The 288,358-nt window shown below is 44.5% G+C and overlaps 1 protein-coding gene and 1 pseudogene across 2 annotated transcripts; both read right to left on the bottom strand.

The window, feature by feature from the left end:
- Nucleotides 1-49,949: 49,949 nt before the first annotated feature.
- Nucleotides 49,950-50,239, bottom strand: LOC309556334 (small nuclear ribonucleoprotein F-like; annotated as a pseudogene). The gene has a single exon. The product of its transcript is annotated as a small nuclear ribonucleoprotein F-like (transcript).
- Nucleotides 50,240-54,664: 4,425 nt separating this feature from the next.
- On the bottom strand, nucleotides 54,665-241,046 carry LOC309556333 (NXPE family member 1-like). The gene is made up of 6 exons (XM_082258787.1): nucleotides 240,992-241,046; nucleotides 240,786-240,883; nucleotides 121,812-122,497; nucleotides 105,117-105,178; nucleotides 73,865-74,083; nucleotides 54,665-55,501 (listed from the first exon to the last, which is right to left on the bottom strand). Exons 2-6 carry the CDS (start codon nucleotides 240,876-240,878, stop codon nucleotides 54,963-54,965), a joined length of 1,599 nt encoding a protein of 532 aa, XP_082114913.1. The 5' UTR covers nucleotides 240,879-240,883; nucleotides 240,992-241,046; the 3' UTR covers nucleotides 54,665-54,962.
- Nucleotides 241,047-288,358: the final 47,312 nt, after the last annotated feature.

The following is a 288,358-nucleotide window of genomic DNA, read 5'->3' as shown; positions in this document are numbered from 1 at the left end:
ATCTCCTAACGTCAAGGGCATATCGTCCGCGTAGAGCAGGACTTTATCCTGATAGGGACCATAGCGGAACCCCACTATGGATTGCTGAGCCCTAATGCGCGCTGCAAGGGGCTCGATCGCTATGGCAAACAGTAGGGGGGACAGCGGACACCCCTGTCTCGTCCCCCTACCCAGAGAAAAGCATGCGGAGACCCTGCCCCCCTCCCTGATGGAAGCCGTCGGTTGATAATACAATAACCTCACCCAGGACAGAAAAATAGGGCCAAAACCAAAGGATTCCATCGCCGCCCATAGGTATCCCCACTCAATGCTGTCAAATGCCTTATTGGCATCCAACGACAGCAGCGCTCTCTCCCCCGCGTTGTCCGCTGGCGTCTGAAGCGCAACAAATAGACGACGCAGGTTAAGGGCCGTAGATCTATTAGGCATAAATCCCGCCTGATCTTCATGGATAATGTGCGTTATAACCTTGTTAACTCTGCGCGCCAAAACTTTAGCCAGCAACTTGACATCCGCCTGAAGCAAGGAGATGGGTCTGTAGGATCCCGGGTCCATAAGAGGTTTATCAGGCTTAAGCAGCAGTATAATGCTCGCCCTAGTCATAGATTCCGGAAGGGTCCCCACCTCCCTGGCCCTCTGAAACACCTCTAATAATTTCGGCATCAACAACCCAGAGTAAGTTTGATAGATTTCGGCAGGAAGGCCATCGTCTCCAGGAGCCTTAGATCCCGGAAAGAGGGCCACCGCTTCTAGCAACTCCTGTTCCGTAATCGGGGCTTCAAGCTGTAGCCGCTGTTCTTCCGTCAACTGCGGTAGAGGAATGGCACCTAAATATTCCTGCAGCTGATCCGGGCTGTAATGAGCCCACGAGGTATACAGGTCTTTGTAAAATCTTACCAGTTCAGTCATAATCGCTTCCTGCTTATTAACCAGAGCCCCCCCATGCAGCCGGAGAGCCCCTATGGGAGGAACCAAGGGGTGTGCCCCCACCATGCGGGACAGCATACGGCCCGTCCTTTCCCCCTCTTCATAAAATGCTGCTTTGGCAAAAAAATGTTTTTTGTCCGCTTTAGAGCGAACCTCCCCAACCCACACCGACTGAGCCAAGAGCCATGCCGCCCTCGTATCATCAGTGGGGTTGTGCAAGTATTCCTGCTCCAGCCGCTGTGCGCACTGGGAGAGTTGGTCCTCAAAACACTTAGACCTGCTCTGGACCTTCTTAACATTAGATATGAGAACCCCTCGGAGAAAACACTTAAAAGCCTCTCACCTCAGGAGCACATCCCCGAAGCGGTCATGCTCCTCAAAAAAGCTGACAATGGCAGCTGGAATGTCATTATCCGGCGGAAACAGTTTCAGCCAGAAGGCATTCAGACGCCATGGCGCTCTACGCAGGTCCACCCGAGGGCAAACCTGTAATCTGACCACCAACGGGGAGTGGTCCGAGATTCCCCTGCGGGCATACTCAATATCCCCCACCATTGCAATAGCCTCCCTGTTTCCCACACATAAATCGATACGGGACAATGCAGAATGCGTTTTGGAGAAACAGGAAAATTGCACCGTGTCTGGGATCTTAAGGCGCCACACCTCAGTCCAATCCACCTCCGCCAGAAAGGGGGAAAGAGCAGTACCTCTTGCCGTACCCCCAGGGGAAGGTGGAGGGTGTCTGTCCCTGGCGGGGTCTAACACCCCATTAAAGTCCCCTATAATGAACAGTGGCAGACCAACTTTGTCCATAGTAAATTGGAGGAGCTCCCTGAGTACCTCAGAAGAAAAAGGAGGCGGTATGTACACTATTGCTAAAACACACATAACTTGAAAAAGCGTACAATGTAGGAACACATACCTCCCCTCAGGGTCCACCCGGACCCCCAGTTCCCGAAAGGCCAGCGACCTATGAATCAGCACACTGACCCCCCCGGGAATATGTGGAGTGGGTGGAGTGATATCCCCAACCCACCCAAGCATACCGAATACACCCAACAGAGTCCTGCACCAAATGAGTCTCTTGTAATGCAATAATAGCTGGTGGTACTTTTTTAACTGATGGGCCACCATAGCCCGCTTGAGCGGGCATCCCAGCCCTCGGACATTCCAAGAGACTACCGGTACCTCCGCCATAGGAAAAAATTATAGAAAGACATGGGCGGAGACCGGAGTCCCCCCCCCAGAGTGGTCAGGGCCCAAACAGAAAAAAGCTCCAGAGGGCTGCTAGTGTGGAGATGTGGCATCCTGACAATGTCCAGAAAAACCTGTGGTGTGAATCTCCCCAAAAACAAAACAAATGTCATATAAACCAGATCTCAGTAAGTCAAGGCACAACGGCACCCCGACAACGAACTGTCTGTCACCAGGCGGGCCACCCCAGACAGACCTATCCACGGCCCATCCGTCCAGCGGGGTCCCACCCGGCCCATATGCACAACGGTGCAAGCACAAAAATAGGCCCCAGAGCAGAGCCGTGTAGAAGTTCTTCATTGGTCGTCAAAAAAGCCACATTTGGAGCTGTAGATTCCTAGCCAGATACGGTAAACGACCCCGGCCGGGTCAAAAAAGCAAACTAAGTGCTAGCTCACTTGCAGAATGTAGAACAGATCCCGTTCAGAAAAATCCGGTCACTTAAGAAATCCCGATCACTCTCCATGTTCATCCCTGTTCCTTCGGCCAAGAGGCGGCTCATGAACATCCAGCCAGTTCGCCGCATCCAAAGTCTCAAAGAAATGCACCCTGCCTCTTCTTCACATCTATAAATTTAGCTCTTTGTTTTTGTACATCCGCCGAAAAGTCCGGGTAGAAGGACACTCTGGCTCCATTATATCTGATGTCGGCTTTATCACGGGCAAGGCGGAGCACCTTCTCCCTGTCCCTGTAGTGTAAAATCTTGGCGAGCATGGGCCTGGGGGCATTACCAGGCAGCGCTCTAGTAGGAACACGTGTGCACGTTCCACCGCGTACAACGGAGAGAAAGATTCCCGCCCGAAGACCTCACAGAGCCAGTTTTCTACAAAGTCCGTGGGGTCCCGTCCCTCCACCTTCTCCGGGAGCCCCACTATACGGACATTATTCCTGCGCAGGCGGTTCTCAATATCGTCCGTCTTATTCCTGTTAGCCTGAGCCTGCCTGGCCGTTTCCCTGGATTCCGAGAGTAATGTGGGCCTCTGATCCTCTAGGTCGCAGATGCGACTTTCAGCAGCAGTGGTGTGTTCCCGCATTTTTTATAGATCCTGACGCAAAAGGGCCTCCTCCTCAGTGAGACCCCCCAATCTGTCCTTGACAATATTCACGGAAGCCGTGCACTTCTGTACAGCCATTAGGATATGTCCCAAGGTGGGCTGAGTCCCCTCCAGCACGTCTCCCTCCAGCTCAGCACCAAACTCAAGTTGCTCAGGTGGTTCCAAAGCCCCCAGGCCCTGCTGCGTGTCCCCGAGTGCCTGTGCACCCGGCGGGGATGCGACCTCCACATCACTGGGGCCCGAGATGTCACACAGTTTTTTAGCATACAGGAGGATATAGCCAGCACTGTCCTTTCCCCCTGAGCGCCCTGTTTTGGGCTTAGTGCCAGTGTCCTTCTGCCTGTCAGGGCCCCTTGAGGCGGGCTGCGGTGTCCCCATGCCGGCGCCATCTTGGCCGGCCGAGCCAGGGACAGAGCCATCCTTTAACTTGCTCCCACGGGTCATAGCAGCACCCGATCTTGACATACAGGGCACAGACAGGCAGAGCCCAAGGTGAGGAGCAGTCCCTGGTGAGCAGTGGGCCTGGAAAGGGGAGCCGCTGCTTACCGGATCCGCGCCGCCTCGATCGGTCGTCTGCCTCAGGAAAGGCCACGGCTTCGGCCCGCGACTAGGATGGATTGTAAGCCCCAGGGAGGTGAGCCGGGTCCCAGGTCCTTGAGGAGAAGGCAGGATGGCGAAGGATGGCAATCCGGCAGCGCGGCCCTCTCCCTGTGGTCCGGAGCAGCTGGATGTCAGGCACCTATCCGGGAGCGATGCGTAGTGCAAGGCTCAGGGGGACCCCCTGAGAAGGATTAAAGTCCAAAAGAACATATCCCGGCCGGGGAAAAGGATCATTTATCCGGGTTAACGGAGGGAGCTCCGTGAGCTGCTTCTGATCACATGCCCGGTCGGCCACGCCCCCCGTAAAGGATTTCTAAGTCCTCAGTTTTTCATGTCCCTCTCAGAGAGAGAGGTGGGGGTAACAGGGAGAGAGAGAGAGACTCTCTCTGTCACCCCCCATGTCAACCCCCATCCCCTTCTCTCTCTCTCTCTGTTGCCCCCCTCTCTCTCTCTCTGTCACGCCCCTCACTCTCTCTCACCCCCCTCTCTCTCTCTCTCTCTCTCTCTCTCTCTGTCACCCCTCTCTCTTTTTGTCACCCCTCTCTCTCTGTCACCCCCCCTCTCTCTCTCTGTCACCCACCCTCTCTCTTTCTGTCACCCCCCTCTCTCTCTCTGTCACCCCTCCCTCTCTCTCTCTGTCAAACCCCCTCTCTCTGTCTGTCAAACCCCCTCTGTCAACCCCCCTCCCTCTCTCTCCCTGTCACTCCTCTCTCTGTGTCAAACCACCTCTCTCTCTGTCAATCCCTCTCCGTCAAACCCCCCTCTCTCTCTGTCAAACCCGCTCTCTCTCTCTCTCTGTCATCTACTCTCTCTCTCTGTCACCCGCTCTCTCTCTGTCACCCGCTCTCTTTCTCTCTCTCTGTCACCCTCTCTATCTCTCTGTCACTTCCTCTCTCTTTCTCTCTCTGTCACCTCCCTCTCTCCCTTTCTGTCACCTCTCTCTCTGTCACCCCCCTCTCTCTCTCTGTCACCCCCCTCTCCCTCCCTCTATGTCACCCCCTCTCTGTCTCTCTGTCACCACCCCTCTCTCTCTCCCTGTTACCCCCACCTCTCTCTCTGTCACTCCTCTCTCTTCCTCTGTCACCCCTCTTTCTCTCTGTCACCGCTCACTCTCTCTGTCACCCCTCTCTCTCTCTCTGTCACCCCCCTCTCTCCCTCTCTGTCACCCTTCTCTCTCTCTCCCTGTCAACTCTCTCTCTCTTCCTGTCACCCCCTCTCTCTGTTTGTCAAACCCCCTCTTTCTCTCTGTCACCCCCTCTGTCAACTCCCCTCCCTCTCTCTCTCTGTCACCCCTCTCTCTGTGTCAAACCACCTCTCTCTCTCTCTGTCAAACCCCCTCTCTCTCTCTGTCAAACCCGCTCTCTCTCTCTTTGTCACCTGCTCTCTCTCTGTCACCCGCTCTCTCTTTGTCATCCGCTCTCTTTTTCTCTCTCAGTCACCCCCCCCCTCTCTCTCTCGCTGTCACCCTCTCTCTCTCTGTCACCTCCTCTCTCTCTCTCTCTCTCTCTCTCTATCACCCACCCTCTCTCTTTCGGTCACCCCCTCTCTCTCTCTCTCTGTCACCCCTCCCTCTCTCTCTCTGTCACCCCTCCCTCTCTCTATGTCACCCCCTCTCTCTCTGTCATCCATCTCTCTCTCTCTCTGTCACCCTTCTCTCTCTCTGTCAACTCTCTCTCTCTCTCTCTGTCAACCCTCTCTCTCTCTCTCTGTCACCCCTCTCTCTGTTTGTCAAACCCCCTCTTTCGCTCTCTGTCACCCCCTCTGTCAACTCCCCTCCCTCTCTCTCTCTGTCACCCCTCTCTCTGTGTCAAACCACCTCTCTCTCTCTGTCAAACCCCCCTCTCTCTCTCTGTCAAACCCGCTCTCTCACTCTTTGTCACCTGCTCTCTCTCTGTCACCCGCTCTCTCTTTGTCATCCGCTCTCTTTTTCTCTCTCAGTCACCCCCCCTCTCTCACTCTCTGTCACCCTCTCGCTCTCTGTCACCTCCTCTCTCTCTCTCTCTCTGTCACCCACCCTCTCTCTTTCGGTCACCCCCCTCTCTCTCTCTCTGTCACCCCCTCTCTCTCTCTGTCACCCCCTCCCTCTCTCTATGTCACCCCCTCTCTCTCTGTCATCCATCTCTCTCTCTCTCTGTCACCCCTTTCTCTTCCTCTGTCACCCCTCTCTATCTCTGTCACCCCTCTCTCTCTGTCACCCTTCTCTCTCTGTCACCCCTCTCTCTCTCTCTGTCACCCTTCTTTCTCTTTCAACCCTCTCTCTCTCTGTCACCCCTCTCTCTCTGTCAACCCCCTCTCTCTCTGTCACCCCTCTCTCTGTGTCAAAACACCTCTCTCTCTGTCAAACCCCCCTCTCTCTCTCTCTCTGTCAAACCCGCTCCCTCGCTCTTTATCACCTGCTCTCTCTCTCTCTGTCACCCGCTCTCTCTTTGTCACCTGCTCTCTCTCTCTCTCTCTGTCACCCGCTCTCTCTTTGTCATCGGCTCTCTTTTTCTCTCTCAGTCACCCCCCTCTCTCTCTCTCTCTCTCTGTCACCCTCTCTCTCTCTCTGTCACCCTCCATCTCTCTCTCTGTCACCTCCTCTCTCTCTCTCTGTCACCCCTCCCTCTCTCTATGTCACCCCCTCTCTCTCTATCACCCCTCTCTCTCTCTCCCTGTCACCCCATCTCTCTCTTTCTCTCTCTGTCATCCATCTCTCTCTCTCTCTGTCACCCCTTTCTCTTCCTCTTTCACCCCTCTCTCTCTCTCTGTCACCCCTCTCTCTCTCTCTGTCACCCCTCTCTCTCTCTGTCACCCCTCTCTCTCTCTGTCACCCTTCTCTCTCTCTCAACCCTCTTTCTCTCTCTCTCTGTCACCCTCTCTCTCTCTGTCAACCCCTTCTCTCTCTCTGTCACCCCCCTCTCTCTCTTTCTGTCACCCCCTTTTTCTGTCACCCCTCTCTTTCTGTCTGTCACTCTGCTCTCTCTCTCTCTGTCACCCCCTCTCTCTGTCAACCCCCTCTCTCTCTGTCACCCTCCCCCTCTCTATCTGTCAAACCCCCTCTCTATGTCTGTCAAACTCTCTCTCTCTGTCATCCCGTTTGTCCCCCTTCCTCTCTCTGTCTCTTTGTCACCCCTCTCTGTGTCAAACCACCACTCTCTATGTCAAACCCCCTCTCTCTCTATCAAACCCCCCCTCTCTCTCTGTGTCAAACCCACTCTCTCTTTGTCACCTGCTCTCTCTCTCTGTCACCCGCTCTCTCTTTCAGTCACCCGCTCTCTTTCTCTCTCTCTTTCTCACCCCCTCTCTCTTTCTCTCTCTGTCACCTCCTCTCTCTTTCTCTCTCTGTCACCCCCTTCTTTCTCTCTCTGTCACCCCCCCTCTCTCTCTCTCTCTCTCACCCCCTCTCTCTCTTTCTCTCTCTCTATCACCCCCCTCTCTCTGTCGCCCCCTCTCTCTCTCTCTGTCACCCCCTCTCCCTCTCTCTATGTCACCCCCCTCTCTCTCTCTGTCACCCCTCTCTCTCTTTTTCTGTCATCCCCCTCTCTCTCCCCCTGTCACCCCCATCTCTCTATCTGTCACCTATTTCTCTCTCTCTCTCTGTCATCCATCCCTCACTCTCTCTCTCTGTCACCCTTCTCTCTCTCTGTCACCCCCCCTCTCTCTCTGTCACCCCCTCTCCCTCTCTCTATGTCACCCCCTCTCTCTCTCTGTCACCCCCTCTCTCTCTCTTTCTGTCATCCCCCTCTCTCTCCCCCTGTCACCCCCATCTCTCTATCTGTCACCTATTTCTCTCTCTCTCTCTGTCATCCATCCCTCTCTCTCTCTCTCTGTCACCCTTCTCTCTCTCTGTCAACTCTCTCTCTCTCTGTCAACCCTCTCTCTCTCTCTCTGTCACCCCCTCTCTCTCTCTGTCAAACCCCCTCTTTCTCTCTCTGTCACCCCCCTCTGTCAACCCCCTCCCTCTCTCTCTCTGTCACCCCACTCTCTGTGTCAAACCACCTCTCTCTCTGTCAAACCCCCCCTCTCTCTCTCTCTGTCAAACCCCCCTCTCTCTCTCTGTCAAACCCGCTCTCTCTCTCTCTCTGTCACCCCCTCTCTCTCTGTGACCTGCTCTCTCTCTCTGTCACCCCCTCTCTCTCTCTCTCTCTCTCTCTGTCACCCCCTCTCTATCTCTGTCACCTCTCTCTCTCTGTCACCCCCTCTCTCTCTCTTTCTCTCTGTTACCCCCTCTCTCTCTCTCTCTCTGTCACCCCTCCCTCTCTCTATGTCACCCCCTCTCTCTCTCTGTCACCCCTATCTCTCTCGCTCTGTCACCCCTCACTCTCTCTGTCACCCCTCACTTTCTCTGTCACCCCTCTCGCTCTCTCTGCTACCCGTCTCTCCCTCTATCAACCCTCTTTCTCTCTCTCACTGTCAAACCCCTCTCTCTCTGTCACCCCCTCTCTCTTTCACCCCCTCTCTCTGTCTGTCACTCCCCTCTCTCTCTGTCACCCCCTCTCTCTCTGTCACCCCCTCCCTCTGTCAACCCCCCTTCTCTCTGTCACCCCCCTCCCTCTCTCTCTGTCCGTCAAACCCCCTCTCTCTGTCTGTCAAACCCCCTCTCTATGTCTGTCAAACTCCCTCTCTCTCTCTCTCTCTCTCTCTCTCTCTCTGTCATCCCCTTTGTCATCCTTCCTCTCTCTCTCTGTCAAATCCCCTCTCTCTCTGTCAAACCCCCTTTCTCTCTGTCAACCCCCTCTCTATCTTTCAAACCCACTCTCTCTCTCTCTTTCACCCTCTCTCTCTGTCACCCACTCTCTCTCTCTCTCTCTCTCTCTCTCTCTCTCCCTCTCTCTCTCTGTGTCACATGCTCTCTCTCTTTCTCTCTCTGTCACTCCCCCTCTTTCTCTCATTCTGTCACCATCTCTCTGTCTCTCTCTGTCACCCTTCTTTCTCTCTGTCACCTCTCTCTCTCTCTCTGTCACCCCCTCTCTCTCTCTCTGTCACCCCTCTCTCTCTTTCACCCCCCCTCTCTATCTCTCTCTGTCACTCCCTCCCTCCCTCTCGGTCTGTCAAACCCCCTCTCTCTCCCTGTCAAATCCCCTTTCTCTGTCTGTCAAACCTCCTCGCTCTCTCTGTCACCTCCTTTGTCACCCTCCCTCTCTCTCTCTCTCTGTCCCCCCTATCTCTCTGTCAAACCCCCTCTTTCTCTGTTAACCCCCGCTCTCTCTCCCTGTCACCTGCTCTCTTTCTCTCTCTCTCTCTTTCTGTCACCCACTCTCTCTCTCTCTCTCTCTGTCACCCGCTCTCTTTCTCTCTCTCTCTGTCACCCCCTCTCTCTCTCTGTTACCCCCTCTCTCTCCCTCTGTCACCCCCCTCTTTCTCGCTGTCACCTCATCTCTATCTCTCTGTCACCCTATCTCTCTCTGTCACCCCTCTCTCCCTCTCTGTCACCCCCTCTCTCGCTCTCTGTCACCCCCTCTCTCTCTCTGTCACCCCCTCTCTCTTTCACTCCCCCTCTCTCTTTCACCCCCTCTCTCTGTCACCCTCTCTCTGTCACTCCCCCCTCTCTCTCTCTCTGTCATCCCTCTCTCTCTCTCTCTCTCACCCATCTCTCTCCCTCTGTCACCCCTCTCTCTCTCTCTGTCACCCCCTCTCTCTCTCTGTCACCCCCCTTTCTCTCTCTGTCACCCCTCTCTCTCTGTCACCCCCTCCCTCCCTCTCGGTCTGTCAAACCCCCTCTCTCTCCCTGTCAAACCCCCTTTCTCTGTCTGTCAAACCTCCTCGCTCTCTCTGTCGCCTCCTTTGTCACCCTCCCTCTCTCTCTCTGTCCCCCCTATCTCTCTGTCAAACCCCCTATTTCTCTGTAAACCCCTGCTCTCTCTCTCTCTGTCACCTGCTCTCTTTCTCTCTCTCTTTCTGTCACCCGCTCTCTCTCTCCTTCTGTCACCCGCTCTCTCTCTCTCTCTCTCTCTGTCACCCGCTCTCTTTCTCTCTCTCTCTCTGTCACCCCTTCTCTCTCTCTGTCACCCCCCTCTCTCTCCCTCTGTCACCCCCCTCTTTCTCGCTGTCACCTCATCTCTATCTCTCTGTCACCCCTCTCTCTCTCTCTCTCTGTCACCCGTCTCTCTCTCTGTCACCCTATCTCTCTCTGTCACCCCCCCCTCTCCCTCTCTGTCACCCCCTCTCTCGCTCTCTGTCACCCCCTCTCTCTCTGTCACCCCCTCTCTCTCTGTCACTCCCCCTCTCTCTTTCACCCCCTCTCTCTGTCACCCCCTCTCTGTCACTCCCCCTCTCTCTCTGTCATCCCCTCTCTCTCTGTGTCACCCCCTCTCTCTTCCTCTTTCACCCCCTCTTTCTCGCTGTCACCTCATCTCTATCTCTCTGTCACCCATCTCTCTCTCTCTGTCACCCCTCTCTCTCTCTCTGTCACCCTATCTCTCTCTGTCACCCCCTTCCTCTCTGTCACCCCCTCTCTCTCTGTCACCCCCTCTCTCTCTGTCACCCCCTCTCTCTCTGTCATTCCCCCTCTCTCTTTCACCCCCTCTCTCTGTCACCCCCTCTCTGTCACTCCCCCCTCTCTCTCTGTCATCCCCTCTCTCTCTGTGTCACCCCCTCTCTCTCTCTGTCACCCCCTCTCTCTTCCTCTGTCACCTTCTCTCTCTCTCTCTCTATTTCACCCCTCCCTCTCTCTCTGTCTGTCAACCCCCCTCTCTCTGTCTGTCAAACCTCCTTTTTCCCTCTGTCACCCTCCACTCTCTATCTATCTTTGTCACCCCTTTCTATCTGTCAAACCCCTTGTCTCTGTCAAACCCCCTCTCTCTCTGTCAACCCCCCCCTCTCTCTCTCTCTCTCTGTCACCCACTCTCTCTTTCTGTCCCCCGCTCTCTCTCCCTCTGTCACCCGCTCTCTCTCTCTCCCTTTTCTTTCTCCCTTTCTCTCTATCACCCGCTCTCTATCTCTCTCTCTATCACCCGCTCTCTCTCTCTGTCACTCGCTCTCTCTCAATCAAACCCCCTATCTCTCTGTCAAACCCCCTCTCTCTGTCAAACCCCCCTCTCTCTCTCTGTCACTCCCCTCCCTCTCTCTTGGCATGTCAAACCCCCTCTCTCTGTCTGTCAAACCCCTCTCTCTGTCTGTCAAGCCCCCTCGCTCTCTCTTTCGCCTCCTTTGTCACCCTCCCCCTCTCTCTGTCACCCCCTATCTCTCTGTCAAACCCCCTCTTTCTCTGTAAAACCCCCGCTCTCTCTGTCACCTGCTCTCTTTCTCTCTCTGTCACCTGCTCTCTCTCTGTCACCCCCTCTCTCTCTCTGTCACCCCCCTCTTTCTCGCTGTCACCCCCTCTCTCTCTGTCACCCCCTCTCTCTCTCTGTCACCCCCCCTCTCTCTCTGTCACCCCCTCTCTCTTTCAGCCCCCTTTCTCTGTCACCCCCTCTCTGTCACTCCCCTCTCTCTCTCTCTGCCACCCCTCTCTCTCTCTCTCTGTCATCCCCTCTCCCTTCCTCTGTCACCTTCTCTCTCTCTCTCTCTGTCACCCCTCCCTCTCTCTCTCTCTGTCAAACCCCCCACTCTCTATCTCTCTCTGTTACCCCTTTCTCTCTGTCAAACCCCCTGTCTCTTTCAAACCCCCTCTCTCTGTCAAATCCCCCCCCCTCTCTCTCTCTCTCTGTCACCCACTCTCTCTCTCTTTCTGTCACCCGCTCTCTCTCTGTCACCCGCTCTCTTTCTCCCTTTCTCTCTGTCACCCGCGCTCTCTCTCTCTCTGTCACCTGCTCTCTCTCTCTCTGTCACCTGCTCTCTCTCTGTCACTTGCTCTCTCTCTCTCTCTATCAAACCCCCTCTCTCTCTCTGTCAAACACCCTCTCTCTGTCAAACCCCCCCTTTCTCTCCGTCAAACCCCTCATCTCTCTCTGTCAAACCCCCTCTCTCCCTGTCAAACCCCCTCTCTCTCTCTTTACCAACCCCCTCTCTCTCTCTCTCTCTCTCTCTCTCTCTGTCAAACCCTCCTCTCTCTCTGTCAAACCCCCCTCTTGCTCTGTCAACCCCCCCTCTCTCTCTCTCTCTCTCTGTCAACCCCTCCCTCCCTCTCTCTCTCTCTCTCTCTCTGTCAAACCCCCTCTCTCTCTCTGTCACCCTCTCTCTCTCTGTCACCCCCTCTCTCTTTCACCCCCTCTCTCTTTCACCCCCTTCTCTCTGTCGCCCCATCTCTCTCTGTCACCCCCCCTCTCTCTCTCTGTCATCCCCTCTCTCTTCCTCTGTCACCTTATCTCTCTCTCTCTCTATCTATCTCTGTCACCCCTCCCTCTCTCTCTGTCTGTCAAACCCCCCCACTCTCTATGTCTTTCTCTCACCCCTTTCTCTCTGTCAAACCCCCTGTCTCTGTCAAACCTCCTTTCTCTCTCTGTTAAATCCCCCCGCTCTCTCTCTCTTTCTGTCACCCGCTCTCTCTCTCTCTGTCACCCGCTCTCTCTCTCCCTTTCTCTCGCTCTCTCTCTCTATCAAACCCCTCTCTCCGTCAAACCCCCCTCTCTCTCTGTCAAACCCCCTCTCTCTCTGTCAAACCCCCTCTCTCCCTGTCAACCCCCCCTCTCTCTCTCTGTCAAACCCCCCCCCCCTCTCTGTCAAACCCCCCCTCTCTCGCTCTGTCAACCCCCTCTCTCTCTCTGTCAACCCCCCTCTCTCTCTCTCTCTGTCAACCCCTCCCTCTCTCTCTTTCTGTCAAACCCTCCCTTTTCTATCTCTGTCAACCCCCCTCTGTCTCTTTCTGTCAAACTACCTCTCTGTCAAACTCCCTCCTCTCTCTGTCAACCCCCTCTCTCTCTGTCAAACACCCCCTTCTATGTCTCTCTCAACCTCCCCTCTCTCTCTCTCTCTCTCGCTCAAACCTACTCTCTCTCTCAAACCCCCCCTCTCTCTGTGAAACCCCCTTTTCTCTCGCACCCCCCCTCTCTTTCTGTCAAACCCTCCATCTCTTGTTATTCACACCTGAATTCCCTTTAATAATTTTTTTTTTCATGGGACAGGGAGGATTAAGAAACAAAAAAAATAAAAGCTACATATGTTTCTTTAGTTTCCCTTTACATGGTGGAGAACTTATATAGGAGCATTGCCTTTGAAAAATATAGAAAATTATTGAAATTGATCTAAACAAAAAAAAAAATTTTTTTACTTTTTCATGGGGGGGGGGGGGGGGGGGGCGCCGATACAGCTCCTTGCCAAGGGCGTTGGAGACCCTAGGTACGCCTCTGGTGCTGATTGGCCAGAGAGGGGGCCAATCAGCAGGTCCGGTGGATGCGATGTCTGCTGGCCACCCCTGATCGCTCTCCAGAGTCTCCAGAGAGACAGAACGGTGCTCTGCCAATGTAAACAAGGCAGTCCACTGTTCTGTCAGAGATGAACACAGTGATCTTGTGTTCCTGCTGTTTAGGATCACTGATCTCTGTGTTCATCGAGTGAATACATCCCCCACACAGCTAGAAAGCAACCCCTAGGGACACACTAACCCTTTGAACGCCCCTGGTGTTAACCCCTTGAAATATAGAATAAAATGCAGCGCTATGAGTTAACTTGTGTATGTATAAACAGAAGTATAAATGTCCACTTCAAGATGGTATATGGAGTTGTCCAATCCACCAGCAACACCTTGATAAGTGACAGTCCGTATATTCAGTGACTAGAAGAGTGAAAACCTCCACCACACACAGAGTAGCCGATTGGCCTCTTACCGGATAAATATGATCACCGCTCTCATAATGGTCATCAAACGCCTTATATTTCAAAGCTGGACAATCAACCCAGGAAATCGCCAGTAGGTACTCCCAAGGAATCCAGATATCGTATCCCAGAGGCAGGAACAATCAAGCAACACCACTCCCGAGTATTCAAATATAAAAACGGGGGAAGACCATGGTGAAGTACGTTTTAACATGTGTAAATTTATTTAGGATTTATTTAGGAAATTTATATAGGATCGCATGTCTCTGCAATTACGTCACAAGCCACGCCCCTCCACAGTTAAAATCATGCCCCTAGGGACACATTTAACCCCTTGATCACCAGTACAGTTAACCCCTTCCCTGCCAGTGTCATTTTTACAGTAACAGTGCATATTTATAGCACTGATTACTAATAGTAATGTCACTGGTACCCCCAAAAGTGTCAAAAATGTCAGTTAGGGGTCCGATCTGTCTGCCGCAGTGTTGCAGTCCCGCAAAAAAAATCGCAGATCGCCGCCATTACTAGTAAAAAAAAACAATAAAAATGACATAAATCTTTCCCGTAGTTAGTAAACGCAATAACTTTTGCGCAAACCAATCAAAATACGATTATTGCGATTTTTTTTTACCAAAAATAAGTATCAGAAAACAAATTGGCCTAAAATGTTAAAAAATTTTGATTTTTACATTTTTTTTGAGAATTTTCAAAATTGTCCCTCTTTTTTTGTTTATAGCACAAAAAACGCACAGGTGATCAAATACCACCAAAAGAAAGCTCTGTTTGTGGGAAAAAAAGGATGTCAATTTTGTTTGGGTACAGCGTCGCACGACCGCAAAATTGTCCGTTAAAGTCACGCAATGCCGAATCGCAAAATAGGGCCTGGTCATTGAGCAGCCAAATCCTCCGGGGGCTAAAGTGGTTAAAGGACTTGTCAAAAACTGTTTCTTGTGGTTATTTTTTGACACAATGTACCCGATACCCATTCACATGGGAGGGGAGGTGGGATCTGGGGGCCCCCTTGTTAAAGGGGGCTTCCAGATTCCTATAAGCCACCCGTTGACAGACCCGACAACCACAGCCCAGGGTCGGTAAGAAGCCCCCCTCAGAGCAAACCCCCCCGCTCGCTCATCACCTCCCCTTTTCTGACCTGCCGGGATGAATGCTTGGATTAGGGTCTGGTGTGGATTTTGGGGGGCCCACCCAATTTTTTTTTTGCAAAATAGTGCAAATTAAAAGTATTCCAAGATGACCATGTTGCCACCTTACAGAATTTTTATGGAGAGACTCTGCAATACGCTGCCCAGGAGGTTGCCACTGCCCTCATGGAATGTGACCTCCAGAGTTTGATGCTGTAGGATTGAGTAGGCTTTCTTTATGATCTTGAACAATCAAGAGGATATGGTGAGCGAGGATGCCGCTTGCCCAATTCTGGCCCTGTGGGGATTTACTAGAAGGTTATCCGCTTTTCTGAATGGTTCAGTGACTGTCAGGTATGCCTTTATGTTAAATGCAACATCTAGTGGATGCTGTATCCCTTGATCATTGAGAAAGGATGGCAGAATGATCTCCTTGAAGTGGAAGGCAGTAGCTACCTTCGGAATAAACCATTCTGACAGTCATAGGATTAGTCTGTCTGGTTGGAATAGAAGGTGAGGCTCTTTACTATTTAGGATAGTCTCTTCGCTGATTTTACTGTCATGAGGAAACATACATTTAGTGTTAAGTCTAGGGATCGACCGATTATCGGAAACACCGATATATCGAGGGCCGATATGCACTTTCCCCGATATGTCTGAATCGGCCCCGGTGGTTACCAATATTGCCAATATTGCCGTGACGTCATCGCTTATGTTGCGGCATGCGCCTCCACGCACTGGGAGTCTGGGACAGCTTCTGCGGCCTTCTTAGGCCGCCTCCCTCAGCCTCGTTTTGGAGTCTCACAGTGCGCACAGTGTGTTTTACAGCCACCGTGGCCACATACTGGAGTCTCTGCACAGTTGGGATAGTGAGTGATTCTTTCTCAATCATACAGTACAGTGACCAGTCACAGTGCACAGTGTGTTTAACTCAGCCGCCGTGGCCACCCACCCACAGCTGCCCGGTGCCAGCCAGCCACCCGCTCACACCCACATGCCTGTACCAGCCAGCCACAGGCCCTGCCTTTACCAGCTATCCAGCCACAAGCCTTGGGCCTGTACCAGCCAGCCACCCACCACACAGGGTGCCAGTCAGCAAGCCACCAAAGGGTGTCAGCCTGCGAGCCAGCCAGCCACCCACGGTGCCAGCCAGCCAGCCACCAAAGGGTGCCAGCCAGGCACCCACCACAGGGTGCCAGCCACCAAAGGGTGCCAGCCAGCCACCCATGGTGCCAGTCAGCCACCCACCAAAGGGTGCCAACCAGCCACCAACCACAGGGTGCCAGCCAGCCAGCCACCCATGGTGCCAGTCAGCCACCCACCAAAGGGTGCCAACCAGCCACCAACCACAGGGTGCCAGCCAGCCACCAAAGGGTGCCAGCCAGCCACCCACCAAAGGGTACAAGCCAGCCAGCCACCCACCAAAGGGTGCCAGCCAGCCAGCCACCCACCAAAGTGTGCCAGCCTGCCAGCCACCCACCAAAGGGTGCCAGCCAGCCACCCACCAAAGGGTGCCAGCCAGACATACCACCCACCCACCCACCACAGTTTGCCAGCCAGCCAGCCAGCCATCCAGCCAGCCACCAAAGGGGGCCAGACAGCCAGCCACCCACCAAAGGGTGCTAGCCAGCCACCCACCAAAGGGTGCCAGCCACCCACCACAGGGTGCCAGCCAGCCACCCACCAAAGGGTGCCAGCCAGCCACCCACAACAGGGTGCCAGCCAGCTACCCACCAAAGGGTGCCAGCCACCCACCCACCAAAGGGTGCCAGCCAGCCAGCCATCCACCAAAGGATGCCAGCCAGCCATCTACCAAAGGGTGCCAGCCAGCCACCCACCACAGGGTGCCAGCCAGCCAGTCTCCCACCAAAGGTTGCCATACAGCCACCCACCAAAGGGTGCTAGCCAGCCACCCACCAAAGGGTGCCAGCCACCCACCACAGGGTGCCAGCCAGCCACCCACAACAGGGTGCCAGCCAGCTACCCACCAAAGGGTGCCAGCCACCCACCCACCAAAGGGTGCCAGCCAGCCAGCCATCCACCAAAGGATGCCAGCCAGCCATCTACCAAAGGGTGCCAGCCAGCCACCCACCACAGGGTGCCAGCCAGCCAGTCTCCCACCAAAGGTTGCCATACAGCCACCCACCAAATGGTGCCAGTCAGCCACCCACCAAAGGGTGCCAACCAGCCACCAACCACAGGGTGCCAGCCAGCCACCAAAGGGTGCCAGCCAGCCACCCACCAAAGGGTACAAGCCAGCCAGCCACCCACCAAAGGGTGCCAGCCAGCCAGCCACCCACCACTGGGTGCCAGCCACCCACCCACCAAAGTGTGCCAGCCTGCCAGCCACCCACCAAAGGGTGCCAGCCAGCCACCCACCAAAGGGTGCCAGCCAGACATACCACCCACCCACCCACCACAGTTTGCCAGCCAGCCAGCCAGCCATCCAGCCAGCCACCAAAGGGGGCCAGACAGCCAGCCACCCAACAAAGGGTGCTAGCCAGCCACCCACCAAAGGGTGCCAGCCACCCACCACAGGGTGCCAGCCAGCCACCCACCAAAGGGTGCCAGCCAGCCACCCACAACAGGGTGCCAGCCAGCTACCCCCCAAAGGGTGCCAGCCACCCACCCACCAAAGGGTGCCAGCCAGCCAGCCATCCACCAAAGGATGCCAGCCAGCCATCTACCAAAGGGTGCCAGCCAGCCACCCACCACAGGGTGCCAGCCAGCCAGTCTCCCACCAAAGGTTGCCATACAGCCACCCACCAAATGGTGCCAGACAGCCACCCACCAAAGGGTGCCAGCCAGCCAGTTTTTTTAACGCCTTTATTCAATTTCATTGGTGTCTTTCAAATTTCAATGGAGATGGATGCAGATAGAAAAAGTGTGGTCTGGGACTATTTCTCATCTCCATCCCCAGGAAAAGCAGCTGCACTGTGCAACATGTGCATGGGATCAATAACTGCAAAAACCAAAAATACATCAAATCTTTGGGCCCATCAAAGAGTTCATCATGTTGAATTGTATCATGCAGCACAGAAAAAACAAAATGAATCACAAGGTAAAACATCACTATCCCAGGCAACAATAACAGATATGTTTCGGATAAAAACAGGTGGCTAAAATCGGGTGGAAGATCCCAACTGCTGGACAGAGTAATCGCAGAGATGATGCTCACTGATAACCAGCCATTTACAATAGTGTCTGACTCTATATTTAAGCGGTTGATGTCCATTATTGAGCCAAGGTACACACTGAAGAATGACAAGTTTTATCGAACTGAAATGCTGGAAAAGATTCACCAAAAGGTCGTTGAGAAGGTAAAGGCTATGCTGCAACCAGAGAATGCTGGCAACTCACTCTTATTCATGACTGACTGCTGGTCAGGACAAACAGAATCACTAATGAGTCTTACATGCAGGGCCGATTCTAGGCGGGTGCTTAGGGTGCAGTGCGCACTATCCTCTGCCAGCCGCAACTCTCTCACTGCAGCCTCTGAGCTGCTATATCCTTTGTAGTTGTGAGCTGAGGGGAGGGGCTGCAGTGGGGGAGGAAGACAGGACAGAGGGAGATGCCGGGTGTCTGGGGGGGGGGGGGGGTTCCAGTTCCAGCTTTAAAAAGGCAAGCACATGACAATGACAGAACATCAGGTGAGGTGGGAGGTGTAAACATTGATCGGATGGATCGCTGACTGTAGTGTAGCAGCTGCCTCTCCTTACATTCTTCCTCTCAATCTGTTACTGCAAGCAGGCTGGGGGCTGCTCAGAGACACCAGAGAGTTCCAGTCCAGCCCCTTTTTCCCATGCGGAGCTGTGGGGGAGGAAGAAGTCTCATGGCATGTGTGTGAGTGTGAGTGACCCGGCCATGCCATCCCACAGCCTGAGCCTGCTGAAGTTTTAGTGTGTTCTGGCATTGCTGATCTATCAGTGTTGCTGGTGGTTGTGTCAGAGCGATCAGTGACAGGAACTGATGACATCCTCTGAGCTGTGTATCTGTCACTGTGTGATCGCAAAGTTCGGGTGTCTTCTGTGTGTGTGAGTTGTTGCCTGCTGTCAGTGTTTTATCTTCCCCCACTGCCTGAGAAATTCAAGCATATCAGAGTGTGAATCCTCCCCTCCCCTCCCCCACTGCAACGGTCACCCTGTCAGCCACAGATAAGGTTTGTGACACTGAATAGCAGAGCCTGGAAGGGAGGCAGACTTTACCAGGGGACTAGGGTTGAGCGAACACCTAGATGTCCGTGTTCGACGGGTTCGGCCGAACTTTAAAAAAAAGTCCGGGTCCGTGTCCCGGACTTTTACCGAACTTTTCCCGGACACCGAACCCCATTGAAGTCAATGGGGACCCGAACTTTAAGGCACTAAAATGGCTCTAAAACACCAAAGGAAAGGGCTAGAGTGCTGCAAATGGCAGCAAAACGTAATTAAGAGCATGGCAAGTGCTCTGCAAACAAATGTGGATAGGGAAATAACTTAAAACAACAAAAAAAAACAGAAAAATAAAACAATGTTCTTCTTCATCTCTGAAGGACGAGGCCCATATGGAGTAGGAGGGAGGTTGAGGTGGTGGTGGATGTGGCGGTGACTAGACATATGCCGGTTTTCGGTAATTCGATATATCGCGGTATTGCATAGCCACGGTATTGTTATTGTGGCATTTTTAAAATACCGAGTTTCTCTGTCAAGTCTGCCTGACTTGTGAATTGATACATTTCAGTGAGCTGGATGACTCATTCACTCACTCAGCTAACACCTTTCAGCATTAAGTCTCCTAACTATAAACAAAAATGATTACATTTGTATCTTTTCCTTCCCTCTGCCAGGGAGAAAGGAAGTTTAACCTCTTAAAGACTGGATCTTTTTCTGACACTTGCAGCTTGCAAGTTAAAATCAGTTTTTTTTTTGCTAGAAAAGTACTTAGAACCCCCAAACATTTTATATATTTTTTTAGCAGAGACCCTACAGAATAAAATGGCGATTGTTGTAATATTTTATGTCACACTGTATTTGCGCAGCAGTCTTTCAAACGCAATGATTAGACTTTAATGAATAAAAAAAAAAAAAAAAACGTAACAGTAAAGTTATCCCAATTTTTTTTTTTTTTGTTACACAGAGAATCGTGAGAGAATCGTGATCTTTATTCCAAGCTAAAAAATCGTGATTCTCATTTTGGCCAGAATCGTGCAGCTCTAATAAATATATATATACACACACACACGCCTAGCAGCCCACATTACATTATTATATAGCCATCAAGCAGTGTCTGGCCTACCTGGTGATGACTGGTCCTGGCGCTCTGATCCGATGGCCTGGTCTTTAAAGGGGCAAATCCTTGCGATCCAGAAGTGGTTAAACCTGCAGGAGGACCGGTGTTTTTATCTATTAATGACTTTACTATTGCTTTAGGCCTGGTTCACATGTATGCGGGTTGGTGGTTCACATGTATGCGGGTTGGCGGTTCACATGTATGCGGGTTGGCGGCCCACATTTGCACAGGCATAGCAGCCCATTGATTTGAACGGGCTGCTATGCCCTCATTTTCCGCAGAAAAAAGGTGCATGCAGCATTTTTTTTAAATTCAGTGGCCTTGAAATCCATCCTGCTTTTGCACCATGCGACTAACCTGCAGTTCCTGCTCTGGCAAGCTTTCTGCATTTTTTGTATACGTGGGCACGGCATTTAAAAATAAACAGTTTGCGTGTGCAGCAACGGCAGGTAAGTCGCATGGTGCAAAAGAAGGATGGATTTCATGGCCACTGCATTTTTTTAAATTCTGCATGCACCTTTTTTCAGCTGAAAACGCAGGCATAGCAGCTCAAGCCCATTCACATCAATGGGCTGCTATGCCTGTGCAAATGTGGGCCCCCAACCCGCATACATGTGAACCAGGCCTAAAGCAATAGTAAAGTCATTAATAGATAAAAACACCGGTCCTCCTGCAGGTTTAACCAATTAATGACTTTACTATTGCTTTAGGCCTGGTTCACATGTATGCGGGTTGGGGGCCCACATTTGCACAGGCATAGCAGCCCATTGATGTGAATGGGCTTGAGCTGCTATGCCTGCGTTTTCAGCTGAAAAAAGGTGCATGCAGAATTTAAAAAAATGCAGTGGCCATGAAATCCATCCTTCTTTTGCACCATGCGACTTACCTGCCGTTGCTGCACACGCAAACTGTTTATTTTTAAATGCCGTGCCCACGTATACAAAAAATGCAGAAAGCTTGCCAGAGCAGGAACTGCAGGTTAGTCGCATGGTGCAAAAGCAGGATGGATTTCAAGGCCACTGAATTTTAAAAAAATGCTGCATGCACCTTTTTTCTGCGGAAAATGAGGGCATAGCAGCCCATTCAAATCAATGGGCTGCTATGCCTGTGCAAATGTGAACCACCAACCCGCATACATGTGAACCAGGCCTAAAGCAATAGTAAAGTAATTTATAAACAACACCTCCTTCAGGTTTAACCACTTCTTGACCACAAGGATTTGCCCTCTTAATGACCAGGCCATCGGATCGGAGCCGAGCGCCAGAACCAGTTATCACCAGTTAGGCCAGACACTGCTTGATGACCTATTTTAGGCCTGGTTCACAGAGTCTGTACTGACTGACTATATAATAATGTGCATAAGTGAACCAAAGCCCCTAAATTCAGCAATGAAATTGAAGTGAGGTGGAAATTTAATAATTTAAATTTAATAATAGAATACCGTGATAATACCGTATACCGTGGCAAAACCTTAATCAATTAATCGCAGCATGAAAATCTGATACCGTCACAAGCCTAGCGGTGACATAGGCGTGCGCACAGGGTGTGCTGGGTGTGCCTGGGCACACCCTAATCACCTAGGGCACATAGCATTGCCAGTGAGGAGATGGGAAAGATCTCCCTGGGACCTGCTCTGCTCTATTTCTCCTTGCCTACAGGTACATGGCCCCGATACATTACTCTCCCTGCTGGCAAACACATGCATGTGTATTTCAACTTTGGGGTGCACACCTTAATGCAATAGGCTGCGCACACCTATGGGCGGTGTAGGTGGAAGCGGCGGTGGAGGAGGACCAGGGCCGGATTAACAGCATCATGGGCTTGGTGCTGAGGATTTTGAAGGGCCTTAAGGGCCGTGCCTTGCCATGCACCCAGAGGAGGAAGGGTGCAGCCATGCATGCCTAATTCAACATGGGATGCTGTCTCTGAAGCCCATAAACACATCCATGCATCGCCAACTGTCCCTCCTTGTCCGGCCTTCACGCTGTGTGGGGAGGTTCTGAGGGTGCTGCCTGGGGAAGCGAGCATAGAAGCCAGACTTCTGTGTTTACAAGTGACAGAAGAGCGGTAACAGTGAATATGGCCAACCCGGGGCCTATATAAAAGGTAGGGGCCTGGAGCTGCAGCTCCAATAGCCCCTACATTAATCTGGCCCTGAGGAGGAGGACGAGGTAGCCAACACTGCTTCTTTTCAAAAATTTTAAATGAGGGTACACCCCAAAAGAGTGAGAAAGAGCAAAAATGGAACAATGGGTGGGTAAGGTCGGTATCCATTGCTATTCTGCATAAGGTACGGAAAAGTCCCGTGGGATCCATGCCTGGTTCATTTTAATGAACGTGAGCTTGTCCACATTGTCTCTGGACAGGCGGCTGCGCTTGTCTGTTATAACGCCCCCAGCCGTGCTAAATACCCGTTCAGATAATACACTGGCTGCAGGGCACGCCAGCACCTCCAAGGCGTAAAGGGCAAGCTCAAGCCATGTGCCCAATTTGGAGACCCAGAAGTTGAAGGGGGCAGACCCGTCATTCACTACATGTAGGCGTGTGCACACATACTGCTCCACCATGTTGGTAAAATGCTGCCTCCTGCTAAGACGTTCCATCTGAGCTGCTGGTGCTGCTGTTTGTTGTGGCGTGCTGACAAAGCTTTTCCACATTTCGGCCATGCTAACCCTGCCTTCTGAGGTGCTGGCGGTGCCCTGGTTGCGTTGGCGACCTCCTCCTCCTCCTCCTCTGCCTTGTGCTTCCACTGTGGCCCCGCTGTCAGATGGGAATGCCAGCAGCATGGCGTCTACCAGCGTGCGCTTGTACTCGCGCATCTTGCGATCGCGCTCCAGTGAGTGAATTAAGGACGGTACGTTGTCCTTGTAACGGGGATCCAGCAGCGTGGCCACCCAGTAATCAGCACAAGTTAGAATGTGGGCAACTCGGCGGTCGTTGTGGAGACACTGCAGCATGTAATCGCTCATGTGTGCCAGGCTGCCCAGAGGCAACGAAAGGCTGTCCTCTGTGGGAGGTGTATCGTCCGTGTCCTCTGTATCCCCCCAGCCACGCACCAGTGATGGCCATGAGCTGGCCTGGGTGCCACCCTGCTGTGAACATGGTTCCATCTCCTCCTCCAGCTCCTCCTCCTCCTCATCCTCCTCATCCTCCAGAACTGTGCCCCTGCTGGACAATTGCGTCCCTGGCGTTTGCGTGTGCAGGAACCCACCCTCGGAGCCCCTTGCGAATGACTGCCCTGAAAGCCTTGGAAATGTTACCTCTTCATCCTCCTCCTCCTCCTCATCCTGTGCCACATCCTCTTCCATCATCGCCCGAATTGTTTTTTCAAGGAGGCATGGAAGTGGGATAGTTAAGCTGAGAACGGCGTCATTGCCACTGGCCATGTTGGTGGAGTACTCAAAACAGCGCAACAAGGCACACAGGTCTCGCATGGAGGCCCAGTTAAATTAAATAGCGGAATAGAAAATATGATCCAAAAAAAGTGTATGTATATCACACGTACACAACCACACTGGGCCCCAATTACTATTGTTTGTACCCCTAAAAGGCTAGATGAGGAGTAGGGGGAGTATGGAACAGGCAGCACCCTCAAACCTTCAGAAGTATGAGATGAACCCCAACAACTTGGAAAGGTGGATCTCTCTCACACGTACCAACACAGACTATCCCCCAATTTAACTGATCCCCAAAGGTTTTTGATTAAATAGCGGAATAGAAAATATGATCCCAAAAAAGTGTATGTATATCACACGTACACAACCACACTGGGCCCCAATTACTATTGTTTGTACCCCTAAAAGGCTAGATGAGGAGTAGGGGGAGTATGGAACAGGCAGCACCCTCAAACCTTCAGAAGTATGAGATGAACCCCAACAACTTGGAAAGGTGGATCTCTCTCACACGTACCAACACAGACTATCCCCCAATTTAACTGATCCCCAAAGGTTTTTGATTAAATAGCGGAATAGAAAATATGATCCAAAAAAAGTGTATGTATATCACACGTACACAACCACACTAGGCCCCAATTACTATTGTTTGTACCCCTAAAAGGCTAGATGAGGAGTAGGGGGAGTATGGAACAGGCAGCACCCTCAAACCTTCAGAAGTATGAGATGAACCCCAACAACTTGGAAAGGTGGATCTCTCTCACACGTACCAACACAGACTATCCCCCAATTTAACTGATCCCCAAAGGTTTTTGATTAAATAGCGGAATAGAAAATATGATCCAAAAAAAGTGTATGTATATCACACGTACACAACCACACTAGGCCCCAATTACTATTGTTTGTACCCCTAAAAGGCTAGATGAGGAGTAGGGGGAGTATGGAACAGGCAGCACCCTCAAACCTTCAGAAGTATGAGATGAACCCCAACAACTTGGAAAGGTGGATCTCTCTCACACGTACCAACACAGACTATCCCCCAATTTAACTGATCCCCAAAGGTTTTTGATTAAATAGCGGAATAGAAAATATGATCCAAAAAAAGTGTATGTATATCACACGTACACAACCACACTAGGCCCCAATTACTATTGTTTGTACCCCTAAAAGGCTAGATGAGGAGTAGGGGGGGTATGGAACAGGCAGCACCCTCAAACCTTCAGAAGTATGAGATGAACCCCAACAACTTGGAAAGGTGGATCTCTCTCACACGTACCGACACAGACTATCCCGCAATTCAATTGATCCTCAAAGGTTTTTATTGAATAGCGGAATAGGAAATATGATCAAAAAAAGTGTATGTATCTCGCACGTACACAACCACACTAGGCCCCAATTACTATTGTTTGTACCCCTAAAAGGCTAGATGAGGAGTAGGGGGGGTATGGAACAGGCAGCACCCTCAAACCTTCAGAAGTATGAGATGAACCCCAACAACTTGGAAAGGTGGATCTCTCTCACACGTACCAACACAGACTATCCCCCAATTTAACTGATCCCCAAAGGTTTTTGATTAAATAGCGGAATAGAAAATATGATCCAAAAAAAGTGTATGTATATCACACGTACACAACCACACTAGGCCCCAATTACTATTGTTTGTACCCCTAAAAGGCTAGATGAGGAGTAGGGGGGGTATGGAACAGGCAGCACCCTCAAACCTTCAGAAGTATGAGATGAACCCCAACAACTTGGAAAGGTGGATCTCTCTCACACGTACCAACACAGACTATCCCCCAATTTAACTGATCCCCAAAGGTTTTTGATTAAATAGCGGAATAGAAAATATGATCCCAAAAAAGTGTATGTATATCACACGTACACAACCACACTAGGCCCCAATTACTATTGTTTGTACCCCTAAAAGGCTAGGAGTAGGGGGAGTATGGAACAGGCAGCACCCTCAAACCTTCAGAAGTATGAGATGAACCCCAACAACTTGGAAAGGTGGATCTCTCTCACACGTACCAACACAGACTATCCCCCAATTTAACTGATCCCCAAAGGTTTTTGATTAAATAGCGGAATAGAAAATATGATCCCAAAAAAGTGTATGTATATCACACGTACACAACCACACTAGGCCCCAATTACTATTGTTTGTACCCCTAAAAGGCTAGGAGTAGGGGGAGTATGGAACAGGCAGCACCCTCAAACCTTCAGAAGTATGAGATGAACCCCAACAACTTGGAAAGGTGGATCTCTCTCACACGTACCAACACAGACTATCCCCCAATTTAACTGATCCCCAGAGGTTTTTGATTAAATAGCGGAATAGAAAATATGATCCCAAAAAAGTGTATGTATATCACACGTACACAACCACACTAGGCCCCAATTACTATTGTTTGTACCCCTAAAAGGCTAGGAGTAGGGGGAGTATGGAACAGGCAGCACCCTCAAACCTTCAGAAGTATGAGATGAACCTCAACAACTTGGAAAGGTGGATCTCTCTCACACGTACCAACACAGACTATCCCCCAATTTAACTGATCCCCAAAGGTTTTTGATTAAATAGCGGAATAGAAAATATGATCCCAAAAAAGTGTATGTATATCACACGTACACAACCACACTAGGCCCCAATTACTATTGTTTGTACCCCTAAAAGGCTAGGAGTAGGGGGAGTATGGAACAGGCAGCACCCTCAAACCTTCAGAAGTATGAGATGAACCCCAACAACTTGGAAAGGTGGATCTCTCTCACACGTACCAACACAGACTATCCCCCAATTTAACTGATCCCCAAAGGTTTTTGATTAAATAGCGGAATAGAAAATATGATCCCAAAAAAGTGTATGTATATCACACGTACACAACCACACTAGGCCCCAATTACTATTGTTTGTACCCCTAAAAGGCTAGATGAGGAGTAGGGGGAGTATGGAACAGGCAGCACCCTCAAACCTTCAGTATGAGATTGTGTTCACTGTACCCCACAAAGATTGAGTTCACTGCACCCCACAATGATTGTGTTCACTGCACCCCACAAAGATTGTGTTCACTGCACCTCACAAAGATTGTGTTCACTGTACCCCCCAAAGATTGTGTTCACTGCACCCCACAAAGATTCTGTTCACTGTACCCCACAAAGATTGTGTTCACTGCACCCCAAAAAGATTGTGTTCACTGCACCCCAAAAAGGATGTTGTTCACTGCACCCCAAAAAGGATGTTGTTCACTCCACCCCAAAAAGATTGTGTTCACTGCACCCCACAAAGATTGTGTTCACTGCACCCCAAAAAGATTGTGTTCACTGCACCCCAAAAATGATTTTGTTCACTGCACCCCAAAAAGGATTTTGTTCACTGCACCCCAAAAAGGATGTTGTTCACTCCACCCCAAAAAGATTGTGTTCACTGCACCCCAAAAAGATTGTGTTCACTGCACCCCACAAAGGATTTTGTTCACTGCACCCCAAAAAGATTGTGTTCACTGCACCCCAAAAAGGATGTTGTTCACTGCACCCCAAAAAGGATTTTGTTCACTGCACCCCAAAAAGATTGTGTTCACTGCACCCCACAAAGGATTTTGTTCACTGCACCCCACAAAGATTGTGTTCACTGCACACCAAAAAGGATTGTGTTCACTGCACCCCAAAAAGATTTTGTTCACTGCACCCCAAAAAGATTGTGTTCACTGCAGCCCAAAAAGATTGTGTTCACTGCAGCCCAAAAAGATTGTGTTCACTGCACCCCAAAAAGGATGTTGTTCACTGCACCCCAAAAAGGATGTTGTTCACTCCACCCCAAAAAGATTGTGTTCACTGCACCCCACAAAGATTGTGTTCACTGCACCCCAAAAAGATTGTGTTCACTGCACCCCAAAAATGATTTTGTTCACTGCACCCCAAAAAGGATTTTGTTCACTGCACCCCAAAAAGGATGTTGTTCACTCCACCCCAAAAAGATTGTGTTCACTGCACCCCAAAAAGATTGTGTTCACTGCACCCCACAAAGGATTTTGTTCACTGCACCCCAAAAAGATTGTGTTCACTGCACCCCAAAAAGGATGTTGTTCACTGCACCCCAAAAAGGATTTTGTTCACTGCACCCCAAAAAGATTGTGTTCACTGCACCCCACAAAGGATTTTGTTCACTGCACCCCACAAAGATTGTGTTCACTGCACACCAAAAAGGATTGTGTTCACTGCACCCCAAAAAGATTTTGTTCACTGCACCCCAAAAAGATTGTGTTCACTGCAGCCCAAAAAGATTGTGTTCACTGCAGCCCAAAAAGATTGTGTTCACTGCAGCCCAAAAAGATTGTGTTCACTGCAGCCCAAAAAGATTGTGTTCACTGCAGCTCACACACAGAAAAATGGATGTGGATCACTGACACCTGCCTATCTCCAATCCCACACCACACAGCAATATCGATTGTAGTTTGTAGAACACAGTTTCCCTAAAATTCAGCAGACTCTGTCCCTAACAGGATTGAGAAGAGATCGTAGATCAGGATTGAGTGCAGACCCCACCCCCCACACAGCAATATCGATTGTAGTTTGTAGAAGACACTGACCCTATATAATTCAGCAGACTCTATCCCTAAAATGCCTACAACTCGCCCTGCCTAAACACTCCGACCTGTCCCTCAATTCTATCCGGACACAAATGGTTTTTTCCTGCCTATCTTTCCCTAATCAGCAGCCAGCACGTTGATGTGTGCTCTCTGTCCCTGAATCTAAGCAGCATAATGACGCCGCTGCGGCTGCCTCGAACTTATAAAGACTTGGTCACATGCTTCAGACGGCCAATCACAGCTACTGAGACATTTGCAGGCATGGCTGGGATGGCTTAAGGCACACCAGTTAAACGATTGTTGATTGGCTGTTGAAAGCCCGCCATGAAAAGAGCGCCAAAGCATGCAAAACCCGGAAATAAAACGACCGAACACGGATTTTTACCCGAACATACAGTAAAGTGTCCGTGTCCGTGTTCGGGTACAAAAAATCCAATTATTCGGTACGAACACGAATAATACAGTCCGTGTTCGCTCAACACTACAGGGGACATATCTCAGTCCCACACTGACAGCTGAATTAAAGTGCCTGCCTGTGTATGGGCTGATAGTGTGATCACTGGGTTTGATAAGTTACAGTCAGACCATGTAGTGTACACTACACATACACTTCCAAAACATGATGGTGATGTCACATTACCATTATGGAAGTGTATGTGTAGTGTACTACACTACATGGTCTGACTGTAACTTAGACTGAAGTTTAATGCATAGTTGTAAGGTTCTGGCACTCTCAGTGCCTCCTATCACATTTATTCCGGGTGATTTCCATCTACCTAGACAGAAGAAACACATATAGGTGTGTTTCCCTTTAAGGCTGAAGCTGTCATCACCCAGCGCCGGACTAGATGGCTATTTAGGGCGTCGGTTCTCACTCACATGTGTTCGTTCAAACACCAGTACCTGGATACTAATCTTGCTTGAAGCTTCCATGCTTGCAAGCTCTCCTCGCTGACGAACCTCGCTGCGCTGATCCCTGCATCCTGCTACTGGATCATCCGCATCTCCTGAGCGATCCTTCGGCTATCGCTATTAGTGCTAAGTACCCCACAGGGGAAATCTCTATAGACTTGTACTAGGCTTACACTATTTAGCTCTGCATAGCAAGGACTGTCTTTTACATCTGCATAACTAGATTGCTAGCTCTTGAGGCTACTGCTACTATTTCCTGCACTGGCTTGATCTCTCCTGTATGCACCTGCTACTCTGTCATCTGTTATCATACATGATCGCTAACCCTTCCTGCATCCATCTGCACTGTCTCACCTCAAGTGTCTGTCACCTACCACTTCCACTCAAACCTATCCCTAAGACCTTTATCATTGTCTTACCACATGTATATAAAGTCACACTAGGAACCAACTTAATTACTGTGTGTATTTACTGGCTGAAATAAGACCTTCCATACATGATGAGTCATTGAGGTTGGGATTGGTATCTCAGCATATCTCCTACATGACTACTGACGTGGAACTACTTCTGCAGCTGAAAATCCACACCTTATAAGAAACGCAAGGAGCGTTACAGATTGAACGAACCCAAAAAATGGATTCAGCAGAAGTAGCCACTCAGGTGACACAATTAAAACAGCAGGTATCTGCGTTAATACACGCACTTGCTGAATTGAAAAACGACAATCAGGCTCTGTCGCAGCAGGTAATTAGACTGACACAACTTACCTCTGCACAGTCTCCTGAACCCAAGATAAATCCCCCTTTGGTATTTACAGGCGATCGCAAAAAATTTCGCGAATTTAAAAACGCATGTGAGTTACTTTTTTTGCTAAAACCTCGTACCTACCTTACTGATCACATTAAGGTTTGTACTATTATTTCTTACCTATCAGGCGATCCTCGAGCCTGGGCAGATTCTCTTTTTGAAAAAAACGACCAGCTTCTCAACTCCTATGCCTTGTTCCTGGCAGAGCTCACTAGCCTATATGATGACCCCAATAGGCAGAGTTCTGCCGATCTTCAGTTAAGATCCTTGAAACAAGGAAAAAGGCCTGTAGAAGACTTTGTCGCAGAATTCAAGAGATGGACCCTTGATTCAGGATGGAATGATGCATCTCTGAAAACCCAATTTAGGCTTGGCCTATCAGAAGCCGTCAAGGACGAGCTCGCCCGAGCAGAGATGCCAAAAACCCTGGATACATTGATACAACTCAGTATCACCATAGATAGAAGACTACGAGAAAGGAAGTCTGAAAAAATGGAAATGCCATTATCCAGTTCTTCTCAGAATTCAGCTATTGACCCCACTCCTAAACCCGCTCCAGGTAACCACAGACCCCGGCTACCTAAGGAAAAAAGGAGACCTAGTAGATATGGTGATCCTGCCTGGTCATGGTCCGAGCCTGCCTCAAACAGTCGACCTTGTCACTCTGACACATCCCATTTGGACCCTGATCCTACAGAGATGGATGAGGAGCCTATGGAGATTGGTGCCATACATGCTAGGTTGTCCTCACAAGAAAAAAGAGATCACAGGAGAATCTGTGGCCTTTGTTTTTATTGTGGTGAAGGGGGACATTTCATTACATTCTGCCCAACCAGACCCCATAGGCCTAAGGCTCTCCCAATGGAGGCCAGGCGAATCCGAAGGGTCTTCCCTGAAAAACAGCCTGGAAATTATCAAGGCTGTTGCCAGCCCTGTCCCCGTTCTACATCAGTGAAGGACACCCAGAAATTAACAAATATTGGAATAGATATTCCTTCAACTCCAGTGAACTTTATACCACGTTCAAAAAACCCTCCTGTACCACCTCCTGAGGATACTCCTATTTTTGCAAGCACATTTCTGGCTTCCGATGAAAATACAGAGATTCTTGCACCTGACTGCGTACGTGCTTCTAATGGCACGGTGGTATGTAGGAAGGATCTGAGGATGTTTGAAGAAGCATTGGTTGCTAGGTCTACTAGGATTACTTCGGATGGTTATGCGTCCGATTCTAGTGAGGGGTCCATGTAGCAGACACCCTAACAACAAGTGATCCGATTCTCATCGGTTACCAACCTGATCCGATTTTTATATCGGCAACAAGGGATCCGATTCTCATCGGCTACCAACCTGATCCGATTCGGCAACAAGGGATCCGATTCTCAGATCGGTTACCAACCTGATCCGATTCTCATATCGGCAACCATTTTTTTTTTTTTTTTTTTTCCGATTTTCATATCGGAGACCAGTCTTATCCGATTCTCGTATCAGCAACCAGTATTATCCGATTCTCATATCGGCAACCAATTTTTTTTTTTCTTCCCGATTTTCATATCGGCAACCAATCTTATCCGATTCTCGCATCGGAGACCAGTCTCATTCCGATTCTCATATCGGCAACAAAAAAAAAAAAAGAGAAATTTTTTTTTTTTTTTCCGATTTTCGCATCGGCAACCAGTCTCATGTGATTCTTATATCAACAACCAGCCTTAGAGGCCTTCCGGAGCCGGCCTTACGGGGGGGGGTAATGTAAGGTTCTGGCACTCTCAGTGCCTCCTATCACATTTATTCCGGGTGATTTCCATCTACCTAGACAGAAGAAACACATATAGGTGTGTTTCCCTTTAAGGCTGAAGCTGTCATCACCCAGCGCCGGACTAGATGGCTATTTAGGGCGTCGGTTCTCACTCACATGTGTTCGTTCAAACACCAGTACCTGGATACTAATCTTGCTTGAAGCTTCCATGCTTGCAAGCTCTCCTCGCTGACGAACCTCGCTGCGCTGATCCCTGCATCCTGCTACTGGATCATCCGCATCTCCTGAGCGATCCTTCGGCTATCGCTATTAGTGCTAAGTACCCCACAGGGGAAATCTCTATAGACTTGTACTAGGCTTACACTATTTAGCTCTGCATAGCAAGGACTGTCTTTTACATCTGCATAACTAGATTGCTAGCTCTTGAGGCTACTGCTACTATTTCCTGCACTGGGTTGATCTCTCCTGTATGCACCTGCTACTCTGTCATCTGTTATCATACATGATCGCTAACCCTTCCTGCATCCATCTGCACTGTCTCACCTCAAGTGTCTGTCACCTACCACTTCCACTCAAACCTATCCCTAAGACCTTTATCATTGTCTTACCACATGTATATAAAGTCACACTAGGAACCAGCTTAATTACTGTGTGTATTTACTGGCTGAAATAAGACCTTCCATACATGATGAGTCATTGAGGTTGGGATTGGTATCTCAGCATATCTCCTACATGACTACTGACGTGGAACTACTTCTGCAGCTGAAAATCCACACCTTATAAGAAACGCAAGGAGCGTTACAATAGTAAAACATTTTAGGCTTATGGAAATGTATGTGTACTAATAATGCGCATTGTACCGCACATTCACGAGCGGCCAATAATCAGGACCAGCAGCCAGACCCCAGGACTAGCAGCCAAGAATCAGGACCAGAAGCCAGACCCCAGGACCAGCAGCCAGAATACAGGACCAGCAGCCTAGCCCCAAAAACCAGGACCAGCAGCCAGGAATCAGGAGGACCAGCAGCCAGACCCCAGGACCAGCAGGCCAGCCCCAGCAGCCAGACCTTAGGACCAGCAGCAAAGCCCCAGAAGCCAGGCCCCAGGACCAGCAGCCAGCTCCAGTACCCATTATTTAAGGTAAGTGAAGTCTTCTAGTCTTGGGCCTGGGCATCAAAGTGCTATTAATTAATATAATATTGTTTATTTTTCTGTTGTTCGGTGACACTCTAATGTAGTCTCTCATCGGGGATGGAGCAGACTCTTTCTATCAGAGACTCTTCAATAGGCACAGAGAGGGCCTCTGTAAGATAAACCCCCCTCCAGGTCCCATTAGACTCCGTTGTAGTCTCTAATGGGGCCTGGTGGGGGGGTCTTTCTAACATAGACTTTAAAATGCACACAGAGATGACCTCTGTTCGAGAGACCCTCCTCCAGGTCCCATGATACAACCCCATTGTAGTATCTAATGGGGCCTCTCTGTGTTCCTTGGAGAGACCCCCTCCAGGTCCCATTAGGAAAGGGGAGGAGTTAGTAAGATGACCACTTTTGGACAGGATTACTACGCCAGCCCTGATGCAGCAGAAAACAGGGGCGTAGCAGGGTATGAGAACATGTGCCACGTCCTAAAAATCTGGGAATGAGAGAACAGGGGAAAAAAATAATGGACTTTCAAGGCACCGTACATAAAAAACAACGCTTTATTGTTGGTAGGCATAAAAACAGAGAAAAGTGCATCACCTGACCCCAAGGGGGCGGAGACAATTGATCAAAAATACAAATAGCACGGTGACAGAAAAACTCCGCCACTAAGACATACAATGCAACAAGGGAAAACAGAGTTACAATATAGTAACAACTAATATGGGTGAGGGCGCTATACGCTGCAGTCGAGAGCCCCCAAAGGAGCTGGCAACGCAGAGCGTCCTCAGCAGTACAGATACAACTTCCACAAGGGAACGGACTGGTATAACCAAATGCTCTACATGTTTCGCCTGATGTTCAAGCTTCTTCCGGAGCTGTTTAGGATACACATTCTGAGTAGCGAAATAAAACCAAAATTAGTAACATAACATCAGAAGTGACATTCACACTACAGGTTGAGTACATCCAGCTGTTTTGCATATATATACCGAGTCACACAGTTTAACAATCAGTTGCACATATAATAATGTTGGAGTGTTCACAAATATTCATGCTGGTCCAGCTTACATAGAGGAAGGGAAGGAGAAGGGGAGGAGAGGGGTGGGACCCTCCAACCTTGTCATGGCCAGAAAGGGTGGCCCAAAAGTCACCCGTCCGGGGGCCTCAAGAGCATAGAGGTCCCTGTGGGGAACAGAGGAGAGAATAGCCAAAAATAAAAAGGGAAAAAGATAAAACTTGACAATTAGGTAAGAATACCTACCCGTATGAAGGTGTCACTGGAGCCAACAAAAAGGCGCCAGGAAGGTAACTACTCAATACACCAACAGAAAGGTAATCACGAGGGACGACCTGCTGAGGCAACTCAAAGGAGCACGCGCTGCTGTGGCCAATTGTAAAGATATCAATTGTTCAGAGTAAAGGAACAAATAAGATATAAACCTGTAGTGAAGGATGGAATACAGGAAAACCTATTAGAGTAGTTGGTGTCGCCACCTGAAGAATGTGCCACACATACAGCCACACCGAGATCATAGAGCACCGGAGGATCATATGTGTGAGGCAACCAAGTAGCGATACAACCATTCAAGAGAACTACAATAGGCATGCATAGAAACAGAACCAGAAACCAACACCCAGAGGGTTAACGTGCCCTAGATACTGAGAGTAGGAGATGAAGAAATGAATACATGACCGACACCTAAAAGATGGAGACACAGGTGGTGCCAGATATATGTAGAAAAAAAACGTGAGCAGGGGCCAATCAGGGGTTAAAGGCAATGGATACTCACCAGTCAGTAACATAGCCAGGCATAAGATATAGGGATTAGTCATAGGCACTTCCTCCGGTAGAAGGAAACTGGCAATGAATGGATAGTTTAGCGGGAGAGTAATAGGCCAAATCATCAAAGAGATAAATCAAAGAGCGGAATTACCGTGCAGCACGTACTCATGATGTTCCTCATAGAACCGCAGACCGATACCCCCGGATGGGGAATGACCGCCATAACGGAGGCTGGGTAACCGCCTCCTTTATAGCTCCAATGTTCCCGGGTCAGTGAGTCATCGGATGTGACGTCACTACGACCCCGGCCGTCTAGCCCACGCATGCGCCAGGTAACCGCGCACAAAGGGGCAGGATCCGTCGGGCTGGCAGAGCGCGGGAGAGGAGGAGCCCAAAGAAGACACAAAGGTCCAATGGGCTCACACTGCCACACGCAACGTCAGCAACTGGAGACGCCACGTATGGCTCCCTGGCCGCACAGTAAACCCCCGATGGCGCTCAAGCTGCCACCGGTGGTGGGACAGCGCCACCCAGTGAGGCCAGGACAGAACTCCACCCTTCAATGCAAACTGGACCCTAAGCAAAACAACAAAATAACATAATAAAAAGACAAAACCACAGTAGTAACAAAAAATGACAAAAAAGCATATACAATGATAAATACCGGGACATAATAATTACAAAAAAATATATTTAACAATGGTATTGGCGCAGGAACTATGCGCCTAATATAGGGTAACATACATGAATCACAGGGAGAATAGTAGATGACACAAAAAAGAAAGAAAAATAGTGATGTGGAAAAAAAAAAACCCAAAGAGAGGGAGGGAGGGGAGGGGGGGCCCAAAAGGAAAGGGGGAGGAACCATTACAGAAATGATTTGAAGGACTGTGCCTCGTTCAAGCCAGGGCGACTGGTGGCATTGAGGCGTAAAATCCAGAGTGCCTCTCTCTGTAGAACACGCCTATTCCAGTCACCCCCACGGGGGTCTTGAGGAATAACCTCCAAAACAAAAAAGTGTGCACACTTATTGTTGAACCTGTGGTAGAGATCTAAATGTCTAGTGACGGGGGTAAGCATCTTCCCTTTTGAGGAGTAATAGACATGGTCGTTAATACGACGTCTAAGTTGACGTACAGTCTTCCCCACATAGAAAACCCCACAGTCACAATACATTAAATATATGACCCCTTGGGTGTTACAGTCAGCTCGAAAGGTAGGGGATAGAGTCTCACCATAGGGTAGGAGAAACTTAGTGCCCTCAGCCACCCAAGGGCAAAAGGTACACTGGTGGCATCTAAAAGTGCCTTTACTCCTAGGGGGGGGAGCTCGAGAAGGTTGGTAAAAGCTACTTGTCAGACGATCGCGTAAAGAGCGCGTGCATCTGAAAGTAACTTGTGGGGTAGTACTGATGTGTTTACGTACAATAGGATCCTCACTGAGCATGTGCCAGTGTCTATTCAAGATGTTTCTGAGTAATCCCTGGTGGCTGGAAAACTCTGTAATGAGTCTGACCGTAGGTTGACATGGAACCACATTAGGTTTGTAAAGAAGTTCAGCCCTGTTTTTGAAGCGAGCACGGTTATAGGCCTTCCGTAGCGTGCTCCTGCTGTACCCTCTCTGGAGGAGACGGCTACGCAGGAGACCAGCCTGGTGGATAAAGTCGGGCACTAGACGTGCAATTGCGTCTCAGTCTAATATACTGAGCATAGGGAATGCTACGTAATAACGCTGGTGGGTGTGCACTAGAAGCATGGAGGATAGTATTGCCTGAGGTAGGCTTGCGGAACAGATTGGTCGTCACCTGGCCCTTCAAGTCCTTCATGATGGTCAAATCCAAGAAGTTGACCTCTCTGAGATGAAAGGAGAAGGTAAACTTCAAATTGAACGTGTTGACGTTAAGGCGTTCAATGAACTCGGTCAAAATGTCCGAGGGGCCGGACCAAACAATAAAAACGTCATCAATATATCTAAGCCACAAATGAATGTGGCAGACATATTGAGTAAGGGTTTCCTCTGAAAAGATAAAACGTTCCCACCCCCCCAGGTACAGGTTGGCGTAGGCAGGTGCACAGCAGGTGCCCATAGCCACCCCCTGTACCTGGAGGTAGTGGGAACCGTTGAAGGAGAACCAGTTGTGGGTAAGAACAAATGTTAGTAATTTAAGAAGGAAGTGGTTGAAGGGCCAGGTGTGACGATCCTGTTCGGAGAGGAAGGTACCAACCATGCCGACGCCCTGCTCGTGAGGGATGCTCGAGTACAGAGCCTCTACATCAAGCGTTACGAGCAAGGCGTCGGGAGGGAGGACCATACCCTCAAGAGTCTTCAGCAGATCCAGAGTGTCCTTGACGTAAGAGGGGAGTACCACTACATGTGGGAGCAGGAAAAAATCGATGAAACGACTGGCATGTTCGGTGAGGTTACCTACGCCAGAAACGATAGGGCGCCCAGGAGGGCAATGTAGATTTTTGTGCGTCTTAGGGAGGGCGTAAAACGTTGCCTCCCTAGGAAACCGCACATTCAGATAGTTATATGTGTCCTGGTCGATGATACCAGTCTGAAACGCCTCCCCTATAAGGGTTTTGTAATCCTCACCAAACCTGACAGTCGTAGAACAGTTGATCCTCTTATACCAAGAGGTATTGTTCAATATGTCATGACACATTTGTTCATAGTTAGCCTTAGTCACTAGGACTACATTCCCCCCTTTGTCTGAGGCTTTGATCACTAGGTCTGGATGCTGCTGTAGACTACACAAAGCCCTAAGTTGTTTAGGGGTGAGGTTACCACGGGAGGGTGGCAGATGGCATTTGTAGATCTCACTTGCACAGGCTGTAAGCAACGCCCAGATTTTGGAGTTGGTAGTAAGATCGGGGAAGGCCGTGGATTTTGGCTTGAACTTGCTAGAGGGAGGTGGGGGAGCTTCCACCTGGGGAGGTGGAGAAATTGATAGTAGACCTGAAGAAGGAGCTGGGGCACCGCGTTCGTTTTCCTCCAGGAGGAGGATCAAGTCACGTAGGGCCATGAACTCCTTAATGGTAAACTTTTTAATTTGCTCAGACAGCTCACGTTCTTTGTTCTGGCGAACGTTCTCCTGATCGAAGATGAATCTATATGTCAGGTTCCGGCAGAACAAGTATAGATCTTTGATGGTGTTGTACCTATCGAGTGGGGTGGTGGGGCAGAAAGTCAGGCCTAATTCAAGCAACTCCACCTCCTCAGGGGCAAGCACATAACCAGTTAGATTGATAACAGAAAGGTTCGACTTTAGGTGGGGGGGGTGGGGAGTTGGCTCAACTGAAAATGGGAGGGTTGTGACCCAAGGGTACCAAAATGAGAATCCAAGGTAGTTTGCCTACTACCAGGCAATAGAGTCATAGTAGAGGGTAAGTTAGGAGCCCCCGATAGGGGCAGTATAGGCCCCACGGAGGCCCCACTGTTGGTGCCTGACTGGTCGGTACCGATCCCCGAGGAATTGCCACTAACCGCCAGAGTGGGTTGAAGCATCTGTAGCGCCCGGGCCGCAATATTGCCTAAATAGGGATCAGGGGCATTACCAGTGGCCTCTACTGGGCCGATGTCCTTAGAATGGCTGTTGATAGGGTGAGTAGACGGCTGCTTCTTGGCTTGTGGGCCAGAGCGTTTAGTCGATTTAAATGAGGAGTTAGGTGCAGCGGGCGGACGATTTTGAAGACCACCCCTAGCCCTAGAGCGGGTAGTCATGCGATTGGGAGCGCCTGATTGTTGTGAGGTACTGGAGAAACACGATGAATCAGATTCACAGTCCGTCTCCCTATAGTCCGATGCCCTAGAACCAGATGGTACATTCTGTGGTTGCCTAGGGCGTCTAGAACGGGAGGGACCTTGCCAGTGATAGGCATAGCCTTCGGAGAAGGCCAACTTGTCTTTTAAGAATTTCGTTTGTTTCTTGTGAATGATATCTTTATTCAATTTGGTTGTGTACTCCTTAACTTCTGACCATCTTTTTTCAAAGTTGGCATGTTTCTTAATGGTTTCATTTTTGTTATAGAGGGTAGCTAGCTCGGTATCCAAGGCAGTCAAGTCCAACCTGTACTTGGTCACCAACAACTTACATAACTCGAGACTGCATTGAGTCAGAGCATGCTCCCATTGCAGTCTAAACTCAACTGAAGCGGTCTCAAAGGATGGAAACAATTGTACTCTAAGGCCCATAGGGCAAACACCTTCTTGGATGTATTTGCAGAAGTATTCAATGTGCCAGAACAGGTTGGACTTACGTTTAAGTAGCTTCTTGGCCGTGTTAATGTATTGGTTCAGGCTAATGTCATCACTAGCTGGAGTGGCGACACTTTGCTGTAACTCCGACATATAGCCGGTCCATGCCTCACTCATAAAGTCCATCCTGGTTTGACTGTACAGAGCCGATATCCGATCACAGCAGAGGCCCAAACCTGGGTCAAAAAATATAAGGGGAGGAGCGGGGAAGGGGGGGAGGGGAAAAAAAGAGAAGGAAAGGAGAGAATAGGGAAAGAGCACCAAGTATACAGAGAGGACAATAGACAAAATTCCCGACAATTGAAACCGAGATCACCAATGACGTTGACGGTCAATGGTCGGGAGCAGAAAATGATTCACTGTTGGTATAGACCCTAATGTACTGGAAAAAATACCCAAGGCTAGATAATATTGGAGTATGACAAACAGAAAAAAAGGGGGCTGCAAAAAGCCAGTGAGATAACTGGCGGTGCTTCCACCCAAAAATGCGTATTTGGACAGGATTACTACGCCAGCCCTGATGCAGCAGAAAACAGGGGCATAGCAGGGTATGAGAACATGTGCCACTCTGTGAAATGTGCCAATCTGGGAATGAGAGAACAGGGGAAAAAAATAATGGACTTTCAAGGCACCGTACATAAAAAAACAACGCTTTATTGTTGGTAGGCATAAAAACAGAGAAAAGTGCGTCACCCGACCCCAAGGGGGCGGAGACAATTGATCAAAAATACAAATAGCACGGTGACAGAAAAACTCCGCCACTAAGACATACAATGCAACAAGGGAAAACAGAGTTACAATATAGTAACAACTAATATGGGTGAGGGCACTATACGCTGCAGTCGAGAGCCCCCAAAGGAGCTGGCAACGCAGAGCGTCCTCAGCAGTACAGATACAACTTCCACAAGGGAACGGACTGGTATAACCAAATGCTCTACATGTTTTGCCTGATGTTCAAGCTTCTTCCGGAGCTGTTTAGGATACAAATTCTGAGTAGCGAAATAAAACCAAAATTAGTAACATAACATCAGAAGTGACATTCACACTACAAGTTGAGTACATCCAGCTGTTTTGCATATATATACCGAGTCACACAGTTTAACAATCAGTCCCTAAACTACAGTTTGTCAAAACTAAAAAAACTAAACTACAAAACTACTAAAAAAACTACAAAACTACTAAACTACTAAACTAAACTACAATCTGTCCCTAAACTACAGCAGAATGGCGCGGCGCGCTGGGGCTCTCGAACTTATAAAGACATGGTCACATGCTTCAGATGGCCAATCACAGCTACTAATACATTAGTAGGCATGGCTGTGATGGCGCACACCAGTTAAACGCTTGTTGATTGGCTGTTGAAACCCCACCATTAAAAGCGCGCCATTACATACAAAACAAGAAATAAAATGACTGAACACGGATTTTAAACCCGAACATACAGTAAAGTTTTCGGGTCCGTGTTCGGGTAACAAAAATCCAATTATTCGGTATGAACACGAATAATACAGTCCATGTTCGCTCAACACTAATAGCAACACCTAAAGGATATAACAAAGAAAATGGCCTCTGCCCCCACCTATAACTGGCCTTCATAGCAAAGAACACATGGAAGGGCAACGCACATGAAACAAACCTAAAGGATATAGTCCATGAATAGACATACAATACAAGCAAAACCCAACAAAGTGATAAGCTAACATAGCCCCAAACACTTACATGCAATGTGCCAGGAAGAATATTGACCAGGTACAGACCAGAAGTGAAACAGTAGACATGTGCAGAAGAGACAAATTTGTTTAGTTGTTTAGTTTTGCATGTATTTGTTATGTTACTAATTTAGTTTAGTTGATTTATTTCAGAATTAGTTTAGTTTAGTTTCATTTACCGTATTTATTGGCGTATAACACACACTTTTTCCTCCTAAAAATGGAGGAAAAAGCAACAGTGCGTGTTATACGCCGATATAAAAAAAAAAGGCCAGGAAGCAGCGCCAAAAGGTAGAGGGGGGCGGGCTGGGCCAGGGAGAAATAAGGATGAGCTGTCATCAGAAGTCCCGCCTCCTATGCCGAGGCGCGTGACGTCTATCATAGGCGCCGGGACTTCCGATGACAGCGACAGCTCGTCCTCCCTTCTCCTCGGCCCGGCCCGCAACCTTCTACCTCTCGGCGCTGCTTTCTGGCCTTTTTTAAAATTGATTCGGAAAGTGTCACTGGCGCTGGCGAGGCTGCATTTAAGGACACTGTGCTGGCGAGGCTGCATTTATGGGCTGCTATATATTGGAAATAATTATTTAAACGCCGGATGCACAACTGTTTTTTTTCGGTCTAAAACGCGTCTTTTTTCAATAACACCCCAAAAGGCAGCTTTTAACTGCTGTACATTAACAGTATATATTTATACTATGTATGGACACCAGATTTGGGGACCCAGAGCACAGATTTGGTCACCAAAATTCACAAATGCAGTAGTGAACTGCTATATATTGGAAATAATTATTTAAACGCCGGCTGCACAACTGTTTTTTCGGCTTAAAACGTGGCTTTTTTCAATAACACCCCAAAATGCATCTTTTAACTGCTGTACATTAACAGTATATATTTATACTATGTATGGACACCAGATTTGGGGACCCATAGCACAGATTTGGTCACCAAAATTCACAAATGCAGTAGGGAACTGCTATATATTGGAAATAATTATTTAAACGCCGGATGCACAACTGTTTTTTCGGCCTAAAACATGTCTTTTTTCAATAACACCCGAAAATGCAGTTTTTTACTGCTGTGAAATTTAAATTAGATATTTATACCATGTATGTAAAACTGCTTTGTGAAGCAAGAATATTGCTTTTTTCCAACAAAAAAGAATAATGCAATATTTCAAGATGTTTTGATCAAAAAACATACACTTATGCTGTATTTCACAGCAGCAATGTACAATAGGGTGTTGGAATGGGTATTTTAGACTGTTTGGTGGACCTTGAATAAAGTTTTTTTTCTATAAAAAAACAAAGAAGCACTATTTCCCTGCAGAAATATAAAATACTAGACATTAAGCCCGTCAAATTAACGGGCGCTAGAACATATGTGGTCAAACATTTGTAAAAACAGACTTGTTCCAGTTAAGCGAGAGCCTCTGTCAGCTCTGCGTCCCTGTTGCCCTAGCAACGTCGGGAACATGCGCAGAGCTGACTGAGCGGCTCTCGCTTATCTCGTTCTTTTTTTCTAACAACGCGAGAGCTGCATGACGTAGCCAGCTCTGCGCATAGCGTCCCTGTTGCCCTAGCAACATCGGGGACACGCGCAGAGCTGACCGAGCTGCTCTCGCGTGACATCCCTCACCCACCGCCACTTGTAACGCCCGCTGCCGCTTAGCAGTAAATCCACGCGAGCGCGAACCCGCCGCGTGCCCGCGCACACCCGCCGCTTCAACAGTTTTGCCCGGTGTTCTATCAGATTTCCCTACCCCATCAGATTTCCCTACCTACGTCATTTCCGGTTGAGATCAGCTGTGGATTCGTCATGCAGCAGCTTGTAGCCACGTCACATGTAGGGAATTATAATAGCATCGTAAGGGGTCAGACAAAGTCCTAGTGTGCATGCGCTGGCGCATGCGCACCAACGGGTTGGGCAGCGGGATCTCTTATAACAAACATCCATCCAAACTCCATGGCACACACTGCGCTGACCCGACACTGCACCTACCCGACAATCCAATCCCTATGCCCCACTCTGCGCCGACCCGATAATGAGACAGTGGGCGTGCGCGTGTGGGTAGGGAATAGGATTGTCCGATCGGCGCAGTGTGTGCCATGGAGATAGGATGTATGTTTGTTATAAGAGATGGTGCTGCCCGATCCGTTGGTGCGCATGCGCCCACTCATGCGCAGTAGGACTTGTGCCTCAGCCCTTACGATGTTATCAAAATTCCCTACCTATTCTGCGCATGTGCAGTAAGACGTGTGACGCGACTACAGCTGGTGCATGACGAACCTGCACCGGAAATGACATAGGTAGGGAAACTGATGGGGTAGGGTTTTCTGACAGAACACCGGCCGCCAATGTTCCCTCTAATTTTTTACTGTGCCGAGCAAATAAAAAAATTTCTGAGCGCAAATCTTTAGGGGGGGGGACGTCAATGCAGAGTGACCAGCGTGCCCCCAATCAATGCAGAGTGCCCACAGCATTGCTCCCAATCAATTGCAGAGTTCCCACAGCATTGCCCCCAATCAATGCGGAGAGCCCACAGCATTGCCCCGAATCAATTACAGAGTACCCACAGCATTGCCCCCAATCAATTGCAGAGTGCCCACAGCATTGCCCCCAATCAATTGCAGAGTGCCACAGCATTGCCCCCAATCAATTGCAGAGTGCCACAGCATTGCCCCCAATCAATTGCAGAGTGCCCACAGCATTGCCCCCAATCAATTGCAGAGTGCCACAGCATTGCCCCCAATCAATTGCAGAGTGCCACAGCATTGCCCCCAATCAATGCAGAGTGCCCACAGCATTGCCCCCAATCAATTGCAGAGTGCCACAGCATTGCCCCCAATCAATTGCAGAGTGCCACAGCATTGCCCCCAATCAATTGCAGAGTGCCACAGCATTGCCCCCAATCAACTGCAGAGTGCCACAACATTGACCCCAATCAATTGCAGAGTGCCACAGCATTGCACACAATCAATTGCAGAGTGCCACAACATTGCCCCCAATCAATTGCAGAGTGCCGACAGGACAGCATCATTGGTGGCGACCTTCCCCTTGGCTCTCAGGCCCTTGGCTTGTAGGACGGTGACCTGGACGTGTGTGGGGAACCAAGTTTGTGACTGCTGGGCGAGAGCCATGGCGCCGATACCGGAGAGAAGTGTGTGAGAGGACTGGGGGTGCTAATCTAAACTCCGCACACCGGGGGGGGCGGGGATACCTCCTGTATCTCCTCCCACCCACAAACAGGTGACTGCCCACTCCAGACATGGCACCTGTCACCTAGCAACTCACCTGTACTCACTGAGCACGTGATCGGAACGCCAGCCAATCATGAGGAGGATGCTGAAAGGTGGGTGAGGTAGCGCAATCCCACGGACACAGGGACACTGGACGCAGAGACGCTTGGATTTTATTATTATATATGTCCTTGGACGGTGTATGCAGAACTGTTTTGTGGACAAGAAATACGATTTTTACCCCAAAGTTACACGGATTCTCTATTTCACCCCAGAAATGTCAAATATGTATTTTGGCGCTGTAAAATAGGCTTGGTGGATCAGGATGACCACTTTTTTTTCACTAAAATACACTGATGCACTATTTGATAGCTGAAATGGAATATACGGTTTAGTGCATTGTATACACAAGTGCTCTGTGGCACCACAGATCCCAGGCTAGACAAATGGACTATGTCACCACTTAAACATACAAAAGGCAATATAGGGGACTTGAGAAGCCAGAAAAAAAAGTTTTTTTTTCCTTCACTGAGCTACAAAATATGATTAGGCTGATGTCCCTGGCTGCCTGGGCTAATATGGCCGCCGATCACCACCTCAGTAACAGATGGATTACAACAAAAAGATTTCCCTTGCAGTGGCTGGGTACAGAAATGTTGGATTGCTGAAGCTCCCTCCCTCCCTCCCTCTCTATTTGCTGTATCTTGTGGATTAAAGTAGCACAGGTTCTTCTGATTTGTGCCCTATTCTGTCCCTGATCGCGGCACCAGCATCCTTTCCCTAAGCTCAAATCAGCAGAGTGACGTGCGGCAGTACATGACTTCAGCATATAAAGAGGCTGGGTCACATGCTGCACTCAGCCAATCACAGCCATGCCATTAGTAGGCATGGCTGTGATGGCTTCTTAGGGCAAGAAGTAAAATGCTTGCTGATTGACTGCTTTGCAGCCCTTCAGAAAGCGGGAAGAAATTGCCGAATAACGGACCTGAACACTAACGTTTTTGAAAATGTCCGGGTTCGGGTCCGTGTCCCTAACACCCCAAAATTTGGTACGAACCCAAACTATACAGTTCAGGTTTGCTCAACTCTAATAGTGAGTGAACAAGTTATGGACTGACACAAGGTAGAAGGATCACTGTGGGGACACAGTTTGCACTTAAATTGCATGCAAGAATGTGAGTGGTTTATCACTTTTTGATAATAGCTTTCTTAAAGTGATATTACACTATTTTAGTATTTTTGGTACCATTGGACACAATTGGAGTTGTCTGCAAGACAGAGCCGGGAAAGTGATATACAAAGCATGATTACTAATTTCAAGGGAAAGAGTAGATATTGAAGGAATTCAATAGTTGCATGAGGAAGCACATTTTATTGGGAACGCATTTTACTGGTTTATTAAGGCACTAAGCACATAATGGAAATGTGAGCACATTTATGTATGTAAGGGCTACTTATTTTAATATGTACTACACTATATATATATATAGATATATATATATATATATATATATATATATATCTATATATATATATATATATTATAGTAAATGCAAAGAGAAGATGATTATTCTGGAAGGAAGAATTGGTAGTGAATTTATATCACGCTTGATTGATCCAGAGTGTAAGGGTAGGTATTTAAGGACTAAGAGTTGTCACAGGAGGATGCACATTTTGGTGATGCATGGCACTTGATCCCACAATTGAAATGTGCTAGCTAACTAGCTTTATGGTGCGTTTTGTTTGGACATACTACACCAGAGGTAGGCAACCTTTGAGAGGTGGAGATCTACCTGGACAACATGGAAGAGATCAAAGATCATTAGGATGCGGTGCCATTTCTTTTTAACCACTTCAGCTACAGAAAGATTTTACCCCCTTCACGACCAGGCCATTTTTTTACTATACGGCACTGCGCTACTTTAACTGACAATTGTGCGGTCATGCATTGCTGCACCCAAATTAAATTTATATTATTTTTTTCTAATAAATAGAGCTTTTTTTGGTGGCAATTGTTAACTTCTGGGTTTTTTATTTTTTATTACAGAAACCAAAAAAAAAAAACAGACAATTTTGAAAAAAAAAAAACATTTTTTTACTTTCTGCTATTAAACATATTCCATAAAAAAATAAAAAATAAAATATCTTAATACATTAATGAATCCCGGCCACCTAACACCCTTTGTTGAGTCCTTGACATGCCATAAAATCCAAGCAACACACCTTGCATCTTGGCTTGCATCTCTGCCAGTGCCAACTTAACTAGCAAGCCCCTCATAAAAAGTAAAGACGGCATGAAGAAAACATAGAAAAATCCTATAAAATGAATTTTACTGTAGAAATAAAAAAATTAGCTTACCTTATCATTTAGCTTCAGTGAGAAACTCCCCATTCACTTTCATTCACAGTTTTTTCATGTCAGCAGTGTGGGGCAGAGCCCTCCCTGCCCCAAAGCCCCTCCCCCCATGATGGGGGTGTGTGGACTGGTATGGTTCAAGAGGGGGGCACTAGTCCACCTTTTCCTAGCCTGCTGGGTTGCATGCTCAGAAAATCTGGTATGGATTTGGGGGGGATCCCATGCCATTTTCTTTTTTAATTTTGGCATTAGGTTCATCCTTAAGCATGTTTTTTTTTTATTTTTGATGGCTCATTTTTTCTGACAGACAGCAAGCATTGGCCAAAAATTTCCACCATTTTGGTGAACCTACTCCTGGGGTAGAAGCATAAGAGCAGTTCCAGGTATCAACAATACAATATTTCGACAGGTTCAATTTAAAGGAGACCTATTTACATCATTCACTTTCATTTTTATAACATCAGCATTGTAATAGCAATACAAACAATAGTTATTTTTGACAATCCAATATACAGTGGCAAAAAAGTATGTAAATCCCTTGGAATTAACTGTTTTTTTTTTTTGCAGTAATTTGCCATAAAATGCAATCTGATCCTCGCCTAAGTCACAACAATAGACACACACACTGGGGTTGATTTACTAAAACTGTAGAGTGCAAAATCTGGTTCAGGTATGCAGAGAAAGCCAATTAGCTTCCTTTTTGCCAAAGTTTACCTGAACAAGTTGAAGTTAGAAGCTGATTGGCCACCATGCACAACTGCACAAAATTTTGCACTCTCCCATTTTAGTAAATCAACCCCAATGTGCTGATAACACACAAACTATTCTGATTTCTCGTGTCTTTATTGAACACACCCATTTAATATTCACAGTGCTGGTGGAAATAGTAAGGGAAGTCATAGACCAGTGATGGCGAACCTTGGCACCCCAGATGTTTTGCAACTACATTTCCCATAATGCTCATCTAAACTGCAGAGTGCATGAGCATCATGGGAAATGTAGTTCCAAAACATCTGGGGTGCCAAGGTACACCATCACTGCCATAGACTAATTACTTTAATGAAAGCTAATTGGAGTTAGTAGTTTTCACACCTGGAGTACAATTAATAAAATGATTTTGGAGGTGTGGTTTAGACACAACAAATACTCAAACACCAGGGTGGATATGGGCTCATCCCCTACCCATGTAATCCAATTATTTCACTTCAAAAACCAATCGTATATCTTCCCTATCATTCTAAAGTTTCAAATGTTTCAATGTCTCCATGTGTGTGTGGGGGGGGGGGGGTGAGAGGAAAAAGAGAGAGTGGTGGATATGGATGTGGGGCTATATAACATGTATCACAAGACATATTAACCTCCCTGGCGGTATGATTATGTCAGGAATTCTGTACCAAAAGCGGTACAATTGTTTTCATGGAAATTTGGCGTTATGTATTATAGGCCTACAATTCTTAGTAATTACTGACTTAAACCTGACCAAAACAAGACTCTAGTAGACATCCCAGATGTGATAAATTTGAAACACAAACGCGTGAATTATAATCGAATCAATAATATTATTTTATTATTTAATATATAATATATATAATAAAATTATATTATTGATTAGATTATAATTCATGCATTATATATTATATATAGATATATGTGTGTGTGTGTGTGTGTGTATATATATATATATAATATATAACGCATGAATTATAATTGAATCAATAATATAATTTTATATATATATATGTGTGTGTGTGTGTGTGTGCATATATATATATATATATATACATATATATATATATATATATATATATATATATATATATATATATATATATATATATATATATATATATATATAATATAAAATGTGTTTTGTGTTTTGTGCAACGTTTTTTTTTTTTTTTTTTAATTTCCCTCCCTAGTTCCGCTCCCATGCAGCATTGCTGCTGCAGGGAATGGAACTAGGAAGTGATCACACCGACGGAGGACGGAGGAGCGGCGGGACTCTCGGCTGGCGATCTCAGCAATGAGAGATCATCGCTGGATCGCCAGGAGAAGGTAAGAGAACACCGCTGCGCTCTCTGCACATCTACCCCGAGCGTGACTCGGGGATACCGATCCTGCAATGAAAAATCCACCCCGAGTCACGCTCGGGATTACCGCCAAGGTGGTTAAAAATATGTCCTAGCTGACCTGCTCCTATTTGCTTGCTCATATATATTTTAGTGTGACTCTAAGGTTACTTGACTAAATATTAATGATCGTACTGTATATGTATCTATCATGTATCATGTAAATTAAAATAGGTGGTGTACAATAATTCTATGAAAGTCCATCAATTATAGAGCTGCAACAGTAGAGATAGTCGCTTATATATTGAAAGAGCAGACTTGTCCTGGGTTTATTATGACATCCTTTCTAGAGAAAAATCTGCCATATAACTTCTCTTGTATACCTTTGTATAGGCTCCTTTGAACATTTGCAAAAATACTTTGAGGTATGACTATATGGTCAAACAGCTGTAGTCAATAGAGTTTCAGTGGTATGGTCATGCATATTGGTCTAAACATATCAAGGAGTCAGATTGTGAGATTGAGACTATTGACTCTGTCACCTGTGGTCCAAAGAAGGTAGGCTAGTGGTACACAGATTGTCCCTGTGGGGAAATGTGGCTCTTCACCTCCCTCAGGTGCATGTAACATACAGTTCTGTTTGCATTTAAATGTTTCTGGTACAGAGGAGGTCAGATGTGTGTAGAACTGTCTCCCACATTGGAGTATAGGCCCTGCTTTGCAGCAACATGTATTGGGTAAACTTCAAACCGCATATTTATGCATGATTTCCATGCCACAAGAACCCTCAAATAATATAGCATGTAGCATGTATATATACTTTCAGTATCTATATTATTTCGCATAGACACAGTTGCTACATCAAAGTCCCAAGCCACAGTACTAATCAACTTGGATAGGAAGCAATGTTCTACATGTAGTGTGGCTGCAACTAGACATTTTCCATGTTGGCAGATGTGTTGGCAGATGTTGGTATAGACAGATCTCTGTAATAGCATGCAGTACTTATCCGATATGCGCCATCAATTGCAAGCTGTTTTCTCTGGTTATCACCAATCATTCCAAATGCCATGGGAGCCAGAGTAGCCAAAGGAGCAGGCAGCTGGACAGAAAAGAAGCCTGACTGGTTTTGTCAGGTGTCCCGGCTGCTTCAGAGGCTGTTGCACATGAATGAATACATTTCCTAATTTTTTATTTGGACTGTGATCAGCAAAATGGTTGAAAGAAGTGCCATCGTTTAGAGCTACTTTGATTAATAAAGGCACTCAAAATTTTAAGTAGAGTTGGGCTGAACACCACCCCAGCTCGGTTTGCGCCAGAACTCTCAAACATTGCAAAAGTTTGGACCTAAACCCTATTAAAATCTATGGGACCTGAACTTGAAGAATAAAAAGTGCCCATTTTGAAGGCTTATATGCAAGTTATTGGTAATAAAAAGGGTATGGGGGGGGGCAAGTTACTTCCCTGGAGACATGTATCAATACAAATTTTTTTTAAAAAAAGATTGTTTTTAAAGGAACATTGGTTTTAGTGATGTCTAAAGGGCAACAAAAAAAGAAAAATTCCTTTAAATATAGTGACTGGGCAGTCCCCATAGTCTGCCTGTAAAGTGGCATACCTGTACCATGTATAGAACTTGCTGCAGTAAAACTGACATATATAAAGAAAAAAAATGACATTTAAATTGATTTTCTCTGCAAGCTTTCTTTATTTTGTAAACAACAGCTTGGGGGGGGCCAGTCTATATGATGAGGCCACAATTTAATGCACTCGGAACAAGATTAGAGGTTTTTTGGATAAATTCTCCTGTCTCTTTGACAGACTTTGGATGGAAATAACAAATTTTTTGCACCACGTTTAGCAAGCCTTATGTGAAGGAGCCAAATTATAGTATAGACCAAGATTAAAAATTGGGCTTTGGGTGTTGGTGGTGCCTTCACACTGTAACCCTATAGTGGTACTCTTAAAAAAAATGTGTTTATTTTTCTCAACAAAACATACAAAAACAATGTCCAACAATAACCTCAAAAGAGAAGTTTCAAAATAAATTTACAAAACTAATATAGAAATTGCTTTATTCTCTCATCTCGCCCTCTTCTTCCTCGTCTTCTACTCCTCGTATATACAAGACATTGTTACACCTTATTAGAACTTCTCCAAGATGTCCAGACAATGCCCATCAGCATACTCTTTTTTATTGGCGAGCTGCATGTTCATATAGCCATCCACAGAGACTACTTGTATTCCATACCCCACTTCAGTTTCACCATTACTGCCTTACCAGTAAGGCCATGAAGGAATGTTTTTGGGTTTAGTGACAAAGTCATTCTGCAGCTGATCTACAAACCAGTGAAAAGAAGAAAACATTTCCCTGCAGAATGTGGAACACAGCACCAGAGAGCAGGAAATGGCTGGAGGTACTCTTGATGAAAGCAACAATTGGCCTTTCTGTAAAAAATTTAAACTATATGCACCTGTCAAACAGATGCAGAAAAATTGGTCCTTGGATGTTAATTGTGTCCATGAACCCTATACCAAAAAATGACTTTTTTTTTTTTATCAACACCCACAAAGCTAGGCAGCCCAGACAGTCTTGCAGAGATTCCAGATCCCAAAAACATTTATTAGCGACATCGACATCAGGGGCATCATAGCTGTTGCTAATCCAGGACTGATTCATTTTGACAAATGTCAGCCTGTCAACAGAGTCTGTGAACAGGCACGCTATTTAATCTGTCGCAAAACCTCTGGCAGCACTGAATTCCCATTTTGAAAGCATGCCGGATGCAGGGCAGCCCAGCAGCTCAATTGCATACTAGGTAAGTTATGGGTAGTGGTCTATTCTCATAACCCAGTAACCCAGTGGATTGTCTACTGGAAAGCTCTCCATGACTGTTTTTGCCCCTAGATAAACTTCCACCATAGTATGCAGATGCTGCTGATGGGATTTGGAAGCTGGCAGCCCTGAACACCAAGGACTAAAACATTTTTAAATGCATTATTTAGGCAGCCCCTTCTCCACCACTCCTCCTTTGACCAACAGAAGCCTCAAAATGACATTTTCCATGAGACTGTAACCTACCAGAGTCTGGAAAGGTGCTACATAAACTCCTCTTTAAGGTGTCGTCATTTTTTTTTTTTCATAATGCATTCCCCCTGCGAAGGCTGGATGAGTTCTGAGACCTTCCCCTTGTAACAGTGGTCAAGGAGGGTTGCAAACAATAATGACCCTTCTCCTTGATGCCAAAAATTCTTGGGTCCTTTCACAGGCTTTGAAAAATAAGGGAGCTCATGCACCCCAAGTTTGTGAAGGCATGAGAAGCAGAGTCCTCGGGTCGCTGAGGATTATCATATATATGGAACTGCCTCCTCCCAGCCACATACTACTCCCAAGGTTTCTGGAGACTGAAAACCATCTCCTAAGGTTTGCTGTATGTCTCCCTCTGCTTCAATGCCTTCAAAACTGCCAGAATCCTCCTCTTCCTCCCTCGCCTCTTGTGTGTTCTGTGGCATCGCAAAAATGGTGTCTGCATAAAACGGGCCTTGAGAGAAAAGGAACTCCTTCTATTTCTCCTGCTGCTTTGCCTCGAGTGCCATGTCCATAATGCCATGCAAAGTACGCTCCAGCAGGAGCACAAGAGGGATAGTGTCACTGATGCATGTGTCAACATGTGTCAGCTTTCCTTGTCGAAGAGCTGACAGAAGGTTAGTGCCATTATCACACACCACCATTCCTGGCTTAAGTTAACATGGCGTGAACCACCCCTGGGGAGTGGCGTGAAAAGTTATCATGGCGTGAACCACCCCTGCAGAGCTGAAAGAATCTCTGCTCAGGTCTGGCTCCTGTGCCCTGGAACGACCAGCTGAAGCACTGCATGGTATCTTTTACCCTGACTCATTGAATACCCGCTTGAATGCTTAGGGGGTGCTGGTGGTTCATAGGACAATTCAGCAGAGGAGGGGTGGAGCTGACCGATCTTGCATCACCACCACCAGTTGTATGGAGACTTGGCTGCAAAACCTGCTCCAGCACTGAGCCCTGTCTTGCATCCTTGCTAATTGCAAGCAGTTCCCCAATGTGCTGTGAACTAAATACACTGCTCAAAAAAAATTAAAGGAACTCTTTTTAATCAGAGTATAGCATCATTCCTGTCAGTGGAAGATGCTGAGAGGTCATGAGATATAGCGGGGGTAGACATGAAAGGTGAGGAGTGAGGAGGAGAAGAATTGTGTCCCTTTTGTGTGGCTTTCAGGTGCTCTTGCCAACAGAGTGAGTGGTGGGAGGATAAATGCCTTTGCAAGAATGTGGTACCCAAATGGATGTTTTTTTTGCCACGCTTGATCTGCTTGCTGGAGAGATTAGAAATTGCAACAGTGCAATCAGCTGCATATGTGCTAAAAAAGGCCCACACAGCTGAGTTGTTGGAAGTGGGCTGGGAGATAACAGCTCCACAATCTGATGGAATAGCACGATTGCTCTCTACTGTTCCATGATGGCTGCCTCTGGAAGACATCCTGCCTCGTTGGGGTTGTGCCTCCACCTCACTTTTCACCTCTGCTTTATCTGGCACCCAAGTCACGTCAATTAACTCATCATCATCCCCTTCATCCTCAACATCACTGGAGCCAACTTGGCAATACGCTGTGGCTGGGGGAACATAACTGCTAATTTGTTGTTTATCAGTGTTCTTCCCTGTCTGTAGGCTCATGTTGCTCCCTTCCTTAACCTCAGAAACAACACCAGAATCCTGTAATGCCTGTGCATCATCAAGAAGCAAGTGGCTTACGCTGTGTTAAAATAATTCAGCTACAAATTCTGAATGGACCCTCTGAACACTGTTACACCCTTTCCAGCAAACTATGCAATGAAAAACAGGGATTTTTAGTTTACACATATTGCAATACATGCTTAAGCTTGCCAACTGCGTAATGTAATCCCTCTTATAGCCAGTCCTACAGTGCTTTGCCACTGCAAATGCTACTGTGGACACCATCTTTATGCCCCATGTTGACATGGTGTCCACCATAGCATTTGCAGTGGCAAAGCAGTGAGTAACTGACCACGTTGATGCAGTTGCCAGCTTAAGCATGTATTGCAATATATGTGAACTAAAAATTCCTGTTTTTCATTGCATAGTTTGCTGGAAAGGGTGTATAGCAGTGTGCAGAGGGTCCATCTAGAATTTGTAATGTTAATATGTGGTCACACCCCTTTAGCACCTGATAGTTAAAGTAGTGCCAGATTTTAGAAGCTGATTGGCTACAGCAAGGGCAGAGAAGAGCGGTTAAAAAAACAAACTGCTCACTTCACTGGCAGTTGCCATCTTCATACCGTTGTAGTTTAAAAATTATAAATCCTACAATGAAGAGCTTTATATTATGAGAATCACAAGACCCAGACCTACATTGTGATTTATAGTATTTCTCTGAAATATTAAAAATGAAGGCACAGTCACTGTTTAGAAATTGCCCTTGAAATTTGAGGTGGCTAGAGGGGAGTTTCAATGAATGTCAATGGGCGAAGTGAGTTGCAAACAAATGGTTATATTGTGAAAAAAAAAAAAATCAGGACTATGGCTTAGCCATGGACATGTTTAGTGGCAGCAGGGATAGCTGAACGTTTTGATATAAGATTTGTGTAGATGGGCTTGAAAATTAGGGAGTGGTGGCAGTTTAGAAATCATGTCCTGAATTTTCAGCTCCCACTCTAGCTTTTGTCAGCTCCCACTCTAGTTTTGAACATTCCGCCATTCATTCCTATGGCACCAATTTCGCCACAAAAACGCAGATATTTCATGAACCATTCGGTCAAAGTAATATCGCACCAATCGGGAGCAATCTGCAACTTTTTCAGTATATTACTTGTCTATGTAGTGTAAAAACTGTGGGAGGAGTTAGGGTGGTAAATTTGGCTATAATAAGAATATATATGTGAGATAACATTAAGTGGTCTTGCCATGCAAGAACACTTAATTATGGTAATCAATTCACATGTCACAAGAAGTACATGCGCTTTGTTTCCAACCAAATAGATGGTTGCGGCTTCCATCGTGGGTTCCTCTAACCCAATAGTTCCAAAAACTGGCATAATATGAGGTCACATTAGGATGTCTACTTTCCAAAAATGAGTAATTTTGGGGGTGGTTGTACTGTCCTGGCATTTTAACAGAAAGTAAGTGAAACAGTTTTTTTTTTTTTTTTATTCTTTTTTCCATTATATGGTAAAAAATATAAAACCCACTAGTTATTAAATACCACCAGAAAAAAGCTCTATTTGTCTGAAAAAAATGGAAATAAACCTTATTTGTGTACAGTGTTTGCATGATGTTTGCATGATGGTATAATTGCCAAATTATCACAGCAGTGGCCTAATAATGATGGGGTATTACAGGATGGTACTCAAGTCGTATATAGATTTATGAATTCATCTTGGCTAGAGAATCAATCCACACAAATTTGCTTTCAGCCTGAATTGTCCTCAGTCACAAAACGTGGGCAAAGGTTTATTCATAGTCACTCGCAATTAGCTATGGTTAAAACGCATTATAGTATTAATTTATTGAAGGCAAATAAGCTATTCACTTTGCAAAAGAACTTGCACCAGAGCTAAGTGAATATAATGAAGCTTCACTGCCAGGAATACCCGATCATATACAACGAAAAAACAAACAAACAGCATTTTTTGCTTGTTTAAAATTGAATATAGAAATCATTAGAACTTCTCCTAATTTACTAAGCTCTTGAGCAAATTCTCTTGCAATGTGCCACTTCCCTTGCAAAGTGAGCAGTCTATTTGCCTTTAGTAAATCAGCCCCAATGCCACCGCTAAAAAACAATTAGGAAATTATAGGTGTGTCCAGGCAATGTAGTTAAAATCATAGAGATAGGTTGAGACAGGAACAAATGCTGGGCAGCAAAAGGTGCCAGTAATTTTCAGCATTCCGTTCAGATTTTCCAAATGGCACAGTAGCTATTATATTCCAACTTCACCTCTAGTATGATGCAAAATTGGGAAAATAAAACAACAATGACATATCTTTATCTAAGAGGTCAACTACAGATATATGTCATCAACATGTTGATCTCATTTCTCAAATATGGTTCTGGAGGATGAATCTGATTGTAATTGAATGCAGTAGTCATGTCCCAACCATTTATAAAACCAACATTTATGTCTTTAAAGATCATTTCCATAATGAAATAGTGAACATATGCATGGAAATCACCCATTCCTTCAAATTCATTTGCCATCTCACTTGTATTCTCCGTTTTGATGATAACTTTAGTTTCTGGGCTTCTCAGAAACAGGCGCTCTATGGCACGTCGGATATTGTATAGCCTCTTGATGTAGTGATGCACAGGAAATAATCTGAAATGCACCCCAATGTTGAAAACAATAACAGTGTACTGGTTTCCTCCTATTAAGTCAATTTCACGTGGAATAGTGCGTTCCTCTGCGAGGGTTGTGAATCCAAGATAAATAAATGGCCTTCCATGATGTTTCCAAAGAACATGGATATTTCTTTCAGTGTCGACACCTAAATGCTTTTGTGACCATCCTGTTTCATAGACATTGAGAAATTTTATGTCTAGAAAAAAAAAAAACTTATACTGTGAGAATTTCGTTAGGCTTTGGAAATCTAAATGCTACTACTAGATTAAAAAAATGAGGATAAACAATTAGATAACATAGGACCAGAGATGGAAAAACATCCTAAAATCTACAAGTTTGCCTGATCTGACATAGATTTAAAACGAAGAAATTAGATCATACAAAAAATACTCCCTAATAAATTTCACCCTCACTTATCTTACACCTTTTGACCTAAAAACACATCTTGAAAATTTTCCAGTTGAAAAAATGATAGAAAAATATATTTTCCTAAGCACAATGAGAAACATTGGATTTTCTGGATTTCTTAACCACTTCCGCACTGCTCACTAGAGCTGTACTGCGGCAAAGTGGCTCGATAACGTCTGGCAACGTAGTACTACGGAGGCTCGCTCCCACTGTATTCAGTCACAGCGGGAGTCGAGCCAGGGGAGGAGCGGCGGCAATCGCCGCCGCTCTTCCCCGATCGTCGGGGAATCGAGTGTGGAGATCTGCCTGCTTGTGTAAACACAAGTGGGTGGATCTCCTAAGTGACAGACAGGGTCAGATTGCAGGGTTCAGCATAACTGAACCCGCGATTTGTCCTTGTGTCACACAGTCCCCTCCCCCCACACACGTCAGTAAGCACCAGGCATACATTAACCCCTTGATCACCAATAAAAATTAACCCCTTCCCTGCCAGTGTCATTTTTACAGTAACAGTGCATATTTATAGCACTGATTACTGTAGTAATGTCACTGGTACCCCCAAAAGTGTCAAAAATGTCAGTCAGGGGTCCGATCTGTCCGCCACAGTGTCGCAGTCCCGCAAAAAAAATCGCAGATCGCCGCCATTACTCGTTAAAAAAAACCACCAAAAATTACATAAATCTTTCCCTTAGTTAGTAAACGCAATAACTTTTGCTCAAACCAATCAAAATACGCTTATTGCGATTTTTTTTTTTTACCAAACATAGGTAGCAGAAAACAAATTGGCCAAAAATTTAAAAAAATATTGATTTTTACATTTTTTTTTTGGGGGGGGGGGGATTTCATATAAAAAAATTTGAAAAATATTGTTATTTTTTCAAAATTTACGCTCTTTTTTTGTTTATAGCGCAAAAAGTAAAAATTGCACAGGTGATCAAATACCACCAAAAGAAATCTCTGTTTGTGGGAAAAAAAGAACGTAAATTTCGTTTGGGTACGGCGTCGCACGACCGCACAATTGTCAGTTAAATTCGCACAGTGCCGAATCGCAAAAAGTGGCCCAGACGTAAGACAGCAAAATCCTCCGGTGGTAAAGTGGTTAAAAGGATTATCATTATCAGCATCATGGACAGAGTAGAAAAATGATCAATAAAAAAAAGTAAAAATATATCTCTCCTTGAAATGACTCTTCCCAGGTACAGCAAAGTATCAATATTTTGCTGCAATTTAACAATGCTTCACTCAACAATATGTTTTCAATGCAATGCTGTAAGTCATAAATGCGTATAAGAAGCAGACCATGAAACAAATACTTCAGTATCCTCAAAAACATTGACAACCCAGCAGAAAAAAAGGATAAATGAAAAGAGACATCATTGCAGGATTACTGTGATGAAAAAACAAAGTAGTTGCTAGTTAAAAAAACAGCATCATCAGTGATGGAGAATGCTGAGAATCTGAGACTCAGTTGAGTTGATGCAAAAAATCAGAGAAGCCCTGCACTCCCATACAGTCAACTTAGTGTAGACTTGAAAACGGCCTCAGCCCATGTGTCTCCACCAAAGCCATGCCCCCTTACATGTTTTGTTCTGCCCACCAAAGCTTAATCATATTATGATTAAGTTCTGGTGGGCAGAGCGAACCATCAGGGGGTGTGGCTGTCGCGGAAAATCATGGGCTGGGGTAATTTTCAAGTTTACACTAGGTTGGCTGGACAGAAGGGCGACACTTCTTTGATTTTATACATGCATGGCTTCAGACCACCTTTGACAGCCTACATCTTTCTCCTTGGTGACTGCAGGAGTTTGGTTTCCCCAGCTTGATTGGCGTTCATGATCTGGAGCCTAAGGTCTCAACTGAGTTGCTATTTGGTCCCCAAATGGAAGATTTTACTAAGAGAAATACAGAGTATGTCTGTCTATGGCTTCAGTACCTTCTAACATAGCCTTCTAAATAGCAAGGTACAATCCTGTAGATTAGAAAGCAAGAACCTCTTATCTGCAATTCAGCAATTCAAAAATTATCAAAGTCATTGCAGCAGCATGATAATTTGTTAACCAGTATTTTCAGAAGGATAGGACAGCAATGCCAACCTCCATAATATCTTTTTTCTACTTTTTTGGAGGTACAAATAATAAATGCATATACAAATAAAATTTGCAGGAAAAAAAATGTACAGTTACTTTTTTGCAAGTAAGCCCGCAAAGCATTGCAACTGTGATCAGTGGGGATGGGGGTCCCATTTGCATCATGTTACACCCCAAATACAGGCCGAACATGTAACATTTGCGAAAAGGTTAGCCTTCATGTAAACACTTCTGTGTACTTAAATTGTAACTGTGGCCAGGCTACTGACATTCAAGTATGTATACATACTTAAGCAGTAAATGCCCCATAAAAAAAAGCCTTCACAGACCTCTGTTGCTGCAGGCACTGTGGAACAGTTCACCCTCAAAATTTACAGCAAAAGCAGCACTAAAGTCATTTTCACTGCAGCACAGCTCTCCCAGCCACTTCCCCAAGAACACTTTCTCTGTGTTTACATCAGAAAATAGAAGAATGGAAGGCTGCCAGTTCACTGTTGGAAGGGGTGAATTGGAATCCAGAAGCTTCCTTCCCCCCCACACCATGTGAATGTGCTTATCCACAAGAACAAAACATAAATAGTAAATCAATACATATTTTCTCTATCATTCATTGACAGACGCAGCTCCATATTCTTCTTAACCATTGGGTTATGATGCCCCCTACAGGAGTAGAACAATAGGCAGGTAAAAACTTTACCATGCCTATGGGGCAGTCCCTGAAGGCATACACCCACTCACTCTGCTATAGGATTCAGTTTGTTTCTGCCTAGTTTAGGAGTAGGACCTAGTTCCCGGCTGGGACTTCGGTCTTAGCTTGTTTTTTTTTTTTATTTAAAGGGAACCTTTGTTAAAATTAAAATTTTTTAGCTAGTTATGTTCCTGAGAGAACTGCATTTAACAGCCAGACTGGGTTTTGGACTGGATATCCTAGATGCTTAAGGTCTCCCAGTCCGGCCAGCGAGCATGTGCAGGTTATAACCCCATGCTAGGCCTTGCCACAACAGAGGCCCAATGGACGGGGGCTGGCCCGTAAATGAAGCACCTCGCCGGGACACACATGACCTGGTTCGGCCTGAGTCGCAGCATGCACCTTTGTCGTCAGCACCCCCACCCCGAGTGGAGAGGTAGTCTGTCCGGAGTGGCGCCCACCAGATTGTTGTTGGTATGGTGACTATTGTCCCCCCATAGTTCTTATGGTCTCGGGGTGGACGTGGGCCCCTCCTTGAGATGGTCGGACCCACGGGTTCCCTTCCATTTCCCCCAGCCCCTCTAACAGTCACGGTGGCCTTTTGGCCCCGAAGTACCCCAATGCCCCCCCTCCCGGGGTTAGGTAGGAGCTGGCTTTGCCACTTGCTCCAGTAAGGGGGGGTGGATGCAGTTGTTGCTGGCCGGGCTGTCCAGATCACACATGGGGGTCTTTGAGCAAGTTCCTGGGCCCCCTTGGGGTTAGTTACTGGGGCAGGGATGTCCTTTGGGCTCCCTGCGGTGGTTATAGGCTTGGGGGGAAGTGGATGACTCTTCATCTGCGGGTCTTCGTCTAGACCGGCGGAAAATGTAGTCCCCTTTTGCGGCCTACTCGCGGCTGTCCGGGTACCTGACCAAGCTGACCAAGGGCCTGACCAAGCCGACCGAGTGCCTGACCAAGCTGACCGAGCTGACCAAGATGAGGTGTCTGACCGAGCTGAACGAGATGAGGTGCCTGACCAAGCTGACTGGTGGATGCCTCACCCAGCCAGATTGGGCAAAAAATTGAGGTCGCTGCTTGCGGCCTACTCGCGGCTGATGGAGTTGGCTGTCTGAGTGACTGACCAAGCTGACCGAGCTGACCGAGAAGAGGTGCCTGACCAAGCTGACCAGCGGATGCCTCACGCGGCCTGATCAGGCCAAAATTTGAGGCCGCAGCTTGTGGCCTACTCTTGGCTAATGAAGCTGGCTGTCTGAGTGACTGGCCAGGCTGTCCAGGCAACTGACCAGGCTGTCCGAGCTCCTAACCGAGGTGTCCGAGCTGCTAATCAAGCTGACAATGCTGACTGTAGACTCGTGACCGGGTCAGGCCCCAAATTTAGGCCGCGGCTTTGTGGCCTACTCGTGGCTGGCTGTCCGAGCTGCTGACCGAGCTGTTGACCAGGCTGTTTGAGCTGCTGATCGGGATGATAGAGCAGCAGATGGGCATCCACCCTCCCCCCTTGAACCAGGGGGCGACATGGGGGAATCGTGTAGGGGTACTCTGCCTGCGTGTCTGCATCATGATGGACTCCATCTTCCCCTTTATAGGGGGCTATGCAGGGCCAGACTGGCCTACCGGGATACCGGGATATTTCCCGGTGGGCCGTCGGTCCTGGGGCCGCTTTAATAGGGCCGCTCGCTTTAAGTATTGCCGACCGCTTAATTGATTGGGGGCGCTCGCTGCTGATGATGGCCGCTGTGCAGGCTGCACTGCCCCGCCCCCGGCCCCCGCTGCGCTCTAGAATGACGGTCCGTGACCGTCCGTCTCTTTCTACGTCAGCCGATGTGAGCGGCATGACGTCACGGGGCGGCTGCGCCTGCGCCCTGCGCGGCAGATGGCGGTGCTGGTCAAGTTACTGAGGCGAGCTGACTGGCTGTCACGGCGCCGACGATCCCTCCCCCTCCCAGTCTCCCACACAGATGACGAGACGTCACGCGCCAGCAGCAGCATGTGATCGCAGGTGAGCCTGAGGTCACAGACAGTCACTGAGAGCGAGTGAGACAGCAGTCCGGTCTCCGTAACTGTAAGTACTAAATTCTGGTCCAAATTAAATAACTATGCAACTAGTATTTTCAGCAGGAAGGCATCAATGGCAGCCTCCCTGTTTTTCTCACTACAGTTTTTCTTAAAAGAAATTGCTGTCTGTTGATTTCCATTCCATCCATGTAAACAGAGGTACCATTCCTGCTGCTGCATCATGCTGCAATTTTAAAGCAAAATGCAAAAAATTTAAACCTGATGTGAACAGACAAAAATGAATAATGTTGCACATATTCGTTTTTCTTTTCTGCTTTTTTGAAGAGGGAAAACAGACACCTTTGTGCATGGACCTTGTACACACACTGCACACACCTTCCACATCTATGTAAGGTCACAAGGAGACATATTTGGTAGATATTTTATGTGAATTAATTCCCCTGTGAAACTAACTGGAAGTATAGAAAACTGGAACAGTTGGCGGGGAGTAGATAATATTAGGCCCGTGTTCAAACTGCTGAATTTTTTTTTTTTAACAGTGGGGGGAATTCAATAAAGGCGCTGCACCAATTTTCTGGTGTTAATCCCTCTTGTTAATAATGCATTGCACCCAATTCATGAATCATCTGCAACACTTTTTGCTCTGACAGGGATTCATGCACCAAATTCAGGTAGATCTACAGTGTCAAACAGGGTAGAAACTGCGCTAATGACCTAAATTAAATACAAAATTTCAAAGCAGTAATTATTCTGTGAGATATAGCACAGTCCAAAATCAAGTACAGTATTCATATACTGCATTGCTCTGTTAATAGGCTTGAAAATGAATGCTCCAAGCACCAGTGATATGATAAAGTCCAAACGTGATGAAAATATTTTTGACAGTACCCACACCATTCACCGCCTTGTAGTTTGTGTGATCCTTCAAATATCACTTCCACCATAAACAAAGTGCTCCCTTACCAGCTTGCACAGATCTCCTATATGACCATCTCCTGTACCATGTCCACACAGCCTCTGATATTTCCTGTACCATGTCCACAGCCTCTGACATCTCCTGTACCATGTCTGCACAGCCTCTGACATCTCCTGTACCATGTCCGCACAGCCTCTGACATCTCCTGTGCCATGTCCGCACAGCCTCTGACATCTCCTGTACCATGTCCACACAGCCTCTGACATCTCTTGTAACATGTCCACACAGCCTCTGACATCTCCTGTACCATGTCTGCACAGCCTCTGACATCTCCTGTGCCATGTCTGCACAACCTCTGACATCTCCTGTACCATGTCCGAAACCTCTGACATCTCCTGTACCATGTCCACACAGCCTCTGACATCTCCTGTACCATGTCCGCACAGCCTCTGACATCTCCTGTGCCGTGTCCACACAGCCTATAGCCTATGACATCTCCTGTACCATGTCCACACAGCCTCTGACATCTCCTGTACCATGTCCACAGCCTCTGACATCTCCTGTACCATGTCTGCACAGCATATAGCCTATGACATCTCCTGTACCGTGTCCGCACAGCCTATAGCCTATGACATTTCCTGTACCATGTCCACACAGCCTCTAACATCTCTTGTACCATGTCCGCACAGCCTCTGACATCTCCTGTACCATGTCCACAGCCTCTGACATCTCCTGTACCATGTCCGCACAGCCTCTGACATCTCCTGTACCATGTAACAGCCTCTGACATCTCCTGTACATGTCCGCACAGCCTTTGACATCTCCTTTACCATGTCCGCACTTTTACCACTTTTAACTAGAATTTGCTCTTTTATATATAAACCCCAATATGCTTTCATATCTATCTTATCTATGTATAGTACACTCTTCAAATTTGCTTTAAAATGCATGGTTTTCCCTTTTATGAACAAGAAAATAATGGCGTTATGCTGTTGGGCCGGTATAATAATGCTATGGGGCTGGTATGAAATTTTTTCCAGGGCTGAATTTTATTCCCAGTCCAGCCTTGTAGGCTATGTCCTTTTATGTCATTTATGGTGGGTGACCTTTAGGTCTAATAGGGGTCTTCTTTTGGAACTTTAGCCGACGTCTCCTTTTGGGACTGTGGTCGGCGACCTCCCCTGCTTGTTATGTTCTCAGAGTGAGCTTAGCATAAAACGACTCTGCATGGGTTTGCATCCATGCTTTTCGGGTGTTCTGCGGTGAGGATGATTCCTTTTTTTAATGCACATACGCATGCAAGGGCGCTGGTGGATGCACTGATTGTATCAGTGCAGAAAATTGTTAACATGGGGGGCGCTGGTCCCCTCAAGGCCCGCAGACCCCCTAAAAGCGGCAAAGGTACTCCCTTTTCCAGGCTTCTGTAACAAAATTGTCCTGAGTCAATAGATTTGTTCTAAACGCAATAATGGTAACCACGCATGGTGTGGCTAAAAAGCTGGTCCGCGGACCAGACTTCTAAAAAGGCTCTATCAGATCTCCCCTTTACGGGGGACCGCCTATTTGGGTCTTTGTTGGATTAACTGATTAAAGGACTCACAGGTGGGAAGAGTACGCTTCTTCCTCTATCCGCTAAGGGAAAGCCACCGCGTAATAGACGGGGGCCCTTATTTTTCAGCACACAGGCAGCCCTTTCATGTCTTCTGCACGCAGGAGAAAGGACCTAAGCCATTTAGGTCATCTGGGGGTTCTAAGAAGATGTGGTCGGTAAGCCGAGAACAGGCCCCTCCAAATCTGGGGCCAAATATCCATCTGCATGAAGGGACGCCCTCATCTGTATCTGGGGTGGGGGGACATCTTTGTTTTTTGTCCAGAACCCGGGAACTCCTTGATTCAGGACAAATAGGCCCACGAGCTGCTCCGATCGGGTTGCAAGATCAAATGCAGGTCCCAACCATCGGACAGATTCTTCCCATCCAATCTACGTCTATCTTCAGATTGGTTAAGGGATCTATGAGAGGCGGTACAAGATCTGATTGCGCAAAGGGTGATTGTTCTGGTTCCCTCTCGGGAACGCTTTCAAGGCTTTAATTCAAACCTTTTTACTGTTCCCAGAAAAGATGGGAAAGTGCGTCCAATTCTCGACCTCAAGGCTCTGAATCGCTTTGTGTGGATACATAGGTTTCAAATGGAGTCCATTCTCACGGTAGTGGCGTTCCTACACCAAGGGGACATTTTGGCCTCTATTAATATCGAGGACGCATCTCTGCACATCGTAATTTACGCTGTACACCAGCGTTTTCTTCACTTCAGTGGCGGAGCCAGAGGGTTAGCTGGGGTGGCAATTGACACCCCAGAAGAAGCCCTTGCCACCCCTGTTGCCACCCCAATCCTGGGCGGTGGCCGGGTGCATGGCAGGGCAGCGGGAGAATCACAGGGGATCGCCGTACGGCCGGGAGCTGCGGAGGGAGGCGGATGGAGAGCAGGGAAGACTGGACTCCTGCTACTTACACAGCCAGTGGTGTCTGGGGGTGGCTGAACGGAGCTTCAGCCCCGAGTGTGCCCCCAAAAAGCCCCAGGTCTCGTGTGGATCGTTAACCTCCTTCCTTCCTTCCTTCCTTCGGCTCTCAGCTGCAGCGCTGCAGCCAGAAGAAGACGGAGGGGGGTGGAGGCGGAGCCAATGCTAGGCGGCAAGGAGAGGAATTTGAAATCCTCCTCCGCTCCGAGAACCTCTTCTGCTGTCATGACGAGAGGAGTAGGATTTCAAATTCCTCTCCTTGCCACCTAGCATTGGCTCCGCCTCCACCCCCCTCCGTCCTCTTCTGGCTGCTCTGAGAGCCGAAGGAAGAAGAATGTGAGAGCCCGAGGGGGGGGGAGAAGAATGTGAGAGCCCGAGGGGGGGGAGAAGGATGTGAGAGCCCGAGAGGGGGGAGAAGAATGTGAGAGCCCGAGGGGGGGGGAGAAGAATGTGAGAGCCCGAGGGGGGGGGAGAAGAATGTGAGAGCCCGAGGGGGGGAGAAGAATGTGAGAGCCCGAGGGGGGGAGAAGAATGTGAGAGCCTGAGGGGGGGGAGAAGAATGTGAGAGCCCGAGGGGGGGGAGAAGAATGTGAGAGCCCGAGGGGGGGGAGAAGAATGTGAGAGCCCAAGGGGGGGGAGAAGAATGTGAGAGCCCGAGGGGGGAGAAGAATGTGAGAGCCCGAGGGGGGGGGGAAGAATGTGAGAGCCCGAGGTGGGGGGGGGAGAAGAATGTGAGAGCCCGAGGGGGGGGGGAAGAATGTGAGTGCCCGAGGGGGGGATAAGAATGTGAGTGCCCGAGGGGGGGGGAGAAGAATGTGAGTGCCCGGGGGGAAGAAGAATGTGAGTGCCCGAGGGGGGGAGAAGAATGTGAGTGCCCGAGGGGGGGGGAAGAAGAATGTGAGTGCCCGAGGGGGGGAGAAGAATGTGAGTGCCCGGGGGGGGGGAGAAGAATGTGAGTGCCCGAGGGGGGGGAGAAGAAGAATGTGAGTGCCACTGCCCGAGGGGGGGGGGTGGAAGAAGAATGTGAGTGCCCGAGGGGGGGGGTGAAAGAAGAATGTGAGTGCCCGAGGGGGGGGGGAGAATGTGAGTGCCCGAGGAGGGGGGAAAGAAGAATGTGAGTGCCCGAGGGGGGGGGAGGGAGGACAAACCCCTTGCCATTAGCCACAAGACAAACCCCTTGCCATTAGCAGACGAGGAGGCGGAAGGACTCGTGGAGACGCGCTGCTGGTCACCGGGACTGAAAAGAAGCCGCCCGCTGCCGCTCCAGGTAGGTAAGGGGGCATGCACGCTGATCTCTGCATTGGGGGCATGTACGCTGGTCACTGCATTGGGGGCATGTATGCTGGTCACTGCATTGGGGGCATGTATGCTGGTCTCTGCATTGGGGGAATGGTATGCTGGTCACTGCATTGAAGGGGGCATATACGCTGATCTCTGCATTGAAGGGGGCATGTACACTGGTCATTGCATTGAAGGGGGCATGTATGCTGGTCACTGCATTGAAGGGGGCATGTACGCTGGTCACTGCATTGAAGGGGGCATGTACGCTGATCTCTGCATTGAAGGGGGCATGCACGCTGGTCACTGCATTGAAGGGGGCATGTACGCTGGTCACTGCATTGAAGGGGGCATGTACGCTGATCTCTGCATTGAAGGGGGCATATACGCTAATCTCTGCATTGAAGGGGGCATGTACGCTGATCTCTGCATTGAAGGGGGCATGCACGCTGGTCACTGCATTGAAGGGGGCATGTACGCTGGTCACTGCATTGAAGCGGGCATGTACGCTGATCTCTGCATTGAAGGGGGCATATAATCTGATCTCTGCATTGAAGGGGGCATGTACGCTGATCTCTGCATTGAAGGGGGCATGTATGCTGATCTCTGCATTGAAGGGAGCATATACGCTGATCTCTGCATTGAAGGGGGCATGTACACTGGTCATTGCATTGAAAGGGGGCATGTACACTGGTCTCTCTGCATTGAAAGGGGGCACGCTGGTCTCTACATTGGAAAGGGGCACGCTGGTCTCTCTGCATTGAAAGGGGGCACACTATACCTTAATTACTGAAGGCCCCTTTCACACTTTTGCGACCTCAAAGTCAATTTTTTACAGCATTTTTTGTCGCAAAGCAATGCCTATTACATTTTTCTGTTTGCGCCCCCCCAAAAATTGTGAGCACCAGCCGCCACTGTCCCCAATATACCTACAATAATGTGCACATATTAATCTGCAAGTGTTCACAGATATGTATAAGTCAGAGTGTTTAACTGACAAAGAATGATGTGCCATAGAACTGCTGATGTTGATGTATTTTTCTTCTCTGTATCTAATAAATGCATACTTTACACCCCCCCTTTCCAGTACCCCCCAGAGCTCTTCAGGCCCCCCCCCACCAGTGCTCTTTAGTCCCCCCTCCCCCAGGGCTCTTCAGCTCCCCCCTATTTTCATAAATTTAGGCTAATATGTATTCTGCCACATATTTTTTGTAAAAGTGTATTTTGATTGGTTTTCAAAAAAGTTATTACATCTACAAACTATGGAACGTTTTATTTTTCAATTGTTTTTACTAGTAATGGCAGCGATCAGCGATTATTAGAGGGACTGCGACATTGCGGTGGACAAATCTGACACTAAATGACACTTTATATATTGACCCCCCAAAATAATACCTTGCCACCCCTTTGCCACCCCTGTTTTAAAAGTCTAGCTCCGCCACTGCTTCACTTCACTGTAGGAGAGGAACATTATCAATTTGTGACGTTACCCTTTGGTTTCACTTCCACCCCAGGGCCTTCTCCAACTTGTTGGCTCCGGTATTGCATTACTGTGACATCGGGGATTGCGGTACTAGGGTACCTTGATGATATCCTCTTAGAAGCAGACTCCCACACAGTTCTGGTGGGTGATCTGTCAATCACTGTACGGACTCTGAAAGAGTTTGGTTGGACCATCAATTTCAGAAAATCTGCTCTGGTCTCAGCCTTCAAAAGAGCTTATCTGGCACTGACTCTGGACTCACTGCAAAAGTTGCAGAGGGCGATTTGGTTGCTGTTATCCAGCACTCTGTCCTCATCGCGGACTTGCATGCGAGCTCTAGGCCTGATGGTGTCTAACTTCGGGGCGGTTCAGTTTGCTCAGTTCCACACGAGACTTCTGCAAAGGGGTATTCTTAAATAAATATATAAAACAGCGCTTGCTAAATAAGATCAAATAAACAAAGTGTTGAACGTGCTACAAAAAAACATGCTGCTACTTTGACTCTTCCTTCCATTGTATTGGACCGTGGTATCCATGGATGCCAGCCTGTCCGGCTGGGGGGGGGGGGGGGGGGAAGCTGTGTGTCCAGGGGACCTGGAGTCTGAAACAGTCCAGACTTCTGATCAATATTCTGGAACTCAGAGCGATAAAGCTTTGCTCAAGTCACTAGACAAATCGTCTGAAGGGTTGTCCAGTTCGGATTCAATCAGATAATGCCACGGCCGTGGTTTACATCAATCATCAAGGGGACACCCAGAGTGTCCTGGAGGCCGTGCATATACCTGGAGTGGAGAACTGTCAGGTGGATTACTTGAGTCGTTGGGTGTTGGATCAGGGGGAATGGTCCCTGCACCCAGAGGTGAAACACCTGTTGTGTGTCCGGTGGGGGAAACCCAATGTAGACCTGTTAGTTTCTCGGCTCAATGAGATGGTACAGAGGTTTGTGCCTAGATTTCGGGATCCTCTGGCCGATGCCACAGACACATTGGTGGCTCCTTGGGGTCAGTATCGGCTGTTCTTTGGGTTTCCTCCGTTCCTCCGTTGAAACTTCTGCCAAGGCTTCTGTGCTGAATGGAGGTGGAAGGGATTTCAGTCACTCTGGTGGCCCCAGACTGGCCTTGCTGGTCTTGGTATGGAAATCAGGTAAGGTTGGTCGCTGATGTTCCTTGGAGACTTCCTCTCAGGGAAGATCTGTTGTCTCAAGAGCCGATCTTCCATCCTGCTTTACAGTCGCTGGCTTTACCAGTGTGGCTGTTGAAAGCCAGGTATTGAAGGATAGGGGTCTTTCTGACTCAGTGATTCCTACACTGTTAAAGGCTAGAAAATCTACCTCCAGGAAGATTTATCATCGTAAGTGGAAATCGTACATCTTATGGTGTGAATCATTTAAGGTGCATCCATGCTCCTTTTCAGGACCCCAAAAGAGGGGTTGAGCTGCAGTTGGCCTTAGGTACTATTAAATGCCAGGTGTCCGCTTTGGCGGTGTTTTTTCAATGCCCTTTAGCTACGCATTCTTTGATTCGTGTTTTCTTTCCAGGGAGTTTGTCATGTGGCTCCTCCGTTACCTCCGTGGGATTTTAACTTGGTACTGTCTGTTCTTCAAAAACCTTACCTTGAAAACCTAGGGAGATTCCTCTGTTTATACTGTTATAGAAGGTAGCCTTTTTGGTGGCTATTACCTCTGCCCACAGAGTGTCTGAATTGGTGGCACTGTCCTGCCGTTCTCCTTTTCTGGTGGTCCACAGAGATTAAAAGGTCTAATCAGTCGTTTCTTGCTGAGGTGGTTTCTGATTTCCATGGAATGAAAACCTTGTGCTGCCTTCACTCTGTCCTATGCCCAAGCATCTCAAGGAAAATGCCTTGCATTATTTGGCTGTGGTTTTGGCAATTGGGGTTTGCCTGGCAGTTACTTAGTCTTTCAGGAAATCAGACTCTCCTTTTGTGCTCACGAAAGGACCTCGGAGGGGATTGGCTGCGTCTACTGCAACCATATCAAGATGGATCAAGCAGACGGTGGTAAAAGCATATTCACTTAAGGGTCAGGTTCCACCATTCTCTGTGAAGGTGCATTCTGCTAGGGCACTGAGTGCCTATTGGGTCTTTCGCCATCAGGCGTCAGTAACACACGTTTGCAAGGCGGCAAGTTGGTCGCCTGTGCACACGTTCACTAAATTCTACAAAGTAAATGTGTTGGCATCCTCGGATGCTTCTTTTGGCCACAAGGTTTTGCAGGCTGCTGTTTAAAAGAGCATTTTTTTTCTCTTTGAGGGTGTATGTTGTTTCTAGGTGAGCTCCAGTTGTTCCTGGTTGAGCTCCATGGTACCTGGTTGGCTTAGTTTAACCTTTGGGGAATTACGTTCTTTCTCTGCATTGTTTTCCCACCCCTAATGCAAATACTGCTTTGGGACGTCCCAATGGTTAAGAAGAATATGGAGCTGCGTCTGTCAATGAACGACAGAGAAAACTAGATTTTTGACCTACTGTAAAATTCTTTTCTCTTAAGTTCATTGATAGAAACAGCACCCACCCCTCTATTTCTGAGTGGGTTGGGGTTTTTTTTACTTCTGACACTGCTTGCAACAAAACTGAATCCTATAGCAGAGTGAGTGAGTGTATGCCTGCAGGGACTGCCCCCTTTGCATGGTACAGTTTTTTCCTGCCTATTGTTATACTCCTATAGGGGGCAGCATAACCCAATGGTTAAGAAGAATATGGAGCTGCGTCTGTCAATCAACTTCAGAGAAAAGGATTTTACGGTCAAAAATATTTTTTTTCCCTCAGGTCCTTTTGTTAAAAAATAAAAAATCATTAAAAAGGCCCCACAATATAAATCCATTGTGTCCATCAGTGCAGCATATCAGTGTCCATCAGTGCAGCATATCCATGCTCCCTATCAGTGTCCATCAGTGCCACCTTATTACTATAACCTTATCAGTGTCTTACCATCAGTGCCCATCGGTGCTGCCTCATCAATGCAGCCTCATCAGTGCCTATCAGTGCTGCCTCATCAGTGCTTATCAGTACCCATTACTGCAACTTCATCAGCGCACATCAGACAAAAAAACTACTTATTTTCAAAATGTTATAACCGAAACAAAGAAAAAGTTTTGCTTTCATATCTTCCTGTCTTTTTTTGTTTGTTTAGCAAAAAAAAAAAAAAAAACATTGGTAAATAAGAACCACCAAAAGAAAGCTCTATCTGTCTCAAAAAAAAAAAAAAAGATAAAAATGTAATTTGGGTACAGTATTGCATGACAGCATAGTTGTCATTAAACCACTTCTGGACAGGAATTTTCCTGCTTAATGACCAGGCACTATATTGCGATTCGGCACTACGTTACTTTAAGGGACAATTGCGCGGTCGTGCGATGCTGTACCCAAATAAAATTGACGTCCTTTTTTTTCCCACAAATAGAGCTTCATCGGTTCGCTCAGGAACGGCTGCCTGCCACAGTAAATCTGCGGAGGGTGGGTGGTCGTAAAGGGGTAAAGTGTGACTGCAAGCTGAAAATTGGCCTGGTCAGGAAGTGGGTGAAAGTGCCCAATAGGCAAGTGGTTAAAGGAATTGTTCATTTAATATTTAATTTTTGGCAAAAAAAAAAACAATTTTACCTTTTTTTTTCTTAGAAAATGCACAATACATATTTCTAAGATTCAGCTTCAATTGACTTCAATAGGGTTTGGATTCAGCACTGAAAAAATTAGCAAACCCACCCTGAACCAAACCCAGGCATATTTGGCCCATCACTAATAATGAATTACTCCACAGTGTCTTCAGCTACAGTGGTTAGTGAGAGCTTGTTTTAAAATGCATTTACTGTTTAAGAACATGTATATACTTTAAAGCAGTTGTAAACTGCTGGAGATTTTGTTTCTTTTTTGGAGGGGAACATGTGGAGTAAAGTCATAATGTGCTAGTATGCATCAAATACTAGCACATTATGGTAAACTTACCTGAAAAAGAAGCACTCCCGTGCTGAGAAGTCAGAGCTGCAGGCGCCTGAATCTTAAGTCTTGCTTTCAGGTTCGCGGACTCCGGCTTTGTGACTGGCCGGAGCCACAATGAAGTCACACCATTCACGTCACAGGGCTCTAAAGGAACGGCCTGGGCGACCGTTCCTTCAGAGTACATGCGCCAGTGATGTCACTGGCTGCATTTATTGTAAATATCTCCTACACTTATTTTATGCTTACCTATAGGTAGAAGTAAGAGAAGGAAGTTTACTTCCTCTTTAAAGTAGAAGTCTGATCAAAACCTAACTAAGTTTAAACCTACACCCACCCCCATTCTAATTCCTATATCAACTATTCTGTAAAGGAAAGATCTGTATATTTACCTAATCTGCAGACACTCTGGTCCAGTCATGTGATCTCCCCAGCAGAAACAATGACTGCAGTACCTGCAGTGCCTGGGTGTCCCTCCTCTAAAGTGCAGCCAGGGCTGAGATTCAATTACGTGATCAGACTGGAGCACCCTTAAATTAGGTAAGTATACTCATCCTTCCTTTTCAGCAGGGGTGCCCATCTGCTGACCCGGTTGGTGCCCTCTCATTAAACCCACCACCTTCTGCTTTGAGATGACGGGGTGGAAATCCTAGATCACGGGTTCCAGACCTGCCACCCCCGAGCATCAGGGTGAAGAACGGAGCAGGGGCTAGAGTAAGCAGAGCCGATGCTTCCTGTATACTGCCAGCTAATGTCACAGGCAGAGAGATACCAAATGCACTCAGCAGCCACCAGTGATACCTGACAGTGCTACCCAGCAGCCATACCCAAAGGGGCAGTCAGTAGTACCCAGCAGCCATACCCAGAGGGGCATCCAGCAGTACCCAGCAGCAATACGCAGGGGGGCAGCCAGCAGTACCTGCCAGCCTACACACCCAGGGGGCAGCCAGCAGTACCTGCCAGCCATACTCACCCAGGAGGGCAGCCAGCAGTAGCCACAAGCCATACCCGCCCAGGGAGACAGCCAGCAATAACCACCAGTCATACCCGCCCTGGGGAACAGTCAGCAGCAGCCGCCAGCCACACCCGCCTGGGGGACAGCCAGTAACAGTGGCCAGCCATACACACCTGGGGTACAGCCAGTAGCAGCTGCCAGCCATACCCGCCTTGGAGACAGCCAGTAGCAGCCACCAGCCATACCTGCCTGGGGGACAGCCAGTAGCAGCCTCCATCCATGCCAACCTAGGGGACAGCCAGTAGCAGCCAACAGCCATACCCAGCCTGGGGGACAGCAACAGCCACCAGCCATACCAGCCTTGGGGGACAGCAGCAGCCACCAGCCATACCCACCATGGGGGACAGCAGCAGCTGCCAGTGATATCTGAAAGTGCTAATCTGTAACCATACCCAGAGGGGCAGCCAGCAGTACCCAGCAGCCATACCAAAGGGGCAGCCAGCAGTACTCACCAGCCATACTCACCCAGGGAGGCAGCCAGCAGTGCCTGCAAGCCAAACTCACCCAGAGAGGGCAGCCAGCAGTAGCCACCAGTCATATCTGCCCTGAGGAACAGCCAGCAGCAGCTGCCAGTCATACCCACCTGGGGGACAGCCAGTAACAGCCACCAGCCATACCCACAGTCATATCTGCCCTGGGGGACAGCCAGCAGCAGCTGCCAGCCATACCCACCTGGGGGACAGCCAGTAACAGCCACCAGCCATACCCACCTTGGGGACAGCCAGGAGCAGCCTCCAGCCATACCCACCCTGGGGAACAGCCAGTAGCAGCCACCAGCCATACCCACCCTGGGGGACAGCAGAAGCCACCAGCCATACCTGCCTGGAATCAGCAGCAGCCACCAGCCATACCCTCCCAGGGGGACATCCAGTAGCAGCCACCAGCCATACCCACCAGGGGGACAGCCAGTAACAACTATCAGCCATACCCACCTGGGGGACAGCCATTAGCTGCCACCAGCCATACCTGCCTGGGGAACAGCCATTAGCTGCCACCAGCCATACTTACCTGGGGGACACCCAGTAGCAGCCTCCAGCCATACCCACCCTGTGGAGCAACAGCAGCCACCAGCCATACCCACCCTGGGGGACAGCAGCCGCTACCAGCCATACCCACTTTGGGGGACAGCAGCAGTCACCAACTATACCGCAGCAGCCAGCAGCCAGGGATACCTGTAGGAATCCTGAGGAAGAAGTGAAGTTTGAGGTCAGTTTTAAATCAAAATCAAAAGCATATCTGTTCTTGACACTGGTACGCTAGCTACACCGGGCTGCTTTCAAACTGATCCACAAGGGCAGTGCAGTGCACCTGCGAGTTACCTGCACTGAATCATAGACTTTGTTATTACCTGTGGGTTTTGTGCGCTTTCAGAAACTGCACCACAACTGCAAGATATAATAGAATTCTATAGCAAAGTGCAACTAACCTGCAGGAAAGCCACTGGTGCACTGCGCTGCACACACTGTAAATCACAGCGCATCAGTGTGCCCCTTTCACATGATCAGTCCAATCGGGTCCACCTGTCTATTTCTCAGGTGGACTCAATCAGGCCCTCCATTCAACTCTATGGAGCGGCAAATTTAAATGGATTTGTGTCGGTTTACACCCACCTACCTTTAATCTGATCCACTGAAAAAAAAAAACCAGAAAGGGATCCATCCCCTTCCGTCTGGGGGATAGGATTGGAGGGCCCATAGAGGAGAGCAGGCTTTGTCCGTGTCTGCTCGGCATATGCGAAGAATACACGGACCTGGCATCCGCCTGCTCCGCTCATTGTGTCCATGCTGTGTCCGCGTCTGCTCTGCATATGCGGAGTGTACACGGACCTGTCATCCACCTGCTCTGCTCATTGTGGCCTACGACAGGTTACTAAGTCGCTTAAGTGGCCCTCGCTCTTCAAAAGGTTAGGCACCCCTGCTTTACAGGGTAATTAACATAGGGCTTAACATGGGGGTGGGAGCAGGTTTAGGTTTAGTTATGTTTTGACCAGACTTCTACTTTGCTGTCCATGGTGGGGCAACATTTACAGTAAGAATTTGTACATATATGTTCATAGCCTGGTGATATGCAAGAAACAGCATTCTCTTCTGTTCAATATTTACAAACTCAACTAAGAATGTGCTAGGTACACACTCAACATTTATTCTGAGCATGATAGGTAGATTTAAAAAAAATTAATCATAGTTTCATACTAGCAATACTTACTCTTCAACTTAGTTTCAAAAATATATATCAACTGATGCATGGTTGAGTCCCCAAACATATAGAAGAACCTTCCCTTCATGCAAGCATTTAGTTGTTCTACTTCATTGTAGGTCTGCAGGTTGCAAGTCTTCGGGTACCAAATATTGTTCAAAACATATCCACTGGGGTATTCTAATTTCCCTCCCGTTTTGCATTTCTCTTTTGTCTCTAAACCTGAATCTGACAAAAATATAAGTATTTGCATAAATTATACCACCATTACTTTTGAATTGCATCACAGCTAATAAATTAATTGTACTGTATAACCATTCAATTATAGAGGCCATTTGCATCTGTGATTAATTTTTTTACTCTCAACAAAAAGTGACAAGAGCAAACCATTGATATGTTTGGCACTCATTTGTAACAAGCAAATGTAAATGTTTGCAAATGTTTCAGATGATTGAGAGGGAAACTATGATGGTTATTAATGTAGCACTGCCCCCTTGGTAGCTGCTGAGAACAGATTCCCCTGGGTTACCCTTAGCAACAACTTTTAAATTCTTAGCACTTTAAGTCCTTTGCTCAGTCAGTAAACAGTCCAGGGGATTTGTTTTTTTGCATTTTACTTGAACTTGGATGGGAGAAGGGATGAGTGGGATACTCCAACTTGATAACTATGCACAATCCTCAGGACTTCTATCTGTATTGAATGCGGCAAGGCTGCTGCTTCACCCCGCCACTAAGGTGAAATATTGAAAGGCGAACTATGTGGTAGATTGCTCTTCAGGGCCTAACTTGGCACCCCCTTTCTCGCTGACTGTGTGTGCTGACCTTCTGTCCACTGAACTCACTGAAGTGGTCTCCCCTTCCTGGGCAGACCCCTGGCAAGCCCCCTGGAGCTCTGCCTTCAGCTCCACTGTCAGTTTCCTCAGGACTTCTCTGGCTCAGCTCCAGACCTGGGTTACTAGGCCGACTGCCTATTACTAGGGATGATCGAATGGTTCGGGACGACCATCGGTTCGGCCCGAACATTGGGTGTTGGAGGTTCGGCCGAATTTAGAACTTTTTGCCCAAAAAGTTCGGAATTCGGCAACCAGAACCGACCAAAATGCAATGGTTCAGGAAATGGGCTTTAAAAGCCTGTGATTGGACCAGAACCATTAGCAAAAGCCAATTGAGGGGGCAGAAGAATGCTAGGAATGTGATTGGAGTGACTAGGGGGTCCATAGTCCAATCATTAGTGAATACGCCCCCCAGTATATAAGATAGCCCCCGCCAAATTCCTAGCATTGTTATACAGGACATGGAAGAGAGTGGAAGCAGTTCTGCTAATTTTACTTTAAAAGTGTCATTTAGCATTTATTAGTGGGAGGAAAGGGATATCTAGTGTAGTTAGAGTGCTCCTTTACACTTTAGTTAGCTTCAAAAATTTAGTTTCTGTAGGGAAAGTGTGAAGTGTCAGGGTGACCGTAATGTAGTGTAGGGTTAACTGACTGCTATGGCAGGGTGACCAAACCCTTCCATATCAGGGTGACCGTAATGTAGTTTAGGGTGAACTGACAGTGACTGCTATGGCAGGGTGACCAAACCCTTCCATATCAGGGTGACCGCTATAGAGAAAAGCTAGTTTCTCTTGTGTCACTTTCGCTGCAGGGATATGGCTTCGCCGCCACCAGCATTTTTGGCTGCTGGCATTGCTAGTGCTTTTTTGAACACATGTTTGGAGTCAGACATGACATCTGAACATGTGTATAGGGGGTATATATACACACATGTCTGTATATATACACCTGCACATATATAGGTGTGAAAGGAACAGAAAAAACTACTTGCGCTGATGAAATAATTAACACCAATATAGTTACGCTCCTATCACACCTATATATGTCTAGGTGTGTATATACATATAAGTATGTGTGTACATACACCACTATACACAAGTTCAGATGTTTTGCCTGCCTCCAAAGAACCCAAAAAAATGCCCAAAAAAACGCTAGCGTCAAAAAAAAAAACGCCTAGGTGTGTTGTTGCAGGCATTTTTTGGGGGTTTTTGGAGGCAGGCAAAACATCTGAACTTGTGTATAGTGTACCTGTGAAGTTTCAGCTCTGTAGCATGTCCAGAACCAGAAAAAAAGATAATTTTTCAGTAGAGCAGTGATGGTGGGACCCTCCTTTTACACCTATATGATCTTTTTTTGGGGGTTCTGGACATGCTACAGAGCTGAAACTTCACAGGTACACCTTTTAGACCCCCCAGACACAAAATCACACAAAAAAAGTTCTTAAAAATTGTCATTTTTGATAGATTTTTGATAGAGAGCCAATTATTGAAAAAAAAAATTAAAATTAAAAAAAAAATAATAATTTCTTTGGATTTAGTGTCTGGGGGGTCTAAAAAGTGTACCTGTGAAGTTTCAGCTCTGTAGCATGTCCAGAACCCCCAAAAATTAGCATTTTCTTATAATTTTAATTAGAACAGGAATACGGCTTCTCTACGGCTACATAGTTACATAGTTAGTGAGGTTGAAAAAAGACACCAGTCCATCCAGTTCAACCTATAATGTGTGTGTGTGTTTGCTTTTAACCGTACATTTTATACCCCTGTATGTTGTGGTCTCTAAGGTGCCCATCTAACAGTTTTTTGAAACTATCAATGCTCCCTGCTGATACGACTGCTTGTGGAAGAGAATTCCACATCCTTACTGCTCTTACAGTGAAGAACCCCTTACGCATTTTAAGGTTAAACCGCCTTTCCTCTAGTTTTAGTGAGTGGCCACGTGTCTATTGCGTTATGCAATAACTAAGTGTTATGCAATAACTAAGTGTTATTGCATCTCCTTTCTCTGAATAGTTTGTTCCTTATGCTAGGGTCGCCAGTACAGTATTTGTACATTGATATCATATCCCCCCTCATTCGTCTCTTCTCCAGAGAGAATAGGTTCAGTGCTTGTAGTCTTTCCTCATAGCTGATGTCCTCCATTCCCCTAATTATTTTTGTTACCCTTCTCTGGACTCTTTCCAGTTCCAGCACATCCTTCCTGAGGACCGGTGCCCAGAACTGGACAGCATACTCCAGATGTGTCTTGACCAGAGTCTTGTAGAGTGGAAGAATAATCTCTTTATTTCTGGAGTGAATCCCCTTTTTTATACATCCCAGTATTCTGTTGGCTTTACTTGCAGCAGCTTGGCCTGTTGTCTACCAGTACCCCCAAGTCTTTTTCCATCCTAGACTCACCCAGAGGCTCCCCCCCTAGTGAGTAGCTTGCTTTCTGGTTTCTGGCCCCCAAGTGCATTACTTTACATTTTTCCACATTAAACCTCATCTGCCATGTAGTTGCCCACCCCGTTATTTTGTTCAGGTCCGCTTGTAAGGTTTCCACATCCTGCATAGAAGATATTGGCATGCCTAGTTTAGTATCATCTGCAAATACTGAGATTGTACTAGATATCCCCTCCTCTAGATCATTTATGAATAAATTAAACAGGATTGGTCCCAGGACAGAACCCTGGGGGACCCCACTTTCCACACCCGCCCAATCCGAGTACTCCCCATTAATCACCACCCTCTGGACTCTCCCCTGGAGCCAGTTCTCTATCCAGGTACTCACCTTATGGTCCATACCTACCTTCCTTAGTTTGTACAGTAAGCGTTTGTGGGGAACGGTGTCAAAGGCCTTTGCAAAGTCCAGATACACCACATCCACAGGCTTTCCTTTATCTAGGTGGCAGCTCACTTCATCGTAGAAGGTTAATAGATTTGTTTGGCAAGAATGATTTTTCATGAATCCATGCTGATTGCTACTAATAATACAGTTTTCATTACTAAAGTCTTGTATGTGGTCCCTTAACATCCCCTCCAAAATCTTGCAGACTACTGATGTTAGGCTGACCGGCCTATAGTTCCCCGGGATACACCTCGGCCCCTTTTTAAATATTGGTACCACCTTGGCTTTTTTCCAATCAGCTGGCACCATACCCATCTGTAAACTATCCTTAAAGATCAAGAATAATGGTCTGGCAATCACCTGGCTGAGCTCTTTAAGAACCCTCGGGTGCAAGCCATCCGGTCCCGGTGATTTATTTATGTTAAGTTTCTCTTAACTACTATCACTACTATCACCGCGACTGACTGACCGCTCTGCGACCGACTGACTGCTCTGCGACCGGCTGACCGCTCTGCGACCGACAGACCGCTCTGCGACTGACCGCTCTGTGACCGACTGACCGCTCTGTGACCGACTGACCGCTCTGTGACCGACTGACCGCTCTGGGACTGACTGACCGCTCTGCGACCAACTGACCGCTCTGCAACTGAGTGACCGCTCTGCGACTGACTGCTCTGTGACCGACTGACCGCTCTGCGACTGACTGACCGCTCTGCGACTGACTGCTCTGTGACCGACTGACCGCTCTGCGACCGACTGACCGCTCTGCGACTGACAGACCGCTCTGCGACTGACTGACCGCTCTGCGACTGACTGCTCTGTGACCGACTGACCGCTCTGTGACCGCTCTGCGACCAACTGACCGCTCTGCGACCGACTGACCGCTCTCCGACCGACTGACCGCTCTGCGACCGACTGACCGCTCTGCGACTGTCTGACTGTGCTCTGCGACTGACTGACTGTGTTCTGTGACTGACCGACTGGTGAAGATCTTTGGGCGGGTGAGTATCCTTGCGACTGGTGAGTATCTTTGCGACTGGTGAGTATCTGCGACTGGTGAGTATCTCTGCGACTGGTGAGTATCTCTGCGACTGGTGAGTATCTTTGCGACTGGTGAGTATCTGCGACTGGTGAGTATCTCTGCGACTGGTGAGTATCTCTGCGACTGGTGAGTATCTTTGCGACTGGTGAGTATCTCTGCGACTGGTGAGTATCTCTGCGACTGGTGAGCATCTCTGCGACTGGTGAGTATCTTGCGACTGGGAGTAACTTGCGATTGGTGAGTATCTTGCGTCTAGTGAGTATCTTGCGACTGGTGAGTATCTTTGCGTCTGAGGTATCTTTGCGACTGGTAAGTAAGTGAGTGATGTGCAACTGAGTGTCAAGTGAGTGAAGCGGAGTACCAGAGTGTGAGAAGGTAGCGTTAGGAAGCCAGGAAATAGCCACATAGGGTAGACTTAAATTACTGAATCCCCATTAGATTAGATAGTAGGTACAATGCCCGGCGGGTGTGGAGATGCGACTCGATGTACATCTTGTAATATGTATGCGTTCCTCAGACATGTGATCGAGGGCGAATACATATGCGCAAGATGTAAGCACGTTGTTTCCCTGGAAGCTCAGGTCCTAAATCTAGGGAAGCAGCTGGCAACACTGAGACGAATGTCCATACCGGAGGAGAGCCAGGATTGTACCAGTCAGGTGCAGGCAGGGGTCTGCACAGAGGTGGGCGGAGTATTGGAGGTGCAGGCATCAGAGCAGTTTAGAGGGGTGACAGTTAGGAGGGGTAGAAGGGAACAAGGCAAGGAGGCTGATCATGGGCTGGAGCACCCCAATAGATACGCCCCGTTGTGTGATGTTGGGGAAACCAGTCAGGGACCAGCATTGCTGAAGCAGAGCGACGCCCCTAGCTGCCAGGGGAAGAACTCCTCCAGTAAGGCCGGGAGAAAGGGAAAGGAAAGACAGGTGCTGGTGGTAGGGGACTCAATTATTAGAAGGGCAGACAGTGTAATCTGTGACAAAGACCGTGTGTGCCGAACAGTCTGTTGTTTGCCGGGCGCTCGGGTTCGGCACATCGCGGATCGGGTGGACAGATTATTGGGTGGGGCTGGGGAAGACCCAGCTGTCATGGTACACGTGGGTACCAATGACATAGGCAGAGGAAGACGGAGAGTCCTAAATGATTTCAGGGACTTAGGCGCTAAGTTGAGGACTAGGACCTCCAAGGTAGTATTTTCCGAAATACTACCTGTACCTCGAGCCACACCAGAGAGGCAGCGGGAGATTAGGGAAGTTAACGAGTGGCTGAGGAGCTGGTGTAGTAAGGAGGGTTTCGGGTTCCTGGAGAACTGGGCTGACTTCTCAGTCGGTCACCGGCTCTTTGGTAGGGACGGATTGCACCTAAATGGGGTGGATGCAGCCGTACTGGGTGCAAGGATGGCCAAAAAGTTAGAGGGGCTTTTAAACTAGGGAATGGGGGGGAGGGTACAGATGTAGAGTTAGCCAGTGGAAAGCAAGTTTCAGAGGGCAGAAATGGGGGCATTAGCGGTAGGGTGTTCGGAGCTCCTATACCCAGGGTGGGTATGGGGAAAAATCAAGAGAGCAGCCTAAAACATCAAATGAAGATAAATGTAACCGATCAAAATTAAGAGGGTTGTATGCCAATGCCAGAAGCCTGGCCAACAAGATGGGAGAGCTGGAGCTGCTGATGTTTGAGGAGGACTTAGATTTTGTGGGGATAACTGAGACTTGGTTTGACAGTTCTCATGATTGGATGGCGACCATTCAGGGGTATTCCCTTTATCGCAGAGATAGAGAAGGTAAAAAAGGGGGAGGGGTATGTCTGTATATTAAGAACAGTGTACAGGTAAATATGAGGGATGATATTAATAATGGAGCTAAGGACGAGGCAGAATCCCTATGGGTAGAGCTTCAAAGGGAAGGCACGGCGGGGAAGGTAATATTGGGCGTATGCTATAGGCCCCCCAACCAGAGGGAGGAGGGTGAGGTGGACCTCCTTTTACAGATAGGATTGGCAGCAAGGATGGGAAACGTCATTATAATAAATAAATTAATAATTTAATTATCCAGATATAGACTGGGCAGAAGGAACCGCGCACTCAGCCAAGGCTAGGCAGTTCCTAAATGTTTTGCAGGACAATTTTATGGGTCAGATGGTGAATGCACCGACAAGAAACAATGCGGTACTTGACCTACTGATTACCAACAATACAGACCTGATCACGGATATAGAAATACGGGACAACTTGGGAAACAGTGACCATAGGTCAATAAGTTTCAGTATTAATTACAGTAATAGGAAGCAGAGGGGTAATATAAGAACACTGAATTTCAAAAGAGCCAATTTCCCTAAACTGCGCTTGCTGCTAGAAAATATCAATTGGGATAGAACCCTGGGAACAAAGAACACGGAGGAAAAATGGGAGCGCTTCAAGAGCATACTAAACAGGGGGATTGGCCAGTGCATTCCAAAGGGAAATAAATTTAAAAGAGCAAAAATAAACCCTGGATGGCTAAACTCCAACATAAAAATGTATATTAGTGCTAAAGAAAAGGCCTTCAAAAAATACAAGACTGAGGGGTCATTGGCAGCATTTAAGCATTACAAAGAGTGTAATAAGAAATGTAAAGACTAAAATAGAACACGAGAGACATATAGCGGAGGAGAGTAAAAAGAACCCCAAGAAGTTCTTTAAGTATATAAACAGTAGGAAAGCGAGGCCAGAACACATTGGCCCCATAAAAGATGACAAAGGAAATATGGCCACTGAGGACAAAGAAAAGGCGGAAGTGTTAAATAATTTCTTCTCTTCAGTCTTCACAAAAGAATCGGGGGGCTACACAAACCCAGCTTGTAAGGCCGAACTAAATAATACACCTCAGGAAGTGCCACCATGGCTAACAGAGGATAGACTTAGAGCTAAACTAGAGAAACTTAACATAAATAAATCCCCGGGACCGGATGGCTTGCACCCGAGGGTTCTTAATGAGCTCAGCCAGGTGATTGCCAGACCATTATTCTTGATCTTTAAGGATAGTTTACAGACGGGTATGGTGCCAGCTGATTGGAAAAAAGCCAACGTGGTACCAATATTTAAGAAGGGGCCGAGATATATCCCGGGTAACTATAGGCCGGTCAGCCTAACATCTGTAGTCTGCAAAATTTTGGAGGGGATGTTAAGGGACCACATACAAGACTTTAGTAATGAAAACGGTATTATAAGTAGTAATCAGCATGGATTTATGAAAAATCGTTCCTGCCAAACCAATCTATTAACCTTCTACGATGAAGTGAGCAGCCACCTAGATAAAGGTAAGCCTGTGGATGTGGTGTATCTGGACTTTGCAAAGGCCTTTGACACCGTTCCCCACAAACGATTACTGTACAAACTAAGGAAGGTAGGTATGGATCATAAGGTGAGTACCTGGATAGAGAACTGGCTCCAGGGGAGAGTACAGAGGGTGGTGATTAATGGGGAGTACTCGGATTGGGCGGGTGTGGAAAGTGGGGTCCCCCAGGGTTCTGTCCTGGGACCAATCCTGTTTAATTTGTTCATAAATGATCTAGAGGAGGGGATATCTAGTACAATCTCAGTATTTGCAGATGATACTAAACTAGGCATGCCAATATCTTCTATGCAGGATGTGGAAACCTTGCAAGCAGACCTGAACAAAATAACGGGGTGGGCAACTACATGGCAGATGAGGTTTAATGTTGATAAATGTAAAGTAATGCACTTGGGGGCCAGAAACCAGAAAGCAAGCTACTCACTAGGGGGGGAACCTCTGGGTGAGTCTAGGATGGAAAAGGACTTGGGGGTACTGGTAGACAACAAGCTTGGCAGTGGCATGCAATGCCAAGCCGCCGCAAGCAAAGCCAACAGAATACTGGGATGTATAAAAAAGGGGATTCACTCCAGAAATAAAGAGATTATTCTCCCACTCTACAAGACTCTGGTCCGGCCACATCTGGAGTATGCTGTCCAGTTCTGGGCACCGGTCCTCAGGAAGGATGTGCTGGAATTGGAGAAAGTTCAGAGAAGGGCAACAAAAATAATTAGGGGAATGGAGGACATCAGCTATGAGGAAAGACTACAAGCACTGAACCTTTTCACTCTGGAGAAAAGACGATTGAGGGGGGATATGATATCAATGTACAAATACTGTACTGGTGACCCGAGCATAAGGAACAAACTATTCAGAGAAAGGAGATACAATAAGACACGTGGCCACTCACTAAAACTTGAGGAAAGGCGGTTTAACCTTAAAGTACGTAAGGGGTTCTTCACTGTAAGAACGGTAAGGATGTGGAATTCTCTTCCACAAGCAGTCGTATCAGCAGGGAGCATTGATAGTTTCAAAAAACTATTAGATGGACACCTTAAAGACCACAACATACAGGGGTATACAATGTACGGTTAAAGCAAACACACACACACATCATAGGTTGAACTGGATGGACTGATGTCTTTTTTCAACCTCACTAACTATGTAACTATGTAGCAGCTCCAGCACTCCCATCTTGTTGGCCAGGCTTCTGGCATTGGTATACAAACCTCTTAATTTTGATCGGTTACATATATCCTCGTTTGATGTTTTTAGGCTGCTCTCTTGATTTTGCCCCATACCCACCCTGGGTATAGGAGCTCCGAGCGACCTACTGCTATCGCCCCCAATTCTGCCCTCTGAAACTTGCTTTCCACTGGCTAATTCTACATCTGTACCCTCCCCCCCATTCCCTAGTTTAAAAGCCCCTCTAACTTTGTGGCCATCCTCTCACCCAGTACAGCTGCACCCACCCCATTTAGGTGCAATCCGTCCCTACCAAAGAGCCGGTGGCCGACTGAGAAGTCAGCCCAGTTCTCCAGGAACTCTAAACCCTCCTTACTACACCAGCTCCTCAGCCACTCGTTAACTTCCCTAATCTCCCACTGCCTCTCTGGTGTGGCTCGAGGTACAGGTAGTATTACGGAAAATACTACCTTGGAGGTCCTTCTCAACTTAGCGCCTAAGTCCCTGAAATCGTTTAGGACTCTCCATCTTCCTCTGCCTATGTCATTGGTACCCACGTGTACCATGACAGCTGGGTCTTCCCCAGCCCCACCCAATAATCTGTCCACCCGATCCGCGATGTGCCGAACCCGAGCGCCCGGCAAACAATAGACTGTTCGGGACACACGGTCTTTGTCACAGATTACACTATCTGTCCTTCTAATAATTGAGTCCCCTACCACCAGCACCTGTCTTTCCTTTCCCTTTCTCCCGGCCTTACTGGAGGAGTTCTTCCCCTGGCAGCTAGGGGCGTCGCTCTGCTTCAGCAATGCTGGTCCCTGACTGGTTTCCCCAACATCACACAACGGGGCGTATCTATTGGGGTGCTCCAGCCCGGGACCAGCCTCCTTTCCTCGTTCCCTTCTACCCCTCCTAACTGTCACCCCTCTAAACTGCTCTGATGCCTGCACCTCCAATACTCCGCCCACCTCTGTGCAGACCCCTGCCTGCACCTGACTGGTACAATCCTGGCTCTCCTCCGGTATGGACATTCGTCTCAGTGTTGCCAGCTGCCTCCCTAGATTCAGGACCTGAGCTTCCAGGGAAACAACGTGCTTAAATTTTGCGCATTTGTATTCGCCCTCGATCACATGTCTGAGGAACGCATACATATCACAAGATGTACACCGAGTCGCATCTCCACACCCGCCGGGCATTGTACCTACTAATCTAATCTAATCTAATCTAATGGGGATTCAGTGATTTAAGTCTATCCTATGTGGCTATTTCCTGGCTTCCTAACTCTACCTTCTCACCCTCTGGTACTCCGCTTCACTCACTTGACACTCAGTTGTACAACACTCACAATCTCACAGCTCAGCACCGTTGGTCAGTCGCAGAGCACCTCTCAGTCTATAGTAGCCCCTTAGTAACCTGTATTGCTTGTAATTTTTTCACTTGTATGTAGTATGTACTTTTAGTCCCCCACCAGCAGATCAGGTCAGTTGTTTCCTACTTACCCTCGGTCTGGTCTGGTCCCGGTCCTGTCAGGTCCTTGTCTCTGCCGCCGCCGCTCTGTCCCTGCACTGTCTCTGGTCCGCTCCTGCTGCTGCTCTGTCCCCCTGGTCCGAGGCTCCTGCACCCAGCCCCCGGCTTCCTAGTGCGGGTTCCCCCCCGCTCTCTCCCGCACGTGCGGCTCCTCCTCCACACACACTGCTCACAGCTCTCCTCGCTGTGGATCGCTTCCGGTATGGCTCCTCCTCCTACCAGCCAGAAAGGTTGTCCTGTTCCTCCTTCAGTCCCTCCGGGTCCTCCGCCGCTGCCGCCGTTCGGATGGTTTACCCCTATAGTCTCCGGTCACCTCGGGCTCCTGCACCTGCACCCGCTCTCCACGCAGCTCCTTCTCACTCACTCACAGCACACGCTGCACGCCCACACACACGTTCCTGCTTTCTGCTTCCTGCTTCTCGCAGTGCCTCCTCCTCCTCCTCGCAGTGCCTCCTCCTCCTCCTCCACCTGGTCAGGCCTCCTCCTCCTCCACCTGGTCCCCATACGGCGTTTTTTTTCTTGCAGGCATTTATCGGGCATTTTTGTAGGCAGGCATGACTTTTTTGGATTAGTGTCTGGGGGGGGGGTCTAAAAAGTGTACCTGTGAAGTTTCAGCTCTGTAGCATGTCCAGAACCAGAAAAAAAGATAATTTTTCAGTAGAGCAGGGATGGTGGGACCCTCCTTTTACACTTATATGATTTTTTTGGGGGGTTCTGGATATGCTACAGAGCTGAAACTTCACAGGTACACCTTTTAGACCCCCCAGACACAAAATCACACAAACAAGTTCTTAAAAATTGTCATTTTGATAGATTTATGATAGAGAGTCAATTATTGAAAAAAAACAAAAAACGATTTCTTTGGATTTAGTGTCTGGGGGGGGGGGGGGGGTCTAAAAGGTGTACCTGTGAAGTTTCAGCTCTGTAGCATGTCCAGAACCATAAAAAAAAAAAAAGATTGTTTGTATTAGAACACTTTCAGCACAGGATGTTGGCTTCTCGCTTTTCACACCTTGCCGGTTTAATAGCAGGCGTTTTTTTGGCCATTTTTTTGGGTTCTTTGGAGTCAGGAAAAACATCTGAACTTGTGTATAGTGGTACTATACACAAGTTCAGATGTTTTGCCTGCCTCCAAAAACCCGAAAAAAAATGCCTGCAACAACACACCTGGGCATTTTTTTGGTTCTTTGGAGGCAGGCAAAAGAACTTGTGTATACGGGTATATATACACACATACTTATATGTATATACACACCTAGACATATATAGGTGTGATAGTAGCAGAAAGATATGCTTGCGCTAATGAAATCATTTACACTAATATGGTTATGCTCCTATAACACCTGTATATGTCTAAGTGTAAAATACATATAAGTATGTGTGTGTGCACAAGTTCAGATGTTTTGCCTGCCTCCAAAAACCCCAAAAAAATGCCTGCAACAACACACCTGGGGCGTTTTTTTTGGGCATTTTTTTGTGTTCTTTGGAGGCAGGCAAAACATCTGAACTTGTGTATAGTGGTATATATACCACTATACACAAGTTCAGATGTTTTTCCTGCCTCAAAAGAACCCAAAAAAATGCCCAAAAAACGCCTGCTATTAAACCGGCAAGGTGTGAAAAGCGAGAAGCCAACATCCTGTGCTGAAAGTGTTCTAATACAAATACTAAATCCAAAGAAATTTTTTTTTTTAATTTTTTTTTTCAATAATTGTCTCTCTATCAAAAATCTATCAAAAATGACAATTTTTAAGAACTTTTTTGTGTGATTTTATGTCTGGGGGTCTAAAAGGTGTACCTGTGAAGTTTCAGCTCTGTAGCATGTCCAAAACCCCCAAAAAAAGATCATATAGGTGTAAAAGGAGGGTCCCACCATCCCTGCTCTACTGAAAAATTATCTTTTTTTCTGGTTCTGGACATGCTACAGAGCTGAAACTTCACAGGTACCCTTTTTAGACCCCCAGATACTAAATCCAAAGAAATGTTTTTATTTTTTTATTTTTTATTTTTTTTAATTTTTCCAATAATTGTCTCTCTATCAAAAATGACAATTTTTAAGAACTTTTTTTGTGTAATTAATAGTCCCTGGGGTATGACCCAGAACCCTAGGCACTTTTTAGGGGCATTTATTGGGTTTTAGGGCTTCAAAATGGTGTTTTTTGATTACCGAAGTTCGGGTCCCATTGATTTTAATGGGGTTCTGAAATCCGGGCCGAACTTTCGGGTAGTTCGGATGTTCTGGCCGAACCGAACTTTTGAAAAGTTCGATCATCCCTACCTATGACCACCTTCCTCTCTGACAGGAGGAGAGACGGCCGTTACCTTCCTCCTGGGACCTGGCTTCCCACCTAAAGACACCTTGCCTCATGTGCTCTCAGCTTTTATGGTTAATCCCAGGATGCACTGCGGTGGTGCCCTCCCACTGGGACTGCCACAAAAGCCTGTGTATCGTCGGCCAGGTTTCCTCCACTGTCCAACAGGCCTCCCTATTGGATGCAGTGAGGACACTCCCTCAGACCATACGAATACACACTGAGCAGAATGAGCAGGCCTAACTAAAGATCAGGCTCCCCTGATAAGCAGATGGAGCAAACCAAATGCTTTTACCTAGGACCTGTCTAGGAGGGTGCTACAATATTATGTATTACAAGGAAAACACACAAAGCAGGGTTCCCAGAGAGAGCTCAGCAAATCCTGTTTTCTTGCAAATACTCTTTATAATCATTTGCATAGCAATGTGTCCAGGAAGTCTGCATGTACATTCATTCTGTGCAAATTGATTATGAAAGTAATTTTCTCTTCTAAATGAATGCTCTCTTATTATGGGCTGAGGAACGTAGAGGGCATTAGCAAATTAATGTAACCAATAAATGTAAATGGTTCACAATTATTTGCCAATTCCCTCCAGCATTCTCTAGAATTGTTATAGAATCTATTGTTACAAAGACACATTTCTTTACATTAAATATGTATTTCCTATACTCCTAAGCTCCATCTAGATACTATAATGCAGTATTTTAATACTGCTCATAATAAAAGAACATTCGTTAAGAAAATAAAATAGCCCAAACAACTTTTGTTTTTACCCAGTTCGCACAGAAAGAATGTGCATTCACTGGATATATAGTATATACTTTTTTTTTGTTTTGTTTATGAATAGACCCCTTAAGCTGTCCATAGACGTTTCAAACCTTGTATGGGCAGGCTGAATGTTCCCAAGTTGATCAGTCGATTTTAAATGCAATTATTGCAAGCGGCTGTTATAGCCGCTAGCATTATACACTGTTGGGATTAAGTCCAACATTGAAGTCGCCCCCACCAGGAGAACACAGGTATATAGGAACTTCTATACCCCTGGGTGACGTCCTATCGGCTGAAACATGTTGAATGGAGCTACAGCAGTGAGGTAATCATGCCCATCAGGGTAGTGACTGTACTTATTTGTCTATATGCTTTGTTTTACCTGCCTTGTGTGAGTAGATTTTTACCTTAATAAATTGGAGGAAGTTTATAATACTACACTATGAGTCCCTCCTTTATCTTTTCATCCTCTTGAGCGCTTTTTGTGGCTTGTTTTGGAAGCTCAGTTACTGTGTTTTGGAGTTTGCCATCCATCCCAGTGGGGATTTCTGCCAAAAAGTGCAGCCAGACCTCCATCTTTGAAGTTTTACCTGTTGGTAGTTGAGTTAGGTGTGCTTTCGGGTGTGAAGTGGTGCAAGTTTTCACAAGCCGATTGGGGCGACTTACACGTCAACTTTTTCAAGGAATTGTTTTGTATGGATTTTTTTATATTTGGACTGATGTTGTATTGTGTGTGCGCTTTAAAAAAATGTCTCTAAGCACTTATGATAGGGGCACATAGGGGGGTCCAGACAGCAGCATGTGCTAGAAGCAACCCCCTTGCAGTGTAGCAGTAAGGAGGGAGAGGAGGAAAAGCTGGCAGTGCTGCAGTGGGAGACAGAAGATAATCAGTGTCTGCAATAAGACAGTACAGCCAGCCCTCCTGCTCAACAGGTTCCTGGGCCCCCCTTTTGAACTGGTGGGGCCTGGGCCAAGTACAGGAGGGCTTGATGTACTGCCTTATCAGCAGCCCTGATACTGTATATAGCTGATGCTATGAACAGTTTATACAGTCCACACGACCACTGCAACTGTTGGGGAAGTATAGTTTGTAGCTGATGCTCTATGATGATCTCCATCTTTAATTTAAAGCTAAATGAAACATGAAGATTAGCTTTAAGGCTCCATGCACACTGGGCTTAAAAAAGCCTGTTCCCTTGGCAGAAGAAAAACCTTTATATATACTTTTTTGTCCACATTTTTAGTCGTGTTTAGGAGTGTTAAGTGTTTTTTCTGCCAAAAAGCTCCAATCAAAAACACAAACCAAAAGGTTTTTTCTTTCCTTCCTCTAAAAGTTAAGCTTAAAGCGGAGTTCCACCCTGGATTTTTTTTTAATACCCCCGGGACAGTCAGGGCTAGTGCATTCCACAATGGCTAGCCTCTGATCTGTCCCGGGTCGCACTTACCTGTTAGGACAAATACTTACCTTGCAAACGTCTTGTCCAGCGCTGCCATCTCAGATGTGGGCAGCTTGAAGCCAGCGAGATCCCCTTCGGCGTCTTCTTCCACCTTCTTTGGTCCCACGATGCTCTGCGCCGGCCCCGACGTCACTTCCGGGTCGCGCGCGTCATCCCTCTACAGCTTCTGGGCATGCCCAGAAGCTGTTTAGAAGGGGATGACGCGCGCGACCCGGAACTGACGTCGGGGCCGGTGCAGGCGCAATGATTCCTGGGAGCTATGACGTTCAGCTCCCAGGAATCATTGCAGAGCCAGGAAGTGACGACGGGCCGCGGCCGAGGAAGGAGGAAGAAGGAAGTAAGGTAAGTATTTTTTCTTCGCTACGAGGTAAGTAAAAAAAAAAAAAATATGCGATTATCCATTTCTTTTTCAGGTGACCCGGAGCGAGAAGATGGAGGTAAGTATAAAAATAGGGTGGAACTCCACTTTAAAATATGCCTCTAAACATCCTAATGGGTATAGACACATGGCATAACATTAAGCTGCTTATAAAGGCAAAACACAAAACTTCTGTAGACGCAGCATTTTTTAAGCCAGAGTGCATGGACCCTTAATCAGGCATGCAAAAATGTCTGCATGTGCTTGGGCATATTTGCTAACATGTAGGTGCATTCGAAGGTGTAAAAAAAAGTAAAACGCCCCATAAAGAGGCATTTTTGAGTCTATGTACATGAAACCTAGGGATTAAAGCTTCCAGATATATGTCAGGAGGTAAGTGCAATATGAAAACACATGGATGGAACACTCATAAATGCATGTGTGCATTTGTAGGTACACTGGTATACCCCTGGCTAATGACACGGGTTCACCTGAGGTGAGGGGGAGATATTGGTACTAACCAGTTTTCACCAGAGCTCCTGATGGTGGAGATGGGTTTAGTACCAGGTCATGGTCCTCAGAATAGCCCCACCAGGAGGTGAGCCACCTGGGGTCCAGTTGCAGTTATAGCAGGTAAAGATCAAGCAGAAGCGGCGAGGGCGTGGCTTGACGCACGATGCGGAAGGCGGCACACTGAGGAGCTGCGGGAAGTGAACGGCTCCATAGCACAGGCTCGCGGCTTGGCTCTAGAGGCGGCGACGGACGATGGGCAGGGTGTCCCGCTACACACATCTCCCCGCACAGAGCAGCAGGTAACACTGCACATCTTCAGCTATGGCTAACCGAAACATTTCGGAGCTATTCAAAACGCAAACAACTACTAAGAGCTGCATGAGGACGGACAAGATGGCGCTGACAGATGGAGAGGAGGAGAGCAGTGAGAACTCCCAATTTTCACCGGAGGAAGGGGTAAGCAAAGGGTTCGTGGAGGACCCCCCCTAACACTTACTGCAATGAATAATATTGCAGCAGACATTAAGTCTACACTCTCAGCGGCCATCACTGATTTAAAATCAGATTTTATCAAACTGTCCGAACAGTTCTTGATGGCGGAACAGGTGGGTGCCCAGAGAGACAGATCAATTGGGAGATTGGAACACATAGCTGTTTCACATGCGGCACATTTAATCGAGATTAATAAAAGTCTGGAGGACTTAGATAATAGAGGGAGAGGCTGTAACTTGAGAATTAGAGGCATCCCGGAGGATATCGTACAAGACCAAATACCCCAAACATTACAAAAGATGTTTAATTTATTGTTGGAGAGGCATGAGGATGCAACGATTGACCTTGTACACGCACATAGAGTATTACGGGCCAAAGGCAGAGACAGCGGACCCCCAAGAGACATTATATGTTGTTTTCAATTGAAAGAGGAGGTTATGTTTAAAGCAAGACAAAAAGAAGAAATCAAATGCAAAGACGCACAGGTTCAGATATTTCAAGATCTCTCTCAGATCACTTTGAGAAATAGAAGAGCCTTACGTCCCCTCCTAACAGTACTGCGGGAAAGAGAAATTAAATATCAGTGGCGATTTCCCTTTGCGCTAACTGTGACTCTACAAGGTAAAATGCATACTCTTGGATCGCCTAATGATCTAAGAGATTTTTGTGAAGGTCTACAAATACCAATAGTGGAACTTCCAGAATGGTATCAGGATTATACGCTTCCCATGTTAAATGAGGAACTAAGGCGATCGCCTATCCAATCACCAGAAAAGAGACCTCAGAACAAGAAGAGCAGAAGTGCGAGGCCGGGAAAGTAGAGTTAAAAACACTCTGCAGTAAGAATAATATGAGCTTGGAGGAAGATGAAAAGGAGAAGGGGAAATTTAAAAAATTTAGTTTTTTTTTTTTCTTTTTTTTTTTTCTCCCCTTTTTGGGGTGTTTTTTTTTTTTGGTTGTTGTTTTTTGAATCTTATTAGCTTTCTGCTTTTTTGTTTTGTTTTTTTTTTTTTTTTTTTTTTTTATATATCGATTGGGCTGGAAATACTTTGCATATAAGGGAAGACGAATTTAATTTGTTTGATATAGAGAGTACTAAGGGAAATATGTGTGATGGGCGAGGGAGGAGACTTCTCTTCCAGCATCTATCAACAGAGTGGGGAGAAGGGGGGAGGTTGTTTTTTTTTTTTTCCCCCTTCCCTTTCTCCCCCTTTTTTTTTTTTTTTTCTCTTATTAAATTATACTCTATATTTATAAGGCTGGAAATACTTGTCATATAAGTGGAAATGAATTGAATTTGTTTGGTGCATAAAGTATTAAGGGGACTGTGTTTAAGAGATGAAAGAGGAGATTTCTCTTCCAGCATCTATTAATTGATTAAGGGATAAAGAGGGGGGGGGGTGGTATATAAATAGAACGTAAGGTACTTGTAAAATAAATGAATGATGGAGGTTTGCCCCCCCCTTCCCCCATTTTTTTTTTGCACATATCCTTTCTCCAAACGCGTCTTTCTCCTAATAAGCATCTTTGAGGGAGCCGTTCCCCAACTGTTATGGATAAATTTGTTATAAATTGTGATATAGTGCTAAAGATTTAGCGTTTTTTTTTTGTTGGATTAAATCTATATACTAAATAGCACTGAATTTAGAGCTCCCTAATTCGTGTGAGACTCCCACTAACCCCCACAAGGGGTATTGCATGGTTCCAAATTAAGAACCATGTAACACCCCCGTTTTTTGGCTTAATCACAGACATTTAGTTTAGTCTGTGAATTTGGAACTCTGATACTTTTTCTTTAAGGTAGAGTACTGCTTACTATAAATAACTCTACCTAACACTGATCTATATCAGTGGGGTTTTTCTCTCTTTTCTTTTCTTTTTTTTTTTTTTTGCCCCCTTTTTTTTATACCCATTTCTTTTGAAGGGTTGGAGGACATAGGGAGGCACCGAGGTCGGATACAGGTGATATAAACAAGGTAGTAACTATGACTTATAATTCGGTGGGTAAACATGCTACGGTAATATCTCATAACGTACAAGGCTTAAATATTCCAGAGAAGAGATAGTTTGTACTTAGGGAATTGAAAAAAGTTAAACCACACTTTGTATTTCTGCAAGAGACCCATTTTAAACAAACTAGTGTTCCGAAATTGACGTCAGCATATTTTCCTACGGTTTTTCACGCAACTAACCCTATAGATAAAACAAAAGGGGTGTCGATATTGATCAGCAAGATGGCGGGCTTTCAGGTCGAGACGTCCTTGGTGGACCTGAATGGGAGATATGCATTTGTGAGGGGAATCTATGCGGGAATACCCACTACCCTCGCGAGTGTATACTTCCCGAACAGATCACAATTGGGGTTCTGCCAGAAAATTGTAAACATGCTCTTAGGATTTGCCAAGGGACGGGTGATAATGGGGGGAGACCTGAATATACCTCTCCAACCATTACAAGATACTTCAAATAAAAGCTCATGCATACGCTACAAGACTTTGGCTCGGATAAAAGAATTAATTCAATCTTTGACCTTGGTAGATTCCTGGAGAACTTTAAACCCGGAGGGTAGAGATTTCACCCATTACTCGGCAATACATGATAGATATGCACGCATTGACTATTTATTCATCTCACAAAGGGACATAAATAATATATCACATGCAAGGATTGGGACACAGGTCCTTTCGGACCATGCTCCAATATCTGTGACGTTAAAAACAAATAAGACACCCAGAGTTTTTAACTGGAGATTGAATGCAGATTTAATTGCAGACCCAACTATTAATACTCAAATAATACAACACATACAATCATACTTTAAGTTGAATACGCTACAAGAGACTACCCCGATGGTTAGATGGGAAGCACATAAGAGTGTCATAAGGGGAGAACTCATTAAGTTGGGCTCACAACGGAAAAAAGAAAGAGAAAAAAAGATTCAAACTCTTATGCATTCAATCTCCAATTTAGAGAAAACACATAAGAAATCTCTGTCGGTAAACGTCGCAACAGAGTTGCTACAGAAACGCAAAGAACTCCAACAGATAATTGAGGTGAAAGCTAAGCGGCTATTTTTTTTATGCAAGAGGGTCTACTATGAACATGGAGATAAGAGCGGTAGATATCTGGCAAGGGCGCTTAGAACAGCTCAGAATTCAAATGTTATAACAGGGATTAGGAACGTATCAGGTAAAATAGAATTAGCAGCAGAAAAAATTGCAGCACAGTTTCATACGTTCTATTCATCACTATACAATATTGCGCCACAACACAGAACCCCGGAATTTTCAGGAGACAGAGCGGCTAACATTGCAGCGTATTTAACGAGCAGTGGGCTTCCAACACTCACAGAGGAGGTAGCTAAGGATCTGGATCAACCCATTATCGAGTCCGAATTGCGCCTTGCACTAAAAGATATTAAACCAAATAAGAGCCCGGGTCCTGATGGATTTAGTTCTGCGTATTATAAACAATACGCAGATCTTTTAATGCCTCAATTAGTGCCGGCTTTGAATTCCCTTACAGACCCACTACAGACCTCACCTGCATTCCTTCATGCACATATATCAGTCATCCCTAAAACAGGGAAATCAACATATGAATGCGCTAATTATAGACCCATTTCTCTGTTAAACACTGATTTGAAGTTGTTTTCTAAAGTATTGGCCAATAGAATTAAACCGAATTTGTCAACAATAATAATGGATGATCAGGTGGGCTTTGTGGTGAGAGGAGAGACTAAAGATAATGTAATTAAGACACTTAATTTAATACATTATGCCCAACAGCGAAATGTCGAGGGCCTTCTCGTGTCAACGGACGTGGAGAAGGCCTTCGACAGAGTAGCATGGGATTTTTTAATGGCAACTTGCAGACATGTGAATTTTCCCCCCAAAATGATGGGATGGATAGCATCGCTCTATCAGTGCCCGACGGCGAGGATCAAGATAAACCATCTTTTATCGGAACCAATTATTATAAAGAACGGGACACAACAGGGGTGCCCGCTGTCACCACTGTTATTTATTTTGACGATAGAACCTTTTTTGAGACTAGTAAGGGCGGATAAATCAATACAGGGGATGAAAGTTAAGGAGAACATGTACAAAGTAGCGGCATACGCAGATGATTTGTTATTCTATGTAACACAACCGCTGATTACAATTCCAAACTTGATGAAAGCGTTTGAAAAATATAGCTATGTATCACATTTTTGTATAAATTTTTCGAAATCGGAAGTACTTAACCTAAATGTCCCCGAAAGTAAACTATCACAGATAAAAGAAAAAAGCTCCCTTAGATGGGTTACAGGGGCCCTGAAATACTTGGGTGTTTGGATAACCCCGAGTCTGGATACTTTCTACTCTAAAAATTTTGTTCCATTGCTTAAACAAATCGAGCTAGACTTGAAGCAATGGCATACTAAGTTTTTCTCTTGGTTTGGAAGAGCAGCCATTATTAAAATGGTAACCCTTCCAAGACTGCTTTATTTGTTTCACACCCTGCCAATTAAGATTCCTAATAGCTATTTTTCTAGACTCGGAAGTATCCAGACCCAATTTATTTGGGCACACAAAAAGCCGCGAATACGGCATAACTTGATTACTAGACGGAAGGAGAGGGGAGGAATGGGAGTACCGGATTTTCGACTATATTATCAAGCAACACATCTTACACGAATCATCGATTGGCATTGTCATGAATCAAAGAAAGCATGGGTAAAGTTAGAATCAGATATTATAGAGTGCCCGTTATGATTTTTGCCTTGGATAACATGGCAGCATTGTCCGGCTACAGCAAAGGCCCACCCATTAACAAAACAGACATTAGCAATGTTTCATGGAGTTAGTAAACTCCATTATATATCGAGCTCCCCGGGACCTTTTACCCCGTTGACAAATAATCCAGAATTTGTGCCGGGGTATTCAGATGTTTGGCTTAATGCACGAGAAAATAGTAACTTTAAAGTTGCTGCACATTTTTTGAAGGAAGGTACTCTTATAGGAAGAGACCAACTTAAACATACACACAATGCTTTAACCATACCCTTTTGGTCATATCTACAAATACATCATTTTTTAAATGAACCTTTGAGGAAGGAGACCTATGGGAGACAAATATCGGCTTTTGAACAGATATGTCTGGATCAAACGCCATTTAAAAAAGCGACGTCATATACTTACTCACTGTTGCTCTCCAGTGTAAGAATTAAACCAGATAAGTTTAAAGAAAAATGGGGAAAAACGCTACAAATTGTAATCTCAGATAAAAAATGGAGCATAGCATGTACTATGACACATAAATGCTCAAGGAGCACTAGATTACAAGAAAATGCGTACAAACTCCTTACCCAATGGTACATGACACCGGTGAAAATTAATAAGTGGTTCCCAAATACATTTGAAACATGCTGGAGGTGTGGTCAATCAGTAGGAACATTATATCATATATGGTGGCAGTGTACAAAAATAGTGGAGTACTGGACTCAAATACGGGAGCTGACTGAGGAAATTGCAGGTACAGTTATTCCATTAACCCCTGAATGTTGTCTCTTACATATTACGGATGTCGTAGAGCATAAGTACAAAAATTCAATAGTATGCCATCTCTTGAACGCAGCAAAATTATTAATACAGAAATATTGGAAATCTACCACATCTCCATCAATTAGAGAATGGGCGTTCGCAGTCAGAGATATCTATAATATGGAAGAGACTATAGCCATTGCTTCAGATAAAATAAATAAATTACAACTAATATGGAGGCCATGGTACACCTTCCAATGCTCAGATAGGTTTGCCCAACTTATAGAAGCAAGATCCGACCCGGTGCCTCGTATATGACATGACAATACCTAGAGATCCTCCTTCCCCTGTCCCCACCCATTTTTTTTTCTCCCTTTTTTCTTTCCTTATTCTTGTTAAGACTTATTATCTCTAAAAGAAAATTAAGATTGTTAAAAACTAAAAATTTCATATGTCTGACACAAAGTAATTTTGAAATATGGTCAACAGTGTAAATGCAAAATACATACCAACTTATCAAAAAGAGAACAGAAATACTAGAAAGAGAGAAATCTATTCTGTACAGAATTAACATATTGGCTATTCTGGGGAAAAGGGAGGAGAGTAGGAGGGGGGGAGGAGGGGAGAGGGGAGGAGGGGAAGGAGGGGGAGGAGGGGGTGGGGGAGGGGAAGGGGGGGGAAGGGGGGGGGTTTCTCACAGGGTGTGTTTATTGAAGTGGAACGCTGAAGTTTATATTTTTGTATATGTGGGATGGGTGTTCAATTTTGGATGTGTGATACAAGAGGGAAGTGTGGGGGGGATTTTTTTTTTTCTCTCTTTCTTTTGCACAAGATATGATATCACGAGGAATGTATATATGGAATTAATCCTCTAACATGGGTGATAGTGGGTGAGATATAGCTAACACGATTTTGAAGAACACAAGGTGAAAGGGGTGGGAGGTGAGGGGGATGTAACCCCGGCCCCCCTTTACCCTCCACTCCCGCTCTCTCCTTTTGGACAGAGAAGGGATTTAAATATGATAATAAAGATGGGACTATTTTAACCCATCTTAGTAAAACTACGGAGAGTTACAGAAGGCAGTATATATAATTGGTTTGAATCTATGTTTGGTTGTATCTCGCCCCTACCTCAAAGAAATGAGGAGAAACAACAGTGGAGAAATAGATAGAAAATGTATAGAGTACAATTGTAGAAGTACCGGATAGATTTCTTACTGTAAAATGAAAATGTATGTTTAAGAACTTTATATGGACTGTTGAGATATTATATGTTTAAAGTGGTTGTGTCGATTATAACAATGTACATTCTTATTTGTAATTTTTGAATCTTTGAACTTTAATAAAATTAAGATTGAAACAAAAAAAAGATCAAGCAGAAGCATAGTCAGTAAACAAGCCAACGGTCAGTAACAAACTGTTGTAGGTTGGGATTATGCAGAAGCGTAATTGAGGGACAAGCCAATGGTCAGTAACAAATGGTAGCAAAGATACAAACAACAGCAGGAGAGACAAAAGTAAGATATTGGCTGGAGAGGGCACACTAATCTGGCAAACAGGAAGTGCAGAGACATGGTTTAGATCAGGAAGTTCATGGGAGGAGAAGAGAGTTTAAGGTTCAAGACAAAGAAGGTTCAAGGCAGGATCCTTCAAGAATTTGTCCAGGGAACTATCCAGCATTCCAGATGGCTCAGCAAGAAGAGTCATTGTCAGACACAACAGAGGTCCCAGGTTCAAGCTCTGGCACAGTCATAACTTTTCATACTATTCTGTCCTCCTCGGATTTTAAGGTGTACATTTGCATATTCCAGCTTTTCCTGTTGCTTTATACTTTATAACAGTGGTGTCCAACTGAAAAAGGTCCTAAGGGCCACACTTGCATTTATGATATCAGTAGAGGGCCACATTTCAACACCTACACCGTCAGTGTCAGTGGCAGTAAAATATGTTGGTATCAAAGGGAGTAAAAATAAATCCCATAATCTCCACAGTTTGAGTAGTTGGCCACATTTCAACATCAATGCTATACCTCATCCAGGCTGTACAGAGCAGCCCTGGTCCTGCATGATGCGAAAAGCTCAGAATGTATGATGGCAATGGCCATTAGTATCATAATAAAATCAGGAACAGACATGCATATAACAGGTATAACCCTGTCCAGGAAGCTTTATCCTCAGGGGCCCCTCTACATACTGCAAGTGTATCCCCCTGTTCCGTATCACTGCTGTCAGTAAGAGAAAATTCAATGTCATCATTGGTGTCAGCCAGAGTAAAATAAGTTCCACTGTCAGTATCAGTTGGAGTAAAATAACCCCCATTGTTGGTGTCATTAGAATAAAATAAATCCCATAATTGGTGTCAGCATAAGGTAAAAATGGGAGTAAAATATGTCCCATATCATTAAGATCAATGGAATTAAAATAGGCCCTGTATTGTTAGTGTCAGTTGGAGAAAAAATAATCCTATTAGTGTTTACTATTAAACATGCTGCTCTGCTACATAACATACAGAGACAGGCACTTCACCTGTCTCTGTACCCCAACCTATACTTGGTCTTAAATACCTAAATTTTCATTATCTATAAACTGGTAGCAATCATTTTCAATTTGGCTCATTTATCAACACCACTTTGAAAAGGTGGTGATATTAGAACCACCTAAGTCTGCATTTACACTAGTACGACTTGTCAGGCGACTTGGCCAGCCTGACAAGTCACGCACCGTCGCGTCCCATAGTGTAGTACAGGACGGTTCTAATAGGTCCGACTTAGAAAAAGGGTCCTGTACTACTTCGGGGCGACTTGCATAGACATTCATTTTATGAAGTCCGTGCAAGTAGTGCCGAATTCGCAGTGCACGCGACTTCACAGGTCGCCCCCTAAGGTTGTGTGAACCAACGCTAAGTCTGCTGCACGTGTCAGTAAAGCTACCAACATGGGAAGCAGGGATTTTTGAATTTGTCACAGGCTGGTTAAAGGGGCCATAGGGCCAGAAAAGTGTGGTTAGGTACCTACCAAATACCCCTGAGAGTGTTGCAGTATCTGACATTCATTATTCATTATTGCCACTCTGCAGGCCAGTTGGACAGCCCTGCTCTATACTATGAAATAAATCAAAATTTCAACAGTGGCCATGTAATCCCTTTATACAGCAGGTATGCAGACGTAGGAATGCAAGCAGAGTAATCTCAGTAATAGAGCCCTCCAGTGATACAAGGAATTGTCAGGGGATGTAAAAGTCCAGCATCTACCAAAATTAAAATGTCATTTTTGGTTGGACAGACTCTTTTTGGGTGAACAAATTATTTTAGGAAAAAATACTGAATAAAAATGATGTATACAGTAATGGACACATTCTGCCAGTGCTTTAATACTCTAGTACAGCGGTCACCTAACACCAGAAAACGGTCCATGAGATTTTTTGGTGGGCCCCAGGGGTTCTGCCCCAAATCAACATTGTGGCAGATGTACAGCGCCCAATGTATGTTGTTTTCCAGTGCTGTTCTCAATGTACGCTGGCAGTCAATACTAACAGCTCGCTATGATACCCGATGCCTTGTTTGTAGTTCCAGCTCCTGTGAACTCAAAGGGAGATGCCAGGAGTAGTGCAGAGAGTGGGAGGTGAAAACAAGGACACTTCCAGTGGCAGCGCTGATCACAGATTGTGAGAGGGAGCATGGTGAGATTCAATGATGAGCAGAGATGTATAGTAACTAAGTAGAACTACTTCACTACTCTACTTAAGTACCGAAAGGCGGTATCTGTACTTTCCTAGTGTAGAATTTTTTTCTCCTACTTCCACTTTTACTTCACTACATTTTTTCGATGATTTCAATACTTCTACTCCGATATTTTTTTTTTGTGCTACATAGTTACTCGTTACAATTATAAAAATTACCACTGCCAGAACAGTAGATGGCAGGTTTCATGAAGCTCAAAACATGTGTATTATCAGCGCATACAAAAATAAATGCTACTGTATGTATAAATAAAAGCTTGAAATAATAAAAAACAATATAATGTTCAAACTTTTGACTTCTTTCTTTAATAACTACATAACACAGTACTTGTACTTTTACTTTCAGTACTTGAGTAGCAATTTTTTTTTCAAAACTACTGGTACTTTTACTTTCAGTACTTGAGTAGCAAAATTAAAAAAAACTACTTGCAGTACTTAAGTACAAAAAATGTTGAATACTTTAGTACTTCTACTCAAGTCACTTTTTGATCGAGCACTTCCACTTCTACTCAAGTCACTTTTTGATCGAGCACTTGTACTTTTACTCAAGTATGGGTTTCGAGTACTTTATACAACTCTGATGATGAGTCTGTGTAAGGAAGCAGTGAGATGCAGACTAAGGTGGGGGGGTTGCAGGGAGGCAGAGCATTGTGGGTATAAGGCATGTCAAATTCGTGTTAGTGTTCTGTGGGATTCAAAATGGTGAGCTTAGTGGTCTGTGAGGTCTGAAAGGTTGTCAACCACTCCTCTAGTATTCTGGTCTACATCTAACCCTGAGTCTGGAGCAACTGTACATGGCAACCAATCAGCCTAATGAAAAATAGATTTTTTTGTCCTATACAGCTGCTCCAGATTCTGGCTGCTCATTTTGATAAATTCCCTTCTGTGTTTTTTTGAGCTAAAGATTCCCAAATTATCCCATAAAAGTTTATTTTCAGTTGCACACCTGATTTTGTCATAATTTTTTTCTAGATAATATTACATACATAGAAACAAATCTAAAAGGAGGGTAATTGCAAGAGACCCTGATCAAGGTTGGTTGCAAGGAAAATTGAAAATTCATATAGATCTCAGGTTAAGCCAATTTCCTGGACTTTATCATAGTTACAGTGTTTTCTAGATTGAATATGCAGTTCACTGATTTAAAATGATTATAAAGTCTCGTTGCTTTTTTTTTTTAAGAACAAACATGTTATACTAACCTCCAGTTGGGTTTGCACAGGGTAGCCTGGATCCTCCTCTTCTTGGGTCCCTCGTTGGAGATCCTGGCCCCTCCCCCCCTGTCGAGTACCCCCAAAGCAAGCAGCTTGCTATGGGGGCACCCGAGCTGCCATTCAGCCCCGTCCCCTCTCTCTTCTGATTGGCTAGCTGACTTTGATTGACGGCCGTGGGAACCAATGGCACCGTGGCTGTGTTTCAGCCAATCAGGAGAGAGTCCTGGATGGCCGAGGGACTCTTGGACATCGCTGGACAGAGATGGGGCTCAGGTAGGTATTAGGGGTGCTGGGAGGCTGCTACAGCCAGAAATTTTTTTATCCAAATGCATAGAATGTATTAAGATAAAAAAACTTCTGCCTTTACAACTCCTTTAACTAAGAGCATCAGAGCAATATTGAAGCGGAACAAAACTCATCAATTTATAGTAATATTAAACCCGAAAACCAACATTTATTATATTGCAGATTAGTTGTGATAGCTGCATTAACCACTTTGCGCCCACCCTATAGGCGATTGACGGCGGGAAAGTGGTTGCATTATCCTGACCGGGGGCGCGCAGAGTGGCGATTGCTGATGCTGCGTGTCACTCTGACACACCGCATCTCTGATCTCAGTAAAGAGCCTACTAACGTAGGCTCTTTACCATGTGACCAGCTGTGACCAATCACAGCTGGTCACACAGCACACAGGAAGAGCCGTTGATCGGCTTTCCTTAGTTCGTGCCTGACAGGCACAGGTGGCTCTCCTGACAGGGGGGGGGGGGGTCTGCACTGGTAATCAGATCATTGATTACCAGTGCAGACACTGGGGGGGGGGTGCCACTAGAACCACCAGGGATGCCCACCCATGACCCCAGGGATGCCCACCCATGATCCCAGGGATGCCCACCATGGCCACCAAGGATGGCAATCAGGGCTCAGGGAGCCCACCAGTTCCCTCCCCAATAGTGATGCCCGCCAGTGCCCTCTCCATCAGTGCTGCCCACCAGTGCCCATCATTGCCATCTATTAGTGCCACCCACCAGTGCCTATTATTGCCCACCAGTGCCGCCTATCAGTGCCCATCAGTACCCATCAGGGCCACCCATCAGTGCCGATCAGTGCCATCTATCAGTGCCCATCAGTGCCCATCAGTTCTGCCTATCAGTGCCCATCAGTGCCGCCTATCAGTGCCCATCAGTGCCACCTATCAGTGCCCATCAATGCCGCCTATCAGTGCCCACCAATGCTGCATATCAGTGCTACCTATCAGTGCCACATATCAGTGCCCATCAGTGCTGCCTATCAGTGCTGCATATTAGTGCCACCCCATCAGTGCCTGTCAGTGCAGCCTCATCAGTGCTCATCGGTGCAGGAAAAAACGTATCTATTTACAAAATTGTATAACATAAACCAAAAAAACTTTTTTTTTTCAAACTTTTCAGTCTTTTTTTTATTTGTTTAGCAAAAAAGAAAAAACCTTGCGGTGATCAAATACCACCAAAAGAAAGCTCTATTTGTGGGGAAAAAATGACATAAATTTGGTTGAGGTACAGTGTTGCATGACTGCGCAATTGTCCTTCAAAATGCAACAGCACTAAAAGCTGAAAATTGGCCTGGGCAGAAATGGGGTGAAAGTGCCCTGTATTGAAGTGGTTAATTTTCTTTTTTAGGCTTTTATTTCCTTTACTTTCACCTAGTGATCCAGCTAGTTGTTTTTCAAAAGAACAAGCTCTTCCGCAGAATGTATCAGCTGCATATATAATAGAAATCATTTAACACTAGCAGGGGTGCTTACAATTATCAGCTCTAATTTATGTTTGCTCTAACTGTTTATAATGTATTAGCTGGAGTTTGGCTTCAGTGTCTTAGTGTATTTTTTTTTTTTTTTCAAGAAAAATGAAATTTTTATTGAGGTTAAACAGAGCATGGTACAATTATCACATAGATAATACATTTCACTTGGCATATACATTAGTACAATGAATGTATGGTAGAAAAAATAAGAATCAGATGGGTCTGTATACATTTAAAAAAAATAACATTTGCAGTATAGAACAAAGAAGAGGTCTATCGTATGAATGGGAAACTTTGTGTTAGATTCATCCAAGCGTGTCAAAATAACATATAACTCATCAACATTTCAAAAACCAAAAGTTGGCAAAACTCTTAAAGGGGGGATCTCGGCAGATAACACTGGGAGGGAAAAGAGGGGGAATAGCAGATAAAGGGAGTCGGGGGGGGGGGGAAGAGGAGAAAGGGGTTAAAAGGGTGGTAGGGGGAAAAAAGGGGACATTCCACTGTAAGTTATAACCAGATACATTCGGTCTATGCACACCTCAACCTTCTAGGAGCCTATTCATGACCAATTGCGGTGGAGCCAGCGAGGGGTCATCCAGCCATGGTTGCCATAGTGAGGAAAACTTCTTGTGAGCCTTCCTGTCCTTATACGTTAGTTTTTCTCGAATCAAAGAAGCATTAACCTGTGCAACCCACTGTCCTGCGCTTGGTACCCGGGAGGAGATCCAGAATCTAGCAATCAGCTTACGAGCAATATAAAGCAACCGCAGAATAGCCACATGGGCGTTTGGAGACAGAGTTTCCACCTCCAGAGCACCAAGCAAACAGACCACAGGATCCCGAAACAGTTGAAAATTATATACTCTAGATATTGTAGCAATTACTACCGACCAGTAGTGAAATAATTTGGGACACCTCCATAGCATATGTATAAGTGTACCTTGCTCTCTTTCACATTTCGGGCATAGAGAGTTGGACCTGCGGCCCCAACGAAACAATTGTACTGGGGTTCTATAGGCTCTATGAAACAGGAATAGGTGCAAGACCTTTTGCGAGGGTGATACCGATACCAATGGGATTGAGGAAAGGCACAGCTCCCATGTCTCTCCATCCATGGGGCCAAGATCACCCTCCCATCCCGCTCGGGCCGACAGGGTAGCTGGATCTTGTAAAGAACCTAGTATGGTAGCGTATACAGAGGAGATCATGCCCTTTTTGTCCGAGGCCTGGAAAACGTCCCTTACAGGTCGATGAGTAGTGAGTTGTAATGTGGAAATCTTGGCCTGGGCTGAGATGGCATGTCTCAACTGTAAGTATCTAAAAAAGTACTGTCTGGGAATGTCAAATTCCCTCTGTAGATCTTGGAAAGATTTTAACACATGAGCTCGTCTTAGTGTATTTAAATCTCCCAGCACACCTAAAACTCCCCTACCCCCCCCCCCCCCCCAGACTGACAATTCTGCTGTCCAAAGGTGTCTCCTGTGCTCACAAAACATTTTCAGTTTTGGTTGTATTACCACTTTAATGATTACCTAAAACAGTTACAGTCAAGGCATGCCGTGATTGATAACTGTCACGGTTACTTGTTCTATCAACCATGTTGTCAAGCCATCAAATGGTTGGTTTCATAACTGATCACATAACTGATCACATGTGCAGCACCATGGCAACTGAAGATCAAATAGAGGCTAAGATGGCAGCTTCCTTGGCTGCATAAGTGTGCGCAGCCTATTGCATTAGGGTGTGCACACAAATGTTTTAAAACATTAATTGGTGTCAGTAGAGCAGTGGATTTTTTCAGTAGAGCAGTGGAGTTCTCAGTAGGGCAGAGGTTGGTGTCAGTAGGGAAGTGGACGGTGTCAGTATTTTTTATTTTTATTATTTAATTCTTTATTATTTTTTACAACTTTTTTTAGGGCTTTGGTGAAATATCAGCAGGGGGAACCTGTGCCGCACAGGGAGATTAGGGTGTGCCCAGGCACACCCGGCACACCCCCTGCGCACGCCTATGCTTGACTGTAAAGGATAGGAGGGTTTAATTCCACTTTAACATTTTCTTACAGGTGATGTTAGATGACATTTTAGCATGTAACCGTCTTCTTATTTGAAACTCACTTTGTCATTTTTCCATGATGAGTTTATAAACACAACACCTGCTCAGCAAAAGAGTCACAGAAAATAGCTTTCTCTGCCATATTATTTTATTTTTTTGTGTGGACTACTTCACAAAAATACAGTATGTTGCTTTTTATTTTGGAGACTGTGCTCCTAACTTCTGTAAAATGTAATTCCCTTGGTGTGTACTGAGTCCAAAGGCATACTCAACTTATACAGTATATATTATAAATACCAGTTTGATCATGGTAGGGTAGGAGAATTAAACTTACTCTGACACCGAGATACATTAATCTCAGGAATTTGTTGTGGAATTTCCAATCTGACATTTGATCTTGAAAAGAAGAAGCAAAATAAAATGTTAATTTTGAAATATAATGTCCATGTTAAAATTTACTAATTCTCTAAAATATATCAAAATATATGAAAAGCAAATAAAGTGCATATGTTATAGGCTGGGATGGGCAAATCTGCCTGAGTTATGTAAACATCATAGAAAGTGGTGTGCTACTCAAATAATATGCATGTTGAGTAATCTCCAGTGAAAAAATATATTTATACAGAATATATGAGGTGAATAGGATGTCTATGAATGCAAAAAAATTTGCATATAACAAATGTGATAAATTGAAACCCAAAACAATAATAAGTGACGTGATAGGGAGGGAATATATGTGATAACAACAGGAGATAAATATAGTATATAATATAATACAAATAATTATAGATGGGTGAAATAAAGTCTATTTATTTAGACTATATATTTATATATATAGACTTTATTTCACCCATCTATAATTACTTTTATTATATTATATACTATATTTATCTCTTGTTGTTATCACATATATTCCCTCCCTATCAAGTCACTTATTATTGTTTTGGGTTTCAATTTTTCACAGTTGTTATATGCAAATTTTGTTGCATTCATAGTCATCGTATTCACCTCCTATATTCTGTATATAGATTTTTTTTTTCACTGGAGATTACTCAACATGCATATTATTTGAGTAGCGAACCACTTTCTATGATCTTTATTTATCAGACTTGGCAAGGTTTATGAGTGCTTGCACCTAGTGGGAGCTGCAACTCACATATATGTATTTAATTAGAGCAGCGCACCAGTATCTTAGTTTCATCTGCCTAAGTTATGTTTTTTCGTAAATCGTGCTTGAATAACCCCATAGAGGTCTATAGGGAATGCATCTAGTTAGCCCTCATTCGCACTGAACACGGCTTTGAAATCGGGCAACTTCAACTGAACTCGCACAATTTTAATGCGGCAATTCAGTCGAAATTTGGGGGCGACTTAAAAAACATCTGTGCGGGTTCATGCACAGATGTCTATTGAAGTCGCCCCCCAAAGTCGCCAAAAGTAGTGCAGGAACTACTTGTGGCGCTGCAAAGTAGGTGTCGCACTGATTGGGGGGGTGCAATTGCCGGCAATAGGCTGCCATTTGGCATGCAATTTAACCTGTCAAATCGCATGTCAAATTGGGTTGATGTGCACAGGGGCTTATTCGATTCTGGCTATTTGTAGTGCTACTAGGCAAGCTTTTGTCAAAGATATGGGAAGCCAGGTACTACCAAGGTGGGGGAGATCAAATACTAATGCTAATAAAAAAAAAAATCTCTCCCTACATAGACTTGTCAGCTCAACCTTACAATACCAAAATATGTTGACAATATGGATGATGTGCACCACCCTTTTTAGAAAGTAGGTTTATTTATCCATTTCTTTAAATTATTGCTTCTTATGATTGCTGACCTGGGAAAGGCTATGCTTTGCTTTATAGTTTTTTTCATATTTGTGGTGACAAACCTGTGATGAACTTTTCTGCCAAATCCATGGTAGTGGTAAACCCAAACCACATACCTAATTATGGCAGTGAAAAAAGAACGTCCATGTATGTTTAGGACAATGCTGGCTGGATGCTACTGTAATAATTGACGGATAAGAAACAGTATATGTGAAATGTAACAAAACAAACATCCCCTAAATGTGTTCATGAAACTGTTCATTAGTTACTATGGTGCCCATGCATTTTGTAATTTTTTTTTATTTTTTTTTTATAGAAAGCCAACTAATTTAGCATTCTGACTGCCATTTTGTCCAGTTTCAACTGTCAACTCTTTATTTTCTGTTTTAGACTATAAACAATCAAACAAAATGTATTAAATACCAAATGAAAATGGAAAACATATGCGTGGAACATATAAAAATAATATTCCAAATATGAAGAATGTAAAAAACAAATATATGCAGAACAGATGTGTGCTGCTAGTGGTAGTATAGGTAAAATATAGTTTGGCTCTGGGCTAAGCCTGAGTAATGTAATCTGGGTCAGGCCTTATTAGAGTTCAGGGCTGGATGACTCATCCAAGCAGCTCTCTTGTGCCTCCCCCTTGTTCTGGAATGTTAGAGAATGTTCCAGAAATGAGTGGGCAAAAGCTAGGAGGGTTGTCCTGCATATTTAGGGGGGCATTAGCCAATCCTCAGGAGTTGAGCTTGGCAGGGGACTAAGAGAGTTCTTAAATAGAGATGAGCCATGCCCGCAGTGGAGTCGGGTGGAAGATGGAAATGCAATGCTGTGGGAGACTGTCGACGGCCCTTGAGGGACCCCTGCCAGGTAGGGGTTTTACCTCAGGCTGGGGCTCAGGTGGCTGGCCTGGAAGGATCCTACCACAGAAGAAGTTAGAGGAGGCTTTCCAGAGAGGCAGCGGGAGTAAGAAAGGACAGAGTGAGTAAGATCAGCACGGAGCAGGGAGAGACAAAGGGAAAGACTGCCACTCTCTTGAAGAAAGTGGTGTGCTAAGTCTTCATCAAACCTTGCCCTGGGAAATCTACAGTGTGTCAGTCGGTTGGACTGGTGCAGAGTGTCAGTTGGGTAGACTGGGAAGAAGCAGCCAAGTGGGCTGGTGGAAGACGCATGAAGGTGGGCTAGAATTTTCTGCAAGAAGTAGAACTGGGACCAGTGTCTACAGGGGAGCTGAAGGTGTTTCAGGATACAGTTCACTCAACATGTGCTACTTATCTCAGGAACTGAGCATTCCTAGGCTATAAAGGGCTTTTATGTATGTAGGGGGTGCGCTGATAGTGGTAAGTTAAAGCTGATACCGGTATTCAGTGCCAGATGAATATAAATGATGTTGTGAGAAAATAAGGTGCGCTAAAACAAATATATGAATCCAAAATTAATAAAATTATAATAAAACAAGTATTTGAATAATAGGTGAATGGTGTGTTTCAAAAGTCCATAATACATCAATCATAAGTGTCCATATGTGATAATATCAAACTGGTGCTCCACAAAATGAAAGATTTCTTCAACTTCAATGTGAAAAACCCACCACCAGGTGAAATTCCTCCTTACCAGACGGAAATAAGGTGCACACAGATTACAAATCTACTGATGACCACAAATTATAAGTGCTTCCAAACTCCAAGTGAACCACCCAAAATGGTCCCTTACCAGATAGCAGGTAATTAGCGCTTATGGCTCCACTGATATCCACTACCACCTCCTCCGTATCCAGCCTACAGCAAGGTGAATCTCAAACAGCAGGTAATAGGCTCTTGTAGTTCCACTGATATCCGCTACCACCTCCTTCGTATCCAGCCTACAGCAAGGTAAATCAGCCTCAGCCTCTGTACTCCTACCAGCCCAGAATAGGAGAATGAGGAAGAAGATGGTGTGAAGACCCCATGCTTGGAAATCACCGGCTTCTTGGTCTGAGATTTACCTTGCTGTAGGCTGGTTACAAAGGAGGTGGTAGCGGATATCAGTGGAACTACAAGTGCCTATTACCTGCTGTTTGAGATTCACCTTGCTGTAGGCTGGATACGGAGGAGGTGGTAGTGGATATCAGTGGAGCCATAAGCGCTAATTACCTGCTATCTGGTAAGGGACCATTTTGGGTGGTTCACTTGGAGTTTGGAAGCACTTATAATTTGTGGTCATCAGTAGATTTGTAATCTGTGTGCACCTTATTTCCGTCTGGTAGGAGGAATTTCACCTGGTGGTGGGTTTTTCACATTGAAGTTGAAGAAATCTTTCATTTTGTGGAGCACCAGTTTGATATTATCACATATGGACACTTATGATTTATGTATTATGGACTTTTGAAACACACCATTCACCTATTATCCAAATATAAAGGGCTTTTGCTGAGCTAACAAGAGACTGTCAGTTCCCAAAGAATAAATCAGTTGCAGTTCTGCAGAGTGAGTCAAGAGGAGCTGTACAAAGGAGCAAGTCAAGCTGTGCAGGAGGATCAAGTGGAGCTGTAAATAGGGAGGAAATTGTCCCTCGTTCTTTTGTTTCTGTCAGGTTGGTCATTCTTTAATCCCCAACCCCATGAAAGGTATCCACTCAATAAAATAACAAAAACAAACCTCAAGAACTGTTTTCTGAGTCTGGATACAAGTTGAAAATGCTATATGACTGGCTGTGTAGCAGTGGGGAAAAACTGACATTTAGAGTCCATTCACACTAGCGCGACTTGTGAGGCAACTTGTGTTGCCCCAGGTAGCTTGACATAACAAAAGCAATGTTAATCAATCAGTACCGTCTTAATTGGCACTACTGAAGTTGCTCCGACTTCAGAAAAGGGTCCTGTACTACTTTGAGGCGACCTGTGATCCGACTGTCCCATATACTTCAATGGGAGTTGCCTCCTTATCTTAATTGACACGACTTGTTATCAGACTTTCCAGGAAGAAGAAAGAGATTAGCCAGGCATTCCCCACAGACAAAGTCGCCTGTCTCTTCAAAGTAGTGCACAAGTCTCTTCCAAGTCTCTTCCAAGTCTCTAAACAAGTCTCTTCAAGTCACGGGGCGACTTTCTGGTAGTGGTAGTGTGAACCAGCTCTTACAATGCCTAAGGAGGTAGTGCTACACTTGTATTCATCATTAACAATTGGAGAGTCGAAGAGTTGGCATTTACTACCTTTTACAGAGATCAAAATACTCCTCCTAACAATGCTTTGAACTGGTTTTCTATTCTAAAGAACATTCAATTTTGTTCAGGCATCTCCAAGAGGTATCTAAAAAAGCATGCAAGAAGCACTAGGACTTTGATGTCCATTGCGAGAAAAAAAAAAAAAAAACATGAACTAATGGAAGGAGCACCAGACCAAAGAATAAAACAGTCCAAATTAATTTATATGTTTTTACTAATAAACAACCAATACATTTCAACAAACATTTTAAATTCCCATTCATCAGGGCTTCAGTTAAAATCTTTGTAGGGAAGCTAAGTCTTTGATGAAGAGAGTTACTGTCCAGCAATACCTGTGTGAGCAATCAAGAAGTTACTCGCTTGATCCAGCGATTCGTTTCCCTACAAAGATTCACACAGGAAAGCTCTATCTTTAGTCAATTCCAGGTCTGAGTGTCTGTGGGAAAAAATAATGCCCCATTGCAGAGGCGTAACTAGAACCTTCAGGGCCCCGATGCAAGAAACCATGAAGGGCCCCCAGACCCCTGGCCGGGGCCCTTCCCTTCAAGCCCGGGGCTCTTCCCACTAATCCTGGGGCTCTTTACTCTCATTGCATGGCCTTTTATTATGGTCCCGCATCAGGATCCTTTCACAAGTTCTGCAGTGGGCCCCCTTCCTGCAATCTTGGGGCCTCCCCACAGTGGTGAAATGCCAGGGCCCAGTCGCAAGTGTGACCTTTGAGATCCTAGAGGTTCATCCACTGTTTTGCTACCGGGCCCCCTGGAGCATGGGGCCCGGTAGCGATTGCAACCCCTACAACCCCTGTAGTTACGCCCCTGCCCCATTGTTTGTTTCAGTGAGAGTACTTGAGCCCCAATATTGGAGTAAGTGGGAGGTGTTATGCCCCATCGTTGATGTCATTTGGCCCCATCGTTTGTATCCTTGAGAGGAATTGTGCCCCATTATTGATGTCATTGGGCCCCATTGTTAGTGTCAATGGAAGGAATTATGCCCCATCCTTCGTGTCATTGGGAGCAAATGTGCCCTCTTCATTGTTGTCAGTAGAGGGAATTATGTCCCATTGTTTGTATCAGTGGATTAAATAGTGCCCAAAGGCCAGATAAAAGGAAGTAAAGGGACACATCTGGCCCCCCAGGCCGCAGTTTGGAGACCACTGTTTTAGATGCTCCATGCAGGCAGCCCATCCATACCTATTGGTACCCAGTGACTATACAAACACAGCAACTAGTCCCAGTTTGACAGTCACGAGGGCCCCAAATGCAGACAGTGTGCAATCTGGACAATGAAGATTTGGGGGAATGTACCAGTATGTCCTCTCAGATCTGCGCCTCATGCGCACCCGTGGGGGCATGCATTGGCTCAATTGTGTGACTGATGTGGCCACCAGAAACAGCAGATCACTGATTCAAATACTTTGTGGCAGTGCTCCACCCTGGTATCATGTGAGCGCTGTGACCAATCAATAGTAAGGATGGCTGCCATTCATACAGCCATTTAAAGCTACTGTGTGACTGGTCACAGTGATGACATAGTACAGGGCCAATCAATGCCTTCCTATAACATGTAATAGCTGTAGCCAATTGCAGCTTATCACAGTAATTCTCAATAGCTGCAGAAATGCAGCCAAGAACTGTCAAAAACAATCATAGTGCAAAAAATAAATCTCAATCCCCTCACTGCACTGCAATGGTGACAGGTTGAATAAAAATAAAAAGTAAAAAAAGAAAAAAATGAAAAAAACAAAAACAAAAAATATATATACTTTTTTTTACACTATGGTGACTTTGTCCTGTTGTGGCAATGATAATGTACAATGGCAGGCTGCACTAATATCACTGTATGTCAATTCCGCCAGCGATTATCTCTGATTACTGCCAATGTCACCAGACCAATACTGCCAGTCAGTGTCCCTAATCACTGCCACCCACTCAAAGGTGTCCCTAATCACTGCCATACCACTCACAGTGTCCCTGATTACCGCCACACCAGTCATATTGTCCCTGATCACCACCACACCAGTCATATTGTTCCTGATCACCTCCACACCAGTTACAGTGTCCCTGATAAATGCCACATCAGTCATACTGTCTCTGATCTCCACCACACAAGTTACAGTGTCCTTGGTCACCACCTCACCAGTTGCGGTGTCACCACACCAGTGTAAGCCAGCAACGGTATCTCTGATTGTTGCAACACCAATCCCAGTGTCACCGGACCAGTGTAAGTCAGCAGCAGTGTCCCTGATTGCTGCCACACTAGTCCCCATTATCACCAGACCAGTGTAGCCAGCAACAATGCTCCTGATCATTGCCACACCAGTGCAGTGTTGCCTTTGCCTGCCACCTGCACTGACCCTGACCTGTTTATTGACCACAGCTGAAAGCTGTCATTTTCATGGAAAGTTAACCCCTTGAACTCTAGGTGATTTAACCCCCTTCATGACCAGGCTATTCAGCACTGTGCTACTTTAACTGGTAATTTGCGTGGTGATACAACCCTATATGCAAATTCAATTTATATAATTTTAATCACAAAAAATCAAGCTTTCTATCTTTGGTGGTATTTTATCACCACTGGGTTTTTAATTTTTTGGTATATAAAAAGAAAAAAGACCAAAAATTTTGAAATAACCTAATATTTTCAGCTTTCTGTTATAAAGCATATTCTTCATAAAATTAGGCCAAAATGTATTCTGCTGCATGTCTTTGGTAAAAAATCCCAATATATGTATATTAATTGGTTTGTGTGAAAGTTATAGCATCTACAAACTATGCTATATATATATATATATATATATATATATATATCTATATATATATTTTAGGGATCGACGATTATCGGCAAAGCCGATATATCGAGGGCTGATCTGTACCCCTATATATCGGAATCGGCCCCTGAGGTTACTGATATTGCCGATATTTTGGGAAAGTGCTGTACTGGAGTGATGCCTGCAGCTAGAGGCATCACCCCGGTACCAGCGTCCATAGCAGTCGGTCGGCTGTCTTGTAATGACAACCGATGCGGCTAAGAAGCCACTCAGCTGTCATTACAAGGAGCGGGAGGGGACTTCCCTCCCCTCCCGCGGCTCGCCCAGGTCGCCCGTCCCACCGGACATCCTACCTGCATGGCCGCCGAAGAGAAGACCCGATCAAAGCCACATTCGGCTCTGACTGGGTCTCCATGTGAAAACCTGGAAGTGATGTCATGACACCACTTCTGGGTACTCTGCACCAAATTTAAAAAAATGACAGCATTTAAAACAGCCAAACTTGACATTTTGAATGCTTTTAAGTGCAGAGGAGGGCTTTGGGGGTCTTTTAGACCCCTAAATCCCTCCATAAGGATACCTGTAAAAATTATATATTTTTTAAAAGTCCAAAAATATCGGCAGATATCGGCCGATGCCGATATGTGATGACCAAAATATCGGTATCGGTAATAAAAAAACGGTATTGGTCGATCACTAGTTAGTAGTGACAATGGGTCCAAGGATTTCATCCCGTTTCCTAATGGCCGTTAGGGTGCCATTTTGATGTATAAGTACTAATGCGCTGCTATGGTTGGCTGATGGTAATAAAGCTAGAGATTAGAGAATAGTGAATACAATTGAATGTATATACAAATATAAAGGGTAAGAATTGCTGCTACCACCAAAAGACAGCTCCTCAAACCTGAATATATCTGTGTAATAATGTGAAATGGCAGAGCACTATTCTGAATAACGTGAAGAATATTGGTAAAGGTTAGAGAAAAAAAAAAAAACTGTATAAGTGATACTCCAAAAATAATGTGACATTGGGGACTTGATATACAATAAAATAATGTGTAATAAATCCACCAATAAAAATATATTAATGTGACAACAATCTTCCAATAAAAATTGATAACAAGTTTGTAATGGAATGTCCGTGAATAACTTATGACATACAGTGCTTCTAAAACTCCAAAACTTACTGTGCTCAATGTGCAAAGAAAAAAACATCCACCGTGTGTCCACCTTTGAGTGCAATGCGTGCTCACCTGCAGCACATTAGTAATGTGCAGATAAAATCCACATGAAAAGGGGGCTCCTACTCTCCCCGGAATCCTACTCTCAATCAACCGGCAATGCTGTAGCTCCGAATTAGTATGCCAATAGTAAGCCAGTCCAACTATGTGGCTTTTTAAACTTTCCCTGGTGTCCTCCTCTTAATTTGGACTGGGAAAGCTGATATTCATTTACATTCTCCACTGTGCAATTAAACCAGACACAGAAGCGGGAATTACATGTATCAGGTCTGATGAACAGGTCATACTCAGACTCGTGATATAGTCTACTCTGCCCAGATTGCCTCTCTGGTCTGTAAATAATGTAACCTGCAAATTCTGGTTTTCAATGCCAACTGCCGTTAAAGTTCCACGGTACCGGGTAGTGAGCACAGGGCCCACTAGAGGACATCAGGCCTTCAGGCCACCCTCATGAAGTCTATTTCTGATAGTTTGGTCAAGGACATTCACACCAGTGGCCCGCTGGAGGTAATTTCGTAGGGCTCTGGCAGTGCTCATCCTGTTTCTCTGTGCACAAAGGAACAGATACCAGTCCTGCTGATAGGTTAAGGACCTTCTAAAGCCCTGTCCAGGTCTCTTAGAGTAACTGCCTGTCTCCTGGAATCTCCTCCATGCTCTTGAGTCTGTACTGGGAAACACAACAAACCTTCTGGCAATGGCATGTATTGATGTGCTATACTAGAGGAGTTTGACTGCCTGTGCAAACTCTATAGGGTCCAGGTATTGCCTCATGCTACCAGTAGTGGCACTGACCCTATCCAAATGAAAAACAGTCAGAAAAGAAGAGTAAGGAAAGAAAGTGGCAGTGGCCTCCACCTGTAAAACCATTCTTGTTTTGGGGGTTGTCTCATTGTTTCCCATCTAGTGCACCTGTTTTTAATTTCATTAGCACTAAAGCAGCTAAAACTGATTAACAACCCCCTCCGCTACTTAACAGTCCAGATCAATATCCTAGGAGTTTAATTGGCTTGATGCTGTACTCTGATTAAAAAGTGCGCCTTTAATTTTTTTGAGCAGTGTATACTGAACAAAATTATAAACACTTTTGTTTTTGCCCCCATTTTTTATGAGCTGATCTCAAAGATCTAAGACTTTTTCTATGTACACAAAAGGGCTATTTCTCTCAAATATTGTTCACAAATCTGTCTAAATCTGTGTTAGTTTTGCCGAGATAATCCACCTCCCAGGTGTGGCATATCAAGGTGCTGATTAGACAGCATGATTATTGCACAGATGTGCCTTAGGCTGGCCACAATAAAAGGCCACTCTAAAATGTGCAGTTTTATCACATAGCACAATGCCACAGATGTCGCAAGTTTCAAGGGAGCATGCAATTGGAATGCTGACTGCAGGAATGTCCACCAGAGCTGTTGCCCGAGAATTGAATGTTCGTTTCCCTATCATAAGCCGTCTCCAAAGGTGTTCAGAGAATTTGGCAGTACATCCAACCAGCCTCATAACCGCAGACCACATGTAACCACACCAGCCCAGGACCTCCACATCCAGCATCTTCACCTTCAACATCATCTGAGACCAGCCACCCGGACAGCTACTGCAACAATTGGTTTGCACAATCAAAGAATTTCTGCACAAGCTGTCAGAAACTGTCTCAGGGAAGCTCATCTGCATGCACGTCGTCCTCATTGGGGTCTTGACCTGACTTACCGACTTGAGTGGGCAAATGCTCACATTAAAAGAGGGTGTACTCCGCGCTAAGGAAAATAAGGGGTGGGGGGCATGTAGGCTGCAGCCTTCCTTAAATATAACCAAAGTTATATGAGTAACAATTGGGGGAGGGGGGGAAGGGAAATGGCGCTGCCTGAAATAGAGGATGCAGCAGACTTGCTGTGTTGGGGTAAAAAGAATGGGCTGGGTGGTAGATGGCAGTAAGCAAGGTAAGTGCAGTAGCAAATGTAAATGGTGTGATATATATAAATAAATATAGCAATCACAATATGGATAATTCTAATAATAAATTCAAGCTAGACAAATGGTGAATAAAGTGACTAGTGCCATAAGGTGCAGACAATTGAACAATAATGGGTAAAGTCCAGTGATTCTGGTGGCAAGTATGCAGTCAATAAACAAATATGGTATATAGACAATAAAGGTGCTGGTAATAAAATATAAAGTGTAAAGTGCTATGTGATATAGTGATGGCGATAACCAGTGGATGGGTATATAACTAGACTAGATAAAGGTGGCCCTATATAGGGCATAAATCAATATCAGGATAAGGTGACACTGTGCAAATTAGTAATTTTTTTTTTTCAACAATATCTTTATTGGATTTTAGAATAAACATACACAGTCAAAAACAAGTATAATGCCATAATAGCAAAATTTAAAGAAACCGAGAAGAGAAAGAGGAGGATGGGGGGGGGGGGGTAGCGGGGGAGGGTAGAGGAAGGATGATGGCCTTGCATGGTACAGGGGGAGAGCATCGCCATGAGTAACAGATGCAGAGAAAAATAATAAATAAAGTAAGCAGAGAAAAATAATAAATAAAGTAAGCGTAACTTCCATCCGTGTTATCTGGTTGCTATGAATCAGATACAGGTAGCAAAAGCAGGAAACCATAACATCTTAACAACCTAACGTGGGCTGGTCCGCAATTTAAAAGTCACAGTCTTATGTGTGGTCCTCGATAGTACCCTGAGAAGTTGACATGTCTCTGGTAGAGGAATTAATCATAGGGAAAGGCGAACATGAAGGTGAAGGGGAAGGAAGGGCCTGGGGGGGATTTATTTTCAATTTGCCCAAAGTTCATGCTACGTCTGCCTTCGGGTACCAGTCTGTGTAGCTGAAGGGCTTCATGAACTGCTGGATTTATGCAGTAGTAAGCTCATGCTCTATAAAGGATCACCATTTGCTGAAAAACTTTTTCGTAGAGGTGAAATGTTATAAGACGGTGTCCATTTACTCCTTGTATAGTAGGGGTTTTAATTCCAATTTGACTGCAGAAAGGGAAGGTGGGGTAGGTAGAATCCATGACTTCAAGATGGCTCTTTTGGCTGCCAGAAAGCACAGATGTGACCAGGTGGGTATAGCGACTGGCAGGCTGGCATGAGAGAAGGGGTCCAGGGGTTTTATTCCAAAGAGCATAAGGTGAGGCGATTTCCGTAGATGAGTATTCATGACTGTGTTGGCGTAATGGAGTACCTTGTCCCAATATGAGGCCACTTTGGGACAGAACCAGAACCTATGGGCCAACGTGGGATTGGTTGATGCACAGCGAGGGAATACAGCCTTAGTCTTGGTGGTTTTAGCGAAGAAGGCCAGGATGTAGGCTTTGCGGATACGTTTAAACTGAGTTTCTCTCCAAAGTTAATTCAAGTAAGTGTCCAGGTTTGTAGATATCCATTGAGAATGCTCTGCGACAGCTCCGGTCCAGGAAAGTCTGTGTGCCATTTATCAAATAGTTTATCCGTGAGGGAGGGGAGAAGCACGCATTGCAAGGATTTGTAGACCGATGATATCGAATATGAGCGTTGTTTCACCAAGGTGTCCAGCACTGAGCGTTGAAAGCCCGCAGACAAGTTTGACGAGCATGAAGAGATGTATGAGGTTGCTTGGTAATAGGCGAGGAAATGCGACTTGGGAAGGTCAAATTCCGTAGCAAGGGCATGAAAGGGTTTGAAAATCATAGTGTCAGTCCGGATCAGTGAGCGTGCCTTGGTAAGGCCTTTGGAGTTCCAATAGTCAAAGACAGACTGGTCCATTGCCTGAGAAAACATTGAGTTTCCCATCAGTGGGAGATGAGCTGAGATACCGAGCGGCAAATGCAGTTTCTTGCGAACTTCTCTCCATGCTATGAAGGTGTCCCTGAGAAGGGTATGATGTTGAACACTTTTCGGTAGGGAGTGGAACTTGCTGTGCAGAATGCCTGCTAGCCTCAGGGGGTGTGCTATTTGCACCTTCAGGGTGGTGTTAGTGTAGCAGTTCCCTTCAGTTAGCCAGTCCAGGCTTTATCGTAATAAGCAGGCAAGGTTATATAGCCTAACATCAGGAAGACCAGCCCCCCCTGCGTTCTTCTGGAGATGCAGCTTGGTTAGCAAAATGCGGGGACGTTTCCCATGCCAGATACATTTTAAAAATGCTTGGTTCAGGAGTTGAACATCTTTGTGCTTCACGAGAAGCGGTACAGTTTGCAGCGGGTAAAGCAGGCGGGGAAAACTGACCATTTTGATTAAATGGCAACTCCCGAAGAACGTCAGGGGTAAATTGTGCCACATATCTAGTTCTTTCCAAATCTTTTCAATTAGTGGGGTGTAGTTAAGCGTATATAAGGAAGACAGGTTCTTGCTAATCTTAATGCCTAAGTATGTAATATGGGAATGGGCAAGAGGGAAGGGAGAGGAGGTGTCCCATTCAGATGCAGTGATCGGAGTGAGTGGGAGAACCTCGCTGTTATCATAATGTATTTTGGGCCTGTGAGTATTTTGAAGTCGTTTAGAATTTGCTGTATAGTTTTTAGGTCATCACGTGGGTTGGACGTAAAGAGCAACATATCATCAGCAAACAATGCTGATCGAATTTCCTCGCTACCTATACGGATGCCTTACAAATTAGTAATTTTGACAGTCCATAAATGGTGCAAGGCAGGTAATAAAATCTTCATGTGATGATCCCAACGGTACTCATGGTGGTTACAGTGGTGGGGTGCTGGTGATCCCTCAAGTAAATAGCACACTCACTAGAAATACCCACCCCACACAGGAGTATTGGGTGGGGTAATATTAGGGGTATGCAATCCCTCTGGCTGGTCCTGGTTACCCTCTAAGGCTCCTGATAGGTGATCTTGGGTATCCCTCTGGGACTCCTATGGCCTCTCAGGCTCTTGGTGGGTGGTCCTGGGTGTCCCTCTGTGACTCCTATGGCATGGTTAGTGGATCCGCACTGATTATATTGGGGTCCTATCCCAAGTGATCCGGGGTAATCCTCAGGGCGTTGGGGTAAGTGGTGGTAACATAGGAAGTAAGAGGAGGACCAAATAGCATAATACTGTAAAACTATTTTATTTAGAAATCAAAGGAATAGGATACTCACAGATTCCAAATAGGTAAAGCAATGACCATGTATCCGGAACGCTATGCGTTCCACCGAGATCCGGAACCGGAAGCGATGTGATTGATTTCTGAATAAAATTGTTTTACAGTATTACGCACTTTGGAGAGTTTTTCTCTTCACGGATGAATCCCTGTTTTCACTGTACAGGGCAGATGGCCGACAGCGTGAATGGCGTTGTGTGGGTGAGCGGTTTGCTGATGTCAACATTGTGGATGGAGTGGCCCATGATGGCAGTGGGGTTATGGTATGGGCAGGCGTATGTTATGGACAATGAATACAGGTGCATTTTATTGATGCCATTTTGAATGCACAGAGATCCTGAGGCCCATTGTTGTGCCATTCATCCACGACCATCATGTCTCGTTGCAGCATGATAACGCATGGCCCCATGTTGCAAGGATCTGTACACAATTCCTGGAAGCTGCAAACATCCCAGTTCTTTCATGGCCAGCATACTCACTGGACATGTCACCCATTGAGCATGTTTGGGATGTTCTGGATCGGCGTATACGACTGCGTTTTCCAGGTCCTGCCAATATCCAGCAACTTCGCACAGCTATTGAAGAGGAGTGCACCAACATTCCAAAGGCCACAATCAACAACCTGATCAACTCTATGTGAAGGAGATGTGTTGCACTGTGTGAGGCAAATGGTGGTCACACCAAATACTGACTGGTTTTCGGACCCCCCCCCCCCCCGAAACCCCCCAATACAGTAAAACTGCATATGTTAGAGTGGCCTTTATTGTGGCCAGCCTAAGGCACACCTGTGCAATAATTATGCTGTCTAATTAGCATCTTGATATACCACACTTGTGAGGTGGATGGATTATTTTGCCAAAGAAGAAGTGCTCACTAAAACAGATTAAAACAGATTTGTGAACAATATTTGAGATAAATAGGCTTTTTGTGTACGTAGAAAAAGTCTTAGATCTTTGAGTTCAGCTCATGCAAAATGGGGCAAAAAGAAAAGTGTTGCGTTTAGAATTTTTTTCAGTATATATATGTTATTTATTTTATTATTGTCATCAGACCAGTGCAGTGTTACTATAGTGACATTGTACTATTCTAGGGTAGTAATCAGGATTTTCATTATGTACTTTGGGTGAATCAATTTGTGAATCAGCAAAGTCAGCAATAAACAGTGCATATAGGCATTAATTGCAATGTAAATAATAATTCTACAACTAGTCTAGAATACACTCTAGGAGAAAGGCTAGGAAGGTCTCTGTAGAAAAAGGGACAGCCTTTAGTCCTAACTCTTCAGCCGCCTAGAGTTGGGCTTCTATTGTACCGTTGGTACGTGTCAGAATAGTCTTAGCCAAGCCTGCAGGCAGCAATAAGGCTACTAGATGGCTGAATGGACAGTTCCTAAAGGGCTCTGTCTTTCTGTAGCAGAAGATAGTAAATCACCACAGCAGCAGCTCTTCAATCCCAGCAATATTGTAGCTCACCATCTGGTCACACACAATAATAATTCCACTCTCTGCTCTGCACCCATGTGACTCTAGCTGTTGGCACATCTAGATTTAGCACTCCAGATCCTGCTCAGGCTGTCGTTATGCAGCAGTGGTGAAAGCTCGTCCCTATTGATGATGTTTGAGCAAAATGGTACCCTCTTCTAGTGATAAAAGGAGGATGAAGGCATTGTTAAAGGGGGTGATTGTGAACCCTTACTTAATGTGCATACAGTTATCATTAAAATAGCATATATATTTTATCTTGGTTAATGCTGCATTCAAAGCACACAATTAAAATCATAGATTAAATACATAAAAGGGAGAGGGTTTATCTGTTCATCTAGTTCTTTGATTTACAGTTCTACTACACAGTACAGCTCTGTTCCCTAGGAGACAAGCTGCACATGCTCAGTTTGGTGTGTATTGCTAGAGAGTTTTTTTTCTTGGGAGGGTGCATGTGATCAGCACAGGGCCAATCAGCACTGTCCAGACAGAGGGTCAGGGGTTCTGCAGCCTCATATGAAAATCAGGGGAGAATGAAAAATCCTACTACAAGTTTTAACCCGACACCGATAGAAGTCACAAGACTGCTCTAACTGCTGATAAGAAAAGGTAAATTTATATTTACTGTTTATATTATTTATATTATATATATATTATATTATTTATATTTACTGTTGCATTTCCATGTTCTGTGTACTATGGGAGAAAGATATAGTGAATGCAGGCTACTTGGTTTAGTAACACTTTAAATTAAGATTTTTTAGGTAGGAAAACACATTACATATATAATAAATCTAAAGGTGACTAACCAGAGCTTGTACAAAAATTGTGAGGTGTATGACCAACTCTAGTCTAACTACTGAATATTCAACAAGATCTCTCTGCAATATTTAGCACATTGTTGAGACCACAGCACCCAGCTATCACAAATAATGTCTAACACAATAAAACATTTCTGCATGTGATACCCACAAAAACTGTAATGCTCTGTACAATTTGTTAAAGTGCACCTGTACCCAAACTATGAACAATAAACTATTTACATACTCTTAACAATTCATGCTTGACCTATATAGCAGATTGTAATATGAAGCAATTCATTCAAAGATCCTCAAAGATCACAACAAAGACTCTAAGGTTGTGATTTGGTTGTTAATAATATGTGAAAAACTAAGATGTTGTAAATTTTAAAGAATAATTTCTCCACATTGACTATAGCTACAGAAGTAAACAAGGGATATGTTGTATAGCGCTTATACCACTTGTTCAAAATACAAAAATTCTAAAGTGTACACAGTCTGGGCACAGGTTAACTTTCCAATTGGGGATATTCACAGGTGATGCCCAAATAAGTTACATCAATTGAAAAAAAAAAAAAAAAATCTTACTGTGTATTGCCTCTCAAAAACAATAACCAGTAACATACCTGACAAGCAAACTGTTTTCCAGTGGAGATAGTTGGGTAGCCATTGTCTTCCAGTTTTTGAATTCTGTCAATGAATCACAACTGAAATTCTGAGGTCTAACAGCGTAGAAGTATTCCTCATCTCTCTCATCTATATACTCACACAGTTCTTCTTCTTTATTGAGATTGAAGCCACACTTGGTTTCTACTTGTTTACCTGGACTAGTAAATTTGCACAAATAGCCAACATTACCATACCAGCTATTTCGTGACTTCCAAAGGGCTGAAACGGCTTCACTTGGGTGCATTAGAAACAATGTTACCACTACTTTACCTTCCCAAAAAAGGGTAAAATGAACATGGTATGTCCCATTTTTAAAGTCTTCAATTCTTCCAGAGGCTCTCGCTTGTATTTCAGGATTGGAAATTATTGCTCTCAGATAATCTCCTCCATACACTTTCTTTTTGCTTAAATGATCATATGCATCAAATTGTACTATTAATTCGTCTCCAACACAATACTTTTCTTTGGGGCTTTTTATGAACATTTTGCTCTTTTTGGCACTTGTTGTGTTGTCAATATGGACAAAAGTCACTTTAGGCATCATCTGATCTATATGATTGAATATCTCATTGACCCGCTTCTGAATTTCTGATTCTTTTTCTGTTTTGTTGACTGTAGGTATATGTGTCTCTATAGTAAAACACTGTAAAAACAAAAAAAGCATCAAATATTTAATTAGTTAATATTGTATATGCAAAGTACAGAATTTTAGCAAAATCATATATGTAAAAAAATGATAATAGCATGCAGGAAAACAAGAAATTATTAAAAATGAATTATCATAAATAAATAGTTATAAGCATTTCTGGGTTCACTGAACACTGAGGGCTGTGATGAACAGAATGTATTTCTTTTTCTCATGCTCAGTTTTAATTGTCTAGATTAGTGGTCAGTAGGGAGGAGTTTTGAGTTCGAATTGAACGCAAGTTCGTCTCGAACATTGGCTGTTCGCTTGTTCATCGAATGACGAACAAACGTGCTTCTTCGCTGGAAATTTGACCGTCCGCATCCATAATGCACTGCGCACGTGCAGTGCATTATGTGATTACCCAAAGCATGCACCCTGACCTCCATGCTTTGGCCAATCAAATAATCTCTGCCATGATTGGACAAAGGCAGGCTTCCTTTAGCCAATCATAGCTCAGGGACTAAGCACACGCCCCACACTATATAAAGGCTGCTCACACAGCAGCCGAGTGTAGTGTGTGACTGTGCGAGCGAGACAGGAAGTGGTTGAGGCAGGGAGAGGATCATGATTGAGGCAGGGAGAGGAAAGTGATTTGCAGTTTTTCAGACAGTGCAGTGTAGTCAGCAGAGACATTGCTAGCAGTGAGTTAGGCCGGGAGAGGATCGTGATTGAGGCAGGGAGAGGAAATTGGTTTGCAGTTTATCAGACAGTGCAGTGTAGTCTAATTAACCACCTCCCACGTGGCCACTGTACATATACGGCCGGGTGGGAGTCTCATCCTTCTGATCGGACCTTCCAGAACGTCCTTCAGAAGGAGCAAGATCGCGCCGCCGCGGGCACGCGCAGCGGCACGATCTCGATGTGCCTGTGTCCCTCGGACACAGAGCAACAAGTTGCGGCAGGAGGGCCCTCTGATTGGCCCTCCTGATCACATGACGGCTGTGTCCAATCACAGCCGTCATGTAATGAAAATACAGCCGTTGTAACGGCTTTGATCTCTTCTTCTCCTCACACAGATCCTGTCAGTGAGGAGAAGAAGATGATCTGTGCTGCAGCCATGGGGATCAGTGAGTTTTTCTAATTACTCACTGATCACAGGGGGGTCTGTGCTGGTAATCAGAACATTGATTACCAGTGCAGCCCTGGGGGGGGGGGTGCCACTAGAGCCACCAGGGATGCCCACCCATGACCACCAGGGAGGCCCACCATGGCCACCAGGGATGGCAATCAGGGATCAGAGAGCCTGCCAGTGGTGCCCTCCCTATCAGTGCTGCCCACCAATGCCATCTTTCAGTGCTGCCCACCAGTGCCCATTATTGCCATCTATCAGTGCCACCCACCAGTGCCCATTATTGCCCACCAGAGCTGCCTATCAGTGCCACCTGTCAGTGCCCATCAGTGCCCATCAGTGCCGCTGATCAGTGCCCATCAGTGCTGCCTATCAGTGCCCATCAACGCTGCCTATCAGTGCCCACCAATGCTGCATATCAGTGCTACCTATCAGTGCCACATATCAGTGCCCATCAGTGCTGCATATCAGTGCCCATCAGTGCTGCATATCAGTGCCACCCCATCAGTGCCACCCCATCAGCGTCTCCTCATCAGTGCCTGTCAGTGTGGCATCATCAGTGTTCATCAGTGCAGGAAAAAAACGTATCTACAAAATTGTATAACCTAAACAAAAAAACGTTTTTTTTTTCAAACTTTTCGGGCTTTTTTTATTTGTGCACCAAAAAAGAAAAAACCTTGCAGTGATCAAATACCACCAAAAGAAAGCTCTATTTGTGAGGAAAAAGTGACACAAATTTGGTTTAGATGCAGTGTTGCATGACCGCGCAATTGTCAATTGGTCTTGGAAGGAAGGGGGTTTAAGTGCCCAGTATTGAGGTAGTTAATAAGACATTGCTAGTAGCAGTCAATTAGGCAGAGAGAGAGATTTGTGCTTTTTACAATTCAACAGATCAGATAGTGAAGTATATTCAGCAGTGCAGTATAGACCATATACCATAGTATAGACCATACATTGACATCTATATATAGATATATGGCAATTGAGTATATATTAGGCCATTCAGTACCTATCGGTCAGTTCAGTATAGACCATACTTTGACATCTATATATATATATATATATATATATATATATTGTGACAGGAAGTCAGGTAAATCTGTGGATGTTGTCACAGACAGGAGATACATCTCTGCTTGGTTTAGACAGTTCACCAATTACTATAGGGTGTCGGCTGAAAAGGTAGCCAGGACGGCTTAAGGAAGTTGAAAGGCCTTCAGCTGTTCGGAATGAGGAAGTTAAGGCCTCTATAATTTGTCCAAAGGAAGTCTATTGATTGCTGCCTCCTGACGCTGTGTGAGCGGGGGAGAGGAGGACAGTCAGATGTGTGCCTCCCGACGCTGTGTGAGCATGGGAGAAGGAATGGCCCCTGAAGCTGTGTGAGCATGGGGAAGACCTCCTGGAGCTATGTGCGCTGAGGAGGGTAAAAAGTGTGAAGACTTCTCAAGGTGAGAAAATGAACTATTTCTATGTGAAGAGTGTGAAGAGAAAAACCAATGGATGTTTTCTATGTGAAAGGAAAGTCCAATGAACATGTGCTGTGTGAAGAGAAAAGGGACATTCTCTATGTGAAGAGATAATAAATGGACTATTGATAGTGTCATGCCTTCAGCTTGGAAGTAATTAATGTTAGTGGAACTTGCAATGCCAATATTGTCCACAAGATACCACTGTGACATAGACTGTTGTACAGCACTTTATGGTATTTCCTGTTCTCTATTGTTGGATATTAGTTCCACCCCTCTCTGAGAAAATCTCCATTTTAGAACACCTTGTGGACACAGCCAGACAGCATCTGAGGTTCCTGTGGGAAGATTCCTGAACCCCTCTCGGAAGCATCGCTGGTATGCTCAGAACTGTTGGTTATATACTCAATGCATATATTGTTTATGTTTGTATACTGATTATATGCCTTTATATGTTTATTTACAGTTTCACCATATTCACAATCCTATTCGCATATCCATCTGACTTGTTCATGTGACTACCATTCTTTCACTGGAATAAAGCCTTAAGTTACAAAAGGACTGGTTATTGCAGGATTAAAGGTTTAGCTGTGTGTTGAGCTGCACACGCCTGGGGCATACGTGTAGTGAGAACAGAACAGTGAAACAGCGGCTATCCAGCAAGTGGGATTTAGGACAGCGACTATACAGAGGCCTGCTACTCTGCCAGCGCAGTCATCTGCATATGCAATACAGCAGTCTCTACACAGTCAAGCATTCCTGCAAGCAGCATGTCACATAGCCAGACATCCTCACTCAAGACAAGGTCCCGAGTTTCCGGCTCCTCTAGATCTTTCTCCGCAAGCAATGCACTCGCCATAGCACGTGCGAAAGCTGAAGCCGCCAAGGCGCGAGCAGCCTTTGCTGAGCAAGAAATGCAGATTAAACAGGAGAAAGTGAAGTTAAAGACCGAGGAAGCCCTTCTAAAAGCAAAGACAGAGGAAGCCCTCCTAAAAGCAAAGACACAAGAGGCACAAGTTAGAGGCAGAGGAGGCCCTCCTAGAAGTAGCCCTAGAGAAACTGACTGTAGAGAAGGAAGTAGCAGCAGCCATAGCTGAAGCAGACCCCTTAGAATTAGCTGTATACCCGAGAAGTGAATGCAGCAGACGCAGCAATATTCTCGATCCAGCAGCTGAAACTCCAAATTCTCTACAACAAACTTCAGATTACATCAATCAACATTTTAAAACAAGCAGTGTCAAAGATGACGTCAAAGAGACAAGCCAAAGACACTCCACGGTACCGCCACAAGTCAGACAAGCCTCAAGCCTGCAAATGGGAGGAATCCGTGCAAAGTGACATCTCCTACGACAGACTCCCCATAAGTGAGATAATAGAATCACCTTCTAATCGCCCTCCAGAACCAACGCCAAAGCCAGAACGGTACATCAGAGGCCAACTCGGTGCCAGCAAAAGGTATGACTACACACAGCCATCTTACCATGACAACACACAACAGGCTAACCAAGCCACAATAGATTTTGCAAGGTTCTTTGCACGACGCGAGTTAGTCACCAAAGGACTTGAAAAGTTTAATGACCGCCCTGAAAACTACAGAGCCTGGCGGTCATCCTTTCAAAACACTATCAGAGACTTAGGGCTATCTTGCAGCGAAGAGATAGACCTCCTGATCAAATGGCTTGGAAATGAGTCTGCCGAGCACGCCAGGCGAATCAGGACAATAAATATAAACTACCCAGACACTGGTCTTAGAACAATCTGGGATAGACTTGATGAGTGTTATGGTTCAGCAGAAGCAGTAGAAAATGCATTATTCAAAAGACTTGATAACTTTCCCAGAATACCTAGCAAAGCCTACCATAAACTTAGAGAGTTAAGTGATGTAACGAGACCCTTACTCGCACGCTTCCGCTCTCCCGACACTCCTCTATTTCTAGTGAGTCAGCTTGCAGATCGCAACGTCTGATGGTTCGGTCAACCAAGGACCAGGGATCCGAACTACAGCTATGTGCCGTCCAGAATCCATTAGAACAAACACCAAGCAAGCTGTATGTAAGTTCAAACAGGAAGACAATTTATTGGAAGAACACAGCACACTTTTATACAGAATTTGGAACATCCTGCCCCCAACAACCGCCCTCCCATTGGTCAATTGCAAAGTACCTGCAGTTCCCATTCAGGTCCTCTTTAGCCATGCAAATGAGGAATTGAAAATGAGTCAGCAGTGATTGGTCAGATAGCTTGACCAGAAGAACTGCCATGCAAATGAGACAGAAGCCCCAGGGGGCAATCAATATACACAATAGTCAGACACAGAACAATGGTTCCCTAACGAGCCCTCAATACACATTATTCTGAGTGTCAATACATCCCTTAGCAGACAGCAGGTGAGGTCATTAGCACACCTGACAATAGATGAATGGAAAGCCACCTCAGACAAAAAGCCACATTGTTAGCCAGCCCGTCTCCCCATTGAACTGGAATGACCATATAAGGAGTTGGACATCCTGCTCAGAGACCTCATGGCAAAGGGAACAAATTACCTTGCTGACAAATATGAAGCAATTCAACCCATCACCCATCTGTCCTTAAATTCCAGTGATGGTGAACACCATCACATATCTTCCCCCGGGGAAACAGTCCAACAGCCACAGTGGGACCCCGAACGGGTCAACTCGAGGATGTTGGAAAAGTAGTCTTAAGGTTCTAGGTCTGTCTGTCGGGATAACCCCTCCGCATTCCCATGTATATTCCTGGTGTAGGGGTGTGGGGCCTTTGTGTAATTGAGAAATCTACACGTATGTGTCTTCCATCAAGTTCCATTCCATTTGCATGTTCTTTTGCCTCCTTTGCGTCTTCAACATTTTCAAAGCAGACAAACGCAAAACCCCTGGAACGTCGAGACTGCCGATCATACACAATGGATACATCAGCCATTGGACCATATTTTGAAAATACTTCTCTTAGATCTCGCTCCATTGTGTAAAGACTTAGGCCAAACACGCCCAAACAGCAGTTAGGATCAGGATTTGCCGGACTTACTCTACTTCCTATATGCCGCCTGTGGCTGTGACGTCTGGTGGTCCCGGCCATGGCGGCCTCTGGGGCATAAGAGGAAGTTAAATGGCCCAAATCGTTCCCCAAAAGTACTTCTGCGGGTAACTCGCGTAGTAATCCCACCCGCACATATCGCTCCCCTGAGCCCCAATCCAAGAGGACTTGGGCGGCGGATAAACGTAGCACCTTGCCCCCTGCTACCCTGACTGCAACAGTCTGGCCGGTCCGGGCTGACTGGGGAATCATGTGAGGCTGGATGAGGGTAATCGTAGCCCCGGAATCGTGGAGTCCCTGGGCCGGCTGCCCATTAACCCATACTGCCTGGCGATGGTGCTGCAGATTATCTCCGGCAGCAGCTTGGATAGGATCCGCTTCGAAAAGTTCGCCCCACTCTTCCTGAACATCTCGATGGTTGGGCTCATTCTGGTAGCAATGAGCCGCTGGTCTGGATGGATGATTAGTCTCTCGATACCTCGTGGATTGGCGCAATATCGTTGCAGATGGCCAGTTCGGTTACAGCTATAGCACTTAGGTCCGGTAGGAGGGTTGGGTCGGGCTGGGGGTCTAGAGGCGGACCACTGAGGTACTGAAGTCGGCTTATAGGCTGGTAAATTGGGCTGAGATAGTGGATAGCGCTCGTTTTTGCCTGACCTTCGAGAGTCCAGATATTCATCAGCCAGAGTAGCCACTTGCTGTACCGTCTGTGGTTGTTTATCTCACACCCAATCCCGTACTACAGGAGGGGTGTGGTTAAAGAACTGTTCTAATAGTACTAGCTGGGTGATGTCCTCTATGGTATGTGCGTGGCTTCCCTGGAACCAGCTCTTAAGATTCCGCTGCAGACGATGTGCCCACTCCACGTATGTTGTGTTGGTTTGTTTCCGGGATTCTCAAAACTTAATCCGGCTGGCTTCGGGTGTAATGGCAAATCGGGCTAGCAAAGCTTCTTTTACCCGGTCGTAGTCTTTAGCGTCTTCGTCCTCCAGGGCCCGATATGCATCCGCCGCTCTGCCAGTTAAATTACTCGCCAGTAAGACGACCCAATCTTGGGACAGTACTTCATGTATCTGGCATAGTCTCTCAAAGTCCTGCAGGAATGCGTTAATTTCCTCCTCTCCTTCCTTAAATAGTTTGAACGCCCGAAAGGGCAACTTACGGAAAGTCGCTGCATCTTTAGGCGTTTTCTCCGATTGCCGTATTTCTGCCATTCTCTGCTCATGTTGCCGCTCTAGTTCTTTCTCTTGTCGCTCTAGTTCTTTCTCTTGTCGCTCATCCTGCAGCTGGATGTCTCTAATGGCATTCTGTATGGCGGTCTCTGATGGGTTAGCACCATATAATGCCAACCGCTCTCGAACTCGTTGCTGAAACAAGTCTTCAACTGACCGGGGTCCTGCATCACCACCCCTCTGATCCATCTTGGCTAGCTCACTGATCAGGGTGGCCTTATTCTTTGTCCCACCAGTCCCTCCCCGGCTCTCAAGTAAGTCTTTCAGCGTGGCTCTCCTGCATGCTGAATAGCTGGTCATTGACTGTGGTGGTTTGGAGTGTCCCGGTAACTGGAGAGCAAATCCCACCGCTGCCAACCAATGTAACGAGACCCTTGCTCGCACGCTTCCGCTCTCCCGACACTCCTCTATTTCTAGTGAGTCAGCTTGCAGATCGCAACGTCTGATGGTTCGGTCAATCAAGGATCCGGGATCCGAACTACAGCTATGTGCCATCCGGAATCCATTAGAACAAACACCAAGCAAGCTGTATGTAAGTTCAAACAGGAAGACAATTTATTGGAAGAACACAGCACACTTTTATACAGAATTTGGAACATCCTGCCCCCAACAACCGCCCTCCCATTGGTCAATTGCAAAGTACCTGCAGTTCCCATTCAGGTCCTCTTTAGCCATGCAAATGAGGAATTGAAAATCAGCAGTGATTGGTCAGATAGCTTGACCAGAAGGACTGCCATGCAAATGAGACAGAAGCCCCAGGGGGCAATCAATGTACACAATAGTCAGACACAGAACAATGGTTCCCTAACGAGCCCTCAATACACATTACTCTGAGTGTCAATACATCCCTTAGCAGACAACAGGTGAGGTCATTAGCACACCTGACAATAGGTGAATGGAAAGCCACCTCAGACAAAAAGCAACATTGTTAGCCAGCCCGTCTCCCCATTGAACTTCCTGGAATGACCATATTAGGAGTTGGACTTCCTGCTCAGAGACCTCATGGCAAAGGGAACAAATGACCTTGCTGACAAATATGAAGCAATTCAACCCATCACCCATCTGTCCTTAAATTCCAGTGATGGTGAACACCATCACAAGTGACTTGTTAATGGAACTTCAAGTAGCTAAATCCGAGGGAGACTTACAAGGACTTGCATTCCTTGAAACAGCCAGAGGTGTCAACCCCATTGTGCAAAAGTTACCCTATAACTTGCAAGAGCAGTGGATTACACACGGATCCCGATATAAAAGACAGCATGATGTTCCATTCCCTCCTTTTTCTGTTTTTGTGGACTTTGTGTGACAGCAAGCTAAAACAAGAAATGATCCAAGTTTTGATTTTACGCTGTTGTGTGCTGCTCCTGTGGGACTTAACCCTTGCAAACCTCCAGTAGCAGTACAGAAAACTAACGTGTCTCCTCCAGGTTCCTTTCACAGGTCTGCCAACTTCTCTAACTCAGAGACAAAGGTCAACGATCCTGGTAAGCAGTGTCCCTTGCATTGGAAGCCACATCCTCTACTAAAATGCAGAGCCTTCAGAGAGAAAACCCTGCAGGACTGCAAAGCTTTCCTCAAGGAAAACCACATCTGCTACAGGTGCTGCTCTTCAACATCCCATCTCGCCAAGGACTGTAAGGTCAGTTTAAAATGCACAGAATGTGACAACTCAGATCACAACACAGGGTTGCATCCTGGGCCAGCTCCATGGACTTTACAACACACCCTCAGCACTAGTGAGCACGACGGGGAGGAGGAGCACACCACCACAACTACACCAGAGGTCACTTCACAATGTACAGAGATATGCAAAGGAGCCATAGGTGGTAGGTCCTGCTCCAAAATCTGCCTAGTCAGAGTCTACCCAGCAGGCCAAAAAGACAAAGCTATTAAGCTTTATGTAATCCTGGATGACCAAAGTAACAAGTCATTAGCCAGCTCAACTTTCTTTGACATGTTCGGCATTAAAGGCCCCAGCAATCCCTACTCCTTGAAAACTTGTGCAGGAATAGTGGAGACGGCTGGTAAGAGAGCATCCGGCTACCAAATCGAGTCCATCGTTAGGCGATGTCGCTTGTCTTTGCCAACTCTTATTGAATGCAATCAGATCCCTGATCATAGATCTGAAATTCCTACACCAGATGTAGCTGCTCATCACCCACACTTGAAACGCATAGCGCATCTGATACCAGAACTTGATCCTCAGACTCAGATTATCCTACTCCTTGGGAGAGATATCTTACAAGCCCACAAATCAAGAGTTCAGATTAATGGTCCCAATAACGCTCCTTATGCTCAGAAGTTAGACCTCGGATGGGTCATCATAGTAGATGTCTGTCTAGGAAGTGTGCACAAACCTAACTCCATTAGCAGCATGCTCACAAATACCCTAGAGAATGGGCATCCCTCTCTTTTCCAGCCATGCCACAACCATTTTCTTGTTAAGGAATCAGTCTACGCCACCCACTCATCTTGTCCCTTCACAAGCCCCACTAGTGACAACCTTGCCTGTGACAGTGACCAAGACCATTTAGGGTGCACAGTCTTTCAGAGAACTAAAGATGACAATCGTGTGGCAATGTCTATCGAAGACAAACTCTTCTTAGAAATAATGGAGCAAGGTCTAGTCAAAGACAGCACAAACAGTTGGGTTGCACCTCTTCCCTTCAGACCACAGAGACAACGCTTACCCAATAACAAAGAACAAGCTTTACAACGTTTTGCTTCCCTTAGACGTAGTTTACAAAGAAAGCCAGAGATGAGGGAACATTTCTTTTCTTTCATGGGGAAGATCTTTGAAAACGGTCATGCCGAGGTGGCTCCCACCCCTAAAGACTCTGAAGAGTGTTGGTATCTCCCTATATTCGGAGTGTACCATCCCAAAAAGCCAGGTCAAATCAGAGTAGTGTTTGACTCTAGTGCCAAATACAAGGGTATCTCCTTAAACGATGTCCTCTTGACAGGCCCAGACCTCAACAACAAACTCCTGGGAGTGCTCTTACGCTTCCGCAAAGATTCTATTGCCTTCATAGCTGACATCCAGCAGATGTTCCATTGTTTCTTGGTCAGAGAGGAAGACAGGAACTTCCTAAGGTTCCTTTGGTTCCAAGACAATGATCCTTCCAAAGATATCTCAGAGTATCGCATGAGGGTACACATCTTTGGCAATAGCCCTTCACCTGCAGTCGCTATCTACGGACTCAGACATTCCGCCCAAGAAGGTGAACTTGAGTTTGGCTCAGATGCAAGACAATTCGTAGAGAAAGACTTTTATGTGGATGACTGTTTAAAATCCTTACCTTCCAGTGAGTCTGCAATCCGTCTTCTTAAAAGAGCACAGGAAATGCTCGCTTGTTCCAATCTCAGGCTTCACAAGATTGCTTCTAACAGTAAAGAGGTAATGGAAGCTTTCCCCGCTCAAGACCATTCCAGTAATCTAAAGTACTTAGATCTGGGTACAGACTCTTTACCTGTACTGCGCAGTCTAGGTCTACTTTGGGACTTGAAATCCGATTCCTTTACCTTCCAAGTAAATGGAGAAGAAAGACCTTTCACTCGCAGAGGTGTCTTGTCTACTATCAATAGCCTGTACGATCCATTAGGATTTGCAGCACCTGTTACAATTCAAGGCAAAGACTTACTTAGAGATTTGATTCGTGAAACATCCGACTGGGATGCCCCACTACCCCTCGATAAGAGAAACTCTTGGGTAGAGTGGAGGGACTCTTTATCAGTCTTATCAGATCTCCATGTTTCACGCCCATATGCTCCTGTACCTTCTACAGAGATACAGAGTCAAAACCTTTGCATATTCTGTGATGCTTCTGTCAAGGCAATAGCTTCTGTGGCCTACTTAAGGACTGTTGACACTACAGCACGATGCCACGTAGGATTCATCATGGGCAAAGCAAAGCTTGCTCCACACCCCGAGCATACTATACCTAGGCTAGAACTTTGTGCTGCAGTACTAGCTGTTGAACTAGCAGAGCTAATAACCTCAGAGATGGACATTGACCTTAAAGATGTTCAGCTCTACACAGACAGCAAGGTAGTTTTAGGCTACATCTACAATGAAACCAAACGTTTTTATGTTTATGTCAACAACAGAGTGTTGAGGATTAGGAGATCCACCATTCCAACACAATGGCACTATGTACCTACTGACTATAACCCTGCAGACCATGCTACAAGAGCTATTGCGGCATGTAACCTTAAAGACACAACATGGTTTACAGGACCTGCATTCTTGTACGATGCAGAACAGACTTTTCCTAAAAGTGACACTATTGAACTAATAGATCCAGACTCAGATACTGACATCCGTCCTGAGATCTCAACATTTCATACTGCAACTTCAGGTTGTCAGCTTAAATCTGACAGATTTACCAGATTCTCAAAATGGAAGTCACTTGTTCGAGCTATTTCTTGTCTTATTCACATAGCTCGCTCCTTTAAAGGTGACTCAAACAGCTGTGACCGCAAGGGATGGCACCATTGCCAAAGGATCAGTTCAGTATTGGAGCTACAGCAGTCTCAGGATCTTATCATCCGCACTGTACAGCATGAAGCATATGCTAAGGAGATAGACTGTATCTTGAACGGGAAACCTATCCCTAGAGACAGTGCCCTGAGAAAACTTGACCCATTCCTTGATCAAAATGGACTACTTAGGGTAGGTGGTCGTCTAAAGCAAGCCAACCTAGATTCAGATGAGAGAAACCCTCTAATAGTTCCTGGTCACCACCACATCGCTTACTTGATTGTCTCACATCATCACTCTCACGTCAAGCATCAAGGAAGACTGTTCACATAGGGAGCTTTACGAGCTGCTGGCCTATGGATCGTCGGAGCCAAGAGATGCGTGAGTAACATGATCTTTAAATGTGTTATTTGTCGTAAACTTCGTGGGATGTTACAAACACAAAAAATGGCCAACCTGCCAGCTGACAGACTTGCTCCAGACCCTCCTTTCACCAATGTTGGTCTTGATGTTTTTGGCCCTTGGTCTGTTGTAGCACGTCACACCAGGGGAGTACACGCAAACAACAAACGTTGGGCAGTAATATTTACCTGTATGGTCATCAGAGCAGTGCATATTGAAGTTATTGAATCTATGGACACTTCAAGCTTCATAAATGCCCTTAGGCGCTTCATCGTTACCCGAGGCCCTGTAAAACACATTCGCTCAGACAGAGGCACTAACTTTGTTGGAGCAGCCAGGGAACTGCAAATTCCTTCTAACATGGACACCAAAGGGGTAGAGAGATACCTCAGAGACCAGGGCTGTTCATGGACTTTAAACTCACCTCACTCCTCTCACATGGGTGGAGCATGGGAAAGAATGATAGGCATAGCCCGCAGAATTCTGGACTCTATCTTTCTGCAAATGCAGACCTCAAGACTTACCCACGAGAGCCTGGTAACCTTCATGGCAGAAGTCTCAGCCATCATCAACGCCAGACCTCTAACTCCAGTCTCAAATGACCCAGATGAGCCTGTCTTGCTCACACCAGCAGCACTCCTTACGCAGAAAACTGGAGTAATCAGTGCTCCTTATGGGAATTTCACCACTAAGGACTTATACTTGCGCCAGTGGAGACAAGTAAAAAGTCTGGCAAATACCTTCTGGGACAGGTGGAGGAAGCAATATCTATCTACCTTACAGCCACGCACTAAATGGCAAGATAACAAACCCAACCTGAAAAAGGGAGATCTTGTTCTTGTCAAAGACTGTCAGTCTCAAAGGAATGAATGGCCTTTGGGTCTCATCACTAACACCTTTCCAAGTGAGGATGGGAAGGTCAGGAAAGTGGAAGTCAAAATCTATAAAAACAAGGAGACCAAGTTGTTCCTCAGTCCATTTTCTGAACTGATCTTGTTGTTATCATCTGAGGAATAAATAGTGGTATCTGATGATCCCAGATGGGGAGTGTCATGCCTTCAGCTTGGAAGTAATTAATGTTAGTGGAACTTGCAATGCCAATATTGTCCACAAGATGCCACTGTGACATAGACTGTTGTACAGCCCTTTATGGTATTTCCTGTTCTCTATTGTTGGATATTAGTTCCACCCCTCTCTGAGAAAATCTCCATTTTAGAACACCTCGTGGACACAGCCAGACAGCATCTGAGGTTCCTGTGGGAAGATTCCTGAACCCCTCTCGGAAGCATCGCTGGTATGCTCAGAACTGCTGGTTATATACTCAATGCATATATTGTTTATGTTTGTATACTGATTATATGCCTTTATATGTTTATTTACAGTTTCACCATATTCACAATCCTATTCGCATATCCATCTGACTTGTAACCTGTTCATGTGACTACCATTCTTTCACTGGAATAATGCCTTAAGTTACAAAAGGACTGGTTATTGCAGCATTAAAGGTTTAGCTGTATGTTGAGCTGCACACGCCTGGGGCATACGTGTAGTGAGAACAGAACAGATAGTCTGCTGTATGATCAGCCAAGTCTGCCCAACAGTAGGTTGGGGACAGACTTCCTTAGATAGGTTCCTGTGTGTGAGAAGGTAGCTGCCCACAGTGGCAAGGATTTATTTTGTGTTTTATTTTATTTTGGATGTTTTTGACGCTTGCAGTCTGGTGAAGAAAATTGCATGAATAAACCAAACTGTTGTTTGCAACCACTTCTCGGCTATCTCCCTGTGTAACGAATCCCCCCAAGGGGTCATCCACGCCCGCTACCGAGCAAATCTCCCACAATATATATATATATATATATATATATATATATACAGTATATAGGGCAATTGGGTATCTATTGGTCAGTTCAGTATAGCCCATACTTTGATATCTATATATATACAGGGCAATTGAGTATCTATCAGTAAGTTCAGTATAGACCATACATTGATATCTACATATATACAGTATATATATATATATATATATATATATACGTATATATATATATATTTATAACAATTGAGTATATCTATCGGTCAGTTCAGTATAGACCATACTTTGATATATATATATAATATATAGGGCAATTGAGTATCTATCAGTCAGTTCAGTATAGACCCTACTCTGATATCTATATATATAGGTCAATTGAGTATCTATCGGTCAGTTCAGTATAGACCATACTTTGATATATATATATATATATATATATATATATATATATATATATATATATATATATATCCAATTGAGAATCTGTGGAAAGAACTGAAAACTGCTGTTCACAAACGCTCTCCAGCCAACCTCACTGAGCTCGAGCAGTTTTGCAAGGAGGAATGGGCAAAAATTTCAGTCTCTCGATGTGCAAAACTGATAGAGACATACCCCAAGGGACTTACAGCTGTAATCGCAGCAAAAGGTGGCGCTACAAAGTATTAACTTAACCACTTAAGCCCCGGAGGATTTGGCTGCTAAAGGACCAGGGGTTTTTTTGCGATTTTTTACTGCGTGACTTTAACGGACAATTGCGCGGTCGTGCGACGCTGTACCTAAACGAATTTGACGTCCTTTTTTTCCCACAAACAGAGCTTTCTTTTGGTGGTATTTGATCACCTGTGCGATTTTTTGATCACGCGCTATAAACAAAAAAAGAGCGTAAATTTTGCAAAAATAACAATATTTTTCACATTTTTTTATATGAAATTCCCCAAAAAAAAAAGTAAAAATCAAAATTTTTTAACATTTTTCGGCCAATTTGTTTTATGCTACCTATGTTTGGTAAAAAAAATCGCAAAAAGCGTATTTTGATTGGTTTGCGCAAAAGTTATCGCGTTTACTAACAAAGAGAAAGATTTTTGTCATTTTTGGTGTTTTTTTTTTAACGCGTAATGGCGGCGATCTGCGATTTTTTTTTCGGTACTGCGACATTGCGGCGGACAGATCGGACCCTTGACTGACATTTTTGACACTTTTGGGGTTACCAGTGACATTACTGCAGTAATCAGTGCTATACATATGCACTGTTACTGCAAAAATGACACTGGCAGGGAAGGGGTTAACTTTATTGGGAAGGGAGGGGTTAAGTGTGTCCTAGGGGCGTGCTTTCTACTGTGTAGGGACATTGCTATTGGTGTAAAAGCAAAGATCAACCGTTCTACATAGTGTAGAACGGTCAGATCTTTACTTTTACACAGGGAGAACTGACAGGCAGCTTGTTTACACAAGCTGCTCTGTCTTTCTCCCTTCACAGGAGCGATCGTAGTGTGGCCGGCGGACATCGAGTCCACCGGTCACACGCACTGACTTGCCTGTGAACGAGCCGCGGCGGGCGCGCGCCTCGGCGGGCGCGCGCCCGCTCGCTATAGGCTCGCAAGTCAGTGACAGGCGAGTGACGTACCGATACGTCACTCTGCCTGGCCGGGGCTGACCGCCGCAGTATATAGTCGTGCGGCGGTCGGCAACCGGTTAAGGGGGCTGAATAATTTTGCACACCCAATTTTTGTGTTTTTTAAAGTTGTTAAAAAAGTTTGAAATATCCAATAAATTTTGTTCCACTTCATGATTGTGTCCCACTTGTTGTTGATTCTTCTCAAAAAATTATTGTTTTATATCTTTGTTTGAAGCCTGAAATGTGGCAAAAGGTCACAAAGTTCAAGGGGCCGAATACTTTCGCAAGGCACTGTATATATATATATATATATATATATATATATATATATATATATATATATATATATATATATATGTGTGTGTGTGTCTGTGCGGACAAACCTCAGACCAAACAGGAATAAACTTAAGTACAATTCTCTATCCACTTCTACAAAACTAAGAGGGTTATATGCAAATGCCAGGAGCCTAGCTAATAAAATGGATGAGTTGGAACTATTAATACATGAGGAGCACATAGACCTTGTGGGAATAACAGAAACTTGGTTCGACCCCTCACACGACTGTCTGGCCAATATTCATGGGTATTCTGTGTATTGGAAGGACAGGAAAGGAAAAAAAGGGGGGGAGGGTATGTCTCTATGTCAAAAATAATGTAAGGGTGGTAGAGAGGAGTGACATTATGGAAGGGATGAGTACGAAGTTAGAATCCGTGTGGGTAGAACTCCATAGGGATGAAGCAAAGGGGAAAGTAATAGTGGGGGTATGGTTTAGGCTGCCCAACCAAAGGGAGGAAGTTGAGCTGGAATTTCTATCACTGTTGGGTAACGCCGCAAAGCTGGAGTCAGTCATCATATTGGGGGACTTCAATTATCCTGACATTGGCTGGGAATAGGGGACTGCACACTCACTAAAGGCCCGTCTCTTCATGAATATCTTACAGGACAACTACATGTCTCAGTTGGTGGATTCTTCTACCAGAAAGAATGCAGTGCTAGATCTATTAATTACTAATGATACAGACCTAATCTCAGATGTAGGAGTCCGGGGCAACGTGGGTTCTAGCAATCCCAGAATGATCACATTTAACGAAAATCACAAGACAGCAAGGCAAGAGGGGAATATAAGAACCCCAAACTTCAGAAGGGCAAACTTTCCTAAACTGTAAAGAAAATAAACTGGGACCAAACTCTAGGCACACTGACCACGGAGGAAAAATGGCAATGCTTTAAGAACAAAATAAACAAAAGCATCTCACAGTGCATTCCTATAGGAACTAAATTTAGAAGAGCCAAGGCCAAACCAGGGTGGCTAAACCGCAATGTAAAAAACGTATTAGGGAAAGAAAAATGGTCTTTTATAGATATAAATCGGAAGGGACTTTATCGGCTTTCCACCAATAAAAGGAATCGAAAAAGAAATGTAAATACGAAATCAAGAAGGCTAAAATTGAATTCGAGAGACATATAGCAGAGGAAAGTAAAAGGAACCCTAAGAAATTCTTTAAACATATCAATACCAAAAAAATAAGGTCAGAGCATGTTGCACACATAATTAACAATGATGATAGGCTGGTTACAGAGGACACAGAGAAGGCAACTGTGCTAAATGCTTTCTTCTCCTCAGTCTTTACACAGGAAAAGGAGGGGTATACTGACCATGACTGTATGGTTAGCAGTACTTTACAGGACATATCACTATGGCTAACAGAGGGGGAAGTCATGAAAAGGTTTGACAACATTAACCAAAAAAAAACCACCAGGACCGGATGGCGTGCATCCGAGAGTAATCAAAGAACTCAGTAAGGTTATATCTAGACCACTGTTCCTGATCTTTTCAGATAGTATTTTGACAGGAACTGTACCAGGTGACTGGAGGAAAGCTAACGTGATACCAATATTCAAAAAAAGGGCAGAGGCATATCCCAGGCAACTATAGGCTGGTCAGCCTGACGTCAATAGTATGTAAATTACTGGAAGGGATGATAAGGGACTATATCCAAGAATTTGCCAAAGTCAACAGTATCATCTGCAGTAATCAGCACGGGTTTTCAAAAGGACATTCTTGTCAGACCAATCTTTTAACATTCTACGAGGAGGTGAGCTGTGAGCTAGATAGGGGGGAGACCTGTGGATGTGGTGTATCTGGATTTTGCTAAGGCATTCGATACAGTCCCCCACAAATGATTAATTTACAAAATAAGATCTGCGGGCTTAGACCACAAGGTTTGCTCTTGGATAGAAAACTGGTTAAAGGGGCATTTCCAAAGGGTGGTAATAAACAACACGTACTCAGACTGGTCTGGAGTGATAAATGGGGTCCCCCAAGGCTCAGTCCTGGGACCAATTTTGTTCAATTCATAAATAATTCATAAATAGCATTGAGGATGGGATCACTAGCTGAATCTCAGTTTTTGCAGATGACACAAAATTAAGCAGGGCAATAACTTCACATCATGATGCAGAAATCTTACAGAATGACCTGAGCAAAATAACAGAGTGGGCAACTACGTGGAAAATGAGTTTTAATGTAGAGAAGTGTAAGTTATTGCATTTGGGGACTAAAAACAACAAAGACAAAAATAAATGCAAAATACGCTTGGGGGGGGGGGGGGATCTCTGGGGCAATCAAGAATGGAGAAAGATCTGGGAGTCTTAGTAGAAGATAGACTAAGCAATAGCATGCAATGTCAAGCTGCAGCTGCCAAAGCTGGCAGAATATTAGCATGCATAAGGAAGGGGATATATTCCAGAGATACAATTATAATCCTACCACTTTATAAAACTCTGGTCCGGCCACAACTGGAGTATTCTGTCCAGTTCTGGTCACCAATCCTCAGAAAGGATGTGCTGGAACTGGAAAGAGTCCAAAGAAGGGCAACTAAGCTAATTCGGGGATTAGAGGACCTAAATTATGAGGAGCGTTTGCAAACGCTTGATTTGTTCTCCCTAGAGAAGAGACGCCTGAGAGGAGACATGATAGCGATTTACAAATACCTCAAGGGTGATCTCAGCATAGAAAAAAAAATATTGTAAAAGGACACAAGGCCAAACTATGCGATTAGAGGAGAAGCGATTTAACCTACGCAAGGGTTTTTTTACAGTAAGGGCAATACAATTGTGGAACTCTCTTCCACAAATGGTAGTAACTGCGGGGAGAATGGCTACTTTTAAAACACTCTTGGACATACATCTCCAAGATCAAAACATTCAGGGGTATGGGAAATTAATATGTCCACACACACCTACACGGGTTGAACTGGATGGACTATTGTCTTTATTCAACCTCAACTACTATGTAACTATGTAACTATCGCGCATGCGTCAGCGTCCTTATCTACCGGCGATGGCGATCTCACTTTGCTTGCCACGCTGGTAGACGCAGGACGCACTTCCCTCATACGCAGGTATATTTTCTAACTTGGCAACTTTGTATACTACTTGGGGTACCTTATTCTGAAATTCCTCCTCATTAACGGCCTCCTCTTGGTGTTCTAATAGTAATCCCTAGAAGATATTCTAATACACTCTGATCTATACATGCACTTCCAAATCTCTTCTCCGGTGCTTTCATTGGGATTGGATTATTTTATACTGTTTAATCAATTGATATATTCTCTGATCTCTCCCCTGTGTTCTCTTTAGTAGGATTGGGTCACCTGGCTCTACTTCTTGACTCCTTTGTGCACTTACTGTTTCATCTCAATGGTACACCCTAAGGATCACACTTTGATGGCATCTCTATACAGGGCATGTACCAATATTTACTTGCAAGTCCCTCTGCCTATATTTCTTTTATATCTCATATATCCACTCCTGAATATGAGGTATAGCATACACATTTTTCTATTTCTATTTTTATTTTTATCCTATTTCTAGAGAGGGGTTTTGGAATTATTACCCAGTGATCTGATTTGTGCCTTTTCAGACACATGGGACTTCAAACATCCCCAGAATAAGTAGGTACCTATTCCCCAATATTTCTCCTATTTTTCTTCAATACATAGTTGCAGACCAACACTTACCCATTTTATGTTTTCAGTGTTGGTTTTTTTCTCTCGGATCCTCGTGAGACCCATCTGGCGGCATTGCTCATTCTCCTGGTGGGGACATTTCTCCACACCGGAGAAATCACACACATTTACATGAATATTTTCCCTTGCTTCTGCCTCTCCTGGCACCTGTTTATGCTTCATCACATTTAATATGAAATATGTGTGCATGAATCCGTATGCAACTACAAAGTGACCATGGTGGTGCATATAATTCATTTCTGATGTGCTTGATATATGAGTGTACTTTGAGACAATACTTTTTTAACATAGATAGATGAATGTCTGTTTATATTCTATATTTGTGTATCCCTTTGTGAATAGCTAGATATGAATGAAGGAGTTCCAGTAGACCTCTGAAGAAGGACTCGCCCGAAACATGTCAGGTCTTCCCTGGAATTCAGGCATTCACCTAATCTCTTTGTAACACTTGACATATGTTGTTAGCTGTGACCCTGCTTTTAATCATGTTGAATTTGTCCTTGTATCTAGTGTTGAGCGAACACGGACTGTATTATTCGGGTTGGATTTTTGTTACCCGGACATGGACCCGAAAACTTTACTGTATGTTCTGGTTTAAAATCCGTGTTCGGTAATTTTATTACCTGTTTTGTATGTAATGGCGCGCTTTTAATGGTGGGCTTTCAACAGCCAATCAACAAGCGTTTAACTGGTGTGCGCCATCACAGCCATGCCTACTAATGTATTAGGAGCTGTGATTGGCCAGCTGAAGCATGTGACCCAGGTCTTTATAAGCTCGAGAGACACAGCGCGGTGCGTCAGTCTGCTGTAGTGTACGGAGAGTGCACATATCATAACGGTGCTGGCTGCTGCTGATTAGGGACAGACAGGGATAAACAACATTGTGCTGAAAAGAATGCAGGGACAGGTCGGAGTGTAGGCAGGGAAAGATATTTGAGCATTTTAGGGACAGGCTGGAGAGATTAGGCAGGGAGAGATTAGGAGACACAGGACAAACCAATCGTCCGTTAGCGATCTACATCGATTTTGCTGTGTGGGGGGTGGTGCAGTGAACGATCATTTTGCCCTCACTTGAGCCCACTGAGGAGGAGGAGGAGGAGGAGGGAGAAACAAATCTATTTTTATCAGTCTGTTGTGTGCAGCGTTCAGCTATATTTTACTACAGATTGCTGTTCTAATCTGCCATTTAAAAATTACAAATTTAAAGGGGAACTTTTTTTTAACAGCACTTGCCATGCTCTTAACTAAATTTTGCTGCCATTTGCAGCACTCTAGCCCTTTCCATTGTTTTTTTAGAGCCATTTTAGTGCCTGAAAGTTCGGGTCCCAATGGACTTCAATGGGGTTCGGTGTCCGGGTAAAGTTCGAAAAAAGTCCGGGACACGGACCCGGACTTTTTTTTCAAGTTCGGCCGAACCCGCCGAACACGTACATTCAGGTGTCCGCTCAACTCTACTTGTATCTATATGTTGCATTTAGTTAATGCTTTTTACATGTTAATCTAATACATATATGTTTTTTATACATGACTGTACCTATTATTGCATGTTAAGTTGCCCTCTAAAGTCCCACTTCCCAGGGGAATTTTTTTTTCATGTATACTAAGGGATGATGGCAACTCACATCCTGGCACACATGACTGGACAATCTTTTTCCTAATGTTTTTGGTTTAGATCACCACCAACACCCAAGGCCTATTTTTTCTGCACTTGTATGACAGGTGCATACAATTTAAATTTTGTATGTAATTTTTAACAGCAGGCCCTGTCCCTGTGCCCTGCGTCCAGCAAGAGTAACTGTGAGGGGTTACGGTGTTCAGGGACTACCAACACCAAATGCCCAATTTCAGTTTCAGTTCCTGTCGATACTAACCTTCCAGGTCCCCATGACTCCAGCAGGTTTGCATAGCCAACACTCAACCTTGGCCAGGTCAGATGACAGCACAGCACCCCCACTAGATCACTGATAAGAGCACATACAACACTTGATCTTTGCCAATTTCAAATTCATATGGAATTTTTACCAGCAGTGCACGTTTAGGCACCACCAACACCCAAGGCCCAATTTTTCTGCACCTCTACGACAAGTACATTCAATTTGAAATGTGTATGGAATTCTTACCAGCAGGTCCTGTTCCTGCGCCCAGCAAGAGTAACTGCGAGGGGTTGTGGTGTCCAGGCACCACCAACAACCAAGGCCCAATTTTTCTGCACCTGTAGGACAAGTACATGCGATTTCAAATTTGTATGGAATTTTTACCAGCAGGGCCTGTTCCTGTGCCCAGCAAGAGTAACTGTGAGGGGTTACGGTGTTCAGGCACCACCAACAACCAAGGCCCAATTTTTCTGCACCTGTATGACAAGTACATGCGATTTCAAATTTGTATGGAATTTTTACCAGCAGGGCCTGTTCCTGTGCCCAGCAAGAGTAACTGTGAGGGGTTACGGTGTTCAGGCACCACCAACAACCAAGGCCCAATTTTTCTGCACCTGTATGACAAGTTCATGCGATTTCAATTTCGTATCTAATTTCTAACGGCAGGGCCTGTCCCTGTGCCCAGCAAGAGAAACTGTGAGGGGTACGGTGTTCAGGCACCACCAACAACCAAGGCCCAAGTTTTATGCACCTGTATGACAAGTTCATGTGATTTTAATTTTGTATCTAATTTCTAATGGCAGGGCCTGTCCCTGTGCCCAGCAAAAGTAACTGTGAGGGGTTACGGTGTTCAGGCACCACCAACACCCAAGGCCCAATTTTTCTGCACCTCTATGACAAGTACATGCGATTTCAAATTTGCATGGATTTTTTACCAGCAGGGCCTGTTCCTGCGCCTACTCCATCCACCTCCCCAAACTATTCCCTGACCAAGTAGCCTCATTAAACGCTCCATTCTCAACAGATGAAATAGGATCTGCCATTGACTCATTACCTAACAACAAGACCCCCGGTCCAGATGGCTTTGCGGGGGAGTACTTCAAACATCTCAAAAGCTTAATTATAGACCACATCACACCCCTGTTCAATGCTGCTGCCTTACTCCAACACAAAATGCTGAAAGCACTGATAGCCACCCTGCCGAAGCCAGGTAAGGATCCTTCCTCTCCCCAAAACTTCCACCCAATTTTCCTCCTCAACCACGACACCAAACTATTCACCAAAGTGATAGCCAAAAGAATCCATAAACTTTTACCAAATCTTATCAACTTAGATCAATCAGGATTCATACACGGCCGCCAAACGTCTGATGTTACACAAAGGATGATAAACACCATCCATTATGTGGACTCTACTGGAATGCCTTCTCTGCTCCTATCTTTGGATGCAGAGAAGGCATTCGACAGAATACACTGGAGTTACCTAAACTGAACCGTACTGAAATTCGGCTTTCAAGGCCACATCCTCTCGTCCATCCTAGCGCTATACTCAAACCATTTGCCATTTGTATAATACTGATTTTCCTTATATATTTGCCAATCACTTCCCTTCATGTCTGGCCCTTTCCCAGACATACCCTGGACTTCCCATCCAGGGATTGTTTAGGGCTTTGGCCTAAACGCCCCCCCTCAAGCTTCTCTGATGGATTACTTGATATACAACAAATTTATTTTTTTTTTTTCTTCTTTTTTTTTTTTTTTTCCCTCCTTTTTCTTTTTTGTTATTTTATATAATTGAATGTCAAATAAGATAATATCCGCTAAGTCTTTCCTAGCTTTAAAATCTAAGGAATATACAATAAATATATATTCATCTAACACTGGCTAAAATGAATTAATTTATGTTTTTAAATGAACAATCAATACCTGAATATTTATGAATATCTAATATTGAACAATATTGGTAAATAGCTAAACCTTTTTTAATTTTTGGTAATTATGTATGTTTTGATTAGATGTGTTGTATTATAAGAGCATGTATTTCTATTATAAAATAATACATATATTGTTTATTTCATAGAAGTACCTATATCCTTAACCTGCTGGAGCCTGAAGAAGCATATTTTGCGAAACGCGTAGTTCCAGCTTTTTTTCTATTTTGTAAAGCTCCTAAAAATTAATGATCTTTTTGCACCATTCTCTTTGTTTTCTCTTGGTCTTTTGAAATGTAATATGTATTTTCATATGTAATTTTTGTATTGTCTACCCAATTCCATATATCCCTAAATTATGTAAATTAACTTTGAATAAACTTATATATATTTTTTTCATTTTTTGGAAGTGTGGAAGTATTCTTATTTTTTATATTGGTATTCGTGGCACACTCAAACCCCTAGGCTTAATGCTTAGGACTGTACTCCTTTGGTGTGCAGACCAGCATAGGCCCATACCCCCTACATACAAGCTATACTCAAACCCTTCAGCTCAAATATACTGTTCATCTATGTTGTCTACACCTTTTAACATAACGAATAGAACGAAACAAGGATGTTCCTTGTCACCTCTTCTTTTCAACCTCATGATGGAACCCCTAGCAGAAAAAAATAAATCCTCAACCAGAAATCATTGGAATCTAAATTGGCTCCCAAGAGCATAAAATTATTCTATTTGCAGACGATGTGATACTCTCTTTATCCAACCCTATCCCTTCCCTGGCTTCGGTAGAGGTTATCCTAGAAATGTTTAGTAACATATCTTATTATAAGGTTAATGCATCTAAATAAGTTATCCTACCACCAAGGATCACACAAGAACAGCAATCCGTGATTAAAAACGTACAACAATAAATGTGGGCCGAAGATTCAATCCCTTATCTGTGAATTAACCTAACCAAAAATGTACCTTCACTATATCATGCCAATTATGTACCAATCATCAACGAGCTCCCCAAAACGTTGAATACTTAAATAAACATCCCTTTTCATGGTCAGGTAGACTTGCCGCATTAAAAATGACTAAATTACCACAAATTATTTATCTGTGTAAATCCTTACCCGTACCTATTCCATCCGTTTTTTTTTTTTTCAAATCCATTCGACAAATTCTAAGTAAATTTGTAGGGCAAAAATCCAAACCCAGAACTTCTGCATCCAATTAGACCAAACACATATCAATTGGTGGAGTAGGTTATGTAAATTTCAAAGACTACTACTATGCCTCTGTGCCTTCCCAAATTACTTATTGGTTTAACCAACAATAACCATGCATCTGGAGGGATATGGAAGCTACTCAAATTCCGGGTAAAGACCTATATACCTGGCTCTTGAGTAGACACAAGATAAAAATCACAAAACTCAAAACTATCTGGAAAACTGATACTGAGATCACCCTAGCTGAAATAACATCCTTTGTGCTGCCACGCAGCTTTAACTGTCTAGCAGTTGTTATTACATGTTATGTTATGCTATGTTATTGGTATCTTCCTTACACCCCTGCTGTTTCTGGCTAGATGGTTTCTCCCATCCTCCATTTTCCTGCTGTATCTCCCATTTTGTTTAGTTGTTATGAGGAGACTGCAGAGTGTGGAAGCTGTGTAACTTCATTGTAAATTTATCTATGGAAAAGCCTCTATGTTTATGCCTTTGCTAACTTGAAGCATAAAGAAGCATTGGAGAACACCTCTGGAGTCTTTATTCATTGAGTAAACTATCTGTTAAAGCCCTCATTCCACCTGCTGCACACACTTTCAGACTGGGGGTCTACAAGAAGGTCACAGGTACAATCGATGCTGAGACAGAACAGTAAATTTCCAAGAATACACAGCTTCAGAAGAGTAAATTTCCAGGAATACACAGCTTCAGAAGAGTAAATTTCCAGGAATACACAGCTTCAGAGAGTACATTTCCAAGAAGTACTTGAAGTAAATTTCCAGTTGTTTCATCACACAGGTATCTCTGCAGCTTCAGAATAGTAAATTTCCAGCTTCAGAAATGTAAGTACCACACCTGTGTGTCACCAGAAGCATTACTCTGCATATGAAACCAGCCACCTACTGAATGCTTCATTACTGTTACAGCCTTCTGAGGTGATCCAGTTTGAACTAGTTCCAGCACTAGCCACTATTGTAACAAAAAATACCTCAGCCCAGCCTGCTTAATAACAGAAGTCACTACTTACAGAGCTGAGCTCTGGCAGATTTCTAACAAGACACCAGAAATACAGTACTTATTATGTCTGACAGAGATCTCACAGAATTACCTGCATTTAGTCAAGATAAAGCAAACTCCTTACTTCATTCTGCTCATCCTGTCAGAGCCCCTCATCCATCCTTGAAGGCAAGGGAGGTTTATAAAGCAAGTAAGGAAGAAACATCTAGTAACCTGACTGCATTGTGGGAAAAGACTTTAAGTTGTATAACAGCCACTAATGAAACTAGCAACAATTCTGAGCAATTGAACACTGCTCTCTCAAGGGTTAAGAAGGCATTTGAGAATTATAAAAGACTTTCTGAGAAGTACTATTCCCTATTGTCACATTCCAACATAGAGGAAGCTGCATTGGAATTAAAGGACTTTACTTCTAATGACCAGCAGAGGCATAGCACATATCTTGAAGCAAAGGCACAGATAGAAGGGAGATTGGCACAAATACATGAAACTACATCCTGTAACTCTGCTTCTTCCAGACACTCAGGAAAATCTTCTAGATCTGCCCGCTCATATCATAAATCTTCTTCTAAGTCATTGCGGTCCTGCTCTATAAGGTCAATACTGAGCGACCAAATTCTCAAAGCTCGCCAAAAGGTTGCAGTAGCCCAGGTTCAAGCCGCCTGCTCTGAAAAAGAAGCAGCCTTCAAGGCAGAAGCTAAATGCAAGGAAGCAAGAATACAAGCAGAAACAGAGGCTCAGCTAGAAATTCTTCAGAAGAATAGAGAAAAGGAAGTAGCGTTAGCAGAGTTATCTGTCTTGGAACAAGCCCTATTGGAAGAAGAAGGAGCAGCTTGTACCAGCTTGCCTGCTTGTCAAGACCCTGTTGAAAGGACCCTACAGTTTGTCCTAACTCAGAACCACGACAATACAGTCCCACCTACAGTTAGAGATTCTTCTCATAATCATCCAGCAAGTGGATCAGAAGGCAATGTGTCGCCAAAGCAAGCTGGTCAACTAGATGCACCTACTAACAGAGACCCTCCACAACTACCGCACGTCACAAAATCAAGTGAATCAACCTACGCAGCTCATGTGCCATCACAACCCTATGTGCATAGAGATTACAAGGGCACAGCAGAAGACTACAGAATGAACTCTATACCCCCTTTGATACAGCTCTCTTTGACTTCAAATGCTCAAAAACCTTCAGACGACAGACCCTTACCTAGATTATACCCATCTGCAACACCTTTCTCTCTACCTACCAGCCAACATCATATACCAACCATGGTCCAAGACTGCGCACCATCAGTACCCCCTGTGGCTATAAAAACTGAAAGCACTGACATTGCAGAGTTCAGCAAGTATATGATTCGACGAGAGTTGATTACAACTGGACTGTCTGGATTTGATGACCGCCCAGAAAACTACAGGAGTTGGAGATCTACATTTAAGGCGGTAACCAAGAACTTGGACATTGATCCTCAAGCAGAACTTGACTTACTAATAAAGTAGTTGGGGCGTCAATCTTCAGAACAAGTAAAGAGACTTAAATCTGTCTACATTTATAACTTTAAAGCAGGCCTTGATGCTGCCTGGGAACGTCTAGAACAAGACTATGGGAGCCCCGAAGTCATTGAATCTGCCTTATTCCAGAGACTTAACGACTTTCCTAAAATCTCTGTTAAGGACAATCATAAGCTTAGAGAGTTAGGTGACCTCCTTCATGAACTTGAAATTGCTAAGTTAGATCCTAGTTTACCAGGTCTTAGCTATTTAGACACTGCTCAGGGCGTAAATCCTATTGTAGCAAAGTTGCCTAGTCATCTTCAGGGAAAGTGGACTAGTGTAGGATCAAAGTATAAGTATGAGCATCGTGTTTCCTTCCCTTCCTTTTCTTATTTTTCAGAGTTCGTGCGGAAGGTTGCAAGATCCAAGAATGACCCAAGCTTCTTCTATCCAGATACAACCACCATTCCTTTAAGTACTTCAAGGGGTATTGCCACCAACAGTAAATTCAAGGATTTAAGGCATCCTATTGCCGTGAGGAAGACTGCAATAGCATCCAACGTCTTAGCTACAGACATTAAAGCTAGCAATCTTAATCAACAGTGTCCTATTCATAATGCGGCACACTCTCTCTCCAAATGTCGTGCATTTAAGGACAAGCCTATTGAAGAACGCAAGTCATTTCTCAAAGAGCATAATATCTGTTTTAAGTGTTGTGCAACCTCCGATCATTTATCTAGAGACTGTAAGATCGCCATCAGATGTTCTCTCTGCAACAGTGCCAAACATGTGGACGCTCTTCATTCAGACCTGTTCAAAAGGAAACCTTCACCCGGCAGCAACCCCAAGACTACATCAGATGATGGCGGGGAGGGAACTGAGCAATATGCCGACCCCGTAACCACAAGGTGTACAGAGGTATGTGGAGAAGGGCTTCATAGCAAGTCTTGTAGCAAGATATGTCTTGTAAGAGTTTTACCTGAAGGATGTCCACAAAAATCCATAAAAATGTATGCCATACTCAATGATCAGAGCAATCGCTCATTGGCCAGTACAGAATTCTTTGACCTATTCAACATTCAAGGTGAGACCTGGTCCTATACCTTGCAGACATGTGCAGGAAAGGTCAATACTTCTGGAAGAAGAGCCCATGGCTTCGTAGTTGCATCAGAATATGAGGACACAGAGTTTCCTCTTCCAACTCTAATTGAATGTGATCAACTACCGAACAACAGAGAAGAAATCCCCACACCAGAGGTTGCACGTCATCACCCTCATTTGAGTCACATTGCTAACTACATTCCACCACTTAACAAGGATGTTAAGAATTTGATTCTACTAGGGAGAGACATTCCTAGAGTCCATAAAATAAGAGAGTTATGTAACGGTCCAGATGATGCTCCTCAGGCCCAGAAACTTGATCTTGGATGGGTGATAATAGGAGAAGTCTGTTTAGACCAATCTCACAAGCTCTTGGATGTAGCTTCCTACAAAATTAATGTTACCTGTCAATTGATGAAATGTCCATCGCACTATTATGTGAAGGAAAGACTTGATTTTAAGAACGAAGTTCCAGATCAAGCACTCCAAATCATTAACTGCAAGCTCACTTCTCAAAAGGACTTTGGTGATTCAGTGTACCAAACTACTTGTGATGACAACAAGATTGCCCCTTCAGTCGAAGACAAGGAGTTCATCAAGATTATGGATGAAGAGTTCTTCAAGGACAATTCCAACAGTTGGGTAGCTCCATTACCCTTCCGAGTACCAAGGCTTACTCTCCCTAACAATCGAGAACAAGCTTTAACCAGATTTGCTGCACTTAAGAAAACTCTCCGTAAAAAACCTGAGAAGCGAGAGCACTTTCTAGCATTCATGCAGAAGATTTTAGTGCCAGCAGTTGTCCTCACACAAACCATTTGGTTTTCAGGACCCAAGTTTTTAATGGACCAGTCTTCTACAAACTCAGAAGAAGATATCGATTTCCACCTGGAGGATCCAGATACTGATCCGGAAATCCGGCCTGAAGTTGTAGCATTGAGTTCCAACATCTGCTCAAGAAGAAATTTGGAGGATGAAGATGACTCCACAGATATGGGGGATGGAGCTGATGAATGGATGCAGGCCAAGACTCTGGTTAAGCCTCCGGACCAGCTGGAACACAGCGACGCTGAACTTAAGGAGAAATTCCCTCGTATCCTGACTACAAACAACCCTCATGCCCCCCAGAACATTGTGAGGTACAGTTTTAAGGAACGGGCCTACAAACCCATTAGCATCGTGGACCAGCTGGCCGTACACTTCTCCCTGGATGGAAACATGTCACACAAAGACTCTGATGAAGCGCGGCGACAGGGGGCGAAGTTGGGAGTCATTGAAGAGACTCAGACCAACGACTCCACAGAGCCAGGAGACAAAGATACAGATGGGAAGTCTGACGCTCAGGCTAGTGAAGAATGGACAGAAGGTGAGGAAATACCATCCAGGAACAAGAAGGAGAGAAAACTGACCAACCAGTTCAAATATAGCGAGAGAGCGTCCCAGAGCATTAACAAACCCCTGCGGGAGCGAGCTTCTCAGACAGAGCCACCTCCAAGGGCCACCTTCTCCGCCACTGCAGACCAGTGGAAATTCAACCCACCACATGCTTCACACATGGGCGGAGCATGGGAACGTATGATTGGGATGGCAAGGCGCATACTGGATTCTATGTTGCTTGATGTGAGTTCTTCACGTCTTACCCATGAAGTACTTACTACATTCCTTGCTGAGGTCGCAGCAATAATCAACTCAAGACCGCTGACAGCTGTATCCACAGACCCAGAATGTCCAACTGTTTTAACTCCAGCTGCATTATTGAGCCGGAAAATTGGACAGATCCCAGCGCCAAAGAGCATCTTTGATGAAAAGGACAAATATAAACGTCAATGGAGATATGCTCAATACCTTGCAGATTGTTTCTGGGACAGATGGAGGAGGGAATACCTCACACTTCTTCAAGGACGTAAAAAGTGGCAAACCCAGAAGCCTAACTTAAAGGTTAACCACTTAAGCCCCGGAGGATTTGGCTGCTAAACGACCAGAGGGTATTTTGCGATTCGGCACTGCGTGACTTTAACGGACAATTGCGCGGTCGTGCGACGCTGTATCTAAACGAATTTGGCGTCCTTTTTTTCCCACAAACAGAGCTTTCTTTTGGCGGTATTTGATCACCTGTGCGATTTTTTGATCACGCGCTATAAACAAAAAAAGAGCGTAAATTTTGCAAAAATAGCAATATTTTTCCCTTTTTTTATATGAAATTCCCCCAAAAAAAAATGTAAAAATCAAAATGTTTTAATATTTTCGGCCAATTTGTTTTATGCTACCTATGTTTGGTAAAAAAAAATCGCAAAAAGCGTATTTTGATTGGTTTGCGCAAAAGTTATTGCGTTTACTAACAAAGGGAAAGATTTTTGTCATTTTTGTTGTTTTTTTTTTTAACGCGTAATGGCGGTGATCTGCGATTTTTTTTGCGGTACTGCGACATTGCGGCGGACAGATCGGACCCTTGACTGACATTTTTGACACTTTTGGGGTTACCAGTGACATTTCTACAGTAATCAGTGCTATATATATGCACTGTTACTGTAAAAATACACTGGTAGTGAAGGGGTTAACTTTATTTGAGAGGGAGGGGCTGTGTGTGTCCCTAGGGGCGTGATTCTAACTGTGATTGGCTGTGGCTTCAACTGTATGCAGAGTGATCAATGGATCTACATAGTAGATCCATGTGATCATCTCTCATACAGAGAGGAGAATGACAGGCAGCTTGTTTACACAAGCTGCCTGACTTTCTCCCTCTCCCCCGCCGATCGCAGAGTGGCCGGCGGCGATCGGGTCCGCCGGTCACACGCGCGGGGGGGTCCGTGACCACGCGGGAGCGGGAGCGCGCCTCCGGCGGCGCGCGCTCGCTCCCTAAACCCTCACAGGCGAGCGACGTAGACCTACGTCACTTTGCCTGTGAGGGGCTGACCGCCGCCGTAGATAGTCGTGCGGCGGTCGGCAAGTGGTTAAGACAGTCCTAATTATGCCTGCTTCCAAAAATTCTGATTCAGTGTTATGTGTAGGAGTCACTTAGACCTCTAGCATAGTTAGCTTAGAGGAGAGGGCTACATAGCATTATACTGTATGCAATGTTAATTGTATGTTTATGGAAAATAATTGTGTAGTGGTATCTCACGATACCAGGCGGGGAGTGTGCGGCCACGCAGCTTTAACTGTCTAGCAGTTGTTATTACATGTTATGTTATGCTATGTTATTGGTATCTTCCTTACACCCCTGCTGTTTCTGGCTAGATGGTTTCTCCCATCCTCCATTTTCCTGCTGTATCTCCCATTTTGTTTAGTTGTTATGAGGAGACTGCAGAGTGTGGAAGCTGTGTAACTTCATTGTAAATTTATCTATGGAAAAGCCTCTATGTTTATGCCTTTGCTAACTTGAAGCATAAAGAAGCATTGGAGAACACCTCTGGAGTCTTTATTCATTGAGTAAACTATCTGTTAAAGCCATCATTCAACCTGCTGCACACACTTTCAGACTGGGGGTCTACAAGAAGGTCACAGGTACAATCGATGCTGAGACAGAACATCCTTAATTCACACTCATGGCATGTATGAACGCATGCTCGCTTCATCTGAAGGTAAATTAACCTCATCCCACCAAAAATGTTCACCATGGCTATAACCATTGTGTAATAACTATTCTAGCCCTTACCCTATATACTCACACTCTAAAATACCGATGTTCCTATAACCGATTACAGAATATGATCGTGTTAATGTGCCCTAATGCGGATGTGGATGGATTCTAAGCCCAACACTAATAGATCCCATTAGGGGTGTCGGGGGTGGTAATACATCACCTTAACATCATATCATACCAGTTACCTCGTTACTATTAGGGATGATCGAACGGTTCGGGTCGACCATCGGTTCGACCCGAACATTGGCTGTTCGAGGTTCGGCCGAATTTAGAACTTTTTGCCCAAAAAGTTCAGAATTCGGCAACCAGAACCGACCAAAATGCAATGGTTCAGGAAATGGGCTTTAAAAGCCCGTGATTGGACCAGAACCATCAGTAAAAGCCAATTGAGGGGGCAGGAGAATGCTAGGAATGTGATTGGAGTGACTAGGGGGTCCATAGTCCAATCATTAGTGAATACGCCCCCCAGTATATAAGATAGCCCCCGCCAAATTCCTAGAATTCTTATACAGGGACATGGAAGAGAGTGGAATGCTGTTCTGTTACTTCTGTTACAAACTGTTACAAAGTGTCATTTAGCAATTTTTAGTGTGAGGAAAGGGATATCTAGTGTAGTTAGGGTGCTATTTTCCACTATAGTTAGCTTTAAATTATTCAGTTTCTGAAGGGAAAGTGTTAAGTGTAAGTGGACCGTAGTGTAGTGTAGGGTTAACTGACTGTGACTGCTATGGAAGGGTGACAAAACCCTTCCATAGCAGGGTGACCGCTATAGAGAAAAGATAGTTTCTCTTGTGTCACTTTCAGAGCAGGGATATGGCTCCGCTCCTGTGAGCATTCTTTTTGCTGCAGGCGTTGCTAGTGCTTTTTTGAGGACATGTTTGGAGTCAGGCATGACATCTGAACATGTCTATAGGGGTATATATACATACACCCATGTCTGTATATATACACCTGCACATATATAGGTGTGAAAGGAGCAGAACACTATACTTTTGCTAATCAAATAATTTGCACTAATATGGCTACGCTCCCAACACACCTATATATGTGTAAGTGTAATATACATATAAGTGTGTGTGTGTATATATATACCCCTATACAGAAATTCAGATGTTTTGCCTGCCTCCAAAGAACCCAAAAAAATGCCCAAAAAAATGCCTGCAAGAACAAACCTGGGCATTTTTTTTTGGTGCTGGCATTTTTTTGGGTTCTTTGGAGGCAGGCAAAACATCTGCACTTCTGTATAGGGGTATATATATATATATACACACACACACTGATATGTATTTTACACTTACACATATATAGGTGTGTTAGGAGCGTAGCCATATTAGTGCAAATTATTTCATTAGCAAAAGTATAGTGTTGTGCTACTTTCACACCTATATATATGTGTAGGTGTGTATATATACCCCTATACAGAAGTTCATATGTCATGCCTGCCTCCAAAGAACCAAAAAAAAATGCCCAAAAAAACGCCTGCAAGAACAAACCTGGGCATTTTTTTTTGGTGCTGGCATTTTTTTTGGCATTTTTTTTTGGGTTCTTTGGAGGCAGGCAAAACATCTGAACTTCTGTATAGGGGTATATAAAAACACACACTTATATGTATATATACCCATACACATATATAGGTGTGAAAGGAGCAGAACACTATACTTTTGCTAATGAAATAATTTGCACTAATATGGCTTCCGCTCACAACACACCTATATATGTGTAAGTGTAAAATACATATAAGTGTGTGTGTGTATATATATATATATATATATATATATATATATATATATATATATATATATATATACCCCTATACAGAAGTTCAGATGTTTTGCCTGCCTCCAAAGAACCCAAAAAAATGCCCAAAAAAATGCCTGCAAGAACAAACCTGGGCATTTTTTTTTTGGCGCTGACATTTTTTTGGGCATTTTTTTTGGGTTCTTTGGAGGCAGGCAAAACATCTGAACTTCTGTATTTTACATTTACACATATATAGGTGTGTTGGGAGCGGAGCCATATTAGTGCAAATTATTTCATTAGCAAAAGTATACTGTTCTGCTCCTTTCACACCTATATATGTGTATGGGTATATATATACATATAAGTATATGTATGTATGTGTTTTTTTATATACCCCTATACAGAAGTTCAGATGTTTTGCCTGCCTCCAAAGAACCCAAAAAAAATGCCAAAAAAATGCCAGAGCCAAAAAAAAAAAAAATGCCCAGGTATGTTCTTGCTGGCGTTTTTTGGGCATTTTTTGGGGTTCTTTGGAGGCAGGCATGACATCTGAACTTCTGTATAGGGGTATATATACACACCTACACATATATAGGTGTGAAAGTAGCACAACACTATACTTTTGCTAATGAAATAATTTGCACTAATATGGCTAGGCTCCTAACACACCTATATATGTGTAAGTGTAAAATACATATCAGTGTGTGTGTATATATATACCCCTATACAGAAGTTCAGATGTTTTGCCTGCCTCCAAAGAACCCAAAAAATGCCCAAAAAAATGCCAGCACCAAAAAAATGCCCAGGTTTGTTCTTGCAGATATTTTTTTGGGTTCTTTGGAGGCAGGCAAAACATCTGAACTTCTGTATAGGGGTATATATATATATACACACACACACTTATATGTATATATACCCATACACATATATAGGTGTGAAAAGAGCAGAACACTATACTTGTGCTAATGAAATAATTAGCAAAAGTATAGTGTTCTGCTACTTTCACACCTATATATGTGTATGGGTATGGGTATATATACATATAAGTATGTGTCTATATATACCCCTATACACAAGTTCAGATGTTTTGCCTGCCTCAAAAGACCCCAAAATTCCCAAAAAAAATGCTTGCTACTAAACCGGCAAGGTGTGAAAAGAGCGGAGCCATATCCCTGCTCTATAAGTGACAACATACAAACGATCTCTTTTTTTCTGGTTCTGGACATGCTACAGAGCTGAAACTTCACAGGTACACTTTTTAGACCCCCCTCCCCCCCCCCCCCAGATACTAAATCAAAATCAAAAAATTTCTCTTTTTTTTTTTTTTAATTTTTTCAATAATTGTCTATCAAAAATGACAATTTTTAAGAACTTTTTTTTGTGTGATTAATAGTCCCTGGGGCATGACCCAGAACCCTTTTTAGGGGCATTTATTGGGTTTTAGGGCTTTAACATGGTGTTTTTTGATTACCGAAGTTCGGGTCCCATTGATTTCAATGGGGTTTTGAAATCCTTTAATGACAAGACTGAGAATGTTCTCCGTGTTCTTTACTCGCTATTTTATACCTAGTTATCTTAACTGCAAAGTTGTACCTACTTACTGATGTAACTTTATTGGTTTATAACAATGTACCACACCTTTGTAATGTATCCTTATACAAAACACTAGCTAGAAATATTTCTCTCACTCCGGCGTGCATGGCAATATGTAACATGTAATCGATTTCATGCGTAGGTGCCCCTGATGCATGCGTTTATGTTTGTACGTGCATATAAGTGGGGGTGGGGTCTCAAAGAAATGGGGGGGGGGTTATGTGCTTGGGTGTAGCTTTAGTTTTTTTACAATAAAAAAAATTGTTTTTTTTAAATACAGATTTACCTGTAAAATCCATTTCTTGAAGTTCATCACGGGACAGCCATAAATCATAGCATATGGGTTATATAGCCACCTTTATGTGAAGGACACTGGCAGCCAATCAGAATTGATGCCCCACTATATAACCCCTCCCACACAGAAAGTACCTCAGTTTTGTAGCAAGCAATAAAGACCTCATAGAAGTTGGGAGGGACCTCTGTGTCCCTTGATGTACTTCAAGAAATGGATTTTACAGGTAAGTCTGTATTAAAAAATCTTTTTTTCTTTTCGTACATCACGGAACACAGAACCATAAATTATAACTTATGGGATGTCCCAAAATAATGCATCTGAGGGGAGGGGGACACCAAGAAATACTGCCATCTGACTCCAACAAAGGATTACACCACTGCCTGCAGAACACTGCCTTCAAATGCAGATTCCTCCCAACATCTACTCAACAGAAACGAGTGAAGGTATGCACATCAGGTCGCGGCCTTGAAAATCGGAGCCATAGAGGCTTGATGGCGATGTGCCCAAGAGGCTCCTACATCTCTGCTAGAATGTACCTTTACAGGAAAAGGTGGACCTTTCCCAACCAAATGATATTCCTGGGTAATAAACTGGTGAATCCAAAAAGAAATCATAGATTTAGATGCTGCCAACTCCTTTTTGGGGCCTTATGGCAGTACAAACAAGCTCTCAGTCTTACAAATCCGAGCTGTTTACTGTAAGTAAAACTTAAGGGCACGCATTACATCAAGAGAATGCAATAACTTTTCCTCCTCTGAGTGAGGATCTGGAAAAAAGGAAGGTAGTATAATGTCCTGATTCAAATGAAAGGTGGACACCATCTTGGGCCAAAAACCTGGGTTTGGGTGTAAAATCACCCTAGCTTGATGAAATTTCAAGAATGGCTCTTTACATGAAAGAGCTGCTAGTTCCGATACCCTTCTAGCTGAAGTTATCGCAATCAAAAAGACCAGTTTCCTGGTCAAAAGAACCAGGGGAACTTGCCCCAGAGGCTCAAAAGTGTATTTTTGCAAAACTGCCAACATCAAATTTAAGTCCCAAGAACATAATGGTGGCTTCACAGGCATAAAATTCCCCAGACAAAGGTCTTAACCAACGAATGGGAAGCGATCGGTTCCTGGAAGAAAACCAATAAGGCTGAAATTTGCCCTTTGATAGTGCTCAAGGCTAACTTCACATGTACTCCTGCTTGAAGGAAAGCTAGAATTCTCCCGATGATATAATTGCGGGGATGCCATTTCCTGGCCTCACACCAGGCAGTGTAGGATTTCCAGAATCTGTAATAAATGTTTCTAGAGACTGGTTTTCTAGCGTTTATCAGTGTATGAACTGCAGGGCCAGATACACCCCGCTCCTTCAAGATTAAGGCTTCAATAGCCAAGCCGTCAAATTTAGAGAATGTACAGCAGGGTGGAATATCAGACCTTCAGAGAGTAGGTCCTGGATGCAGTGGAAGGGCCCAAGGCCTTGTCACTGCCAATCTTTGGATTAGTGCAAACCAAACCCTTCTTGGCCATGCCGGAGCTACCAGAATCACTGGTTTCCCCTCTAGCTGGATTCTGCGCAATAGATGCAGTTTCAGCTGCACCGGAGAAAAAGGCATATATCAGGGAATAAACAGGCAAAAAATTTGGGGGAGCATACCCATGTATTTCCAAAGCTGCTGCAGCTATGAACCAAAAGACATGTATATTAAAAAAGAATAGCGCGCAAATGCAAAGGAAATTACTACCAAATCTGAAGAGAGTCCATAAATAAAAATGGGGGTTTGGTCCCACCATATGGCCATATCGTGCTCAAGCCCACTACTGCGTCAAAGTACCCCATTATCAGTGGGTCCTACACTATCCATGAAAAAGAGATGAATCCAGCCTTTCTAACCCATGGAGATAATACTCCTTGCTGGGAAAAATGTGCAAATGCACTACAGGGGAGGAGTCCCCTGTAGTGCATTTGCACATTTTTCCCAGCAAGGAGTATTATCTCCATGGGTTAGAAAGGCTGGATTCATCTCTTTTTCATGGATAGTGTAGGACCCACTGATAATGGGGTACTTTGATGCAGTAGTGGGCTTGAGCACGATATGGCCATATGGTGGGACCAAACCCCCATTTTTATTTATGGACTCTCTTCAGATTTGGTAGTAATTTCCTTTGCATTTGCGCGCTATTCTTTTTTAATATATATATCAGGGAATACTCCTCCCAAAGGAGTCACCAAAGCATCAACTCCTACTACGAGTGGATCCCTGGTCCTGGATACAAATTTATTCAACTTGTTGTTGAACCTGGATGCCAACAGATGTACGTCTGGTACCCCCCAGCGTAGGGAGTAGTTGATTGAAAAATCTTGGTGTATAAGGACCATTCCCCCAGAAACATTTGTTGACAACTCAAAAAGTCTGCCTGCCAGTTCTCTATTCCCGGAATAAAATCTGCTGTCAGGCATGGCACCAACTTCGTTGCCCAAGACAGGATGAAGTCCACCTCTTTCTGGGCTGACCGACTCTTTGTGCCTCCTTGATGGTTGATATGCGCCACAGCCATGGCATTGGCGGATTGTACCCTGACAGGGTGACCCAGAATCCTGGACATCCAGAAGTCTGACTGACTGCTCCAATTTCCAAAATGTTGATGGGGAGACTTTTCTCTACCCCAGACCATTTTCCCTGGACAGTGGCCTCCTCCAGAACCGCCCCCCAGCCGGAGAGACTGACATCTGTAGTGACTAATTTCCAAGTCACTGAAAGAAAGTATTTCCCTTTCTCCAGACTTCTGGTCAACAGCCACCAATTTGGACTATAATGTACTCTTGATACCAAAGACCTAGATCAGTCCAGAGACTGAACCGTTCTGGACCAGGCAGACAGAATGTTGTTCTGTAAGGGTCTGGCATGTAATTGGGCATAGGGATTTGCCTTCAAATGTGGACACCATCTTCCTCAATAACCTCATGCAAAGACGTATAGAAGGATATCTCAGCCTTACTACAGACCGAACCTGATCCTTCAGGTCTGTGACCTTTCTTGCTGGCAAGAATATCTTTGCCTGTGATGTGCCCACAAGAAGACCCAGATAATCCAGATTCTGGACCGGCTGTAATGCTGATGTAGTAGTTCATCCAGATATCCTATTATAGATATCCCTCACAACAGCCAATACTGGAGCTAGGATCTTTGCAAAAATTCTGTGGCTAACCCGAAGGGCAGGACTACAAACTAAAAATAATGGTTCTCTATTGCAAATAGCGAACCCCCCTGTTCGGTTCGCACCAGAACATCTCGAACAGGGGAAATGTTTATGCAAACTCCATTAAACTCTATGGGACACGAACATGAAAAATCAAAAAAGTCCTCATTTTAAAGGCTTAAATGCAAGTTATTGGTCCAAAAAAGTGTATGGGGACCTGGGTACTGCCCTGGGGGACATGAATCAATGCACATTTTTTTTTTAAAACAATCGTTTTTACAGGAGCAGTGATTTTAATAATACCTAAAAGGAAACAATAAAAATGAAAAATTCCTTTAACCTCCCTGGCTGTATTCCCGAGTGTGGTTCGGGGTTCATTTTCAGTACCAAAAGCGGTAACCCCGAGCCACACTCGGGATTACCCCAGAACATTACTCACCTTCCCTGCATCCTCCCCATCCTCCTCACTCTGTGCACAGTCGATCGTCGTTTGCCGGCACTTGCCTTCCAGTTCCCTCCCTGCGAGCGTTGCAACGCAGGGGGTGGAACCGGCGGCAAATTCAAAAGTGTAAAAACACTAAATGACATGATACAAAGCTGTGATCCAAACGGATCACACTGTATCATGCCATTTCAGCACAGGATTGCACCTGGTGACTTTTCCAGTGCCCTGCCTGTACTTTTCCAGTGCTTTGTGCATGGAAAATTTTGAACAACCATGGCGTCCAAAAAGCGTTTTTTTTTGCGTAAAAGCACTTTTAGACGAACTGGAAAACAGCTACAGCGAAACAGAGTTACATGAAGAACTGAGCGATAGTGATTCGTCGGAAAATTCGTCATCAGGTACAGAAAGTGACGACAGTGTCGATTCTGATGTCTCTTTCTGGCACATAGCTTGTGGAATTTGGGAAGAATATCAAACGATTCTTCACAATTTCCAACTGAGCTATGTGCCAGAAAGAGACACCAGATTCGTCGCTGTCATCACTTTCCGTACCTGATGACGAATTTTCCCACTAATCGCTATCGCTCAGTTCTTCATGTAACTCCATTTCGCTGTCGTTGTTTTCCAGTTCGTCTAAAAGCGCTTTTTTCGCAAAAATAATGCTTTTTGGATGCCATGGTCATTCTCTATTTTCCAGGCACAAAGAACTGGAAAAGCACAGGCAGGGCACTGGAAAAGTCACCAAATGGCATGATACAGTGTAATCCGTTAGGATCACAGCTTTGTATCATGTCATTTAGTGTATTTACACTTTTGAATTTGCCGCCGGTTCCACCCCCCTGCGTCACAATGCTGCAGGGAAGGGAACCGAAAGACAGGTGCTCGGCATTGCCCGAGCACACAGCAGGAGGACAGCAGGAGGACGGTGGGGGAGGACGGCGGGGGATCGCAGGGGAAGGTGAGTTTTAAAATGTAAAACAACAGATTTCTATGCAAAACAATGTACCGCTTTCAGCACGTAAAATCTGAAATAATCATACCACCAGGGAGGTTAAATATCGTGCCTTGGGGGCCCCCTTAATGTGCCTGTAAAGTGGCGCATTTGTGCAATGTTTGTAGCCTGCTGCAGTAATAATGAAATTTCTAAAGGAAAAAATATAACTTAAACTTGCTTAAATGTATTGTCGGCTCCTGGCAATACAGATTAAAAAATGAAAAAAAAGGGCGTGGTATCTGGTATGGGTTTAAAGGGGAACCTCGCATCAAAATTAAAAAAAACGGCGTGGGGTTCCCCTTAAAATCCATACCAGACCCTTATCCAAGCACACAGCCTGGCTGGCCAGGATAGGGGCGGGGGCGAGCGCCACCCCCCCTCCTGAACCATACCAAGCCACATGCTCTCAACATGGTGGGGTGGGTGCTTTGGGGTGTGGGGGGTCTCTGCCCCCCCACCCCAAAGCACCTTGCCCCCATGTTGATGGGGACAGGGGTCTCTTCCCGACAACTGTTTGCTTTGGTTGTGGGAGTCTGCAGGGGAGGCTTATTGGAATCTGGAAGCCCCCTTTAACAGGGGGCCCCCCAGCTTCCCCCCAGGTGAATGGATATCGGGTACATTATACCCCTACCCATTCACCAAAAAAGTGTACAAAAAAATAAAGACAAAAGTCAGTTTTGGAAAAGTCCTTTAAAAATAGTGTCCCCCGATGATCAGTCCTCCGCCCGCCCGGCCGCCTAAAAAATAGAAAGAAAAAAAAGAAGCTCCTGCTTCTACGGACGCTTCCCGCGCTCTGAGCTGTTTTGATTTTGACAGCTCTTTTTATAGGGACCTGACATCACAAGCGGCCCCGCAATGCACTGCTCAGGTGCAGTGAATAAATTACATGATGTCAGTAATTTACTGACGCCATTTTTTTCAGCAATACTGACATAAACTGATATAAACTGAAGTGCCTATATATATATATATATATATATATATATATATATATATATATATATAAAAAAACTTTGTGTAGGATATAATATACTATAAGTATATCCCTCGCGCCAAATGGACCACAGGCTGGATCTGGGTAGTAAATAAAGTGAATATGCAGCTCCTATAGTAAAAGGTGCAAAGTGATTGTGTATAGCCTCAAATGTAGGGGCTACCTATAGCATTTGCTTTATAATAAATTAATACTTTAAATAATAATAAATATGTACCTCTAAAGTGCAAAACGGTGCATAAATATTGCAAATAAATACAATAAAACCAAGATTACAAAATTAATATAATCCAATGCAATTATAAAGTGTGGGGGATGTGTCAAGTGCTACTGTCCCATTAGTGCTCAAAAAAGTTAATAATGAAAAGTTCATAAGGTGACTTTTGTGTAGACAGCATAAGGTGGAACGCAATTGCAGGCCTGGTATTCTACCAGCTACGCCACGTCAAAACGCTTAGGTTGAACACACTTTCCCTACCTAACTAACTAACTAACTAACTAACTAACTCCTATCTCATCCTACACACAGTGAATGAGATAAAAGTTAGGGAGAGTGTATTCAGCTTAAACAGGCTTAACGGTGACGTAGGTGGTAGAATACCAGGCTTGCAATGAGAGGGCATGTGGGTTTAAATCCCCCGGCCAGTGCAGGAACTCAAAGTTCCCATGAAGAAGCCCATTTGTTCTTCATTCGACAAACAAGCAAACAGCCAATGTTCAAGTCAAACTTACATTCAATTCAAAGCTCATCCCTAATTGCAAAGGAACCTTTTTGGAAATGAGGTCTCTAATATTTTTTTGTCTCTTTTTAAGCTACGTTCACATGTTGGCGTAGCGGATTCTGCCCACAATCCGGAAATCATTGCAATTCGCGGGACGCCTGTGCATTGTCCGTGATTTGCAATGGCACCCCAAACGCTGTGCGATGTTGCCCCGATTTCCGCCTGCCGAATCGTGGTAACATCGCGCAAACAAAATCGCAGGATGCATGACGCCCCAAAGAAGCTCTTGTACCTTTTTTGGGTGTCATGTGTCCCGCGATTTTGTTTGCGCGATGTTACCGCGATTCGGCAGGCGGAAATCGCGGCAACATCGCACAGCATTTGGGGTGCCATTGCAAATCACGGGCAATGCACAGGCGTCCCGCGATTTGCAATGATTTCCGGATCTGCCCGCGATCCGCTACGCCCACATGTGAACGTAGCCTTAGTGTTAAGGCTAAAGATATTAGTTGGCCTCTCATCACACACTTGTGAGCTTCTCATTGGGTCAGCGCAGAGGTGTCGGGTGTGTCATTGTCTTGAAAGTAATTAGAAATGGAAGTGTTCAATTTGTTGGCCCTGTCTTTGTCTGTAAGCAAAAAGGGGTCTAGACGCCAAATTTATGAGGTGTGAGCTAGATCTGGGAACGTTAAACTAAGTGTAATCGGATGGTGGTCGGAGGTGATCATGGGTTCGATCAAGGATTTGGATAGGAGAGGGAGGTCCTTATGGCTGAGATACGGGTAGCCCAGATGAGAGTATTTGTTGTGGGGGGCTGAAAAGTATGTAAAGTCTTTGTCATGTGGGCATAAAGTTCTCCAAGTGTCGTGAAGGGTCAGAGTTTGTAAAGGGAGTCTGAGCTGTCTTAATGTGCTGAATGGGAGATTAGAAGTCAATAAGAGAGTCTAAAGCAGTGGTTCTCAACTCCGGTCCTCGGGACCCACTAACAGGCCAGATTTTAAGTATTACCTTGGGGAGATGCAGACTAGAATACTGCAATCACTGAGCAGCAAATGAGATCACCTGTGATGTAATTTAGTTATCTCTCAAACCTGGACTGTTAGTGGGTCCCAAGGACCGGAATTGAGAACCACTTGTCTAAAGGGAAATTAAAGTCGCCCCCTAGAATGAGCATTCCTGATTGGAATGAGGCCAGAAGCCTGGAGATCATTCTAAAAAGTGGAACTTGATCTGTGTTGGGGCTGTATATATTAGCTAAAGTGATTGGTTTGTCCCATAGTGTGCCTTTTTTTAAAAAAAATGTAGCATCTGTTGTCATCTTCAAGAGTTTCTGATACTTCAATTGGGATGTTTCTGCAGATTAGAATAGAAGTGCCTTTGGTTTTGGAGATAGGGGAGGTTGCGTGATATGCTTGGGGGTATCAGAAATTTTTCCGGATTGCATGTGTTTTAAAGTGGGTCTCCTGTAAGTAAATTGTGTCTGCTTTCAGGCTATGCATTTGGGTCATAGTTTGTGTTCTTTTTTCCAGTATGTTGAGACCTTTTGTATTTAGAGAGACTATTTTAAGCATGTGGGAGTTGCAGATGCCTGAAGGTTGGTCATCTTTGGGTAGAGACTTAGGTGGGATATGAGGGTTTAGTATAAATTATCTGGCTGTGTGTGGGTTCATAAAGAGAGGTATGAAATTCCTCAGAGGGAGAGAGAGATGGATTGAGGGAGGTGGGAAGGGATGGGGAGATGGGAATGTGGTTTAGATCAAGTGTATATTTAGCGAGGTGCGGCCTATGAAAGTTTTGTGAATGGGGAATAGTGTGTTAGTGAGTAAGAGGTGGGGGGTTGTTGTCAAGGTAGGAGGTGGGCAGGTGTGGGGACAGAATGGGTAGAGTGGAGAGGTCAGGAGTTTATCCAGAGGTGAGTATAGACCAGCTTGCTCACCCTGTTAAGTGGGTAGGTCCGGAAAGGGTCAGCAAGAGCTTCCAGAGATTGTTGAGTGTGGGAGTGGTAGGTTGTGGTCGTGAAGTGGGAGTCAGCTCCAAACCCAAGGCGGTCAGGATTTAAGTATTAAATTATAGAGTGGGGAATGTGGAAGTGGGTATGGGGGAGTGTTTGGGATATAAATGTAGTAGAGAGTAGGAATGATCAAACTTTTGAAAAGTTCGGTTCGACCAGAACACCCGAATTTCCCAAAAGTTCGGTTCGGATTTCAGAACCCCATTGAAATCAATGGGACCCGAACTTCGGTAATCAAAAAACACAATTTTTAAGCCCTAAAACCCAATAAATGCCCCTAAAAAGTGCCTAGGGTTCTGGGTCATGCCCCATTAACTATTAATCACACAAAAAAGTTCTTAAAAATTGTAATTTTTGATAAAAAAGCCAATTATTGAAAAAAAAAAAAAGAGATTTTTTGATTTTGAAAACAAGTTCAGATGTTTTTCCTGACTGCAAAGAACCCAAAAAAATGCCTGCTTTGAAACCGGCAAGGTGTGAAAGCCGAGGAGAGAAGCTAACCCCCTGAGCTGAAAGTTTTCTAATACATACAATCCTTTTTTTTCCTGGTTCTGGACATGCTACAGAGCTGAAACTTCACAGGTACACCTTTTAGACCCCCCAGACACAAAATCACACAATAAAAGTTCTTAAAAATTGTCATTTTTGATAAAAAAGCCAATTATTGAAAAAAAAAAGAGATTTTTTGATCTTTACTTTGGATTTAGTATCTGGGGGGTCTAAAAGTGTACATGTGAAGTTTCAGCTCTGTAGCATGTCCAGAACCATGAAAAAAAAAGATAATTTTTCAGTAGAACAGGGATGTGGGACCCTCCTTTAACACCTATATGATCTTTTTTCTGGTTCTGGACATGCTACAGAGCTGAAACTTCACAGGTACACCTTTTAGACCCCCCCAGACACAAAATCACACAAAAAAAGTTCTTAAAAATTGTCATTTTTGATAAAAAAGCCAATTATTGAAATCTTTTTTTTTTAAAAAAAAGAGATTTTTTTGATTTTTACTTTGGATTTAGTATCTGGGGGGTCTAAAAAGTGTACATGTGAAGTTTCAGCTCTGTAGCATGTCCAGAACCATAAAAAAAGATTGTTTGCATTAGAAAACTTTCAGCACAGGAGGTTGGCTTCGCTGCTGTAATACCTTGCCGGTTTAATAGAAGGCATTTTTTTGGGTTCTTTGCAGTCAGGAAAAACATCTGAACTTGTGTATAGTGGTACTGTGCACAAGTTCTGATGTTTTGCCTGCCTCCAAAAACCCCCCAAAAATGCCAGCAAAAACACACCTGGGCATTTTTTTTTGACGCTAGCGTTTTTTTTTGGAATTTTTTGGGGTTCTTTTGAGGCAGGCAAAACATCTGAACTTGTGTGTAGTGGTGTATATACACACATACATATATTTATATACACACCTAGACATATATAGGTGTGATAGTAGCAGAAATATATGCTTGCGCTAATGAAATCATTTACAGTAATATATTTCTGCTACTATCACACCTATATATTGCTAGGTGTCTATATACATATAATTATGTGTGTATATATACCACTATACACAAGTTCAGATGTTTTGCCTGCCTCAAAAGAACCCCAAAAAATGCCAAAAAAAACGCTAGCGTCAAAAAAAAAAATGCCCAGGTGTGTTTTTGCTGGCATTTTTTGGGGGTTTTTGGAGGCAGGCAAAACATCAGAACTTGTGCACAGTACCACTATACACAAGTTCAGATGTTTTTCCTGACTGCAAAGAACCCAAAAAAGTGCCTTCTATTAAACCGGCAAGGTGTGGAAACCGAGAAGCCATATTGGTGATCTGAAAGTTTTCTAATACAAACGATCTTTTTTTTTTATGGTTCTGGACATGCTACAGAGCTGAAACTTCACATGTACACCTTTTAGACCCCCCAGATCTGAAATCCAAAGTAAAAATAAAAAAATCTCTTTTTTTTTTTCATTTTTTCAATAATTGGCTTTTTTTATCAAAAATGACAATTTTTAAGAACTTTTTTTGTGTGATTTTGTGTCTGGGGGGTCTAAAAGGTGTACCTGTGAAGTTTCAGCTCTGTAGCATGTCCAGAACCAGAAAAAAAAGGCTTGTATGTATTAGAAAACTTTCAGATCAGGGGGTTATCTTCTCTCCTCGGTTTTCACACCTTGCCGGTTTCAAAGCAGGCATTTTTTTGGGTTCTTTGCAGTCAGGAAAACATCTGAACTTGTGTATAGTGGTACTGTGCACAAGTTCTGATGTTTTGCCTGCCTCCAAATACTCCCAAAAAATGCCAGCAAAAACACACCTGGGCATTTTTTTTTTGACGCTAGCGTTTTTTTGGCATTTTTTTGGGTTCTTTTGAGGCAGGCAAAACATCTGAACTTGTGTATAGTGGTATATATACACACATAATTATATGTATATAGACACCTAGCCATATATAGGTGTGATAGTAGCAGAAATATATTACTGTAAATGATTTCATTAGCGCAAGCATATATTTCTGCTACTATCACACCTATATATGTCTAGGTGTGTATATAAATATATGGATGTGTGTATATACACCACTCTACACAAGTTCAGATGTTTTGCCTGCCTCCAAAACCCCCCAAAAAATGCCAGCAAAAACACACCTGGGCATTTTTTTTTGACGCTAGCGTTTTTTGGCATTTTTTTGGGTTCTTTTGAGGCAGGCAAAACATCTGAACTTGTGTATAGTGGTATATATACACACATAATTATATGTATATAGACACCTAGCCATATATAGGTGTGATAGTAGCAGAAATATATTACTGTAAATGATTTCATTAGCGCAAGCATTTATTTCTGCCACTATCACACCTATATATGTCTAGGGGTATATATACAGACATATATGTGTATATATACCCCCTATACACATGTTCAGATGTCATGTCTGACATCAAACATGTCCTCAAAAAAGCACTGGCAGTGGCAGCCCCTGCAGCATAAAAAATGCTTGGCTGGTGAGAAGCCATATGGGTGTGCCGAAGCAATTCAGAGAAATGATCATTTCTCTATAGCGGTCACCCTGCTATGGAAGGGTTTTGTCACCCTGCCATAGCAGTCACTGCCAGTTAACCCTACACTACACTACGGTCCCCTTACACTTAACACTTTCCCTAATAAACTAAATTTTTGAAGCTAACTTAAGTGTAAAGGAGCACTCTAACTACACTAGATATCCCTTTCCTCACACTAATAAATAGCTAAATGTCACTTTTAAAGTAAAATTAACAGAACTGCTTCCACTCTCTTCCATGTCCAGTATAACAATGCTATGAATATGGCGGGGGCAATCTTATATACTGGGGGGTGTATTCACTAATGATTGGTCTAGGGACCCCCTAGTCACTCCAATCACATTCCTAGCATTCTCCTCTCCTGCCAATTGGCTTTTGCTAATGGTTCTGGTCCAATCACAGGCTTTTAAAGCCCATTTCCTGAAGCATTGCATTTTGGGCGGTTCTGGTTGCCGAATTCCGAACTTTTTGGGCAAAAAGTTCTAAATTCGGCCGAACCTCGAACACCCAATGTTCGGGCCGAACCGATGGTTGACCCTAACCGTTCGATCATCCCTAGTAGAGAGTAGTGATGAGCCGAACACCCCCCTGTTCAGTTCGCACCATAACACTACGAACAGAGGAAAAGTTTTTTTCGAACAAACAAATTCCATTGAAGTCTAAGGGACTCGAACGTCAGAAATCAAACGGCCTCTTTTTTAAGCCTTAAATGCAAGTTATTAAAAATATGGAAGAATCTGCGCTCAGACAGCAAAACACAATAAGGATCAAATGAAAGATCACATACAAACATATGAGTGAAGGCAGCCAACTAAATAGTGGATTGCAAACTAGGTAAGCATATAAAAAGGATGTAGTAGCGCCAAACACTGAATGATAAAATATCAATAAGAATCAATAAAATATCAATGTGGAGTGTCCACAGAAAGTCCCAAAAGTCCAAAAGATGGAGGAATAGTGAAAACAAATTCCCAACTTCCGACTGTGCAGATGATAAAGAGCCAACACCCAAACGTGTAGTAACACCAACTGCTTTCCAGTAGGGATGATCGAACGGTTCGGGTCGACCATCGGTTCGGCCCGAACATTGGGTGTTCAAGGTTCGGCCGAATTTAGAACTTTTTGCCCAAAAGGTTTGGAATTCGGCAACCAGAACCGCCCAAAATGCAATGCTTCAGGAAATGGGCTTTAAAAGCCCGTGATTGGACCAGAACCATTAGCAAAAGCCAATTGAGGGGGCAGGAGAATGCTAGGAATGTGATTGGAGTGACTAGGGGGTCCCTAGACCAATCATTAGTGAATACGCCCCCCAGTATATAAGATCGCCCCCGCCATATTCCTAGCATTGTTATACTGGACATGGAAGAGAGTGGAAGCAGTTCTGTTAATTTTACTTTAAAAGTGTCATTTAGCTATTTTTAGTGTGAGGAAAGGGATATCTAGTGTAGTTAGAGTGCTCCTTTACACTTAAGTTAGCTTCAAAAATTTAGTTTCTGTAGGGAAAGTGTTAAGTGTAAGGGGACCGTAGTGTAGTGTAGGGTTAACTGGCAGTGACTGCTATGGCAGGGTGACAAAACCCTTCCATAGCAGGATGACCGCTATAGAGAAATGATCATTTCTCTGAATTGCTTCGGCACACCCATATGGCTTCTCACCAGCCAAGCATTTTTTATGCTGCAGGGGCTGCCACTGCCAGTGCTTTTTTGAGGACATGTTTGATGTCAGACATGACATCTGAACATGTGTATAGGGGGTATATATACACATATATGTCTGAATATATACCCCTAGACATATATAGGTGTGATAGTAGCAGAAATAAATGCTTGCGCTAATGAAATCATTTACAGTAATATATTTCTGCTACTATCACACCTATATATGTCTAGGGGTATATATTCAGACATATATGTGTATATATACCCCCTATACACATGTTCAGATGTTTTGCCTGCCTCAAAAGAACCCCAAAAAATGCCAAAAAACGCTAGCGTCAAAAAAAAATGCCCAGGTGTGTTTTTGCTGGCATTTTTTGGGGGGTTTTGGAGGCAGGCAAAACATCTGAACTTGTGTATAGTGGTGTATATACACACATCCATATATTTATATACACACCTAGACATATATAGGTGTGATAGTAGCAGAAATATATGCTTGCGCTAATGAAATCATTTACAGTAATATATTTCTGCTACTATCACACCTATATATGTCTAGGTGTGTATATAAATATATGTATGTGTGTATATATACCACTATACACAAGTTCAGATGTTTTGCCTGCCTCAAAAGAACCCAAAAAAATGCCAAAAAAACGCTAGCGTCAAAAAAAAATGCCCAGGTGTGTTTTTGCTGGCATTTTTTGGGGGGTTTTGGAGGCAGGCAAAACATCTGAACTTGTGTATAGTGGTGTATATACACACATCCATATATTTATATACACACCTAGACATATATAGGTGTGATAGTAGCAGAAATATATGCTTGTGCTAATGAAATCATTTCCAGTAATATATTTCTGCTACTATCACACCTATATATGTCTAGGTGTGTATATAAATATATGTATGTGTGTATATATACCACTATACACAAGTTCAGATGTTTTGCCTGCCTCAAAAGAACCCAAAAAAATGCCAAAAAAACGCTAGCGTCAAAAAAAAATGCCCAGGTGTGTTTTTGCTGGCATTTTTTGGGGGTTTTTGGAGGCAGGCAAAACATCTGAACTTGTTCACAGTACCACTATACACAAGTTCAGATGTTTTTCCTGACTGCAAAGAACCCAAAAAAATGCCTTCTATTAAACCGGCAAGGTTTTACAGCAGCGAAGCCAACCCCCTGAGCTGAAAGTTTTCTAATACAAACAATCTTTTTTTATGGTTCTGGACATGCTACAGAGCTGAAACTTCACATGTACACTTTTTAGACCCCCCAGATACTAAATCCAAAGTAAAAATCAAAAAATCTCTTTTTTTTTTTATTTTTTTCAATAATTGGCTTTTTTATCAAAAATGACAATTTTTAAGAACTTTTTTTTGTGTGATTTTGTGTCTGGGGGGTCTAAAAGGTGTACCTGTGAAGTTTCGGCTCTGTAGCATGTCCAGAACCAGAAAAAAAAAGGATTGTATGTATTAGAAAACTTTCAGCTCAGGGGGTTAGCTTCTCTCCTCGGTTTTCACACCTTGCCGGTTTCAAAGCAGGCATTTTTTTGGGTTCTTTGCAGTCAGGAAAAACATCTGAACTTGTGTATAGTGGTACTGTGCACAAGTTCAGATGTTTTGCCTGCCTCCAAAACCCCCCAAAAAATGCCAGCAAAAACACACCTGGGCATTTTTTTTTGACGCTAGCGTTTTTTTGGCATTTTTTGGGGTTCTTTTGAGGCAGGCAAAACATCTGAACTTGTGTATAGTGGTATATATACACACATACATATATTTATATACACACCTAGACATATATAGGTGTGATAGTAGCAGAAATATATTACTGTAAATGATTTCATTAGCGCAAGCATATATTTCTGCTACTATCACACCTATATATGTCTAGGTGTGTATATAAATATATGGATGTGTGTATATACACAACTATACACAAGTTCAGATGTTTTGCCTGCCTCCAAAACCCCCCAAAAAATGCCAGCAAAAACACACCTGGGTATTTTTTTTTTTGACGCTAGCGTTTTCTGGTGAGAAGCCATATGGGTGTGCCGAAGCAATTCAGAGAAATGATCATTTCTCTATAGCGGTCACCCTGCTATGGAAGGGTTTTGTCACCCTGCCATAGCAGTCACTGCCAGTTAACCCTACACTACGCTACGGTCCCCTTACACTTAACACTTTCCCTACAGAAACTAAATTTTTGAAGCTAACTTAAGTGTAAAGGAGCACTCTAACTACACTAGATATCCCTTTCCTCACACTAATAAATAAAAATCTAAAAATCTCTTTTTTTTTTTTAATTTTTCAATAATTGGCTTTTTTATCAAAAATGACAATTTTTAAGAACTTTTTTTGTGTGATTTTGTGTCTGGGGGGTCTAAAAGGTGTACCTGTGAAGTTTCAGCTCTGTAGCATGTCCAGAACCAGAAAAAAAGATCATATAGGTTTTAAAGGAGGGTCCCACATCCCCGTTCTACTGAAAAATTATCTTTTTTTTTTCATGGTTCTGGACATGCTACAGAGCTGAAACTTCACATGTACACTTTTTAGACCCCCCAGATACTAAATCCAAAGTCAAAATAAAAAAATCTCTTTTTTTTTTTTTCAATAATTGGCTTTTTTATCAAAAATGACAATTTTTAAGAACTTTTTTTTGTGTGATTAATAGTTAATGGGGCATGACCCAGAACCCTAGGTACTTTTTAGGGGCATTTATTGGGTTTTAGGGCTTAAGAATGGTGTTTTTTGATTACCGAAGTTCGGGTCCCATTGATTTCAATGGGGTTCTGAAATCCGAACCGAACTTTTGGGAAATTCGGGTGTTCTGGTCGAACCGAACTTTTCAAAAGTTCGATCATCCCTACTTACCAGATGACAATGGATACAGGGCGGTGAAACAAGCTCAGATTATACCATCAGACAAGGGATAGTTCAAATCGTGTAGTCTCATCAACTCCAATATACCAACCTTGTTCAATTTATTCATAAACAACATTGAGGTCGGGATCAGTAGTTCGATATCAGTTTTTGCAGATGACACAAAATTGGGCAGGGCAATAACTTCACAACATGAAGCAGATATCCTACAGAATGACCTGGACAAAATAACAGAGTGGGCAACGACATGGCAAATGAGGTTTAACGTGGAGAAGTGTAAGGTTTTGCACTTGGGGACTAAAAACATAAAAACACAATACACGTTAGGAGGGGAGCCCTTGGGGGAATCAAAAATGGAGAAGGATCTGGGAGTCTTGGTTGATGATAGATTAGGAAACAGCATGCAATGTCAAGCGGCAGCTTCCAAAGCCAACAGAATATTAGCATGCATAAAGAAAGGGATGCATTCCAGAGATAAGACTATAATCCTTCCACTTTATAAAACTCTGGTCCGACCGCATCTGGAGTATTCCGTCCAGTTCTGGTCGCCAGTCCTCAGGAGGGATGTGTTGGAGCTGGAGAGAGTCCAGAGAAGGGCAACTAAACTAATTAGGGGATTGGAGGACCTTGACTATGAAGAGCGTCTACAATCGCTCGATTTATTCTCCCTGGAGAAGAGACGTCTGAGGGGGGACATGATAGCAATTTATAAATATCTTAATGGGGATCCCAGCTTAGAAAAAAAGCTGTTCATTCGAAGGGATTGCATGAGGACTCGAGGGCATACAATGCGATTAGAGGAGAAGCGTTTTAACCTCAGGCAACGCGAGGGGTTCTTTACTGTTAGGGCAACAAGATTGTGGAATTCTCTACCACAAGAGGTGGTTTCTGCGGGTAGTATGGTGGCTTTCAAAAGACTCTTAGACTTACATCTCAAGGATCAGAACATTCAGGGGTATGTGAGATGATTACAGCCACACACACCTACACAGGTTGAACTAGATGGACTATTGTCTTTATTCAACCTCACCTACTATGTAACTATGTAACTATAAGATGACAATGGATACAGGGCGGTGAAATAAGCTCAGATAATACCATCAGACAAGGGATAATTCGAGTCGTGTAGTCTCATCAACTCCAATATACCTTGATGTAAAAGGCAGGACAATAGTGTAGACTGTATGGACACTTGTTTATTTACATTAGCAAAAACATACTCACACATTGGTGGATAAGTAAAAGCATCATAAGATAAAAACCGCGGTATAAAGTGGCGTGCTGCTCGTTTCCAGGTTCGCCTGACGCGTGTCATCAAAGTAGTGACATCATCAGAGGCGGACCTGGCTCAAACGGCAGCACGCTTAAGAAGAGCTGAACCGGAAATGACAGAGGCAGAAAATAGCCGCCGGTGCGTTCTACTCGATCGTACCCCGGAACCGGAAGTGACGCAGGCGGAACAGCCCGACCAAGCGTCCCATCAGGTCCTAGATAACAACCGGATATGCTAAAGAGGGGCCTTGGTAAACCACAGAAGACCGGAAGCTAATGCTAATTGGCCACCCCTCAACCAGCAAAAAACGCTGGAACTCCGGTGATCACAGAAAAATAGCCTGTCAATCTAAATAAACAAAGATCGAGTGGAATACACTTTTAAAATAATAACCGCTATACAGCGTTATAACTGGGTGTAAAGTCAACCATTTCAAGGCTACCTACATAACCCATACAAATTTAAACATATCTTAAAGAGTGAAAAATAAGTCGAATAGTATTGATGCTACCATGGACGGATACACAGTATAAACATCATACAAACACGTCTTCATAATAATACAACTCCATAAAATATGACATGTACAAATTTACGTAATTCATGACATAGCAGCATAAAAAAATAAACAAAAAATAAATAAAAAAAATAAATAAAAAATACATCACTAAAAAGACTCAGAAACTTGATCCAACTATTTAGCTTTTGCTGATGTAACAGTTCACGTCCCATTCGACGTTCAGCCCCCATGGAGCATAAATCCTCATATTGAAAATCCATCGAGTTTCCAAACGGGAAATTTCCCGATGGACATGGCTTCCTCTCCAACGGGGGGTGAACTTGTCAATCCCCCATATTTTTGTACCCACAGGGTTTTTATCATGGAAATTGGCATAATGCCTCGAAACGCTATGGTTGGGAAAACCCTTCCTAATATTTTTGATATGCTCCCTCACCCTCACTGTTAATGTCCTCTTAGTGCGGCCAATGTACTGTAGGCCGCACGGACATTGCAGGAGATAGACCACGTTGGTGGAGGAACAACCAATGAAGGGTTTGATGGGATGTATCCTCGAGGTAGCTGTAGATGTAACTTCGTAGAATTTTCTACCCATAAGGGAATTTACCTTAAAAACCGAGCACATTCTGCAAGGATAAAAGCCGGTTAGGGTATGAAAAAAGGTAACTGTTCCGGTTTATCCAGAACATTCGGAGCAATCTGGAGACGTAAAGGCTCTACGCCCCTAAACACTACTGGTGGAACTTCAGGAAGTTGAGGGCCCAGCACTTTATTGTTTTGGAGAATCTTCCAATGTTTCTTAAAAATACGTTTAACGTCTCTAAACTGCTTCGAATAAGTGGTAATGAAAGAAAAATCGAAACGATTAGAATCGGCTTGTTGCTTAGGCTGTTTTTGTAGTAAGGTGGACCTATCAATATTTTCTACTTCATGCAGCACTGTATTCAAATTAGTCTCGTCATATCCCTTATCAAGGAATTTATCCCTCAACGTGAGAGCCTGACTGAGATCATTTTCTTTACTGGTGCAGTTGCGGCGAAGACGTAAAAACTGACTCCTGGGTACAGAGCGCAGCCAAGAGGGGTGATGACAGCTCCCCTGCTCGATGTACCCATTACGATCAGTCGGTTTGAAAAAAGTACTTGTCACAACTGCACCGTCCTTGATCTCAATCATTAGATCAAGAAAATAAATTTTCTTATCACTAACCTCATGCTGAAGGACAATTCCCAGTAGATTGGAATTAAGGTCATTAATAAAACCATCCAAAGATGCTCTGTCACCATCCCACAGGAGGAAGACGTCATCTATATATCGCCTCCAGAGAACCAATTCGGGTCTCGGCCGGCCACAGATGACGTCCTCCTCCCATTTGGCCATAAACAGATTAGCCATGCTCGGTGCGCATTTAGCACCCATGGCGACTCCCCTCTTTTGCAAGAAGAAGGAGCCGCCAAACCAGAAGTAATTGTGTTGCATGGCGAAAGTGAGCAGAGACAGAATAAACTCCCTTTGTATCGAAACCAGGGAACTATCTCTCTCTAAAAAAGTTTGAACGGCTTGATGTCCGTGTTAGTGAGAAATAATAGTATAGAGAGAAGTGACATCTGCTGTAGCCAGCAGATATCCTTCCTTCCACTCTATATGCTCTAATATATTCAGAACCTGTGTAGAATCCCTCAAATAAGAAGGGGTATTGGTGACAATCAGTTGTAGGTACCCGTCTATATACCTCCCAATCCTACTAGTGATGGAATCTATTCCGCTCACTATAGGACGCCCAGGTGGATGAAGGGATTTCTTATGTACCTTTGGGAGGTAGTATAGAACGGGCACCCTTGGAGCCACCGGAACGAGAAACGACCTCTCCTTCTTATTAAGGATGTTGTCCTGATAACCCTGGTCAATTAGGGCAGATAAATCTTTTTTGAACCTATTCGTAGGATAGTAAAGGAGTGGACTATAGGTATCTGTGTCAGAAAGCAACCTATTCATCTCCACATAGTAAGAGGACTTATTGAGAACGACAATCCCCCCCCCCCCCCGTATCAGCGGGCCTAACTACAATGTTGTTTCTTTTCTTGAGGGATTTTAGGCCCTCATTGAACCGAAACTCATTTCTGTCCTTCCTAATCTGTAAGGCCTCAACATCTTTAAGGACCAGGTCCTTAAAAACCCCTATGGACGGGGCCACAAACCCAGGAGGGTTGAAGAGTGAGGCATTAGAAAGTCCTGAATGTCTAATACCCCCATTAACAAGTCTATTGTCTCTGATGGGTTTAGACAGGACATAACTTTTTATATTTATTTTACAGATGTACTTATGTACATCCATAAATAGTCCAAACCTATCAAGAGGTTTGGTAGGGGCATATTTTAAGCCATGTCCAAGGACCAACTTTTCATTATCGGTGAGGGTGGCAGAACTCAGGTTAAAAATTCCTGCATCCCTCAATGCATTTTTCTTTTTTTGCCTGGTCCTCCTCCCCCCTCTGGTCCCTCTCTTTGTTTTCCGTCCTGTTTCCTGTTGAGGCTGGGATTGATAAAATCCCCCTGTGATCTTTGTTGCTGCACCCCCCGTCCACCGCCATTCCATTAGTTGGTGTTCTGTGGGTGATTAGTGATGTATCTTTCATCATAATAATCATCATCTCAATCCAAAGGAGCGAAACGATTGTATGATGATCTATCCTCCCTTCGTGGTGAGCGGTAACTATTATGGCCCTGATGGTAATCATTCCGCTCCTGGTAATAACCATCACGTTGGTAATCCACAAATTGAGGATTATTGGGAGGTCTGGCACCTTTTCCTCTTTTGTTTTTGCCATGTCCCCTACCCCTTCCTGATACCTGTACCCATTTACGTTGAATAGGTGTCCGGGGTGTACGAGGTGATGGAACCGTGGGAAAAACAGGTTGGGAAATGGAAACAGGGACTGATGCAGTTGATTGACTTACTGCTTCAGCCTGAATCAAATCCTGCTTTTTCTGCCATTTAAAGATTAGGTTGGACTTATAGTCCCCCAGGTCTCTAAGGTACTTCTTTTTCTTTTTTCTTTTTTGGTCTGATTCTTCCTTTTCAAGGACCTTTTTTAGAACGTTGGATCTATTGACAAATTCCAAACTCTCAGAAGAAGAGGCCATGGAAGTTTTCAAGGCCAAGATCTCCTCATCCAATCTGACAAGTTTAACTTTTTTCCTACTGATTAAAAACCTAAGCATATTAAGTCCAGCATCATTAAAGTATTTAACCCAGACCGAGGTATCTTTCTCATCCTCCTGTGGGCTGATCTCTCACCTGAGGCTGCGAGGGACCATGCCCAATTCAAGATATTTATCAAGAAGGGCGATGTCCCATTTTGTATTTCAGAAATCATGATGTTCTTCAATCTAAGGAAGGACCCCCCTGAGTCCGTCACAGAGGGCTCCTCCAAATCATTGAAGACATCACTAGCATCTATAATACATTTGCTTCTATAAGAAAAAATATCCATAATACCGTCCAGCAGCAAATATTTGGTAATCAAGCAACAGTATGTAAAAAATATGGAAGAATCTGCCACTCGGGTAAAAATCCGTGTTCGGTCGTTTTATTTCCGGGTTTTGCATGCTTGGCGCGCTTTTCATGGCGGGCTTTCAACAGCCAATCAACAAGCGTTTAACTGGTGTGCCTAAGCCATCCCAGCCATGCCTACAAATGTATCAGTAGCTGTGATTGGCCGTCTGAAGCATGTGACCAAGTCTTTATAAGTTCGAGGCAGCGCCGCTGCGGCGTCATTCTGCTGTTTAGTTCTGGGAGAGAGCACACATCAATGTGCTGGCTGCTGATTAGGGACAGACAGGAAAAAAAAAACATTTGTGTCCGGATAGAATTGAGGGACAGGTCGGAGTGTGTTAGGCAGGGCGAGTTGTAGGCATTTTAGGAAGAGAGTCTGCTGATTTTTAGGGTCAGTGTGTTCTACAAACTACAATCGATATTGCTGTGTGTGGTGGGGTTTGCAGTGACCGATCTACGATCTTCGCAATCCTTTTAGGGACAGAGTCTGCTGATTTTTAGGGTCAGACAGTGCGTTCTACAAACTACAATCGATATTGCTGTGTGGGGTGGGGTTTGCAGTGACCGATCTACGATCTTAGCAATCCTTTTAGGGACAGAGTCTGCTGATTTTTAGGGTCAGACAGTGCGTTCTACAAACTACAATCGATATTGCTGTGTGGGGTGGGGTTTGCAGTGACCGATCTACGATCTTAGCAATCCTTTTAGGGACAGAGTCTGCTGATTTTTAGGGTCAGACAGTGTGTTCTACAAACTACAATCGATATTGCTGTGTGGGGGGGGGGGGGGTTTGCAGTCACCCGATCTACGATCTTATCAATCCTTTTAGGGACAGAGTCTGCTGATTTTTAGGGTCAGACAGTGTGTTCTACAAACTACAATCGATATTGCTGTGTGGTGTGGGATAGGAGATAGGCAGGTGTCAGTGGTCCACATCCATTTTGCTGTGTGTGGGCTGCAGTGAACACAATCTTTTTGGGGTGCAGTGAACACAATCTTTTTGGGGTACAGTGAACACAATCTTTTTGGGGTGCAGTGAACACAATCTTTTTGGGGTGCAGTGAACACAATCTTTTTGGGGTGCAGTGAACACAATCTTTTCACTTTTCACTTTTTTACCCACTTTTCACTTTTCACCTTTTTACCCCTTTTTTCTATCAGGCACTGTGTGCAGCATTTTTCCTTCAGCTGTGCTGTGCTGAGCGACTGATCATACACTGCTGTGTTCAGTTCACATGTGCTAATATTGAGTGGTTTCAAAAATCATAGACAATGTGGGCTATGTGGGACTTTAGATGAGACACCGGCAGGTATGCCCAGCGTCTCCATCCCTGTATCGGAAAAAACGAATTGAAAAGGATTGAAAGAGGTGCATGGAAGCCAGCCAGCCCCCAGTCTGATGTACTCACCCTCCAGTCTGCCACCAACCAAGTAGACCTGTCTCAATATACATAAAGAACAGGGGTTTAGTTGACACGCATTTGCAAACGCATATGTAAGCTGCAGAGCCACGACACGGCACCCTGTAATATCTGCAGTCCCTAACACTTTTAAATGTAAGTGTCTCCACTCTGGGAGCACATGGTTGCTAATGGGTGGATAGGAAGCAGGTGGGAGGGAGCAGCCCAAACTTCCCCCGCCCACTTCCGTCCACGACTGGTATGGTTTCAAAAATCATACACTTTTTTTCTATTCCACAATTCAATATACAGCCTTGGGTTAAAAAAAATTAAATTGTGGCCTGCAGCAGAGCTGAATGATATTTTGGGTTTTTGGGGTTCATCTCATACTTCTGAAGATTTGAGGGTGCTGCCTGTTCCATACTCCTCCTACTCCTCATCCAGCCTTTTAGGGGTACAAACAATAGTAATTGGGGCCTAGTGTGCTTCTGTACGTGTGAGATACATACACTTTTTTTGATCATATTTCCTATTCCGCTATTCAATAAAAACCTTTGGGGATCAATTAAATTGCGGGATAGTCTGTGTTGGTACGTGTGAGATCCACCTTTCCAAGTTTTTGGGGTTCATCTCATACTTCTGAAGATTTGAGGGTGCTGCCTGTTCCATACTCCTCCTACTCCTCATTCAGCCTTTTAGGGGTACAAACAATAGTAATTGGGGCCTAGTGTGGTTTTGTACGTGTGAGATACATACACTTTTTTTGATCATATTTCCTATTCCGCTATTCAATAAAAACCTTTGGGGATCAATTCAATTGCGGGATAGTCTGTGTTGGTACGTGTGAGATCCACCTTTCCAAGTTTTTGGGGTTCATCTCATACTTCTGAAGATTTGAGGGTGCTGCCTGTTCCAAACTCCTCCTACTCCTCATCCTGCCTTTACGGGTACAAACAATAGTAATTGGGGCCTAGTGTGCTTCTGTACGTGTGAGATACATACACTTTTTTTGATCATATTTCCTATTCCGCTATTCAATAAAAACCTTTGGGGATCAATTAAATTGCGGGATAGTCTGTGTTGGTACGTGTGAGATCCACCTTTCCAAGTTTTTGGGGTTCATCTCATACTTCTGAAGATTTGAGGGTGCTGCCTGTTCCATACTCCTCCTACTCCTCATCCTGCCTTTAGGGGTACAAACAATAGTAATTGGGGCCTAGTGTGCTTCTGTACGTGTGAGATACATACACTTTTTTTGATCATATTTCCTATTCCGCTATTCAATAAAAACCTTTGGGGATCAATTAAATTGCGGGATAGTCTGTGTTGGTACATGTGAGATCCACCTTTCCAAGTTTTTGGGGTTCATCTCATACTTCTGAAGATTTGAGGGTGCTGCCTGTTCCATACTCCTCCTACTCCTCATTCAGCCTTTTAGGGGTACAAACAATAGTAATTGGGGGCCTAGTGTGGTTTTGTACGTGTGAGATACATACACTTTTTTTGATCATATTTCCTATTCCGCTATTCAATAAAAACCTTTGGGGATCAATTAAATTGCGGGATAGTCTGTGTTGGTACGTGTGAGATCCACCTTTCCAAGTTTTTGGGGTTCATCTCATACTTCTGAAGATTTGAGGGTGCTGCCTGTTCCAAACTCCTCCTACTCCTCATCCAGCCTTTTAGGGGTACAAACAATAGTAATTGGGGCCTAGTGTGCTTCTGTACGTGTGAGATACATACACTTTTTTTGATCATATTTCCTATTCCGCTATTCAATAAAAACCTTTGGGGATCAATTAAATTGCGGGATAATTTGTGTTGGTACGTGTGAGATCCACCTTTCCAAGTTTTTGGGGTTCATCTCATACTTCTGAAGATTTGAGGGTGCTGCCTGTTCCAAACTCCTCCTACTCCTCATCCAGCCTTTTAGGGGTACAAACAATAGTAATTGTGGCCTAGTGTGCTTCTGTACGTGTGAGATACATACACTTTTTTTTGATCATATTTCCTATTCCGCTATTCAATAAAAACCTTTGGGGATCAATTAAATTGCGGGATAGTTTGTGTTGGTACGTGTGAGATCCACCTTTCCAAGTTTTTGGGGTTCATCTCATACTTCTGCAGATTTGAGGGTGCTGCCTGTTCCAAACTCCTCCTACTCCTCATCCTGCCTTTAGGGGTACAAACAATAGTAATTGGGGCCTAGTGTGCTTCTGTACATGTGAGATACATACACTTTTTTTGATCATATTTTCTATTCCGCTATTTAATCAAAACCTTTGGGTATAAACAATTAAATTGTGGGATAGTCTGTGTCGGTACGTGTGAGATACACCTTTCCAATTTTTGGGGCGCATCTCATACTGCCGAGGATTTGAGGGTGCTTCAGTCTGCCTCCTGCCTGTTCCGAACTCCTCCTACTCCTCATCCTGCCTTTAGGGTACAAAAAATTGTAATCGGGGCCTAGATTGTGTTTTTTACGTGTGAGATACACCGTTTTGTAAAATTTGTCCTATTCCGCTATTCAATATACACCCTGTTTGAGTGTAAAAAATTAAATTGCGGGATAGTCTGTACCGGTACATGTGAGATACACCTTTTTTAATTTGTTTGGCGCATCTCCTTCTACCGCCGAGGATTGCAGGGCGCTTCAGTTTGGCTCCTGTTCCCAACTCCTCCTACTCCTCTTCCTCATCCTGCCTTTAGGGTACAAAAAATTGTAATCGGGGCCTAGTCTGTGTTTGCACGTGTGAGATACACCGTATTATAACATTTTTCCTATTCCGCTATTCAATATACACCCTTTTGGAGTGTAAGAAAATGAAATTAAGGCATAGTCTGTATCGGTACGTGTGAGATACACCTTTTAAATTTGTTTGGCGCATCTCCTTCCACCGCCATGGATTGCAGGGCGCTTCAGTTTGCCTCCTGTTCCCGACTCCTCCTACTCCTCTTCCTCATCCTCCCTTTAGAGTACAAAAAATGTTAATCGGGGCCTAGTCTGTGTTTGTACGTGTGAGATACACCGTTTTTTATGCTTTTTCCTATTCTGCTATTCAATATACATCCTTTTGGGGTAAAAAACATTAAATTGCGGCATAGTTTGCATATTTGACTGTCAGATACACCCGTGCGATACTGTTGTTGTTTTGTTCCGCTATTCAATAAACACCTTTCTAGGGCAAGATCATAAATTACAGTAATATGAGGAGACCGTCAAATAGGGGCCGTGGCCTGGGTCGTGGTGCTGCTGGTAGAGCTCCTGTTGCAAGGAGAGGACGTGGTCGATCTGTGCCAGCTACACGCACAAGTGAAACACCTTCCACAAGTGTGAGTAGGCGACAGAACCTGCAGCAGTATTTGGTAGGGCATAATGCGCCTCTAGACGTGATGAGGCCTGAAGAAGTACAGGCGATAGTAGATTGGGTTGCTGACAGTGCCTCCAGTTCCTTCACATTGTCTCCCACCCAGTCTACTGCAGAAAGGTCAGAGTTGGCATCTGCAGCCAATGTCCAAACGTCTTTCACCTCACCCCCTTGGAAATCAGGCACGCAGTCTGAGCCCCAATCCATACAGCAGTCTCTTGTTCTTTTTGAGGACTCTGTCAGCAGGGTTTCCCAGGGCCATCCACCTAGCCCTGCCCCAAAAGTTGAAGAGATTGAGTGCAGCGATGCCCAACCACTTATTTCTCAAGATGAGTACATGCAAGGACCATCGCAGCACGTCTCCGATGATGACGAAACGCAGGTGCCAACTGCTGCGGCGTTCAGCATTGTGGAGACCGACAAGGAGGGCAGGGGTGAAGACTGGGTGGAAGATGATGTGGAGGACGATGAGGTCCTCGACCCCACATGGAATGAAGGTCATGCAGGTGACCTGAGTAGTTTGGAGGAAGAGGCGGTGGTCGCACAGAGCCACCAGCACAGCAGAAGAGGGAGCAGGGTGCAGAAGCGGAGCGGCCGTGCCCTAGACACTACGCCCGCTACTGCCCAACGCAGCAAGGGAACGAGCGCACCAAAGTCAGCTCAAAGGAGTTCTCTAGCGTGGAAGTTCTTTAGAAAATGTGCTGATGACAGGACACGAGTGGTTTGCACCCTGTGCAATCAGAGCCTGAAGCGAGGCATAAACCTTCTCAACCTGAGCACAACCTGCATGATCAGGCATCTAAGTGCAAAGCACGAGCTGCAGTGGAGTAGACACCTTCAAAACCAAGAAACGTCTCTGGCTCCTCCTGCTTCCTCTTCTGCTGCAGTCTCGGCCGCTCCAGCCACATCTGTAGTGATACCGGCACCTGCCACCCTGCAAACAGAGGATCTGTCAGCAACACCACCACCTGGGTCACCAACCATCTCCACAATGTCCCGTGGAAGCATACAGCTTTCCATCTCCCAAACACTTCAGAGGAAGAGGAAGTACCCCCCTACCCACCCGCGATCCCTGGCCCTGAATGCCAGCATTTCAAAATTCTTGGCCTTTGAAATGCTGTCATTCCGTCTGGTGGAGACGCACAGTTTTAAAAACCTTATGTCGGTGGCTGTCCCACAGTACGTCGTGCCCAGCCGCCACTACTTTTCCAGGCAAGCCATCCCTTCCCTGCACAACCAAGTGGGGGAAAAAATCAGGTGTGCACTGCACAACGCCATCTCTGGCAAGGTCCACCTAACTACCGATACGTGGACCAGTAAGCACGGTCAGGGGCGTTATATCTCCCTAACGGCACACTGGGTAAATGCAGTGGCGGATGGGCCTGAGGCGGATAGCAATTTGGCGCATGTCCTTCCACCACCGAGGATTGCAGGGCGCTTCAGTTTGCCTCCTGTTCCTAACTCCTCCTACTCCGCTTCCTCATCCTCTACCGCCTCCTCATCCGGACAGCGTAACACCTTCACCACCAACTTCAGCACGGCCAGGGGTAAACGACAGCAGGCAGTTTTAAAACTTGCCTGTTTGGGGGACAAACCACACACCACGCTGGAGTTGTGGAGGAGCATGGAACGGCAGACAAATGAGTGGTTGCTGCCAGCGAGCCTCAAGCCCGGCCTGGTGGTGTGCGATAACGGGCGAAATCTCATAGCAGCTCTGGGCCTAGCCGGTTTGACGCACATCCCTTGCCTGGCGCATGTGCTGAATTTGGTGGTGCAGAGGTTCCTTAAAAACTACCCCGATATGTCAGAGCTGCTGCAGAAAGCGTGGGCCGTCTGTGCGCACTTTCGGCGTTCTCACCCTGCTGCTGCTCGCCTGTCAGCGCTGCAGTGTAACTTCGGCCTTCCCGCTCACCGCCTCATATGTGACGTGCCCACAAGGTGGAACTCCACCTTGCACATGCTGCAAAGACTATGCGAGCAGCAGCAGGCCATAGTGGAGTTTCAGCTGCAGCACGCACGCGTGAGTCGCTCTGCGGAACAGCACCACTTCACCACCAATAACTGGGCCTCCATGCGAGACCTGTGTGCCTTGTTGCGCTGTTTTGAGTACTCCACCAACATGGCCAGTGCCGATGACGCCGTTCTCAGCTTAACTATCCCACTTCTATGCCTTCTTGAAAAAACAATTCGGGCGATGATGGAAGAGGATGTGGCACAGGATGAGGAGGAGGAGGATGAAGAGGTAACATTTCCAAAGCTTTCAGGGCAGTCATTCGCAAGGGGCTCCGAGGGTGGGTTCCTGCACACACAAACGCCAGGGACACAATTGTCCAGCAGGGGCACAGTTCTGGAGGATGAGGAGGATGAGGAGGAGGAGGAGGAGCTTGAGGAGGAGATGGAAGCATGTTCACAGCAGGGTGGCACCCAGGCCAGCTCATGGCCATCACTGGTGCGTGGCTGGGGGGATACAGAGGACACAGACGATACACCTCCCACAGAGGACAGCCTTTCGTTGCCTCTGGGCAGCCTGGCACACATGAGCGATTACATGCTGCAGTGTCTCCACAACGACCGCCGAGTTGCCCACATTCTAACTTGTGCTGATTACTGGGTGGCCACGCTGCTGGATCCCCGTTACAAGGACAACGTACCGTCCTTAATTCACTCACTGGAGCGCGATCGCAAGATGCGCGAGTACAAGCGCACGCTGGTAGACGCCATGCTGCTGGCATTCCCACCTGACAGCAGGGCCACAGTGGAAGCACAAGGCAGAGGAGGAACAGGAGGAGGAAGAGGTCGCCAACGCAACCAGGGCACCGCCAGCACCTCAGAAGGCAGGGTTAGCATGGCTGAAATGTGGAAAAGCTTTGTCAGCACGCCACAACAAACAGCAGCACCAGCAGCTCATATGGAACGTCTTAGCAGGAGGCAGCATTTCACCAACATGGTGGAGCAGTATGTGTGCACACTCCTAGACGTACTGAATGAGGGGTCTGCACCCTTCAACTTCTGGGTCTCCAAGTTGGGCACATGGCCTGAGCTTGCCCTTTACCCATGTGGAATTAGGCATGCATGGCTGCACCCTTCCTCCTCTGGGTGCATGCCAAGGCACGGCCCTTAAGGCCCTTCAAAATCCTCAGCACCAAGCCCATGATGCTCTTAATCCGGCCCTGGTCCTCCTCCACCGCCGCTTCCACCTACACCGCCCATAGGTGTGCGCAGCCTATTGCATTAGGGTGTGCACCCCAAAGTTTAAATACACATGCATGTGTTTGCCTACATGTACATGGCCCGATACATTACTCTCCCTGCTGGCAAAGTGAAATAGAGCAGAGCAGGTCCGAGGGAGATCTTTCCCATCTCCTCACTGGCAAACAGAGCGATAATGCTATGTGCCCTAGGTGATTAGGGTGTGCCCAGGCACATCCGGCACACCCTGTGCACACGCCTATGACACCGCCACATCCACCACCACCTCAACCTCCCTCCTACTCCATATGGGCCTCGTCCTTCAGAGATGAAGAACATTGTTTTATTTTTCTGTTTTTTTTTTGTTGTTTTAAGTTATTTCCCTATCCACATTTGTTTGCAGAGCACTTGCCATGCTCTTAACTACGTTTTGCTGCCATTTGCAGCAGTCTAGCCCTTTCCATTGGTGTTTTAGAGCCATTTTAGTGCCTGAAAGTTCGGGTCCCCATTGACTTCAATGGGGTTCGGTGTCCGGGAAAAGTTCGGCAAAAGTCCGGGACACGAACCCGGACTTTTTTTTAAAGTTCGGCCGAACCCGCCGAACACGGACATCCAGGTGTCCGCTCAACTCTACTAGTGATGTCTTCAATGATTTGGAGGAGCCCTCTGTGACGGACTTAGGGGGGTCCTTCCTTAGATTGAAGAACATCATGATTTCTGAAATACATACAAAATGGGACATCGCCCTTCTTGATAAATATCTTGAATCGGGCATGGTCCCTCGCAGCCTCAGGTGGGAGATCAGCCCACAGGAGGATGAGAAAGATACCTCGGTCTGGGCTAAATACTTTAATGATGCTGGACTTAATATGCTTAGGTTTTTAATCAGTAGGAAAAAAGTTAAACTTGTCAGATTGGATGAGGAGATCTTGGCCTTGAAAACTTCCATGGCCTCTTCTACTGAGAGTTTGGAATTTGTCAATGGATCCAACACTCTAAAAAAGGTCCTTGAAAAGGAAGAATCAGACCAAAAAATAAAAAGAAGTACCTTAGAGACCTGGGGGACTATAAGTCCAACCTAATCTTTAAATGGCAGAAAAAGCAGGATTTGATTCAGGCTGAAGCAGTAAGTCAATCAACTGCATCAGTCCCTGTTTCCCTTTCCCAACCTGTTTTTCCCACGGTTCCATCAGCTCGTACACCCCGGACACCTATTCAACCTGAAAGGGTACAGGTATCAGGAAGGGGTAGGGGACGTGGCAAAAATAAAAGAGGAAAAGGTGCCAGACCTCCCAATAATCCTCAATTTGTGGATTATCAACGTGATGGTTATTACCAGGAGCGGAATGATTACCATCAGGGCCATAATAGTTACGGCTCACCACGAAGGGAGGATAGATCATCATACAATCGTTTCGCTCCTTTGGATCGAGATGACGATTATTATGATGAAAGATACATCACTAATCACCCACAGTACACCAACCAATGGAATGGCGGTGGACGGGGGGTGCAGCAAAAAAGATCACAGGGGGATTTTCACACTCCCAGCCAAAACAGGAAACAGGACGGAAAACAAAGAGAGGGACCAGAGGGGGGAGGAGGACCAGGCAAAAAAAGAAAAATGCATTGAGGGATGCAGGAATTTTTAACCTGAGTTCTGCCACCCTCACCGATAATGAAAAGTTGGTCCTTGGACATGGCTTAAAATATGCCCCTACCAAACCTCTTGTTAGGTTTGGACTATTTATGAATGTACATAAGTACATCCGTAAAATAAATATAAAAAGGTATGTCATGTCTAAACCCATCAGAGACAATAGACTTGTTAATGGGGGTATTAGACATTCAGGACTTTCTAATGCCTCACTCTTCAACCCTCCTGGGTTTGTGGCCCCGTCCATAGGGGTTTTTAAGGACCTGGTCCTTAAAGATGTTGAGGCCTTACAGATTAGGAAGGACAGAAATGAGTTTCGGTTCAATGAGGGCCTAAAATCCCTCAAGAAAAGAAACAACATTGTAGTTAGGCCCGCTGATAAGGGGGGGGGGGGATTGTCGTTCTCGATAAGTCCTCTTACTATGCGGAGATGAATAGGTTGCTTTCTGACACAGATACCTATAGTCCACTCCTTTACAATCCTACGAATAGGTTCAAAAAAGATTTATCTGCCCTAATTGACCAGAGTTATCAGGACAACATTCTTAATAAGAAGGAGAGGTCGTTTCTCGTTCCGGTGGCTCCAAGGGTGCCCGATCTATACTACCTCCCAAAGGTACATAAGAACCCCCTTAATCCACCTGGGTGTCCTATAGTGAGCGGAATAGATTCCGTCACTAGTAGGATTGGGAGGTATATAGACGGGTACCTACAACCGATTGTCACCAAAAACCCTTCTTATTTGAGGGATTCTACACAGATTCTGAATATATTAGAGCATAAAGAGTGGAAGGAAGGATATCTGCTGGCTACAGCAGATGTCACTTCTCTCTATACTATTATTTCTCACGAACACGGACATCAAGCCGTTCAAACTTTTTTAGAGAGAGATAGTTCCCTGGTTTCGATACAAAGGGAGTTTATTCTGTCTCTGCTCACTTTCGCCATGCAACACAATTACTTCTGGTTTGGCGGCTCCTTCTTCTTGCAAAAGAGGGGAGTCGCCATGGGTGCTAAATGCGCACCGAGCATGGCTAATCTGTTTATGGCCAAATGGGAGGAGGACGTCATCTATGGCCGGCCGAGACCCGAATTGGTTCTCTGGAGGCGATATATAGATGATGTCCTCCTCCTGTGGGATGGCGACAGAGCATCTTTGGATGGTTTTATTAATGACCTTAATTCCAATCTACTGGGAATTGTCCTTCAGCATGAGGTTAGTGATAAGAAAATTAATTTTCTTGATCTAACGATTGAGATCAAGGACGGTGCAGTTGTGACAAGTACTTTTTTCAAACCGACTGATCGTAATGGGTACATCGAGCAGGGGAACTGTCATCACCCCTCTTGGCTGCGCTCTGTACCCAGGAGTCAGTTTTTACATCTTCGCCGCAACTGCACCAGTAAAGAAAATTATCTCAGTCAGGCTCTCACGTTGAGGGATAAATTCCTTGATAAGGGATATGACGAGACTAATTTGAATACAGTGCTGCGTGAAGTAGAAAATATTGATAGGTCCAAATCGTTTCGATTTTTCTTTCATTACCACTTATTCGAAGCAGTTTAGAGACGTTAAACGTATTTTTAAGAAACATTGGAAGATTCTCCAAAACGATAAAGTGCTGGGCCCTCAACTTCCTGAAGTTCCACCAGTAGTGTTTAGGGGCATAGAGCCTTTACGTCTCCAGATTGCTACGAATGTTCTGGATAAACTGGAACAGTCACCTTTTTTTCATACCCTAACCGGCTTTTATCCTTGCAGAAGGTGCTCGGTTTGTAAGGTAAATTCCCTTATGGGTAGAAAATTCTGCGAAGTTACATCTACAGCTACCTCTAGGATACATCCCATCAAACCCTTCATTGGTTGTTCCTCCACCAACGTGGTCTATCTCCTGCAATGTCCGTGCAGCCTACAGTACATTGGCCGCACTAAGAGGACATTAACGGTGAGGGAGCATATCAAAAATATTAGGAAGGGTTTTCCCAACCATAGCATTTCGAGGCATTATGCCAATTGCCATGATAAAAACCCTGTGGGTACAAAAATATGGGGGATTGACAAGTTCACCCCCCATTGGAGAGGAAGCCATGTCCATCGGGAAATTTCCCGTTTGGAAACTCGATGGATTTTCAATATGAGGACTTATGCTCCATGGGGGCTGAACGTCGAATGGGATGTGAACTGTTACATCAGCAACAGCTAAATAGTTGGGTCAAGTTTCTGAGTCTTTTTACTGATGTATTTTTTATTTTTTTATTTATTTTTTGTTTATTTTTTATGCTGCTATGTCATGAATTACGTAAATTTGTACATGTCATATTTTATGGAGTTGTATTATTATGAAGACGTGTTTGTATGATGTTTATACTGTGTATAAACCCATGGTAGCATCAATACTATTCGACTTATTTTTCACTCTTTAAGATATGTTTAAATTTGTATGGGTTATGTAGGTAGCCTTGAAATGGTTGACTTTACACCCAGTTATAACGCTGTATAGCGGTTATTATTTTAAAAGTGTATTCCACTCGATCTTTGTTTATTTAGATTGACAGGCTATTTTTCGGTGATCACTGGAGTTCCAGCGTTTTTTGCTGGTGGAGGGGTGGCCAATTAGCATTAGCTTCCGGTCTTCTGTGGTTTACCAAGGCCCCTCTTTAGCATATCTGGTTGTTGTTTAGGACCTGATGGGACGCACGGTCGAGCTGTTCCGCCTGCATCACTTCCGGTTCCGGGGTACGATCGAGTGGAACGCACTGGCGGCTAGTTTCCGCCTCTGTCATTTCCGGTTCAGCTCTTCTTAAGCGTGCTGCCGTTTGAGCCAGGTCCGCCTCTGATGATGTCACTACTTTGACGACACTCGTCAGGCGACCTGGAAACGAGCAGCACGCCACTTTATACCGCGGTTTTTATCCTATGATGCTTTTACTTATCCACCAATGTGTGAGTATGTTTTTGCTAATGTAAATAAACAAGTGTCCATACAGTCTACACTATTGTCCTGCCTTTTACGTCGAGGTATATTGGAGTTGATGAGACTACACGACTCAAATTATCCCTTGTCTGATGGTATTATCTGAGCTTATTTCACCGCCCTGTATCCATTGTCATCTGGTATATTGGAGTTGATGAGACTACACGATTTGAACTATCCCTTGTCTGATGGTATAATCTGAGCTTGTTTCACCGCCCTGTATCCATTGTCATCTGGTAAGCAGTTCGTGTTACTACACGTTTGGGTGTTGGCTCTTTATCATCTGCACAGTCGGAAGTTGGGAATTTGTTTTCACTATTCCTCCATCTTTTGGACTTTTGGGACTTTCTGTGGACACTCCACATTGATATTTTATTGATTCTTATTGATATTTTATTATTCAGTGTTTGGCGCTACTACATCCTTTTTAATGCAAGTTATTGCCTGGGGAACATGTAGCAATGCAAAAAAAGTTTTTAAAAGAGATAATTTTTAAAGGAGCAGTCATTTACTGATTTTAATGAGGCTTAAAGTAAAACTATAAAAATGAAAAATTCCTTCAAATATCGTGCCTGGGGGTCCCCTGAATGTGCCTGCAAAATAGTGCAACTCTATGATGTATGTAATATGTAAAATTATTGCTGCGCCAAGTGAACAAGAATAAGTGAGGAAAAAATATATATCAGTGTTGGTAATAATTCACATGTGATTATAAGCAAATAAATCAAACAGTGCAAAAAATGTCCAAATCCAATAAACATTAGAATTAATACAGTCCCAGAATCATAATTTATGCCATAGGTGATAAATTTCTTCATCCAAATTATAAGTGATTAAGGGTGCTTGCATGCTCAACTCAAAAAGTGTTCCACGTGACTGGTGACACACTAGCAGCTCACCTCAAGGATAGGCTCTCACTGAGCCAAAACACGCATGTAAGAGATATATTACAGCAGCCTGGTACTCCTAGCCCGATCTCCTGTTCATCTTTCCAGATTATACCAGTATCGATATAGGGGATACAAAAAGACAAGGGATCTAGTGCTCTCTGCTTTAATGGGTTTATTGAGGCAATAAGTGATAAGAAGTGCACTTACATTAGCTGGCACTCATAGCAGTGCGGACTGTCTACACATCAGAACACTCTCTGCCAGTGTTCCTCCGGGTATCGGCGTGATGACGCATAGGCTCCTCCCCCGTACGCGTTACATATTAACTTAGTCAGCGGGGTGGAGCCAAAACGTCTTACACCAGTTTAAATAGCGATGCCACCGCCCATCCCTACTCAAGGCGGAAGTTAGCAGATAGTACGGCGCCATTTGCCAGACTCTGCCAGCATTCTATGTACTGCATCATCCCGCCTCCCCCTTCGGGCGGAAGGAATCCAGTACGGCGCCATATCCTCCCTACTCAGGGCGGAAGTTAACAGATACTGCGGCGCCATTTGCCAGACTCTGCCAGCGTTCTATGTACTGCATGATCCCGCCTCCCCCTTCGGGCGGAAGGAATCCAGTACGGCGCCATATCAATCTTTTGCCAGCTCTAGTAACTGTTTAGGTGCCAATACAATGCAATATTCCCAAACGAGCTAGCATAGACCAACCGATCTATAGGTGAATCAATGCACATATGAAATTGCTTTCAATGGGAGCCTATGGACATCACGCCCCCAGAGGTCCACTTATATTACTATGGCAGACATATATGATTACATCAAAAAGTAAATACATCAAGGAGTAAAATATAAATAGTCATCACATCACATAACTATTATTTAAAACTATTATTTAAAAACATAAACCTACTGCCATATCATTAAACCACCACATAATGATATGGCAGTAGGTTTATGTTTTTAAATAATAGTTTTTAAATAATAGTTATGTGATGACTATTTATATTTTACTCCTTGATGTATTTACTTTTTGATGTAATCATATATGTCTGCCATAGTAATATAAGTGGACCTCTGGGGGCATGATGTCCATAGGCTCCCATTGAAAGCAATTTCATATGTGCATTGATTCACCTATAGATCGGTTGGTCTATGCTAGCTCGTTTGGGAATATTGCATTGTATTGGCACCTAAACAGTTACTAGAGCTGGCAAAAGATTGATATGGCGCCGTACGGGATTCCTTCCGCCCGAAGGGGGAGGCGGGATCATGCAGTACATAGAACGCTGGCAGTGTCTGGCAAATGGCGCCGCAGTATCTGTTAACTTCCGCCCTGAGTAGGGAGGATATGGCGCCGTACTGGATTCCTTTCGCCCGAAGGGGGAGGCGGGATCATGCAGTACATAGAATGCTGGCAGAGTCTGACAAATGGCGCCGTACTATCTGCTAACTTCCACCCTGAGTAGGGATGGGCGGCGGCATCGCTATTTAAACTGGTGTAAGACATTTTGGCTCCGCCCCGCTGACGAAGTTAATACGTAACGCGTACGGGGGAGGAGCCTATGCGTCATCACGCCGATACCCGGAGGAACACTGGCAAAAAGTGTTCTGATGTGTAGACAGTCCACACTGCTATGAGTGCCAGCTAATGTAAGTGCACTTCTTATCACTTATTGCCTCAATAAACCCATTAAAGCAGAGAGCACTAGATCCCTTGTCTTTTTGTATCCCCTATATCGATACTGGTATAATCTGGAAAGATGAACAGGAGATCGGGCTAGGAGTAGCAGGCTGCTGTAATATATCTCTTACATGCATGTTTAGGCTCAGTGAGAGCCTATCCTTGAGGTGAGCTGCTAGTGTGTCACCAGTCACTTGGAGCACTTTTTGAGTGGAGCATGCAAGCACCCTTAATCACTTATAATTTGGATGAAGAAATTTATCACCTATGGCACAAATTATGATTCTGGGACTGTATTAATTCTAATATTTATTGGATTTGGACATTTTTTGCACTGTTTGATTTATTTGCTTATAATCACATGTGAATTATTACCAACACTGATATATATTTTTTCCTCACTTATTCTTGTTCACTTGGCGCAGCAATAATTTTACATATTGAATTCACAGGTGTTTGTGTTTGGCACTGATTGCTTGCAGCCTAGATTGCATATTGATTTATTAATTTGGTTTGCGCTGATTATTTTTTCTCTATGATGTATGTAGCCTGCTGCAGCAATACTGACATTTCTAAAAAAAAAAATGTCATATACAAATATAAATACAAATTTCAAATTGCATGTACTTGTCATACAGGTGCAGAAAAATTGAGCCTTGGTTGTTGGTGGTGCCTGAACACGGTAACCCCTCACAGTTACTCTTGCTGGGCGCAGGAACGGGACCTGCTGGTAAGAATTCCATACAAATTTGAAATCGCATGTACTTGTCAGTTGTCATAGAGGTGCAAAAATTGGACCTTTGGTACTGGTGGTGCCTGAACACCGCAACTCTTCGCAGTTACTCTTGCTGGGCTCGGGAACGGGCCCTGCAGCTCAAAAATTCCATACCAATTTGAAATCGGCAAAGATCAAGTGTTGTATGTGTTCTCATCAGTGATCTAGTGGGGGTGCTGTGCTGTCATCTGACCTGAGCAAAGTTTGGGTGGCGGCTATGCAAACCGACTGGAGTGATGGGGACCTGGAAGGTTAGTATCGGCAGGAACTGAAACTGAAATTGGGCCTTTGGTGTTGGTGGATCTTGAACACCGTAACCAACCCCTCACAGTTACTCTTGCTGGGTGCAGGAATGGGACCTGCTAATAAGAATTCCATACAGGGAGCGTGGCTGCCGGCGCAGTGGATGGCGGCTTTCTAGCTACGCTCCGATCAGCCAACCGGGACACAGACAACATACAGGGCTCTCCGCTCCTTCAAGGACCATGACTCGCCTTAAAAAGGACACCCCGCAGCTAAACAAGTTGCTGGGGTTCTTCCTGCAGCACAGCTCTGGACTACACAAAAATGGCGGCCGCCCAGGCTCCCAGCTCCAGCATGGTCTGCAAGGCGACAGGCATCTCCCTCCATCCGCCCCTGTAACGGCCAGGGTGGGCAATCCAGACAGCAGGAATTTTTCTGGCTCACTGTCTCCGTCATCTCCATCCTCCAAAAGCCCAGCAAAAAATAAACCCAGGAGGGAATCACCGCAAAGACCCCCTCTACATCCAGGTATGGACCTAGGCCTACCTCACCTCGGGGGAATGACCGTTCCTGAGCCTGCAAATTATCCCATCGCTGCCTTCCCTACAAGGGGGGCAGCCAGTATCTGATACTGTTCTGAAAGAAATGCAGGTATCCCTTAAGTCCTCACTGCACACTGATTTGTGGGATTGCATGAATCAATTCAAGTCTGAAATTAACTCACTAGGCACCAGGGTAGACACCATTGAACACACTATGGATACCAATGCATCCTCCTTTTATTGCTATGGTAGAGGCATTCAATAACCAATCAGAGGAGATCAAGTGGCTTAAAACAAAGGTGGCAGATCTGGAACAATATTAAAATCAGGGGCATACAGTCAGAAATCCATTCTGCCCTCACAGCTTCTACAATATGTCACTACCCTCTCTTCATCTCTGGTTCCCTCTCTATCTAGCTCAGATCTGGCAATAGATAGAATCCATAGATTGCCTAAACCTGCCTTCATTGCTGGTGACCTACCGAGAGATGTACTACTTAGGGTACATTTTTACCAAGCAAAAGAACAAATAATGCAGGCATTCCGACAGGGATACAGCGAGCTTCAATTGCTACCCGACCTCTCTAGACATACCCTGCAAAGCAGGCGGAATCTCGCTACAATCACAAAAGGCACTGAGGAACCACAATATCCCCCCACAAGTGTAGATATCCTGCTACGCTCTCAATCACCAACGCGGGTTCCACGGTTCTGTTCAAGACCCTGGAAGAGGGACTCCAAGCCCTCCAGCGGTGGAACATCTTACCGCCTGTGCAAAATGCTCCAACGACCCACCCATAGCCATTACCCCTGGAAACTGAATGGCAGGTAGTTTCACGGAAAAGGTCAGCAAAAAAAGAAATAATCTGCCGAGGGGCCCTTACCTCTGGTCATATTACTCAGTTCAACGTTGTCCCTGGCCTTAGGATGATTTTATATCCAAATGGCCCTCTTTGACACTTTACACGGCATTGTCTGTTCCCGGACTACTGAGACTGTCCTTTTTTTACTCTTTTTTGTTTTTTCTCTATCGTTGACCGTATCTGTTGTACCCACACCCTTTTTATCTGATACCTCTTGGGATTCAACCAGCTCTTTCGACCCACTACCCCTCTAGACCCTCCTCTGCTCTTTACCGACTGCTGTGTATCTGTGGAGGGGGTCCATGCCTCACAGCACCACTCCCACTTCCTAGACGCACTTTTGATACATTGGAACAATGACTATCAAGTGCCTTTCCATTAACGCCAATGGACTTAATCATCCAGCAAAGAGACATTCACTTTGGAAAGAAATCACCACTAGTAGAGCTGACAAAGTTGCAGTACAAGAGACACATTTTGATTCTCATAGTCACCCAGCCTGTATGCACAATGACTATCCACACGTATTCTTGGCTAGTGGACCTGGGAAGAAAAAATTAGTCATTCTCTTACTTTCAAGTCCCACAAGTCTATCCTGTACCCGGAAGGTCGCTACATAATTCTTACCTGTGAAGTGAACGATCTCCCGATGGCGATCATCTCCCTCTACGCTCCGAACACTCATGAGCTTCGGTTCCTGCACAGACTGCTCAAGCAAGTATCACGTGTTAAATATGGACATTTGCTTTTGTGTGGGGATTTTAATTTAGTGACTGACCCCAGGTTGGACTCACATAATTTACTAGGGGGTTGTTACACGCAGAAAATCTATATGATGTGTGGAGATGTCACCATGCAGCAGAGAGAGACTACACATTTTTCTCCTCCAGACATCATTCCTATTTCCGTATAGATATGTTTGTTGCTGACATTCACCTACTGGAGAGAGCTACTTCCTTGGCCGTCAGGGAGATCACTTGGTCTGATCATGCCACGGTGGAACTGACGATCGAGGAAGGAACTCCTGTTAAAAGGGCCTATATTTGGCGCTGTGACGCTAGAACATTGCAGGATCCAAAATGCCACACCTACATGTCTCAAAAACTGCAAGATGTATACAAAAAAAATCCCCAATGGTATGGGACTATGAATGCCACTAGACACTGTATGTCAAGATAAAATAATAAACTTTATTACATGAAAAGACAAAAAAGCATACAAAACTATATATAACAATTGTGCATAGACAATAAGGCTTGTTAAAAATTGCATGCAATGACAGATCATATACCAATCAACATTGAAGACACTCAGGTACACATGGTGGAGTGAACCGGAAAATGACCCTACGCGTTTCGGGTATCAAACCCTTCTTCAGGGGTCAACCAGAGTTCCAAACACTCAATGTGCCCTCAAAGTCTTCATAGGAGAGTGGAATGATCTGTCGTTAAAACGGTAAAAAATACCGGTAAAAGAGGAATGTCCAGTTCCAATAAAACCCATCAAGGGCAAATGTAGAAAAAGATAAAAGAATAGTAGCTGCACTGGAGGCCACAGGGGTGCCACGATGATCAAAAAATGCTCAGCAAGGGCCACTCCAAAGGAAACCTTACTGGTTTGTGTGAGTAAGTTTTACCAACCTGTGAAGGATGAGTCATTTTGATGACAGAGGGTCATACGAGGTGAGGTATGAGTATCAAACCAATATCTGGGGTATCACAAAGATTTTTGTTTTTGCGTACTGGAACAAGGCAGTCTCTGCCAAAAACTGCAAGAGTTCTTTACCATTAACTCCCCTTTGGTTTCTGATCCCTGTGTGCTGTGGGGTGCATATAAAGCTTTTATAAGGGGGATATGCATTCAGCAGCAAGCACGGCTCAGAAAACTCAGAAATGCAAAAATGACAGCGCTCCTTTCCCAGATTCATACCCTGGAAATCAAAAATAAACAATCTCCCACGAGTACTGTCTCCGCTACTTTATTAAAACTAAGGCAGGACCTACGTCTTCTACTCTTGGAGCAATCAGATGCCCAGCTACGCTGTCTAAAACAACATCACTACACGCAAGCAAATAAAGCGGGTAAGCATCTGGCGAACAAAGTCAAAATAAAGCAAGCTAAGTTTAAGATCTCTTTTCTAATAGACCCCAGATCCCAGCAGAAAATTTCCCACCCCCAAGAGATAGCGGACAAATTCACCAAATTTTACAGTGCCCTCTATAACCTAAAAGACCACCCTTCTGAGCATCAACCCTCGGAGGCTTTTCTACGCTCTATCACTCTACCTACCCTATCAGAATAACAGCTCCACACACCAAACTCTCCGATCACAACAACAGAAATAGAGGAATGTATTAAATCTCTACCCAACAGTAAATCACCGGGGCCAGACGGTTTAACCAACGAATACTATAAGCTCTTTTCTCCCCGTCTCAGCTCTTCTCTTGCCTCTGTCTTTGCTAAGGCGGTAGCAGATTCTTTGTTACCAAAAGAAATGCTAAGCACTTATATAACAACATTACCGAAACCGGGTAAAGACCCTAACACACCTGCCTACTTCCGCCCGATCTTCCTGTTAAAGTCAGATGCCAAAATCCTTGCAAAGATCCTATCGAAACGTATCCAGTCAGTGCTCCCACACCAAATAAAGCGTGACCAAATGGGGTTTATGCCAGGATGTCAAACGTCAAATGCCACCAGAAGACTAATTAACATTCTCCTCCTTGCTCTTAAAATTAGATGCGGAAAAGGCATTTGACAGGCTTCACCTGTCAAGCGTTTCACCCTGCAAAAATTTGGCTTCTCTGGTCCCATCCTCTCAGCAATCCAAGCCCTTTACTCAAACCCCACCGCCCAAGTCTATACTTCTAGCCTTCTTTCGCAACCATTCTCCATAACCATCAGGACTAGACAAGGGTGTCCTCTGTCCCCCACCATATTTAATTTGCTGATAGAGCCCTTAGTGGAAACCATACGCTCCCATCCTTGCATCTCAGGATTCTCCTTCCCCTACTCCCAACATAAAATTAATCTTTTCGCGGACGATGTTATCTTAATGTTAACCAATTCCTCCAAATCCCTGTCAGCTGCTTACCAAGTCCTACAGGACTTTAGTAAAATCTCCTACTACAAACTAAACGCATTTAAGTCCTCCATCCTTGGCTTAGGGGTATGTGCAGTGGATAAACAACACCTTCCACGCTCCATCACAATTCCGTGGTCCTCTGATAGTGTTCACTACCTGGGCATTGACATTACACCGAAAATTCCAGCATTACTGGCCACGAACTTAAAAGGAATCCTCACTAAAACGAACTCGGACCTAAAACGTATGGCGACCTTGGAACTCACCTGGAGTGGGATTCTTGCGGCCTACAAAATGTTTGTTCTCCCACAAATTTTATATCTCTTCAGAGTCCTTCCTATCCCGATTCCGTCCACTAGCTTGTCTCCGTTTACCCACAGCCTACGCAACTACCTATGGAATGGCTAGAGGGCACGTTGTGCCACCTCTACCCTGATAAGACGTAAACAAATGGGGGGAGCAGGTATGCCGGACATTCTTACCTAATATTGGGCCTCCATTTTAGCTCAAACTCAACACTGGCTCCCAGGATCTGAAACCCCTCTGTGGGTAGAGATGGAAGAGCACATTGCCCCTATCCTGGATTGCCGCTTGTTGCTTCTGAGCGACAAATGGATTAACTGGGACCTAACAACCCTCACCCTACCAATGCAGGCATCCCCCCGAGCGTGGAGGAGACCAGTTATACCACAACATGGCTTTACTCTAAGACACTACATTCCCCCTAAGTCTTCTGAGGCATCATATTCCTGACCTTCCTACTATCCATCTTACAAAGCGGAACTTGCATGACATTAGGCAATTCTTCTACAAGGGCTCCATAATACCTAGAAATGAACTCATGCTCAAATTTAACCTTCCAAGCTCTCTGCTCTTCACAATTACCCGTATAATACACTTCCTTGGTAGCCATCTTCTTAGGGATCTGATTGTAGACCGCCACATCTGGTCACAATTTACCACTTCCACCCAGAAACATAAAGGTATCTATTACTATTACAATGTCCTACTGGATAATGTTACCTTTCTTAAAACTCCCCCAATGTTCCAATGGGAGAGAGATCTGAAAACCACTTACTCTATTTCCCAATGGCAGATGGCATTACAATCAATATACAAATCCTCCCACTGCACCAACCACTGGGAAATGGCATTGAAAATTACCAAAAGATGGTACTACACGCATTATAGACTGGCCGGTTTCTCCTCCAATTACTCTCCCTTATGTTGGAGAGACTGTGGGCAGGTAGGTAACCTATTGCAGATACTGTGGGACTGCCCGTCTTTGACTGTTTTTTGGAACCAAATTTTCCAATATATAGCATCCTGCACAGGCTGTATCTCCTCACCAAACCCGGCTCTGGCCATCCTCAATTTGGGTATAGAGAAGTATCCTCCCCAATTTCGACGAATGATTACCCATGTCCTCTTTGCCACTCGTCTACTTAATTTGTGCAGGTGGTCCACTGACCCCCCTATTATGACAGAAGTCATATCCATGTTAAAGACGAACTACCAATTCGAAAAATCCCTGGCTATAAACTCTCTCTCCTTGAAAAAATGTAACGCTGATTGGAATTTCTGGTCCACTAAGAAATAAATGGCTCATTTTTTTGATATGGACATGAGTTCCCCTAGGTGAACAGTACATATTCTCTAGCGGGGTTGGTTTGCAGGGGGGAATTCCATCCACAATGTTGGCTTTTGATCCATTGGGTAGCAAACCTCCACTTGTCTCATTATGGTGTTAAGGTATGATGATAATGTATCACTTCCTGCTGCACTGCTTAGATTATTAATCTGAATGGACTCGTTCCCACACTGTTTCAGATAATTCTGAATTCTCGTCGACTACTTCTACAGTAGGATACTTGTTGTTAACATTTTGTTATAATTCTGTTGTATTTTATTCTGTTTGTTGGTTTTCTGTGCAAATTCTAATAAAAAATATTTTCAAAAAAAAAAAAAAAAAAGAATTCCATACAAATTTGAAATCGCACGTACTTTTCATACAGGTGCCAAAAATAGGGCCCTTAGTGTTGGTGGTGCCTGAACACCGTAACCAACCCCTCACAGTTACTCTTGCTGGGCGCAGGAATGGGACCTGCTGGTAAGAATTTCATACAAATTTGAAATCGCATGTACTTGTCATACAGGTACCAAAAATTGGGCCTTTGCTGTTGGTGGTGCCTGAACACCATAACCAACCCCTCACAGTTACTCTTGCTGGGCACAGGAATGGGACCTGCTGGTAGGAATACCGTACAAATTTCAAATCGCTTGTACTTGTCAGTTGTCATACAAGTGCAGAAAATTTGGGCTTCGGGTGTTGGTGGTGCTAAAAATTCGATACCAATTTGAAATTGGCAAAGATCAAGTGTTGTATCTGTTCTTATCAGTGACCTAGTGGGGGCACTATGCTGCCATCTGACCTGGCCAAGGTTGGGTGGCGGCTATGCAAACCGGCTGGGGTGATGGGGACCTGGAAGGTTAGTATCGGCAGGAACTGAAACTGAAATTGGATCTTTGGTGTTGGTGGTGCCTGAACACCATAACCCCTCACAGTTACTCTTGCTGGGCGCAGGAATGGGACCAGCTGGTAAGAATTCCATACAAATTTGAAATCGCATGTACTTGTCATACAGGTTCCAAAAATTGGGCCTTTGGTGTTGGGGGTGCCTGAACACTGTAACCCCTCACAGGGACAGGGACAGACACAGGGACAGGGCCAGCTGTTAAAAATTACATACCAAATTTAAATTGTATACACCTGCATACCTTAAAAGTGCAGAAAAATTAGGCCTTGGGGGTTGGTAGTGACCTAAACCAAAAACATTGTTGGAAGTTAGCAGAATCAAGGTTGAGGAATAGGATGGGTAGCATACGCACACTTCAAGGGATGGCAGACCCCTAGCAAATTCAATCAGTTACATAAGCATCAGGGGCTTGATAGCTGCTGTTGATCCAGGACTGATTAATTTTAATAAAAGTCAGCTGGTCAACAGAGTCTGTGGACAGACACACTCTTTTGTCCGTCACAAAACCTCCAGCAGCACTGAACGTCTGTTTGGAAGCAGGACAGGCCAGTAGCTCCATTGCATATTGAGCAAGTTCTGGCCATTGGTCCATCCTCAAGACCCAGTGACCCAGTGGATGCTCAGCTGGAAAGGTCTCCAAGTCTGCTCTTGTGCCTAGATAATCATGCACCATATGATGGAGACACTGTCAATGGTTGCTTAAACCTAACAGCCCTAAGTGCTGCTGAGAACTTAGGAACTGTTTAAAAACATCAGTCAGCAGGCCGCCTTCTCCACTGCTCCTCCTTTGGCTGAATGATGCCTCAGAAACACATTCAGAGAATGTTAACCTCCCAGTGTCTGGAAAGGTGGTACACAATTTTTTTTCAAGGCCTCCTCAAGATGTTTCATCCTCTGCTCCCTCTGTGAAGGCAGGATGAGCTCTGCAACTTTACCCTTGTAACATGGATCAAGAAGGGTTGCCAACCAGTAATTATCCCTCTCCTTGATAGCACAAATCCTCAAGTCCTTTCACAGGCTTTGCAGAATCAGGGAGCCCATGCAACGTAAGTTGGAGGAGGCATGAGATTCTGAGTCCTCTGGGTCATTAAGGATGACTTTGTCAGCAGGAGCAACATCTCCCCAACCACGTACAATTCCTGGGGTTTCTGGGGAATCAAAACCATCCCTTGAAGACTACTGTATGCTATCCTCTACATCCATGCTGCTACAAACCTCCTCTTGCTCTTCCTTTTCCTCCTGTGAGTTTTGTGTCCCTGTAGGGATGATATCTGCATAAAAAGGGCCTTGTGAGGAAAGGAAGTCCTCCTCTTCCTCCCGTAGTTCTGCCTCAAGCGCCCTGTCCATGATTCCACAAAGCGTGCGCTCCAGCAGGTAGACTAGAGGGATAGTGGCTCATCATCCTTGTGGCCTCCTCAAATGGTGACAGGAAGATGCATGCATCCTTTATCAAAAGCCACTGGCGTGGCGAAAAAAAAAACAAGCTCCCCTGACCCTGTCCTTGTGCCATACTCACACAGGTACTCATTGATGGCCCTCAGCTGCATGTGCAGCCGCTGAAGCATTGCCAATGTTGAGTTCCACCTGGTGGGCATGTCACAAATGAGGCGGTTGGTGGGTAAGTTGAATTCCCTTGAATGTCAAACAAGCGAGCACTGGCATCTCTATGAACACCGGAAATGTAAAGGAGTGGATATTTCTGCGCTAATAAAATTATTTATGTACAAAAAATTAGTATTATAAAGGTGAGCTGCTGCACAAAGGAATCACAGAAAAAACCCAAAGTAAATGTTGAACAAAAATGTGCTGCGCTAGAATATAGTGAATAATAAAATCACCAAAAGGATGCAAAAAAATTCACACTATATGTGTATGAAGAAAAAATGACCAGAAATTAATCAGTATTCCTTAAAGTGTTATTGCCATAAATATAAATCAATACTCACATATATTGTAAATCATCCAGTGTAAATTAAATAAAGTGCAAAAAAAGGATAGGATATTATAAATCCCAGTTAGATCCTGGTAAAGTCCGTACATAAAAACATAGAGGAAAATCCAAGAGGGTGTGCCACAAAGTCCCAAAAAGTGCATCCACACAATTCCTTGTGAAAATATGATAGACACCGATGTGCAAATCACCCAGGGAAATCAAATGGCTGCTTACCAGAACGGGTAGGTCTCTCAAGCTAATGAGTAGACCACAGAAGGCTTAAGTGTAATGCCAAGGATGGCCACAGGATGTCTCCTTTACAATCTCAATGGCGATATCCACATATTGGGAAACAAATTATGACAGGGACATAGTGTAACTCCGTATAAAAGGCATTTATTAGCAATAAAAAGCGGTTAAAACACTCACATTTGCAATGTGAATTCAAGGCATCTAAAGGTTACAGATAATCACGCTGGAAACGAACGAACATCTCACTCGCTGTTGGTTTCTAAGGTAGCCCTTAGAAACCAACAGCGAGGGAGATGTTCGTTCGTTTCCATGGTGATTATCTGTAACCTTTAGATGCCTTGAATTCACATCGCAAATGTGAGTGTTTTATCCGCTTTTTATTGCTAATAAATGCCTTTTATACGGAGTTACACTATGTCCCTGTCATAATTTGTTTCCCAATATGTGGATATCGCCATTGAGATTGTAAAGGAGACATCCTGTGGCCATCCTTGGCATTACACTTAAGCCTTCTGTGGTCTACTCATTAGCTTGAGAGACCTACCCGTTCTGGTAAGCAGCCATTAGATTTCCCTGGGTGATTCGCACATCGGTGTCTATCATATTTTCACAAGGAATTGTGTGGATGCACTTTTTGGGACTTTGTGGCACACCCTCTTGGATTTTCCTCTATGTTTTTATGTACGGACTTTACCGGGATCTAACTGGGATTTATAATATCCTATCCTTTTTTTGCACTTTATTTAATTTACACTGGATGATTTACAATATATGTGAATATTGATTTATATTTATGGCAATAACACTTTAAGGAATACTGATTAATTTCTGGTCATTTTTTCTTCATACACATATAGTGTGAATTTTTTTGCATCCTTTTGGTGATTTTATTATTCACTATATTCTAGCGCAGCACATTTTTGTTCAACAATACCGGAAATGGCCACAGACTTTTTTGGCCGGCCTCAGGAGAATTTGGAAGCCCCTGTATCTGGCCAAGAAAGGCTGCACCACCAGATTCAGGACATGTGTCAAGCATGGAACATGTGTCAAGTGTCCCTGTCGGAGGGCGGGGAGAAGGTTGGTGCCATTGTCGCATACAACCATCTCCGAGCCTGCCCCTGCAGAGCTGACAGATCCTCTGCCCCGGTGTGACTCCTATCCCCTAGACAGACAACTTAAGCACGGCGTGGCATCTTTTAGCCTTACTGCTTGCATAGGTCCTTGAATGCTTAGGGAGCACTGCTGCTTCAGAGGACAATTGAGCAGAAGAGGACATGGAGGTAGAAGAAGAGGAGGAGAAGGAAGTAGTGGAGTAGCCAGATGTGCAGAACCAGCACCAGATTTTTAGAGGCGTGGTGGCAAAACAAGCTGCAACACTGAACCCTGTCCGGCATCCTTCCTAGCTGCCAGCAGTTACCCAGTGCGCCGTGAAAGAAATGTAACGACCCTGTCCATGCCTGTTGGACCAAGAGTCAGCAGTAATGTGCACCTTCATGCTGACTGCTCTGTCCAATGTGGCCAAAACACTACCTTCCACATGACGATAGAGAGCCGGAAAGGCCTTACACGAAAATAAATGCCTTTTTGGTACCTGCCACTGTGGTACAGCACATTCCACAAATTTGCAAAAGGGAGCAGAGTCTACCAGATGAAAAGCCAGCAATTGTAATCCTAGCAATTTGGCCCAGCTAGCATTAAGACGCTGAGCATGTGGATGGCTGGAACAGTATTTCTATGGTTCAGCAACTGGGGTAGTGAAATTTGCCTGCTACTCAAATCAAACGGTGGTGTACTGCTAGCTGATTGGGTTCAAGTCTCTGTGGCACTCATTGCTATACCATCATCCCTCTCAATGCAGGTATTTGAGAAGACATGAGGTATAGGGATAGAGATCCCAGATGAGGAACAAGGTGCAGTATACTTGTTTTGATTCTGTGGCTCTTTCGGGTGCACTTGTCAACGGACTGCATGGCAGATCGTCATGTGCCTTGTCATGCATGTGGTGCCCAAGCAGCTGGTGTTCTGGCCACGGTTAATCCGCTTCAGATAGATGTTGCAAACAGCAACACTGTGGTCTACTGCACATGTGCTGAAAAAAGCCCACACTAATGAACTTTTGGGAGTCCGCAGGGAGTTTGCAGCACCCTGCATCTGTGGAGCTCTGTGGTGTGATGCATAAGGTTGGCTATTCCTATGGCGGCCCCTGGAGTACATCCTGCTTCGTTTGAATTGTGCCTCCTCCTCCTCTTCTTCCCCTCTCCCTCCTCCTCTATACTGTCAGGCACCCAAGTACAGTCAGTGACCTCATCATCCCCTCCCTCCTTGTCACTGGAGCAAACTTGGCAGTATGCTGCAGCTGTGGGAACATGACTGCTAGTTTCTTGTCCGTCATTGTCACCCCCCTCTCTCTAGGCTCAATGTTATTCCCTTCATCAACCTGGGAACCAACCTCACAGCTTTAAAAATTGCTGCACATCCTCCAGCAGCATGTCACTTACTTGCATTATTGTGGGGTGACAGAAGGAGTACCTGGGAGAAGGAGCCTGTGGAACGGGCCACTTTGACAGCTTCGGTGGAAGCCAAACTACTGTGAGCGTGGATGTCAGAGGACGAGGAGGATGAGGACAGCTTATTTATCCACTCCACCAACTCTTCCACATGTTGTGGCTGAATAACAAGGGCAGCACCGGAGATAAAGGCCACGCGTGCCCCGCCTGCAGAGGATGCACCATGTCAACTGTGACCACCACTTTTCACTGTGAACACAGAGGCTGCTTGCCCTCTTTTCATGGCCTGTGAGCATCTGCCTCTCCTTGTCGGCCTTTCAGACATGATGTGGATAGAGATCAATATAGGGTATATGCAAGTGAGCGATAGATACTCAATGACCTGATATGATCTACTCAATAGCCTTATATATAGATAGAGATCAGATCAATATAGGGTATAGGCAAGTGACCGATAGATACTCAATGGCCTGATATCTAATCTTTTGCCCTATATATATATATATATAGATCAGATCAATATAGGGTATACGCAAGTGACCAAGAGATAATCAATGACCTGATATGATCTAATCAATAACCCTATATATAGATAGAGATCAGATCAATATAGGGTATACGCAAGTGACTGATAGATACTCAATGATCTGATATCTAATCAATAGCCCTATATATAGATAGAGATCAGATCAATATAGGGTATACACAAGTGACCGATAGATACTCAATGACCTGATATCTAATATATTGCCCTATATATAGATAGAGATCAGATCAATATAGGGTATACACAAGTGACCGATAGATACTCAATGACCTGATATGATCTAATCAATAGCCCTATATATAGATAGAGATCAGATCAATATAGGATATACGCAAGTGACCGATAGATACTCAATGGACTGATATCTAATCTATTGCCCTATATATAGATAGAGATCAGATCAATATAGGGTATACGCAAGTGACCGATAGATACTCAATGACCTGATATGTTCTAATCAATAGCCCTATATATAGATAGAGATCTGATAAATATAGGGTATGCGCAAGTGACCGATAGATACTCAATGGACTGATATCTAATCTATTGCCCTATATATAGATAGAGATCAGATCAATATAGGGTATACGCAAGTGACCGATAGATACTCAATGACCTGATATGATCTAATCAATAGCCCTATATATAGATAGAGATCAGATCAATATAGGGTATACGCAAGTGACCGATATATACTCAATGGCCTGATATCTAATCCATTGCCCTATATATAGATAGCGATCAATGTATGGTAAATGGTCTATGGTATATACTGCTCTACTGAATATACTTCACTATCTGATCTCTTAACTTGTAAAAAGCACAAATCTCTCTGCCTGCCTAACTGCCAGCAATGTCTCTAATTAGACTACACTGCACTGTCTGAAAAACTGCAAATCACTTTGCTCTCCCTGCCTGAAAAACACGATCCTCTCCCTCCCTAAGTCACTGCTATCAATGTCTCACTGCACTGTCTGAAAAACTGCAAATCACTTTGCTTTCCCTGCCTGAAAAACACAATCCTCTCCTCCTCTATATTCACACTGCAAGCAATGTCTCACTGCACTGTCTAACAAACTGCAAAATAACTATTCTCTCCCTGCCTCTGGGTCGGGTGCAGCCTCTATTGTAGATGAAGTATGGCCTCGGGTTTGCAGAGCTGGTAAATTAGGCAGCCATCATGGACCAGGACCAGACCACGCCCCCCCCCCTTTTTTTTACGCACCTAGCTCAGCTTTTTTTTAGAAGCTGAGAATATATAAAAAAATGCAGTTTTAGTTTTATTAATGCAGGCCTGATTAAAATGGGTGTTTTGTAAAACGACTGCTATTAATTGGACCTGTCGCATGCACAGGGGGAGCCCCACTGCTAGCGACTGTGAATAATTTCAAAGGAAATCTGTCCTCAGACCAAGAATGGGGGCACAATCGGTTTCCTCTCATTAACATGTAATGTAGAAGCCAAGTTTATAGATCTTTAACATTTTCTTAGAAAAACAGTGTTCAAATCTAATTTACAGTATATCATAGGAACCTGTAACAAATATAAAATAGATATTATCCTAATTTAGCTGCAAAAGTGGAAATGCATTACCTAAAGTCAGTGCTGAGGGGTCCTCAGATGCATGTTGTTACCTGGGACTTGGTCTGTTCCTTTGCATTTCTCTGCAACCCACTGACACTGACACTTGCTCTGTGACCTGCTTTGAGTTCCCACTTTAGCCTTTCATCTGAACCTGTTACTATTCTGTGCTTTCCTTCTGACTATGCCCACGTGCACATTGATGCAATTTGACAGGTCAAATCGCAGCCTATTGCCAGCAATGGGAGTGTCTTAATTGGTCAAACGCTGACTTTGCGGCACCGCACCGATTTCCAAAAGTAGCTCCTGCATTGATTTTGGCGACTTTGGGGGGGCGACTTCAATAGACATCTGTGCATGAACCCGCACAGATGTCTCTCAAGCTGCCCCCAAAGTTGAACTGCAATGCGTCTTTGAAATTGTGTGAGTTCAGATGAAGTGGCACAATTTCAAAGCCGTGTTCATTGGGAACGAGGGATAAAGGCTTGTACACACCATAAAAAAATTGGGCAAGAGTTTTCGCCCAAAATAATTTACTACTATTTTTGTATAATGTGTACACAACTTTCTACAGCTGATTCCGACCTTCAGAATAAAAATTTCTGAAGCGACAAGCTCCAAAATTTTTCTCAAACGGGAACAGAACGAATGATTTTCGCTTAATGTGTACTGTTTTCGAATGATTTTCGTACGAGAAAAATCAGAAATGAAAGACTGCGCAAGTTATATAGTTATAGTGCTGCGCATACACAAATATGAACAATGGGTGAATGACAATGGTGTTACATTGTAAAATATATCAAGACTGCGCATGATCAGAAAAAATATACAACAAAAAAAAAAATTTGTCTTATGATAATTTTCATATGAATTTTCTTTCATTGGTTCTGATTTGCTGTGAAACAACAAGGGAAATCAGATGATCGTTCGGCCTATTTTATTACAGTGTGTACCCCACTAAAAGCGGATGTAACGGAATCCGATGACCCACACTGTACTTGTGGTCTTCCGTCAGTATATGGCTTCCTCACAGTCATGAACATAGATATGAAATCCCAGCCGCTGTCATACAAAGCTAGCCTGACACTTAGTTTGTATACTGAAAACAACTAACTCCTTTATTGAAAAAGAAACAGACTTTTATACACTTGAGAAGTATGTCAGTCACTACATGAATATTTACCCAAAACATCACACAATGAATAGATCACGAGGTACAGCTGACTCATGGCTAATCCCAATTAACAAGCTAATTAACTCATTACACTTAAGCCAGCCTGGAAGAACAGACTGCCGGCACCAAAGCTAAAACAAGATACAAATACACATATCATAGTGTAAATACTGAGAACCCACAGTAAATAATAGGTGAGCAAATCAGCATAATTTACAATGCGTGGAAGACAGGTGTTTGAGCTGATGACATGTAGGGATGATCGAACGGTTTGGGTCGACCATCGGTTCGACCCGAACATTGGGTGTTCGAAATTCGGCCGAATTCCAAACTTTTGCGGTAAAAGTTCAGAATTCGGCCACCAGAACCGCCCAAAATGCAATGGCACAGGAACTGGGCTTTAAAAGCCCAAGATTGGCCCAGAAACATCAGTAAAATGTGATTGGAGTGACTACGGGGTCCAGATCCCAATGAGGAGTGAATATGCCCCCCCGTATATAACATAGCCCCGCCAAAACTCTAGCACTGTAATACAGGGGCTGTGGAAGAGAGTGGAAACATTTGTGTTGCTCCAGTGTCATTTTGAAATTATTAGTGTGAGGAAAGTTATATGCAGTGTAGTTAGGGTACTATATACCACTATAGTTAGATTTAAAAATCTAGTTTTTGTAGGGATAGCTTTAAGTGTCAGGGTGACCGTAGTGTAGTTTAGGGTGACCTGACTCTGCCATGACAGGGTAACCGTAGTGTAGTTAAAGAGGAAGTAAACCCTCCTCTACAACTTGTACCTGTAGGTAAGCCTATATTAAGGCTTACCTATGGGTACTGTAAATATCTCCTAAACATGCACCGGGGAGATATTTACCTTACATGCAGCCAGTGACGTCACTGGTGCATGCGCTCTGAAGGAACGGCCGCTGGTGCCATTTCTTCAGAGCCCCGTGCCGTGACCGTCGGCTCCCGCGCGCGTGCACGGGAGTGACGTCACCGCGGCTCCGGCCAATCAGATGGCCGGATGCCGCGATCCCGGAAGATGGGCGACTGGACATGTCGCCCGTCATACAGATAAGCGGGCGGCACAGCGGGGGCTCATTCTAAGGTAAGTATTTCATAATCAGCTAGTATGCGATGCATACTAGCTCATTATGTGTTTCTCTTTCAAGGTAAAAAAAAAAAAGTTTCATGGGTTTACAACCTCTTTAAGGGTGAACTGACGCTGCCATGTCAGGGTGACCGTAGTGTAGTTTAGGGTGAACTGACTCTGCCATGTCAGGGTGACCGTAGTGTAGTTTAGGGTGAACTGACTCTGCCATGGCAGGGTGACCGTAGTGTAGTTAAGGGTGAACTGACGCTGCCATGCCAGGGTGACCGTAGTGTAGTTAAGGGTGAACTGACGCTGCCATGTCAGGGTGACCTTTTTAAATAAAAAAAGTGCGTGGGAAATATAAAGTTAAGCTGCAACCTTAGATCCAAAAAGGAAACAGTGGTGATAAATGAAAAGCAGGTGCGCTAAAACTTATGAATAAATAAATACCAAAACTGGTGATTTTACAACATGAAAAAGGTGTGTCACACACTGGTGACTACACTCTAGTGCAAGAACACATCAACAAAAATTATTCTTATAGTGAAAAATCACAATATGAATGTCCACCTGTTCACTGGTGTGAATCTGTGACCAAAAGCATATCAGGTGAGTAAATATACCTTGATAGTGATTTTAACAACAAATGAACAAGTGTATTATTAAAATATATTATGACAGAGTAGACAGTAGGTGAGTGAAAAATGGTGATAGTCAACAAAATCCAAAATAGTCCGTGCTGATACTGAATGCAACTTTGCTTCAGCTTCACAAAAGTAAATTATGCAGATATCCCATCACCACTTAAAGACTGGCTTCCCTTACCAAAGAAAATGTGTATTAGGGCGTGATATTATACAAATCCAAGTGCTCAGGTGAAGGGAGGAATCAAATGGAATTCTTCTCTCCTCTCCAAGAGGGGAAGGAGAAGCCTCTTACCAGAAAAACAAATATATTTGCTTGTAGGCAATCATCCACTATAGATATCCTCCTCTCTTCCTGTTTGGTAGCTGGATAGGACCCCTTTAGTTGTTGGTATATGCCTCACAATGAACCATGTAAGAGATGGAATAGACTAATGGTACAGTATCTCAAATCAAGTTTAATAAAATAGGTAGAAACACTTACAGCAGTAGTCTTGTATAGTGCATAAAAAGACCGAGGGATGAATGGGAGCCGCGGCCGCCTGCAGCGCGGACCGCGGCGATGTATGATGACGATGCAGCGCTCCTCCCTGACGCATTTCCTCCTAATGCGGATGTCAACCGAGACAGCTTTTTGTGAAGCTGAAACAAAGTTGCATTCAGTATCAGCACGAACTATTTTGGACTTTGTTGACTATCACCATTTTTCACTCACCTACTGTCTACTCTGTCATAATATATTCTGATAATACACTTGTTCATTTGTTGTTAAAATCACTATCAAGGTATATTTACTCACCTGATATGCTTTTGGTCACAGATTCACACCAGTGAACAGGTGGACATTCATGTCAGGGTGACCGTAGTGTAGTTAAGGCTGAACTGACGCTGCCATGTCAGGGTGACCGAACTCTGCCATGTCAGGGTGACCGAACTCTGCCATGTCAGGGTGACTCCACTATGCAGATTCTGGGTTAGGGGTTTACATATATACATATATAAATATATATCAAAAACGACAATTTTTAAGAACTTTTTTTGCCTGATTCATAGTCCCTGGGGCATGACCCAGAACCCTAGGCACTTTTTAGGGGCATTTATTGGGTTTTAAGGCTTCAAAATTGTGTTTTTTGATTCCAGAAGTTTGGTTCCCATTGATTTCAATGGGGTTCTGGAATCCGAACCGAACTTTTAGGAAATTCGGGTGTTCTGGTCGAACCGAACTTTTCAAAAGTTCGATCATCCCTAATGACATGCATCTGTTACAAGTCTGACCAACTGAAGCAGTCCAAACCATCAATTTATCTGTCACATCGTTTTTTTTCACTGTCAGTGATGGTGCGTAATGTCCAATATCTTCCCACCAAAGGTAGACGAATCAGGTACTAGACCTCCAATCGGTCTGTGCCTGAGTTAGTCGGGTAACAAGTCCCAAAGAGTCAATCCATCATGCTAGCTTCCTTGACAAAGTTCCACATAGTTTGTAAGTTTGTTCTGGCAAGGCGCATGGAGCTCTCATAGCCAATTAGTCTGTGAAAGTCTGGTTTGGCCAGGCCAGACTGGGCTTCTTGGTCAACCTGTGTCCCTAATAGACACATGGTGACTTACACATAAGAAGTGCCTAGGGGGTTAAGAGAGTTATTTCCCAACCTCTCTAAGGTAAGCTGTGTTCCACGGGCCCCCGAACCAAAGTGACTCCCATCACATCTCTCCCCTTCCGGAAGGAGACTAACACAGGAGGGGACCCCAAATGGGTTGACTTTGGCAGTAGTCTGTAGTTCCAGCCCCCCAATGTCTATAGCCACACAGTATCCCAAACAAATTGTCCCAAAGGGAGCATTACTCACCCAGCCAACCTCTGCCTCTCTCTCGTAGAACATACCCGCTACTGTGGATAAACCTGGACTGGCCCTTCTCCTGGTAGTTCCTTCAGCTGCTGGAGAGAAGACAGGGTGGCTGGGTTGACCCCCTCATGCTGTTGGGGACCTGGGCCAACTGCCCTGCATCCCTTGGATATAGAGGTGGAGACCGCAGTCCCATCCACTATCACAGAAACTCCATCTTTTGTACATTGAGGGCAGAGGCCAGCCACACTCTGCTCTGTTGCCAGCACTTCTGCTGGGGACTCCAGGTAACTGTTGGGGCTGAGAGAAGGTTAATTGGTATTTGTATTATGCAGCATTAGAGGGTTAATATATTGCCACTGCTGGTCACTGATGCATTAGTGACCGACCAGTGTCAGTTAAATAACCCCTTTGTGCTGCATTAGTGCAACCAGTGTCAGTGTCAGTGCAACCAGTGTTAATTAACACTGACACTGGTGCCACTAATGCAGCACAAAGGGGTTAATTAACTACCACTGGTCGGTCACTAATGCATCAGTGACCAGTGGCAATACATTAACCCTCTAATGCTGCATAATACAAATACCATTGGCAATTAACCAATTGCCAACCCGTCACAATACATACAGTATACTGCGACAGGGTGGCAGCTACAGGTCACTGCCTGTTTCTGGCGTATGCCCCTGTTCTATCAGAATAGCGCCACCTATCAGATTCTGCAAGTGCTGTTTGGATGAGAACAATTTACTGAGCATGCGCAATGCATTCCAACATGGCTGCTATGCATTCCAATAGGTTTCCTAATGTGACAGAACACAAAGCAGCAGCGGACATCTTCTTACACCCACGCACCAAGATGGCCGTCCCCACTGTCTACCTGCAGGTTTCTCACTATATTTACCATATTACAATAATAGAAATGTAATACTGTTATTCAGTATATAAGGTGAGTTTACTGCTAGAATAAATGTACAATTCAAGACTTATGTGGGTATAAGATTTCCGCTGCTGCTTCATGTTCTGTCACATTAGGAAACCTATTGGAATGCATAGCAGCCATGTTGGAACACATGGCGCATGCACAGTAAGTTGTTTTTGGCCGAACATCACTTCCGGTTGCAGAATCTGATAGGTAGCGCTATTTTGATAGAACACCCCCCGCCCACCTACTCCCCTGTGATTTGACACAGCAGGAGACTGGCAGCAGATCCCAGCCAATGATTCATGGCTGGGACCTGTTGATCGGCTGTGTCAAATCATAGCCCAGAGCTCTGTGTTGACAATCAATACAGGACTCTTTACAGAGGGAATGATTTTTTTATTTTTTCCCTGCAAAGCAGGGAAAACAAACAAATAAATATGTAGTAAAAAGCAGCACACTATACACATTGTTAGGCACACAAATAACCCCTTGATTGCCCTTAGATGTTAACCCCTTCCCAGCCAGTGTCATTAGTACAGTGATAGTGCATATTATTAGCATTGATCACTGTATTAGTGTCATCGGTGATGTGGCAGTTAGTCAGTTCCCACAAAGTGTCAGTTAAGCCAGGTACACACGGGCCAAATGTCAAGGAACAAGGGTCAGTTAAAAAAAAAAAACTAGCTAGCATTCGGCCCATGTGTATATCGGTCTGTCCAACAGAAATCAGACAAGCATGCTGGAAAACCAGCAGCGGACTGACTCCAAGTCAGCTTTCTTAGCTAATGGCGGAGATCGCTTATTGGAGTGTTCTGGTAGGTGCGGCGTCCCACTGTCAGAACACAACAGCTCAGCAGGGGAGACCTGAGGGGGGGGCGCAGTTTGCCATCTTCTCCCTGGGCACTGGATGACCTTGTCCCGGCACTGCCAGTGCCAACACTTTGGCGGGTGATTTATCTTCCATATCACCCTCCAATGGAAAGTTAATTAAATCTGTGATCTGTGTTTGGGGAATGAAGATGGCTTCCTCTTCTCCCATACCTTTATCCAGCGGCTGATCAGATGCAATCCTCCATCCAAGCTCGTCCTGTGCAGAAACAGGTTCGTCAAGGTGAGTCAGCACTTGCTGCATCCGCCATAAGACCTCCGCATCCAAAACCGTGGGTGCAGGTGAGCAAAGCACGCTATTACTGTGCCACATTGTCAATTCTTCAGTAGGGAATTCTAGACTGTCAGCTGGTACTTCTGGATATTCCCAGGCAAGGGGAGCCCAGGCCCAGCACTGAGCAGAGTCTAGCAGCCATCTGTAGGCAATATCTAGCTCCCATTCCTGATTGGCTAGAAATTACAACTCTTCCAGTGCCCAGTACACTTCCAAGACATTCAGCATCTGTTCTCTGTATTCCAAGGTTTCCTCCAAATGCCACTCCAAATCGCTCCCAAAGTGGGGGTCCTCAGACAACCTCTCTAATAACAGCCCCAGGCCACTGTAGCAAAAGCCTTCCTTTGGGCTGTCATCTGCTGTCCGTGGGCACACTTGGGTTACATACCAACGGAGGGCTCTATAGCTCTCATCCAACTGCATCTCCGCCTGGACCAGCCTGCTTAACTCAGCTTTCCATTCCTTATGCGGTTTTCTCCCCCAAAAACACCATTCGCACTTCGTACTGCGACCAGTACCTTTCCTGGAAGGAGGGGAGGATTTTTCCCTGGTGTCGCTGCTCACGAGCTAGTGCTTCTTTCCAGAGTTCCCAGTGGATTACATCATGCCATCCTAGCAGGACCTTCTCTGACACTGGTCCCCTGTGCTGTATCCGCATCCCTGCAACCTCCTTCCGAATTCCTTTTCCATGGTGGCTGATATCTGTACCTCTCCTCTTCTGCTACCCGGACCTTAGATTCCTGTGGAGGTTTGGATGTCCCAGACTGCAGGAAGCATCCCACCACTTGCCAACAATGTAATGGAATCCGATGACCCACACTGCACGTGTGGTCTTCCGTCAGTATACGGCTTCCTCACAGTCATGAACATAGATATGAAATCCCAGCCGCTGTCATACAAAGGAAGCCTGACACTTAGTTTGTATACTGGAAACAACTAACTCCTTTATTGAAAAAGAAACAGACTTTTATACACTTGAGAAGTATGTCAGTCACTACATGAATATTTACCCAAAACATCATACAATGAATAGATAATGAGGTACAGCTGACTCATGGCTAATTCGAAATAACATGCTAATTAACTCATTACACTTAAAGTGAAGTTCCGGCCTCGGGGGTCCCTGCATCCCTGAACAAGTTTCGCAGGCAGGATCCGGGTCCTTCCATGCAAGATGGCACTGCACCTCCCGCGTCTGCGACTGCCCCTGACCTGGCACAGTGTAATGTTCCGGTACCTTTGGTACCCTAAATTACTCTTTTCACAAGTGTATGCGCCCCACCATTCTCTTTTGGAAAGGTGCGCATACACCTTTAAGACTGAAGCTGTCATCACTCAGCGCCGGACTAGATGGCTATTTAAAGCGCCGGTTCTCACTCACATGTGTTCGTTCAAACACCCTTACCTGGATGCTAACTTGGCTTGAAGCTTTCGTGCTTGCAAGCATACCTCGCTGACGGAACCTCGCTGCGCTGATCCCTGCATCCCGCTTCCGGATCATCCGCTCCTCCTGAACCAACCTTCGGCTGTATTGCTATTAGTGCTAAGTACCCCGCAGGGGAACCCTCTATAAACTTATACTAAGCTTACACTATCTAGCTCTGCATAGTAAAGACTATTTATCACATCTGCATATCTAGATTGCTAGCTCTTAAGACTACTGCTACTTATTCCTGCACTGGGTTGATCACTCTTGTATGTCCACCTGCTACTCTGTCATCTGCTACCATACATGATTGCTAAACCTACCTGCATCCATCTGCTACTGTCTTACCTTCAAGTGTCTGTCACCAACCACCTCCACTCACCCTGTCTCTTAAATCTTCATCACTGTGTTACTACATACATAAAGTCACTCTAGGAACCAGCTTGTTGAGTGTGTGTATTTACTAGCTGAATTAAGACCTTCCACACATGATGAGTCATTGAGGTTGGGAATGGTATCTCAGCATCTCTCTTACATGACTACTGAAGTGGAATATTTCTGCAGCTGAAAATCCGCAGGAGCGTTACAGATTGAACGAACCTACAAATGGATTCAGCAGAAATAACCACTCAGGTGACACAATTAAAACAGCAAGTAACTGCGTTAATACACGCACTTGCTGAATTAAAAGAAGACAATCAGGCTCTGTCGCAGCAGGTAATTGGACTGACACAACTTACCTCTGCTCAGTCCCCTGAACCCAAGATAAATCCCCCTTTGGTATTTACAGGCGATCGCAAAAAATTTCGCGAATTTAAAAACGCATGTGAGTTACTTTTTTTGCTAAAACCTCGTACCTACCTTACTGATCACATTAAGGTTTGTACTATTATTTCTTACCTAACAGGCGATCCTCGAGCCTGGGCAGACTCTCTTTTTGAGGAAAAACGTCCAGCTTCTCAACTCCTATGCCTTGTTCCTAGCAGAACTCACTAGCCTATATGATGACCCCAATAGGCAGAGTACTGCCGATCTTCAATTAAGATCCTTGAAACAAGGAAGGAGGCCTGTAGAAGACTTTGTCGCGGAATTCAAGAGATGGACCCTTGATTCAGAATGGAACGATGCATCTCTGAAAACCCAATTTAGGCTTGGCCTATCAGAAGCCGTTAAGGACGAACTCGCCCGAGCGGATCTACCAAAAACCCTGGATGCACTAATACAACTCAGTATTACCATAGATAGAAGACTACGAGAAAGAAAGGCTGAGAAAATGGGAATGCCATTATCCGTTTCCTCTCGGATTCCGGCCATTAACCCCGTTCCTATGGAGGTAGGAACCATACGCCCACCGCTATCAACTATGGAAAAAGCCAAAAGACGATATGAAAATCTCTGCTTGTACTGTGCATCCCCGGATCACAAGATAAATGTCTGTCCCCTAGTCAACAAAAAGAAGGGTGAGTGTTCACATGTCCTCCTAGGGGGATTGACAACTTCATTCACTAACCCTTACATTTTTGTTTGTTTGACATTACAGTGGGACCAGAACAGGATTACTACTAAGGCCATGATTGACACAGGATCTTGTGGAAATTATATTGATATATGTTTTGCTGCTTCAAATAAAATTCCTATTATTTCTAAACTTAAACCTGTCTCAGTAAGTCTTATTACCAGTGTTCCGTTATCCTCTGGTCCAATCACCGATCAGACACAAGCACTTCTAGTCACAATTAACGAGTCTCATAGGGAGACTACTACCTTCGATTTAATACCTTCACCCCACTTTCCCATTGTGTTGGGACTTCCCTGGTTACACACACACCAACCAACCATAGATTGGAAGGAACGGTCCTTGGCCTTCCTCTCTTGCTATTGCGAGGATACGTGTAACCTCCCGTCTTCCGGGAAGATTCTGTCTATGGTGACAGATGAGATTGCACCACTATGTTATCAGGATCTTTCTGAGGTTTTTCTTGAGAAAAATGCTCAAGCATTACCTCCTCATCGAGACTATGATTGTAGCATTGATCTACTCCCAAATAGCAAATTGCCGTTCGGTCATGTTTATCCCCTTTCACAGGATGAACTTTCCCATCTCAAAACCTATTTGGATGAGAATTTGGAAAAAGGTTTTATTAGACCTTCCACTTCTTCCACAGCAGCAGGACTCTTTTTTGTTCGCAATAAGGACTCAAGTCTCAGACCTATCATCGACTACAGGAAATTGAATGCTATCACAATAAAAGATCGCTATCCTCTACCGCTTATCCCTGAGCTCATTGAGCAGGTGCGTGGAGCTACCTATTTTTCAAAATTGGACCTGAAAGGAGCATACAATCTCATTCGAATCCGTGATGGAGATGAGTGGAAGACTGCATTCAGAACCAGATACGGATTGTTCGAATATCTTGTGATGCCATTCGGGCTATGCAACGCCCCTGCAGTTTTCCAACGATTTATAAACGATATTTTTAAAGACTTACTAGATGTCTGTGTTGTGGTATATCTGGACGATATACTTATATATTCACGATCCCTGTCTGAACACATAAGACATGTAAGACTTGTACTATCGAGATTGCTTGCACATAACCTTTATGTGAAACTGAAGAAATGCTTGTTTCATAAAGACGAGGTACTCTTTCTAGGCTACATCATATCTAAAACAGGAATCGAGATGGACATGAGTAAAATATCCTGCATTCAGGATTGGCCTACACCAACCACACGCAAGGCGCTACAGCGATTCCTGGGATTTTCAAATTTCTACAGGAAGTTCATTAAAAACTTTTCTGCTATTGTGAGACCCCTCACACAGCTCACTAGTATAAAAAAAACATTCTAATGGTCAGAAGAAGCCAATAAAGCTTTTCACTTGTTAAAGACAAGGTTTACTTCCGCTCCCATATTACGCCATCCAGACCCATCCCTCCAATACATTCTGGAGGTAGATGCGTCAAACATGGCAGTAGGAGCAATACTCTCCCAACGACCAACCCACACTTCACCACTTCATCCAGTCGCCTTTTTTTCTAAATCCCTAAGCAGTCCAGAGATAAATTACCCCGTCGGTGAAAAGGAACTGCTTGCTATAAAATTGGCTCTGGAGAATTGGCGACATTTACTCGAAGGCACCCAATTACCAATAATAATATACACGGACCATAAAAACCTCCAATATCTTCAGACTAGCAAAACTCTCTCGCACCGACAGGTACGATGGTCACTATTCTTTCTAAGGTTTAACTTCCTAGTGACTTACACACCTGCAGATAAGAACAAAAAGGCGGATGCACTATCACGACTAACTGAAGAAAACTACTTTGAAATTCCTTCCGCTCCTATAATACCTCACAAACGCATTATTGGAGTTGTCCGTTCCTTGAAGGAAGAGGTTTTGCATGGTATAAGTTTGGATTTACCCCCACCACAACTAAATGCTGATGCAGAAGGCTTCCTCTACTACAACGACAAACTTTACATACCACCTACCCTACGCACCAAGATCTTGGAATTATCTCATGATGTGCCTATGGCAGGACATATGGGTATGACAAAGACTCTTAATTTGATTTCCCGGCAATTCTGGTGACCTGACATGAAAACAACTATACAAAAATTCGTCTCTTCATGCAATGTCTGTGCCAGGTCCAAAATTGACACTACGAGACCATCCGGTCTACTATGCAGTCTACCAATACCCCAAACTCCATGGGAAGTTTTGTCCTTGGACTTCATCGTAGAATTGCCTCTTTCCAAAGGATTTAATACCATCTTGGTGTCAGTGGACCATCTGACAAAGATGGCACATTTCATTGCTATTCGCAGACTACCTTCGTCCAAACAAACGGCAGAACTTCTGATGAAACATGTCTTTAGATTACATGGTATCCCAAAAACTCTTCTGTCTGACCGTGGATCCCAATTTATTTCTAAGTTCTGGCAAGAACTATGTCACATACTACGGATCGAGCGGAAGCTCACTTCTCCTTACCATCCGCAGACCAACGGACAGACTGAAAGAGTCAACCAATGCATCGAGCAGTATTTACGTTGTTACACTTCTTACCAACAGGATGATTGGGTGGATCTTCTCCCTCTTGCAGAATTTGCCTACAACAACGCAACCCACAGTACAACCAAGCAGAGTCCGTTCTACTTGAACTATGGGTTTCATCCCTCTATTCTTCCACCACGCATCCTTCCTTCAAACAACCCAGTAGCCTCAGATTATCTTACCCAAATAAAGGATTCTCTGGGTTTATTAAATACTACCATTGCACACGCTCACAGTCAACAAAAGAAGTACTATGATCTTCGCAGAAGACCTTCTCCACAGTACACTATCGGGGACCTCGTTTGGCTCTCAACAAAAAATTTAAGACTGAAGATCCCTAGCAAAAAGCTTGGACCTCTGTTCTTGGGACCTTTCCCAACCAAAAAACTTATTGGAAAAGCTGCAGTACAGCTTACATTGCCAATAGACCTAAAAATCCATCCCATTTTCCATGTGTCGCTACTGAAGCCCCATGTTCCGGACCAAGGAATAAGGCCTAATATTCCACCTCCGCCTTCTGTACAAGTTGAAGGTGGAGAAGAATACGAGATAAAAGAGATTCTGGATTCTCGTATCTACAGAAGAAGACTTCAGTACTTGGTTAGATGGAAGAACTATGGGCCCCAAGACGACACCTGGCTAAACACCTCTGAAATACATGCCCCTAGATTAATCCGCAATTTTCATGCAAGATACCCAGACAAACCAGCTCCAGAGGCCTTCAGGAGCCGGCCTTAAGGGGGGGGGGGTATTGTAATGTTCCGGTACCTTTGGTACCCTAAATTACTCTTTTCACAAGTGTATGCGCCCCACCATTCTCTTTTGGAAAGGTGCGCATACACCTTTAAGACTGAAGCTGTCATCACTCAGCGCCGGACTAGATGGCTATTTAAAGCGCCGGTTCTCACTCACATGTGTTCGTTCAAACACCCTTACCTGGATGCTAACTTGGCTTGAAGCTTTCGTGCTTGCAAGCATACCTCGCTGACGGGAACCTCGCTGCGCTGATCCCTGCATCCCGCTTCCGGATCATCCGCTCCTCCTGAACCAACCTTCGGCTGTATTGCTATTAGTGCTAAGTACCCCGCAGGGGAACCCTCTATAAACTTATACTAAGCTTACACTATCTAGCTCTGCATAGTAAAGACTATTTATCACATCTGCATATCTAGATTGCTAGCTCTTAAGACTACTGCTACTTATTCCTGCACTGGGTTGATCACTCTTGTATGTCCACCTGCTACTCTGTCATCTGCTACCATACATGATTGCTAAACCTACCTGCATCCATCTGCTACTGTCTTACCTTCAAGTGTCTGTCACCAAACACCTCCACTCACTCTGTGTCTTAAATCTTCATCACTGTGTTACTACATACATAAAGTCACTCTAGGAACCAGCTTGTTGAGTGTGTGTATTTACTAGCTGAATTAAGACCTTCCACACATGATGAGTCATTGAGGTTGGGAATGGTATCTCAGCATCTCTCTTACATGACTACTGAAGTGGAATATTTCTGCAGCTGAAAATCCACACCATACATGAAACGCAGGAGCGTTACACACAGGTACTGGAAGCTATATCTACTTGTCAGGCCACATTAACAGACAAGATAGAGGAGGTGAAGGTTGATGTCTCCTTGATTAGACAAGATATGTCCAAACTCAAGGACCGTGTCACTGACACTGAGGCCAGAATCAGCCAGGCAGAGGATGTCATTCTCCCCCTGCAGCACACCACTGAGTCGCTTCAGCACCAATTCCAACAACTTGCTCAAAAACAAGATGATTTGGAAAACAGGGCCGCCACTGCAACCTCTGGTTTGTGGGGCTCCTGGAGGGTGCTGAGGGCACTGACCCCCCCCCCACCTTTTTGGAAAATCGACTTACTACTACATATGGCAGGTAGGCCTTTTCCACCACGTTTGCGGTTGAGTGGGCCCACCGTATGCCTGCACGCCGCCCCCCCTGAAGGAGCCCCGTCGTGGACTTTTATTGCCAAACTCCTAAACTACCGTGACCGAGACAAAATCCTGTGCTTAACCAGGTAGCGTGGAAATATCCCTTTTCATAGTGTGAACATTATGGTGTTTGCGGATTTTTCCATTAAGGTCCAGAAGCAGAGGTCCCGTTTTACGGATGTTAAGAAAAGGCTCCGCACACTGTAACGCTCCTGCGTTTTATGTATGATGTGGATTTTCAGCTGCAGAAATATTCCACTTCAGTAGTCATGTAGAGAAACGCTGAGACACCAATCCCAACTCTCAATGACTCATCATGTGTGGATGATCTCAATTCAGCAAGTAAATACACACACCCAATAGTTTCCTAGAGTGACTTATGTATATAGTAACACAGTAATGATAGGCTGAAGAGACAGGTTGGGTAGGGATGGTAGATGACAGACACTTGAAAGGAAATGTTCTTGAAAGTAAGATAGTAGCAGATGGGATGCAGATAGGTTTAGCAATCATGTATGGTAGCAGATGACAGAGTAGCAGGTGGACATACAAGAGAGATCAACCCAGTGCAAGAACAGGTGGTAGTAGGCTCAAGAGCTAGCAATCTTAGATAATGCAGATGTAGTAATAGTCCTTAGTATGCAGAGCTAGATAGTGTAAGCTTTAGTATGAAAGTTATAGAGGTTTCCCCTGTGGGGTACTTATCACTAATAGCAATGTAGCAGAGGAGAGGATCGGCAAGAGCGGATGATCCGGTAGCGGGATACAGGGATCAGCGCAGCGAGGTTCCGACAGCGAGGTATGCTTGCAAGCATGAGAGCTTCAAGACAGGTTAGCATCAAGGCACAAAGCAGTTTGAACGAACACATGTGAGTGAGAGCCGGCGATCTAAATAGCCATCCAGTCCGGCGCTCAGTGATGACAGCATCAGTCTTAAAGGTGTATGCGCACCTTACCAAAAGAGAATGGTGGGGCGCATACACTTATGAAAGAGTAATTAGGGTACCCAAAGGTACCAGAACATTACAGTACCCCCCCCCTTAAGGCCGGCTCCTGAAGGCCTCTGGAGCTGGTTTGTCTGGGTACTTCGCATGAAAATTGATCTAGAGGCATGTATGTCAAAGGTGTTTAGCCAGGTGTCGTCTTGGGGCCCATAGTTCTTCCATCGAACCAAGTACTGAAGTCTTCCTCTGTGGATACGAGAATCCAGAATCTCTTTTATCTCATATTCTTCTCCACCTTCAACTTGTACAGGAGGAGGAGGTGGGATAGTAGGCCTTATTCCTTGGTCAGGAACATGGGGCTTCAGTAGTGACACATGGAAAATGGGATGTATTTTGAGGTCTATTGGCAATGTAAGCTGTACTGCAGCTTTTCCAATAAGTTTCTTGATTGGGAAAGGTCCCAAGAACAGAGGTCCAAGCTTTTTGCTAGGGATTTTCAGTCTTAAATTTTTTGTTGAGAGCCAAACGAGGTCCCCGATAGCGTACTGAGGAGAAGGTCTTCTGCGAAGATCATAGTACTTCTTTTGTTGACTATGAGCGTGTGCAATGGTAGTATTAAGCGAACCCAGAGAGTCCTTTATTTGGGTAAGATAGTCTGAAGCTACTGGGTTATTTGAAGGAAGGATGCGTGGTGGAAGAATAGAGGGATGAAACCCATAGTTCAAGTAGAACGGACTCTGCTTGGTCGTACTGTGGGTTGCGTTGTTGTAGGCAAATTCTGCCAGAGGGAGAAGATCCACCCAATCATCCTGTTGGTAAGAAGTGTAACAACGTAAATATTGCTCGATGCATTGGTTGACTCTTTCAGTCTGTCCTTCGGTCTGCGGATGGTAAGGAGAAGTGAGCTTCCGCTCGATCCGTAGTATGTGACATAGTTCTTGCCAGAACTTGGAAATAAATTGTGATCCACGGTCAGACAGAAGAGTTTTTGGGATACCATGTAACTTAAAGACATGTTTCATCAGGAGTTCTGCCGTTTGTTTAGACGAAGGTAGTCTGCGAATAGCAATGAAATGTGCCATTTTTGTCAGATGGTCCACTGACACTAAGATGGTATTAAATCCTTTGGAAGGAGGCAATTCCACTATAAAGTCCAAGGACACAACTTCCCATGGAGTTTGGGGTATTGGTAGACTGCATAGTAGACCGGATGGTCTCGTAGTGTCAATTTTGGACCTGGCACAGACATTGCATGAAGAGACGAATTTTTGTATAGATGTTTTCATGTCAGGCCACCAGAATTGCCTGGTAATCAGATTAAGAGTCTTTGTCATACCCATATGTCCTGCCATAGGCACATCATGCGATAATTCCAAGATCTTGGTGCGTATGGTAGGTGGTATGTAAAGTTTGTCGTTGTAGTAGAGGAAGCCTTCTGCATCAGTATTTAGTTGTGGTGGGGGTGAATCCAAACTTATACCATGCAAAACCTCTTCCTTTCAAGAACTGACAACTCCAATAATGCGTTTGTGAGGTATTATAGGAACGGAAGGGATTTCGAAGTAGTTTTCTTCAGTTAGTCGTGATAGTGCATCTGCCTTTTTGTTCTTATCTGCAGGTGTGTAGGTCACTAGGAAGTTAAACCTTAGAAAGAATAGTGACCATCGTACCTGTCGGTGTGAGAGAGTTTTGTTAGTCTGAAGATATTGGAGATTTTTATGGTCCGTGTATATAAGTATTGGTAATTGGGTGCCTTTGAGTAGATGTCGCCAATTCTCCAGAGCCAATTTTATAGCAAGCAGTTCCTTTTCACCCACGGGGTAATTTATCTCTGGACTGCTTAGGGATTTAGAAAAAAAGGCGACTGGATGAAGTGGTGAAGTGTGAGTTGGTCGTTGGGAGAGTATTGCTCCTACTGCCATGTTTGACGCATCTACTTCCAGAATGTATTGGAGGGATGGGTCTGGATGGCGTAGTATGGGAGCAGAAGTTAACCTTGTCTTTAACAGGTGAAAAGCTTTATTTGCTTCATCTGACCATTTGAATGGTTTTTTAATGCTAGTGAGCTGTGTGAGGGGTCTCACAATGGCAGAGAAGTTTCTAATGAACTTCCTGTAGAAATTCGAAAATCCAAGGAATCGCTGTAGCGCCTTGCGTGTGGTTGGTGTAGGCCAATCCTGAATGCAGGATATCTTACTCATGTCCATCTCGATTCCTGTTTTGGATATGATGTAGCCTAGAAACAGTACCTCTTCTTTATGAAACAAGCATTTTTTCAGTTTCACATAAAGGTTGTGTGCAAGCAATCTCGATAATACTAGTCTTACATGTCTTATGTGTTCAGACAGGGATCGTGAATATATAAGTATATCGTCCAGATATACCACAACACAGACATCTAGTAAGTCTCTGAAAATATTGTTTATAAATCGTTGAAAAACTGCAGGGGCGTTGCATAGCCCGAATGGCATTACAAGATATTCGAACAATCCGTATCTGGTTCTGAATGCAGTCTTCCACTCGTGTCCATCACGGATTCGAATGAGATTGTATGCTCCTTTCAGGTCCAATTTTGAAAAATAGGTAGCTCCACGCACCTGCTCAATGAGCTCAGGGATAAGCGGTAGAGGATAGCGATCTTTTATTGTAATAGCATTCAATTGCCTATAGTCGATGATAGGCCTGAGACTTGAGTCCTTATTGCGGACAAAAAAGAGTCCTGCTGCTGTGGAAGAAGTGGAAGGTCTAATAAAACCTTTTTCCAAATTCTCATCCAAATAGTCTTTGAGATGGGAAAGTTCATCCTGTGAAAGAGGATAAACATGACCGAACGGCAATTTGCTATTTGGGAGTAGATCAATGCTACAATCATAGTCTCGATGGGGAGGTAGTGCTTGAGCATTTTTCTCAAGAAAAACCTCAGAGAGATCCTGATAACATAGTGGTGCAATCTCATCTGTCACCACAGACAGGATCTTCCCGAAAGACGGGAGGTTACACGTACCCTCGCAATAGCAAGAGAGGAAGGTCAGGGTCCGTTCCTTCCAATCTATGGTTGGTTGATGTGTGTGCAACCAGGGAAGTCCCAACACAATGGGAAAGTGGGGTGAAGGTATTAGATCGAAGGTAGTGGTCTCCATATGAGACCCGTTAGAAGTGACTAGGAGTGCCTGTGTCTGATCAGTGATCGGACCAGAGGATAAAGGAACACCGTTAATAAGACTCACTGAGACAGGTTTAAGTTTAGAAATAATAGGAACTTTATTTAAAGCAGCAAAACGTATGTCAATATAATTTCCACAAGATCCTGTGTCAATCATGGCCTTAGTAGTAATCCTGTTCTGGTCCCACTGTAATGTTAAGCAAACAGAAAGATAAGGGTTAGTGATTGAAGTTGTCAATCCCCCTAGGAGGACATGTGAACACTCACCCTTCTTTTTGTAGACTAGGGGACAGACGTTTATCTTGTGATCCGGGGATGCACAGTGCAAGCAGAGATTACCAGATCGTCTTCTGGCTCTTTCCATAATTGATAGAGGTGGGCGTATGGTTCCTACCTCCATAGGAACGGGGTCAACGGCCGAAATCCGAGAAGAACTGGATAATGGCATTCCCATTTTCTCAGCCTTTCTTTCTCGTAGTCTTCTATCTATGGTGATACTGAGTTGTATCAATGCATCCAGGGTTTTTGGCAGATCCGCTCGGGCGAGCTCGTCTTTAACGGCCTCTGATAGGCCAAGCCTAAATTGGGTTTTCAGAGATGCATCATTCCATTCTGAATCAAGGGTCCATCTCTTGAATTCTGCGACAAAGTCTTCTACAGGTCTCCCACCTTGTTTCAAGGATCTTAATTGAAGATCGGCAGTACTCTGCCTATTGGGATCATCATATAGGCTAGTGAGTTCTGCTAGGAACAAGGCATAGGAGGTGAGAAGCTGATCGCTTTTCTCAAAAAGAGAGTCTGCCCAGGCCCGAGGATCGCCTGTTAGGTAAGAAATAATAGTACAAACCTTAATGTGATCAGTAAGGTAGGTACGGGGTTTTAGCAAGAAAAGTAACTCACATGCGTTTTTAAATTCGCGAAATTTTTTGCGATCGCCTGTAAATACCAAAGGAGGATTTATTTTGGGTTCAGGGGACTGAGCAGTGGTAAGTTGTGTCAGTCTAATTACCTGCTGCGAGAGCCTGATTGTCTTCTTTTAATTCAGCAAGCGCGTGTATTAACGCAGTTACTTGCTGTTTTAATTGTGTCATCTGAGTGGTTATTTCTGCTGAATCCATTTGTGGTTCGTTCAATCTGTAACGCTCCTGCGTTTTATGTATGATGTGGATTTTAAGCTGCAGAAATATTCCACTTCAGTAGTCATGTAGAGAAACGCTGAGACACCAATCCCAACTCTCAATGACTCATCATGTGTGGATGATCTCAATTCAGCAAGTAAATACACACACTCAATAAGATGTTTCCTAGAGTGACTTATGTATATAGTAACACAGTGATGATAGGCTGAAGAGACAGGTTGGGTAGAGATGGTAGATGACAGACACTTGAAAGGAAATGTTCTTGAAAGTAAGATAGTAGCAGATGGGATGCAGATAGGTTTAGCAATCATGTATGGTAGCAGATGACAGAGTAGCAGGTGGACATACAAGAGAGATCGACCCAGAGCAAGAACAGGTGGTAGTAGGCTCAAGAGCTAGCAATCTTAGATAATGCAGATGTAGTAATAGTCCTTAGTATGCAGAGCTAGATAGTGTAAGCTTTAGTATGAAAGTTATAGAGGTTTCCCCTGTGGGGTACTTATCACTAATAGCAATGTAGCAGAGGAGAGGTTCGGCAAGAGCGGATGATCCGGTAGCGGGATACAGGGATCAGCGCAGCGTGGTTCCAACAGCGAGGTATGCTTGCAAGCATGAGAGCTTAAAGACAGGTTAGCATCAAGGCACAAAGCAGTTTGAACGAACACATGTGAGTGAGAGCCGGCGATCTAAATAGCCATCCAGTCTGGCGCTCAGTGATGACAGCATCAGTCTTAAAGGTGTATGCGCACCTTACCAAAAGAGAATGGTGGGGCGCATACGCTTATGAAAGAGTAATTAGGGTACCCAAAGGTACCAGAACATTACACACACACAATCTAAAGTACACTATGTTGTTTCCAGCGCACCTTTGTGTGATCTGTGATGGCAGAGCTCAATTCTATGAGGATCCAGAGCTGGCATCTGCATGGCTGGATCAGTACGCAGCAACAGGCCGTGACCGGGTTTGATATGGACCCCTCACCTCCATTGTTTAGTAAGTGCATATCTGCTGAGACTCAGTGTTGTGGGAACCCTGCACCCCCCCCCCCCTCCTTTTCTCTCCTTTTTCTTGTGACCGGCTGATTCCTGCCAACAGAGACGCTCTCCTGCCGGGGTGAGGGGTTCCCGGATTCATCCACTACCTCGTCCAACAGTTTTCAGTGATGGTCCCCCTACCACTTCATAGACACAATGAACAATTGACTTTTTTTCCCTTTTTTATTTTCCTTTTTCCCCCTTTTTTATATATACCTGCTTATTTTTCTCTTTTATTCTTTTAATCCCTTTTTTACATTTTTCAACAGTGGGCTGACTCTTGCTGTCTGATTTTTTTTTTTTATTTATAAAGTTTATTGATTACAACCAGGTACAGGTAAATCAAAAAGTCATTAATTAGGGTTTAGCATCATCACATACGCAAATCAAACCCCCCCTTAAGTACCCTAGAGAGAAAAAAAGAAACCTCTCACTGGTATGCAACTTTTTCTTTTTTTTTTTCTTTTTTTTCTTTCCTTTTAGTAGGCAAAAAGGTCTACCATTAGGATCAAAGTAAGAAAAGAAAGATAGAAAGAGAAGAAAGGAAATAGTAATAAAAGAGAAGAAAAAGAAAAAAAAAAACACCCAAAGAAGGGGACCTATATCCCCAGGCCATATTTGACCCTACCATCAGACCTTAGGTATGACTATCTTTTCTTTTAATTTAATCATTCCACCATCAGACGAGCCCCCTCTCCGGAAGTGATAAAGAAATCCCACATCCTCCATTTTTCCGCATGTCCATCTCCCCTATGTTGGGAAGTCGCGATCAAATTCTCCTTCCTATTAACCTCTTCAACCCTCTGTAGCCAATGGGCAATCCACGGAGGTGTCGTCTGTTTCCACATGGATGGTATACATGCCCGGGCAGCATTCAAAAGAGGACAGAGCAAGGATTTCTTAAAGGCTCCCAATGGAACATCTACCACTTGAAGCAGAAAAAAGCCGGATCATCCGGGATATTCCATTCCGTGAATCTTACTAATATTTTACGGACCTCCCTCCAGAAAGATAACAGCATCGGGCATGACCAAAAAATATGTAACAACGTACCTTTCTCGCCTTTACATCTCCAACACCGATCTGATGCCTCAGGAAAAAACGATGGAAACGCTCTTGGGTATAATACCAACATTTCAAGAGCTTAAAATTCGTCTCCTGTGTCTTGGTACAGATCGAGGAATTCAAGGCTAGATGGATCATATTTTGTTTCTGCTGCACAGTAAGCTGGCGTCCAATATCTGTCTCCCACTTCTCAACCCAAGGTAGAGCAACCTGCTCAGGCTGAGGTTGAAGCAAACTGTATGACTGAGAAAGGGTATAAGGAAGCACCTCTTTCTCCATACACAAAGCTTCAAATGGGGTCAGAGGCCTAGAATAGGCAGCCGGCATGAGGAGAGAGACAAGAAAATGATGAACTCTAATGGCAGATCAAAACTGAAGTACAAAAGGTCCCCCTTCTGACATCAATTCAGAGACAGTTGGCCATCGGGTCCCTATCAAAAAGTGGGAAGCTTGATAAATCCCTCTATCCCCTAAAGCCGCCAGAGCACGATCCGAAGTTCCCATAGGGAACAACGGATGGCCCAGCACCGCCAGAAGGGGTGAGGGCAAGGAAACAAGATGGTGACGTTCACCCTAATGTTCAATCACTGTAAGAGTGGCCCCAATCAAAGGATGCCGGCGAACCAATGGTGGAACATATCGGATGCACCATGGTGCTCCCCGTATTGGGAAGCCACATTGTGCCTGTTCCATCTGGACCCATAGCTTGGAAGTAGCATGTCTGCACCAATCCAAGGCCCTGCAGAGATGAGATGCCTGTTGATATATATAAACATCGGGGAGGGCTAAACCCCCCATACGTTTCGGTAACGTAAGAAGGTTTCTACGTAGCCTAGGTTTTTTACAATCCCACACAAAACGAATAAAAAGGGAATTGATCCGACGCAAAAACTGCCTAGGAATCTTCACAGGCAGAGCCTGAAACAGATACAAAAATTGGGGAAGAATACACATTTTTAAGAGGTTGCATCTGCCAAACCAGGAATGTGTTCCCTTTACCCATTTATCCAGTAACAGCCGAGTCCGGGTCGCAAGAGGAGGGAAATTAAGAGAATATACCTTCAAAGGATCAGGGGGAATCAAAGTACCTAAGTATTGAAGCGCACTATCCGTCCATCGAAATCCAAAGCTAGCCTGCAGAGTGTCTGCCATAACAGTAGGCAACCGAACCACCATTGCCTCTGATTTCCCCAGATTAATTTTTAAATTGAACAGTGTGCCATACAAATCAAATTCTTTCATCAGGTTCGGTAGGGAAACTACCGGATTGGAAAGTGAAAAATGCATGTCATCGGCATAAGCCGAGACCTACTCCTCTCCCCTTCCTCCTCTCCCCCCACCACTCCATCTCCCCCCTCCTTACCCTCTCCCCCCTCCTTACCCTCTCCCCCTCCCCTTCCTCCTCACCCCCCCCCACCCCTCCTCCGCCTCCTTTCCCCCCTCCTTCTCCTCCACCTCTTCCCCTCCCCTCCTCCTTACCCCCTTCCTCCTCTCTCCCCACCCCTTCCTCCTTACCCCCTTTCCCCTCCACCCACCCCCTCCCTCATCCTTACCCCATATCCCCTTCTCCTCCCCCCATCCCCCTCCTGCCCCCTCTTCCTTACCCTCTCCCCCCTCCTTTCCCTCTCCCCCCACCCCCTACTCTTCTCCCCTTCCTCCTCTCCCCCCCCCCCCCACCTCTCCTTCTCCCCCCCCTCCTTACCCTCTCCCTCTCCCCTTCCTCCTCACCCCCCGACCCCTCCTCCGCCTCCTTTCCCCCTCCTTCTCCTCACCCTCTTCCCCCCCTCCTCCTTACCCCCTTCCTCCTCTTTCCCCACCCCTTCCTCCTTACCCCCTTTCCCCTCCACCCACCCCCCTCCTCCTCTCCCCCTCCCTCATACTTACCCCATATCCCCTTCTCCTCCCCCCACCCCTCCTGTCCCCCTCTTCCTTACCCTCTCCCCTACCTCCTTTCCCTCTCCCCCCCTCCTTTCCCTCTCCCCCTAGTCCTTACCCTCTCCCCCCACCCCCTTACTCCTCTCCCCCCACCCCCATGTCTCCTTCTCCCCCCCTCCTTACCCTCTCCCCCTCCCCTTGCTCCTCACCCCCGACCCCTCCTCCGCCTCCTTTCCCCCCTCATCCCCCTCTCCCCTACCCCCTCTCTTCTCTCATCTCCACCCCTCCCCTTCCCCTCTCTCCTTCTCCCCCTCCTCCCTCCTCCTTTCCCCCCCTCCTCCCTCCTCCTTTCCTCCTTAGCTGGTCTAGCAAAGCGTTATATGCAAAATGGTAGCAGTCATTAAAAAGGTGGGGTATACATGTGCAGGACAAAGGAGGTGGAGTCAATTTTACCAAAAATTCATAAGAGTTTGACTTCCCCCCGGGGCGTCCCATTGTCAGTGGCATCGACTCTGTATAGTCCCGGGTGGGGAAGTACATTGATTTTTATTTACAGCCTTTAGTTCAAATGATGCCGTCATATGTCCGTGATACAACACAGGTGATCAATACATTATCTAATATCACCGTGGATGGTCACGGCGGACGTGTCCTCCTTATATACTGTTATACCTCATGAGCTGGGGTTGGGTGCAGTCCACATGTTCCTCAATAGGGATTCCAATTTACCATCTGTCCAGATTGCATTCATTATGGAATTGCTGGACTATGCTACTAAGCATAATTACTTTTGGTTCGGCGGACAATATTTCAGACAGGATATGGGTGTCGCTATGGGCGCCAAGTACGCTCCATCCTTGGCCAATCTCTTTATGGCCCAATGGGAGGAGGATGTCCTCTATGCCCGCAGCAGGCCATAAGTCTTGTTGTGGGCCAGGTATATAGATGATATCCTCCTCCTATGGGATGGAGCGGAACCTGATTTGATCTCTTTTTTGGACTCCTTGAACATCAACTCCAAGGGTATACATTTAAATTATGACATGAGCCAGACGGCCATTAATTTTTTGGATTTGTCCATCTCTATTCAGAATGGAGTTTTCGTTACGTCTATGCATTTTAAGTCGACCTATAGGAACTCCTATATACCAGTTGACAGTTGTCATCACAGTTCCTGGTTGAGGGCAGTTCCTAAAGGCCAGTACATGCGTATACGACATAACTGTTCAGATCAGACTGATTTCATGAGACAAGCCCAGGTTCTCACGGAGAGATTTTTGGAAAAGGGGTATGACCGTGACTTTCTCCGTGAGTCCCTGGAACAAGTGAAACAGATGGATAGGTCTAATCTATTGGAACCACGTCCAATAGCAAATGATCAAACGCCACTGGCACATTTTAAATAATGATCCGATTTTGAAAAAAGTCATATCAGATAAACCTTGGGTTATCTTTAAAGGTACCCCTAACTTAGGAGATGTAGTGGCACCTAATGTGATACAACCCCCCCTGAGACCACCTACTTTTCTCGAATTGTTGAAAGGTTATTTTAGATGCAATAGATGCCAAGTTTGCCGTTTAAATTGCATTAAACAGAAAAACACCAGGAGTTTTGTGTCCACGAGTAATGGTAAAACATTTCAGATTAACCCCTTTATTTCCTGCACGAGCACTGGAGTGGTGTATCTCCTCCAGTGCTCGTGCGCGTTTCAATACATTGGGAGGACTAAGCGCCCCTTGTGTGTTCGTTTAAACGAACACATTGCCAACATCCATAAGGGTTTTAAGAATCATTCCATTTCCAAGCATTTTTTAATATCACATAGGAAGGACCCCAGCAATATTATGTTTCTGGGTGTTGATAGATTTTCTCCAAAATGGGTGGGGGAGGCCTTAATAAGAGGTTTATCATCAAATGGAGATGGCCTGGATTCATAAGGTCAAGACATATACGCCATTTGGGCTCAATGTGGACATTGACGTTAATGGATTTATTGACAATGCGTAGGGGTCTCTTTCTAGGATTTGGCCATTTTGGTGTTATGTGTCTTTTGATTTAATTCTATGACTGTCCCCTATATGCGACATTGATTTACACTAGTCTGATTTAGCTGATATATTGGAGGTTCTCAGAGGTGTTTATCTATATAGTGATATTATGTATATTTATTATATTCAATTTTCATGACTCATGTGATGTAGCTGATATAGGCAAGATTTAATGGAGGTTTTCAGAGATGTATATTTATATATAGTGATATTATGTGTACTTATTATATTTAAATTTTTATGATTCATATTGCAAAATTTTAAGTATTCTTTTACAACAAATATCTCATTTATAACATTGGGGTCATCGCCCAGTATGACTTGTGGGATTATGTTTTAAAGTAATATAATTAATCATATTGGGTTTAGTTATTGACAGTCAGCTGTTTACATTTGGGCGGCATGAAACACAATAGAGTTTTACTTGATAATATCTGGCTTTGCTACTAAGCCCATTTGTTTTTAATAGTGGGATTTTATTTTAATTGTGGGATGTGGCAATCATTTTAGTTCACCCACAGCCACTTTGCATAAGGTTTATGGTGGGTAAGTGATTATTTTTTAAGATCCTATAAGCATCAGATCGCATATAGATCATATTGGCTAAATTGTAACAGTTCTATGGGCAGAATCTCGGATTATACCTGTTTAAAAATGGCCACTAGCTTGATCCCGGAAGTCACATAGGGCGGATCTCTTTAACAAGTGTATTTAAGCGGTGTTGTCAGCACGCCGCCCGTACCTTGAAAATGTCATATCTGACGAAACGTACGTCGGTCGCGGCGTGCTGACGTCACCAATACGAGATTGAGGACGAGCGAAAGAGTCGACCGGCCGGCGGCTCATTCAAACAAATGCTCCCTATTTCTGATGTTTGTAAGTTGCTTCCCTTATTTTTTGGTTTTACACTATGGGGCACCTTATTCTTTTTTATATGAACCTGTGACTTGATACCTGCTGGGGATATCGTCTGGAGGCATTCCTCCATGTTGGGACCTGCTGAATTCTATGATCCTGAGTTTACTGGCATTGGACATTGGCTTATTACTGAGTATATCTGGTTAGCAGTTTTGTATGTCGGTGGTGGTCACGCTCCTGACTGAAGTTTCCGCACACCTTGGGATTTTCTTCCTTTGGCTTTAATTCCCTCAAACAAATTGTTATCTGATACTAGCACTTAATTGTGTACATCTGGTAAGCAGCTTGGGCATGTGGGTGTTGGTCGCTTCTCTGACTGGAGTTTGGCACATACTTAGTTATTTGCAACTTCCTTTGGCTATACTCATTTGTATGTCTGGTAAGCAGCTTGTAATATCGGTGGAGGTCACTATCTTTCACTTCAGCACTTTATTCCTCATTAAGTGGATTGCACTTAAGGTGTAAATTTCACCATTGTGTGTACATTTGTGATATATGCAACCATAACAATTATACAGTGTTACGCTATGGGATCTTGTATCATTTTTTACATGCACGTGGTCCATGTTTGTTGAGCTTTCCCTGTCGTCTGAGGTTGGAATTTATCCAGAGGTCTATCCTATTGAGGATCCTGGGAGCATACACCTTTGAATCAGGCACTTGATATACCTCAATCTGGTAAGCAGTTTGCGTATCTAGTGGCTGTTCCTTGCAATAGGAGTGATCTAACACTTTGGAATCTCACACGGACTACTGGATTGATCCCCAGGAGTTTTCCAGCAGTTTTTGTGGTCAAGATATTTTTGACCTTTAGACATTATTATTTGTTACTGTTGATTTTTTGGGTCCTTATAGGGACTATTGAACTTTAATTAACTCTGCACACAACTTGCTTTACACACTTCCTGGTTGGGTGTATGTCACATTCAAGTTGTTGTTATTATTATTATTTTTATTCATTGTATATTTCAAGTATTTAACCGGTTGCCGACCGCCGCACGACTATATACTGCGGCGGTCAGCCCCGGCCAGGCAGAGTGACGTATCGGTACGTCACTCGCCTGTCACTGACTTGCGAGCCTATCGCGGGCGGGCGCGCGCCCGCCGAGGCGCGCGCCCGCCGCGGCTCGTTCACAGACAAGTCAGTGCGTGTGACCGGCGGACTCGATGTCCGCCAGTCACACTGCGATCGCTCCTGTGAAGGGAGAAAGACAGAGCAGCTTGTGTAAACAAGCTGCCTGTCAGTTCTCCCTGTGTAAAAGTGAAGATCTGTCCGTTCTACTATGTAGAACGGTTGATCTTTGCTTTTACACCAATAGGAATGTCCCTACACAGTTAGAATCACGCCCCTAGGACACACTTAACCCCTCCCTGTCCAATAAAGTTAACCCCTTCCCTGCCAGTGTCATTTTTGCAGTAACAGTGCATATGTATAGCACTGATTACTGCAGTAATGTCACTGGTACCCCCAAAAGTGTCAAAAATGTCAGTCAAGGGTCCGATCTGTCCGCCGCAATGTCGCAGTACCGAAAAAAAAATCGCAGATCGCCGCCATTACGCGTTAAAAAAAAAAACACCAAAAATGACAAAAATCTTTCCCTTTGTTAGTAAACGCGATAACTTTTGCGCAAACCAATCAAAATACGCTTTTTGCGATTTTTTTTACCAAACATAGGTAGCATAAAACAAATTGGCCGAAAAATGTTAAAAAAATTTGATTTTTACTTTTTTTTTGGGGAATTTCATGTAAAAAAATGTGAAAAATATTGTTATTTTTGCAAAATTGACGCTCTTTTTTTGTTTATAGCGCGTGATCAAAAAAATCGCACAGGTGATCAAATACCACCAAAAGAAAGCTCTGTTTGTGGGAAAAAAAGGACGTCAAATTCGTTTAGGTACAGCGTTGCACGACCGCGCAATTGTCCGTTAAATTCACGCAGTAAAAAATCGCAAAAAAACCCCTGGTCCTTTAGCAGCCAAATCCTCCGGGGCTTAAGTGGTTAACTTGGTATTTTCACCATATATAATATTTTGTGTGTTATAGCACAAATTCACTGCTTAGCGCGGCTTACCTTGATATAATTTTTGTTTAAGTGTTTGTCACACTATAAGCTGCTGCTTATTTGTACCTTAGCATAGCGCGGTTATCTTCCAAATTTACCTATATATATATATATATATATATATATATATATAATCTCTTGTTTAATACTACCTCAAAATCTATATTTCCTCAATGGACATTTTTATACCACTTAATTCATTCTAACTTAATTAAGTATTTATGGCTCGGATACATTGGCCCTAATGTACCTTGCTTATATAGGTCTATCTATTTAAACCATTAAAATCCCGTGACAATATTTATTTACATTTTACTTCATCACTCATTCATTTTATACAAAGTCACGGATTCTATAACTAAATATATCCCATCCAAAGCCACTGACATTTAACATATTCCCCTTTCTCTTTAATATTTTTTATTTGTTATCTATTATTTTTTCCAATTGAATGCAATTCATGGGTCACTAGTCCGTGTTCAAATGCTGCCCTGCAACACCTGATCAACTACGAGATGTTTGGAGATTGGCTATGCTATTCCCACTATACTCGTATCTGTGTTCAAATCTGCCCAGCAACAATAGACCATCTTGAGATTATGTAACCATTGGCCAAGTAACTTCCATCAGACTCCAGCAATTTCCGATTGCCTAGTGACCACTCACTATATTAGACAGCAGAGATGGCGTAGTGACGCTCTTCCTGATGATGTTGATGTGACGAAACGCGTAGAGCACCACACGCCATTTCCACTTTCAGCTGACAAGCACTTCCAGCGGCTGGAACGCACCGCATTCCGGAAGAGTGCTGAGAAGAGGAAAGTTGTGATTTACTGTTCTTAATACAACGCCATTTTATTTCCACCATATTGTGAGTACCTATCCTAATTTTAATAAACGTGATGTTATGATAATACTTTACTATGTGAGGCATTCAATTTCTTTCATACGGTCCGGATCTCCAATTAACGCCCCACCCCCCCCCATATACTACACCTATTGATGCCATTCTGAGTGAGGAATTTACTGGAGGATATTGCCCCATTACCCCGAGGTGGATCCTATTGGTTAACCCGTCTGATGATCGTTGTGCTTGGATGTGACTACCCCCAGTTTATCACGCTCATTACCCCTGTAGGGGTACTGATTTCCGGTGAGTGTGAATATTATTGGGAGGGAGCACCATGGCAATTAAACCAGCACAACCACCCTAAGGATCACCCTAAGATCTCCTTAACTCAGAATATCTAAAGATCATTCACTTAATGGACTATTATTTTACATGCACTTGGCTATTTATGCACCTGTCACTTTATTCCGTTTTCTGTTCATGAACCTAAATATAGTCACTCTGGACACTTTACTGTAGTCACTGTATATTTTTGCAATCACATATATTGATATATATTTATATATTCACTTTATTTAATTAATTTATTTGTTTTTCTGTGGAGTCGTTTTATATCATCACTTTTTTACAAGAATATTTATTTAGCACATTGCACTTTAGGTGGTACACTGTGCCCATTCCGTGGTACCAGGATACCACATATTGCACGAGAGCACTTACCACCAATTTTGGATCACTCCTTGTTTATATGCATATCATACCAATGTATACCTATTCATGTTATATATTGTAATCTAAGATCTAAGACATCAATTTGTTGTGCACATTGCCCCACAACACCTTTGCACTTTTTCCAACAGATATCTTTTACATTTCTTTTCAGTTCATATAAACTTCATATATTGCTGAAGATTATATTTGCATTTTTGACACTCCAACCACATATCGTGAACATTTATTTATAGCACTTCCTTACATAGGCACATAGGCAGCACCTTTTGGTGGTAATTGATCACCTGTGCGATTTTAAATTTTTGCGCTATAAACAAAAAAAGAGTGACAATTTTGAAATTTCCCATTCTGTTATATGACATACCCCCAAATAAAATTTAAAAATCAAAATGTTTTAACATTTTAGGCCAATTTTTTTTGGTAAAAATACATATTTTTGGTAAAAACAATCGCAATAAGCGTATTTTCATTGGTTTGCGCAAAAGTTATTGCGTCTACTAACTACGGGAAAGATTTATGTCATTTTTATTGCTCTTTTTTTTACTAGTAATGGCGGCGATCTGCGATTTTTTTGCGGGACTGCGACATTGCGGCGGACAGATCGAACCCCTAACTGACATCTTTGACAGTTTTGGGGGGACCAGGTGACATTACTACAGTAATCAGTGCTAAAAATATGCACTGTTACTATAATAATGACACTGGCAGAGAAGGGGTTAATACTGTGGGTGATCAAGGGGTTAAATTTATGCCTCATGCTTACTGACGTGTGGGGGGGGGGGTTGTTCTGTGACATACACAGAGATCACAGTTTCAGCTATTCTGAATCTGCTGATCTCTTCCTGTCTGTCACTGAGAAGATCCGCCTGCTTTGTTTACAAAAGCAGGTGGGTCTTCTGTCCATTTCCCTGACAATGGGGGGAGGGCAGCAGCAATCGGAGATGCTCCTCCCGTGGCCGGACTCCCACTGTGTCTAAACACAGCGGGAGCACGACTCCAGTGGCGCGCACCCGCCGCCGGAATCACTAGCAGTGCAGTAACGTAGATCTACATGGCTGAACCCAAGGGAGCCGCACTGCCACAGTAATATTACTGTGAGCAGTTGGCAAGTGGTTAAGGTCCACGTTGTAGCTGTCTTTCGGCTATAGCGCAGTCGGAAAGTGGTTAATCAGTAGAGTCGTTGTTCCAAAATGTAATACAAATACACTACAACACATTACATTACTTCCAAAATTTTTATTCTGTCCTATGAGAATATTTGTAACTTTAGTAAACTCTTCATTTTTAATATGAGATTAGCATGCAAAAAAAAAAATGGATGATCATTCGCCCAATAATCTCATTATGTGTACCAGGTTTTATTCTGCTTTTTTTCTTGTCCTTTGACTTTACACCTGTCTCCAACTTGGTAGTCACTTAGCTGCTCATCTGCTACTGACTTTGGCCTGTACCCTGACCACCCCGCTGTCTAACAGTGCTGTAGTTGCTGCGTGCTGGTTTAATCTCTACATACATCAACACCAGCAAATCAAAGTTACAGTCATGTCTGCAACACACTGTCTGTTATTATCACACTTGTGTATGAACCCTCAGTCTAAAATTAACAAAAATAAAATTTATACACCTATTGGCACTTTATGAATGGAGGCGGAAGGTATAGTCTAGTGAAATCATAGATATAATAATGAATACAGCAGCTAATGGGCTAAGGTATTAATTATTTTGAAATATAAAATGATCAGTTTTGTAATGTTACCTTTTTCGTTTTTTGATTGTAAATCAGGCTTAAGAGAAGACAAAATACAGTAACCATAATTAGAAGACTCTTATATGTTAGTACAACTGCCATTCTATCTGCTGGAAGAGAGGGAGAGAAAAAAAGAGAGGAATTTGCCAGTTAAAAAAATTATATACATGTATTTCTATATCAAAACAACAAAGAAATATACAAATAACACTTACAATGTTTTTGCTTTCAAGTGTTCTCTGAAGTAGTCAATGTCTTTGTGACACTCAGAGTCAAGTACAGCGCAGCGGTTAAATGTGATCTTCCAGGAGAGGGTGTGTACTCAATTCACAAACATATAAAACATAATAGCAGATAATAAAAGCCTTAACCGGTTAAAGCTATACATCACTGAATTAATAACTGAAGCAAAGTACAACAGTCTATTCTGGGATATAAAGCTTTGTTAAACCTTTTAAATTCCGTGTAGCTGCTCTACTTGTTATACTTGTTACAGTTGTGACATTTGGGAACCATAGGCTAGGAAAGTGTATCCATTAGACAGAGTCAGCTATAATCTCCAAATCTACATTTAGGATTAGTGATGGGCCGAACACTCACCTGTTCGGTTCACATCAGAACATCTCGAACAGGGGAAGAGTTCTAGCAAACATGCAAACTCTATTAACCACTTACTGCAAATCGACATAGCCCTACGTCGGCTGCAATAAGTAGCTGCACCAGGGTGATGCCTGCAGCTAGAGGCATCATCCCAATACCATTTTTTAAGGAGCTAGCCATCGGCTTTTAGGCAGTAATGACCGATGCGGCTCGGGAGCCACTTGATCATTACCCCAGCAAGCGGGAGGGGACGCCCCCCCCCTCCCGCCGTCTTCCACGGCTCTGCCCGGGTCTCCCGTCCCACCGGAAGACCCGAGCAACCAGCTGTAGCGTCCGCCGGCTGGATGGAGTCCCGATCAAAGCCGGATGCAGCTTTGATCGGGTCTCTGATGACGTAACCCAGAGGCGGCGTCCATGACATCATGTCCGGGTTACTCGGCTGCTGAAGGCGCCAAATTTAAAAAGTGACTGAATTCTAAAATGCAGTTTTCAGCATTTTGAATACATTGAAGTGCAGTGGAGGGGTCTAGGGTCTTTTAGACCCCCGATACCTCCATAAAGAGTACCTGTCACTGCCTATTGCTGTCACAAGGGATGTTTACATTGCTTGTGACAGCAATAAAAGTGATCCGATTTTATTTATTTTTTTTAAAAAAACCTGTGCTAAAATTAAAAAAATAAATAGGAAAAAAAAATGTGTACCTGTCCCCCGTATACCGGGGGCGTATACCGAAGTCACGCCCGCAAATTAAATCGCTGTTCAAACCACACATGTGATGTATCGCCACGATCGCCAGAGCGAGAGCAATCATTTTAAAAAAATAGCTACTCTATAACTCTAAAGTGGTAACCGTTAAAAAAATTTAAAGCGTCGCCTATGGAGATTTTTATTGACTGTAATTCCGCGGGTGTGCGCAATTTAAAACCGTAACATGTGGGGTATCTATTTACTTGGCGTCACATCATCTTTCACAATATACAAAAAACATTGGCTAATTTTACTGTTTAGCTTTTTTAAATGTAGTGAAGTGTAATTTTTCCAAAAAAATTACATTTGAAAGACCGCTGCGCAAATACCGCGTAACACAAAATATTGCAATAAATGCCATTTTATTCTCCAGAGTTTTTGCTAAAAATATATATATATATATATATATATATATATATATATATATATATAATGTTTGGGGGTTCTAAGTAATTTTCTAGCAAAAAATACTGATTTTAACTTGTAAACAACATGTGTCAGAAATGGGCTCGGTCCTTAAGTGGTTAATGTCTATGGGACACGAACATGAAAAATAATAAGTCCTCATTTTAAAGACTTACATGCAAGATTTTGCCATAAAATGTGTATGGGGACCTGGGTACTGCTCTGGGGGACATGTATCATGTATGACCCCTTAACCACTTCGGGACCGGAAGAATTTAAGCCCTTAATGACCAGGCCATTTTTTGCAATTTGGCACTTTGTGAATTTAACTGACAATTGCGTGGCCATGCAATGCTGTACCCAAACAAAGTTTATGTGCTTTTTTTCCCACAAATAGAGCTTTCTTTTGATGGTATTTGGTCACCTCTGCAGTTTTTATTTTTTGCGACATAAACAAAAAGAGACTGAACATTTTGAGGAAAAAAATGAAAATTTTCTACTTTTTCTTATAAAAAATATCCAATAAACTAAATTTTTGTCAAACATTTAGGCCAAAATGTATTTAGCTACATGTTTTGATAAAAAAAATCTCAATAACCCATAAAGCATTTATGAGCGGGAGATAAATCATAGAAGGGTTTAAGAGAAAAAGAAACTCGTTAAAGAGGTTGTAAATAGTGATGTCGCGAACATAAAATTTAATGTTCGCGAACGGCGAACGGGAACATCGGCAAATGTTCGCGAACCGGCGAACATTGCGAACCGCCATAGACTTCAATAGGCAGGCGAATTTTAAAACCCACAGGGACTCTTTCTGGCCACAATAGTGATGGAAAAGTTGTTTCAAGGGGACTAACACCTGGACTGTGGCATGCCGGAGGGGGATCCATGGCAAAACTCCCATGGAAAATTAAGTAGTTGACGCAGAGTCGGGTTTTAATCCATAAAGTGTATACGATCAGGTATGATGTTGTATTGATCAGGTAGTGTAAGGGTTACGCCCGCTTCACAGTGACAGACCAAACTCCCCGTTTAACGCACCGCAAACATCCGCAAACAGACCACAACCGACCAAAATGGGACAGGAACTGGGCTTTAAGGGTTAGGGTTAGAGTTAGGTTTAGTGTTAGGGGATAGGGTTAGGGCTATGGTGAGATACTTAGGGTTAGAGTTAGTAACCCTACCCCTACGCCTCTAACCCTAACCCTCTAACCCTAAGCACTAAAAATAACCCTAACCCTAGCCCTAACCCTAACCCTAACCCTAATTCTAATTTTTTTTCTGGTTCTGGACATGCTACAGAGCTGAAACTTCACAGGTACACTTTTTAGACCCCCCCCCCCAGACATCAAATCACACAAAAAAGTTCTTAAAAATTGTCATTTTTGATAGAGAGACAATTATTGGAAAAATTAAAAAAAAAAAAAAAAAAAATCTTTGGATTTAGTGTCTGGGGGGTCTAAAAAGTGTACCTGTCAAGTTTCAGCTCTGTAGCATGTCCAGAACGAGAAAAAATTATAATTAGGGCTAGGGTTAGGGGGTTAAGTTTAAGGTTAGAGGGTTAGGGTTAGGGCTAGGGTTATGTTTAGGGTTTAGGGTTATTTTTATGGCTAGGCTTAGAGGGTTAGGGTTAAGGTTAGAGGGTTAGGGTTATGGTTAGAGGGTTAGGTTTAGTGTTAGGGGATAGGGTTAGGGTTACGGTGAGATACTTAGGGTTAGAGTTAGTAACCCTACCCCTACCCCTCTAACCCTAACCCTCTAACCCTAAGCACTAAAAATAACCCTAACCTTAGCCCTGACCCTAACCCTAGCCCTAACCCTAATTCTATTTTTTTTTCTGGTTCTGGACATGCTACAGAGCTGAAACTTCACAGGTACACTTTTTAGACCACCCAGACAATAAATCCAAAGAAATTTTTTTTTTATTTCTTTTTTTTTTTAATTTTTCCAATAATTGGCTCTCTATCAAAAATGACAATTTTTAAGAACTTTTTTTTGTGTGATTTAGTGTCTGTGGGGTCTAAAAAGTGTACCTGTGAAGCTTCAGCAATGTAGCATGTCCAGAACCAGAAAAAAAAGATCATTTTTCAGTAGAGCAGGGATGGTGGGACGCTCCTTTTACACCTATATGATCTTTTTTTTCTGGGTCTGGGCATGCTACAGAGCTGAAACTTCACAGGTACACTTTTTAGACCCCCCCCCCCCCCAACACTAATCCCAAAAAGTCATGCCTGCCTCCAAAAATGCCTGATAAATATATAGAAAAAAAAATACTCAAATACCAGCCCTAAAAAGGGCTTTTGGGGACAATATATATATATATATATATATATATATATATATATATATAAAATTACACAAATACCAGCCCTAAAAAGGGCTTTTTGGGGACAATAGATATATATATATATATATATATATATATATATATCCAAGAAAAAAACAAAAACTCAAATACCAGCCCTAAGAAGGGCTTTTTGGGGTGCTGTCAGGATGCTGTCCTTACAGCAGGAGTGGACCAAGAACACTGACTAACAAGACCGGGAACACTGACTAACAACTGTCCCTAGCTATTAACAGCAGCAGCACTTTCCCTGCTTTCACTAACACACTGCTTCAGAAATGATCTAAGATGGATGCTGCCCTTGCTTATTTATAGGAGGTGGGAGGGTGTGGGAGGGAGGTATGCTGATTGGCCTGGAATGTGTCTGCTGACTGTGAGGTTCAGGGTCAAAGTTTGCCTCAATGATGATGTATAGGAGGCGGACCGAACATCGCATATGTTAGCCCACCGAGGCGAACGCGAACATGCGAAGTTCGCCGGGAACTGCTCTCCGGCGAACAGTTCGGGACATCTCTAATTGTAAACCCATAAAACTTTTTTTTTTTTTGCAACCTGAAAGAGAAACACATAATGAGCTAGTATGCATCGCATACTAGCTCATTATGAAATACTTACCTTAGAACGAGCCCCTGCCGTGCCGCCCGCTTACCTGTATGATGGGCGACATGTCCAGTCGCCCATCTTCCGGGATCGCGGCATCTGGCCATCTGATTGGCCGGAGCCGCGGTGACGTCACTCCCGCGCACGCGCGCGGGAGCCGACGGTCACGGCATGGGGCTCTGAAGGAACGGCACCAGCGGCCGTTTCTTCAGAGCGCATGCGCCAGTGATGTCACTGGCTGCATGTAAGGTAAATATCTCCTAAACGGTACATGTTTAAGAGATATTTACAGTACCTATAGGTAAGCCTTATCATAGGCTTACCTATAGGTACAAGTTGCTGAGGGGGGTTTACTTCCTCTTTAACCAGAAACAATTTCGAACAACTGTATAAAGGTTTTATTCAAGAGCAAGATATGGCTAAATTAACAGAAAAAAGAGAAGGGAGTTAACCTCCCTGGCGGTATGGTTCTTTCAGATTTTAGGTGCTGAAAGCGGTACCATTATTTTGCATGTAATTCTTAAGAACAAGCAGCCCAAACCAACTATTTACATATGATTTTTTTTGTTACTGTGCGTTCTTCTTTATAAAATCTCGGGTATGATAAAGTTTGAAACACAAAATCATAAATTATAATATAATAAATAACTATAACTAAGTTAAAGTATGTATGTATGTATATATATATATATATATATATATATACACGTATACATGTATTGTGTGTGTGTATACATATATATAGATATACGTGTATATATATATATATATATATATATATATATATAAAAAGTACAGTAAAACTGCAGGAAAGGGCACTGGGGGCAGACTAATGTGAATTTATTTTTTTTGTAATGTATCAGTGTGTTTGGTGTGTTTTACTATTTAAATTTGCAGCCGGTTCCACCCCCCTGCGAGCGTCACGTTGCAGGAGACGGAATCCGGGGCACAGAGCATCGGGAGGAAGATCCCGCTGCCGCACACTGCCGAGATACATCACTGGATCCCGGGGACAAGGTCCCTCTCTTACAGGATCCAGTGATCTTAGATAGTTACATGGTAGGTGAGGTTGAATAAAGACAATAGTCCATCCAGTTCAACCTGTGTAGGTGTGTGTGGCTGTAATCATCTCACATACCCCTGAATGTTCTGATCCTTGAGATGTACGACTAAGAGTCCTTTGAAAGCCACCATACTTCCCGCAGAAACCACCTCTTGTGGTAGAGAATTCCACAATCTTGTAGCCCTAACAGTAAAGAACCCCCCACGTTGCCTGAGGTTAAAACGCTACTACTCTAATCGCATTGTATGCCCTCGAGTCCTCATGCAATCCCTTCGACTGAATAGCTGTTTTTCTATGCCGAGATCACCATTGAGATATTTATAAATTGCTATCATGTCCCCCCTCAGGCGTCTCTTCTCCAGGGAGAATAAATCAAGCGATTGCAGACGCTCTTCATAATTAAGGTCCTCCAATCCCCTAATCAGTTTAGTTGCCCTTCTCTGTACTCTCTCCCGCTCCAACACATCCCTCCTGAGGACTGGCGACCAGAACTGGACAGAATACTCCAGATGTGGTCGGACCAGAGTTTTATAAAGTGGAAGGATTATAGTCTTATCTCTGGAATACATCCCTTTCTTTATGCATGCTAATATTCTGCTAGCTTTGGCAGCTGCCGCTTGACATTGCATGCTATTGCTTAGTCTATCATCTACCAAGACTCCCAGATCTTTCTCCATTTTTGATTCCCCCAAGGGTTCCCCACCTAACGTGTATTGTGCTTTTATGTTTTTAGTCCCCAAGTGCAAAACCTTACACTTCTCCACATTAAACCTCATTTGCCATGTCGTTGCCCACTCTGTTATTTTGTCCAGGTCATTCTGTAGGATATCTGCTTCATGCTGTGCAGTTATTTCCCTGCCCAATTTTGTGTCATCTGCAAAAACTGATATCGAACTACTGATCCCGTCCTCAATGCTGTTTATGAATAAATTGAACAAGGTTGGTCCCAGGACTGAGCCTTGGGGGACCCCGCTTACCACCTCAGACCAGTCTGAGTATGCGTTGTTTATTACCACCCTTTGGACACGCCCTTTTAGCCAGTTCCGTATCCAAGAGCAAACCCTGTGGTCGATACCTGCAGACCTTATTTTATAAATTAAGCGCTTGTGGGGAACTGTATCAAACGCCTTAGCGAAATCCAGGTATACCACATCCACTGGTCTGCCACTATCTAGCTCACAGCTCACCTCCTTGTAGAATGTTAAGAGATTGGTTTGACAAGAATGCCCATTTGTAAACCCGTGCTGATTACTGCTGATGATGTTGTTGTCTTTAGCAAACTCTACGATATAGTCCCTTATTATCCCCTCCAGAAGTTTACATACTATCGATGTCAAACTGACAGGTCTATCATTTCCCGGGATATGCCTCTGCCCCATTTTGAATATCGGTATCATGTTAGCTTTCCTCCAATCCCCTGGTACATTTCCTGTCATAATACTGTCAGCAAAGATTAGGAACAGTGGTCTAGATATAATCTTACTGAGTTCCTTGAGTACGCTCGGATGTACGCCATCCGGGCCTGGTGATTTGTTTGTGTTAAGTTTATCCAGCCTTTCCCTAATTTCACCCTCTGTTAGCCATAGCGGCAAGTCCTGTGTATTACTACTAACCATACAGTCATGGTCAGTGTACCCCTCCTTTTCCTGAGTAAAGACTAATGAGAAAAAGGCGTTTAGCACGGTTGCCTTTTTAGTGTCCTCTGTAACCATCCTCCCATCATCGTTAATTATGTGTGCAATATGCTCTGCCCTAGTTTTTTTGCTGTTGATATATTTAAAGAATTTCTTTGGGTTCTTTTTACTATCCTCCGCTATTTATCTCTCAAAGTTGATTTTAGCCATTTTGATTTCGTATTTACTTTTCTTATTTGCCTCCTTGTATTGCTCCAAAGCCGATACTGTGCCCTCCGATTTATATTTCTTGAAGGCCATTTTTTTCCCCCTAATACGTTTTTTAACATTACGGTTTAGCCAGCCAGGTTTGGCTTTGTCTCTTCTAAATTTATTTCCCATAGGAATGCACTGCAAGATGCATTTGTTTAATATGTTCCTAAAGCATTCCCATTTTTCCTCCGTGGTCAGTGATACCAGGGTTTGGTCCCAGTTTACCCTTTCCATCAATGAGCACAATTTCGGAAAGTTTGCCCTTCTGAAGTTTAGGGTTCTTATGTTCCCCACTTGCCTTGTTATATTGTTATTTACACTAAATGTGATCATCCTGTGATCGCTAGAGCCCAGGTTGTCCTGGACTCCTACCTCCGAGATTAGGTCTGGGTCATTAGTGATCAATAGATCCGGGACTGCATTTTCCAGGACATGTAGTTGTCCTGTAAGGTTTCCGTGAATAGATGGCCTTCTGTGAGTGTGTAATCCCCTCTTCCCAGTCAATGTTGGGATAATTGAAGTCCCCCAATATGATGACTGATCCCAGTTTTGCCACTTTAGCCAATAGTGATAAAAATTCCAGCTCTACCTCCTCCCTTTGGTTGGGTGGCCTATAGCAAACCCCCACAATTACTTTTCCCTTTTTTTCTTCCCTATGGAGTTCTACTAACATGGATTCTAACTCCATACTCATCCCTTCCGTAATATCACTCCTCTCTATCACCCTTACATTGTTCTTGACATAGAGACATACCCCTCCCCCTCTTTTTCCTACCCTGTCCTTCCGGTACACCGAATACCCTTGGATATTGACCAGCCAGTCATGTGAGGGGTCGAACCAAGTCTCCGTTATTCTCACAAGGTCTATGTCTCCCTCATTTCCAACTCATCCATTTTATTAGCTAGGCTCCTGGCATTAGCATATACCCCTCTTAGTTTTGGGGAAGTTGATCCTGAATGGTGATTATGTTTATTCCTGTTTGGTCTGAGGTTTTCCCCGCACAGACCCCCCCCAATTGACGTTATGGAACTACTGTCACTGCTGACTCTACTACTGCCTTCTGTCCTTTGCTCCCTCCTGACTGACTCTACTTCTGAGCTCTCCCCCCCGTCTCCTAGTTTAAAAGCCCCTCCAACTTGGTGGCCATCTTTCTCCCCAAAAGAGCTGTACCATCCCCATTAAGGTGCAGCCCATCCTTACTAAAGAGCCGGTAGCCAACTGAGAAGTCAGCCCAGTTCTCCAGGAACCCAAACCCCTCCTTCCTACACCAATTCCTCAGCCACTTGTTAAGTTCCCTAAGCTCCTTCTGCCTCTCCTGTGTGGCTCGAGGTACAGGCAGTATTTCAGAGAAAACCACCTTGGAGGTCCTTTTCCTCAATCTATTACCTAAGTCCCTGAAATCATTCTTTAGGATCCTCCACCTTCCTTTTACTTGGTCATTAGTGCCCACATGCACCATGACCGCTGGGTCATCCCCAGCCCCGCCCAATAATCTGTCTACCCAATCCGCGATGTGCCGAACTCGAGCACCCGGTAAACAACATACTGTCCGGCTACCGCAATCTTTTCGACAGATTGCCCTCTCTGTCCTCTTGATGATTGAGTCCCCATCTACCACAACCTGTCTAACCTTTCCTGAATCTCGGCCCCCCTTCCTCCTGGAGCCGCCACTCCCCTGGCAGCTGGGGGAGGGCGCCTGCTCCAGCACTGCCACCCCTGAGCTGACATCCCCTCAACCTGCAACTCGGCAAATTTGTTATGGTGTACCAACTCAGGACTGGCCTCCCTGACCCTCATCCCGCTACCCTTTCTAAAGGTCACCCAGCTGCCTACCTCTGATGCCTGCATCTCCTCTACTCCTCCCTCCAGTGGTGGCTGGTGCGGCTGGGGGGGGGGGGCGCAAAAATAAAAATGTAATAGGTATTGCTTCGCGTCAAAAAACGCAGTAAAAAATTGCGTGACTTTGAGGTCATGGTACAGGCACGGCACAGGTGATGGTACAGGCATGGGGCATGGCACAGGTGATGGTACAGGATATGGTATAGGCATGGCACAGGTCATGGTAAGGGCATGGCAGAGGTCATGGCACAGGTGATGGTATAGGCATGGCACAGATATGGTATAGTCATGGCACAGGTCATGGTACAGGCATGTCACAGGTCATGTAGTACATATTCCTATCGCACACCTTCCTGGTTTGTAGGCTCTTATGTGTTGGGTGCTGAAGCGATCACCAGTTGGCAACTGGATTAGATACAGGAAAATACATATTCGCCAGCACACCAAGGCTCTTGCAAAAGCAGTCCAAAATTTATTGAAGTTACGATCACATTAAAAATGGTGCAACGTTTCGGAGCCGCACAGGACCCCTTCGTCAGGCATGTGATACAGTGCAGGTTGTGAACAGGGAATATATAGAGACATACCACCAATAAAGACAGTGCATAAAGGTGACACCCACATATGATTACATCATTCTCCCGTCTATTGCACATAAACAACAGCTTCAAATGTCAAAAATCAATGTTACTAACACGAAATATCATGATCCTTATACCTTAATCGAGTATATCAATATAATGATGCTGGTCTGTGCTGGCTAGGATGGATGCTCATCGGGATGAGTCCCGATCCCCCGCCCTCCGCTGTGCAGCGTCTGTTGCCGTCATGGAAACCATGACGCTGGGGCGCGCATGCGCATTGGAGCGGCCTCGGCTCGGAGAGGGCGGGGGGAGGTGCGGGCTGTCGGAACGGAGAACAGACTAGGTGTGCACTCATACACAGGCAGAGTGCACACCCAGAGGTTATCGGGCAAGAAAAAGGAGACAAAAGAAATGAAAACAGCTGTAAAGCAAATACAAGAAAGACAGAGTATGGAGGAGGGAAAAAAAGAATTTAAAGAGGAAAAACAAAATGAGAAAAAGAAAAAAATGAACAAAAATGCAAAATGGTTGCTCAAATGTATGTATGCAGGAAAGGGAAACGGAAAAAGTAGCAGTGAGAGGAGAAAGACAAAAAAAGGGGGGGGGGGGGAATACAAAAATAAATCAAAATGGGGGAAAAAGAAATAGTAGGAAAAAACAGGAAAAATATAAATGAGAAGCAAGATGAATATGAACCTAGAAAATTGTAAGATGAGGATGCACAGAAGTAGAGTAAGATCACGATGTATAGGATGACAGGGAAACCAGGTCAGTGAGAAGGTGCGGGGAGTGTAGTGCTGACATGGGGAGGGGGGGGGGGTTAAAGGAAAAATGCGGGGGGAGGAAAAAGAGTGTGAAACGAGAAAAAGACCAGTATGTCAAGTGGGGGACATGATATGTAAGCCGGAGCCTTGCCCAAACGCCAGGGGAAGGAACCAAGCATAGTATGGGATAAACTGTAGGATAAGCGTTAGACATGGACACAACGTCCTATTGTCGATACGCGTATTTTTATAATGCAATGTGTTCGTGAGAAAATATGTCACCCACATTGCGGCATCATAGTAATCCATATCGACACTCAAACTCGACATAAATGGTTTGAACGGAAAAAAGAGGGGAGAGAAAACAGACATGAGGAAAGGGAAGGGGGGGGGGGTTGGAAAGGACAAAGAGAAGAGAGAGAACAAAAGATACATATCTCTTGTAAACGCTCATGAACGATCGAGTCTATCACAGGAAAAAAAACTTTTTTGTCAGTGTTGTTACATTGGTATTGGAACTATCTGTCCCCGAGGAAACATGTAAGGGACAAGTACGTGTTGAGGCCCCCCGGTTGTACCGTACCCAAGGTATATATCCAGTACGCCTCACGGCGTAGGAGTAGTAAGTCCCGGTCACCTCCTCTATTTGGTTGTTTAACGTGTTCAATAGCCATCCCACATAGCTCATGGGTCTGGTGTCTGGCCGTAGCAAAATGTACTGCTACGGGTTTGTTGGGGTCTGCTTGTTCACCTTTCTCAACCTTCGCTAGTGTGGTTCTAATGTCACTCCTATGTTTTTGAAACCGTATTTTGAACATACCCCTCGTCTTGCCAACATATGTTAGTGCGCAGGGACATTTCAAAATGTAAACACAAAAATCAGTATTACAGTTCAGATAATCCAATATCCGGTATTGGTTGCCCCTGTGTGGATGTGAGAAATCCATCCATCCTAGCCAGCACAGACCAGCATCATTATATTGATATACTCGATTAAGGTATAAGGATCATGATATTTCGTGTTAGTAACATTGATTTTTGACATTTGAAGCTGTTGTTTATGTGCAATAGGCGGGAGAATGATGTAATCATATGTGGGTGTCACCTTTATGCACTGTCTTTATTGGTGGTATGTCTCTATATATTCCCTGTTCACAACCTGCACTGTATCACATGCCTGACGAAGGGGTCCTGTGCGGCTCCGAAACGTTGCACCATTTTTGATGTGATCGTAACTTCAATAAATTTTGGACTGCTTTTGCAAGAGCCTTGGTGTGCTGGCGAATATGTATTTTCATGTCACAGGTCATGGTACAGGAGATGGTATATGCCCCCTTTCAATGCAGAGACCAGCGTACATGCCCCCTTTCAATGCAGAGACCAGCGTACATGCCCCCTTCAATGTAGTGACCAGCGTGCATGCCCCCTTCAATGCAGAGATCAGCGTGCGTGCCCCCTTCAATGCAATGAACACTGTACTGTGCCCCCTTCAATGCAATGAACACTGTGCTGTGCCCCCTTCAATGCAATGAACACTGTGCTGTGCCCCCTTCAATGCAATGAACACTGTGCTGTGCCCCCACAATGCAGAGTTCAGCGTGCGTGCCCCCTTCAATGCAACTGTGCTGTGCCCCCTTCAATGCAATGAACACTGTGCCGTGCCCCCTTCAATGCAGAGTTCAGCGTGCGTGCCCCCTTCAATGCAATGTACACTGTACTGTGCCCCCTTCAATGCAATGAACACTGTGCTGTGCCCCCTTCAATGCAATGAACACTGTGCTGTGCCCCCTTCAATGCAATGAACACTGTGCTGTGCCCCCACAATGCAGAGTTCAGCGTGCGTGCCCCCTTCAATGCAACTGTGCTGTGCCCCCTTCAATGCAATGAACATTGTGCCGTGCCTTGCCCCCATCAATGCAGAGTTCAGCGTGCGTGCCCCTTTCAATGCAGAGCACCACAGCATTGTCCCCAATCATTGCAGAGCGCCACAGCATTGTCCCCAATCATTGCAGAGCGCCGCAGCATTGTCCCCAATCAATGCAAAGCGCCACAGCATTGTCCCCAATCAATGTAGAGCAATACAGCATTGTCCACAATCATTTTAGAGCGCCACAGCATTGTCCCCAATCACTGCAGAGAGCCACAGCATTGTCCCCAATCATTGCAGAGCGCCACAGCATTGTCCCCAATCATTGCAGAGCGCCACAGCATTGTCCCCAATCATTGCAGAGCGCCACAGCATTGTCCCCAATCAATGCAAAGCGCCAAAGCATTGTCCCCAATCAATGCAGAGCACCACAGCATTGTCCCCAATCATTGCAGAGAGCCACAGCATTGTCCCCAATCACTACAGAGCGCCACAGCATTGTCCCCAATCATTGCAGAGCGCCACAGCATTGTCCCCAATCATTGCAGAGCGCCACAGCATTGTCCCCAATCATTGCAGAGCGCCACAGCATTGTCGCTAATCATTGAAGAGCGCCACAGCATTGTCCCCAATCAATGCAGAGCGCCACAGCATTGTCCCCAATCATTGCAGAGCGCCACAGCATTGTCCCCAATCAATGCAGAGTGCCACAGCATGCCCTCAATCAATGCAGAGTGCCACAGCATGCCCTCAATCAATGCAGAGCGCCAGAGCATGCCCCCAATCAATGAAGAGCACCACAGCATTGTCCCCAATCATTGCAGAGTGCCACAGCATTGTCCCCAATCATTGCAGAGTGACGCAGCATTGTCCCCAATCAATGCAAAGCGCCACAGCATTGTCCCCAATCAATGTACAGCGCAACAGCATTGTCCACAATCATTGCAGAGCGCCACAGCATTGTCCCAATCACTGCAGAGCGCCACAGCATTGTCCCCAATCATTGCAGAGCGCCACAGCATTGTCCCCAATCAATGCAAAGCGCCACAGCATTGTGCCCAATCAATGCAGAGCGCCACAGCATTGTCCCCAATCATTGCAGAGCGCCACAGCATTGTCCCCAATCATTGCAGAGCGCCACAGCATTGTCCCCAATCACTGCAGAGCGCCACAGCATTGTCCCCAATCATTGCAGAGCGCCACAGCATTGTCCCCAATCATTGCAGAGTGCCACAGCATTGTCCCTAATCAATGCAGAGCGCCACAACATTGTCCCCAATCAATGCAGAGCGCCACAGCATTGTCCCCAATCATTGCAGAGCACCACAGCATTGTCCCCAATCAATGCAGAGTGCCACAGCATGCCCTCAATCAATGCAGAGCGCCACAGCATGCCCCCAATCAATGCAGAGCACCACAGCATTGTCCCCAATCATTGCAGAGCGCCACAGCATTGTCCCCAATCATTGCAGAGCGCCACAGCATTGACCCCAATCAAGGCAGAGCACCACAGCATTGTCCCCCAATCAATGCAGAGCGCCACTGCATTGTCCCCAATCACTGCAGAGCACCACAGCATTGTCCCCAATCATTGCAGAGCGCCACAGCATTGTCCCCAATCATTGCAGAGCGCCACCGCATTGTCCCCAATCACTGCAGAGCACCACAGCATTGTCCCCAATCATTGCAGAGCGCCACAGCATTGTCCCCAATCATTGCAGAGGGCCACAGCATTGTTCCCAATCATTGCAGAGCGCAACAGCATTGTCCCCAATCATTGCAGAGCGCCACAGCATTGTCCCCAATCAATGCAGAGCGCCACAGCATTGTCCCCAATCAATGCAGTGTGCCACAGCATTGTCCCCAATCACTGCAGAGCGCCGCAGCATTGCCACCAATTATTGCAGAGCACCGAAGCATTGTCCCCAATCAATGCAGAGCGCCACAGCATTGTCCCCAATCAATGCAGAGCGCCACAGCATTGCCCCCAATCATTGCAGAGCACCACAGCATTGCCCCCAATCATTGCAGAGCGCCACAGCATTGTCCCCAATCATTGCAGAGCGCCACAGCATTGCCCCCAATCATTGCAGAGTGCCACAGCATTGTCCCCAATCATTGCAGAGCGACACAGCATTGTCCCCAATCGCTGCAGAGCGCCACAGCATTGTCCCTAATCACTGCAGAGCGCCACAGCATTGTCCCCAATCATTGCAGAGCGCCACAGCATTGACCCCAATCATTGCAGAGCGCCACAGCATTGTCCCCAATCATTGCAGAGCACCACAGCATTGTCCCCAATCATTGCAGAGCGCCACAGCATTGTCCGCAATCATTGCAGAGCGCCACAGCGTGCCCCCCAATCAATGCAGAGACCAGCGTGGGTGCTCCCTTCAATGCAGTGTGGGTTCCCATAAAACCAATGCACTTACCTGGCGGCGGCTTCTTCTTCAGTCCGGGCGGCAGCTTCTCCCCTCCTTGAGACTTCGTCCTCTTCTGCGGCGGCGGGAAGGTGACTGGGCGGTGACGGTGAGTGACTGATGCACGCATCGGCATCGCCCCCAACGAGGTAAGCATTCAACAAGTGACATTATTACAATTTTTCAGAAATATTATCAAAATTTATATAGGGTAAATGAGATTCAGAAGGTGGAAGAAATTCAAAGTAGACAAAATAAAATAGAGCAATATTTACAGAATTTAAAATTTCCAGTTATTTCAGGAGAGGTTATTTTAAAATCGGATAATGAAATTACCATAGAAGAAATCCAACAAGCAATAAATAGTTCAAAGATAGGTAAAAGCCCAGGCCCAGAAGGATATTCATCTTTATATTTTAAAAAAATTTCTGAAATTCGAATGCCCTTTTTTCAGACATATATGAATTCCATGGGGAAGGTTGAGAGCTACGCCAGGAAGCTCTAGGGGCATATATTTTTCTCCTAGTAAAAGAAAGAAAATATCTAACTCTATGCTCCAGTTTTAGGCCAATTTCCTTGATTAATGAAGACTTAAAAATCTATGCGAGGATTCTGGTGGAAAGCCCTTTATGTCCAACTGGGTAGAAAAAGATCAAGTAGGTTTTGTCCCTGGGAGGGAGGCTAGGGATATTGTAATAAGAACTATACTCTTGATACATGGAACAAGAAAAGGAAAGAATCCAACCCTTTTTCTATCAGTCGATGCCAAGAAGGCCTTTGATAGATTGGATTGGGAGTATATGCTCCAGACACTCTGCCATATTGGCCTTGGCCCTTGTCCGTGTGGATGGATAGGGGCATTATACGCAAGTCCAATGGCTCACATAAGGGTAAATGCAGGGTGAATGGTTTTCTCTTGGACGCCTTCCATATTTTCAATGGCACGAGACAGGGGTGTCCTCTATCCCCTTTGCTCTTCGCCCTGGCCCTGGAACCGTTTTTGTGAAAGGAGCTGGACCCCCCGGACATTGCCGGGATCACAGTGGGCTCGGTGGAGCATAAACTCTCGGGTTATGCCGATGACCTTTTGTTTTATGTTGGCAATCCCCGAATCTCTCTCCCAGTTCTCATGCGCGAGTTTTTGGCAATTTCTCCAATTTGAAAGTAAATTATGACAAATCCGAACTGCTCCCTATTCACGTCCCCCCCGGACATGGCGGACTTTCTGTGACATTATTTTGGTTTTAAATGGAGGGAGGATTCTCTCCCCTATTTGGGGGTTCATATTTCCCCCGACTTGCGGGCCCTTTACGACAGGAATTACGGGGACCTGATGGATCGCATCAATGCTGATCTGGACTCCTGGGCTCCATACCCTTTGACCTGGTGTTAATGTCCTCAAGATTACTATTTTACCCAGGCTTATATACCTCCTCAACACTGTCCCCATACATTTGCCTCAACTGTTCTTTAAGCGACTCCGCCGATCCTTCCTGAAGTTTGTCTGGCATGGTAAACACAGGCGACAGAAGAAAGAAGGGGGGGGTGGGACTGCCAGATGTAACCCTGTACTACAAATCTATGGCCCTGGTCCGCATGGTGAATTGGGCTAATGACGCTGCCACCAAACCCTGGGTGCCCCTGGAGAAGACTATGGCTGGTAGGAACCCGGCGGGTGCGCCGTGGATCCCGGAGGTCGGCAGGGCTCTCTCGGAGTGGGCTTCTCCGCTGACAAGATCGACCCTCCAGACCTGGGATAGGCTCAATGCGGGGGGTGAATTCTCCACAAGGGTTTCCCCCTTTGGCTCCCTTGGGTGGCTTCCCCTGGTTTCAGCCTGGTGAGGACTCTCGGTCTTTTCGGTTTTGGGGGGGACGACGGACGTTTTGTGGCAAATTTGCGCTGTCTGGACAACTACTTTCACTGGCAGTTCTGCGAGCTCGATTTGGGGAGTTCCCTATGTCCACTTGGTGCCACAGGCAGATGTCGGATTTTATGTCCAAACTCCCCACTCCCCCTCGCCCAATAGACCAACACTCCCCTCTGGAGAAGTGGTTTACCCAACGCCCGGTCTCTCGGCATCTTCTTTCTCATATGTACAAATTAGTTCTTAGCTCGGTGTCGCGCTTGGTCCCTTACTTTGTTCGGGAATGGGAGAGAGAGTTGGGAGTGGAATTTTCCACTCAACAGCTGACTAAAATGCTGCACCTAGCCCACGTTTCCTCCATTAGCACAATAATCCAGGAATCCTCTTACAAGTTCCTCTCCAGATGGTATAGGACCCCCTCGAGGCTGAAACAGATGTTCCCTAACACTGATCCACACTGCTGGAGGGGCTGCGGCCAGGAGGGTACGTTCCTCCACATTTGGTGGGACTGTCCGATCCTTAAACCCTTCTTGGATGTGGTTCATCCCTGGATTCAGAAGCTAACCATCACCCCTCCTGACCGCACCCTGCTCCAATATCTCTTTCATGATACCCACTCCTAAATCAAAAGATACAAAGGTAGTGTCATCCAGTTTTTACTGAACGCTGCCAAGTGCCTGATTCCTAGACACTGGAAGCAGACCACTTGTCCCGCCTTGTCTGAATGGAAATGGGAGGTGAATTGGGTTATGGAAGCAGAAAGGAGGGTTCTGTCTCTACAGGGGGAAAGTCCAGATTCAGGGATACTTGGACAGGGTGGATGTTGTACTCGGATGAGATTCCTAATGAGCCCGGTGATTCCTCCTTGTGCATTACCACCTATATGGCTGTGTATTCTCTAGGCTGATCTTCTCTCTTCCTTTTCTTTCTATGTTCCTATCCTTTGGCTGGCCTATCTGAGGCCCGTTTATCTCCTTCTTTCTACCCTTATGTCTTGGTTCTACTGTTTTCTTACATTTGTATGTGGAAACTGTGGCAAAGATGCATGGTACTTTTTGACACTGAAGGTCCTGGTTCTGCTGGGCCGCCTTGGGGGTGCCTCCCCGGAAACCGGCCCCAGCCAGTAGGACAGATGTTGGTTGAGGTTCGCCTCCGTTTGGCCGATAGGCACAATCTACATTATGATAAGCCTGTTCACTGTGACGCTAACCCTCCCTTATTGTTTGACATGCCACCATTGTCTTCAGTTGTGCTTGATGCTTTTTCTTGCACTGTTCTGTACTTTCTCCTTTTATTTTTGTAAAATGTTAAAAATGAAAATAAAGGTTGTTAAAAAGAAAAATAAGGGTAAATGGGTCCCTATCAGAGTCTATCAAATTATATAATGCTACACGTTAGGGATGGTCACTCACTCCATTACTCTGTGTATTGACTTTAGAACCATTATTAGCAACTATAAGGGCAAATCAAGACATTAAGGGTTTGGAGATAGTTAGACAAGATCATAAAGTGTCTGCTTTTGCGGACAACATATTGCTATAAGTATCTAATCCATCACAGGTCCTCCCAAAAATTCTTGTAGAATTGAAAAGATACGTTGAGAGCTCCAATTTTAAAAATAAATGTAGAAAAAACAGAGATACTAAATGTTTCTGTTTCCCTATGCAGGGCCATTAGAGCTCTCCCCCCCCCCCTTTGTGTGGAAACAGAGGGGTTTGAGATATTTGGGTACATATATATCAAGGTCAGAATTGGCCCAGACGACGTCTCTTGATGACGAAATGTTGGCGACTCCAGACGCAACGTCCACACGCCCCCTCTCTGAGCCGGCTATCGTTGTTTATGCTGACTGGATACATGCAGGACGCTGCGATTGGATCCCCAGCCACCATTTTCTATGTGCTTGCCTGTACTATATTATTGTGAGTAGTTCTTTTAATAAACTTAATTTATGTTATTTACAGGATTACACTATGGTCTTCTGTACATTCTTTTTCCATACATCCATCTGACCATCACGGAGCTACCTTGAGGAATTAACCATTCCACTGCGCTACCCATGGTTGTTTGGAGTCCTTGAGATCTATATGATATGTTTTACTTGGCAACAAAAATGACGGTCCTCCTGAAGGCCCTATATATTTTCAGACCCTTCCTATAAACATTCCAGGGGCTTATTGTAGAACACTTAAATCCTTAATTCAAAGACTTGTATGGAAACATAGGAGCCCACGTATTGCCTTTAATACATTCATTAGACCAAAGCCTGATGGAGGACTACTTCTCCTAGATTTGGAGAGATACCATGAAGCAGCCATTTTGCGTAGAGTAATGGACTGGGTCCATGGCTCCTCTCAGAAGAAATGGGTACAACTGTAGGAAAATATAAGTAATTCCATATTGGGACAGAAAATCTGGCTTCCCAGGTAATATAAGGGTTTTCCCAGGGACCTGGCTGCAATTACGAAAGAAACTTTAAGAGTCTGGGATAACGCCCCTAACAATATGCAGTGGCAATATAATAGTTGTTTATTGCCCCTTCGGGTAAGGAGAATAAGTAATATCTGAAGTGGATATCTGAAAAAGATTGTTTAAAACTGAAGGATGTCCTAGAGGGGAACGTCCTTTGTACCTTACCAGAACTTTGAGATAGGTATGGTATATTACCATGGGATGTTTGGCGATAAAGAAAGCTCCAGCATTTTGTGGAGTCACTTCCCAAACCTTTACGTTCTATTCGTGAGCTCAGCCCATGTGAGAGACCTGTGGACCAAGGGGGAGTCAACAGAGGGATGATCGCGAACATCTGTAAGATACTGATCTCCCTCTCTGACCCTGGCCCTGGGGGTCTTTTGGGAGGCTGGGAGCACGAATTGAACACATCTTTACCAGAGAAATTAAAGTATAAGGTTAGGGACCTGGTGCATTCTACTTCGGTAGATACAAGAATAAAAGAGATGAATTATAAATCGTTAATGAGATGGTATTATGTTCCAACTAAACTGCATAGGATTGATCCAGATGTTTCATCCCTGTGTTGGAGAGAATCTGGAGGGGAGGGAACCCATGCCCATATATGGTGGAGCTGTTCTTTGATCCAGCCATCCTGGAAAAAGGTATTATTATTATTAGTGTTGAGCGAACACGGACTGTATTATTCGTGTTCGTACCGAATAATTGGATTTTTGTTACCCAAACACGGACCCGAAAACTTTACTGTATGTTCGGGTTTAAAATCCGTGTTCGGTCATTTTATTTCCGGGTTTGTATGTAATGGCGCGCTTTTAATGGCGGGCTTTCAACATCCAATCAACAAGCGTTTAACTGGTGTGCCTTAAGCCATCCCAGCCATGCCTACTAATGTATTAGTAGCTGTGATTGGCCATCTGAAGCATGTGACCATGTCTTTATAAGTTCGAGACTGAGCGCCGCTGCGTCATTCTGCTGTAGTATAGGGACAGAGCACACATCATACGTGCTGGCTGCTGATTAGGGACAGACAGTCAAAAATTATATTGTGTCCGAAAAGAATTCAGGGACAGGTCGGAGTGCTGCAGGCAGGGCGAGTTATTAGGGCATTTTAGGGCGAGGCTGGAGAATAGGCAGGGTCAGTGTTCTACATCGATTTTGCTGTGTGGGGGGTTTGCAGTGCCAGTGACCGATCTTATCGATCATTTTAGGGTGAGGCTGGAGAATAGGCAGGGTCAGTGTTCTACATCGATTTTGCTGTGTGTGGGGTGGTGTGAACACAATCTTTTTGCCTGCTGAGGAGGAGGGAGAAAAAAATATTTTTTATCAGTCAGTTGTGTGCAGCGTTTTTCCTTCAGTGCTGCTGACTGTGATAATACACTGCTGTGTTCACATGTGCTATTATTGAGTGATTTTAAAATTTATACACTTTTTCTATTCCACTATTCAATATACACCCTTTTGGGTTAAAAAAATTAAATTGTGGCATAGTCTGTACTAATCTATTTAAAAATTACAAACTTAAAAGGGGAATTTTCTTTTTTTTTCCCCCTTCATAGCCTGCAGCAGAGCTGACTGATATAAGACACTGCTGTGTTCACATGTGCTAGTGATTTTAAAATTTATACACTTTTTTCTATTCCACTATTCAATATATACACCCTTTTGGGTTAAAAAAATTAAATTGTGGCATAGTCTGTACTAATCTATTTAAAAATTACAAACTTAAAGGGGAATTTTCTTTTTTTTTTTCCCTCCAAAGCCTGCAGCAGAGCTGACTGATATAAGACACTACTGTGTTCACATGTGCTATTGAAAAATCACCAATTTTATATCATATTTTCTATTCCGCTATTCAATCTACACCCTTGGGGTAAAAACAATTAAATTGCGGGATAGTCTGTATTGGTACGTGTGAGATACACCTTTCCAATTTTTGGGGCGCATCTCATATCGCCGAGGATTGCAGGGTGCTTCAGTTTGCCTCCTGCCTGTTCCAAACTCCTCCTACTCCTCATCCTGCCTTTGGGGATACAAAAAATAGTAATCGGGGCCTAGTCTGGGTCTGTACGTGTGAGATACATACACCTTTTGATATAATATTTTCTATTCCGCTATTCAATCTACACCCTTGGGGTAAAAACAATTAAATTGCAGGATAGTCTGTATCGGTACATGTGAGATACACCTTTCCAATTTTTGGGGCGCATCTCATACCGCCGAGGATCGCAGGGTGCTTCAGTGTGCCTCCTGTCTTTTCCGAACTCCTCCTACTCCTCATCCTGCCTTTGGGGTACAAAAAATAGAAATCGGGGCCTAGTCTGGGTCTGTACGTGTGAGATACATTCACCTTTTGATATCATATTTTCTATTTCGCTAATCAATCTACACCCTTGGCGTAAAAACAATTAAATTGCGGGATAGTCTGTATCGGTACGTGTGAGATACACCTTTCCAATTTTTGGGGCGCATCTCATACCGCCAAGGATTGCAGGGTGCTTCAGTTTGCCTCCTGCCTGTTCCGAACTCCTCCTACTCCTCATCCTGCCTTTGGGGTACAAAAATAGTAATTGGGGCCTAGTCTGGGTCTGTACGTGTGAGATACATACACCTTTGGATATCATATTTTCTATTCCGCTATTCAATCTACACCCTTGGGGTAAAAACAATTAGATTGCGGGATAGTCTGTATCGGTACGTGTGAGATACACCTTTCCAATTTTTGGGGCGCATCTCATACCGCCGAGGATTGCAGGGTGCTTCAGTTTGCCTCCTGCCTGTTCCGAACTCCTCCTACTCCTCATCCTGCCTTTGGGGTACAAAAAATAGTAATCGGGGCCTAGTCTGGGTCTGTACGTGTGAGATACATACACCTTTTGATATCATATTTTCTATTCCGCTATTCAATCTACACCCTTGGGGTAAAAACAATTAAATTGTGGGATAGTCTGTATCGGTACGTGTGAGATACACCTTTCCAATTTTTGGGGCGCATCTCATACCGCAGAGGATTGCAGGGTGCTTCAGTTTGCCTCCTGCCTGTTCCGAACTCCTCCTACTCCTCATCCTGCCTTTGGGGTACAAAAAATAGTAATCGGGGCCTAGTCTGGGTCTGTACGTGTGAGATACATACACCTTTTGATATCTAATTTTCTATTCCGCTATTCAATCTACACCCCTGGGGTAAAAACAATTAAATTGCGGGATAGTCTGTATCGGTACGTGTGAGATACACCTTTCCAATTTTTGGGGCGCATCTCATACCACCAAGGATTGCAGGGTGCTTCAGTTTGCCTCCTGCCTGTTCTGAACTCCTCCTACTCCTCATCCTGCCTTTGGGGTACAAAAAATAGTAATCGGGGCCTAGTCTGGGTCTGTACGTGTGAGATACATACACCTTTTGATATCATATTTTCTATTCCGCTATTCAATCTACACCCTTGGGGTAAAAACAATTAAATTGCAGGATAGTCTGTATTGGTACGTGTGAGATACACCTTTCCAATTTTTGGGGCGCATCTCATACCGCCGAGGATTGCAGGGTGCTTCAGTTTGCCTCCTGCCTGTTCCGAACTCCTCCTACTCCTCATCCTGCCTTTGGGGTACAAAAAATAGTAATCGGGGCCTAGTCTGGGTCTGTACGTGTGAGATACATACACCTTTTGATATCATATTTTCTATTCCGCTATTCAATCTACACCCTTGGGGAAAAAACAATTAAATTGCAGGATAGTCTGTATTGGTACATGTGAGATACACCTTTCCAATTTTTGGGGCGCATCTCATACCGCCGAGGATTGCAGGGTGCTTCAGTTTGCCTCCTGCCTGTTCCGAACTCCTCCTACTCCTCATCCTGCCTTTGGGGTACAAAAAATAGTAATCGGGGCCTAGTCTGGGTCTGTATGTGTGAGATACATACACCTTTTGATATCATATTTTCTATTCCGCTATTCAATCTACACCCTTGGGGTAAAAACAATTAAATTGCGGGATAGTCTGTATCGGTACGTGTGAGATAATCCTTCCAAATTTTGGGGGCGCATCTTCCACCGCTGAGGATTGCAGGGTGCTTCAGTTTGTCTCCTGTTCGGACCTCCTCCTACTCCTCATCCTGCCTTTAGGGTACAAAAAATTGTAATCGGGGCCTAGTCTGTGTTTGTACGTGTGAGATACACCGTTTTGTAACATTTTTTCTATTCCGCTATTCAATATACACCCTGTTTGAGTGTAAAAAATTAAATTACGGCATAGTCTGTATCGGTACATGTGAGATACACCTTTTTAAATTTGTTTGGCGCATCTCCTTCCACCGCCGAGGATTGCGGGGCGCTTCAGTTTGCTTCCTGTTCCGAACTCCTCCTACTCCTCTTCCTCATCCTGCCTTTAGGGTACAAAAAATTGTAATCGGGGCCTAGTCTGTGTTTGTACGTGTGAGATACACCATTTTATATCCTTTTTTCTATTCCGCTATTCAATATACGGGTGTATATTTTGGGGTGAAAAAAATTAAATTTGCATCATACTTTTCATATATCTGACTGTGAGATACACCCGTTGTATTTGTATACTGTTTTTCTATTCCGCTATTTAATAAACACCCTTTTGGGGTAAAAAAATTAAATTGCGGCATAGTTTGCATATTTGACTGTGAGATACAACCATGCGATACTGTTGTTGTTTTGTTCCGCTATTCAATAAACACCTTTCTAGGGCAAGATCATAAATTAAAGAAATATGAGGAGACCGTCAAATAGGGGCCGTGGCCTGGGTCGTGGTGCTGCTGGTATAGCTCCTGTTGCAAGGAGAGGACGTGGTCGATCTATGCCAGCTACACGCACAAGTGAAACACCTTCCTCAAGTGTGAGTAGGCGACAGAACCTGCAGCAGTATTTGGTAGGGCATCATGCGCCTCTAGAAGTGATGAGGCCAGAAGAAGTACAGGCGATAGTAGATTGGGTTGCTGACAGTGCCTCCAGTTCCTTCACATTGTCTCCCACCCAGTTTACTGCAGAAAGGTCAGAGTTGGCACCTGCAGCCAATGTCCAACCGTCTTTCACCTCACCCCCTTGCAAATCAGGCAAGCAGTCTGAGCCCCAAGTCATGCAGCAGTCTCTTCTTCTTTTTGATGACTCTGTCAGCAGGGTTTCCCAGGCCCATCCACCTAGCCCTGCCCCAGAAGTGGAAGAGATTGATTGCAGCGATGCCCAACCACTTATTTCTCAAGATGAGTACATGGAAGTACCATCGCAGCACGTCTCCGATGATGACGAAACGCAGGTGCCAACTGCTGCAGCACTCAGAATTGTGGAGACCGACAAGGAGGGCAGGGGTGAAGACTGGGTGGAAGATAATGTGGAGGACGATGAGGTCCTCGACCCCACATGGAATGAAGGTCATGCAGGTGACCTGAGTAGTTTGGAGGAAGAGGCAGTGGTCGCACAGAGCCACCAGCACAGCAGAAGAGGGAGCAGGGTGCAGAAGCGGAGTGGCCGTGCCCTAGACACTATGCCTGTTACTGCCCAATACAGCAAGGGACCGAGCGCACCAAAGCCAGCTCAAAGGAGTTCTCTAGCGTGGAAGTTCTTCAGAAAATGTGCTGATGACAGGACACGAGTGGTTTGCACCCTGTGCAATCAGAGCCTGAAGTGAGGCATAAACCTTCTCAACCTGAGCACAACCTGCATGATCAGGCATCTAAGTGCAAAGCACGAGCTGCAGTGGAGTAGACACCTTCAAAACCAAGAAAGGTCTCTGGCTCCTCCTGCTTCCTCTTCTGCTGCAGTCTCGGCCTCTCCATCCACCTCTGTAGTGATACCGGCACCTGCCACCCCGCAAACAGTACGTCGTGCCCAGCCGCCACTACTTTTCCAGGCAAGCCATCCCTTCCCTGCACAACCAAGTGGTGGAAAAAATCAGGTGTGCACTGCGCAACGCCATCTGTGCCAAGGTCCACCTAACTACCGATACGTGGACCAGTAAGCACGGTCAGGGGCGTTATATCTCCCTAATGGCACACTGGGTAAATGCAGTGACGGATGGGCCTGAGGCGGATAGCAATTTGGCGCATGTCCTTCCACCACCGAGGATTGCAGGGCGCTTCAGTTTGCCTCCTGTTCCTAACTCCTCCTACTCCGCTTCCTCATCCTCTACCGCCTCCTCATCCGGTCAGCGTAACACCTTCACCACCAACTTCAGCACAGCCAGGGGAAAACGACAGCAGGCAGTTTTAAAACTTGCCTGTTTGGGGGAAAAACCACACCCCACGCAGGAGTTGTGGAGGAGCATGGAAAAGCAGACAAATGAGTGGTTGTTGCCAGCGAGCCTCAAGCCCGGCCTGGTGGTGTGCGATAACGGGCGAAATCTCATAGCAGCTCTGAGCCTAGCCGGTTTGACGCACATCCCTTTCCTGGCGCATCTGCTAAATTTGGTGGTGCAGAGGTTCCTTAAAAATTACCCCGATATGTCAGAGCTGCTGCAGAAAGTGCGGGCCGTCTGTGCGCACTTTCGGCGTTCTCACCCTGCTGCTGCTCGCCTGTCAGCACTGCAGCGTAACTTTGGCCTTCCCGCTCACCGCCTCATATGTGACGTGCCCACAAGGTGGAACTCCACCTTGCACATGCTGGAAAGACTGTGAGGAGGAGGAGATGGAGGAGGAGATGGAACCATGTTCACAGCAGGGTGGCACCCAGGCCAGCTCATGGCCATCACTGGTGCGTGGCTGGGGTGATACAGAGGACACAGATGCTGCAGTGTCTCTACAATGACCACCGAGTTGCCTACATTCTAACTTGTGCTGATTACTGGGTGGCCACGCTGCTGGATAACCGTTACAAGGACAACGTACCGTCCTTAATTCACTCACTGGAGCGCGATCGCAAGATGCGCGAGTACAAGCACACGCTGGTAGACGAGATGCTGCTGGCATTCCCACCTGACAGCGGGGCCACAGTGGAAGCACAAGGCCAAGGCAGAGGAGGAGGAGGAGGAAGAGGTCGCCAATGCAACCAGGGCACCGCCAGCACCTCAGAAGGCAGGGTTAGCATGGCCGAAATGTGGAAAAGCTTTGTCAGCACGCCACAACAAACAGCAGCACCAGCAGCTCATATGGAACGTCTTAGCAGGAGGCAGCATTTCACCAACATGGTGGAGCAGTATGTGTGCACACGCCTACATGTAGTGAATGACGGGTCTGCCCCCTTCAACTTCTGGGTCTCCAAATTGGGCACATGTCCTGAGCTTGCCCTTTACGCCTTGGAGGTGCTGGCGTGCCCTGCAGCCAGTGTATTATCTGAAAGTGTATTTAGCACGGCTGGGGGCGTTATCACAGACAAGTGCAGCCGCCTGTCCAGAGACAATGTGGACAAGCTCACGTTCATTAAAATAAACCAGGCATGGATCCCACAGGACTTTTCCGTACCTTGTGCAGAATTGAGATGGATACCGACCTTACCCAGCCATTGTTCTATTTTTGATCTTTCTCACTCTTTTGGGGTGTACCCTCATTTAAAATGACTGAAAAAAAGCAGTGTTGGCTACCTCGTCCTCCTCCACCGCCGCTTCCACCTACACCGCCACATCCACCGCCACCTCAACCTCCCTCCTACTCCATATGGGCCTCGTCCTTCACAGATGAAGAAAATTGTTTTATTTTTCTGTTTTTTTTTGTTGTTTTAAGTTATTTCCCTATCCACATTTGTTTGCAGAGCACTTGCCATGCTTTTAACTATGTTTTGCTGCCATTTGCAGCACTCTAGCCCTTTCCATTGGTGTTTTAGAGCCATTTTAGTGTCTGAAAGTTCGGGTCCCCATTGACATCAATGGGGTTCGGTGTCCGGGTAAAGTTCAGAAAAAGTCCGGGACACGGACCCAGACTTTTTTTTCAAGTTTGGCCAAACCCGCCGAACACGGACATCCAGGTGTCCGCTCAACTCTAATTATTATTATTATATAGGATTTATATAGCGCTGACAGTTTATGTAGCGCTTTACAACTTGAGGGTAGACAGTATAAATACTGAAGGTTAAGGGGATTAAGAGAGGTGCATGGAAACCAGCCAGCCCCCAGTCTGATGTACTCACCCACCAGTCTGCCAACCAACCAAGTACGCCTGTCTCACGATATAGGTAAAAAACAGAGGTTTGGTTGACACGCATTTGCAAATGCGTGTGTAAGCTGCAAGGCCCCTCCACGGCACCCTGTGTTACTTGCAGTCCTAACACTAACACATTTGAGTGCCTTTACAATGGAAGCACATGGTTGCTAATGGATGGATGGGAGACAGGTGGGACTGGAGGTGGCCCAATCCTCCCCCAACCTGCTCCCATCAATGACTGGTCTAAATATATCATAGCTCTAATTATCTGTGTTGTAACAGTGGTTGAAATGAAATGAAATGAAAACTGAAATGGACTTGCTGAGAAGCATACACCTCCATCCCTTTGGTAGATGCAATGTAATCACAGAATGGGACTTTACATGAGGCATGAGCCTGTAAAGCACAGCGCCTCCATCCCTGAATTCATAGACTATTTAGGACTTTAAATGAGACACGCCAAGTCATGCTTTTGGTCTCCATCCTTATACATGAAAAAACTGAAGATAAAATAACCTGCATCCACCAAAAACGCACGGAAATCGCAAGGTGGGACTTTAAATGAGGCACCAGCCTGTAAAGCACAATACCTCCATCCCTAATTACATGAACAATATAGGCTATTTGGGACTTTAGATGAGACACAAGCAGGTAATGCTTAGCGTCTCCATTCCTGTATCAGAAAAACTGAAGGTTAAGGGGATTAAGAGAGGTGCATGGAAACCAGCCAGCTACCATTCTGATGTACTCACCCACCACTCTGCCAACCAACCAAGTAGGCCTATCTCGCGATATAGGTAAAAAACAGGGGTTAGTTGACACGCATTTGCCAACGCATGTGTAAGCTGAAAGGCCCCTCAATGGCACCCTGTGCTACTTGCAGTCCTAACACTAACAAATTTGAGTGTCTCCACAATGGAAGCACATGGCTGCTAATGGATGGATGGGAGACAGGTGGGACTGGAGGTGGCCCAATCCTCCCCCAACCTGCTCCCATCAATGACTGGTCTAAATATATCATAGCTCTAATTAGCTGTGTTGTAGCAGTGGTACAAACTGAAATGGACTTGCTGAGAAGCATACACCTCCATCCCTTTGGTAGATGTAGTGTAAACACAGAATGGGACTTTATATGAGACACTAGCCTGTAAAGCACAGCGTCTCCATCCCTGATTTCATAAACTATTTAGGACTGTAAATGAGACACACGCAGGTCATGCTTTTGGTCTCCATCCTTGTATATGAAAAAAATGAAGATAAAATAAACTGCATCCACCAAAAACGCACGGAAATCGCACGGTGGGACTTTAAATGAGGCACCAGCCTGTAAAGCTTTACCAGAGAAATTAAAGTATAAGGTTATGGACCTGGTGCATTCTACTTTGGTAGATACGAGAATAAAAGAGATGAATTATAAATTGCTAATGAGATGGTATTATGTTCCAACTAAACTGCATAGGATTGATCCAGATGTTTCATCCCTGTGTTTGAGAGAATGTGGAGGTGAGGGAACCCATGCCCATATATGGTGGAGCTGTTCTTTTATCCAGCCATCCTGGAAAAAGGTATTATTATTATTATTATATAGGATTTATATAGCGCTGACAGTTTATGCAGCACTTTACAACTTGAGGGTAGACAGTAGAAATACAATACACTTTAATACAGTAGGAATCAGAGGTCCCTGCTTGTTAGAGCTTACAATCTAAGAGGGATGGTCAAGAGATACACGAGGTACTAACTGTGGGGGATGGGCTGATGGAGAAAATAAAAGTACAGTTGTTAGGTGATTCTGAAGAGATGTGTTTTCAAGGATCGTCTGAAAGAGGACAAAGTAGGAGATAGCCAGACAGATTGGGGTAGAGCAAGGGTAGGAAACCTATGGCTTGCGAGCCAGATGTGGCTCTTTTGATGGCTGCATCTGGCTCGCAGACAAATCTTTAATAAAGGGGGGCATGTCCGGAGGTGAGCCGCGCTGGACATGTAGTCCCAGAGCTCCACCGCGTCTACCACTCAATCCAGTGCCATCCGCGTAGCTGTGCCCAGTGCCAAGGAGATTTCTGCACCCATCGACAGTACACTTTGTGGGCTACCCACTGCTACCCTCATTTCATCTCTGGGTTAATGGATTGCCGTTCTACGGACCCCGCTGCCTACTCGCCTTACTGCCGCCGGCTTGTGTGCTGTGCATCTGAGGGCCTTGGCAATCACCGCCCGGTAAGGAGACCTGCCAACTGCTCCCTGTGCCCCAACAAACACGATCTCCTTCCCCTCTTACACCCGGGGACCCGTGGGAGCTGCCTCTCACATCCAGTTGTCATTGAAATGATATATTGCTCACACATGCCCTGGGTATATGTGGAATTACACCCCAAAATACCAAAATACATTCTGCTGCTTCTCCTGTCCTGAGTATGGGGATACCCCATGTGTGAGACTTTTTGGCAGTCTAGACGCGTACAGGACCCGAAAACCAATCACTGCCCTCAGGCTTTCTAAGGGCATAAATAGTTGATGTCACTCCTCATTACCTATCACAGTTTCGGAGGCCATGAAATGCCAAGATATCACAACCCTCCCCCCCAAATGACCCCTTCTCGGAAAGTAGACACCCTAAGCTATTTGCTGAGAGGCATTTTGAGTATTTTGCAGATCTCGCTTTTTGTCACAAAGTTTCGAAAATTGTAGAAAGAAAAAAAAAATTTCCTTTTTCTTTTTTCATTTTCTAAAACAAATGAGAGCTGCGAAATACCCACCATGCCTCTTAGCAAATACTTTGGGGAGTCTACTTTCCGAAATGCTATTTTGGCATTTTATGTCCTCCAAAACTGTGGTAGGGTGAGGAGTGAAATCAACAATTTACGCCCTTAGAAAGTCTGAAGGTAGTGATTGGTTTTTAGTGGTCCGGTACATGGCTAGGCTGCCAAAAAGTCTCACGCATGTGGTATCCCCGTACTCAGGAGAAGCAGCAATATGTATTTTGGGGCATCATTTCACATATAGCTATGGCATGTTTGAGCAATATATCATTTAATTTACAACTTTGTGTAAAAATGAAAAAAAAAAGTTGCCATATTCCCGATACTTCTGGCAAAATATAAAATATTCCATGGACTCAACATGCCTCTCAGCAAATAGCTTGGGGTGTCTACTTTCTAAAAAGAGGTAATTTGGGGGTTGATTGAACTGTCCTGGCATTTTATGTCCAATATTAGAGGCTTATGCCACACATCACCCACTCTTCTAACCACTTGAAGACCAAGCCTTTTCCGGAACTTTTTGTCATGAAAAAAAAATTTTTTTTTTTTACGAGAAAATTACTTTGAATCCCAAAACATTATATATTTTTTAAAAGAAGAGACCCTACAGAACAAAATGGTGGGTGCTACAATTTTTGTCACACAGTATTTGCACAGAGATTTTCCAAATGCAATTTTTTTAAATTTAACGCACAAATACACTATATAATGCCCAATTGTTTGGTAAAATATAAAAGATGATCTTATGCCAAGTACATAGATGCCAAACATGACATGCTTTAAAATTGTGCACGCCCGTGCAGCGTCAACAAACTACATACATTTTTAAAAGCCTTTAAAAGCCTTTACAGATTACCACTTTAGATTTACAGAGGAGGTCTGTTTACATATGAAACCAGACCAATGCTTGTGTTCGCCTTTGCGTACAAACGCAGGGGGACAGGGGCGCTTTAATTTTTTTTTGTTATTATTATATATTTTGCTTTTTTAATTTATTTTGACACCTTCCATTTAATTTTTTTTTCCTATCATTTTTATTGTTATCACAGGGGAATTTAAATATCCCCTATGATAGCAACAAGTAGTGACAGGTACTCTTTTTTTTAAAAAAAATTGGGGTCTATTGCACTCTAGATCTCTCCTCTGCCTTTAAAACATCTGACCACACCAAGATCGGTGTGATAAGATGATTTCCCAATTTCCCAATGGTGCTGCTTATATCTGGTGAAACCGAAGCCATGAAATGCTCTTAGCTTCCGGTATCTTAGGCCATAGAGATGATTAGAGCCATTCTGGTCTCCAATCAGCTCTATGGTCAGCTGACGGAATCACTGCCTGCAATCTTGAATTACCTGGTGGGCTAGGAGAGCCTGAAAAAAATGTGGAAGGCAGTGGGGGGGGGGGAGTCCCCTCCCACTGCTAGTAAAAGCAGTCTAGCCACTAATTATCTGCTAGGATTGCTTTTAAATGAAAGTTTACCACTGGCTGTAAAAAAGATACCAGAAAGTGTGTGGTAGTGCTGAAGGAAAAAAAAGAAATAGCAGATTCCTCCATTTGCATTGATCGATTTGGATGAAGAAATCTCTGCCAAGAAAAGTGTTGCCGAAGGATAGGGGAGATCCACCCTCTGTGTCCACCCCATCCCCTATGCTTTGCCATAAATGCTCTTATTTTAAATGCGGTGGTGAAATCACCTCCTACAGCGCTGCAATCATTGATTACATATATGGTGAGAGCAAACGCTGTTGCTGACAGAATAAACAAATCAGTACTTCAGCTGATGGGCATACCTGAAACGCAAACAATGATTAACCACAAAACACAGTAACAATAAAACATTACAGTATAACAGTATATTATAAAGTACAGTAAAAGTAGAAAGAGTAGAAAATTAAAGTAAGAACAGAAAATTAACTCAATAAAATGACAACTGTTTTTGGCTTTTATTTATTTTTTATTTTTATTTATTTCTTTTTTTGTAAACACTTCAGACACCAAAGTTATAATACGGTAATTGCAAAACAGAGGCCGCTCCGAATTTATTCTCCGCTGCGGGACTTTTTTTTTTTCACGGAGTGGATGACACTTGTGTCATCCGCTCCGTATGTCCGCATATCATCCCATCCGTTTGCGGATGATATGCGGACATAATGTAAGTCTATGGCATTGCGGATGTCAGCGGATGACACCGCTGACATCCGATTTTGTTTCCTTTCCATTTTTTGAACGGATGAAAGGAGGCAAATCGGATGTCAGCGGATGGTATTCCGCTGACATCTGCAACGCCACATTATGTCCGTAAATCATCCGCAAAAAAATAGGATGATTTGCGGACATATGGAGCGCCCGTGTGAAAGGGCCCAAAGGGAGACCGACCACCGCACCCCTTACCCAGCCCAAGTGGTAAGCAAGTAAAAGCAGCCTTAGCTCGATTCATCCAGACCACAACTCCAACCACCATGTACCCCTGTACCCCCCCCCCCGGGCTTAATCATGGAATTCTGTAATTACTCAAGTCCAGATGTCTGGTGAAAACAGAAACAGGCTGAAAGGCCTCCTGTGCACAGGCTAAAACAGGTTCCTTTTCATGCTGGCAGGAATCTGGCATTGACTAATTCATATGATTGTGCACCTGTGACAAATGTTGGCACCAACCAGGCTATTAAACTCAGCCAGTGCTCAGTTTCAGTGCTGCTTTGTCTTTTAGCTTCCTGTGCATCCTGTGTTCCTGTTATCCTGTATCCTGATTCCAGTTACTGACCTGGCTTGTCTGACCACTCTCTGAACTCTATTTACAATAGACATGTGCAAATGGTTTAATAACTAATTGAAATTTGGACAAATTATGCATCTTTCAGACATTCGGATGCATCCGAATTTCCGAAGAAAAAAATAACAAAATTCAACTAATATGAAAGAAATTATAATGAAAAAAACAAATGTATTCAGCATGATTTGTTAATTCGTTAAAGGTCTAATGAAACAGCAGGTTGACTCGGAGTAAATCTTACAGCCCATTCAGCTGATTCATTTTGTGCTGGAGGTTAGATTTCTGGCAAAGTGCATCCCTGAGAACTGAGTGAGAAGGGTGTTGTGTGTGTTAATGGATTCAAGCTCTAAAAATCAGGTTCCTTCTGGTACCAGCAGCAGAGACACAGCGCAACCACTTGCAAAGTGCATTCCTGAGAAGGGTGTTGTATTGCATTTGAGCAGAGAAGACGAGTTTTGGCAAGCAGCAAAAGAGACAGTGTCATTGCGTGTGTGTGTTAATGGATTTAATAAACAAAAGATTTTGAGAATTACAATTCATTATCACAAATATGTATACATAAATAATGAATTATCCGAAAATGAAACAAACAATAAAACAAATCGATTCAATATAACGAACATCTATACTCTACGGAAATAACAAATTATCCAAAAATGAATTGACGTAACAAAACGAATATAACAGAATGAAATTATGTATTTTACGAATGAAAACGAAATGAAACTAAACAAAATTTTTCATAATGCACAAGTCTAATCTGCATTGACCCTGGCTTGTCCTTGACCTCCACTTCTATCTGCTCCATTGGCTTCCATTACACCGATTGGCTCCTGACCCGGCTGGTACCCAGACCACGTTATTGCCTGTTCCTCTCTACCTGATTTGTCCTGCCAGTGTATGACCCGGCTTGCCTGATTCAGCTTCCTGACACATCCTGCTGTGCCTGCTGTTCTTCAGTCTGCTACCAGCACATGCCTCACCTGCCTGCTGTAGCCAATACCAGCCTACTTCAGTCTGCTATCCTCCAGCTGCCTGCCTGCTCGCCTGCTTGTTGGAGCCCTATGATGACTTTTCCTGCCCTGCTGCTAGCAAGACTTACAGGCATTGTGCCACTCTGTACTTCTGCGCTTCCTGTCCACACTATCAGGGGCCCCCAGTCAGAGGTGTAAGAGAGGTCTTCCTCATCATATCAGGCTCTGCTACCAGATACTTGATACCGGTCAATGATTTTGACAAAAAGTTCTAAACGGTAATTCTTATTGATAATGCTTGTAATCACATTGTAGAACTTGAGAATTTATGGTTACAAGGGGACTGACAGGATATCCTGATAGCCTTTTTCAAAACTAATACAACGTGTACACCATTCTTTCTACATGGGGATCATTCCATTCTAGAAATCATATAGGCAGGAAAATTTGAAAAGTGTAATTTATTTTTAACAATGCTAAATGGATGACAAAGGTGTAATAGAAAATCTAAAAAAGTATAGATGAGTCCACCACACTAGCAGCGCTAATGAGCATAATATGCTAATAACAATACTAAGGTCACTCCTGCATGGGAGAAATGATGACAAAGTCTGCAGTTCAATTCCAAACAATTCCAGTGAGAAACAGTCCCAAACACAGGGAAAGGGGTGTGAGTATCTCCGCCAGCCCCCTCCGAGTAATGGTGGTGATCAATGACTTATAGCGGGACTGCGATATTGCGGTGGATAAATCGGACACTAAGGGCCTAATTCAGTATAAGTTTGGAGTAGAGCTACTCAATTCTCCAGAAATAACTCCAGCCTAAACTCATTAGCATCCTAATTAGGTACCTGGAGGACACGGGACCGAAACAGCGGGGGTCACTGAGCTTTTACTGAATGCCTTAATTTCAAAGTTGCATAATTACACTATGTGCCCCCACTCTATGGAGTATTCTATGAAGGCTATTAAGTGTCACATGGAGGTTCGATCCTATGAGTTTGGAGTCACTTGCTTGTGGATCGGTGCATCTTTTGAGGGAGAGTTTTGATCTAACATCTGGTGAGTTTCCAGAGAGAGGGGGGAGCACCGGTGATTGGTGGAGCTTTGGTGGATGATAGAAAGATCCTTCACACCCCTTTCCCTGTGTTTGGGACTGTTTCTCACCGGAATTGTTTGGAATTGAACTGCAGACTTTGTCATCACTTCTCCCATGCAGGATTGACCTTAGTATTGTTATTAGCATATTATGCTCATTAGCGCTGCTAGTGTGGTGGACTCATCTATACTTTTTTAGATTTTCTATTACACCTTTGTCATGCTTTCTTTATTATAGCAGCAGCTGAGACCCATCTAGGGTTCTTTGTTTATATATATTTATATCTCAGGCAAAATTTGAGCGCAGGGTGAGTGAGTTTTTGCATTCTTCACGCTTTTGTGCATTTTCTTCACTCCCTTCCATTAATGCTAAATGGATGTTACTTTCCACTAGAGCAATAAATTCACCATCCCGATGCCTGCTCCCCAAAATATACATTTGACATTTTCACTTTTTTAAAACATACTTCTTTAAACTAGTTATACCATCAATTTTATTCAAGACTGAGATTTTTCCAACTACCCCTGTGCATCAGTACAGTGTTCTATTTAAACACTACTTTTGCAATTTTAGCAATATTTCCTTACATTTTTACCAATTCATCTTCTTCATCTTTTTGTCTTCAACTAGTATGGTTTGTAACACTTAATCCAAACCAATTAGTGTATTTCCCAATAATAAATGTGTGCTATAATTGGACATTGTGCTTACCTCAAGTGCAGGCCACTGTGCCCTCTGTGGTGATCATTTACAAAATTATAACCTGGGTGTTGATCTACGAGTTATTTAGATTGGGAATAAATTAAGAAAATTATACTGTATCGAGGAAGTATAGAGGCTTCCATAGCTGATATCTTCTTCTGCAATTGTCAAAAGCATGGCTCCTAACATAAGCAATTACCTTCACTATCGTCTAAGTTGGTAAATAAAAATTCTACCTTCACTTTCTCATCTTGATGTTTGTTCCAGCTAAGTGAATGTTCTGAAGCTAAAGATTCAATAGCCAACTAGCATTTTTAAATATGGCCAGCAATGGCAACCCTTTTCTCTCAATATTGCTTTGTTTTAAATATTAACCCCAGGAAAACAGAGTGTGTTACCTGCCAACATATTTTTAATTCTTTTCAGGCTAATGTAATTTCATAATTCTTTAAAATGTATGGCTAAAGTTGCTAAGGTAAACTCTGTCTTAATAAAGCAAAAAATAAGTCTTATCATTGTCACTGTACAAAATGGGTTAGTAAAAATTAATAGAAACATAAGAAAAATGATCACCACTCCTGTCCATGGAACTCTAACTGTTTTTTAGCAGTTGATATTAATTTTCATCATAATAGGCGTGTGTGGTATTCATCTGCATTCTTTTTAAACTTCCCTATTGGTCATAGCATGCACTTTTATCAACTCCCATTTTAATGGTCATGGTCTAAAAGGCCTTTACCATCCCAAACAGAGGTGCAGCTTTCTCAGGCCCTGTACACTCATCCACAGCCAAAATCTGAAAACCCTTTACCTTTGACCATTGGTTGGACAAGCTCCATTGAGTTAACCATTTTCCGCCAGCACTATAGCCCGAAAGACAGCTACAGCGCAGGCTTCCAGGGCCAGGAGGGTGTTCATAGACGTCCTCCTGTGATTGCGCTGCTTGCGCGCCCCCTGCGGTGAGCAGGCGGCACCCTATGTGATCGTCAAGTCCTTCTGACTTGGCTGATCACAGAACAGGAAAAAGGGTCAATCACAGTGGCCCTTTACCACGTGATCAGCTGACAGCCAACGACAGCTGATCACAGAAGTAAACAGAAGCCGGTTATCTGCTTTTTTTCTCCTCACGATCAATGTGAGGAGAAAAGAAGAAAGCCGGTCCTGCTTCTGTTACTTCTGTGCCCACCATTGCTGCTAATCAGTGCCCACCAGTTCCACCTATCAGTACCCATCAGTGCCCACCAGGGCCACCTATCAGTGCTCATCAGTGCTATCAATCAGTGCCACCCATCAGTGCTGCCAATCAGTGCCTCAGCATCAGTGTCACCTATCAGTGCTGCCTATCAGTACCGCCTACAGGTGCCTATCAGTGCCCATCAGTGCCACCTGTCAGTGCCCATCAGTGCCACCTAGCAGTGCAGCCTCATCATTTCCCACCAGTGCCACCTCATCAGTGCCCACCAGTGCTGTCTTAACAGTGCCCATCAGTTCAGTTCTATCAGTGTCCATAAGTGCTGCCTCATCAGTGACTATTAGTGCCCATCAGTGTAGCCTCATCAGTGCACCAGTGTCATCTTAAGAGCATTATAGGCCCCCGGTCAGTGCAGTGCACTGGGGCCCCACCTACATAATCACCTACGAGAATAAAAATGCAACTTATCGATAAGGCTATATTTATTGATACAACAGTGCCAGGCTAACGACAGCTTCCAAGTTCAGCCGCTGGGTCCGGTGAACACACACACACGCGGACGGGAGTCCGACTCGACTGTCCTGTGTTCAATGAAACAATGCCATCAGATAGCAGCAATCTGAGCATATAGATTTTAGTACTACACGTGCCAATCCTAGAATTTGCTACATAAAGTAATATGGAAGATTGGGAAGAAAGGATTTTCCAGGCACATAAGTTACTTAATCGACTGTCCTGTGTGTGCCTGTTCCCATGGAGGCGGACAGGCATTCCTGCAGTTGTGGGTTCCCCCGCCACGGCCCAAGTGGCCTAAAAGCAGTGCAGGGCTGACATGCGCTTGCTACCTGCTAAGTTCGGCGGCGGGATGCACATGGGAAACTGAACTAATGCTTGGCTGGGGCTGAGTTGCTGGGCAGGTTGGGCCCCCTCGGCATGTGGGGCCCCCGGGCAACTGCCCAGCATGCCCATTTGGTAAGATGGCCCTGCAGTGCACATCAGTGAAGGAGAAAAATTACCTATTTGCAAAATTTTATAACAAACTATAGAAAATGTTTGGAAAGAAAAAAAGAAAAACCTTTCGGTCTTTTTTTTGTTTCTTTAGCAAAAAATTAAAAACCCAGTGGTGGGTGCTTAAATACCATCAAAAGAAAGCTCAATTTGTGTGAAAAAAATTATAAAAATGTTGTTTGTGTACAGTGTTGCTTGACCGCTCAATTGTTATTCAAGGTGCGACAGTGCTGAAAGCTGAAAATTGGCCTGGGCAGGAAGGAGCTATAAATGCCCAGTAAGCAAGTGGTTAAAAAATGCATTCAAGCATCCCTAAACCAGAGAGAAAGGCAAAAAAAAAATATAAAAGAGTGGTCCAAATAGGTCCGTAGAAGGAAAAATATTCCTTCCTAATCTATAATCTTCTACAAAAGATAAACATAATCCATACTACAATAGATTACCATTCTGTAATGTTATATTTTATTTTTAATATCAATGATTTATTTTATTGCAAGATAAAAAGAACACAAACATAAATTGTACATAGCAAGTAACAGAGTACATTTATCACTGGGATAATAAAGAAAATACAAATATATGGCCATCAACCCTTTTGGGAATTTTCAAACAAAGTCAACCTGTATCTGTATAACAAAATGGCCAGAATTTCCAGTAGAAACTAATCTAGAAGTGAAGAACAAGAGTTATTTATCTTTACCAAGAATAAAGTAGGCTAAATAAAAAGAAAAGGAGCAGAAATAAACAAAAAACAAACATAAGGGTACCAAATCTGTATGTGTAGACTTGCAACCATCTTGCGTTCCATGAGTCTATGCACCTACAAAACCATAAGCTGATCAAAACTCCCATTTTCAGTTATATACTGGCATAGTGTCCATAATTGTATGACATGAGCTTTATAGCAGCCATATGTTTCAAAATCTGATCCCAAGGGACCTTGGGGGCACTCCAGTGCAGCGTAATCGTCCAATGAACTATGCTGTTATATTTTATAAATATGATTTTTTTAATTATTTCTTTGTTAGGGTCCTTTCACACCTGTCTGTTCTGCCGACGGAGTCCGTTCTGCTAATCAGGGGATCGATCATCCTATCCCTGCTGAGCAGGCGGATGACAGCTCCGTCTCCACTCTGTGTGCGGAGACGGAGCTGTCAGATCCCTATTGTCCTCTATGGGGGAATCGGATGAGAACGGACAGCCTATTCATTCTCATCTGATCCCATCCGATCCGCCAGACAGATGGAAAATAGGGTTTCCATCCGTCCAGATTTGACGGACAGGATCGGATCGGATGTCAGTGGGTGTCAGCGGACATGTCTCCGCTGACATCCGCTGCCCCATAGGGATGCATGGGGCATCCGATCAGGTCCGCCTGAAAAACTGACAGGCAGATCTGATCGCACGGTATGTGTGAAAGGGGCCTTAGGTTTGAATTAAAAAAATCACAGCAAACACTCTCAGAACTGGTAATAAACTGTCAAACTCATCCTTATTGGGCAAACACAAGTATCCAGCAGAGCATAGAAAGTATCATTATTATCTTATATTATTATATATATATTGTAATTATTATTATCTTCAAAGTATTGGAGTGTTCCCCAATTTGATCAATCACCGTATGTGCATTTTCTTTGTCAAAATAAGCTTTTTCATTAATGATGACTGAGTTACATTAAATAGTTGTATTGAATAAATAAAGATACAGTACATTTTACTTGTCATTTAGTTGGAAGTACATGTTAGAACATCCTAACTTGGCACAATAATGTCATATGGTGAATGTATTTGATAAAGGCAAAAACTCAAGTGTCTGTTACAACATTTAACCCCGTCAGCACGAGGAACTGGATTTTTTTACTACATTAGTAAGGAATGTAAATGTACTCAGATATGTAATAAGTTAATAGCTTTTTCGTGAACAACGCAACAATGACTTTTTCCTGTTCATGGAGTGTATCAGAATAATGCTTTGTTGTTGAAGCCAAAAATATCTATTGTTGGAATGAAATACATTGCATTGTGTCCTGAGGAATATTTAACTCCTTGCCGCCAAATCACATTGCTTGTACGTCATTTGATTTCAAGTCATTGTACGGGGGTGATCCCTGCAGCTGCAGGCATCATCCTGGTATCATTTTTGAGAGCCGAAAATCGGCTCACTTGTAATAACAATCAGAGTGGCTTAGCAGTTGCTCGGTTGTTATTACAAGCAGCGGGAGGGGACGCCCCCCGATGCCACCCCCTTCCGCCGCCTTCCGTGGCTCGCCCAGGCTCTTCTATCCCACCGGTAGACCCAAGCTACTAGCCGGTATGTCCCCTGGCTAGTTAAAGACCCCAAGAAAGCCAGGATCACCTTTTATCAGGTCTCAGATATGGTAACCCAGAAGCAATGATGTGACTTTGCTTCCAGTTTACTGGTATCTTAAAGGCGCCATTTTTTGAAAGTCAAAAGTATTCAAAAATGCAGATCTTGGGGTTTTGAATGCTTTCAAATCTTATACACCCCAGATCCCTCCATAAAGAGTGCCTGTCATGTCCCTATTGCTATCACATGGATGTTTTTTTTTTTTTTTATAGCATTAAAAGTGATTAAAAAAAAATAAAATTATAGCAACAGCATAAAAATAATAAATAAAATAATTTAATAACTGTAAAAACATTTTTAAAAGTGCCCCGTCCACCGTGCTAGTGTGCAAAGGTGAACGTGTGCGTTGGTCCTGCACGCACACAAACTGCAATCTTCCCACACATCTGAGATATCACAGCGAACGTCGGATCATGGGCAGTAATTCTAGCACCTCCTCTGTACAAGTGGTCACCTGTAAAGGCTTTTAAAGCGTTGCCTATGGATAGTAAAATTTATGTTGTTTGTCGCTGTTGTGTGGGTGTGCACAATTTTAAACAATCAATTCAACCCAGCGCTCACTCCGAAGGGGAAGACCGGTGTGCTGCTCTCCTCAGGCGGGGAACTCCAACTAGGATACATAAGGAAAGAGAAGGAGGCGCAACACCTAGTGCATTACCCGTGGTCACCGTATAAAATGTTTTATCAAAATGCCAAATGCATACTCACAGACAGGAAGAAAGTAAAATCGCATTAAAAGATTCCACCACACATGGAATGGAACACGTCCTGTTATGAGACCGCTAGCGCATTTCGGGAGTCAAGCTCCCTTCATCAGAGCTTGCAGCAGCTCTGATGTAGTAAAATAAAATAGTAAAATAAAATAGTAAAAAAAAAAAAAATAATAATTTTTTAAAATTTTGCCTTATATGCCATTACCATGACCCACCACCAAAGAAACTGCAAAATAATTTCTCTTAGTCCTGGCAATCTTGGTGATACCACATAGAGTAGGTGTGTGTTTTTTGTTCTTTGTACCCATATAGGACCAAGAAACAATAGTATGCATTTTGGTATTCTTTTTTTTGTCATACCTATACACGCTGACACTAAAGCTGGCCAAAGATAGATCTCAGAATACAATAGCGCAGTGGAAGGGATTCCACCACCAACACTGACTGTGTTGATGAGGGAATCAAGCAATTTTCTTTCCTTTAAGATTAATGAGAAGAAAGAGGTAGGGGTTACAGAGTCACAATGTCCAGACCTGTTGCTGTATTCTTCTGCTGGAATGAGCTGAGGAGGGAAGGGACAGCCTTTTCTGAAAACAAAATATTTGGATAGTTATCTGTCACTGTGGGGCCCCACAGTTTAGGATCTGGTGGAAATGGGCACTTTTCACTAAGCGATGAAGGAGAAGTTGCAGGATCAGGAGCTTGGCCAAACTTATGTTCAAATTCTGGACAGCTCTAATAACTAGGACAACAAAGCCCGGAGAAAGAAGGTTACTGTTGAAGATCCCAGTTGCAGTGAGGTACTGTTAAAAAGGGCAGCTCACAAACAGACATTATTCAACCATTGACTGCTGCATTCTAATCAACCCCAACTAAAAGAATATATAAAAAAAAAAAAAGTAAGGAAAAGACTAAATTTAAAAGGAAAGAAAAACAGCATTACTAGTTCTCGGACAGATACTAGTCTTAAAAGTACTCAAAGTATGGATTATCCAACTGCCACATCTCATGGGCTAGTCTAAAATTCAAGTATAATAGTGGAAATAAACCTGCACTATTATAAATACAAAGATAACTATAAAAAATAAATACAACACATTTTTTTTTTACAAGATTGGATATCTATGCTTTGTATTTCGCGTTTATTCTAATATTCAATCAAAATTGAATTCAGGAAATTTGTTTTGATTTTGTGTTCAACACAAATTTGAATATTAACACTTCTAATATGGTATGTTGGGCGGGTTGAACTGGTGGGGCAAGCGCAAATACTTCACCATTCAGACATTAAGAACAGGACCTGCAGTCGGTGATAAATGCTAGTCAATACAAGATCAGAAGATCATGAGAATTTACAATCTAAAATGCAGGGTCAAGTGATACAAAATGTAATAATTTTGAGGGATGAGTTGTTGGAGAAGTAAAAAGTACAATTTATTAGATGGAGGTTCCTGAAGAGAGAGAAGAGAGTTTTCAGGGATTGCCTAAATGTGGACATAGTAAGAGAAAGCTGAATAGCTGGATATATTGGGCTAAGGTAGGGATCTCCATACTACAGCTCTCTAGCTGTTGTGGAACTACACGTCCCATAAGACATTGTAAAAATCTGACATTCACAGACATGACTAGGCATGATGGGAATTGTAGTTCCTAAACAACTGGAGGGCCATAGTTTGGAGACCCCTGGGCTAAGGAGTTCCAGAAGATGGTAGAGGCTTGGAAGAATTTGGAGGAGGTCATGAGGGAGCTAGAGCAAAAGATCTTGGGAGAAGCGAAGAGGGTGGTTTGATTGATACAGTATTTTGAGATAAGGTTAATGAAGTAGCTTGGGACAGAATTGTGAATGACTTTGTATGTTGTTGCTGTTAGTATTTTAAATTGTATTCCTTGGGTGAGCAGAAGTCAGTGGATCGATTGGCAGAAAGGGGTAGAAGAAACTAAGTGGTTGATAAGGTGGACAAGTCAGGCAGCAACATTTATGATAGGCTGAAGAGAGAATAGCCTATATAAAGGTAGTCCAACAATCTTCTTGCTATAGGTGTAGACCATTTAAATACCTCATTAAAGAGGAAGTAAAGTCCCCTAAAAAACCGAGAAAAAAAAAGCCCTGTAAAGAGAAAGGCATAATGAGCTAGTATGCATCGCATACTAGCTCATTATGTAGTACTTACCTTAAAACAAAGCCCCCGCCGTGCCGCCACCTCAGCGACAGGACGGCGACATGTCCAGCCGCCCTGCTTCCGGGTTCGCGTCCTCTGGCCATCTGATTGGCCGGAGACGCGATTACATCACTCCCGCGCCTGCGCGCGGGAGCCGCCGTTCACGGCACTGAGCTCTGAAGGAACGGCACGGGTGGCCGTTCCTTCAGAGCGCCTGCGCCGTTGACGTCATCGGCAGTATGCACTCTAAATATCTCCTAAACGGTGCAAGTTTGGGAGATATTTATAGCACCTATAGGTAAGCCTTAATATAGGCTTACCTATAAGTAAAAGTTTGTGAGGTGGGTTTACAACCTCTTTAAGAATGACTGCAAAACTCCCAGAACATTACTAAGGATGGTGCTAAGAGAGGCCCAGCTCTTACAGTTCAGTTCTACCATCACAGAAGTAATCTCTCAAATGCTGAGCTCAGAGCTAATGCATCAGGGGAGAGAAAATGCATGTGAGGAGCTTTGAATCTGAGAAAAATCTCACTCCTGTGATGGTGAAGGTGAACAGTAATAGCTGGGCCTCCCTTAGCAATGTCCTGGGAGTTTTTTAAGTTAGGCTTCATGAGGTACACACATGCCAACACCTATAACAAGGTCATCATTCAATTTTGGTCAAAACTATCTACAGATGTTCCTTATCTGCATAGGCAGTTTTGGTACAGGTGAACTATGCCTTCAAAGTATTATTTTTGTAGCAGAAATCTATCAACCAGAAACAAGTCTATCCTCGTACAACTGTGGTGCACATGTGAGAAAAACGTGAAGTCCTGTTCGGAAGCGTGCACTGCTGACACCTCCAAATGTCATAAAGACCTGAGGATTTCAAAAAGGTGGCCAAAGTAGCTCTATAATGGCGAATGGTGGACAGCCGGGAAACATCCATGTCCTTATCAGGGACAACATTAAAATCACCACACAAAACAGAATGGCCCTGCTTTACTGTGGTCACCTTTTTCCAAAGGAAGACAGTGGTCTGACATTGGGGAGATAAACATTGACCAGTGTATAGCGCACAATGTTGATATCACATATGAGAATGATATACCTCCCCAGAGGGTCAGTTTCCAGAGCTATTTCTGAGAATGACACAGAGCGTTTAACCACAATGGCCACACCACCCTTTTTCTTCGGACCATTAGCAAAAAACACATGAGGGAATTGTGGATGGTGGAAGAGTGGCGGGCTAGAAGCTGCAAAATGTGTCTCCTGGAAGCACATTATATCACATCTAAGCTGACACGTCTCTTTCCACGCCATGTGTCTTTTGGCAGGGCTATTTAACCCCTTAACGTTCAAAGATGAAATCTTGAACTACATGTTGGCAGCAAGGAGTGGGCAGAGGAAACTACTGAAGGAAATAGGGACCCCTCTGTGCAAGTATGTAGGTGGGTGAGTTACCTGAATGCGGGGTGACGAGACGACAATCAGGTGGTGGTAGGAGCAACGTGTGAGGAGAAGTCAGTTCAATGAGGTCCGGTACTAAAGTTGCTGTCTTTGAGAGAAACAGATAGAGATCAGAGACATGTAAAATATCACGAGCAGTGACTGAACAATGATAGATGGAGAAGTCAGTGGCAGTATGTGTGAGACACACGATAAAAGTAAAGAAAAAAACAAAAATGCAAAAATTCTTGCGCTAAAGATGTATACACACCCTTTTGAAAATCAAAATTCCAAATGTGTGCTGAAATATATATATATAAATATGAGTCCGTATATATATATATATATATATATATATATACTGTATATGTGCCGCAACTTAAATAAAACAATAATGAAAATAGTGAAAGAAAACCATGACACTAGTTGCGCACAAAATAAATAAAATAAAAGCAATCCTCATTAAATCAAATAATGGTGCATCAATAAACTGTGCCCAGAAAATAAGTCCACAATATGAATGTTGGATATAGAATCCAAAAAACTGAATATACTGTGAATAAATGTGAGTCCAAAAAATGAAGTCCAAAAAATAAATTCTATAAACGTGATAAACCAAATGATCTTGTGAGATTCCAGTGCTAATAAAAAGGTGACACCCAAATTAGATCCACCACCGATGTGCTCCACACATGTCAGATTAGCAACTCACCCTCATTTGTTGCCTACCACTCTCGTGGATTAGGCAAATTTCGCTGTGTATATTACTGTTAGCTGGGGTGTTTCACCAAGGCAATGCAGACAGCCGTCCTCATATAAACCAGAAGGTTGGGGGATATTTCTTAGCTCCAAACCATGTGGAAAAAACATATAACAGAGGGACCCCACTGGTGCAGTACCATTAAAGCACTTTATTAAATCCACAAAAACAATATATAATGCCCGTACATGTATTTAACTTGCCAAGCACATATATACATCCAATAAACAAATGAGAGGAATAGGGGAGCTCACTCTAGTCTGGGATGCCGCAGCGTGAAGTACATAATGTCCACGGGGCCAGATGAATCACCCTGCTCACCTCGATCACTCCTTCAGTCTGTCATGTAGCCACGCCCCTAATATTTTGTCACTTCCTGACTTTGACAAAAAGTCAGCACCATTTTGAGAGGAAGGAGGCCAGAAGTTAGGGAAGAATTTGGTAAGCTTTCCTGTGCGATTTTGTACCTTTTTCTTTCCCATTGTCATCCCTGGGTTCTCCTGAGCAGGAAGCAGTGTGCGGTGTGCTTATTCTGAGCTCTGTAGCGCTGTGGAATGGTCTGTAGGTTCTCTGCAGTGCGGAGCTGCTCTCCTATGCGGCCATCTCCGTCTCCGGCTAGCCACGCCCCCCCAAAGTATTCTTTTTACCTATTAAATAGGTAAGAGTAGTACAGAAGGAAGGGAGGTAGGGATTTGTTATGCCTGAAGATGGACTGTAACCATCAGGGCCATTTAAGGCCCACTGCACCTTAATACCCACCAAAAATTACCCAAAGTCTCCTAACAGAAGACTGAGGTGAACAGCGAATGCATCACATAGCTAGCCTTGGTGAACTGGACCCAAGTTTACCTGGGTGTTAAAAGACTGGGAAGCAGAAGAGAGAAGGAGGATAAGAAAATAAGAGTAGAAGTCTTATCAGTGCAACCAAAGCCATATAAAAACCCTCATAATTTATTATTGTATGAGAACTTTGTTGAAGGAAGGTGAAAGTAAGTGCTTGAAATCCGCTGTTCGAAAGGCTAGTCAATGAGCAGAAAAGCAAGGTAGATGTAAAGTTAACTGTTTATTAAACATAAATGGGTCACAGGTGTTATACAGTGAACACAGTGGAGCCAAGGAGCCAGATCACAAAAAGTTGGTAATATATGCAGATAAAGGTCACTAGCAGTAACGTAGCAATGCCTGAGAGCCAAACACCATACAGCCGGTACAGTGTGCAGAGTGGAACTCACTTGTATTAAGCACCAGTGTCAGGGAGCCGGAAAACATACAGGGTGAGAGATGGTAGGCTGAACATCTAGGGGTGGAGTCCTTCCTGACTCCCCACAGGTTATATTTAAAGGAGTACCCCCCTTTAAAACTTCATGTGGCACCAAATGTTTTTGATGCCCCTAATAGGGTTTCTTTCTTTCAAAAACTTAAAGGTTTTTTCCCATGCTGTGAATGTGCTGTTTGCCATCTTAATAAGTTTCAAGAACGTAAGATTGAACAGTTCAAATCATTTGCCAATTCAAAAACCTATGATATCAATACCTTCAGCACTTGTTCTTCACTCAATGTTGTTTACTTGCTTATCTGCCATTGTGGCTTACAGTATGTAGGCCACACTACCCGAGCCTTTAATGTAAGGATTAAAGAGCATGTGGCAAATATTAGGAAAGGCTTTCCCAAACATAGCGTTTCCAGGCATTATCTTGAATGCCATGGACAAGATCCAACAGGCACTTCTTTTATTGCCATAGATAGTTATACACCACATTGGCAAGGGGGTTATGTCAAAAGGGAGATATCCAAGATGGAGACCCGATGGATTTTTGAGATTAAAGATATACTCCTTTTGGGCTCAATGTGGACTGGGATGTTAATTGTTTCATTAATAATAGTTGAGTGTCCTGTTCAAAAAATATTTTTTCTTTTATGATTTGTATTATGGTTATCTGCAATTTATGTGTTGGTTTGTTATTCCTTAGTTAACCACTAGAGGGATACACCATGATCTACTAGTGAGTGGTGACTACTCCAAGTCGTTAAGGTTGGGGTTTTTGAATATGGTATTTTATTTATTCCCCTCCGAGCTTGTCCTCTTTTCTTAATTGTT

Source organism: Pelophylax lessonae (assembly GCF_965119305.1).
Source record: "Pelophylax lessonae genome assembly, chromosome: 5".
NCBI classification, from domain to species: domain Eukaryota; kingdom Metazoa; phylum Chordata; class Amphibia; order Anura; family Ranidae; genus Pelophylax; species Pelophylax lessonae.
This window is presented reverse-complemented; position numbering and strand designations above follow the sequence as displayed.

Bases quoted from the DNA above. Each gene is read 5' to 3' on its own strand.
- LOC309556333 (XM_082258787.1), bottom strand. From the start codon at position 240,878: ATGGCAGTTGTACTAACATATAAGAGTCTTCTAATTATGGTTACTGTA. The intron at 105,179-121,811 runs GTATGTTACTGG...CTTCTTTTCAAG, and splicing joins GAAAACAGTTTGCTTGTCAG to ATCAAATGTCAGATTGGAAA. The intron at 55,502-73,864 runs GTAAGTATTGCT...TTTTTTTTCTAG, and splicing joins TTTTGAAACTAAGTTGAAGA to ACATAAAATTTCTCAATGTC.